Source organism: Schistocerca gregaria, chromosome 5, assembly GCF_023897955.1.
Source record: "Schistocerca gregaria isolate iqSchGreg1 chromosome 5, iqSchGreg1.2, whole genome shotgun sequence".
NCBI lineage: Eukaryota > Metazoa > Arthropoda > Insecta > Orthoptera > Acrididae > Schistocerca > Schistocerca gregaria.
This window is the reverse complement of record NC_064924.1, coordinates 564,315,050-564,603,407: the sequence shown is the minus strand read 5'-3', so window position 1 is coordinate 564,603,407 and position 288,358 is coordinate 564,315,050. Positions and strand designations below refer to the sequence as shown.

Here is a 288,358-nt window from a genome sequence, read left to right as displayed (position 1 = left end):
TGTGATACTATCACTGAAAAGTAAAAGATCGGCAGGATGGGATGGGATACCAACAAAAGTGTTAAAAACAGTCTCTAAAATAATTGTGCGGCCACTAGCTACAATAGTTAACCAGTCCCTTGAAGAAGGTTATTTCCCAGACAATCTGAAGTACACAATAGTTGAGCCACTATTCAAAAAGGCACACAAGAACATATGGGAAACTATCACCCAGTCTCTCTTCTTCCATCACTATCAAAAATGTTTGAAAAGGTGGTCGCCATACAAATTCAGAATTTCATAGAAAAATTTAAAATGATCTCAAAAAATCAGTATGGGTTTCTAAAAGGCAAAACCACAGTATCTGCTATAAATAATTTTGTTGATAAAATTATCTCACCTCTAGAAAACTCACTGCATGCCACAAAATTTTTTTGTGACATATCAAATGCCTTTGATAGTATGAATCGCTCCTTCCTACTCTGTAAACTGGCTAAGAATGGAATTAGGGGCACGATATTAGAATGGTTTAAGTCCTATCTAACCAACCAAAGACAAAGAGTGGTTACAACATCAGAGAGAGGAACTTATACTTGAAAATGGAAAACCATTTCACATGGAGTACCCCCCCCCCCCCCCCAAGGTTCTGTCTTAGGGTCCATTCTGTTTTTGTTTTACATAAATGATCTGCCACTTAATATGGAGTGTCACTCAGTTTTATTTGCAGATGACACATCTTTTATCATTGAAAGTAACAGTGGTGATCAAATTCCACAAACTGTATTAAATAATTTAGAAAAAATTAGATACTTGCTTTGATTTAAACGGGCTAAAATTAAACATGGAAAAGACTCAGTGCAGTATAAAATAAAACAAGCAAAATTAAATGATACTTAGGTCAGTCACAGAAACCAGGATTTTCAGGAAGCCAGCTGTGTGAAATTCCTAGGAATGATACTAGATAAAAATCTATCATGAAGATCACATATACAGTACTTTGCAAATAAATTAAATCACCTACCATTTGCAATGAGAATATTTTATGATGTTACCAGTATGGGCATAAAAAAGTAGTACATCACAGCTACTTTCAGTCAGTAATAAGGTATGGAATTGTATTTTGGGGTAACTCAAACCATATGTGTCAAATACTAAAATTTCAGAAAACCATCATTAGAAATATGCACAATGCAGGGCAAAGAAAATCTTGTCACCCACTCCTAAAAAAATCTAAGAATATCAAGTAATCCCTCACTATACATATAACAGCTGATAATCTTTGTACACAGTAGCCCTGATTTACTTGTAGCAAATCATTTTCAACATGATTACAACACCAAGAATTAAAATAATTTTATGCTGCCCTCTCACCATTTAAAAATTTATGCTCAAACTCTACATTATATGGGTATGAAAATTTATAACAAAATGAAAGGAAGAGAATTGCTCAGCATAAATTTAGAAACACTGAAAAAATCCTTATATGAGAAACCAGGGCAGAAATGTTACTATTCAGTAGAGGCATTCATAAATGACAACCTGAAAATTTGAGAAAGAAAGAGCAAGTACTTAGGGCTATTAATCATAAAAATTTGCTATGCTTGAAGAAAAATTATTAACTGCTTAATTAAGTAATTATTTACTACTATTTATTATATTACTGGTATACGAACCATGGACCTTGCCGTTGATGGGGAGGCTTGTGTGCCTCAGCGATACAGATGGATGTACCGTAGGTGCAACCACAACGGAGGGGTATCTGTTGAGAGGCCAGACAAACATGTGGTTACTGAACAGGGGCAGCAGCCTTTTCAGTAGTTGCAGGAGCAACAGTCTGGATGATTGACTGATCTGGCCTAAATGGCCTTGCTGAGCTGGTACTGCAAATGGCTGAAAGCAAGGGGAAACTACAGCTGTAATTTTTCCCGAGGGCATGCAGCTTTACTGTATGATTAAATGATGATGACGTCCTCTTGGGTAAAATATTATGGAGGTAAAATAGTCCCACATTCAGATCTCTGGGCGGGGACTACTCAGGAGAACGTCATTACCAGGAGAAAGAAAACCGTCGTTCTACAGATCGGAGCGTGGAATGTCAAATCCCTTAATCGGGCAGGTAGGTTAGAAAATTTAAAAAGGGAAATGGATAGGTTAAAGTTAGATATAGTGGGAATTAGTGAAGTTCAGTGGCAGAAGGAACAAGACCTTTGGTCAGGTGAATACAGGGTTATAAATACAAAATCAAATAGGCGTAATGCAGGAGTAGGTTTAATAATGAATAAAAAAAATAGGAGTGTGGGTAAGCTACTGCAAACAGCATAGTGAACGCATTATTGTGGCCAAGATAGATACGAAGCTGACGCCTACCACAGTAGTACAAGTTTATATGCCAACTAGCTCCGTAGATGACGAAGACATTGATAAAATGTGTGATGAGATAAAATAAATTATTCAGATAGTGAAGGGAGACAAAAATTTAATAGTCATGGGTGACTGGAATTCGATAGTAGGGAAAGGGAGAGAAGGTAACATAGTAGGTGAATATGGATTGGGGGAAGAAATGAAGGAGGAAGCTGCCTGGTAGAATTTTGCACAGAACGTAACTTAATAATAGCTAACACTTGCTTCAAGAATCATAAAAGAAGGTTGTATATATGGAAGAACCATGGAGATACTAGAAGGTATCAGATAGATTATATAATGGTAAGATAGAGGTTTAGGAACCAGGTTTTAAATTGTAAGACATTTCCAGGGGCAGAAGTGGAGTCTGACCACAATCTATTGGTTATGAACAGTAGATTAAAACTGAAGAAACTGCAAAAAGGTAGGAATTTAAGGAGATGGGACTGGATAAACTGAAGGAACCAGAAGTTGTACAGAGTTTCAGGGAGAGCATAAGGGAACACATGATAGGAATGGGGGAAATACAGTAGAAGAAGAATGGGTAGCTTTGAGGGATGAAATAGTGAAGTCAGCAGAGGTTGAAATAGGTCAAAAGACGAGGGCTAGTAGAAACCCTTGGGTAACAGAAGAAATATTGAATTTAAATGATGAAAGGAGAAAATATAAAAATGCAGTAAATGAAGCAGGCCAACCGAATACAAAGGTCTCAAAAATGATATTGACAGGAAGTGCAAAATGGTTAAGCAGGGATGGCTAGAGGACAAATGTAAGGATGCAGAGGCTTATCTCACTAGGGGTAAGAGAGATCTGCCTACAGGAAAATTAAAGAGACCTTTGGAGAAAAGAAAACCACTTGTATAAATATCAAGAGCTCAAATGGAAACCCAGTTCAAAGCAAAGAAGGTAAAGCAGAAAGGTGGAAGGAGTATATAGAGGGTCTATACAGGGGCAATGCACTTGAGGACAATATTATGGAAATGGAAGAGGATGTAGATGAAGATGAAATGGGAGCAATGATACTGCGTGAAGAGTTTGACAGAGCTCTGAAAGACCTGAATCGAAACAAGGTCCCGGGAGTAGACAACATTCCATTAGAACTACTGACAGCCTTGGGACAGCCAGTCCTGACAAAACTCTACCTTCTGGTGAGCAAGATATATGAGACAGGTGAAATACCCTCAGACTTTAAGAAGAATATAATAATTCCATTCCCAAAGAAAACAGGTGTTGGCAGATGTGAAAATTACAGAACTATCAATTTAATAAGTCACAGCTGCAAAATACTAACATGAATTCTTTATAGACGAATGGAAAAACTGGTAGAGGCGAACCTCGGGGAAGATCAGTTTGGATTCCTTAGAAATATTAGAACACATGAGGCAATACTGACCTTACGACTTATCTTAGAAGAAAGATTAAGGAAAGACAAACCTATGTTCCTACCATTTGAATACTTAGAGAAAGCTTTTGACAATGTTGACTGGAAGACTCTCTTTCAAATTCTGAAGGTGGCAGGGGTAAAATACAGAGAGCGAAAGGCTATTTACAATTTGTACAGAAAGCAGATGGTAGTTATAAGAGTTGAGGGGCACGAAAGGGAAGCAGTGGTTGGGAAAGGAGTGAGATAGGGTTGTAGCCTATCCCTGATGTTACTCAATCTGTTTATTGAACAAGCAATAAAGGAAACAAAAGAAAAGTTTGGAGTAGGTATTAAAATCCATGGAGAAGAAATAAAAACTTTGAGGTTCGCCGATGACATTGTAATTCTGTCAGAGACAGCAAAGGACTTGGAAGAGCAGTTGAATGGAATGGATAGCGTCTTGAAAGGAGGATATAAGATGAACACCAACAAAAGCAAAACAAGGATAATGGAATGTAGTCGAATTAAGTCGGGTGATGCTGAGGGAATTAGATTAGGAAATGAGACACTTAAAGTAGTAAAGGAGTTTTGCTATTTGGGGAGCAAAATAACTGATGATGGTCGAAGTAGAGAGGATATAAAATGTAGACTGTCAATGGCAAGGATAGCGTTTCTGAAGAAGAGAAATTTGTTAACATTGAGTATAGATTTAAGTGCCAGGAAGTCGTTTCTGAAAGTATTCGTGTGGAGTGTAGCCATGTATGGGAGTGAAATGTGGAAGATAAATAGTTTGGACAAGAAGAGGATAAAAGCTTTGAAAATGTGGTGCTATAGAAGAATGCTGAAGATTAAATTGGTAAATCACATAACTAATGAGTAGGTATTGAATAGAATTGGGGAAAAGAGGAATTTGTGGCACAACTTGACAAGAATAAGAGATTGGTTGGTAGGACATGTTCTGAGGCATCAAGGGACCACCAATTTAGTATTGGAGGGTAGCATGGAGGGTAAAAATCATAGAGGGAGACCAAGAGATGAATACACTAAGCAGATTCAGAAGGATGTAGATTGCAATAGGTACTGGGAGATGAAGAATCTTGCACAGGATAGAGTAGCATGGAGAGATGCATCAAACCAGGCTGAGGACTGAAGACCACAAGAGCAACACTGGTATTACAAGGAAAATTGTAAACCAGTATTTGTGTTTTTATGAGTCTCCTGTACTTTAAGTCAATGGCTTCAAATTGTATGTTATGAGACAATAAACTTCTACTGTGTCAGCTTCAAATAATTCATACTATATCATCATTTGTAGCTAATCTACATTTGTGCATTAAACAAATTTTAAACCAGTATCTTCATTTGGAAATTATTCCTTCTAATTTTTTTGTATATTTATGTAAATAAAATTATAGTTTTGTGAATTTTCGGAAGTGTTGTGCATATATACTGTAAAGTGGGGTGACTTTGAACATTTTAAATTCATTTTTGTAAATTAAACCAAAACTTCTGAAGATATTGACATGAAACTTTTTGGGAATTTTCAAGAGGTTTTGCTGAATACGATGAAGCAGATTATACATTTTTATCCCCCATGCCTAGTTTATTTTTTAAAAAATTTTCACTGTTCAATTTCACCCCCTGGGTTGGGGTCACTTTGAACATGGAAACATTTCCTATTCTGTGGGAGTCATGTCAGTTACTGTTAAATGACACCCCTATCATATGAAACAGCATGCTATTTTGTATAAAAATATAGTTTTGAAAGTCATTTATTTAGAAAAAATTGAGTATTTTTTATGAGTTTTCTTTAATCACCTGAAACTGTTTGTATGATTATGTATTAATTTTGCTAATATTGGAAATGGGTGCTGAACTAGTTATGAAATAACTTATTTAAAAACAGATCTTTTCAAAACAGTCTGTATGACTTTAATAAAAGAAATGAAAAAAAGTTATCACATTTTAAGGAACTACATCTGTAAACACTCTATAGGAACGGAAGTTGCCATGAGAGAGTGTCCCCTCTAGCAGATGTCATAGACATCAAATTTAAACTCAAAATGAAGACTCAGGTAGAATCCTACAAATGTCATCTTTCTCAAAATCTGACACACCGGGAACATTAGGCCACACAAAAAATTTCATCTGATTCCACCTTGGAATGTCATTTCCTCAGAAGTGTAATTTTATCATCAGTGATAACATGTCCAACACTATTTTACACTTTTCTTTGAAGGAAACTTCACTAAAACATGTTTTCCATGGGGCTGATGTGTCAAAGAGTAGGGAATGCACTGTTCAAAGTCACTCCTTGAAAGACAAGCCTTCATATTTTATTTTTTTTTATGTCACCAAAGAATAAATTTAACATTTTATGCTTTCTGTAAATGTTCATTGAAGTGTTAACCTTGCCCATAAAAACTCATTTCAAATTCTAAACTCAAAAATGCTTCTAATAATGGGCAAATGTTTTTGCGGTTTTGGAGGTACTTACATTTCCAGAAAATTATTTTATTTTCTGGCGTTGTTATACAATGTTATTTCATATCGACTGTCATGTCATCTGAATGTATCAATTATTGGCAATATCTAACGACTCTGGCCTTAGTGCCATATTTACACACTAGTGAGCAGCATTTATTTAAAAAAAAAAAAACACTACATTGCTGTTCAAAGTCGCCTCACCATTCAAAGTCGCCCCACTTTATGGTATATATATTGTAGTAAATTTATGGTTAGTCATTATTGTTTTGCATCCTACTAATTTCAGCAGCAATATCTCATTTGGAAAACATTGCTCATTAATTGCAATGTAGGTAATTATGTAATTAATGAAATATTTCCACTTTTTTAGCTGCGTCTTGACCAGTTTGTTCTTTGTCAGAGTTTGAAGTTCATAATCAAAACATAAACATAGCCCTAATGAAGCTGACTGCTTTGGTGTTATAGTGTGTTGTGCACACATTATGGCTGTGATGTTATGTTCCATTTAGTTTGTCAATATAATTTGTATGCATTTGTTGCAAATTTCTTCTATTTTCAAGTTTGTTAGAGACCATAACCTTGAATAAACAGAAGTTTTGTTCCAAAGTTGGCTTCAGAGAATCAGTAAAATTTATCCATGTATAGCAGATATGAAATGCATCTCAGGTACTCTCTTGTCCCGTATAATACTGTCTTGTCTCTTGGAAGTACAGGCCCAGTCACCACTTGCCAACTAGCTTGTGAATGACTTGTCTAGGAGCCCTGTACAGTGGAGGCAGGGAACTCAGGGTACTACATCCATCCACCTAATCAACAGGTCTGTGGCATGTCTTTCACTGAAATTGACAATCTACATCTACATCCATACTGCGCAAGCCACCTGACGGTGTGTGGCGGAGGGTACTTTGAGCACCTCTATCGATTCTCCCTTCTGTTCCAGTCTTGTATTGTTCATGGAAAGGAAGAATGTCGGTATGCCTCTGTGTGGGCTCTAATCTCTCTGATTTTATCCTCATGGGCTCTTTGCGAGACATACATAGGAGGGAGCAATATACTGCTTGACTCCTCGGTGAAGGTTTGCTCTCTAAACTTCCACAAAAGCCAGTTCCGAGCTAAAGAGCATCTCTCCTGTAGAGACTTTCGCTGGAGTTTATCTATCATCTCTGTAACGCTTTCGGGATTACTAAATGATCCTGTAATGAAGAACGCTGCTCTCCGCTGGATCTTCTCTATCTCTTCTATCAACCCTATCTGGTACGGATCCCACACTGGTGAACAGTATTCAAGCAGTAGGCTAACAAGTGTACTGTAACCTTCTTCCTTTGTTTTTGGATTGCATTTCCTTAGGATTCTTCCAATCAATCTCAGTCTGGCATCTGCTTTACTGACAATCAACTTTATATGATCATTCTATTTTAAATCACTCCTAATGCCTACTCCCAGATAATTTATGGAATTAACTGCTTCCAGTTGCTGACCTGCTATATTGTAGCTAAATGATAAAGGATCTTTATTTCTGTGCATTCGCAGCACATTACACTTGTGTACATTGAGATTCAATTGCCATTTCCTGCACCATGCTTCAATTCATTGTAGATCCTCCTGCATTTCAGTACAATTTTCCATTGTTACAACCTCTCAATATACTACAGCATCATCCGCAGAAAGCCTCAGTGAACTTCTGATGTTATCCACAAGGTCGTTTATGTATATTGTGAATAGCAACAGTCCTACGAAACTCCCGTGTGGCACACCCGAAATCACTCTTACTTCGGAAGACTTCTTTCCATTGCGAATGACATGCTATGTTCTGTTACCTACGAGCTCTTCAATCCAATCACACAATTGGTATGATAGTCCATATGCTCTTACTTTGTTCATTAAATGACTGTGGGGTTCTTCACAGCAAACATAAACATAAACTAGCCAAAGCCTTGCAGACAAACAAAAATTACACGAAGCAAAATGTAGTGTGAGGAGGGCTATGCGAGAGGCGTTCAATGAATTCGAAAGTAAAGTTCTATGTACTGACTTGACAGAAAATCTTAAGAAATTTTGGTCTTATGTCAAAGCGGTAGGCGGATCAAAACAAAATTTCCAGACACTCTTTGATGAGAATGGTACTGAAATAGAGGATGACAGACTAAAGGCCGAAATACTAAAAGTCATTTTCCAAAGCTGTTTCACAGAGGAAGACTGCACTGTAGTTCCTTCTCTAGATTGTCACACAGATGATAAAATGTTAGATATTGAAATAGATGACAGAGGGATAGAAAAACAATTAAAATCGCTTAAAAGAGGAAAGGCCGGTGGACCTGATGGGAAGGAACTTGCCCCCCTTCTTGCAGTGGTGTACCTTAGGTCTCTAGAAGATCGTAGCATTCCAAAGGATTGGAAAAGGTCACAGGTCATCCTCGTTTTCAAGAAGGGACGTTGAACAGATGTGCAGAACTATAGATCTATATCTCTAACATTTATCAGTTGTAGAATTTTGGAACATGTATTATGTTCGAGTATAATGGCTTTTCTGGAGACTAGATACATTTTGGCAGTGCAACACACTTCACCTATATGGAAGCCTGCTGCTTGCATTGTTGGAGGGAGGCAAACACAAAAGGGTAGGGTCGGTTGATTGTCAGCAGTTCAAACGTATGAAAAGTAATGGCAGGTTTTAAGAATGTGAGAGATCACTCATGAACTCTGTGGGTATGCCTGGAGGCCTCATTCAGCATGTTGAAGAGGGTATTCTAGCAGCTAATGATGGAAAGAGGTGCAACCAACTGCAGAGTGTCACATGGAATGAACAGTACCTGTCACCTGGGCTCCGAAGTCATACCTGTATCTTTCCAGTGAATGGCAAATAGGATTGAGAAGACCAACCTTGCTTGTGGAGTTTCAGCAAAGGTCACAATCTAGACCATTGTCTGCAGCATTGATCATCAGCACCTGATTCTGAGCTGATTGGAAGGGTTGAACCAGAGACTTTGAAGATTCTGTGACAACCTAGGCTGCGACTTCTTAGTCGTGTGCCATACGGATGATAACTAAAAGATCAGGGATGTACCACATGTAAGACATTAGCAGAAGCAGTGCACAAAACTACTATCAAATATCTCTGACATTCATACAGTGTAGAGTCTTAGAACATATTCTTGAGCTCAATTGTAATGAGCTGCTTCAAACAGAATAACCAACGTGGATTCCAAAAATGTGGGAAACCCAGCTTGTACTTTTCTCACATGACGTCCTGAAAGCCATGGAACAAGGTAGTCAGGGAGATACAGTATTCCTTGGCTTCCCAAAAGTGTTTGACTCAGAACCACACCTATGCTTATTATCAAAAGCATGATCATGTAGAACAGGGATGGCCAAGAATTCAGCTTGCATGCAGTTCTTGTGCATGCATGCCAATCTCTCTTGCCTGAGTGCACGCTTCCCCGTTTACCACATCATGTTGTCTGAGGGGAAAGGAGGGACTATAAAAGTGTTGAATGCAGCATTGAGTTTTGTTTCACATTTCTCAACAACATAGGTCACAAACAAAACAAACTTTCAGTATTTTTTTCTTTTTTAGGCACCCTTAAGTTATCATAAAATTTATATCTGGCTTATCCTGTCAGCATATGAACAGACACAGGCAGATCACAGATTTCTGTCACCCAGGTTGCCACATAATCATGACTTACTTTGAAGATTGAGGGAAAAAAAAATAGCCTTTCATACACATTTGTTGATCGAAACATTGATATCATGTTTGTGGCCTCATTAGGGAAATGTGAAAACTATTACCAAGAATAACAACATAGAACTCCCAGCCAGTTTTGTTGTAAAATAATTTCTGTCTTAAATGTACATTACTTTGCAGATTGACCATTTCCATCTGCAGATGCATAAAGGCACTTTCAACTGAAATGGAAAAAGTCTCGAAGACAAATGTAAGATCGGTAGTGTCCTCAGACTTTTTGAAAAGCTATTCCTGTAATTCTTTCAATACCACAATGGATTGTTCAAAATTCAAGTTTTCTTTAGTGTCAATGAGATCTGGGAAATGCCTGCATATTTAATACGAAGTGTTTCTTGATGTATGGAGCAATGAATCCCATACAGATCGTATGCTGACCATTATAATTTTTAGCTCTTTTGTCTCAACTAAATTTTTAAATTCTTTCTCTATTGGGTGGAAATGGCATTTCATAGCAAATTTGTAGTACCTGTCAAGTATGTGACTTCATAATAGATGTTGAGAGTTTCCATCCTTCTCCTCTGTGATTCTCATTCATTTTTAAAGGACAGTGATAATAGACTGCCAGACAGTCTCTTTTTGCACAAACAGGCATTGGACCTGTAAACTTCCTTTACCTCGAACAAATAGCAAAGAATGAACAATGCTTACATCACAATTCTGCTGAACTAAAATAAGCCACACCAAATGCTGGAAGAAAATGTCACACTGTATTGCTAAAAGAAATGTCACTTTATACCAAGGAGGGCCAAGCAAAGCCAAGACATACCAAATATGACTGAGATAGGCTGAGCCTTGGACCACATGTGAGCAGCACATTGTGCTTGTCATAGCTGACCCTGGTATAGGGTATCAAGTGAAATTTGTAACTGGTTTGCAGATTTCTTGCTAGGAAAGGTACAATATGTTATCTCGGTGGAGAATCATTGGCAAATGTAGAAGTAATTTCTGGTGTGCACCAAGAAAGTGTGTTGGGACTATTGCTGTTTGGGCCATATTAATGACCTAGCAGACACTATTAATAGAAACCTCAGACTTTTCACAGATGAAGCAGATGTCTGTAATGAAGTACTGTCTGAAAAAATCTGCACTATTACTCGTATTGTTGGATCTTGATAAAATTTCAAATTGGCACAAAGATTGACAACTCACTTAAAGGTGCAAAAATGTAGTATCCTGCAACTACAATATCAATGAGTCACAGGGATACTGAAAAAACTTAACTGGGTTATGTTTGAATATAGATAGAAACTATTCCAAGAAATTCTGCTTACAAAATTTCAAGAACCTGCTTTATGTGATGAATCTAGGAATTATACTACCTCCTGTTTAGGATTTACTAATAAACTGATAGAATAATTTTTATTCTGTGTGATAAACTGTAAGTAAATTCAGTTTATTCACAATTGACCACTTAGAGTGGAATAGGTCTGAACATTAAATATACAATTAACAATAGCTTTACAGTAATTTTTACTGTATAAAATGAAAGAAATCATGTGAAGTGAGTGATAGAAGGTGATCAGTGACACTGATGAACAATTACATATGACTGTGTGATCTCTGGTCCAGAGTACAAAAGACATTAATAATTACTATTCTTTTCTTCTTTTGTTTAGCAAACAAACTGACTCTAGCTCTCTTAAGGTTACCACCGGCTTAGACGGACATGATTGTAATAGCTCTTATTAAAATACAGGTTTGTTAACAATAATTGTGTGAATTATTTACTTAACTGTGTTCAGAATTCAGTAGAATATTTGTTAATTATAAAAAAACTACTTTTATTTGTAATATAGTGCCCTCATCTGAGATATTTAAGATAGTTTTATGTAGATTCAATCATCTGTTGTTTCGACCATTGCCATTGGCCTAACTTATTGTGTCAAGTATGGCTCTTCAAGCCTACTTACTATGAAAAAAATCATTCAGCCTTTATCCAAGGCTTAAAGTAAAGGTTTAATGACAAAATTTCTTTATCTGTTTGTAAAAACAATGGCCATACTGGACATATGAAGCTGAGTATGTTCAACTTAACGTATTCGCTACCACAGTGATCACGAAACATTAATTAAAAAAACAAGGTGTTTCCAAAATGAATGTTAACACCTTTACATACAAATGAATTTATTTCTGAGTGAAATCCTTGTGAACTTCATTGATTAATGCTCTACTGAAGTTTATTGCTCTGATACATTTAGAAGTAATTTCTGCAAATCTTTTGTGCTTTATCCCCACAAATACTTAAAAATATTGATATTGCTTCAGAATGTCATTGGTGTCATAATTGTGTTCGAGTATTAACGTGGTTTTCTGGAAATAATTTCAGTTTTTGATTAAATGATTAGTGACAGTAACTTTAACTTTCATTTACATTTGAAACATATTAAAAGATGATTGAAACTACTATGCAATACCCTATGTAAACGCAATATGACACGTCACAGAATATACTGTGACACCCCATATATTGCTTACATAGGGAACATGAAGTGGAGATTAGGCTAACTGGAGCATGCACAGAGATGTTTAAGCAGCCATTCTTTCCACACCCCATTTATGAATGGAATGGGGGGAACCCTTAATAACTAAGACAATGGAAGTACCTTCTACCATGTACTTCACCTGACCACTTTGAGGATGACCACATAAAAACTGGCATCAGTGACCATAACACAGATGTGGCAACAATGATTACCAAAGTACAAAAGACAACTAAACCAAGCAGAAAGATATGTATGTTCAGTAAACTAGATAAAAAAATCAGAAGTGTCATATCGCAGTGAGAACTTGAAACTTTCACCTGAGGGCAGAAGCATGTAGAGGAACTATAGCTCAATTAAAAGAATAGTTGACCATGCACTGGATAGATATGTACCCAGTAGAACAGTCCATAACGAGAGGGAACCTCATGGTATAGAGTCACTGTAAAGAAACAGAGATTACTGCATAATAGGTGTAAAACAAAGCATAGGGCTATAGACAGAGAGATGATGAATGGAATGTGTTTGGCTGTCAAGAAAGCAATGCGCGATTCCTTCAGTGACTACTGTAGCAGAATATTGTCAAATGATCTTCCACAGAACCCAAAGACATTCTGGTTATATGTAAAGGCTGTTAGTGGCACCAAACTTAGTGCGCAGTCCCTAGCGAATGAGATAGGAACTGAAATTGAGGGTAGCAAAGCAAAAGCTAGATTGCTCAACTCCACATCCTCGTACCAATGATAAATGAATGAAATAAATATTAGTGTCAGTGGTGTTGGGAAACAGCTGAAATCGTTAAACCGTACAAAGTTCCAGGGCCCGATGGATCCCCTGTCAGATATTATACTTAATCTGTGGCTGAGATAGCCCCTCTTCTAACTATAATGTATTGTAGACCACTTAAACAAAAAACCACACCCAGTTCTTGGAGAAGAGCACAGATCACACCTGTCTACAAGAGGCGTAGTAGAAATGATCCACAAAACTACTGTCCAATATCCTTGACATCAATTTGTTGTAGAATCTTAGAACATATTCTGAGCTCAAACATAATGAGGTATCTTTAACAGAATGACCTCAATGCCAACCAGCATGGCTTCTGAAAACATCAATCATGTGAAACCCAAAATGAACTTTTCTCACATGACATACTGAAAGTATTGGATCAAGGCAGACAGGTACATGAAGTATTTCCTGATTTCCGAAATGCATTTGACTCACTACCACATTTACACTTATTATGAAAAGTTCAATCATATGGGGTATCAAGTGAAATTTGTGACTGGATTGAGGACTTTTTGGTATGGAGGACATAGCATGTTATCTTGGATGGAGAGTCATTGTCAGATGCAGAAGTAACTTTGGGTGTGCCACAGGGCTGCATGTTGGGAACCTTGCTGTTCACATTGTATATTAACGATCTTGCAGACAATATGCAATATGCAGCACGAACAGCAAGGGTTCCTACCCCCTTCTACTTTTATCAGTGACTCTCCGTGCAAGATAATGTACTGCATATTCCCTACTATGAAATCTGCCACCTTAATCAAGTGAAAATTGCCATATCCCTTTTGTGCTTGATAATGAAACTTTGCTGAAATTCACTGCTCTTCTTTGGATCTTCTCTATTTCCTGTATCAATACTATGTGGTGTGAACCCCAAACTGTTGTGCAGTATTGAAGTATTGGTTGAATAAGGGTTTTTTAAATCACAGCCTGTGTGGGTGAAGTAAAGTTCATGAAGATTCCTCCAATGACTCTCAGTCTAGCATCAGCCTTACTTTTGATTAGTGTTATGTGGTCATTTCACTTTAAATCACTCTGTGTGCATCATGTACATAATTGACAATTCAAAATATGAACAATTGTCTCATCCTCAGTATTCAGTGCTACTTTAAATGCTCTTCTTTGTACAAGGTTTAAAACTGTAGCATTTATGTCACAGGTATTGAGGGAAATTAGAATACAAAATTATTTCCAATGATCATTTACATATTTATACAGTAATTGTGAAACAGATTTATTTCATGAAGTTTAATATAGCAAAACTTTTTAATTGACAAAACTGTTATTTGAAACACATGTGACACATGTAAAATTATTTGCATTAATCTTTTTTATTAAAATTTACACACCGTGTAAATTCTAATAATACCTAAGATTGTTTACATTGTCAAATGAGAGGTAGTCAAAACTCTGGCAGAGAATGTGAATTACATTATTCCCCGAAATGAGGAATGTCCTATCCACTATCCTCCCCTCCCCTCCCACTGTGATATTCTACAGCCCATCGAACCTAAACAATATCTTCTTCCATCCCCATACAACCCCTGCTCCAACCTCTTGTCTTGTGGCTCATATCCCTGTAATAGACCTAGATGCAAGATCTGTCCCATACATCCTCCTATCATCGTCTACTCCAGTCTGGCCACAAGTATCATCTATCTCAATGAAGACAGAGATTTCTTGTGGAACGAGTCAGGTGAGCTTCAGTCCCTGGCCAATTTATTAGACACACTGCAGTTTTTAAGCAAATTTTGATTTACATCTAACAATTTTTTTTAAATACATAAATTGTGATGAAATGATTATGTGTAGTCTACTTCATAACTAAGGTGATATAACAAATAAATAAAACATAGTATTTGTTGAAAATATTTTATTTCAACAATTAAAAGAAACATTAAAATATTATGAAAGTGAAAACATTAGTTTTAATATCTTGTTGAGCCACCTTTTGCAGCTATGAGAGCCTTAACACAATGTGGTATGCTGTCAGTGCAGACCTGTACTGTGTCCTGTGTTTGTGTATGATGATACCACACCTGGATGATCTTCTTTAAGAGCTGTGTTTTTGTTGTGATGATATATTTTGCCAACTCCCTCTTTATTAGATCCCATACATTTTCTATGGGGTTCATGTTGGGACTATTACCTGGCCAGTCTAACAGAGGAATAGTTTGTTCCTTCAGAAAGGATTTAACTGACCTGGCTGTGTGACAGGGAGCTCCATCCTGCATAAAAATAAATGGTTCCCCATTCGGGAACTATTCTCTGAGTTGTGGTATTAACCATTTTTGCAGGACTTCATTGTACTGGTCTGACCTCATTATAGCTTTAACCACGTAAAGACGTCCTGTGTCCTTGCCACAGATGACAGACCAAATCATCACCATAGTTGCATTTTTTACAATCTGAATAATGCATTTGGGATGAAATTTTTCCCCTGTTTGATGGTGCACATACTGAGATTTGTTAGTTAAAATTTAAAACGTCCTTTCATCACTGAAGCATACCTGTAAAAAATAAGAAACGTAATTAATATGCTATGAATAAATGTACATAGGTTATATCATATCATAAATAATAGTTTTAAAGTTAAATTACCGATTTCCAGAAGTCCACATTCCTATCACACCACTGTTTAGCCCACTTCAGACACTTTGCTTTCATTGTGGCTGTTAACTTTGATTTTATGCAGGTTGACAGGCCTTGAAATCAATATCCTTCAACTTTCTGTGAACAGTGCATTCAGATGCATTCACATTAGCCTCTTCCAGTTGAGATTTAATCTGTTTCATTGTTGCAAATCAGTTTTCTAGGCAAATTATTTTGAGAATTATTTTTGGCCTTGTAGTGAAAATTGGTTTTCTTCCAAATTTAGTCTTCCTTCTGGGGTTCAGTTCTTCACCTGAACCAGTTTTCTTCTTTATGCACCTTATGATAGCTTCTGACATTTCCAACCTTCGTGAAATTTCCCGATTGGAATACATTTTTATATTGACGAGGGCTTTGAGCTCAGCTTTTCTATGTGGTGAAATGTCCCCTCTTTTATCCATTTTTAAAGGTAACAATCAGTAATATCTGGCTGTTAAACAGTCAATTGTGATGTCAATATTACAAAATTGATAATCAAAGTATTACACCAGTTACTTGCAAGAATGCCTCTGAACAAGTCCTTTCCTGTACACTGTACTCTGCACATTGATACCTACAATAAGTCAACAACCCAATGTCACGTAGCAACAATAGATACAAAATTCAACTATGTAATAAGTGCCCTCAATAACTGTGATAAATTTTCTGATTTTCGCATTAAATATAGTACTCAACATGTAATTATTACAAATAACATTAAAAATGTGCAGTGCATCTAATAATTTGGCCAGGAACAGTACAAGGTAATCTCCAACCATTGGATTTTGTTCTATGTGGCATGATGACTAACAAGCTGTCTGTCTGCATGAATGTCCACCAACAAACTGTGGCCAAGAAACAGCTGGACCATCCAATTACTGAGCATGTTGCTCAACACAGTGTTCATTTTAATGACTGCTTCTTAGCCTGTACCATAGGGATCCTTCCTACCAACACTATGTTTTCTGAACTGTCCAAGTTGGAACTCTCTCTACAATATAGCCTATGTTCCCGTAACTCTCCTGGCCTCAACCTTTGTTAGTAAATGTCCTTCATCCACCTATCACCTTCCCTATTACCACTCCACGGTCCCAGCATTGTCTTATTACTTCTGTCCTTTTCCACTGCTGCCCCCGCCCCTGTCTAACCTCACAACTACATCTAGCTTTATTTAATTTTAACTTTCTCAATGCCATTCACATTCATTTTTCACATTCATGTATCATTCATATTTGCAGTGGTGCAAGAGTCTGTGGTGCCGATGACGTCGACACCAGCATCAATATACTTTTGTCTCTAGACTCCGAGCATTGTCTTTGGACGCTGAAAATTGTCTTTGGGCTATTCCGTCATGTGAGTTCTTAGTGAGCCTTTGATGTGTTTATGTGAATAAATGAACTACTGTAAAATTGGTGTTGTTTTTAGTGTGCGAAACTGATGAACCTATACTAGGCATTGACTTCCTGCGACACCACAAACTTTCACCAGACCTAGTGCAAAACACCGTGTTTCATCACCCATCCAAGACTCACTACCCCTGTGCTCCGTCGAGCAAACCCCACCCGTGACACATCGGTCCGGGCTTATCTCGTCCATACATGCTCGTCTCTGACGACGATGTTACAAGAAACAACACACAAGTGCCTTGTCGAGTGTGAAAACATTGCTCGCCTACGCAAGAAAAACTTCGAGCTTTCCCTCCGGCTCCACGGAACTCAGCTCCGGCTCTCCGATGCAGGAAAGGAATTACAGACACTACAGCAAGGACAAAACAAGGTCAGTTAGTGCGCGGAATCTTCTTGCAGTCCCAGCAATCGAGCCTCCATTTGCTTACCTTCCACTACCCCTCACAACAGTGCTATCAAGTCTGCTGTAATGTGTACTGACAGCTCCACAGGGCCACACCCTCCTAACATGGCAACGTTTGACACTCGACCGGACACAAATGCGCATGCGCAACAAGCGTCACGTGTTCCAAAACTGACGGCTCCTACCCCGCTGTCGCAGACAGCACCTCAAACAATGCAACTTCAGCTCCTGTGCGCCGCCGTGTGACCGCCACTGACAACACAAACAGTGCACTCGCAGCTGGCACTTCGCCCACGACCGTGCTACCACAGGCCGCGCCCTCGGACAATGGACTGACTAATGGCTCACGAGCTCTACTGTGCTCACCTGACCATGGTGTCTCTGCTTCAGGCCAGAGGCCATTTTGTCGCATTGATCCCTGGGACACTTTGCTGCCTTGGCTCCCGTCGGATCCGCCGAGTGGCTCTGAACACCATGACCACGCCTCACCTGCCCTGCCCGCCACACATTGTAAACAAACCACCGCCCGCACTGCCGGCAACATTTCTGTTGTCATCAACGGCACGGTTCACGAGCTTTGCCTCGCACCAGGTCCCCTGATCTCCAGTAAACCACGTTGACTTTGTCCCAAGTGCCTTTCCGGCCTTAAAAATCAGATTTCTGAACTACTATGGTCCGGTGTCATTGAACCCTCTGCCAGTAGCTGGTCTATGCCCATCCACATGAAACCCAAGAAAGACTGGTCTGGGCGCATGTGCAGAGACTACCGTTGACTAAACGCACGAACTATTATGGACACCTACCCCATACCCACGTTCTCTGTCATTGATTGCAAACCGGCCTACCACCAGATCCCCATGGCACCTGAAGACATCGAGAAGACAGCAATCACCACCCCGATCGGGTTGTTTTAGTTTCGATTCATGTCCTCTGGTCTGAAAAACACAACCCAGGCCTGGCAACACTTCATTAACGAAGTGCTATTCGACCTAAAATTCTGCTCTGCATATCTTGATGACATTCTTGTGTTCAGCTCCTCCATCAAGGACAACATTCGACATGTGCAAACTGTGATGAACACTCTTGCGGCAGCAGGCATTGAGACCAACCAGGACAAATTGCAGCTTCATCAACCCGCTGTCACTTTTCTGGGTTTTTGGGTCTCTGCCGACGGCATTTCGTCGCCCCCTGAGAAAGCACAAACAATACTAAACCTACCCAGTTCTTCATCATTCAATGAGCTCCAACACTTTCTGGGGTCGGTTAATTATTATCGTCGACATCTACCTTGGGCTGCGGAGATTCAGGCTCCACTGACGGATGCCTTGACAGGCACCAACACTTCTGGATCTCAGCCCATTCCATGGACCCCTGCTATGACTGACTCTTTCACTGCCCTCAAAAATCTTCTTGCCGAGGCATGCACCATCGTGCATCCTCATCCCAATGTGCAGCTTTTCATCACCACAGACACGAGTGATACTGCCATCGGCATGATCCTTAGCCGACTTCGCCTCTGCAGTTCTTCTCGTGCAAGCTCACCAACGCACAACGGAAATATTCCATGTTTAACAGGGAGTTGCTTGTGGTCTATGAAGCGATTAAGCATTTTAAGACAGAATTTGAGGGACGCCCTTTCTATGTTTTAACGGACCACAAACCCTTGGCTGCTGCCATTACAAACCCACCAGCTGACCCGCCTCCTTGCCACTTCAGATTCATGAACGTCATATTTCAGTTCACCACCGATGTCAGACACATAAAGGGTGCTGACAATATAGTTGCTGATTTCTTTCATGAGTCAATCCTGTCCATTCGCTGTTACACCTCTCTGAAGGTGTCGAGCGCTGGCACCGCACTTTCAAGGCGGTTCTTCGATGCCACGACTCTCTATGGATGGAGGCCCTTCCCCTTGTGCTACTCAGCATTTGTGTGATCTATAAGGAAGACCTCAAAGGCACAATAGCCAAGTTCGTATATGGCCGGAACATTGTTCTCCCTGGCGAACTCGTGAGCCCTTCTGCTTCTCTCCCTCAGTCTGACTTACCTTCCTTCGTGGACCACGTCAGACGCCACTTCATCAACCTCCACATCCCTCCGCCCACCAGCCATTCCCGCCCTAAGGTTCACATCCCAAAATCTCTGGACAATTGCGAGTACGTCATGCTCCGAGATGACACTGTCCCCTCCAACCTCCATATACTGGCCCATACTGAGTTCTCCGGCGCTCAGCTAACACCTATGACATCCAGATGAAAGATTCAACTGTCACAGTCTCTCTCAAAAGACTTAAGCCTGCTCATGCTGAGCCTTCTTCTACCCCCCTTCAGCCCACAACCACTCCACTCACTATCGTGGCTCACGACGCTCCGACCACTCCCTCTATTGTCAGAGTTACACACTTGTTCGAGTAACTTCCAGCTCCAATCGTCAAGCTCTCCTCCGACTTCACCCGCTGTGCCAGTCTCACACACTTCATCAAGTGACTTCCACTTCCAATCTTCCAATCGCTGAGCTCTCCTCCAAGCTCGCCCCCTCCTTTGGTCTCATGCACTCCGTTGAGTGACCACATGCTCCCCACATCGAGCTTACCTATGATCACACCCTCACCGCCAGGCCCTTCACCAGTCCCTTTGACCTCTTCAATGTCGCCTGCCTTGCCCTGTCGAGGTTTCTCATGCCCCTCCATCTTGAACGTGCCCTTGCTCTAGGTGTTTGTGCCTGTCCCCCCCAGACCCCCGGAAATAATCCACGACATATCAATAATACTACGCGATGATGCACTGTTCATCATGTGTTTCCCTTCATCCAGTGCTCATGACACAACCTTCGCCATTCCCTCTTTCATGACATCTGCCCACAGGGCTCCCCGACGACACTGTTGAGCTGACTGTGGTCCGGCTCCCGCGGACCACTCCTGCCGATGCCATAGCCAACCCCCCTCCCTTTGTCCTCTCAAGAGGCTCTGCACTGCAAGGGGGGGTGGGGGTATCTGCTATGTTTTGCCAATGAGGTCGACATCAGCATCGATCTGAGTGTCGTCTTTGAACTAAGCTAAGATTATCTTTGTGCAGTTCCACCATGTCAGTTCTTTGTAAGCCTTTGATGTGTTTAGGTGAATAAATGAACTACTGCAAAATGGGAGTTTGTTTGGTGTAACCGACCTGAACCTCCCCCTCAGGAGTATTAATAATGTCAGTTAGGTGAGTATCTATATTCATATTTGCAGTGGTGCAAGAGTTAAACTGGAACTGTACTCCTAGATTTTCTGATGTAAGGAGACATTTGAAAATAGAGATCAGCATTTATCTTTTACTTTGCTACAGTTTCTCTGTCTTACATGAGTGTCTGGACACTAACTTTGGTGACAGTGACAGCATTTACAAATGGCAGGATTTCTTTAGGTATCATGTAAGATCTGATAAGATTCTGGAACTGCAGTAACTGAAGGTTTCACACATTCCCTTGGCCTTTTGACAAATATGTTACCCTTAGTACCAGTCTGGGTACAGCCTCATGCTTTATTTTACACATATTGGGTAGCAGTCATTGTTTTTTTTTCAGTTGTTATTTTACAAATACTGTTGTAGTATGGACTGTTCCTCCCTTCACAAACTGTTTCTCTAGGTCCACATTTATCCAGTGATGGCTCAATTAGTATTCTAAATTTGAGCTTCTAATATGCTCCCCTTTCTACAGCGAAATATGCAGCTACAAGAGCTACTTTAAAACAATTACTTTCGCACATAATGTTGTGACAGGAGTAATAGACATATCCTTAATAAATACTTATCTGGTACGGTTGGCACATTGTTTTGAGTCATTAAGAGGTCCAGATTATAATTTAAAGTATAAAATAAAAAATCATCTTCCATGGTATGAAGACTTACACTGATCACCCAGGAACTAGTGCAAAGATGGCGGCGAGTGAGTGACGTGCGTTAGCTTGGCTCGCAAGTTTACGTGAAATCTGTAGGTGTTTTAAGCAGTTAGGCTAGTCTACATATACTAAAGCCATATATCTACTGCCGATTGTCGTATTTCACATCACATACTGAGCAACAATTACACAGAATCACACTTAAAATGGAAAATTGCCGAACAACGCACAGTGCAGCCAACGGCCAGGCCGGAGACAGCGCAGCCGTGGAGTCTACACCGGGAGTTGCGGCTGCTTCGCCCGGCATCGCTGACATCGCCGCACTCGTGAAGGCTGAGGTGAGTGCCACGCTGCAGGCTAAGGAGACGCTCGGGCTCATTGTTCAAACGATCACTGATGCTGTCACTGCAGCAGTGACGGACAAAATACAGAAAACTCTGGAGGCGAATGTGAGCGAGATCCGTGCACTGGACACATCGTTAAAAGCAAGTGAGGAAAAAGCACGACTGCTCGAGCAGAAGTTGATCGAGAAGACAGACGAGCTCGAACAATATCAGAGACGCAATAATCTCAGACTGTTCGGCATTCCAGAGAGCAGCAGAGAGAGCACAGATGAACTTGTGATAAACCTCGTCCAAGAAAATCTAGGCGTGCAGGTGACTCTGAGGGACATTGACAGAAGTCATAGAGTGGATCGTAAGTTGCCAGGATCTACAAAACCAAGACCTATAATAGTGAAGTTTATGTCGTATAGGAAAAGATCTGAAATCTTCAGAGCAAAGAAGAATCTCGCGAAGTCGGGTCTGACAGTACGCGAGGCTCTGACCTCTGAAGGACAAAAAATTTTGAAGAGCGCGATTTCGAAATTTGGGCTACAGAACGTATGGACAAATGACGGCAGGATAATGGTTAAGACCGAAAACGGATAGAAAACAATTTGCAGTGTTAATGAACTTGAACGCCTGTGCGTTAGAAGCTAAATCATGTCTAATCTTGCTGCCACTAACCTGTATGTTTATACTGTTTACACTGTCAACTATGTCTTAACTAATGTATTATCAAATTATTCATTTCTCTACATAACTATTTTTTTATCTCTAATTATTCTCATGTAATTTTTGTTATTATTTGTATTATCAACTTTTCGTTTCTCCACATAGCTATTTTCATCTTTAATTGCTTTTCTCATGTAATTTTGTTAATTATTACATAAGGTAGTCTCACTTCCATGCTTAATTAGCAACCCACCATTATACTTTAGTTGTAATCCTCATAAGTGAAATTAATATCACACTCTGTCGTAACGTGCAGATTACTCCCGTTGTGTTTAGCGAAATTCCTTCCCCTGCCAGCCCACGGCTGCTTCCAGAACCATTGCAGACCTTGCTGATCTTGGCCGCAGATCCCGTTGCCTCCCCGGGGACCTACCCCCTCCCCTTCCCGATCGCTTTCACTGCACAGAACTGGGAGGGCACTCCCTCACCCCCCTGCTTCACACTCCTTCCACATTCCTCATGCCAGACCCTCTAGTCACCGCCAACCACGACCCGCAAACATCGGTCGGCAGCCTCCTCGGGCAATCAACACCCGAACGCACCAAGTTGCATATTGCACATGCAAATGTCCAGTCTCTGCCAGCTCACTTCGACGAGTTCAAATATATATTTCAAACTGCTGATATACACGTAATACTTTTGTCAGAGACTTGGCTCAAACCAAGTATTCCTACAACTTCCGTAAACCTAGATGGCTATATCTTTCTCAGGCACGACAGATGCAACAGACGAGGGGGCGGAGTAGGGGCGTACATACGCTCTGATTTGTCACCTACAGTACTACACACATCCGACAACAATGTAGATAAACAAGTGGAGTACATGTTCATAGAGATGAAATCACTTAACAGAAAATGCTTAATGTGTGTGCTTTACAAACCTCCTAAAGTAGGTGGGTTCGCCTGCTTTGAAACTGCCCTCTCTAGTCTCGAATTGTCATATGAACATGTAATTATAGCAGGTGACACTAACATTAATTTTCTGTGCAATAGTCCTTCCACTGGGAAATTTAAGAGGATGCTTTCTTCCTCAAATATGACGCTACTTCAGCTGGCACCTACTCATCACGCGACTACCAGTCACACTTTCATTGATATATTTGCAACGAAATCTCCGAACAGAATAATCTGCACCTCTCAAATATCTGCGCCTGGCATGTCTGCCCATGACATCATTTCCATGACGTATTCACTAGAATGTCCTAGAAAGAAACAAAAACTGTCTACATACTGAGACCTCAAACGCATAAATTTGCCTGGACTCAAAACTGAGGCACAAGAAATAGTTTGGGGGATGACCTCTGCTCCCCTCATGGACATAAACGACAAACTCCAGGATTTCACTAACAAAATTACTCAACTGTATGACAAATATTCCCCAATAAAGACTAGAAAAGTAAAAAGGCAACCTGCACCCTGGCTGACTGATGAACTAAAACAGCTCATGAATCTCAGAGATGCTGCACATCGAGCATACAAGATACGCCCTACACCTGAAAATCATGCTGTATACAAGCAGAAATGAAACAAAGTCAGTCAAGCGGTGAGAAACACTAAGCTCAGACATGCCCGTACATTAGCTGACAATAGATGTAGACCAGCTATCCTCAACTACTGCCCTCTATAACAGACATTTTCAACGATTCATTAGTCACAAGTGTTTTCCCTGAGGCCTGGAAACTGGGACAAATTAAGCCACTGCCTAAAAAGGACACAGCCACAGCACCCTCTGACTATCACCCCATCTGCCTTCTTCCTGCACTATCAAAGGCCTTAGAATATATAGTTCATGACCAGCTCACCATTTACCTCACTACTAACAACCTACTAGACGAATACCAATCAGGTTTCCGTAAACATCGAAGCACAACATCTGCTCTGATAAAGGTGACAGATGACCTGAAACTTGCCATGGACAGACAAGAAGCAACTATCATTTGCTTCTTAGATTTCAGCAAAGCATTTGATACTGTTGACTTCGACATCTTACTGGCCAAACTTAGTGGTTTAAATTTCTAACCAAGTGCAGTGCAATGGTTTCGCTCATACATGACATCTCGTCAGCAACGCGTCCTATCTGGGAATATAAAATCACAATGGTGGCAGGTAGTGTCAGGCGTTCCCCAAGGCTCAGTATTAGGTCCTATACTCTTCTCTCTGTATGTCAACGATGCGTCATCGGTTGTGACCTATTGCAAATACCATATGTATGCTGATGACCTTCAGTTGTATCTAAGTGCAAAACCCAGCAATCTCAAGAAAGCTATTGAAAAATTCAATACTGACCTCAATGCACTGTCAAAATGGGCACAGGACATAGGTCTAAAACTAAACCCATCTAAAACCCAAGCGGTACTTGTTGGTCACTCTAAGTTCATTAGCCCAAAACATAGGGAATCCGTACCACCTCTTATCCTAAATGGAACAAATATTAACTTCTCTTCCGCAGCAAAGAGTTTGGGAGTAATAATAGATGAAAATCTAAATTGGACAGAGCACGTAACTGCAGTGTGCAAAAAAGCATCAGCATCCCTTCATGTCCTACAAAAATATAAAAAACTCTTCCCTTTCGATCTGAAAAAGAAATTAGTACAAACGCTTATACTCCCAATCATTGACTACAGCAATATTATCCTACAAGGCCTCTCTCAGGAAAATTCCCGACGTCTAGAACTGGTCATGAATGCCTGCGTCCGATATATCCATGACGTTCGACTTTTTGATCACATTTCACCAGCATATGCAAAATTGTCCTGGCTGCGTGCAGACAAACGCAGAGATTTCCATACACTCTGTCTCATCTACTGCCTTATAAATGTAAACTGTCCCTCATATCTCTCCTCATCCCTAATGCTCATGTCGGAACAACATGACAGAAACACACGTCCCCATTATAAAAAAATCCTCTCCGTTCCACTGCATCGCTCAGTCACCTTCTCCAAGTCCTTTACAGTAGCGGGAACCCGACTCTGGAATAACCTCCCTCATTATGTTATAGAAGTTAAAAACATGTCCAGCTTCAAAATACAGTTAATGACGTATCTACTTAAGCAACAGTAATGTCTTCCTCTGTACATGAATGCACTTCACCTCATTACTTCCCTCTTTCCCCCTCCTTAAATCTCCATTCCCCAAAACACGCTAAACTAGTAAAAATCTACTTTACATACCACTGTAATCCTCAAACTGCTCCATTACACTCCTGGCCTTATGACATGGCACATTATCTTGCTGGAAAATGCCACTGCCATTGGGAAACATGATTGTCATGAAGGGGTGTATGTCGTCTGCAACCAGTGTACGATACTCATTGGCCATTGTGGCGCTTGCACAAGCTCCACTGCACCCATGGATGCCCAAGTGAATGTTCACAAGATCATAATGCACCAACTTATCTCTGTTCTGCAGTACGGGTATCAAGGAGCTGCTCCCCTGGAGGACGATGGATTGCGCCCTCCCATTGGCATTATGAAAGAATCGAGATTCATCAGATCATGCAATGCTCTACCACTGGACCAACATCTAATGTCAATGGACACATGGTGATTTCAGTTGTAGTTGCCGAAGTCGTGGTGTTAACATTGGCACATACATGGTTCATCAGCTGCGGAGGCCCTCGTTTGGAGTGTTCAGTGCACTGTATGTTCAGACACACTTGTACTCTGTTCAGCATTAAAGTCTGATGTTAGTTTTGCCACAGTTTACTGCCTGTCCTGTTTTACCAGCCTTTCCAGCCTATTATGTATAACCTCTGTAATGAGGGATGGCTGCCCAACCCCACGACATCTGGACATGGATTCATGTTGGTTTCATTGCTTGTTGAAGACACTTACCACAGCACTATTCAAACACCCGACAAGTTGAGCAGTTTCCAAAATGCTCATGCCAAGCTGTCACCTGGATTGGTTTATATCGATAGTAGGTCGTGGTCATAATGTTCTGGCTGATCAGTGTATATTGCCTTATTACGAATTACATACAGAGTGAAGATTTTTTTTAAATAAATAAAACCTGGTTGCAAAATTGCATGTTTCAGCCTCAATATCAGCCACATGATGGACAAAAACTGACAGTTTCTCAGCTACTGATCAACAATCGAATCAACAATTAACTGACTTGGACTGTCATGAGGCCTTATTTAACCATGTAACAATTACAAATAAGTTTTTCATCATTATAATTTTAACTTGTCTTCATTTACAGTGAAGAATTAAAAATCCTTAAAGTTTTAAATATGACAACAGCCTCCATAAATGAACATGTTGGAAATAATCATTTCCGCCAAACAGAAAATTTTCTGTACAAAATTTTGTAAAATTTTATGTTTTAACCATAATCAATACATAAATTCCAGTTTTTATTACTTGTTGCAAAGAAATGTCTTTAGTGTTGTGTTAAACGTTGTTAATTTTTAAAGTGTTTACATCTTGACTGATTGACTACCACTTTGTACAATTTTTGCAGTTAATGTTGTTTGTAAAATCTGTGTATAGTATATAAGAATTTCTTTCTTCCTGGTTTTGAAACTATTGAAGTTGTGGGTACTTTATTACTTCCTAAATGGCATAATCTGTGTCACTTCAGGCTGAGGGATTACCTTCATAGTCTCGGATGTTATTGAATTTAGCATATGTTAAAATTTAGGCGCAAGTAAGAAACACATATTTTTTTGTGTCCTCCAAAAAATTCCTGCCCTCGGATACAGGCCTCCAAAGATGACACTGCAAACACCATTTTGAAGTTATGAATTTCAGAAAATGTTTCAAAATTCTCTATCTCTGTAACAGTTCTAGATATTTTGTTAGAGTTTTTTTTTACTTGAAAGATAATTGCTTTAGGATTGCAATGGTATCCTCCATTTGTACGTATCTATCAAAGTTATTTTACTTTTGCCTTTTGAATCTTTTTTATAAATTACAAAAAAAAAATTTTTTCAAAAATGCCAATCTGGAAAAGTTAGATCTTTTTCTGTTGGTTAGTACCATGTAGTACTATATTCTCTGTAAAGGAGAGCTTCCAGTTTTAAGTTGGAGAGGTTTTGTTTTAAAAAAATCATTTTTTTGAACTTTCAACAGCAATGTATGTCTTCACTGAGGTTATTACTTACTAATTTCTTTGTTACAATGTTTATTTCTATTGCCTTTGTTGCAGTTATTTCTTACCACTTTCTTTGTTTCAGTTATTTCTTTTCAGTTTCATTGCTGTAGATATTTCTTACACTGTTGTAGTTTCCTGTCAGTTTCTTTGTCATGGTTGTTCATTGCAGGTTTCTTTATTGTAGTTGTTCAGTGGTAATTTGCTTACTGAAGAGGCTTCTAAGAAATCTGAGATCATCCAGTGAGTTCTGGTTTCATGAGGAATTTGGCAGTTGACACAGTTGCAGTGTGTTTTGTGAAAAGGACTGTTAGAAATGTCTTCTGACTTGGGCCACAGGAGGGTGAAGTGTGCTGACTATTTGCACATCCATAAAAGAATAACAACAATGATAGTATCATAAAAAGGTGAAGCCTCCCATGGTGCAGATGATGCAGATTTTGCATCAATAGAGGAAGAATTAAATAGGCCTACCCTGAATCAGTCAGCTACAGAGGTGGGTGTTAGTCCTGTTAAGAAATCATGGTAATAATAATAATAATAATAATAATAATAATAATAGCTGTATTCAACATCGAATGGTACACTGCACATGTAAAAAGAAACAGTAATGATTACAGTTATTTGTACAATACACAAGACACATTATCCTGAATACATCATTAATTTACAACAAGATTACAATAAGATGTTTACTGATTTCTATTTACATAATTTCACAAAGCATTTGTTGTTCTTCATATAACTGTGGAACTCTTCTAATGTGTAGAAAGGGTGTTTCCTAAAAATTTCTTAAGCTGATGTTTCAGTTTAATTGTAGAAAGAGCCATGACTGCACTAGGCAGTGCATTTACTAATTTTATACCTGAGTACTGAGGCCCCTTTTCGCAAAGTGCTGTTCTGTGGCTGCCAATATAAAATCTTTCTATGTTTGTAGTATTGTATGGGTGGGAATCCAAATAAGTGTTTGGGTGCAGTCTTTTTACAAGCAATATGGCTTTTAGAATCTATGTGTTTATAACAGTTAACACCCCTCTTTTTGGAAATAAGTTGTGACAAGATTCCCTATATTTTGCTCCACAGATTATTATCACACACCTTTTACACCTTTTTTGAAGAATGAGTAGCTTATGTAGATTAGCTTTGGTTGTTGCCCCCCAAATTTCAATACTGTTGCTCAAGTGAGAGAAGAAAAGAGCATGGTATGCAGTCTTTAGGGCTATGGAGTCTTTACAGAACTGATAGCAAATATATTTTTTACAGCTTAGTTGCTAGGGAGTCAATATGTGTGTCCCATTTCAGGTTGCTTTGGATTGTTAGGTCAAGAAATTTTACACTAGACTCCTTCGTTACCAGTTCATTGCCAATGTATAATTTAATTTCATTACTCAAACTACTTTTGTTAAGCTCCATCAAACATGTTTTACAGGTGCTTAGATTTAAGTGGTGTTCATTAAAAAACTGTACAATTTCTTTTGTGACATCATACCACTAGGCTTCTAGTTCATTACATGATTCCTTTTTACAAACAATGGAATTGTCATTGGCATACAGAACAATCTTGGAATTTATAGCACAGTATTTAATATCATTTACCTAGATCAAGAACAGAAGGGGGCCCAACACCGAGCCTTGGGGCGCACACCATATTTTATGTAAGTGATCTCTGATTTGTAGACACCACTTTCCATTTTAAGCAGTACAAACTGTTTTCTATTGCTCATATAACACTTTATTAGGTCATAAGCAGCACCTCTAATGCCCATGTTCCATAGCTTGTTTAATAGGATGTCAACATTCACACAATCAAAGGCTTTTTCCGGGTCTAGGTAAACACCCGCCACATGTTCCTTGCTTTTGATACCCCTTAACACCTCTTCATTTAGTTGAGCAGCTGCAGTGCTAGTTGATTTACCTTTTAGGAATCAATTTTGATTTTCAAACATCAGGTTGTGTTTGTTAAGAAAGTTTATAAGTATGTAACTTTCTCAACTATTTTGGAAAAGACAGGAAGCATCAAGACTGGTCTTTAGTTTTCTGTTATGTTATTCTCACCTTTTCTAAAAAATGTGTGTTACCTGTGCTATTTTTCGTCTGTCTGGAAAGGTGTCTGATTCTATTATATTGTTGACTGCTACAGACAGAGGTACAAAGACATTTTGGCTACAGGCTTTTAAAACATTAATATTTAGGCCATCATGCCCAGCTGCGTTAGAAGGTTTTAGAGAGCTAATGATGTCCATTATTTCTGCACAGTTTGTGGGGGCTAGAAATATACAATGGTCACATGCATTACCTTTAAAACTGTAGAGCATGTTTTTATGTTTGTCATTTATGGCTTCCCCTATGGAAGACAAATATTCATTAAAAATATTTACAATTTCCAGTTGCTCTTTTATGAGCATGCCATTGTGGCCAATAGTAAAGTCCATACAGTATTTGTCATTGCAGGTTCTAAAACTGTTTATGGCTGCCCAGATGCCAGCAGCAACGTTGTGTGAGTTTTGAAGCTTATTTGCAACATAATTGCTCCTGGTCTGTGTGAGTAAGTCCTTATAGTGTGCTTGATATATTTTGACGGCTTCCTTTATCTCAGGAATCTCTCATTTATTCAGCATTGCGCTGTAGAGTAGTTTTAATTTTTCCCTAGCTTCAGTGACATTACTATTTACCCAAATATTTTTGTTTATATTATTTGTTTGTTTCATTTTTGTGATTACAACTGGACATGTGGTATCAGAGTAGTAATAGAAGTCAGCAGCAAAGCTATCATATGAAAAGCTATTATTTTCAAACCATTTTATATGTGCTAGCATGCAGTTTAGTCTATTTATGTTGTCATTATACATTATTCTTTTAGTTACAAACTGTTGCTTTGTGGTGACAGTGGGTGCCTCTTGGAGCTCCAATTTAAGCTGTACTGCATGGTAATCTGAGATTGCTAGTTTTAAAACAGATGTACTGTGGGATAGGTGGGTCATGTTTGTTATTATGTTGCCAAGACATGTTTTACTATTGCCAATTTCTCTAGTGGGTTCCCGAATGAGTGGGGTCAGGTTAAATTCATCACACAGGCAATGTAACTTTTTGGTGCTGACATCATTTGCAAATAAATCTATATTTATATCCCCTTTAACTATAATATTTACATGACCATTTGGCCCAGAAAATGTTGTTTCTATATATACAAGCAAGTCAGAAAGATTTACAAAAAAGATATCTGTATTTGCTGCAGGTGGCCTTTAAACACTGATAACTGTTACGTTATCTCTACCCCATTTTAGGATTGTTGCAGCAAATTCTGAAACTCCTTCCAGGCAGAAGGCATTCACATCAATATCATCAAAATTACTTTCATTTACAGTGAAAACTGCTACACATCCCCCAGTGTTGTCTTTTCTACTGAAGGGTGTGCAAAATTTCATATGCAGTGGTTGACTAATGCTAATCAGAGCTTCATTGTACCGACGTTCAGTTACAACTAATATATTGGGTTTGTCAGTCCGTGAAATTATATCTAGATCATTATGCTTATTTCTAAGACTAACAAGATTCTGGTGTGTGATTTTAAGGCTGAGTTTTACTTAATGGACCATAGAGGGTGATTTTGGACTATCAATGAGCCCAGCAGGCTTTATAAGTTTCCCTGGCTTGCCAGTGGTGACTGGTGTTGTGGCAGATTTTCTTGAGGTGGGTTGTACCACCCCATGCCAATGCACTTCTTTTCATCACTTTGTGGACAATGTCACCTGAATTCCTTGATAATTTTACTACTAACAATCTTTTTGCCTGTTTTGTAGATGTGCAGAACATGAGAGATGTGCAGACCCCTTTCTAGATTGCTGACATTAACTAGATACACATTCTGAAATTTACTACATAGAGCTTTAATCCTATCATTTGTTTTATGAACTTCCTGGTTCACAGTTCACATTAGACTGGTTCATAAGATCATGCCTCTGTGGAATGTAGACAACAATTGTTTTAGTGCCATTTAACTTACCCAGTACCATTTTCGTGTGTCTCATTGCATCATTTGCTTGACTTCTTGCTAAATCATTTGAACCTCCCGTAATAACTATACACAGTCATTGGATGAAAAGTAGTCACAAACCTACATGCACAGCTTCACCACAGCAGAAAGAGGGGCTCCAGGCTGGATGTGGCCTACAGCTGCAAAGTTGTCTTGCATATTTGTGATGTTTTGCACTATTTCATGTCCATGGCTGTCTCCATATAATAGAATCTGACCCTTCTTGTGTTTCTGATTCTTGTTGTTTCTTCTGTTTTTCTCTAGGGAAGATTTCTTGCATGTACTTTCACAGATTCCATTTCCTTGGACGGTTTGTTTATGTTCACTTTCACGATTTGCACACGAGTTTGGGACTTGGTGTTTTCTGAACTTATCATTGACAGTTTTTTTGCTGCTTGAAGGACTACTTCTAGTTTGCATGGACTGAACTTGTTCTTGTTCCAGTATTTTATTGAGAATTTGAAACCTGTTATGAGTAATGATGGCAGGAAAGCTTTCCTTGATTTTTAGTTTAGGCCTACAATCATTCATCAGGTGCTGTTGTTCAAATTCACACACCTTCTTATTTAAGAGAGTAACTTCAGCCTTTAGTCTCTGTATTTCACTTAACATATCATTGACTAGTCCAGATAATTCACACCTACAGTCATAAATTTTTGCTTTATGATAGTTATCTGAGTTCTTAACGCAGCACTGACTACAGTTCCAGCATTTTATAAATTTCTTTCACAGATGAATCCACTTTTGCACATCAAAAATGATATGAGTTATTACATTTCTTGCACATGATTCCGGTTTTCAGTACTTTTTCACATTTTTTATGCTTTTCCTCATCAAAACATGAGTTTTTACGTAAGATAAGAACTTTACCATTTCTATTTACCACCATCTTGCCAAGTGGTCAGTGAAGTTGATTCATAAGATCTGTGTATCAAGAGAGTGCAGAGAAACTATTAAAGCTGTGGATGAATACACTACAGCAAAACTGACCACACTCTTCAAAGTAGAAATTACATCTTCAGAAGAAAATGAACCAAAACACTCTTGCACTTCTTGCCAGGAATTTTCACAAATATCGGTTCAGCCGTTGAGTACTGTGCATCCTACAGTGAAAAGGTGCAAGTTTTAACTATTATTCCAGAGACATTTTCAAAGAAAAGAATTTTGAACCATGTTCCATCAGTATCAAAATACATGGTAGACAAATCAAGAAATGTGAGGTCTGTAAAAGGAGTCTTTGGAAGACCAGTTCCTTATTATTGTCATCCTGTAGAAGCAGCTCAAGTTCAAATAGTGCAGTCATTTTATCTGGAATATAAATGAGATGTTCTCACCAGAGTGTCAACTGAAAGGACACTATAACTGTAACAGTTAAAGGTCAAAAAATTGTGAAAGTGAAGAGGTACATGACTCGCAGTATTAAAGAAACTTCTGCAATTTATAAGAGCAACTATACAACTTCACATATTGGAAGATCAAAATTTTATGCACTATGACCTAAGTGGGTAGTTCCACACCCACCTAGAGATGTCTTTTTATTTCTGTATTGTGCGAATCTTGAACTGTGTGTGCTAACTTTGAAGAACTTACTGGAGCACATGACATATGACACCTTGGTTGGGTGTGTCGAGTCATTAGTAGTCTGTGACATAAAGCGAGAGGCTTGTTAGTTTCAAGAATGTGGTGGCTGCCCTGGAAAGGGAGGACTATTTTTACAGACACTTGGCCTGGAAGACATAACGGATAACTCTGCAGAAATTATGTATGCGACATGGAAGGAAAATAAAGTAATTAATAAAACTGTTGCCTTTGAAAGTTTCATTGATGAACTTGGTAAATGGTCAGTGAAAGCAGTAACACAGCAGCATCTGAAGAAATTGCAACAACACCACATTGCAGAAGTGAAAGGGTGTGTACAGGCTGAAGAACTATGTTTAATGCTTCACTGTGATTTTGCTGAGAACTAATCTGTAATTCTCCCACAAGAAGTACAAGGGTATTGTTGGAGTAATGACCAGGTTTCAATTTTTAGAGGAATTACTTGTTTTCAAAACAAGACCACAAGTGTTACAGTTATAAGTGATGAGACACGACATGACTCAGCACATGCTTTCCTAGCAATGCACAAAATTCTTCAACTGCAAACAGAGGCAGAGAGGTTCATCATTATTTCTGATGGTGCTCCCAGTCATTTTAAGAACCGTTACCAGCTGTTTGAATTGAGTGAGTTGCTTGTGTCAACTGACTGGGTATACAGTGCTACTGGTCACAGGAAGGGCCTTGTGATGGTCTAGGAGGCCTGCTGAAGCACCATGCTACAAAACATAACATTTCCAAACCAAATACAGCTGCAATTCAGAATGGTGAGGATTTTATGAGAGTCATGAAACCTTACACATCCACAGCCCTCATTCTTTTGTCCAATGAGGAAACTGTAGAATTCCATAACAGAAAAAAGAAGAATAGTCCAAACAAACTACTCCTATGAAAAGAATTCAGAAGACACATTTTTGGACTGAAAGTGATGGGCAGACTCATATTGCACACAGTTTAAAGAGCAAGAAAGAAGAAATTTTGTTCGTTCGGCCAACACCTCTGAAACAGCAGGATAATGTTCAGATTCACAACCTGAGAAGGGGGATGTTTGCGGCGTGTGTGTATGAGTGTGCCTGGTGGATTGTGCAGAGGTTATAGACACCAGTTATGAGTTAAACGAAATTGTAGTGAACTTTATGCTACCACATGGACCAGCTGCTGGGTATAGGTTTCCAGCTGAAGGGCAGAGGCACACCATCAGTGCTCACTTCCTGTTCACAATGTTTTGAAGATTGTAAGTGCTCCAGTTCCTATTGATTCAACAGGAAGGCATCACTCTATATTAAGAGAAGATACTGAAGCAGTGGAACACATTTTTAGTTCATTGACTGGCTAATTTCAGTACAAAACAGAGTGCACAGAAGTTGTATAAATTGAAACCTTTAAGTCTTTAGATCTATCACCTACATTTTGGAACCATTTAAAATGCTTGAAAAATGAGTCTCTTACTAATCTTTCAAAACTAAAATTATGTTAAATAAGGATAGATTTTGATTTTTATGAGCCTGTTATGTGATAATGTGGTAATAAAGCAGGTTTTATGTATGGCAAAAATTTCTGTTGTTTATAAAACCTGCTCAACCTAAAAGCAGAAGCTCTCATTTTCAGGGAATGTAGAACTATCTTTCAAATAAAAAAAACAACAAAATATCTAGAACTGTTCCAGAGATACAACATTTTAATTTTTTTTCAAAATTTGCATTCACAAAATGGTATGCACAGTGTCATCTTTGGAGGGTTGTATGTCTAGCAGAATTTTTTTTGGAGAAAACAAAAAAAAAGTGTTCCTTACTTAGTCCTTCATTTTAACATAAGCTAAATTCAATAACATCTGAGACTATGAAGGTAAGATTTTTTCTCAGCTTGCCTGAATTGATATGGACTATGCTAAATGCGCAAATAATCATACAAAATACAGAAGAGCATTCACACATTTGCACATCTATTTTCCAACCTGATCAAAGGAGATAATACTGAGTGTGGTTTCAGTTGCCTAAGACACTGCAGTCATGTGTGTGAGTTGCGTTTGCTTGAGTGTGTGTGTGCGCATATGTCTGTCTATTGTTGACAAAGGCCATTGGCTGAAAGCTTTAAGTGTAAAAATATTTTTGTTGTGCCTATGTGTGATTCAGCATCTCCACTATATGGAGAGCTGAAAACCTCCTTCTCATAATACTGTTACATTCCACCCTTGTTTTCCATTGATTGATACTAAGATAATTCACATTTATACATTATGACTGCTTTTGTGGTTAGCTGTACTGTTACTGTCACTACATTAGCCCCCCCCCAATACCTTGGTATTTAGGAACTGAAGGGAGTGGCACTGTAATTTCAACACAAATCACTATATTATATGCCACTGTAACCTGTAACGCCTTTGATATGGAAAGCAGCATTTAATCTGTCTGCCAGTTCATGAAAATGTGTGTGACCGGTTGGGGAGAGGAAGGTGCTGAAGAAGGTACTAAAACAGTCAGAGAAAAAGCAGGAATGAAAATCTTTGTGATTGCAGATGCACAAGTGTGTTCATATATAACTACAATTTATGCTAGAAGAATTCAAAATTGCCAAGTTGTGGGTCAGGGATGGGGGAAAAAGTAAAAAAGATCACCTGGAACCCTCAGAGATTCGCCATATGCTGGGCAGAGAAATGGCCAATATCTTCTTTTAGGGCTGTGTGCAGCCCAAGGAAAACCATGGGAAGAGCATATGACCATGAGACAGACTGACAAGTCTGGGCTGCTTTTAAGGTGTGGTGTAGGCATTCTACTGTACCGCTACTTGCAGGATGGTAAATGGTAGTGCGGATGTGATCACACCTACACAAATGCAATACCTTTGCAAATAATTAACTCTCAAACCTTTTTGCCTCCATCCATGACAGGGATAGCTTCTGGCCACCAAGTAAACCTGTGAACTACTGTTACAATGTAATGGAAACCTTGTGAAACAGCAAGAGGGCTGATGGTAGCCATGTAGATATGAGTGAAACATCCTGAATTAGCATGAAAGGAGGATACCAAGGCAGATATATGCCAGGAAATATTTGTAGACTGGCAGTATTGGCAACATCTCATCCATTGGTGACAATCATGCTGTAAACTAGGCCAGACCCCCTGATTCACAAGTGAGCTAGGTCATGGTGAATATTGAAAACAGTTTGGCACCATTGAACATGGATGAGGGGGTGTACCTTGTTGCACAGTGTATCACACCAAACTTTTTGTTGAGAACTGTGTATAGGGAGGAGTTTGAGATGTAATCCAATGGATTTCAGAGATCTGAAGACACTGCCAGAGGAAAAGGTCAGCTTCCTGATCAGTGACCACAGTAGCCCAATCAAAGATGGTGAGCAATACACAGTTCCGAGACAGGCAGCCGGCCACAACATTGACATGGCTGGCACTGAGCTGGACATCTTTGGTCAACTGTGCTATGAAATCTGGTTGACAGCATTGGCGTGGAGAATTGAGCTCAGTTACATGTTGTAACAGGGATGTTAGAGGTTCTTGGTCTGTAAATACTGTGAAAAGTGTCCTTCAAGTCATGGCCTGAAAAGCTTGATGGCCATAAAAATTGCAAACAGTTCTCAATCAAAGGCAATGTAGCACTGTTGTTGCTGTGAGATATTTTTAGGAAAAAATGCCAGAGGTTGCGAAGATGATGACACATGTTGTTGTAATACAGCTCCCACTGCAGACTAATTAGGATCAACCATCAGAACCAGCAAAGTCCCTTGGATAGGATGTACAGTGCCAACTTCATAGAATTAAAGGTAGGAGTTCCTTCAGATGTCCATACTACATGTTCGTTTCAGGAGGTGTGTTTGCCAGATAGCATAAGGTTGCATGGTGCCTGAAGTGATGCCAAATATAGAATATGATGTCTATAATAATTGAGCATTCCCATGAAATGCTGCAGGTGTTTAAATGTTGGAGGCAGAGGAAGTTGTTGGATGCTATATTCCCTATAGGGTAGAGGTATAAATCCACACTTTGAGACCTTGTAGCCCAGGAATTGTCCCTCTTGCTTGGCAAAACTGCATTTTTCTACATTTACTATGATGTGAAAACTTCACAGTCTGTTGAAAATTTGTTATAAATGGTAGTGAAGGTGTTCGAGACGTAAGAATATCATCCATGTAACAAAATGTGAATGGTAAATCTTGCAGGACTTCATGCACAAAATGCTTCCATGTTTATGCTGCATTGTGAAGGCTGAATGGCATCATGTTGTGTTTGATGAGTCCTAGTGGTGTGATTATGGCAGTTTTATGCTTATCTGTCTTTGCCATCGGTGTCTGCAAGAAAGCTTTGGCACAGTCTATAGCTCTAAAGTACAGGTACCCATTAATTAATGTTAACGTCCATGACATTCAGAACAGTGTACCTATCCAGTGTAGTACATGCACTGAGGACCTGACAGTCTGTGCAAAAACTTATGTGCCATTTTTCTTCTTGACCATTTGCAAAGCAGAAGCCCATGAGCTGTGGGATCTAATCACTGAGTCATCTGATAGCATTTTAACAAGCACAGAATTAGCTACTTGCAACTTATCCAGAAAGGGGGGGGGGGGGGGGCATTGTGGTTCCACAGCCACTGGATCACTGGATGCCAGGGAGCAGTGGGGACAGAATGATTTTTACAGTCCAGTGCAGGATCAGTAAGCACGGGATAGTCTTTTAGCAACTCTCTGCTAAGGTCACCTACCTCCAGTATGCAGGCAGGTGAAAGAGAAGGGGTAGCACAGCAAGCTTTTCCTGTACTGGTAATACACTAGCAGTCATGAAGAGCGGCACATATGGTTGATAATTCTGCAGAGTTAGTAGGAGAAAGTGCCACTTTGTGAATACATTGATGTACTAAATCCAGCATAACAACAAAATTACACCAAAATCATTGCTGATAATTGCACCTTTGACACCAGCAACCATTAAGGTCCAGATGGGCTGCAGGCCATCGCTGAAATCCAAAATCAACTGCACCATTCCAAACATTGCAAGGTGGGAGCCATTAGCTGCAGTTGTGTGACTTAGGGTAAACACTAATCTCAGGTCCTGAGTCCACTAAGAAATTGTCCTTACTATGTTTTTCCTTTACAAAAAGTCTTTGTGAACCTATCACTGTAGATATAAGTCTCTTGTGTATGACTTGTAGGTGCTTTAATCAGTCATGAAGAGTACACACACCTACTGGTATTCATCTGGAAAGTCTGGGTAAAAACATAGTTTCATAAAATATTGAGCACCTTTGCTGAAGTGTTTATGAAGCCAGCATCATCTGTATGTTCAGCTGTCAGTTGACGGCTAGCACGTGGCCAGTTCTTGTCACTGCAACCTGTCATTAACCCTTATGCCATCGCGTGGCTTTTCGTAACATTAATAGTCATGTGGGGTGTTGCTAACACCCCAAATAAAGGTGGCTATAATGACATTGTTGTGCAGCACATCACTGACATGAGTGTGTTTACTTCACAAATGGATATTTAGAATGTTACCTCCCAGTACATTATCATTTTATTTAATATTACTTTAGTATTAAAATAGGTTATTTGAAACATCTGCAATAATTCCCATTTTCTCACAATATTTTGTTTAATTATTTATTTCTGTTATTCTTCATACTGTATTGCAGGAATAAGACATTATACATATAAATAAACATTTGTTCAGTCAACTCATAAAACATTTTATGAAATCAGTCACTATCACTGGCTGCAAGGGGGTGCGTTATCGTAACACTTTTTACACACATTTCTCATGTGGCTTGACACACATAACTTTCAAACATCAAGCACAGTGTGATTTAACTTTCATATCTTTACTCTGAGGACAAACTGTGCAGCACGTGGGCTTAAGTATTCTTTGTCGAGAAAGTGGTGTATTGTTGCTATCTTCAATTCCCGCCATTTTACTGGCTTTCGGTCTAACTTGTTTAGGCAGCTAGTGAGTGGCGGCTCTCTTGCTGCACACTATGGGATTTGCTAATGACCTTCCGATACCACGTAAAAACATTGTTTGGAAATCCTCTCATTGTTATTATCTGTGTATATTATGAAAGCATTAATATAAGCAATGTCAATCATTTGGACAAATAGGGCAAGTTGCCAGTGTCTAGTTTTCCTTGAGGTTGAATAAGTAATGCACATTTCATCTATTGTGTCCACACCTGTTTTGGTCTTGTTGTACATTGTTATGATTTCTAGTTTTCTTGTCCTCTGCAGTATTAGTGTCAATGGCACCATCATGATGCAAAATATGAAAGGAGAATACCGTTTCTGCCCTTCTTTGGCACATATGAAACTATGGTGATATCCTTTCTGAATACAAAAAGCCTCCTTCTAAGTTCACGACCTATCGTGCAAACGAAGTCTGGAGGGAGCTCCCTCTTATTCTTTATAAGAGTTCCTACTATTGTAAGTTTCTCTTTCAGGAGTTCTTCAGCCAGTGGTATGGAACAAAACCAGTTGTCTAGTGTCACATTGTGTCCTATACCTGTGATAGGCCATACAAGTCTATTTACTATCTCCTTAGGTGGGTTTGACAGAGTTGATCCCAAAAGTATTCTTGCATCACATAAGGTGAAAATTTTCAAACCATATTTTGCAGGCTTGCTTGGTATATACTGTCGGAAGCTGCATTTGCCTCTAAATGCAACCAGTTGTTCATCCACTGTCGTATATTCAGACACAGTATAATTACTGACACAGTTTGACATGAATAATTCAAACACTTCTCTGAACGCAACTAGGTGATCAAATTCTCTATGCTGTGGTCTGTCTAGAAGATCATCTAATCTCAAACAACACAACAAGAAATGAAAGTGCTGTAAACTCATTGTTGCCTGAAATATTGCAATTCCAAAACCATTTGTGTCCCATAAGTCTGCCAGATTTTGGTGTCTGCCCTGAAAATCCCAGCCAATATCAACAGACCCAAGAGAGATTTTATTTCTTCCTCACTTGGTTTGGCATCACGGTCTCTTGTGAAATTTGATGCAATGTGTTGTATGTAAATATTTGGGCATGATGTAATCATTCTAATTATTGTCATTTATATATATCGAAAAACAAACCACAGCAGTTTTTGCGATAGCTTCCGCACCACGGAGATAAATAATGAGGTCTACTCTTCTAGTTCTTACATTGTGACTAGAACAACTTTTCATCCATTTTGTAACCTTATCCTTTCCAATAAAAAAATCATACTTGCTTTCATTATCTGGTGCACTTACTTGCGGTTTCACTTCCACGTTGTCTTCATCCTCCGTTTCCGTGTCACTGTGCTGACAGAAATTTCACAACTGTCTGTTTCCTCCTCTTCCTCTTCTCCTCCTTCGAAAGTTTCATCTAAGACCTCTTCCAAAAGCTTCCGCACTCTTTCTTGTTCTATTTTGTAATGATCCATAGCTGTTTTAACTGTACAGAGTGACAAGATACAAGCAGCTACTACGGAACACACCTGTGCACTTTCTCGCAGCACTGCAACATAAAGAGTCTTGCAGGGTGCCGACAACACCCCAAGGCACATTGTTGCGTGTTTTCTTGGAACTTGCGCTTCCATTGTAGATTTTATTGTTACCTAAAGCTTTCATATTACATCTTAGAAAGGTACCAAAGAACATGACATTATACTCCTATCCATTGTGTAATAATCCATTGATACGGATGATGGGTGTTCTGAACACCCCATGTGACCACTTAAGGGTTAATGTGCACCAGATTATTGATGTGATGGCTCATAGATATCTCAAGTGCAGGAGGGGAAATAATGAATGGCACAGGGCCCCCAGAATCCACTGAGGCTGAAATGCTTGGCTTGGGGCCATCTGCCATAACCCCAGATTTCACTTCACACAAATTGGAATCAGCATAAGAAATAGGCACTGAGTCTGATTTTTGTGCCAGTTCATCAATGGGAAGGTAAAAAAGCTTATAACATTACCTGAACATGTGGGGGCAAATATCTGAACCAAGAAAAACTTTACTTATTGTTCCGATCGGAGAATTTGTGCCATCAGGGTGCATAAGGTGTGGAGCACTTGGGAAGGGTAACTACTGATCACTGCCTCATTTTCCATGATTTTCTGTAGGTGTGATTTTGGAGACAGCACAGAATGTTCCTAGATAACATCTTGAAGAACAGAAAAAGACTGTTTCTCCAACAAATCTGCCAATTGTTCACTGACTGTAAGATCCAGTTGCGAAATGGCAGTTGTAAATTTCTCCATGTCAACATTGACAGGATGGAAATAAAAAATTGTGTTGACTTGTGTTAACCACAGCTGTACCTTGATTGGCCAGAAAGGTGGAATTTTTATGTTCTTGTTTTCCTTGCAATGACTGTAGTTGATGGGAGGGGTAGACACCAGATGTGAATTCTGTTATGAGATCTGAGGTTAATCCTTAACTGCTCTGGTGAAATCTATAGTAGTATGTATCAGAATGTATGTAATAGATAAACTGTTCAGCTCGTGGTCACCACTTGTGAGTACTTGAGGTACACTATTTTTATCTAGCACACACGTAAAAATATAATTACTGAAACACTTTACTACTTTCTAAATGCACAGATAATGAAACACAATACATGAGAGGGTATACACAGTTGAGCATCCATTTTCCTCCCTGATCAAAGAAGATAATACTACAATAATACATCTTTATACAAGAGGTCTGGTTTAGGTGGTCAATTGTATCACTATTGTCACCACAAATTAACTGAACAGAAATGTGTATGCATGAAGTTTCAGTTTGTAAAAATTGTAATTTTGCATAAGAAAAGAGATGAAGCACTTAGTCTTCTGCAGGTTATTAAATTACTTCAAATGATGTTAAATAGTAAATACTAGGTGTGACAGAAATAAACATAATAATAAATATTTATCAACATAATAAAAGTTACAGTGTATTACATATTTCTCTAGAAGTGTGTATCATCTACTCCTGTATCAGTTATTTCATTAACCAGTTGCTCCAAAAGATCAATTACGGCTCAAGCTACATTTCTTCTACATGCTGCTGCACAGATTTAAATGTTTCAACTTCCTCTTTGGCAAATGATTTAATAGTCAGGGAAATTTTTCTAGTGGTTTTAGTTGGTCTTTGTATAATTGATTCTACAACCACTTTATGGTCACTGACTCCTGCTGCAATATGGACTCCTCAAAGAGATCAGATGTATTTGGTGCTGTTAGATCAAATATATTATCATCTTAAGTGGGCTTCCAATCTATCTGTTCTAGTTGGTTATCAGAGAAGACATTTAGTATTGTTTTGCAAGATGTCTTATCATGTCCACCACTTATAAAATTGTAATTATCACAATCAATAGTTGGGTGAGTGAAGTCTTTTCCTTTCATGTCAGTATGATTGGGGAACATATGTACTAGCAAACTAAATTTTCTTGGATGTGTTTTGTTACAAGTGAGGGTGAGTCTTGTGGGTGTACACTCATGAAATTGAGCCTTGTACAAACAGTCATACATGCTACTTTATATCTCATTGTTTTTAGTTTCTTGTCTTCTGCTAAAAAACCTCTACCTGCTTTTCACATGAGCTTGTCCTTTCAATATACATTTAGATTTACCCCAAAAATCTCACTGCTCCTAATTTCAGGCTTTAGCCAGATTTCTGTAATTAGTATAGGAGTGCTTGCAATGCTGGAATTTTCTTTCACAGCAGATGACTAGGATTTTACTGTCTCATCAGTGGGAGATATTTTTTTGGGTGTCAATACTTTGGGGTCTCCCATATAATGATAACTATAGGAGACTCCAAAGTATTGATTCTCAGAGAAGGGTCTCCCACTGATAAGACTGTAAAAACCTAGTGATCAGCTGCAGAAGAAAATGCCAGCATTGGAAGCACTCCTATACTAAGTACTTGTACTAATCAACTCCTATACTAAGTACTTGTACTAATCGCTCCTATACTAAGTACTTGTACTAAGTATGAAGTACTTGTTGTAACATTTGTTGGTGTTTTAGTGGCTATTATTCATTCTTCTGGTCTAATTTTAGCTGCAAGTTGTTCCTGCTGTATTTTAAAAAATTCTGTATTCATAGATGTCATTTTATTTTTCACTGATGAGATCCTAATATTCTTATCACCATTTTGTTATCTGTGCAAACAGAAATTTATTAATATTGTACAGTTACTGATACAAGATACAAATAGTGGTTATTCTGATAGTTTGATGCGCTGATAGAAAAATACACTAATGCAAAGTCACCATATGCAGCATAGCCAAAACATAGTCCAGTGGTAAGCAGGTGCTATTCATCAGCATTGATCGATTTTACTCTATAGAATGTTTGAATAACCTTAACATGATGCATCAGATTGTTATAGTAATTAAACATAAAGTTGGTGAATTTCTTTTGTTATCACAATCTATAAAATCAAAATCAAACTGATGTACTAGATCAGTAAAGACTGTAAAGTAGCAGCTTATTAATGTACTGAAATTGGAAAGTAGGGAGGAGTTGTCACATATGTTACAAAAAGTTTAAAACCATTGAAACCAGTAGTTTCTGATTAGATCAACTTGAAGAAATTGTTTGCTGCTAAGAGAAAACTCATTTCTGATTATTATACAATATAGTTCTCCACTGGTAAATTTTGGAATATCCCACAATCAGAAAGAATTGGGTTATTATTATGCCAGGTAACAGAAAACTATCTGCATGAACCAGTTGTAAAGGAGCACCTGCCTCATTACCCATTATTATCTCTTTTCTATATATTGTGATAGATACTCTTGCATAAGGTGACTTGTGTAGACTAGTGAAATTGTGTAAGACACAAACTGAAGTGGTGAATTCTTACAGCATGAGAAGCTGGAACTGGAGGCAGTCTAGCCAGCAAGAAGAGTGCCAAAAATAGTTCAGTAGAACAACTGAAAAGCAGAAGCAAGTCAAACTTATTGTGAGCCAAGTAATAATGGAACTAGTCAGTGGTCCATTCTTGCTATATATTGTACTTCTCAATACATTCAAATAGCTGGATTACTTGATTACACAAAGTTAATCAGAAATCATAAAAAAAATTATTTTTCAGTTATAATTAAATAATATGTAGAGTATTATTTTACTTACTTACAAATATAAAAAAAATATATGCACTGACAAATCACTTCAAAAAATTTATGCTAAAGATATTTGCTCTATTTTTGAAGAGATATTTGAATTATTTATATTGATATTTTTATAATTTTTCACAATGAATAGAAAACATCTGTAAAGTAAATTATTAATCACACATGACTTTGTCTGAATATATAAACTGAAATCTTGTAATATCTTTGTATGTGAGATTTGCTTCTTTGGTCATCTTATTCTAACTTTTGGCATCTGTTGATGGTGGTGTGTTGGAAAAGTGATGTACTATATTCCCAGTGCTGTATTTTAGTACATTTTGAGTTTGATGTGCTGAAATTTTGTGGCTGAAGCAATAAATAATGAACATAAAAAAGTTTCACAATGTTTTATTGTACAACTTACACATAAAATGGAAAAAATGGGTCTCTCCATCTAAAGTAGGAATTAATCCAAATGGACACTAAGCAGCCAAATGAAAGAAACTTTGAGAAAACTGCATAGGAGAGACAAGCGTGGTATCATTACTTTTCATTTGATATAAAGTTCTTAAAATTGAGAAAACATAAGCCTGAATTATAGCTATTACTGATTCTAGAATTAGTAGATTATGTTTGCAACTTTACGATCATTCACCTGTTCATTTGTGCTTCATCACATGCAATATACAGCAATGCATGTCACTGAATATTTGTTGATGAACTTCAGTCATTTTACTTTAATAATTAGCAAAACATATGGAGGAGGTCAGAATTTGTGGACATCAATCATGATGTTAATACTGTATGTATTAATATAATAAAGGCTTGCTGGGGCAAAATTTAAAAAAAAAAATGTAAATTGAAGGAGAAGGGAGGAAGAAAGGAAAGTAAAGGGATTACTGATGTCAGCTGCATTGGGACATTACATGGTGATGAGTGAAAATGAATTGAACTCAGGATCTCCTGCGTACTTGGCAGATGCGTTAATCACTATGCCGTCCAGAACACAGTGTTGTTGCAGCTGTGTGGACTATCTCAGCATGTCTACCAAGCACCACCTATTCACAGACCCTGTCCATCTCCTGCTTCCTCACTACTCTGAGATTCCCACAGGAGATTGGACACATTTGTGCATCTTCACTGAAGAAAATGGATCTGTCACCCATCTAGGTGAACCAGTTATCTGAATGCATGGTGTCTGTGGTGATAACACTGTGTCCTGGATGGCGCAGTGGTTACCCACCTGCCTAGTAAGCAAGAGATCCCAGATTCGAATCCCAGTCCAATACTCATTTGCAGTCATCAAAGCTGATTCTGCATAAATTTTTCGATGCACTTGATATCAGTAATCCCTTTCCTCCTTCAATTTACATGTCATGTATCACAGCTGCAGATTCCGCGTGGTGACTGTTCTTTTGGACATCTCTGAAAGAATAGACACCATCCATTTATATCAAAGAAAATAGTAATATTTTGGGTACTGGAAGTTGGACATGCACTTAAACAGAGGACTTTTAATCTTTGATGGAGTAAAGGATCTGTCATTGGCAACACCAGCATTATGGGTATGTTAAGATCAGTAAAATTATGATGAAAAACATTTAGCAGAAATGATGATTATAGAACCTAAATAGGAGTAGAAGTATATGAATGAAAATTTAGTAGACATGGGAGACTTAGATGAAATATTTAAGCAAGAGGAGGAAATGTTTGAATTAGTAGAACGGAGTAAATTAGATGTGAAATCATTGCCTTTTAAGACCAGAAATGAGTGTTGAAAATACTTCACAAAATTTTCAGACTGTTAATAACAATGTTGATGGAGAAAAAAAATGATTAAACTAATCATCAAATTTAAACAAGTTGTAGAAGAATTAAGAGTAGGTGGAAGTGATGACAAAATTAACACTGAGAGTGTTAATGTTGAAAGTAAAAATATGACTGAATCGGAACCTGCTTTGGTACAAGAAACTAACACTGAAGGTAGTGCCGAAGACTTAATTATGAAAAGGATAGTTGCTACTCACCATATAGCATAGGTGCTGAGTCTCAGCTAGTTGAAGACTTTGTTATATCTGATATAACTTTGCTGCATTCATCATAAGAATAAACACCTCGCATTCTTTCATGTGTGCTTGAATCTCATTGGATTTCGTTTAACTTGGAGCAGAAGCCAAGCTGTGTCCAGTACAGTCAAGTACAATCATAAGGATAGATTCTGTGCGGTGTTACATGCATATGGACTGAACAATAATATGGGGCAACTTTACCAGTGCATTTAACGTGTGCAGCACTGGCCAGCCAGCTGTTGCAGCTAACCAGCAATGATGTGAGCAGTTGCAGTTCAGGCATGAAAAGAGATTAGCAGAGAAACAATACAGCTTCAAATGTCATTTAATTTTTAGAGAGAATGAAATAATATTCAGCAAAACTCCGGCTCTGTCACACTCTCTGTAGGGGACCAGACAGAAAGCATAAAATGCTCTTGTTCTCACCTAAAATAGTATTCTAACTGCAAACAAGAGTGATGAAAATTCCTAACATAAACACAGGGTAATTTTTCTGAGCAACCTATCTGTGATGCAGAAGTGTTGTGTTGGTATTGCACCATATTCTTGAATAAAGATGCCACTGAAGGTATTAATAAATTACAGTCAGTCGTCTGGTAATCTCTTAGTTCCTTCCCTATCCAAATCCAAGAAATACATTTAACTTCTGGAACTGTCATCCGCTATGTAGATAAAGAGTTGATCAACAACAGAATCCATGAAGCCGCCTATAAGCTGCATTTTCTCCTCTTCTTTTATGATGTGTCATGCTCTATCCCACCAGCATTTGGCAGGGATATGTGGAAAAACTGTGTACATTAGTTCCAGTTTGTCTGGCAGCTTAACAGTCTTGTATGACAAATCACTTAACTTGGCTCTAGATCATTTCTGTTGGGTTCAGAATGTAATGGTACAATGGCAAGTATAAAAGTGCAGCATTTGTATGGTGTGCTTGATGCAGTGAAAACTATTGTTTTTCATGCTTCTATGATACTTATCACTCTGATTTGTGTGAGACTACATCTGTGGTATGAAACAATAGACATAGTACAAATAAAGAGTATCTTGTTTTATGTTTTTGTCCTAAAAATTGAAGTGTGATGTTTCCTTAATTTAAGGAACCTTTTTCAACAATATTTCATAAAATATCGGTAACTAAGAATTTATTTTTGAAAGGAAAACAGGGATTTTGCTTGCAATATGGAATTAGAAAAAAAGACCTAGAGGAGATTTAAACCAGTGGGCCATGAACTGCACCAGATTACCAACTACCAATTCCATTATATATGCAATATGAATTTATATCTCAATCGTATTAAATGCAGTCTCTCAGAAAACTTCAAAGCCAATTTTTTCCTGTTTATTTATGTAAAACATTATGGACAATCTATTTGTCTGCACTTTTCAATCATTTTCACACATGTGTTTCACTACAGAGCAGGAAGCAGCCTCATCCATTTTCATACTGCATATCACAGTAAGGCAATCAAAGCACAACAGTATGGAGAAAGATTCTGTACACGATTTTTGGAATAAAAACTACATAGTTAAAACATGATTAAGAAAAACATTGATGGCTGTTAATACATACCTTGAAGTTTCATGTATGTAACAGTAATAAGATACCTAACATAAGAAGGACCTACTTCCAAGAGCTTAACAACACCAGTGTGCCTGTGCTATGGCTTCGATCAATCATCGCATTTGTGCTTTTTTACAGCAGGTTTATTCTTATGATGAACAGAGTATAGTAGAGAGAATCTGTAATTAATTCATGTAGGAGAAGGTGTGCACAGTGTAATAGAAAAGTTATTTTCTTAAATTTTGATATATATGTTTGCAAAGACATAGTCCTTTTTTGTGATGATAATAATAGTGATTTATTAACATTGACTTTCAGCTATTTTCAAGAACAAGAGCTAAAGGTCAATGTTAATAAATCAAAATTATTATCATTCAAGACTGTTCACTCTCATCATCCCTCTATAAATAATATACATGGAATTGAGGCAGCAGACACTAATAGCTGGAGATTCTTGGGCCTATACTTAGACAAAAACTTGTGGTGGTCAAAGCATGTCAACTTTGTGTGTGGAAAGATTAGTAGTGGATTATATCTACTCAGTCATCATGTAAAAATAGTTACAAAAATTTGGGCGTCGGCGTCGGTACTAGTCATGCGAGTCGGCAGGAGCACGACCGGGATTTCCATCTCAGGCAAGGCAGAGTGCGGAGGCGGAGTGACTGGCGGCAAGTCCACCTCATAGTCGGTGGACTTGGATGTTGTGTCGACTGGCCCGAGAGCAGGCGTGTGGAATGGCCTGCGGTGTGGTGCAGGTGTGTCCGCCTCATATGCAGCTCGAGCAGTCCAACGAGATGAATGCGCAGATTTCTGACGAGTTGCACTCACAGGAGAGGGACAGGCTATGCATCACACTGACATTTAACTGTCCATTGGATGGCGAGGCCACGGTGTCTGTTAGGAGCACGAGCACATGGTCATCAAAGGTGACGATCGACACGTCATCCACACTGTGTGGTGGTACGTTGCAGCACAGGTTGGCTGTGGGAGAGTGGGTCCTCACAAATGGTGGAGTGGCTGCGAAACTTGCACATGGGGTGAATGACGACATGCCTGGAGAACTTTCAAATGGTGACGATGAATCATGGGTTGAAGAAAACAGCGCCGTGGGATGAGACAAAGCATTATCAGGCTCCATGGTGGAAAAGTCGTCACGAGGGTCCGACTGAGATGGCAGAGGGGCATCAGTTGGTTGGAGGGGTTATCTGTATGCAGCACAGTGTGGGTCAGGACATGCAGCGGCTGTCTGTTGTCAGCCTTGCCTTGGGTAACTGGTGCGGACGAGAGAGTCGTTGGCGTCGCTCGGGTAACAGCGATGGCTGCCAAGTCACATGGTTGGCGTGTGAGGGAGGGTGAATGTTTATCAACACGCAGGGCAGCTGCCTGCATGGTGGGCATGGTCGTATTGCGCACGTGTCTGTCATTAGAAGCACTGGAATGAGATTTTCACTCTGCAGTGGAGTGTGCACTGATATGAAACTTCCTGGCAGATTAAAACTGTGTGGCAGACCGAGACTCGAAGTCAGGACCTTTGCCTTTTGCAAGCAAGTGCTCTACCAACTGAGCTACCCCGTCCTCACTGGTTTAATTCTGCCAGTACCCCGTCTCCTACCTTCCAAACTACACAGAAGCTCTCCTGCATACCTTCCAGGAGTGCTGGTTCTGCTATGTATGCAGGAGAGCTTCTGCGAAGTTTGGAAGGTAGGAGATGGTGTACTGGCAGAATTAAAGCTGTGAGGATGGGGCGTGAGTCATGCTTGGATAGTTGGTAGAGCACTTGCCCGCGAAAGGCTAAGGTCCTGAGTTCGAGTCTTGGTCTGGCACACAGTTTTAATCTGCCAGGAAGTTTCATTAGAAGCACTGTTTAAAACACATGGCACTGAACGTGGCAAATGTGTCTGGGGTGCAGTGTCTACCGGACATGAATCCTCACATGCAATTAATGTTTTTGGACTACCCTGCTGAGTGTCCGAGCTGGTGTCTGCTGGAGAAACAAGGTTAGGTTGTGGCACTGTGGACTGAAGTACGAGCCACAACGAGCTCGTTGTAAGTGTGTGCTATTTGTTGTTTCAGCACGTCGTTTTCCCAGTGGAGTTGTGCCGCCGAGTTGTATTCTGACAGTAGGTTAGTCATGCAGGTCACAAAGTCACCCATGAAGGCAGAACACTCACGTACTAACTCACATGTTGCAAGAGAACATAAATGTGCGACCACAGTATCTGAGTGTTAGTGGGATGGTGTAGCACTGAGCCCTGAACCACGTTCGGAGAGAGTTTGTACTGGGACAAAAAATCCATACCGATAATTGGTTCATTGATGTCAGCAATGTAGAAAGTCCACGGAGAACACAGAGAAGGAGATAGGTGCACTGTAACTTTGACAGAGCCTGAGGTTTGTAATTTTGATGCGTTGACAGCTCACAGAAGTGATCTCGTCAGTGAAAAGATGGGGTAAGCCATAGATTTAGGTATGATAGGCACATCAGCACCAGTGTCGACTAGGAAAACGAGCCGTGATGAAATGTCAGTCACGTATAAACGACCACTCGGCCGGGTGGACGAGTGGATGGAGTGCAATGTATGAGGCTGCCTGTGAGGTTCCCTGCAGGACTTGGCATCTTTTAGGTCATGCGGTCAGCTTGGGTGCTGGCTAGGTAACAGGCACTTCTTACTAATATCACCGAAAACCTTGTGGTACCAGCAGTACGGATGAGCCGGGTATGGTGGTGGTGGTGTCTGTGGCAGTGGAGGAGGCTTGTCCTCATCAATTTGTTCTGGCATGTATACCATCACATATAGTGCATGGGCGATCCTGGAATGTTCGGACAGTGGAGAGAACAAGTGGATACTGCTAGGCAGTGTAGAAAGCGTGGATGTGGAGTGAGCTCTGCCTCTGCCAGCAGACGGCTGGTATACAGGTGCAGTTGTGCCGACCAGCAGTAAGTGGTGAGCTGGTTGGTGTTGTCGTAGCAATGCATACAGCTGGTCTGCAATGTGGAGACAAGAGCCAGTTGACTTGAAGGAGTGTGGTGGTGGGTGAATCTGTAGGTTGGTAGGCAATTTGGTGGACCATACCGCCTGCAGAGTGACGTCTGGCATTGTATGCTCACTTACTAGCAACTGAAGGTGGCGCCAGAGTTGCGATGGAGTACGCTCCTCCGTGTGTTCCCCATACAAGATCTTGATTCTTGTGGTGAGCGGGTGAGTCGGCCCATGATTGTTTTCTTCGCAAACTCGTACTTCAGTGGAGGCAGTGGCAAGAGGAGTAGATCACAAATTAAATCTGAGTGATCATGGAGGTACGTGATGAGACACAGGAATTTAGAGTTGTATTCGGACACATGATGCAACTCGAAAAGGTGCTCAACCAGCATAAACCATGATACAGGGTTGTCCTCATATAAAGGAGACAGATTCAGCAGATGACCAGGGGGAGGGGATTAAAGCAGCTTTGGTGTCCATTGGAAAACTGCTGGTCCATGGTAGGAGAGGCCATACAGCAGACCAGCTCAGTAGGAGTAGGTGTGTTACTGGCAAGCATGTCCGTAGCAACGGCAGGTTGCATTGTCCTTGACGTGTTGTGAAAACGCAATGCGGTTGGCACGGTCAGTACCATAGGAACGAACGGTTGCATAATATGTGTGGGGGTCCCATAAACTGGACCAGAAAACTCAGGTACTGAATTAAATTGACCCACCCTGGACATAACGCGGAAGGCCGGCGTGGCAGACACAGGCAGTGCTGTGGGAGAGGCGAGCAGCTGAGGGACTGAAACCAGGGACCAGCTGAGGGACTGAAACCAGGGACCCCTGCGAGTGCGAGGGAGGTGTGGGGGGGGGGGGGGGGGGGGTTGGTAAGTTGTATGACCAAAGTTTAAAACTGGAACAGGTCTTGGTTGATAGTAGCTGGGTGAATTTTGCAATAATGGTGGTGCTGCACATGGCACGACAGTAACTGTTGCAGTCCATTGAGAGTCAAAGTATGTGTGCGAATGTAGATTACTTTCAACATTACAAGATCGTTCAGCAGGTACACAGTTCTGAATATTATTCACTTCACACTTCACATGTTGGCGAGCACAGTCCGGCGACATGAAACCCGAGTCCATTGTTTGTGTTAGCGGTGTAGCACTCAACCATTGTAGAGCAACAAGATTTGAAGTTAACGTGGCTAGAGATCACAAACACTGTGAATTTAATGTAGAACTGGTCATTGGCAAAGGAATGAAGATGTCTGGCAATCGTTGTTGTGCTTCCAAATCTTCACACAAAGCGTTGGGTGAGGTAGCCATGGAATTGTGCACATAACCTGTTGATTTACAACACCTGGTGTGGAAGTCACGAAAGATGTAGAAACTTCAGGGTCACCTGTATGGGAACGGGATACAATATTGGTCAAATACAATAACTATCCCCATTAAATTCCGCACATAGATCTATATTTTGTAGTTAGTCATAAACGTGTACACAGCTTGAGATACAGAACAGAACTAAAAACTAAAATGGAGGCTCAGCAGAGCAATCAGAGTCCAAAGATGGTGTTAATCATGGTTGATATGACCTCTCGATGCCACAACATTTTATGACTTCCGTAACCACTACAAGTATTTTTCGTTTATCATCCATTTCAAACTCTTTAGCTAAAATGCAGAGGACCATGCAGCATAACAATTTAACAGTACATACACTTTGGCAGTCTGATATATATCCGAAGAAACAAAGAACACAGTATTGCCAAGAGAGCTGCTCTCTACGTGTGTTCATTGTTGCTTGTGAGCGCTTCTAAGTATCTCTTTTTGAAAAGTGTCTCCTGTAATTTGTTCACTATTGCAGCTGGGACTTCAGATGTGTCAGAAGCACAAAACTTGCATAGAACATTTTGGAATCTCACATGACATTGTAGCCAGTGTGTGCTAAAGCTTTGGAAAAGTACAGTACTGGTATGTCATTTTATGATGGAGAAGTAGTGTTGTACTGTTAATTAAATAGGTCAGGTAGTCCGGAGGCCAGATAGTCATGAGCCGCATAGTTGAGAGTCCACTGTACTTCAATTCTATCAAATACAACAGAACCAACTTCACTATGGCAAGTTAGTATTTGGAATTGTATACCTTAATTTTAAACTGAGAACCATATGAAATGTTGTGTTGTGCATGAGAGCAATGTAACTATGAATGGAAGAAGAACTGAACAACACACCACATGCAAGATCTCATAGACTACATGATTACATGGAGAGGAAGGCTGCAGTCACAGTGGCTCTGATATTGGTGGGTTCCACCGACAACCAACACTGGCCGGAGATGGCCGATCTTTTCAAATCAGTACGTCACTTTATGCTCAGTCACACTATAGCTGATCATATCTCCCAAACATACAGACTTTGGATGACAATCTGTGAAATTCAAATCAGTTTGTTTTCTTCAGTAAAAACGACTGATGTTCTTGCACATGAAACATGGAGCATGAGAAACTGATAAGTTTAGTCCAAAAAAGAGAGTTTGTGGCATCCTGAAGATGAAAATATCCAATTGGAATATAGTTCATAATCTACGGAGTGAAATCACAGGTTTATTCCCCAAAAAGGCAAAATATTTATTCGAAATTTTAGGCATAGATTATAACTTCAAAAGAATAATTTGTTCAAATGAAATAGGCATCATATCTTACATGCTTATAGCTACTGTACTGCATATTTTTGTGGTAGGTTGTCATTAGTTATCTACAAATAATTCTTACTGCTTACTGGCGTTTTGAGCTAGTTGGGTAGTGATTCTGCTAATTAGAAGTCGTTTGTAAATGTGGTGTATGTTATGTATTTCCACTTTTAAGTGCTCTAGGTTATCAGAGTACCTCATGCTACACTTTGTGCTTTCTTTCACTCATATGGAGGTTAACTGGCATACTTATGCACAAGTTTAAATAAATACAGTGAAACACAGTGTTTGTAATTTGTTTTTTGAGGTCACCACAAATTACCTCAAGTATCAAACAGAACATTTCTCCTGTCATCTCATGTATTTGTAAAACTTGTCTGGTAATTCTGATAACTGAGGACAGAGTATATAGTATTCACCACATTCTTTATGAGACAGGGAAGCTCATTCACATGCATTCAGCATCTGTTTAGTAGCAGAAGTCACTATAGGGCACTCTTATCTAAGCACAGATGCATTGTGGTATCCACCTCACCTTAAGAGGTTAAAATTTAACCTACTTCATACACAGAATATATTCTAATGTACTTCATACACAGAATAGATTCTAACCTAACCTAACCTCCTTGACCGTGCCAAAACTTACAGATGAGATTAGATTCCCTTTGACCACACTGTAAGCCAATGTTATAGGGCGACCTCTAATGACTGTTGTCAGTGCCACTGTGAATGCTGCCTAAGGCAGTGTAAGGCAAGAGAAGGCTGCCTGTGCACTCAGAATGCTCTGTTGCCCTCTGTGGTTAAACATCATGTGGGAAGCATGCAATGATCTAATTGTCGAATGGCACTCATTGTGAGTGATTCAGCTGCAGTCCAGTAAATATGAATAGCAGTTCTCAAGATGATCAACTGTTGCCTTTATTTGCACTCACTTTGAGGAAATGAAGAAAGTGGAAATATGAAATTAATGCTATGTGACAAGATGACGTGGAATTTCACTGTCTTTGCTAGGAACTATGGTCTTGTGAAGACTGTTTCTTCAGTTATAATGTTACATGAGCAGCTGAAAACGTTACACAAGCTCATTTAACCAAAAATCTAAAAACTGAAACAAACTAGAGAAAGCCCATAGGTTCAGAGGAAGGACTTGTCAATTTGTTTGAGGCAAGCACATTATTTATGATATTAATTGATTCTTCTGTTGCTGCTTGGTAGGACATTATTTACGACAGAACAATATTTACTGTATAAAACACTTTATTTTATTATTTGCTGTAGTTATACAAGGTGCGACAATAAAGTAATGAGACTGATGTGAAAAAAAATAGTTGCTTACTGTTTTAGTCAAGTTTAGTGTTGTCTCCTTTGAAGTAGTTTCCTTCTGATTGCCCACACTTTTTCCAACACTTCTGCCATTGATGGTAACATTTCTGGAACTCAACTTCTGTAATATCCTCGTAGACCCTCATCACAGCTTTTTGGACATCTTATGTTGTTTGAAAATGGTGTCCCTTGACCACCATCTTGACTCTTGGAAATAGAAAAATGTCACATGGAGCGATACCTGGTGAATAAGGTGGCTATGGTTGTACTGAAATTTGTTTTGAGGTTAAAAATTGCTGTACTGACAGAGCAGTATAGGATGGCACATTATCATGATGCAGAATCCAATCATCAGCAATGTTGGCACAGACACAAAGAACTCTTTTATGAAGTCTTTCTAAAATTTCTTTGTAGTAATATTGGTTAACTGTTTGTCCAGGAGGCACCCACTCTTTTTGAACACCCTGGCCAAGTTGACACCCGTCCGTGAGGTTGATGGTCATCCACTGTCTTCATCTTCAACATTCATTCTGCCTTCACTAAACGTTTTATGCCAACAAAAAACTTGAGCCCTTGACATACCCTCCTCTCCAAAAGCCTTCTGAAGCTTACCGTAAGTTGTTGTCGTGTTTTCATTCAGTTTAACGCAAAAAGAAATGGCATACCATTGCACAATATTATGCGGCTCCATTTCCATGACGAGAGACACAACCACTTGTTAACTTATTACAGCACAACTCAAGACTGAGCAGTTGCATTGATGTGCTGCTTGGACTAGAAGCAGCTTATAGACCAAGGTCAAATATATTGTGCCTATGCAAACCTGCAGGGTTGCCACATATTGCAAAGAAAATCAGTCTCATTACTTTATTGTCGCACCTCATATATTTTCAAAAACAGTAATACGCATAAAACATGGCATTATATGAATAAAATATAAATTAAAAAATATTGTCAGTACTGCATACAAACAAGTGTGAGCTACAGGTCTATTATCTACAGTGAAACAAACTTTCGCTTTCTTATACATTTCTTTGTTACTAGAAAAGGCATTGAAAGATTCCTCTGGTTCCAAAATTGTAATGTAACTTTATTTTATGATATAGTATCAGGACTACTTTGTGACAGCAATGAACTGGGTGATGCAAGGACTGCAGGGATAGATGTTGTGGTATTTCATCATTTAATATCACAAGTTCAATCCCTCCAAATATTGAGCCAGTGGCATTTCTAAATGAGTTTGTGTTTGAGTCAGGAATGTCTTTAGTGAGTGAGCATAACTCAAAAATTAGTTGGCATATGGTTGTGCTCACTTTTCTCTCCCCTATTACTGTCTCTGGTGTGTTGATGATTTGTGACTGCAGCTACATCTTTATTTATTTCTTTTCATTTTGGCTTTTTGCCAGATGAACTCACATTACACATTCAGTTATGCTTCTTCCTCTCAATCCCCATCATCAGGAAATGGTTCCTCTGACTCTAGAACATTTAATGATGTATGATGTGGTGACAGAGTGTCAGGAAGAAACTTTGGATGACCTTCCCGTGGCCAGTTTCGATATTTCTTGGCTAAGTTTGTGCCTCTCTTTATGAACTTTAGGTACTTACTGTGGAAGTCTTGTAGATTCTTCTATGTTGCTTGGACAGTCTCACCTTTAAGTCAAGCCATATGCAAAATATTTTATTTCATGTGATGCGGATATTTGGCCCCTAGTGATTCACACCACACCATCATTTTTTAATTCTGCATGGGAAAGACAATTATCTCCAGCTTAGTCAAATATGTGTGTCAAGAACTGTGCAATGTTTTACAACCTCTGCATTTACCATAACTAGCAGAGGAAATCTGGAAGAAAATTGAGATGGTGTTTGTAATGCTCTCCTCAGTTCGTTAACACTTAACTTAAATTTTGTTTAACCTGGATTCAGTGATGATTGAAAACAAAACTTTCAAGCTTAGAAATTTTTATTGACAATTGAACTACACACTCCGGACACAAACAAAACACTGACTGTCTGACTGACATTTTGCACCATTGTTGCGTCACTTTATATAGAATTTTAACAATAAATTTCAAAATAACACATTATTAATTTTTGTACAGTTTTGACGTTACAATTAAAATTTACAAAACGTAAAAAAACTGATGTTACAGCCAAATAAGGTATAAAATACAATATCAAATGACATAATTTTTTGTAGTAATATCTGTAGTTTCCCATAAGAAAATCAATCTAAACTTTAATTACAATAATGTCTCTTGTATTATTTTAGTTACATGATCAATTATGGTTTGGATTTGGTTACTAACAAGCAGTACAGAACTCATGCTTTATCCAGTTACAAATGTGGCGTCAATAGATTGACCACGTAAAGAATGATCTTTGAACCCTAGCTGCTCTGACGAGTCGCCATGTTAATGTTCCAGTCAGCCTTTGTACCTTGTACAGTGTACACATGTATCTTCCTTTGTGCTGAAATATATGTATGTATAGACATTTATGGGAACAGTTTGTTGCATATACAGTTATCCGTATTCCCATTTCCCATATTGGTGATCCCGACGTTTCTACGTCTTCCGCGCCGGCCGTGTGGAATCGACAGGTTTCATGTTCGACGTCACAGGTGCCCCACCCAACATTTTATACGAGGATTTGGAGGCTCAGCTACTACTACCAGGCCTCTCCAATAACCTGCCAATGGTTGTTTCACTGCTAACGGACAATGATTCGCGATCTCCAACGAAATTAACCTAAAACTTTGCAGCTCTACAATGGCCGAGTGTTATGCTGTTACCTCAAACAATGGACTCAGGTCTTGTGTTGCCGGACTGTGCATGCCAACATGTGAAAGGTGAAGTGAACTTTTTCCAGATTAGTGTAATGATCAGTCACTTGTGTAGTGTTCAAAGGGACCCAAATTCGAACTCGTGCTTTGATCCTCAACGTGCCGCAACATCAGTGACAGTAGTGTTGTGTGCAATGCCATCATTCGTGCAAAATGCACACGTGGTCAACTGCTATCAAGCTATGCCAGTTTTGTCTTCCTCACAATTTAATAACAGACATTTTTATACATCAAGTTCGCCAGGCTCAACCACCAGATCTGTTGCCCAGTTTCTCGACCATGTGGATTTGAGCACACCCGATGGCACCATCCAGGAATGTTGTACCATGACAATGTGACTGCCAGCAGGTTTCACCAGTGAGTTTTGATCCTACCACACGGGGTGCATTTCTGATGTGCACAGAAAACTCTCGCTGTTGACACACCAAGTGCCAAACCACCACTCCCCTAGCCCCCACTCACTCACGGGGGGCTCCAATTCTGACCATACAGCTGCTCGCTCCTTCCACAGTACCGTCTGTGCCTGCTGTGCTGGTCTTCTGTGTCATTTCCAAGGTGGACAATTTAAGTAATGTGCCTTTAACCATTAGTCCAGTTTACGGGCCTACCTCACGTGCTGCTCATCTGTTCGTTCCCATGGTACTGACCGTGACTGCCACCTCATGCTTCCGTGACTCATCAGAGACATTACAACCAGCCATTGTTCGGGACATGTTGGCTAGCAACACGCCCATACCAGTAGTGCCGGGTTACAGGACAGCCTGTTCTACCATGGGACAGCAGGCCTTCCAAGATATGCCAAAGCCACCCTCGTCATGAACAAATAAAGCGAGTTGGGTCTCACAGAAGTGCTGTTTCCAGAATCAGTATTGATTCCTACAGAGTAGATTCTGGGTTTCCAAAAATGACATGATACTCGAGCAAAAAACATGTTATAAAATTCTACAACAGATTGGCGTCAGAGATATAGGTCTATAGTTTTGCAAATCTGCTCGACGACCCTTCTTGAAGACTGGGACTACCTGTGCTCTTTTCCAATCATTTGGAACCTTCAGTTCCTCTAGAGACTTGCGGTACATGGCTGTTAGAAGGGGGGCAAGTTCTTTCGCGTACTCTGTGAAGAATTGAATTGGTATCCCATCAGGTCCAGTGGACTTTCCTCTGTTGAGTGATTCCTGTTGCTTTTCTATCCCTTGGACACTTATTTAGATGTCAGCCTTTTGTTTGTTTGTGCAAGGATTTAGAGAAGGAACTGCAGTGTGGTCTTCCTATGTGAAACAGCTTTGGAAAAAGGCGTTAAGTATTTCAACTTTACACGTGTCATCCTCTGTTTCAATGCCATCATCATTCCGGAGTGTCTGGATATACTGTTTCGAGCCACTTAGTGATTTTATGTAAGACCAGAACTTTCTAGGATTTTCTGTCTAGTCGGTACATAGAATTTTACTTTCGAAGTCACTGAATGCTTCATGCATAGCCCTCCTTACACTAACTTTGACATCGTTTAGCTTCTGTTTGTCTGAGAGGTTTTGGCTGCTTTTAAACTTTTGCTTTCGCAGTAGTTTCCTAACTTTGTTGTTGTACAACGGTGGATTTTTCCCGCCCCTCACAGTTTTACTCGGCACGTACCTGTCTAAAATGCATTTTACGATTGCCTTGAACTTTTTCCATAAACACTCAACATTGTCAGTGTCGGACCAGAAATTTTCATTTTGATCTGTTAGGTCGTCTGAAATCTGCCTTCTATTACTCTTGCTAAACAGATAAACCTTCCTCCCTTTTTTTATATTCCTATTAACTTCCATATTCAGGGATGCTGCAACGGCCTTATGATCACTGATTCCCTGTTCTGCACATACAGAGTCGAAAAGTTCGGATCTGTTTGTTATCAGTAGGTCCAAGATGTTATCTCCACAAGTCGATTCTCTGTTTAATTGCTCGAGGTAATTTTCGGATAGTGCACTCAATATAACGTCACCTGGTTCTACCTGGGGAACTTTTCCTGCCTCAAGCACCCAAGGATTTCCCCACCTCCCCAGACTTTATTACTAGAATGCGCACCCACTTTAGACACACACAGCTACACGTGCCTGTCAGTCATTCCCCACCAGACACTTACGTGCCAACCACACTCAACACATGCTCCCACATTATGCTCATGGATGATTCTGTTACACAACCCCTGCAACCCCCATACCTTGGCCCCTTTGAAGTAATCTAGAGGGGTGAGACGACGTTCAACATTATGGTTAAAGATCGCCTGCAGACTGTTTTGCTACACAGGCTCAAGCCTGCTTTCATGGACTCTTGACGCCCCTCTGCCGTCCCAGTCGGACCATCGTCACTGCATTTTGCATGTTTCCCAAGCATGCCGTGATCAAATCCATGCTCAGGTTTTGATGATGTTTCATGTACTGAAGAGACTTGCTCCCCAACTTTCAACTTGCACTGCAATGTACCACCTAACCGCGTCAACGACATGTCAATTAATCAAAATATCCATGGGTGTACTGCCGGTCTACATTGTCCAATGGGCACAATACAGTTCTCAGATGCTCCAATTCCTGGGGTAGACTCTCTGCATCAGAGATACTGCGCACCCTATGTACTAGAGTTTTAAGTACCCCATTACTCTGTGAAGGGTGGTGGCAGCTGTCTGCGTGCAAATACAGATCAGTGTGCGTTGTCTTCTGATACACCCCATGACCTAGGGCGTCATCAGCCCTTCTGTTGACCAAGACGTCAAGTATTTCGAAAAAATGGGTACTCAGAGTGGCAGTTTCAACGTGCTCTCCACCCAACCACTACAGCACAACCTGTGGAGATGGATGAAGTCACGTGGGAAGAGGTAGGCACTGTGTTTATTCCATATACAGGCACACTATCGGGGAAAATCGCACTCATTTTGAAGAAACACTGGATTGGAACTGTGTTTTGTCCTCCGAATAAAACTTGTGCACTGGTAGGGAGCGCCAAAGATGACCTCGGTTTGAGGAAGGCCGGCATGTACCAGATTCCGTGTCAATGTGGCAAGTCATATATTGATCAGACGATGCATACCGTCAAGGATCGATGCCTTGAACACCAGAGGCACACTTGACTGATGTATCAGAGCAAGTCGGCGGTCACTGAACATTGTTTGTCGGAAAATCACGCTATGGAGTATCAACGCACGAGGATTCCGGTACAGACGTCGAGATACTGGGACAGCATTGTTAGAGAGGCCATCGAAATTTGCACCAATGACAAACTCATAAACCGTGACTGTAGCTATAATCTTAGCAAGGCTTGGGAACCAGCGATTAAGTTAATCAAGAGTAAATCGAGCAAACGTATAGTTGTGACGACCACGGCAGACAGAGCCATCACACTGAGGTCATCTCAGATGCCGTCGCAATCTGTTCCACCGTGAGACCATGGCACTGGCCGCAGACTGCGGAGGGAGTACACCACAGAAGGAGGGTATTTAAATTGGCAGCTGCCGCGACCAAATCCAGTTCCCCCTGAGCAACCATAGCGCACGGATCTCAGTCCGTCAGTTCACCTGGTGATGACGACATGTATGATCGCCGAAATATTGTACCCGTTGGACACTGTAGACCGGCAGTACACCCGTGGATATTTTGATTATCAAATACGCTGGGTGAAACTCAAGAATCACGACATGTCAATTGTCGCTTTTGACAACTGTGTGCTCATGCTCCTTACAGACACTGCAGACTCGACACTCAATGACGAACTAGATGTCAAGATAGTGCATAGCCTGTCCCTCCCCTGAGAGTGCGATCCATCAAGAGTTTGTGCATTCATCGCCTTGGACAGCATTAGGAGCAAGAACGCTCGCATGCCATACCCTTCCCCAAACCTCTACTCCCGGGCTGGCCGATGCAGTGTCCGCCCCACCTGGCTGTCTGATTATGATGTGGACCTGTAGCTCATCACCGTGCCTTTGCATGCCACCCGGACTGAGATGAAGCTTCCAGTCATGCGCCTGCTGCCTTGCACTACTCAATTCGACATTGAGGCCCACACGACCTCCCTCCAGGCCTCACAGGCTGTACTCTGTACTGTGGAGGTGGGGGGGACTGTGTGGCGTCGATAGGTGACATCGACCATGTAAAGCGTAATGTTTGAACTGTAACTGCTCTGACCGGCCACCATGTTAATATTCCAGTCAGCCTTTGTACCTTGTACAGTGTACATGTGTACCTTTCTTTGTGCTGAAATATATGTATGTATAGACATTTATGGGAAGAGTTTGTTGCATATACAGTTATCCTTATTCCCATTTCCCATACATACATAAAATGCACAAATAAGACCTCAAATTCTGGAAATCAAAAAGTTGTGTGATGTAAACAATTGGAGGGTTAATTATAAATGTAATTACAAAGAATATTAACTACTGAGGAGGACATAAAAATAGATACTAAATGAAAATACATCACTTGGTAATATCTTTTAAGCTGTTTCTCAAGATAATGAGGTTTTTTGTATTTACACATTAATCAAGGGCAATTATGGTAATTAGAGGCATTAGTTATTTATGCCAACATTTACACAGCCTCTTAATATTTGTTGCTATATATTTATTACTTCAATTTCTTTATTAGATGTTTGTTTTAGCATTTGTACATAATTTTGTTAATGACAACACTCTATTGACAATTACGACAATATGTGTCCTTCCAGAATATTCTATATGTTTTCACAAAAACATTTGGTGTTTTAGCAAATTAGATAGGTCAATACCTATAAAGATACACATAAAAGGCCTTAGGAAGCACAGTATCGTGCGATAACTACCTGGATGCATATAAAAATGGTTGTATCAAGACAATTCATATTAATCTGTATCGTTATTTGTTGTATCGTTATACGTTGATGGAATGGTGGGAATTCCCGAACTGCATTGACAGCATAGATAGGAACCAGGTTAGAATGAAGTGTTCTAAAAACAGTGACTCAAATTAGTTTTGTCATGAAAACTTATTTTCAATTGTCCTGCTTGCAATAATTGATCACAACTTTGTGGTTATCGACGTGGGCCACAATGGCAGACATTGTGGCAGCCAAAGTTTTGAAAACTGCATTTTTTCTATGAATTTAGATGAGAAAAATGTATTTGGCCTCCAAAACCATTCCCGAGCTCAGATATGCCTGACCCTCATGTGTTGACAGGTGAACAAAGTTTTAAATTTCAAACCTATCTGATGACCCCTTTCCCCAAATCACCTTCCTTGGAAGATCATTCAATAGCAGTTTTCAATAAACAAATATGCAGTGTGTGGGGTGGCAGGTTGAATTATGTTTAAGTTAGTGGTTGTTACAGTTCACTGTTTTTTTCCTGCGAGCCTGGCATATAATTCTATGGTCAGCCAGAAAGTGAAGGGAAATATACTGACCTTAGTTTCCAGTCTCCATGGCCACATTCTGGTCCAGCCCACTGAAAGAAAAGTTTCTATTATCCTTCTGCTGAGCATGATCAGAACCATGATTTTTAAATTAAAGTTAAAGTTCTATTTAACATATGTATTGATAAAAGTTTCTCACTTACAGCACTTGGAAATTCACTAAGTTCAATTGAATGCTAATCTTTCTATGCTAACAGCGCACTTATGAGGTCAGAGGCGACCTCTGCGGCAGGTTCCTACCAGATTGACTTTCGCCTTGACTAATAACACTCAAATGAAAGTTTACAATAAGTGTTCAAAATTGATGCTCGCCATAGAAATGGAAGTAATAGTTGCCACTTGCCAAGCGGGTTTATGATTCTCACGGACAGCAAATTAGCAGTTACTTTGGCCAATTCTAAGCAATCCAGGATGGTGTACAGTCCTTGCGAGTTCACTCCATTTTTACTATCTGAGGCAGAGCACGATCTGACATTTAACAGATGTGGATCTTACAGCGGCCGAGTTCAAAGTGAACCTTTCAACTGACGCTGACACTGAAAATAAGGAGCCTGTCCATGGCTCAGGGTGGTACAGTTTAGACAGAAATTGTCATTCCTACGGCTCCCAAGGGGGAGAGAATTGATATTACATTTCTTCTTGATTCGTCCTCGCTGGTGGGTACCTGTAAAAAAGAAGTAAACACAGTCTGCTGGGGGATTAGTAAACTTAATCTCAACCTATAAGGGTGGTATTCGCTGCCACCGGCATAGGAAGGACTTTACCACCCTCCATGCACTACCATCCTCAGGATTGAGTGTAGACACAGGGTCTGCCCATTCCTGGTTCCAGTGTTGCTCAACTGCTGCCTTAATTTCCCATCTCATGCATTTTTAGTGGTCCTTTAAGTCTGGTTGGTGAGTGAGCTGCCATTCATGAAACAGTCGGTTCTTCTTGGTGATCGCGTCCTGAATAGGGTGAGGTGGCTGACGTGAGAAGTCTCGTGGCCCTTGGTAATGTCTCAGAATGGCTTCGTCTGCTGCTCGGAATATTCTTCGGGTGAAGAATGCTAGGGTGGCATCTGCCCCTACCTCTGTGGGGTTTGGTGTGTCCTCAAGGAGTTCGAGGGCTTTCATCCGAAAGCGCTTGGTGTACAGCCTGAGGTAGCTTGGACGGCTCTCTGGAAGAGAAGCTTCAACAATGTTAAGACCTCAGCTATTGGGTGGAGAAATTTAGGGTCCCCCTGAATAGGTCAGGCATGCACTACACGCCAGAAGTGGCTACATTGGTAGCGGAGTACGTGTGGAGCGCACATGTGGGTTTTTTAGGTTAGAGAATTCCCTCCCTAGGCCCAACAAGATGCCTCCTGAGACGCGGCAAGGTAGGAGTAGGCAAAATGCAACAGGAAATAACAATATTAATGTGCTAATAGTAAACTGCAGGAGTGACTATAGAAAGGTCCCAGAACTGCTCTCATTAATAAATGGTCACAATGCCCATATAGTACTAGGGACAGAAAGTTGGCTGAAACCAGACGTAAACAGTAATGAAATCGTAAACTCAGATTGGAATGTATACCGCAGTGACAGGCTGGACAGTGAAGGGGGAGGCGTGTTTATAGCGATAAGAAGTGCAATAGTATCGATGGAAATTGACAGAGATCCGAAATGTGAAATAATCTGGGTGAAGGTCACGGTTAAAGCAGGCTCAGACATGGTCATTGAACGTCTCTATAGGCCCCTTGGCTCAGCAACTGTTGTGGCTGAGCACTTGAAGGATAATTTGAAAAGTATTTCGAGTAGATTTCCCCACCATGTTATAGTTCTGGGTGGAGATTTTAATTTGCCAGATATAGACTGGGAGGTTCAAATGTTCATAATGGGTGGCAGGGACAAAGAATCCAGTGAAATTTTTTTAGAGTGCTTTATCTGCATACTACCTTGAGCAGTTAAACAGAGAACCAACTCTTGGTGATAACATATTAGACCTTCTGGTGACAAACAGACCCAAACTATTTAAAACAGTTAACGCAGAACAAGGAATCAGCGATCATAAAGTGGTTACTGCATCAATGATTTCAGCCATAAATAGAAGTATTAAAAAAGGTAGGAAGATTTTTCTGTTTAGCAAAAGTGACAAAAAGCAGATTACAGAGTACCTAACGGCTCAACACACAAGTTTTGTCTCAAGTACAGATAGTGTTGAGGATCAGTGGACTAACAATATTGTACAATATGTGTTAGATGAGTATGTGCCAAGCAAGATCGTAAGAGATGGAAAAGAGCCACTGTGGTACAACAACTGAGTTAGAAACCCGCTGTGGAAGCAAAGGGAACTTCACAGCAAACATAAACATAGCCAAAGCCTTGCAGACAAACAAAAATTACGCGAAGCGAAATGTAGTGTGAGGAGGGCTATGCGAGAGGCGTTCAATGAATTCGAAAGTAAAGTTCTACATACTGACTTGGCAGAAAATCCTAAGAAATTTTGGTCTTATGTCAAAGCAGTAGGTGGATCAAAACAAAATGTCCAGACACTCTGTGACCAAAATGGTACTGAAACTGAGTAAGACAGACTAAAGACCGAAATACTAAATGTCTTTTTCCAAAGCTGTTTTACAGAGGAAGACTGCACTGTAGTTCCTTCTCTAGATTGTCGCACAGATGACAAAATGGTAGATATCGAAATAGACGACAGAGGGATAGAGAAACAATTAAAATCGCTCAAAAGAGGAAAGGCTGCTGGACCTGATGGGATACCAGTTCTATTTTACACAGAGTACGCGAAGGAACTTGCCCCCCTTATTGCAGCGGTGTACCGTAGGTCTCTAGAAGAGCGTAGTGTTCCAAAGGATTGGAAAAGGGCACAGGTCATCCCCATTTTCAAGAAGGGACGTCGAACAGATGTGCAAAACTATAGACCTTTATCTCTAATGTCGATCGGTTGTAGAATTTTGGAACACGTATTATGTTCGAGTATAGTGACTTTTCTGGAGACTAGAAATCTACTCTGTAGGAATCAGCATGGGTTTTGAAAAAGACGGTCGTGTGAAACCCAGCTCCCGCTATTCGTCCACGAGACTCAGAGGGCCATAGACACGGGTTCACAGGTAGATGCCATGTTTCTTGACTTCGGCAAGGTGTTCGATACAGTTCCCCACAGTCGTTTAATGAACAAAGTAAGAGCATATGGACTATCAGACCAATTGTGTGATTGGATTGAAGAGTTCCTAGATAACAGATTGCAGCATGTCATTCTCAATGGAGAGAAGTCTTCCGAAGTAAGAGTGATTTCAGGTGTGCCACAGGGGAGTGTCTTAGGACTGTTGCTATTCACAATATACATAAACAACCTTGTGGATGACATCGTAAGTTCACTGAGGCTTTTTGCGGATGATGCTGTGGTGTATCGAGAGGTTGTAACAATGGAAAATTGTACTGAAATGCAGGAGGATCTGCAGTGAATTGGCGCTTGGTGCAGGGAATGGCAATTGAATCTCAATGTAGACAAGTGTAATGTGTTGCAAATACATAGAAAGATAGATCCCTTATCATTTAGCTACAAAATAGCAGGTCAGCAACTGGAAGCAGTTAATTCCATAAATTATCTGGGAGTAGGCATTAGGAGTGATTTAAAATGGAATGATCATATAAAATTGATCATTGGTAAAGCAGATGCCAGACTGAGATTCATTGGAAGAATCCTAAGGAAATGCAATCTGAAAACAAAGGAAGTAGGTTACAGTACGTTTGTTCGACCACTGCTTGAATACAGCTCAGCAGTGTGGGATCCATACCAGATAGGATTGATAGAAGAGAGAGAGAAGATCCAACGGAGAGCAGCCCACAACTCTAAAATTTGGCATAGCTCTAATATTTGGTATGTTTTATCATCTGTCATAACCAAAATTCTCTTCTTTTAAAATTACAGTTACTTAATCTACTACAACTGGGCATAGTTGAGTTAAAAAATTGGTTTTTACTTAATTACTCAAAAACTATAACGTTGTCTCTCAATTATGATTTTTAGGATGAACTGAAGCATAAACCAAATTTTTACTTTTCTCAGTCCAATATTTAGCGCTTTTGATTTTTCATAAAAATGCGGATACTGGTTGTAATTTTTGTTCTATAGTTTTGAAACTTGCACCACTTATTTATGAGATGTATAGGCACATTCTGACCAAATTCTGGCATTCTATCTTTATTATTTACCGCCACTTACTTTCCTCTTAAAATGGCATTTTTACTTAAACTATTAAGTCTATGTACATAAAACTTGATATTTGGAACTTTGTTATACTAAACTATATTTTAACAAAGTCTTAAACTTAAGTTTTGATTTTTAATTTCATACTTTGTGGTGCAATACTTGCATGCTATGTGCAGATGCGTTAAGGTGACGTGGCACTAGTAGCGGTAAATTGGGTTAAGTCCCAGCACACACGCTTGCCTCTGTATCTCACACATGATACAGCGCTTGCTTTGCTTCAAGTGCCAGTCATGTGTTGGAAAATGCCTTCAATATATTTGCTCAAGACTGATGACTCTTTTCAAGACCTATAAACATACAATTGATGCTGCAGAAACTGTAGCCAAAATGGCATATTTGTGGCTTAAATTATACGACAATGGCCCATTAGTTTGTGCAAACATATTATTATTTCAACTGAACTGTATTGTACAATGCAATGTTCATCTGCCACTGTGTCATGCAACTGCACATTTATTTATGAACAAAAACAACAGCTGTTTGTTTAATACTTGTTTCAATTTTTTTGTTGTTGCTGCCTTTTTCATTGCATTTTTATAATCACAGTGTCGTATATCATAACAAATACATTTGCACACACTGACGCAGTCAGAGCTTTCTATTTCTTCTGCCATCTTGCACACACTCACCTGCCACAGACTCTGTAGAAAATGACAACCTTCCAACTGCATACCACAGGCATGGGCAGACCAGGACAATGTTGTATTGTACATCTGTGCAGCACAGAGTCCAAGGTGGGTGTCCACACATATTGCGCACTTCCTTTTTGACAGAGCCTTAATGTGCTCAAACATGGAAGACATTATACAGGTAGACTAATAGTAAAATATGATTTTAATGACAGGTGTAAATATTTATCAACACTTCGCCAGTAAATTATTGAATGCCTGAATGCTGATGTAAAGAACATTCAAATTATACTTTAAAAAAATTCCGACGGCATCATTTTGTCGCCTCCAAAATTTTGGCACCCTAAGCAGTTGCATATTTTGCACCTGCTTAAATACGGCCCTGCCTGTACCAAATAGGACTAACAGGGGATATTTAAGGAATACAGAGATATAGAGAACGGCAGCACAAATGGTCATATATTCATTTGACCTGTGGGATGCTGAAGAAACTGATCTGGCAGACATATAAAGATAGAAGAAAACCCTGCTGAATCAGCTTTAAATAGTGAATGGAGGAATATACTATAAACCCCCCCCCCCCCCAATAGTGATTGTGAGAACAAGATTAGATTAATTACAGCATCCACAGAGGTGTTATAAATAGCCCTTCTTCTCACACTCCATATGTTAATAGTATGGGTAGATATTCTAATATTTATTTATTTCATATTCATTTACTTACATTTCCTGTGCATGGAGGCAGCCAAATGAGAATTTTGGAAATATCAGAGATAATAATATGACAATAATTACATTTACAAAATATGTTGCACACTATAATTGTTGCAGCTTATACCAGTGGGACAATGAGAAGTACCCTCTGCCATACATTTTACAATGGTTTACGGAGAGTAGATGTAGATGTAGCATTATCTTCTGGGGCAGTGCATCTAAACTAAATAAAGGGTTTGTTCAGCAGGAAAGAGTAGTAAGAATACTGTGTAAAGTAGATAACTGTACATTTCACAAAAGCCCTTTTAAGGGTCGTGGAATTCTTACTCTCACTTCCCAAAACATTTATTCCTAGTTTTTGTTGCTGATAATAAAAATCAGTTTTAGCTGAACTGTGATTTACAGAGACACAATACAAGACACAAAAATAACTTACATGTAGACTTTGCTTCTTTGGCCAGGGTTCAGAATTGAGTTAGGCCATTTTCTGGTAAGGCATTCATCAACCACAGATGGATCACATGACACATCAGTGAGCTGATCTGTTATCTGCCAGTGTTCGAAAGACACAAGAAAGAACAAATCCCATCGTAGTGTAAATGGAATTGTATCAGAACTTCTGAATGACATGTTGTTGATGGAGACAGAGTGTACAGACTCATGTTAGGGAATGTTTGTCCTGCAAACAGAAAGAGCGGACATTGGTGAAAGGAAAACCATGGCACATCTGACTTATTTACAACAGCACTGCACTGTTCATCCATGCTGGAACTTTCCTTGCCAACAGCTGTTAAGGGATGTGTTGCAATGTTACAACCATGGTGAGTTTCACAAACGATTAATACACCAATATCCACCTCACCTATGGGCTTGCCAGGGGAAGAACTGACATTTCAAGACTACTATATCATGAGAGGTTTCCTAATTGGTGCCTTCCATCCACAAAAACATCTTACTCTGTGGATAGGCACTTGAGGGAGTGTGGCGCATATGTAGCACCTCCAGGCTGACCATCGATGTACAGTGCTGATGATGAAGAGAATTTTTACAAACTGTTTTAGTGGGCCAAAGAATAAGCTGCAGGTCTCTTGCCACTGTGGTCAAAATGTCACATACTACTGTTCTGTAAGTACTGCACAGAAGCCATTACTACCCCTTTCACATGCAGAAGGTACAAGAATTATCCCCAGGAGACTACCGGCAGAGAATGAACTTCTGCATATTCATCATAAGCTGTCAGAGACATTGTTCACGAACAATGCTGTTCACATAAAAAGCCTACTTCACGAATGAGGGCATAGTGAATTTGTATTATTGGCACAAATGTGTAGAAGAAAAACCCCACAGCAGAGTGGTACAAGGGTACCGACAATGATGCAGTATCAGTATCTATCATGGAACCATTGATCATCATCTCATAGGGCCACATGTGTTACCATCAATGCTTACAGGAGAGCAACATCTGCAGTTGCTGGATACAACATCACCAGAATTGTTGGAAGACGTTAGTTTGGCCTCTCATATGAATCTGTGGTACTCACTTTAGTGGCACAGTGCAATGCCTCTTGACTCTTCTGGATGGATTGGTCGTGGAGGCCCTGAAGCATGGCCAGCTAGACTGACAGACCTTCACCTATGTTGGGGCACAGGAACACACAGAAACCTGCATAACATTTCTTGATCTTATAACCTTTCTTATTGTGTGGCCATCTGAAATCTGTGACTTATAGAGGAGGAATTGTTGATGTCAACAACCTCTGACACTGAATACAACATGCCTGTGATATTACGCAAAGAGGTACAGACATGATGGATCATGCTCAGCAATCCCTTCTGAGAAGAGTTGAACTTAAACACACACACTTGGCTGCCATTTTGAACTGTACTTATGAAACTCCACTGCAGCTTCTGGTCATATGTTTCTATGTTAGTTTAGATTAGTACAGTTGTACTGTTTTTGTTTGGATTAAGTAAGACATAACTGAGCAGTTGTATTTTGTATTCCGATTCTTTGTGTTCGTTCCTTAATATTAAATCCAAGACACGAAAACCAAATAATAAAACATGCAAATGCAGTAATACAGTTCATCCTCAGTTTCCTTCTCCCATGCTGACTAACCACAATACATAACACTGGCTCGCGAAAATGGAATGAGATAAATGTAGATACTGTCACTGCTCACATTGTCATGCAGACCGTCACTTGGTGCCACATGCCTCGTCTTCTAGTTGGCAGTATCGACTACCTACAATACTTGCACGTTGCATGGTGTTACTGATCTTCCCCTTGGCCTATACTGGTGCACAGGGACACACAAAAAGCCTGCATAACATTTCTTGACCTTACTGTATAACATTCAGTTGCTTTGCATTTAGTGACACACGAACAAGGGTAAAATGAATTTACGTTTGTAGCTCAATGTGTGATACTTTGTATGAAATATTTTTCTCATTTACGACTCACCCCTGTGTAAATAGGACCCAGTATTCATAGTTGTGAAAATATTCTCTTTGAAAAATGCTATCGTTATCAAGTAAATATTAAGCTACTAATAGGATATAAAAAGCAGTCGTACAATAAAACTAGAGAGGCAGCATATTTTTTCCCAGTAGTAGCTTTCTCACTAATTTACTTGATTAAATTAGATGGCATAAGGGTGAAAAGCATTAAATGATGTAGTGTGGCAGCTAATTGTTAATACAGTAAACAGATTAAGTTTCATTGATGTCTTTGTTACAAGTTAATGTATATCTAAACTCGTTTCACATCCCTGTAGGTTTTCTTTCTTGATGGGATCTGTAGGACACAATGAAAGAATGAATGAATAGAGACAAGGGTATCATCAGGAGAAATCCAGAAAACTGTGACAAGACTGTTCTTGACCTCTGTGTGCATAAACGATCTGACAGGTAGGGTAAGCAGCTATCTGTGATTGTTCGTTGATGATGCTGACAGTCTCATCTCTAAGAGACTGTAGGAGGATACAGCATGACTTGGACAGAATTTTTATTTGGTGCGGTGAATGATGAGTTGCTCTTAATGTAGAAAATGTAAAAAAAATGTAAATTAATGTAGATGAGTAGGGAAAACAATTATGTAATGTTTGAATACAGTATTAGTGGTGTGCTACTTGACACAGTCATGGTGATTAAATATCTGGGTTTACTGTTGCAAATTGACATGAAATGGAATGAGCATGTAAGGTCAGTTGTAGGGAAGCAAGTGGTCAACATTGGTTTATTGGGAGAATTCTAGGAAAGTGTACATCATCTCTCAGAATACTTGTGCAATCCATTTTTGAATACTGCTTGACTGTTTAGGATTACCACCAGGTCTGAATTAAAGGAAGGTACCAAAGCAATTCATAGGTGTGCTACTAGATTTATTACTAGTAGTTTTTATCAACAAACGAGTATTATGGAAATGCAGTGTCAATTTAAGTGGGAATCCCTGGAGGGAAGATGTTCTTTTTATGAATCACTATTGAGAAAGTTTAGAAAATGGGTATTTGTGTTAAACTGCAGAATGAGCCTACCACCACCAACATGCAACTCGTGTAAGAACCCTGAAGACAAGATAAGAGAACTCGGGGCTTGAAGAGAATCATACAGACCACTCCATTTGGGAGTGGAACAAGAAACCAAATGACTAGCAGTGTGACAAGGAACCTTCTACAATGCACTGTGTGGTGTATGTAGTTGCAGATGTAACCCATTTCAGTCGGTACATTATATACATGATTTGCATGCGAACAGATCTAGTAATCTGTTTGTGTCCCCAAAATATATTTTAGGCCATTAGATAAGGCTAACACTGGCCTTCAATATCATTTAAAATTGTACATGTGATTATTTGGTTCAAAAGGCATTTTGTAATTATAATTAGGGGTCCGTTAGTGACATAAGAATGATGTCATGAACTACATTATGTGATCAAAAGTATCCGGACACCCCCAGAAACATACAGTTTTCATATTAGGTGTATTGTGCTGCCACCTACTGCCAGGTACTCCATATAAGTGACCACAGTAATCATTAGACATTGTGACAGAGCAGAGTGGGGCACTCCGCAGAACTCATGGACTTTGAACGTGGTCAGGTGATTGAGTGTCACTTATGTCATATCTATGTACGCGAAATTTCCACACTCCTAAACACCCCTAGGTCTATTGTTGTCGATGTGATAGTGAAGTGTAAATGTGAAGGGACTTGGACAGCACAAAAGCGTACAGGCCGACCTTGTCTGTTGACTGACAGAGACTGCCGACAGTTGAAGAGGATCGTAATGAGTAATAGGCAGACGTCTATCCAGACCATCACAAAGGAATTCCAAATTGCATCAAGATCCGCTGCAAATACAATGACAGTCAGGCAGGAGGTGAGAAAACTTGGATTTCATGGTCAAGCGGCTAAACATAAGGCACACATCACGCTGGTAAATTCCAAATGGCGCTTTGCTTGGTGTAAGGAGCGTAAACATTGGATGATTGAACAGTGGAAAAACATTGTGTGGAGTGACAAATCATGGTACACAGTGTGGAAATCTGATAGTGTGGTGTGGGTATGGCGAATGCCCGCTGAACGTCATCTGCCAGCGAATGTAGTGCCAACAGTAAAATTTGGAGGCAGTGGTGTTATGGTGTGGTCATGCTTTTTTATGGAGGGGCTTGCACCCCTTGTTGTTTTTCATGGCACTATCACAGCACAGGCCTACATTGATTTTTTAAACACCTTCTTGCTTCCCTCTGTTGAAGAGCAATTTGGGAATGGTGATTGCATCTTTCAACAGGATCGAGCATCTGTTCATAAGGGACAGCCTGTGGTGGAGTGGTTACATGACAGTAACATTCCTGTAATGCAGTGGCCTGCGCAGAATCCTGACCCGAATCATTTAGAACACCTTTGGGATGTTTTGGAACCCGAATTTGTGACAGGCCTCACCGACCGACAATGATACCTCTTCTCAGAGCAGCACTCTGTGAAGAATGGGCTGCCATTCCCCAAGAAACTTTCGATCACATAGTGTATCATAATAGAAGAAGCTGTCTCATGTCAATGTGGGGTGTTTGTCTGAAAGTACCAGCAGCTAGCAGCAAAGTAGCAGGAGTATCAGCTTGTGAAATTTTTGAATAGCCTATCTGTATGCTGCTCTGTTTTGTCTTGTTATTCTACTGGAGCGCAAAAAATTTTATACACACTGTTTCAGTTAATGTATGACCATTAATTTCTACTTCTGCAGTTAGCAAGTAAATTATTGGCCATTTTATATTTTGTAATGTGAGTTTTTGTGAGATTAAGTCCTATAACTCTTTCACTGTCAATGAGAAGAGGACATAGAAGTTTGAGGGGAATCCAGAAACTTTCTGCTAAAAATCAGCTCTTCCATCATAACTACACAAGAGTCCAGAGCTTCTGTTATACATTCCAAAACAATACTACCATTGTAGGCTTTGCACAGACAGCGGTGATCTCCACATATGATTTATATATTTTTTGCACCAAAAATCCCTGTTTGTTTTTACTGTGAAACCAGTCAGTCTTATCAAAATGAGTTTTGAATAGTTTCTTTTCCTTACATGTGAGCAGTCCACAATGAAGCTCTGAATGTCACTTGAAAGATGTTATGAGGATGCTCTAGAAAGGTACACAAGTTATTGTTTCTAAACCAAAATTAGACCTTTTCTTTTTGCACAATTTTTTAGTAATTTCTCCTCATACAGTGAGACTGGCACTTGCTCTTAATGATCAGATTAAAATATTTTGCAGTCATGGATGCTTATCTATTGCGAAATGAACTTGCCCTTTTTTCAGTTTATAAAAAAAAGTGTAGTATGTGCAAGGAGAATTATTCTAGGAAACAGAACAAGAATACTGTTCTGGAGAAAAGTATCGAAGTTAGAGTAACATAACCATGGAATAAATAGTGTTTACATTGAAAGTTAAATGGGGTCTGTGATTATACTTAATAAAACAAAATATTTTTGTTGTTGTTGATTTTGTGATGATTTCATAACAGATTATGGCAGCAACATTAAAAGCCGAGTGGTGAAGAGCTGTCACAGCCATAAGATTCCTCTGGTTTGCACATCTTTTACTAGAATTGAATCAGACTACAGGCAATCATAGCTTTTGCATCATCTGTAGACAATGCACATGAAGCACCAGATAGTGCCTGCACTATCAGTAACAAGATGGTTGTGCTCATGTGAGCATGATGAAAGCTAAAGAAAATGTATGGTGTTTTTGTTATCCTCTAAAGGGCAGAAGTCCATATTCAACATCTTAAAATACACACACACAAAGAAAAAAGTTTTGTATCACCCCGGATCTCAGAACTCCTGAAGACAGATGGTGACTGTGGACATTGTATCACAGACACAGTCCCTTTGCCTGTTCAGAGATGTCACTAAACCCGACCAAAGATGTAAACAATCATGCGTGAGCACCGCCTATTAGATGGAGGGGGTCTGACAACCGATCAGTTCCAGTCATTTCACCAAGGAAGGAGGTACATGCAGCACCGTACACACGGGCCCAACAACATGCTGAATGGACAGCTCAGAATTGGCATCAAGTTGTCTTCACCGATGTTGCATATGCCTTCAACCAGACAATTGTCGGAGACATGTTTGGAGGCAACCTGGTCAGGCTGAATGTCATAAGACACACTGTCCAGTGAGTGCAGCAAGGTGGAGGTTTCCTTATGTTTTGGAGTGGTATTATGTGGGGCTGACATATGCCACTGATGGTCATTGAAGGTGCTGTAACAGCTGTACAATACGTGAATGCCATCCTCCGACCGATAGTACAACCATATCGGCAGCATATTGACGAGGCATTCATCTTCATGGATGACAATTCGCACTCCCATCATGCACATCTTGTGAATGACTTCGTTCGGGATAATGACATTGCTTGACTGAAGTGGCCAGCATGTTCCCCAGACATGAACCCTATCGAAAAAGCCTAGGATAGATTGAAAAGGGCTGTTTATGGACGACGTGATGCACCAACCATTCTGAGGGATCTATACCGAATCGCTGTTGAGGAGTGAAACAATCTGGGCCAACAGTGCCTTGATGAACTTGTGGATAGTATGCCACAATGAATACAGGCATGCATCAATGCTGGAGAATGTGCTACTGGGTATTAGAGGTACCAGTGTGTACAGCAATCTGGACCACCACCTCTGAAGGTCTTGCTGTATGGTGGTACAACATGCAATTTGTGGTTTTCATGAGCAATAAAAAGGGAAGGGCAGAAATGATGTTTATGTTGATTTTTATTCCAGTTTTCTGTGCAGTTTATGAAACTCTCAGAACCAACGTGATGCAAAACTTTTTTTGATGTGTGTACATTGTGTTAACATTATGAAAACAGGTGTCAGTTTAGTGTAGACAGTTAAATAGCAGCAGGATAAAAATAAATGATGAGCAGTGATGTTTGTTGGAGCAAATAACCTAGTTAACATGGACCAGAAAAGCTCAGATAGAGGGAAAAATTGTGTAGTCGCATATTTTTGTACAGTGGTAGAAAGGAGTGTCATGAACAACACACTAAAAATCCTCACTGGTGGGGAGTGAGCATGGAGGCTTTAGTGAAAATGTTACCCAGTGCAAATTTAAACTACATTCAATTTCCTACCAAAAACATTCTGTTCAGTTTTTCTCCAGGACTAGGAGACATTCCAGGTGAAGGGAAAATCACAACTATTATAAATAGTGTTTTAATGGTATAAAATTACTGTTAATCAAAGTGGATTAAGAACAAATACTAAATGTGTGTACCATGTCCAAGTGCAGCAGAAACAAAAATAACTCCACTATATAAACATGAGCTCAATAAGAGAGCTGGACAAGAAATATTGGGGAGGTATAGCCTGTCAGCAAATTGCAAACCAAGCAGTACTTGTTGGGAAGGGGAGGGGGGGGGGAGATAGCCTATCCCAGAAGAATGCTAAAGTTGCCATATGGGATGAGGAAGGATCAGTTTCCTCTTTTGCAGAGATTTACATAGATTCTATCCATATGAGTTACAATTATTAGTAACTTAAATCTGTATTCCTTATAGTGTTAATGGACTTTGCAGAAAACAAACATCCACTGGGCATATCTGTGCAAACATCACCAGTAACTCAGGAGACATACTGTGGACAGTTAGTATAGCTTTGTCAAACACATTGTAGGTTTCCCCTTGTGACACAGGGCAGATCAAGTGGGAAGCTACCAGCTCACTGTTCAGTTTGCAGACTAATGAAGGAGAGAAGTGCATGACCACAATTTGGTCACCTACCTTCCCTCATAGTTTAAGTCTCTGTCCCACCCCTAACATCCTGTTACAAACCCAGAATACAATCTATCCCTTAATAAAGATCTACTGCACTTAGATGTGGCACTCATATTTACTATTTATTCATCGCCACTTTATTTAACAGTAATTTTATACCATTAAACCACTATTTTAATAATTTACAGTTTTTCCAACCCTTGTCCTAGAGAAAAACTGAATATAACCTTTTTTGTATGACATTTAATAAAGTTTAAATTCACACTGGGAAATATTTTCACCAGGGGCCATAGTTTTCAAGATACTCAAGACAAACGAAAGTCACTTTTAAATGTCCCTCTCACCCATGTTCATGTCACACAGATGGTTATTTTTAGTGTGTTGTTCATGACACTCCCTCTTACTACTGTATACAAATTTGTGACTACATGGTTTTTTCCCTAGTTTTCCTTCTTTGACTGGGCTAAAATGTGCTGTATGTAAGTGTGAATTCCTTTTGGACATATCACTTGCCCTAAAAATATCTCTTTGGTACCCAGTTCGTCGGAGCAGATACCATCTTGGCAGCTGGAAGTCTTGTTCATGCTGCTCACAAAACATCAGAGGCTCAAGCTTTGATTAGATATCAAGCACTTGATGCAGTTTCATGAGAAATGTTACTGAAATGCATCATTACTTGCATTTAAATGTAGCTTGAACATGTATCACCACCGACAAATCCTAATAATCAGAGCTACCCATCCCCAAACCCTCCTCCTTTTTCCAGTCTCTGCCCACTCCACCTGACACAACCATCCCATTCCACCTACCAAACCTCAATTTCAGCATGAAGTGTCCAGCTGGCACAATGTAGGTTCACAGGTGTGTGTATATTTCTGCTGTTGTTCATGAAAGGGTTTCTTCCAAAAGCTCCCCCAGTCTTCATTGTTTTTTGTTTGCCTGTTTATGACATAACTCTTCTGCTATTCGGCTAATGGTCTGCTTTACTCGTAAATCATTACAAAGACAAATCTTATGTATGTGATTTGGAAACGAATTTTCTCCCCAAAGGAATATTCATCTGGACCTTTGAATGGGAGGTTCTAGACCATCCTATCTCTAACTCCAATGTGCCACACAATGAAACTTCCTGGTAGATTTAAACTTTGTACCAGAATGGGACTCAAACTGGAGGTCCTTCCTTCCAGGAGTGTTAGTCCTGCAAGTTATGCTGTAGAACTTCTGTGAAGTTCGCAAATTAGGAGATGAGGTACTGGCACAAGTCCAGCCATGAGAACAGTTCACGAGTTGTGCTTTACTAGCTCATTTGGTACAGCACTTGCCTGCACACAGTTTTAATCTTCCAAGAAGCTTCATAGCAGTGCACACTCCTCTGCAGAGTGAAAAATCAGTTTGGATGTTATTCAGTATTTAGTTATCTACACACCTGCAAAGTGTGGGATGGGAGGTAATTCACAACTTGAGTTTTTGTACTATGTGCATTTGGATAGCTATTTTTCTCTCATTACATTTATGTAGTTGACAGGCAACGGCAAAAAAATTGACAAGCCAAGCCATAACTGTGCTCAGACATTGTACTTTCATTGGAAAGTAGGGAGCCAGGTCTGAGGCTTGAAATGTCACTCAACTTTTAACTTGTTATGTATAAATAAATGATTACAACCTGAGCAGATATTCTGAATATTGTGGCTTAATGTTGATATCTTTTAAGTACATGTGGATACTTTGTAAACTGATGGTACAAATTTTATGAATATGTTGCAACTTCGTGATCACCAGAATTATACTACAATTCTTCAGTACAAGTGGCTTCCCCATGGAAGCTTATTTATCAAATAACCCTTCTACATATATTACCGAAAGTGCTGAACACAGCATTAATATGCAGAAACTTAAGTACACTTAATATTACCCACTCAAAGAGCTAATATAAGTTTTGTAGTGTGTTGAATAAAATGTTTCATTGTGTTGTACTAACTTCACAGTAACTGATAAAAAAAAAAAAAAATGGTTGTACATGTGAATTTTGTTCCAACATTACATGACTGCTTGTATGTACTAACTAGGGGGGCAGTCACTCTTCTTTGTAGTTCTCACACTGACGTTTCCTGTTCTGCTGTTCACTAAAATAGTTTTAAATGTTTCACCCACCATTTCAAAAAGTACTGTCAGAAATCGGTTACTCATTTAATTTTTGGGAAGGGTACTAAGTTAGTTCTGCTGGAGAATGGTTCCAGATTAACGTAGCATAAAGCTCTTTATTATTTTTAACAATAGTTAAAACATTCAAGGAGTAATCTGTGTCTGGAAGAACACTTTCCATTAATTAAAGTGTTGGCTCTCACATGTAATATCATATATTTTAACATTAAGTATTAGAATTAAAATTGTTTGATAAAAGAGATTTTCAAATCACGTCATTAACACATTGTTATGGCAAGTGGATGTCGGTGGATTCCTTTGGAGCAAATGGCATCACAGCACCCACAAATAAGACATATTTTAACTAAAAATACTTTTGCTTCAATGTTTAACTAAAAATAAACAGCGATAATCGCTGTTACATTGAATCAATAAAAATAATCTGTTACATATTCATATGTATATATCTTTGGTATCATATTCACTTGCATCAGACACACAATGCACTGTGTAGAGATATCACAAAAGCACACAGCTACCATTTAACTATGCAACAGGGACTAAGAGTAGTGTGTAGTTCCTTACTGCTGCTGATAAAGCTTGGGCTTCTCTCCAGATGTGTAGAAAATGCAAGATATAAAACAATTTGTTTAATGCAGTATGAAATTTCTGTAAACAAACATTATGACAATGTTTCTGTCTCATCAAGATTTATATATAAGGTTCAAGAAGTCACAAAAATATAATATTTACACATGCTTAAAGTGAATGATATGTGTCATATTTAGATCAGTAACACTCATTACACATCTGAAATGTATTGCTTTACGGAAGCTTTGTATACAATCAAATAACAGCAAAAATGTAATTGAAGTTTGTATAATAAAGTGCACTTGGAAAGAAAACATCCATTTCATTCAGAGATATATTTATAACATAACCACTGCAAATAATAATAATAATGATAATAATAATTACAATGTATTGCTGTTAATTTAAATTATGGTAACTTGTTTTACTGACTATCTCATTCGATGCAGCACTATGGAGAAAGACATCTTATCAAAACGTTTCTCTGCTTTTATGGATCATATTCTTTGACTAACAGCACATTCACATATACATTTATTACAGCTACTATAAATAATTGTATCAGCCCTTATAATTAAGGTTAGATCATACAGAAATGCAATGTGATTTAAATATTACAGGTCTGGGAAAATGCCTACTTTAAAATCAAGTACTTCATTGTTTTGGCAAGAACTATAACAGAAGAAAGGATCCTCTACAAAAGTGATAAAAAGAAAACAGCTTCAAAAGACATCAAATCTTCTGCAGAAGCATATAGTTACTGTACCATACACTACGTCTAGATATAACAGTGAACTCTTGAAAGGCAGTATTTCTCCAAGGCAGTACAAAAGATCCAATAACCTCTGAAGCTTCACTTTCATTTTAACAGTTTTCAGTATATATTATGTGATGAAAATATGGAAAATCTGTTAATAATTTGAAACTCTCACTCTCACGAGTGTAGCACTCAACAACACTACGGCACAGCATAATCACACTCGTTATAGTTCCACCTCAACTAGTCTGCAGTTTCATGACAAACTGAAATTCCAAAGAAAAAAATTAAATTTTGAAAAAAGTGCATTTCTTGAATTAAATTATATCAGTCACATGCCATATAATTGTTTCAGGCAACGAAAAAACAATGGATTTACTGAAACTTCCTTTCTTATGAATCCAACATGTAAACAATAATTCTGATACAATTGCACTAGGATTACAACAGGCAATTCTGATTACATATTGGTGCTGTCATGAAATAACAGACTGTCTGCTCTGATACCGTGATTTGTTTCTGAAAATACATTCATTTAATGCTTTGTACCTCAAAATATATCATATATGAGAATAGAGTGTGTATTTATCCTATATGGCCATGTAAAATAATTTAAGACATCTATTAGTAAGTCCACAGAATATACATGTTATTAAACATCTTGTTATGAATGACAGATAACAATTACAGTAATATGTCTTAAATACACTTATAGCATCCAGTGAATTTATGATAATGTGAAGTAATATTAATGATATGTAATATTCAAGAAACATCATAAAAAAAGTGTTTGAAAGAGATTAAACTTTATAATTGAAGGTAATTTGGATCATCTGGGATCAGTATTGTACACAAAAATATGAAAGTAAGACATTAACATTCATATTCAGTAATGCAATGCCATGAATGTTATTTTATGCCCCTCTTTCATGGGCTGTTTGATGAAAAAACGTGAAAATGAAACGCACTATTAATCTTAGTGTATGGTTGAAGATATTGTCTATTACACACTCACTGGACAGTTCATTAAACATTGAAAGAAAACATTATGTAGAAAATGATAATATTTTCTGTCCCTTTCGAGCATTTCTGAAATGTAATAGTCAATGTGAAACAACTCGTCGTGTGACTTCAGTCTGAGATGAGGATGATGATGACAATAATAATAATGATAATAACATTAATACAAAAATAATGGTGATACTAATAATAACAGTAATAATAATAATGGTAATAATAATAATGGTGGTAGTGGTAGTAATAGTAATTTCTGGCATAACTAGGTAACTTCCATTTTCAATAAATGTAAATTCAATCACAAACAAAAATATTGCATTTTCACAAAACATTTACATTGTGCGTGAAGTCCAACTCGTCGATAGTATGTGCACAAATATTATACACTTACTCGTTTAAATATATTTAGAATGTTAAAATTTGTGTTGTTGACATACTAAAAGGTTTAACATCATATCATTTCAGATCATATCACAATGCAGTACTGTCTCATCAAAGGTACTCAGGACGTCACATTCACAAGATGAATGAAACAGTTTTCATCACAGTCCACTAACAAAAGAGTTTTTTAATGTCCACAAAGTTAACACAGTAGCTGCACATGGCATCATGTATATGAGGCAAAACAATGTTCTCTTAATCACAATTCTTCAAACACTGTAAGAAAGATGCCCACATATCTTATGATGTGTGGCAGAAGGCATAAACATCTTCCATTACACAAAATGCTAAAAATCTGCACACATATATTTACAAACACATATACTTTGATTCTTCTGTCAGAACCAAAATTGTCATTTCATTTCCCTCTCATATCATATATCAGCTCCTCTTCATGCTAATCTACTCTTCTTTCAGTCTCATCAGCAGCATCTATTCATAATTTCCTGCACACTGATCACGTATGCACATGCGCGCGCGCACACCCACACACACCCACCCACCCACCCACACACACACACACACACACACACACACAGGTTACTCATACATGTGCACTTGCACACAGTCAACACAAATCGGCAAACAGGTTCTTGTATTAACACATGACCTAGGCATACATGATTATATCCTTTTATGTGTGAGTGCAAACACATGTACATGTGAATGCAATAACACACACACACACACACACACACACACACACACAAACACACGTGTGTTTGTGTGTGTGTATGTACAGATAATTGTTGCTGCAGATTGTTTCACTTTGTAAGAATCTTAGCTGGAGGCAAAAATGAAATCCATATGCACCAGACCAGCTGGGTTGCCACAGAATCTATAATGTAACTGGAGATTCCTTTGTTATCTATGTATCACACGAAATGTTCACATCCAGAACAAGAAAAGAACATGAATGTGCCACTCTGAACTCATGAGCAACATGAAGACAGGTGCTCAAATTGTACAGCATTTCTCTTGCATGGAATCTCCAAGCAAATTCTTTCACATAATACACTTGCTTTAGACAACACAATAGGTTTGTTGCTGGAAGCAGTGCTGAGTTCTGATAACATTTGAGATGCAGTAAAATGTCATTTTCAGTTCAAAATGGCAGGCTTGCCACAAACATATTCTCAATCAGTGGTGGAGCAGGAACAAGATCTTCCAGCTTCAGATAGAAAATCCTCTGGAGCCCCTGTACACTCAGTGATCGAAGTTCAGGAAGTTTCCCAAGCAAACGGGAGAAGTAATGCGGCTTGCGTTGAGCTTCAGCATTGTATGTGACATGGTCCCTGAGCGAGCTTATAATCTTCATTTGCAGTTGCTCTACTTTATGTGGTTCTTTCAGACCATGCCGTTCTGTAAACAAAAATAACAAAATGTTTACATTTCATCTTTTTTTACAAGAATATTAATACATATGGGAAAACAAACTAGAAAAAAGTTCTGCAGTTACAGTAGATGTGCTTCTTCCCACAGCTGTTTGTCCTACAGCAAAATAGAGCAATCAGTCCCACTAAAATACCTGTAGTTACATAAATTTTGCAGTGTATAAAGATTTTCAGCTTTCATTCACTTGCCTCAAATGATTTGGTAATTTAGATGAACTACTCTGCTGAAGTCCATGCACATATATAAATGAACAAACAGCCCTCACCAGTGCAATTTGACGTGGCATGCAATGTGTTTAATATCACGGCCTGTGGTGTCCCTTGTGCATGTATTCCAATGACTGAGTTTGGAGGTTAGGGACCGAGATGGGATTGGTAGCAGGACATTTCTCCTGTTCAGAGCACGAGAGCAATGTTCCACCTGATATCCAACAGAAGTCTCTACTCTTCCTCCTGCTGCTGAACTTTACCAATAAGGCAATTGTTTTTTGCTGACTTATCCCATACCTAATTGTACCTTTCACAAAAAATGTTCCGAAAGAACTCATAAAGTAATGTACAACATTTTTAAAAAATCATCTTCTATCAGTTATTGCTCCAATGTGACTCACAGATTTCTAAACAGATGTATACAAATACGATCATGTAACTATCTTCGTGAACCTAAAAGAACAACAAGAGGTAGGTAATCAGCAATGATAGACAAAAGTTCGTCATTTCATATTCATTGCAAATATTATATGAATACTTAGACAGGTTTCTTTTTTTATATGTGGATGCCACACCACAAGAGCTTCTTTAAATTACATGATATTCTTTATTACCTTGATTTGGTGCAGTAATTAGTTGTACAATTTTTCCTGTTAGTAATGGCATGATTGCCTGTTGTTGCTTGTGTATACTCACTATGCATCTCGGTGTTTTCCTCGTATTATATGTATATATGTAAACATTGGCTGGTTTTGCATATAAGTAAAATTCTTTGTGAAAGATGTAACCCTAAGTATACAAACACATGTTATCGAGAGAAAATGTCTTGTACACATTTAAATCATCCTTTAATTCATTTCTTGACTATTATACCCACCCGACAGGCTAGATTCCTCAATTAATAACATAACAACTTAACAGTGACTCTATTTGTGTATATCAGACCTGTGCTTCCACTTATGTAACTGCTGTGTTGCGGTCCTGGTAGGTATTTTGACACAAATTGATTGAGGAAGCTTGTAACTTATCCCATTTTACAGGTGATGTGAAATTTAGTGGTGTTGCAGCTTCGGATCTTTACCAGATAATGTTATGGCAGGACTTAAAGAATGTGTTCACTTCCAACATATTTAGATACACAGTGATTGTATTTTCTGTGTTTATGGCGAGACTGCTGGGGAACCTTTATGCAGTATATGATTCACATTCTCATTATCAAAGTCCCCAGCAATTTCTTCTAATCACTACGTTGGTGTCATCTGCAATTTGAAAGCATTTTTGGAATTATGTGGAGGATTCAGAGTCATTTGTAAAAAGTTGCAAGAAGAGATCATAAATTGAACCTTAGTGAGTACCACTTTGTTTAGTGGTACAGGTGTGCATTCCTTCCCTAAAAGTGACTTCTACTATTTGTTGTCTGACCTATAGATAACAATGTTCATTTTCATACTTGGAAATGGAATTAAGTCTCATGCTTCTTGACAAAGCGTAGGGGAACGATGCAGGAGATCCGCACTGCTGTACTAGGCAAGATCCTAGTAGAGGTGGTTTGCCGTTGCCTTCCTCCGACTGTAATGGGGATGAATGATGATGATGATCATGATGATGATGATGACACAACACCCAGTCATGTCTGGGCAGTCCGGCCCCGGTAGATGAGTGGTCAGCGTGACAGAATGTCAATCCTGAGGGCCAGGGTTTGATTCCCGGCTGGGACGGAGATTTTCTCTGCTTAGTGACTGGGTGCTGTGTTGTCATAATCATCATCATTTCATCCCCATCGACGCACAATCACAATACTGTGTACCACTCTTGTAGTCCAACAGAAAAACACTGGGCCACAACAAGTTTCCGTATCTCCATTGCACTGCGCCCATACAGATGACTTTTCAAGTCGCTGAAGTGGCGTCAAATTGAAAGACTTGCACCAGACGAACGGTCTACCCGACGGGAGGCCCTAGTCACATGACATTATTATTATGTCAGGGCAGGTGAAAATTCCTCACCCCGCTGGGAATCAAACCCGGGACCCCGTGCTTGGACTGCAAGAATGCTATGCAAGACCACGAGCTGTGGATATTTTCATACTTACTCATTCTTATTCTGAAAGTGACAGATTTTGGTTTATAGCATAAAAAAGCCTGTGTGACATCCAAAAATATAACACTAACTGCGATTTTCTGTCAAAATCCACTTTTTTGTGTCAGTTCAGTCATTTCTCTTCATAGACTTTTAGTATCCTTATTACTCAACACTTACATTTTAAATTGTTTTTGAAACATTATAGAATTCTTTCTTCTTTTATATTGTCATGAAAAGCAATGAACTTATGCAGCTCCACCAAACCAAATACAGATCATATTCTTCTGGTTGTTGATAATTTCCGTACAGTCCACGCATCTCCTAAGGATTCAAAATGGAGTTTTACATTCTGGGACAAAAGTCTAAAACAGATTAGCAGTGGACATCAGGCGGGAAACTGGAAACCAACATCTTCTTTCAAAGTAACTTGGAGTATGCGGCAAAAAATATATCTCCTTTTACCAGTTTTCCAGTTCCATTCACAAACAGAGTTTGGGAAGAAGAAGTGCTTAAACACCTCAGTGTGTGCTATAATTAGACTAATATTGTATTCACAATACCTATGGGAATGATACATAGGGGACTGTTGGATATTTCTAGATTCATGACTTGAAGTTTGTTTTAGAAACTTTCAAAATTGGTCTTCATGGGAGATTGTCTATCTTCATGTGTCTGCCTATTCAACTCTTTCAGCATTTTCGTGACACTCTCCCACAGATCAATCAATCCCGTGAACATTTTTGCTGCCTTTCTTTGCATCTGTTTGATATCCTCCATTAGTTCTATTTGATATGGGCCCCGTATCAATATTCTGGGATGGGTTGCATGAGTATTTTGTATGCAACCTCTCTGCAAACTACTCAATATTCTACCAATGAACTACAGCCTGCCACCTGGTTTATCTATGACTGAGAACGTTCCATTACATATCTCTATGAAACGTTATACCCATGTATTTCTATCTGAACCGTCAAAGCGAGTTGCTAGTCTTTGCATTGCTTTAAAATACATCTTATCAAAATATAACAATATTTGTGAAGTTTTTTTTTTAAGACAATACTTCACTATTGATAACTGCATCATCAGTGACTAGTCTGCCTACTCCTTCTGCAATACATCTCTGTACTTGGACTCCAGAATTACCTGTTTTTCTCTTAGCGAGCATATACAAAGTAATCTAGAAACACTTACCATAATTATCAGTTTCAGTAGATCAGCGAGTCATAATTTGTTGTTAGTAGTGTATATTTTGCAGCAGGGGCCAGTAGAGGTTGCTTAAAAGTATAATCACCACACTGCCACAGTTATTTTTAGGCAATATGAAATATCACAAATCTGTACATCAACAGTAACACTTTCAAGCCGGTAGATGTCATTGGCAAATAACGAAATATTCATTTGTCAGCATTATCACTGTACATGGAGTAGGATAGTCTTCTTCACTGACAGCCGGAGCAAGCCAGCACTGACACTAATTGATATATACTGATGCAGTAGGTACAACTATTTTGCTGATGAATTCTTCTCGGGTTATCAGCCGAGTGGTGGCGTTGTCTTGTTGCAATGTTTCAATGAGTTTCGTACCCATCATCTTCTGGCCAGAAGATGACGGGTACAAAACGCATTGAAACATTGCGACAAGATGACGCCACCTCTCTGCTGATAACCCGAGAAGAATTCACCAGTGGAATACGCCGAGAAAGGCAGAAATCGCATGTACAACTATTTAATCTAATAGTTTCTTTCATATTCCAGTAGTACACTATGACAGGTATCTGCAGTGTCGATAAAACAACTGAGTAAAACTTGACATATGCTCATAAGAGATGCAATGTGGGAAAGTGGCTCATCTACTTCAGATAGCCAATGAACTGAAAGGACTCTAGCTTGGTGTTTTTAGAGCTGTTTCTATCCTCTGGCATTGCGTATTCTTCATAACTTAAAAAAAAAATGATAATATGAGGAAACGCAGATACATGTGTATTATGATCTGCTGACAAAGACAATGGAAAGCTTTGGAATGAAAGCTCTCTATATACAGTGCAACCAATCCTTAGATTATTGTTATGCCATACGCCACACTTATTCCTTCTGAGCACCAGTCTTACAAGCTCGATGTTGTGTCTCTATTGTGTGTGGAAAGGACGAAAATGAACATACGTTTCTGGCTGAGACACGCTGCTTGTCAACCAGTGGCATGTTTCCAAATAAATCGGTTTTTACAGTACTACCCATGAGAGGTAAAACAAAATGATAAATGTGAAGCTTAGTCCTGTTAGTAGAAATGGAAGCCTGTGAATTTTACGATTGCAATCATGATGTTTTGAGAAGTGATAAATGAAAAAAAACTGTTAAGTCAGTTGTAATGATCGAGACGTGGTAAGTTTAAACAAAAAACAATCTACTATTTCGACCAGACTTGGTTGTTAAGTTTCAGAACGAGAATTCGAAAATACTAAATCCTTTTTCACTCAAAGTACAAATTTTTAAGGATAACTATGCTTATTTACCAGCACGAGCTCTGTGGAGTCGAATGACGTACGCGGTGATATTAATAGTAGTAGTAGTAATAGTAATAGTAATAGTAATAGTAATAATAATAATAATAATAATAATAATAATAATACGAACAAATAATGGTACATCAACTCACCTGTGACCAAAGTGAGTGCACAAAGGCAAGCAAAAGCAGAGATGTCAATATCCATAGCATGTAAGGACTGACAGAACTCCATAATTGCATGCAGCCAGTCTCCGAAACTTCGCTGGCATTGTTGCTTGTCAAGCACAACTCCATTGCAAAAAGTCAGCTTCGTGTCATCTGGCCGTGTTCTACAAAACATACGAATTAATTAGCGGCATTCGATAATTTCCACAGAACAGTCGCATTCAATAGTTTTAAGAGGCATCTCATCAATTCTGGTATCTTACAATACACGGCGGTGTTTAAAACATAGTCCAGAGAATATACAAGACTGCGAGAGGTATGTCAGTTTTTCCTGATATAAAAATCGATATAAGTGATACAAATTTATTATATTAAAACCATATTCGCAAAGCTTACTTCGGTGTAACTGCTTTGTGAACAGGCTTCATTGTGGAAACCGCAGAACTTTATGGTACAGATATGGTAAAATAAAATAAGTTTTTGATGCATCGAATGAACCGCACTCTCACTGTGTGTTCTTTTCTTCTGCCGTACAAATTGTTAGGATTGTCTTTTCGATTCTTACCAACTATTACGCAGTCTGATTGGCAAAGAAAGGAGTGAAGTGTCATGCAGCCCCAAAAATCTTTGACTGTTTCTCCAGTGAACGAAGGCTTTAATAATGGGTTAACAATACTTTAAGAAGCAAATTAAAACCACATTTACTTGGCAATTACTTCTACTGAACGGGTGAATTTCCTAAAAGTGACACTTTTTGTGTATGCGTGTGTGTTTTCTTGCACACGACGCATTCCACATCAAAGATTTTTGTGCCTATTGCCCAGGAAAAAAGTTGCAATTGAGCCTGTATAATTGATGTAGTTCCATCTTGGGTGAATGGAATAGGACTGCGGCTGGTCAAGGACTCGAAGAAAATAAATACCAACAGTCATAATTTCATTAATTATTTTACACACAATAAAATAATTGCCAAAATTACGGCTGTCGGTATTTATTTTCTTCAAGTCACGATATATTTTAGCGCTTGTTCAATTCAAGCACACTGTATAGCTATATTACCACAGGGACAAATAGAAACCATAGGAAAATTGAAACATGGTACATATATTTTAAGTAAATATTCACCGGAAAAAGTACAAATCACCTTAATTTTTCACACGCAATTGTTTATTTGGAAGCGATGGAAAAGGCTGGTCTCCAATGGCATAGTTCTACGAATGAACAATACGGGCAAAAGTAACTAATATTGGAATGTGTTGTCGACCAATATTTGCACAGATGATATGAGAAAATCCGATGCTTGTTAGACCGTAACACGGCTAGCGGCAGTTATGTCAAAACGCACTAAATTCAAATGGTTCAAATGGCTCTGAGCACTATGGGACTTAACATCAGAGTCATCAGACCCGTAGAACTACTTAAGCCTAACTAATCTAAGGACATCACACACATCCATGCCCGAGGCAGGATTCAAACCTGCGACCGTAGCAGTCGCGCGGTTCCGGACTGAAGCGCCTAGAACCGCTCGGCCACCAAGGCCGGCCGCGCCGAAATAAGTGATTTTGCTTTTACAGCGGGTTAGAAACGAAGGAATGCCACGAAGCGGTAGTCCCACAGAACATTTGCTAATATTTACCTGTGCGCTAGCCGCAGAACGAAGAGCTCTAAGGAAGCGGACTGGAAGAGCAGTTCCTGGTCTTCGCGGCACAGGTCCGTGAAGCCGGGGATTTTATCTGCAAAGGCGCGTATCACGTCGACGGACGTCGTCAATAGGTTGTAGAACTGCTGCACCTTCTCTGCCTCGCTGATCACTGGTTCCGTCGGCGACGGTTCGCGGTACTGTAAAACAAACAGCGGACGTTGTTACGGTACCCTTTGAGGAAAGCAGCGAGCATCTGAAAAATACTTAGGGCACTATTTTAATTCCGGAATCTTCCACAAGGATTGCCTCATAATTTTAGAAGGCATCAGTGTGTAATTAAAACACTAAGTTACTTGCAGAAGTGTTGTTACTATACTGGAGTCATGATCGCACGAGTGGGTTCAAATTTACGCCCACCATCCTGCTTTACACTTTCTGTGACTTCCTGGAGTCACGTCTTTTAATGTGGCCGCTAACTATTGGCTTTCCAATTTCGTTCTTAAGTCAGTAAATGTCTTGAAGAAGGTAAAAAATTAATTAGTTGCAATTATGTTCGTTAGTAAAAATGAAAGGATTGTCACTGGATGTCTGAGGCCTCCTTCGTGTACAAAGTTTACCCACTTGCGGCCATAACGCCACCGACAATCAGATGAAGCGTAGTCAGTGAAACAGATAGGAAAAAGAGCAGACTGATCCACGGCACTTAATATATAACAACAAACAGTTCCAACTCGTCTTAAGTCAAGGGAGAGAGTACAGTACCACTAGAAGGCCGGCCTGAGACCCATCGCGTATCTTCATGATTGAATTCTCTGCAAAATACGAATCTGCAACGCAAAGAGGAAATTGCACAAGGACAGCAACTACAATGTAGCACGTAGGGAGCAGTGAATAAATTAAGAACAGGAGTCATAAAATGCAAAGTAAACATGGTTAAGTGGGGCTACTCTGAAGATGACCACTGTGAACGCAGAGAACCACCGACGATCGGACATTTGCTCTTGTGCTCAAGGATGGAGTTTCTTTGCAAGGCGGAAGATCTTTTTTGTGCAACGAGAAGGCCGTTAAAGCTGTTGAGTATTGGATGAAGAACGTCGACCTGCATTTACCTGTGCCTTCAGTGTTGTTGACAAACCAACGGAAAACCGCTTGCAGCAATAGTTGATCATTTTCTAGTCGAAATTGGTGACGGCATTGAAAAACGCTCTTGTAAGTGTTTCGAAAAATATAAAAAGAAAAGAACGTAAGTCAATCACTTTATCTCCAAACATGTCCCTTTTTACAAACGTCGGTAATAAAACGATGGTAGCCTATTTCATAATGAAGACAGAGGCAACTCATAACCACTGATTCGCAGTTATCTCGCAAACGGCTCTTTTACGGACCTATGTTTACTGGAACGTTTTTCCTTTTGTTACCGTATATTTTCGCCCTCATTGATCAAGATAGATCCTATGCTGGGGAAAGGCAGTAGGTGGACCATAGAGTATATACAGAGCGAATCACCTAAAACTTGCACCATACATATTGCGGAAATGGAAAGTGCTATTGATGTGCGGTTTTCAAGGAACGAATTGGTAGTCAGGGACTCGTGTTGTTAGCCATTCAACAGATTCTAATAATACTTAGAAAGTGTATTTTGGTGCAAACATACACTTTTGAATGGTATAATACCTATTGACAATAACAAACTAAAAGTGGGGTAAATTTGGATGTCAGTGTTATTTGCTGCAGGATTGTAGTGGGAGTCCTTTGCAAGATATCGTATTTTGGAAAGTTCCCACACTGGCACATAATATCTGTGGTAGCACATACTAAAGAACAACACAGACTCATACACTAATTATGTGCCTTGACAAGTAGCGAGACAATTGACCATCAGAGGTTGTGTTCAAAATGACCAGCAGCTGCAGTACGCCCTTCCAGTCTGGCGCTGAACGACTGCAGTACAAGTGCTACCCGTTCAGTGGAGATCGCCGTGCAGGCTGCCGTAATACGTCGCTGTGTGTCATTGGGTGTTGTTGGTATGCCCTTCAAGGCAGCATCTTTCAGCTTTACCCACAGAGAAAAGTTTACAGGCGTCAAATCCGGGGAACGACCAGGCCACGGTACAGGTTCTCTGCGTCCAGTCCAACAATTTGGAAACAATTCGTGAAGACATGCTGTAGTACTTCGTGCTCCACGGGCTGCACAGCCGTCATGATACCACACGTCCCCCCTAGTCTGCAGAGTCTTTTAGCATCCGTGGAAGATGATCTCTTAGGAGGCAGCAATACTTGTGCACGTTCAGTGTTCGTCTACGAAATACGGGCCTATGAGCTGATGTTTCACTTTCCCACACCACACGTCTGCACACCCCACAAAGCCAACGGGGATTGTCAAGAGGCCAGTAGTGCATGTTTGGGCGGTTTACCTGGTCATGATTGGTAAATGTGGCTTCCCCACTAAACAAGATACATGATACATTTGGAGTATCCTGTCTTAATGACAATGTGGAGTTAACACGATTCTCATAATCGTTTCCGTGCAGCTCTCAATGAAGAGAGATGTGACACGAGTTACGTGAAAGTGGTAGTGGAAATTAATCTTCTTTCTGCTGTTACAGTTGATCCGCACGTTAGCACCCGCGCAATTGCACGAGGAAGTGGCACGAGACAGGCGAGTGTCCCACGCATACTCCAAAATCCGAGGAATGATCTTGTATTTTTTATTTATTTTGTATGCAGTGTAGGGTTATCCTTTTCTGATGAGATAGCCAAAATTCATAGATATTTTAATTGACCATAAAAAGACAGAGGTAAATAAATAATGGACAAGCAGGTGATGCAAATCGCTTACCGTATTTACTGTAACATTTTTACAGTACCAAGTGCGGTTTTTTTCATAATCAGTTAGAACAGGGATTCGACAATATGAATAAAATGGTTCAAATGACTGTGAGCACTATGGGACCAAACTTCTGAGGTCATCAGTCCCCTAGAACTTAGAACTACTTAAACCTAACTAACCTAAGGACAGCACACACATCCATGCCCGAGGCAGGATTCCAACCTGAGACCGTAGCGGTCTCGCGGTTGCAGACTGAAGCGCCTAGAACCGCCCGGCCACACCGGCCGGCGATATGAATAGGTGGAATAGAGAACATCGCCAAAAAAACGTAAATAACGTGGAATCTTATACCGTGACGAAAAAGCGCTATTCAGTTCCTGGTAGTAAATTATCAGGATGTCTGTAAAACGGTTATAGCAAGTTTCACTGCACTACTGAAGGTGATCTATCAGTAGCAGCAATGTAATAACACCAAAACTACACTAAGCGCTATACGGGTTACGATGCCGTCCCAAACCACGTGACAGGTGCAACAATTGCTACAGACAGAATTCTCGCGCCGTCATCCATCTACATCTACATCTACATCCATACTCCGCAAGCCACCTGACGGTGTGTGGCGGAGGGTACCTAGAGTACCTTTATCGGATCGCTCTTCTATTCCAGTCTCGTATTGTTCGTGGAAAGAAGGATTGTCGGTATGCCTCTATGTGGGCTCTAATCTCTCTGATTTTATCCTCATGGTCTCTTCGCGATATACAGGGTGAGTCACCTAACATTGCCGCTGGATATATTTCGTAAACGACATCAAATACTGACGAATCGATTCCACAGACCGAACGTGAGGAGAGGGGCTACTGTAATTGGGGGCTACTGTAATTGGTTACTACAAACCTTAAAAAAAATGCACGGAAGTATGTTTTTTCAACAAAAACCTACGTTTTTTTAAATCGAACCCTGTTAGTTTTGTTAGCACATCTGAACATATAAACTAATAAGTAATCAGTGCCGTTTGTTACATTGTAAATTGTTAATTACATCCGGAGATATTGTAACCTAAAGTTGACGCTTGAGTACCACTCCTCCGCTGTTAGATCGTGTGTATCGGAGAACACTGAATTACGCAGGGATCCAAAGGGAACGGTGATAGACCTTAGGTATAGAAGAGACTTGAACAGCACATTACGTCCACATGCTAACACCTTTTTATTGGTCTTTTTCACTGACGCACATGTTCATTACCATGAGGGGTGAGGTACACGTGCACACGTACACACGTGGCTTCCGTTTTCAATTACGGAGTGGAATAGGGTGTGTCCCGATATGTCAGGCCAGTAGGTGTTCAATGTGGTGGCCATCATTTGCTGCACACAATTGCAATCTCTGGCGTAATGAATGTCGTACACGCCGCAGTACATTTGGTGTAATGTCGCCGCAGGCTGCCACAATATGTTGTTTCATATCCTCTGGGGTTGTAAGCACATCACGGTACACATTCTCCTGTAACCGTACCCCACAGAAAGAAGTCCAGAGGTGTAAGATCAGGAGAACGGGCTGGCCAATTTATGCGTCCTCCACGTCCTATGAAACGCCCGTCGAACATCCTGTCAAGGGTCAGCCTAGTGTTAATTGCGGAATGTGCAGGTGCACCATCATTCTGATACCACATACGTCGACGCGTTTCCAGTGGGACATTTTCGAGCAACGTTGGCAGATCATTCTGTAGAAACGCGATGTATGTTGCTGCTGTTTGGGCCCCTGCAATGAAGTGAGGACAATGTTTCGAGCGTCAACTTTAGGTTATAATATCTCCGGATGTAATTAACATTTTACAATGCAACAAGCGGCACTGATTACGTATTTGTTTATATGTTCAGATGTGCTAACTATACTAACATGGTTCCATTAAAAAAACGTAGGTTTGTGTTAAAAAACATACTTCCGTGCATTTTTGTATGGTTTGTATTAAACAGTTACACTAGCTGCTCTCCTCACGTTCGGTCTGTGGAATCGGTTCGTCAGTATTTGATGTGGTTTACGAAATATATCGAGCGGTAACGTTAGGTGACTCACCCTGTATATGTAGGAGGGAGCAATATACTGCTTGACTCCTCGGTGAAGGTATGTTCTCGAAACTTCAACAAAAGCCCGTACCGAGTTACTGAGCGTCTCTCCTGCAGAGTCTTCCACTGGAGTTTATGTATCATCTCCGTAACGCTTTCGCGGTTACTAAATGATCCTGTAACGAAGCGCGCTGCTCACCGTTGGATCTACTCTGTGTCTTCTATCAATGCTCCCTCCGCAGCTAGTGATACGTTGCGAGACGAACCTGCGAGTAGTCGAGGCTGGCGAGGTCGGGCGACGTGTCGACGTGCGCGCGCACCAGCGCCGTGATGAGCGAGACGGGCGGCGACGGCGGCGACTCCTGCGGCGACTTGGGCTTGGACGGCAGGCGGCCGCGCCGGCCCTTGAGCGAGTCGGTGCGCACCACCTCCTTCACCATGCCGACGGCGAGGCACTTCTGGAAGCGGCAGAACTGGCAGCGGTTGCGCCGCCGCTTGTCCACGGGGCACGCCTTGTCGGCGAGGCAGACGTACTTGGAGCCCTTCTGCACGGTGCGCTTGAAGAAGCCCTTGCAACCCTCGCAGGTGCGCACGCCGTAATGCTGGCAGGCGGCCGTGTCGCCGCAGACGGCGCACAGCTGAGACGGGCTGGGCGGCGCGGCCGAGCCCGCGGGCCCCGCGCGGCTGCCGGACGGCCCGGGGGCGGCGGGCGGCGGCGGCGGCTGCGCGCTGGCGGCGGCGACGGCGGCGGCGGCCACGCTCGCCGGGGGCGCCACCAGCGCCTCCGGGCCCGGCCCGGCGCCCGGCGAGCTGGACGCGGACGACGACGCGGACGGCGGCGGGCCCGCGGCTGTCAGCACGCGCAGCTTGGGCGACTCGCTGCTGCTGCTGCGGGCAGTCCGTCACGAATGTCGCAATTAGCGTCGAAAACTCACACGCGTTACCGCTCTGAGGAGACTAAAGTCGTGGGGCAGCTATACGGGGTGAAAAGTATTTAAACCGACAAACTCTTGGGGGTTGTAGGGGACATCAAAACAAATATTTTCCCCTAATGTCATTTTTTCCTATGAGGAGTATTCAAACCGGTAGAGGATTTCTCTGGTGGCAGATTAATTAAACCAACAAACACATTAACAGAACCCAATTTCAATTACAGTAGATTTTCAAAAATGCCTCCATTGACACGTAAACAAAGGGCAAAAACCCCAGGAGTATCTTGAATTGCTCCTGCTGCTGCTAAAGTGCGCGTTTTTTATGACGGCGGCCGAGTTTAGGTTGGTTCTGCGCATCTGACGTCACAAAACACAGTCAGCCAATGAACAGAGAACGACGTTGCCAGAGCTCGACTGCAGTGCAGTTTTAGAAACGTTCAGTTATAAATAAAGTAATTGAACAATAGCAGTGTCTTAATAGCAGACTTACTTTAATACAAAGTTTGGAAAAATCATTCTTTATACCAACTGCTTCATATTCTATTAATTAATTAAACCAGACAAGCAATAAGCCTCCTAACTCAGGCGATAGCAAGGAAAGGTGTTTGTATCATTCTCACTAGCCTCTTTTTCGCAATAAAGAACAGCGGTAATTGTTTATTTCCTATTGTACTTTGACGAAACGTGGGTAATTCATAGTCATACCAACAGTGTTTGTCAGTATTTTGCGTGATATTTTAAAGTCCTCCGGGAGCTATATTGAACGACTTCTAAAATACCTCTCTCTCCAACGGAACTTTCCAAAACTCCATGTCGCACTACTTTTGCCATACATAAGGTCCGGAAAACGGCGTTTTTTCCCTCAAAATTTAACTCGCAACAAATACGATGTATTAAAGTGTCTATCTCCTAATCCTGAAATTCACCTATGGCAGATATCTCCACAGTGTCTATGAAGATGTCGAGTATCTGCTGTTAACATTAACTGGAGTAGAAGTTTCATTATTAAAAAAAAAAGAATACGCGATATTTACGCGTCCGGGATCGTTTTCACTTGAGAATCGTTTGTCTCGTTTCTGGGACAGGACCAACAAGGAGGCAATCGAGATAGGAGTGTCGACGAATCTTGTTAATCGAGATACGGGTTTTGTCCTCAGTGGAGCTCGGCGGCCAGCGTTTGGATCAGTAAGACGGGAGGAGGCAGCGGTGGACGACGGGCGAGCTGTGCGGGTTGCGGGCAGCGCAAACAAACAGTCGGGCCGCTGTTACACTGTTCTGGAGCCTTTATAAGGAGACGGTCTGTGATACCAAAAGATGGAAAGAGAGGGTAAGCTCTCTGAAACGGGTGGCTGGCACTGAGGCAAGAAACGCGTGAAGTTTTTATTGCGGTGAGACGCCGCAAAAACGCTCGTAGACGGAAAAATCAAACTAACAAGGGAACCTCCCCATAGCACTCCCCTCAGATTTAGTTATAAGTTGGCACAGTGGATAGGCCTTGAAAAACTGAACACAGACCAATCGAGAGAACAGGAAGAAGTTGTGTGGAACTGTGAAAAAAATAAGCAAAATATACAAACTTAGTAGTCCATCCGCAAGGTAAGCAACATGTAGGATGGTGTGAGCTCAGGAGCGCCATGGTCCCGTGGTTAGCGTGAGCAGCTGCGGAATGAGAGGTCCTTGGTTCAAGTCTTCCTTCGACTGAAAAGTTTAATTTTTTATTTTCGGACAATTATTATCTGTCCATCCGTCCGTCCGATGTGAGGTAACTGCGCAGTAGTATGGGGACGCTACACCTAAACAAACATCAAAACACATGACGTCAGTCGACTACAGCGCACGGAAGAGAGAGTATTTCTGCTAACGAGGCTCCCTGGCTGGCAGTTGACTGTTCGCTACTTTGTACGAGAGTGCATTAAATACGTGAGATGTATTCCGTGGGCAATACGAATCCAGCAAATATAGCTCGCGGTCGCAAAACACAGACACTAAACTTATTACAGTGAACAGAGACGTCAATGAACGAACGGACAGATCATAACTTTGCGAAAATAAAGAAAGTAAACTTTTCACTCGAGGGAAAACTTGAACCGAGGACCTCTCGTTCCGCAGGTGCTCACGCTAACCACGAAACCACGGCGCTCCTGAGCTCAAATGATCCTTGATGTTGCTTATCTTGCGCATGGGCTACTCAGATTGTATACTTTGCTTATTTTTTTCATAGTTCCATACAACGTCTTCCTGTTTTCTCGATTGATCTGTGTTCAGTTTTTCAAGGCCTATCCACTGTGCCAACTTATAACTAAATATGAGGGGGGTGCGATGGGGAGGTTCCCTTGTAAGTAAGCGTAACAGATGCAGAGAAGTCGGAGGCTGGCTCACCTGGTGGTGGACTCCGAGCGCTGCAGGGGCAGCGAGGCCCTCCGCTGGCGCGGGCTGAGCGCGGTGGCGGCGACGTGCAGCTCGCTGGGGAAGTGCGGCAGGGAGTAGGACTCGTGGCAGACGAGGGGGTCGAAGCCGGCGGCGGCGGCGGCGCCCGGGCTGGGCTGCGGCGGCTGCTGCGGCGGCGGCGGCGCGCCCGCCGGAGGGAAGTACGGCGCGAAGGGCGCGTGCTGCGGGTGTGGCGACGGCGCGAACTCGTACGGCGACGCGCCCGCCACCTGCCGCAACATGGCCGTCACCAGCGGCTGCCGGCAGACCAGACACTCCGCTCCCAGCACGTTCTCTTTTGCATTCGGTACTTTGTCCGTACCACCAATAACTCTACCCCACCTATCCCACTCCACATCAGGGCTCCCCTTTCCCTCTTCCTTTTCCATCTTTCCCCATCCCTCCAACTCTTGAAACTACGGCCGTGCCCACATTCCTCACTCTCTGTCTTCCCACAGTGTTCATCACCATATTCACACATACTACCAAACGGGCCCCCCTACATTGACGACTCTCAATCCTTCGGGACATTTTCCTCTTCCCGTTTCCCTTTTTCCCTACTGTAGGTCCCAACGCCTTTTAAGTAGTGTTTTGCAATTCTACTTCATTGTTTATGATCGTGTTCCAAATATATATTTTTCCTTTATCTTCACCCGTTAATCCTTATTTTTCCTTTATCTTCATCTTTTAATCCTTCAAAAAAAGGTTCAAATGGCTCTGAGCACTATAGGACTTAACTGCTGTGATCATTAGCCCCTAGAATATGGAAATACTTAAACCTAACTAACCTAAGGACATCACACACATTCATGCCCGAAGCAGAACTCGAACCTGCGACCGTAGCGGTCGCGCGGGTCCAGACTGAAGAGCCTAGAACCGCTCGGCCACCCCGGCCGGCCCGACAGAGCAGATACCATCTTAGTATACAGGGTATTACAAAAAGGTACGGCCAAACTTTCAGGAAACATTCCTCACACACAAAGAAAGAAAATATGTTATGTGGACATGTGTCCGGAAACGCTTACTTTCCATGTTAGAGCTCACTTTATTACTTGTCTTCAAATCACATTAATCATGGGAGCGTGACTTCAAACACTTTGTTACAGGAAATGTTCAAAATGTCCTCCGTTAGCGAGGATACATGCATCCACCCTCCGTCGCATGGAATCCCGGATGCGCTGATGCAGCCCTGGAGAATGACGTATTGTATCACAGCCATAATTGTGTCACGAGCACGAATAGTCTCTACATTTGATACCGGGGTTGCGTAGACAAGAGCTTTCAAATGCCCCCATAAATGAAAGTCAAGAGGGTTGAGGTCAGGAGAGCGTGGAGGCCATGGAATTGGTCCGCCTCTACCAATCCGTCGGTCACCGAATCTGTTGTTGAGAAGCGTACGAACACTTCGACTGAAATGTGCAGGAGCTCCATCGTGCATGAACCACATGTTGTGTCGTACTTGTAAAGGCACATGTTCTAGCAATACAGGTAGAGTATCCCGTATGAAATCATGATAACGTGCTCCATTGAGCGTAGGTGGAAGAACGATACTAAAATGAACTCTAACATGGAAATTAAGCGTTTCCGGACGCATGACCACATAACATCTTTTCTTTATTTGTGTGTCCTGAAAGTTTGGCCGTACCTTTTTGTAACACCCTGTATACAGGGTGGTCAGAAAATGTGTGATATGCTTGTAGGGATGTTACAGGGCAGGTTGTACTAAGACATAACTGTTAAGAAAGAAATTTGATACGTTGCTCCGTTTCCGAGTTATTTAGCATAGAATTTAGCCAATCAGGGCGTCGCGCGCTCGCATTCAAGCGGCCTGCCCGGGGCGGTGTTGCCCAACGCGTGCCGTCTCGTTAGCTGAAACTTGAATTTACGCGCGCGACGATCTGATTGGCTAACTTCAATGCTCAATTACTCGCAAACGGCTCAACGTATCGAATTTTTTTTTAACATTCATATCTCAGTACAACCTGCCCTGCAACATCCCTACAAGCGTTTCAGACATTTTCTGACTACCCTGTATATAGTTAAGGCTCACCGGCCACTTGACCATCTTCTTCTTCTGTGCGAATGCACAAACAGTGCCCGAACTCTTACGGGAGTAATGAGTATAATGGGCGGGGGCACTACGTATGTAGTGCGGGACAATACGTTGAGAATGTGGGTTTCGCGGGAGGCGTGCCAGAGATAAATCCCTGCAGTCGCGCTCTCCTCTGTGTCCTCGGAGATCTCGGGTTCGAGTCCCGGTCGGGGCACACATTTCCATCTGTCCCCGTTGACGTATGTCAACGCCTGTAAGCAGCTAAGGGTGTTAGTTTCTTTGAAATTCCAACAAAATTCATCATTTAGTAGATTTTAAAAACATCTGTATAATTTTTAACCCTTTAATCATATTCGTTTCCTCTCTATGCGCATTTTAATTTTTTTTTTTTTTTTGGCTGAAGAAAAGAATGTTTTATCGCTGGCAACCTATCCTCTGCCCATATGAGCAGAGAGGGTGAAATAAAAACAAAGGAAAAAAAACCAGTGCATTCATCTTGCGACGGTATACTCCGATTTAAATTACTTGGCATCTGACATTGAATGTGTGAACATGTGAGGCGCGTGGCGATGCGTAGGCAGCCGACACAGAGCTCCGCTATCCGCGACGAAAGAAATTCGCTTTAAATGCTATAATTCCTACAAAAATCTCGTAAGAAACTTCAGGTTCAAGTACGGCGTAGCTCTCTACATGTCTCTACGAATGTTAAAAGTCTGTTTTTAATTTTAATGGTACGCGGAATTACATTTTTTTCTTGAAATAGGCGAAATTTTCTGTGCTTTCAAACTTATCAAGCCCTATCTTCAAAACTATTGAACTCACCGGATTAGGGCGCTATTTTTCCCTTGATTGCCAAAATACTTTACTCGTGAACGTATCTTTCCAAAGTTGCACATCACGACGCTTTTGCTTTGTATAAGGTTCGGAATTTTCTTTTTCTATTTTTTTTAACATTGCCCATATTCAACTCGTAACAAGTATGACTTTTTTAATAAAAGTCTTTATCTACTACAAAAATAAGGTAGAAATTCTGAAATTCACTTATGGTATTAATTTTTAAGCACGTCAAAAATACGTTCTTATTTCTTTTAGGGCCGGAGATATGTTTTTTATTGAAAAAGGCGATATTTTCTCGTTTGAAAAAAATTTCTATTTGAGAACTAGAAGGTTTAGTACTTTGCAAAATGAAAGTAGCAACGCAGCAGGATACGACAGTGCCGGCTAGGGAGCAATACAACCCGCTATCTGTCGACTGCCAACTACAGTAATTTAACTGGTACCATAGACACAGTCAGTTTCTTCTATGTATTGCTGGTAACTTCTTTCGTTATTTTTTTCCTATGTAACATATTCCTAATAGTCAAAAAGATATGTTTTCAGTATAACGCGGACTTAATGTTCTCATCGTTAGCATACAAAAGCAAAGTCTTTGAGCCAACCTTATATGTTAAATAAGTATGACGCGGTGTATCACAATTCCAGTCTTAAGTGCGCTGTGTACACCACTGCCCCATACGCACCTAGCAGAGTCACGGCCATGTATAAGTGGAAGGCTTTTTTTTAATACCTTGACATGTTAATTAATTATCATCCTCCCTGCTGGATAGTACTTGGATATATATTGTGTGTGTGTTTCATCTTACTACATTGGATTGCGGGTACAGTTATGCTAAGGAAGACGACGATCGCGTGTGTCCTTTGTCTGTGTTAGTTTTTTTAAAATAGAGGTGAAGTGGATCCATATCAAGTGTACCAATCAAAAAGTACAGAATAGTGGCACGGCATCTGACATCTACAATCACATAAATACTCTGCGCACTGCTGAGCAGTGAGTGACACGGAGAGCAAAGGAAACACTTGCAATCTGCTCCTTTCCTTTTTTTTGCTGTGCATTGTGCATTGGATTTCTTTTTGTTGGTGTTGTCGACTTGTAGGCGGGGTTGAAATATGCAACGCACCACCCATACGTGAGTATTGCTCTTCATTCTTGGACAGTTATCAGTTGGGCCTGACATATGATATCAAAAAAAGATCAGCGCATTTCGCCACAGGTTCGGTTACTAAGTGCGAAAGAGTCATGTGGATGCTCATCTGAGTCCACTGGCAGACGGTACAATAGAGACAACTTGCATCACGGCGTAGTTTATTGTTAAAATTTCGAGAGCGTACATGCTTAGGAAACTTGCCCAATATGTTGCTTCCTCCTACGTACGTCTCGGAAAAAGACAACGGAGGCAAGATTAGAAGGACTCGGGCTCACCAGCAATCGTCCTTCTCGCAGAGTATCGATGCAGACGTATAGCTGCAGATGCGGAAGACTTGAAGGGAGGGAGCTGGTGTTGAAAGGGTACTGACCTGGTGGTGGTGGTGGTGCGGCTGGTGCTGCTGGTGGTGGTTGTAGGGGGGCGCCACGTTGTAGCAGTCGTCGTCCATCTTGTAGGGCCCGGCGGCGGCGGCGGCCTGGTGCGGGTAGCGCGGGGAGTACGTCTCCTGGAAGCTGGGCAGCGGCGCCGGCGCGGGGGCGGGCGCGGGCGCGGGTGCTGGCGGCTCGGGGGCGGTCTGGAAGACCACGTCCGGGAACGGGTCGATGTCCTCGGAAAGCGCGCCGGTCTCCTCCGAGTAGGGCGCGGACAGCAGGTCCGCGAAGCTGCTCGATCCGAACGGGGCCTGTGGGCAGCGTGGACGCCGTCCCGCATGGCATCGCTCTCTGGCGTCGCGGCGCGGCGCGGCGCGGCGCGGCGCGGTGCGCATGCCTGCCGGCAGCCAATCGGCGCTCCCCTCACCCGCCGCTGGCCAATGGCACGCTGCCCCCTGCGCAACCAGCGACCCGCGTCCTCCCTCACGTGGACATCCTACTCCCGCTGGCCCCATCTCTTCGGCGGCGGACTGCTTGCACCGCGAGGGGATTACCGTGTCCGAATAGCCAATAGTCGTCTTTACTCACGTGTTTTAATAACGACAGACGCGTCACCGTTGAAGCGGGGTTGCTTCTTTTTGGACACGGCTGTACCTGAAGGACTTTGATTTGCGTTGGCCTTGCCATACAATGTGTCCCATTTGTCTTACCATCCCAGATAACTTCTTTTTCAGAAGTAAAATAAAAAGGTACCGAACGGTGTTGTTTTACTACCAGGAGTACATTAAACAGCACTACATTGCGAGGATATGGCCGGCCTGGGTGACCGAGCGGTTCTAGGCGCTACAGTCTGGAACCGCGCGACCGCTACGGTCGCAGGTTCGAATTCTGCCTCGGGCATGGCTCTATGTGATGTCCTTAGGTTAGTTAGGTTTCAGTAGTTCTAAGTTCTAGGGGACTGATGACCTCAGAAGTTAAGGCCCATGGTGGTCAGAGCCATTTGAACCATTTTTTGTGAGGATATGGACCACAGTACGTCTTTTTTTTCTATTAATAACAACCTACAATTTTTAATTCGGTAATCTACCTCCTCTCCTCGATACCTGTTCATATCAACATGACGCTATTAAAACGTACCACGAAACTGTCTTCGACTCTCCTGTACTAGTACACTTGTTGGGCATGACAGTAAACAAATCGAAACACAAGGAAAATTGACACTGATGATTCAGCCAACTTTGTTCAGGTGAAGATTTCTGGGAGAACAATAACAATAACGAAAAGAATCTGGAATGCTATTCATCTGTGAAGAACGTAAGCTAATAGAACAGTAACTGCAAATATGTTTCCTTATTTACTATACGTGTACAAGTAGTGTAGTATTAGTCGACCGCCGGCCGGGGTGGCCGAACGGTTCTAGGCGCTACAGCCTGGAACCGCTACGGTCGCAGGTTCGAATCCTGCCTCGGGCATGGATGTGTGTGATGTCCTTAGGTTAGTTAGGTTTAAGTAGTTCTACGTCTAGGTGACTGACGACCTCAGATGGTAAGTCCCATAGTGCTCAGAGCCATTTGAAACATTTTTGAACTAGTCGACCATAATAGTATTCCGCCGGGAAGTAAGGCCACTTATGTCAGCTTATCGTCAGGTTCTTTTTTGTGATACTTCACGGGGACACTCTGAACCACTTGATAGTATATGCACAACTGGCTTGAAATCATTCACAGTGCAAGGCGCTTTCCTTAGTCACCACTGTATTTGTTTGCTGTAACGTCACTGCTTATGTCTGACAACGGCCACTGGAGGCCAGGTGTAGTAATATCCTGATCGGATAGTACTGTAGTACTTTTAAATGATGTGTTGTGTACAGTAAACTGAAAGACCGCAGTGCATTTTCCTTGCATTTCCCTTTGCTTACTGTCAGTGCCAGCAAGTGAACTAGCTACGTTGTGCCGTGTCCTGCACTAGGCACTGAGGGTCAAAGTCAGTTTTGTGTTACGTTTCTAATAACGTTATGCTTGCCTAAATGATACACTGCGATTTATTCTTGAACAGGAAGTGGGTTACAAAAGGCAATAATTCTGGTTGATGTCCTCCTGTTAGTTAAACATGTACTTGAAACTTCCTTTTTGGAATTTTGCTTCGGACAAAAAGTTACTTTGGGTGGCCAAAACAAATGGGACACCACACATGTGGCATGTATGCCCGCAGTAGATCGTAAAATGCCTAAGCTGTTGAAACAAGAAATGATAATGCGCAAATAGGAAAGTATTTTAATACCCCTTCTCGTCTGCCCAGATACTGAAGTGTATGGAGTGGGTCGATATATTTTTCCTTAACACCATTCGAGAGACCCTAAGAAGAGAAAGAAAGTAATGAAACGCCTGTTACGTGACGACAAAAGAAAATGTGAGCTGCAGGAGCGGCGCAGTTTCCGCCCTATTGTCCCGACGTCTCTATGGCTATGGCAGTGAAACTGTGCTATGATCACTTCCTTGCTCTGCATATTTATCATATTTTCCGCTATTTTTTCTGAATACTTTCACTCTAAACATTAAAAAGCAATATACTTTTCAGGGACTTTCGAATGTCGTTGTAATAGTCCCAATAAAGTAAGTTTATAATTGCTTCACTCTGTTGGCGGATAAAACAAATCGATTATTAAATACAGAGAAAAGTGATCCCTCCGTCGAATACTATCACTTGTTTCGATGCCTTCATCCGTTTCCCAGATATCACGGGTGCTCACTTCACCCGACCCTTCTTGTAAAACAATGAGGAGTGCCAACTCTGCACAACTTTGGTAGGCCTTTCAGCACGCTACTACATATTAATATTGCCCACCTTCGGTTTAATGAAAATGTTTGTGTATGTGAGTGACTTTTTAAAATAACCTTACACATATTAATCTGACAATACAACAATGGCGTGTAATGTATTGGGTGACAGGAGAAGTAGGCGAGTGTTTGCTTAAGGTAAAGCATCAGAACAGTTTGTGGAAGGGAGACATAGAAATGTCCCAAGAGCTCATCGCCATTTGACAGTGTATATTTCTCGTCTGAACATCTCATATAGGAAATAACCGGCAACCCTTACTGGTTTATTAATTCAGGGAAACAATTAAGATAGGATGACAGGAGCAATGAAACTGAGCCCTGCCCATCTGGAACTAAAAACAAAAAAGCAGTCTTTATTGGCAGGCTGATTACCTTTTATCCAGGGAAGAAGAACATTACTTAATGGCTGAGTTTTCGAAATAGCATTAAATTTTAAGCTAACATTGACTTTCTGCAGAGTAAAGAATCACGGCAAAAAAATGCCAGGCGTGTGGGTTTCAAGTATGAAACTTTATAAAATATGTTTCAGCAACAGTAAGATGTATACAAGGTTTGTATTCATTTGTCACTGAGTGTATTCCATGAAATTATCTTGCGTCGACATGAGAGGGCGTGCGTGTACTCTTGATATGACTGTAGCCAAACCATAAGCTGATGCAAAAATATAAGGGTACGAACACAGTTTTTCTATTATAAAAATTTGAGGCCAAGTACAGAACTCTGAAGGAGATGATGATGATGATGATTGGGATTGTAGGGCGCTCAAATGCGCGGTCATCAGCGCCCGTACAAAGTCCCAAGTTTTACACAGTCCAATTGAGTCACTGTCACGAATGATGGTGATGATGATGATGAAATGATGAAGACAACACAAACACCCAGTCCCCGGGCAGATTCTGAAGGAGAGGAGCGAGTTGCTGGCACACAATAATATGTCGTAAAAATGATATGAAAACTACATATCATAATTTATATGGATAATTTAATGTTATTACCTTATGAAATAAATGAATGCCTGAGTGCCATGCATTTTAGGAACCGTTTAACAGTTGTGAGGGCAGCGCAGGCTGCTACAACAGTTACGAATAACAAAATAAAACTGCTATACACATGCCATGCCATGCATAAAAGAAAACTATTTCGAAAGTCAGGAGGCAGCGCAGAAGTTTGATTGGTTGAAGCTGTGCTTGCTTAGTGCTGTAACATCGCAGCTACTACATTTAACTGGATCCATACAGGCTCAACTTTTACCATGTCTTAACATGCATTTAACATTTCAATTCGCCATGCATCAGCGTGACCACATGCAGATGATAGCCAGGAAACTGCCATATAGAAAGTTGCTATCCATGCGAGTCATGATTTCATAACAGTTACGCAATGTGCAGCCCAAATAAGAGAGAGAGGAAAAAAAAGAAAACTAGGAACATAGCAACGGGGATCTGCCTCGCAGAACATGCGAAAAACATCAGCTACATTAAGTTTATTACTTGCCACTTACTAAAAGGCTAGCTAACTAGTTCTTTCTTCAAAATATTCATTAATTGATAAGATAACATAAATCGCTCTAATTGTTCCAACACGTTTTTCTAAGATCAGCATTTGCCGATTTTCATTGTTGTGATAAATACGGCGTATTGTAACTAATATGGTTTTGTAGTTGCGATAACTTTAGATGTCCGATTCCGTCAGAAGCATTCCGTCTGATGCAGAGCGTAGGCTTGCTGCAGCATAGACATATATAAAAATACACAGAGGTAATGTCTACAAATTGGCTGGCTTGTTTTATGGGGTTCGACGTTTGGAAGCGGGTATGCGCACATCGAAGAAAGTGGCACATAAGATGGTCGACAGCGATTGTAGACCAGACTTCAAAACATGCTAATCGTATATGGCATGCTTCAGAAAAATAATTGGAAAAATCTGACAAGGAATAATTGTCTCATGGGTGTGCGAGCATCGGTAACTCGTAGGCTTCAGTAAAAATGTCGTTAATAGATTGCATAGCTGTTGCCCTTGATTTGACCGTACGAAACGTAGAATTGTTGTTCGCTGCAGATTTAGAGAGGTGTTTCTTCTCGTTCTGTTGGAAGACGAAACGGAGTAAATCGATATTTTCCTGATTTATATTTTCTGCATTAAGAAATAGTCTTCTGTCCGGCGTAAGGCTAAATCGTTGTCGGGGTGAGTGGTTTCTCGCATGGTACGATCGCTTCATGTTTCCTTTGCACAGGTACAGAAACGTTATTTCCACAACTACCAGAGGCTTTGAAAAGATAAGATGACACGCATTTGCACCAAATGCCGAAAACAGTGTTCGAACAATAGAGCCTCGGATGGCCGCTGAGGTGAAGCGACACATTGTGTGCAGTGAACAGTACCGGTTCTGTAACAGTTCTTGCAGTTATGCCCTATTCGGCTCTCTCCCCCTCACTACCGTCATATGTCTGTTGTGGCATTCCATAAGAAAGTATTTTATTTATAGGGCGTCAATGCGAATGATGCCTACAGTTTTCCGGAAGTCGTGGAACTCGGTCCCACAAAGTACAGCCATCTGGGTCTCGTGGTCAAACAGATCGAGCTGGTTTTCACAACGAATCATTCAGCGGAATTGTTTGATTTAAGGGTGAAAAAGCTTTGTCCCATTTTTGTTACCCAAAACTGACGTTAGTCGTGAAGCAACACACCCTGATGGTTATAGAAGTTTCTTATGAGATCTGTTGGGGGTCTTGTTTGTGATGTTGTTGTTGTTGTGGTCTTCAGTCCTGAGACTGGTTTGATGCAGCTCTCCATGCTACTCTATCCTGTGCGAGCTTCTTCATCTTCCAGTACCTACAGCAGCCTACATCCTTTTGAATCTGCTTAGTGTATTCATCTCTTGGTCTCCCTCTACGATTTTTACCCTCCACGCTGCCCTCCAATACTAAATTGGTGATCCCTCGATATCTCAGAACATTTCCTACCAACCAGTCCCTTCTTCTCGTCAAGTTGTGCCACAAGCTCCTCTTCTCCCCAATTCTATTCAATACCTCCACATTAGTTATGTGATCTACCCATCTTTATCTTCAGCATTCTTCTGAAGCACCACATTTCGAAACCTTCTATTCTCTTCTTGTCCAAACTATTTATCGTCCACGTTTCACTTCCATACATGGTTACACTCTATACAAATACTTTCGGGAAACGACTTCCTGACATTTAAATCTATACTCGATGTTAACAAATTTTTCTTCTTCAGAAACGGTTTCCTTGCCATTGCCAGTCTACATTTTATATCCTCTCTACTTCGACCGTCATCAGTTATTTTGCTTCCCAAATAGCAAAACTCCTTTACTACTTTAAGTGTCTCATTTCCTAATCTAATTCCGTCAGCATCACCCGACTTAATTCGACTACATTCCATTATCCTAGTTTTGCTTTTGTTGATGTTCATCTTGTACTCTCCTTTCAAGACACTATCCATTCCGTTCAACTGCTCTACCAGGTCCTTTGCTGTCTCTGACAGAATTACAATGTCCTCGGCGAACCTCAAAGTTTTTATTTCTTCTCCATGTATTTTAATTCAGACCCCAAATTTTTCTTTTGTTTGTCTGTGATAGTGCCCCCAATTTGAGTCCATTCTCGCTCGTTGTCCGTGGGGGACATTGGCGTACAACGTGCAATTCGGTACGACTTCTTCGAGAACAATATTTATTTATTTTTGCGATGCTCGCACACCTTGACGGATGCAGGGCTAGGGGTGCGGGTGCGAATACCGGCGGGGGCGAGCCGGCGACGGCCTGCGGCGAGGGCGGGGTGGGTCCCGGCGGACTCTGCGAGGCGGAGGCGGAGGCGGAGGCGGAGGCGGCAGGCTCCAGCTCCGGCCGGCCCATGGCTGCTGGCGGCGGAGACGGGGCCGGTGGCGGCGCGCTCGCCTCGCTATCCGAGCCGCTGTGTGCACTCAGGGTGGCCGCACCTGCGCATGCGCAGCGCGCGCCTCTACTCTACCCTGCCTTCCTCTTGCTGCGCAGCTCGCATGTCTACCACATCGGGCAGTCACCAAGTCTTAATTACAGCCTCGAAAAAATAATGTTACGTAATTAATGTTTCTTTGTTTGCAGTAACACGTTTGCAGTCCTGGTACGCTTTGAAATCCAGGCGCCAAAGTACCGCAGCACGCCACTGGAGGAGCCAAAGGAAGATGTCTCAGCCGATTATTAAAGTGGAGTGTTGTGTGGTAATTCATTTTCGGCAACAGCAGAAATGTGGCAGCTGGTCAGACACAGTTGCCACATTTTTGCTGCTGCCAAAAACGAATTATCGCACGATACTTTACTTTAACGGCGGACAGCGCCATCTCCATTTCGCTCCTGCCGTGAGACGGTGATTTCGTCGTCTACCGGTATAACACACGTGTACTGCTGACAAACAAAAAATTAATGATGTAACTGTATGACTACCTATCGTACTGGAGGACACACTTGTAGAGACATAATATTCCGAAACTGAAGCCTATTTTGCCCCATCAGTGGCATCTCAAAACAGCTAAAGCACAGGGCGATCACAGATTATTGGACGATTCCATAAGGCTAGATTTTTCTCTACACATGTTACGTGACCTTGCCATCGTCTCATACAGACATTTGCCTGCGCATTGCCTTCACACTGACGCAGTGAGGCTGCAGTAGCGTATCATTGCGCCACCGTTTCCCGATCTCGAGCTGTCGTCGTTACCCGGTGACATGATGTTATTGCTTTCCACTGTCAAACGTCGTGTTCCAGGTCGGTCACAATGGAACCGAGAACGATGTTGCAAATACGTGTACATTCCAAATACGTGGAATTGGTGGGCTGTCTTCCAAAGGAGGATCTATACAAGTACACACAAATCTGCAGTCGTTTCTTACACCGCGCAAAACATTTTCGCGAGGCTTCGCAAGATCTCCGTTGTTTTGACACGATGCGGAACATTGTAAGACGTCTGTAGTGAACGGCTCGATCACTGCCACTGAGTCGTTCGACTTTGGCAACTGCCACAGCGTAGGTGTTCAGCCCGAGGCCGGGAAAGAGCCTCGCACTGATAGTCCTCAAAAAACTGTTCCTTGCTACTGCGAGCACTTTCTGGGCGCGGCAGTACTCACACAATAGAAGACGTGCATTTTTTATTGTTACTGTTGGAAAACGTATCTGCGTTTGCGACTGAAAGTAGTTGTGGAGGCCCTAAGATCACGAGAAGACACAGACAGTCTCGTTGCTGTTCGACCTCCATACCTGACCCGTTTTGGAACGTGTGTTCTAGGAATTTTAATTGTAAGCCTCTACGCGTTGCACAACGCTTCTCTTGTAAAATATGTTATGTAGGTCGGATGAGCATCGCTATGACACTGGCTGAACGAACGTGTGGCGAAACGCACAGCTGCGCTTTGACCTCCCTTTATTAATCCGACTTGAACAGTGACGGCATAGAGTAGAATGAATTTCGTGTGAATCTGTGACACGTGTACCATTCAAAACAGCATGCAGTACAAAGCTTTATCGGAACGAATTCTCAAGGGTAATGGAATAACGTTTTTTTTATGTGGAAAAATCAGTACTCACAATTTTACAGCTATGAGTATGGGAGATATGAGTATGGTGACAGAGCAAAAGCAAAAGTGAGACGTGATTTGTAGTGTTTCTAAGCCAAGCCCGCTGTGCATTTGAACGTTTTTGAACAATGGATAATGTCACAATTGGAAGCCGGATAGGACGGAGAAGAAGGCTTCATTTTTGTCAGATACGAACTTCCAGTAGTAACGAAATCAATTGCTAAGAAGATCGAGCGGTCGCAGGCAACAGTTTCATCCCATGGGAATCACACCCAATGGTTCTACGGCTGTATAACTACCGAGCAAGTGGCACAGTGGTAAGAACGGGGAGCGCATCAGGGAGGATGGCGGTTCAAATCCGAATCCGGCAGCCAGATTTACGTTTTTCATTGTTTCTCAAAATTGCTAAAAGGAAATGCCGGGATGTTTCCACCGAGAAGGATACGGTCAGTTCCTCCCCCCCCCCCCCCCTCCCCTACACGCTTCCTCAGGCTGATTCTGTGCAATTTCTTCCTCTAAGGTTTCGACTTGGACGTTATCAGAATCGAGATGTGCCATTGCTTGAAGGATTTGACGCTATTCGAACTATGAACTGTGATGTTACTGGGGAAACCCACATCGACAGCGTCTAATGTCAGCATAAAAGCTCCAAATTGGTGACAATGCCTGTTATTTACTTTCGATGTTGGAGAGATATAGCCTTATAACATTGTCCATTAATTTGCAATCACCTTGAACAATAATTAGTCATTATAAGATAATGAAATCATTGTTATTACCATCTTATTTTGAGTTGTTGGTGTTTCGGTTGCACCAACATAAGCTAATTTATTCTTGATGGACGGAAGGCGTGTTTATTAAAATGTTATCTCATGTACCATTTCCGTACTGCGCAGAATTCTAGCCCCATTGCAATCTAATTTAGAGTGAATACGGCACTTGTAATAGCCAACACTCTAGCGGAGCCGGCGGTGAAATTAATATCCGTTAATGCTACATAATTATCAGGCGCTAGACCAAAACTGCTTTGATGCCAAACGTTCAGGTAATAGCGATAGAACGGCGAGTTAATAATATTGTGGCGGCAGACTAAGCAATTCATTGTAGTAGAGTAAGGTTTATTTCTAGGCTATTAATGAACGAAATTCAAGAAATAATAATGAATGTGCAAAGCATATTATTTATATGTGCTTGTATCTGTGTATCATTGTCGCTGTTGGATCCTTGTATTTGGCTTAGTGCTTTACAAAATGCTTCCTTGGAGTTACTTCTGAAATAACTTTCATGTACGTTTGTACCGGAGAGAAAAAGTTGTTCGCGTGTTGTTATGAATAACGCCATCAAGAAGCTGACCCTTTTGCCCGTCTCTTTACCTTTACGGTGTGGCAGTCTGTGAAATGAATCAATGAAGATAACTAATACTGAGCACTGGACGTGTTCAAAAAAGAGCCTCTGCCCAATTTATAACGCATTTGTCTACAATCACTGAACTGCTTTCTTGTAGCTTCTGTGCTTTTTTTCTCTTATGCACATATTTCAGTATGCTGCAGCTGTAGATACTTGTGAATTGATTGAGAGCAGTCGCACTCGTTTGAAACGATACCGATCAAAACGGTTTCGTTGTAACACAAGATTTACGTTACTATCGTGATTGTCCATCGCGGGGATCTGATAAAAGTGCTCATTTATATCTAAAGGAGCTGGTCCGCAAAATGCACTCAAAACCACGGTGCGTCTTATCTGCAGTATGTTAAGTGTTTTCATCCGGTGGTCACGGCTGGACAGCGCCTCGTAACTTGCTACTCACGTGGCAAAGAAGAGCCCGCCATTGACCACGGCCAAAACGATATCAGTGTAGAAGATGCTAGACATTATTACGAAACGACAAATAGCGTGGTGGAGGCGGATCTCTACTCGTAGAGTGCCTTTGTCATCACTGGCGAGTATCCTCCTCCAGCTGAATGGAGGGCTTGAAGAATAGTGGCCAGTCCACAAGGGTGGAGCTGAGAGGGTACCACGTCGTTTCGGCCTCATGCGTCCGCACACCGCAACCTTTATCTGTTGCAGACGACTGATGGCGTCAGCAAACGCGCAGATAGGCGAAATTATTCGTAAACCAGGATCGTGGAGAATCACTGTTTGTGGTTTATTTTTAATAGTCTTAAATTTTCAATATTGTCCATGTGATGATCTACGGTAGACTCTGAAGTATCGTGTTCGACGACAGAAGGGTTGGATCTTCAGAGTTTAGGATAATTTTCCAAACTGTAGAATTATGGAAGAAAGTTGGGACGAAACTTAAGCTTCGATATCTCGAGTGACTATAGTAATAATGACAGTTTTCACCAGTCATTCGGATTCATAATATTGAGTTACCGATAAATACTATGTACAGCTTTAAAGAATTTGTTTCGAATGTACAAATTCTTCAGACGCCGATTGAATCGATATTAAATAACATTTTGGCAAGTTAATACCCCTTGTAAACGGAATTTATAATGTTTTACGAGTTTGACATATATTGATGAGAAATACGTATCGCTATTCTGAATACATCACGATTGTAACTTCCGAAGTTTTGAGTTCTGAATCAGGAGTAATGTAAGATCATCGCTGTAGGCTGTGATCCTGTACCAAGAGATATTGCTGTTTCATTACTCAATACACCACGTCACTAAGAGACAGAAGTGCCCTTTGTTTCAAATATTTCCAAATTCTCAATTTTCTTTTCATGTGTCCATAGCGTCGGTAGAATTATTAATCTAGAGTGGTGACAAAAAAAAAAAAAAATGTTCGTTTTGTAAGGGGTGGAACAGTTTGAGCAGAGGTAAATAAGTAAATTGTAACTGGATAAGTTGTAATCTACGATATTTATTGCTCGTTGTTGTTGTTGACTATGGTAAGGGCGAACGCTAGCGCTCCGTGTTTGTAATATATCCAATTTAGCGACAAAAGCTGCCCCGTTCCCAGCATCCAGTGATCACAGCAGCGTCGCGTGGCTATGACGCTGACAGATGTGTCCACCTCTTACGAGCTCCACTGAGAACTGGGCGTCACCTTGGGAGAAGTATCTGAATAGTAATGAACCACTATTAACGATCAAAATTTGGCGTGTGAGTGACCTGGTTTGTTGCAAGCGACACGAGTTAATATCGAATTACGCGGGGGACTTATTGAAGAACCTCTTACTTAATCAGAGGCAAGCCTGCTCTGCGTAGCACTTCCATTGGTAGGGCCCTCGCATTAATCGGACACGATCGAGGGGGTGAAACCGAGGGTGTGAAACGCCTTCCGAGCTCGTGTTACTTGTTTTTGATTTGGTAGAGAACAAAAGCGCGTCACGCCGCGCTAAATCACGGCATACCGGCCGTCGCTCCAGGAGCGTGCGAAATTAATAATAGAGGCTGTGGGGAGGGGGCGATGAGTGTGGGCGGGTGGTAGGAGCGGGGGCTGGAGCAGGGGGAGGTAGGGGGAGGGGAGTGGTCGCGCTCCAGGGCTCGCAGCAATCCCGCCGCCACTGGGGACACATTCCGCCAAATGTCAGCCCGCCCTGTCGCGTCCCGTGCTGCAGGCAGCGCCGCGGCATTCTTCTGTCGGCGCATCTTCCAGGAAATTTGTAAAAAGAAAGGGGTGCAGAAGTGCTTCCTAAACTACACGTGCGCCCCTTTGGTAGGCAGTTTCGGCCCCTGATTACTTATTTGCAAGGTCTAAGATCTCGGTCCGGCACACGTATAGAGTTGATATCAACCTTTTTTTTATGTTCGTACAGCAACGTGCGTCAAGTGTTAACTTTTTCTGAGGGATATGAACACTTTTATGTATGAGATCCGTGAAAACAGCGATATCGCGTGTGTTTCGTTTAAATTGATAAACTGAGGAACCGTGCTATCATGTAATGTTTGATTTGGGCTGATTTATTGCTTAGGGAAGTTCATCAAAAGGTGCTGAATTTTTGTGAGTGGGCTGTTCGTTCAATTTCAACAGTTAGCAGATGGTCGACCATACTTCTCTTGATGATAACACACGAGAAAGACATCCTAAACCTACAAATACAGATAAAAATATCCAGAAAGTGTACGAAAAGTTGTTGGACTATCGGTGCAGAAAGGTAAATGAAATAGCTATAGGCGTATTAAAATATTCAGTTCTCATTTTTCAGTATGTCCAGGTTCTTTTTTGGTTTAAGTTTCATGCTTGCATTCTCTGTTGTCAGCAGAGAGAGTGATTATTTTATGTACACCAGATAGTGCAGTCTAAAATATGGCACATACTGTGAAAAGGGGCAGTCTAGATATCTCGCGCTTCTAAGATAATATTTAAGCTCTAAAGATGTGCAATGTTTAATACCTTGCACTCTTATTATCAAGTAACTTATGAAAAAAACAATTTAATTTGTTAAGGTGGTCGATATGAGCATAAATTTAATTCAGGGCACACATTCAATCGATATATTTCGTGTTTGGAAGCAAACTCTCCGCGAGTATGGAAAAGAAGCGTATAGTGACAGAAATTGAAAGTTTATCAGACAGTCTTCACTATCGTTGTCGTCATAATCTTAGTAGCATCATTATACACAGTAAGCAACACTTCGAGGAAAAATCTTAACAGACACTGTTAAAATAGAAAGACAGATTAATCTATGCAGTTATGGTATTGTTGTGCATTGCCCTTGGAGGATGCATCTGTATGCATTACCCTTGAAGGATGCAGAACAGTATTCTCAATCGAGATTTGAATCCACGCGAATCAGAGTCGTAAAGCATAGCGTGAACTCCTTGAGATAAAACTGCAACATCTCTTGACGTCATCTACCAAGTCAGATGACATTTTATAGATTTATTTTGTTCACTGAATGATACATTAATCTGTGGCCCGTCTCCTATCTGAATCGGCCGTTCCCAGAAATTTCCTAATCCACACGTATTATAAAAATGGACGTACGTACACAGGATGGCCAAAACAGTCTGAAAAGCTTCTAAGGGTGTTCCGGTGTAGGTTGCGCTGAGAACTAATTATTAACAAAAATTCGATACATGCGCTGTTTCCGAGTTAATTAGCCAGGCCGTGGTGCACGCAAATTGAAGTGGGTAGCCGGAGACAGTGTCATCAAACGTGTCCTTCGTTTGGTTTCCTGAAATCGAACAATAGAGCGATACAAAAATTGAACGTGGGACTGTAGTAAGGATTGATTGGCTAACTTCAATGTTAATTAACTCGGAAACGGCTCAACGTATCGATTTTTTCCCCTTAACAGAGATTTCTCAGCATAACCTGTCCTGCAACGGCCTTACGAATTTTTTAAACTGTTTCTGACCACCCTGTATATGTTCGTATGTATGTTTGTACGTATGTATGTATGTATGTCCCTCATTTCTTCCTGAACTATTGGACAGAAAAATATATCGTTGTACGACACAGTTCAGGAGACATGTTGCGTGAAAAACTGTCTCATCGTGCATGACGTTTTAATTTATGACTTCTTCACTACTAACTCTATTCACTCGTAAACGGTAGCCACATATAACATTGGATGTAGCTGCAAAATTATATCTTTGTACAGCACATAGTTGAGGAGATACGACGTCATTAACATTGAGCTTCGTTGAAATGAAACTGCAGAGCTAAATTAGCTCGAGATGTAGCTGAAATGTGTGTGCTGATACGTGTGAGTTATGTTAAATGTGTGTCAAATATACTTGACATACGCGAAGATGGGCAAAGGCACGGATAAAAAGCTCTTCCTAACCTCCTGGAAAGATTTCAACCAAATTTGGTACACACATTAGTTACAATCTGGAAAGAAGTATAGGGGGGGGGGGGGGGGTAAGAACCACCAGCCTCCTGTTGGGGTGAGCGTGATAACGTGGAGAGAGAAGGGAAAAGAAGAGAAGGCGGATAGAGAGAGGGCAGGAAGAGAGGGAACGAGGGACTGGTGGAGGAGATGGACAGAGAGGGGGTGAAGGAAGGGATGGGCCGAGAGAGGGGGAAGGAGGAGAAGATTGGTATAAATACATACCCGGGTAACGCCAGGTGCTCAGCTCGTTACTTATCTAAATGAGCCATTCGCAGAAATCGAAAGTTCCTTATCTTAAAGTCGTAAAAATGGGTTGCGTAACACTTCCTGTTGTTGAGAAGTCTCAATGAAATAGTGACATTTCGAAATAACAGCGTTTTATGAATGGGACACATATCAGTTTTCAATGGACTCAAGGGCTTTGGTTCACTAATCTTTAAGCATTATCTCAAGAGCACGAACGCTTGGAACTACGGCCTTTCGGTCAGATTACACAGGTCGAGCAGCACTTTTGAGTTCACTTTATCATTGTAAATATGAGTTCCACGAAATATACGTCAATAAGATAGCATTTGGAAAGGTGTTATTTTTCGCTAATAATAAAACGCTGTGACAGTCTGAACTGAAAATGCGGAGATAGTTTCAAAAAGAAATAGTAGCAAAGCAACAACTGAAACACATTGTTGAACTAGAAATATTTCAAGTGTCTTATATACAGTAAGTTAATTACAGACGGAATGCTGTTATTAGCAGACACTGGGCGAAGGAGACTTCCGTGACCTCCACCACATGATTCAGATTCTCTAAGGGTACATAAAGTTTAACAGCACTGGAACTCCAGCAGGTAATAACAAACAGGGAAACATTGCGTGACACTGTCTAATAGAAATACTTTGGTTCAAGGTATTTTATGACAGTAAACTGAGAAGGCAAACATATTAATATGTAACAGAACAACAAGAGATTTTAGTTCCCACCAATACTTACATAAAACCCTCGCAAAATTGTACCAGTAAGAGTTTACTTAACTGTAAAACGAGTTACTAAGGCCTGTCTCTATGAGAGACTTGTCCACTTTTCGACGGTCTGCGTCGCCAATCCTTTCCCAATTCTGCTGCAATCAACCTTGCAGGCAGTAATTAGCAATATTTTGCAGATGGCTGAAAGAGAGGGAGACACGGTGATGGAGATTATCGAAACCTGATCATGGCAAAAAATACACCACACACCAAAACAATATAATTTCCAGGTCAATCGGACATCTCTAAAGGTTGGCAAAGAATTTGACCCAACAGTTTCTGCTTGGTGCACATTGTTCTGTTACGTTGTTCCATTACTATCCTAGACAAATTTATTGCTTAATTTGCCCTCTAGTAATAACAGAAGCGCTTTTCTCCATTTTGTCACACAGAAGTTAGAACATTAACAGTTAAAATACTGCACAATGAAACAAGTGTCGTATTCCTTCTAACTTGTCATCAACGAAAAATAAAATTTGCACACTGAGAACTATCAATAAGTTTTACAAGAAGCGAGTCATCCACGTGGATTTGGTGGTCTCCGCCCCAACGCCACTTTCACCGACAGCCATCCCGAAAATTTACAACCGGTAGTCTTTCTCTCTTGGGGCCGTCAACTCACAGTCTGAGTCGGGAATATCTACGGCGAACGGTGCAGACTCTGCCTCGACTAGGGGCTGTCTCCGTGGCGTGGGACCGGACCATCTGTACAGCAGAAAGGCTAACGCATGCAGCAGTTGCAGGGGAAGTGCACGCGCCATGCAAAGCCGTGCCATTCTGTGCTTCCTGATGATAGGTGCCAACCGGAACTTGAACGGAAACGCAGGGCTTCATCAAGCCAGTCGCCAGTTCTATTTTGCGTTAATCGCCCAGTTTCCCATTTATATCGAAATATGTAGAGCTGGAGCATCTGAAAAAAAAAAGGCAGTGGCACTGCGTGATGTTTCAGTCGTATGTTGTATTAAGTGAGCACTGAGCAGAGCGTCGCGTACCAATTTTTAGCGCTGATTGAACCTTTCGGAAGCCGTGAAACACATGTAACGCCGAAGAATAGTAGGGCAGAGGTATTCGAGAGCCACTGAAATATTCGGGGAAAATTCTGAAAGGCAGAAAAGAGGACTGACAAACTGAGGTTTTGAATCTTCATCAAGTGTCCACTCTCTTGCTTTGTGTAACATTTGAAGTTGCAGTTAGTACACTTTCACAGGCAGAGTACCTCTTACTTTAGGCAGGTCGCCAGCGAGTGCGCAGAGCTAGCGAATATCTTTGTGGATACGAAAGACGCAGAGATTTTGAGGCCTGATTCCCGAAAATCGAGCGGTGGGAAGTTCTGAGTTGCGTGACACATGACCGAAAGGAGTTACTTTCCATCACAGAAACTATGATGGTCTCCTTGGTGTGCAGTACGATTTGTTTTAAATGCTTGCCCTGTCCAGAATTTGTTTTAAGACTTTCGTCATACTCGATATTTTATGAAATTTTTAACAAATAGCTTTCTTCGTCCGCAGTAAGTTGTTAAAAGAAAAGATCCTGCATCAAGTAATGAACGTCTAAGATATGTTTAACATATTCATTTATTTGTGGCATTTTTTTAAAACTTGAATCGAGTTTCGTACTGTTACCGCAAATGTCACTCGAAGACAGGTGTTCTTTGTAGCGCTATCGTCTGATATTCAGTGAGAGTTCTCGGATGCTTATTGAACGAGTTATCATGAGCCGCGTCTCAGACAAAACTGAAGCGGTTCTAAGAGAGCACAGGGCGGCGTGTGAAGTGTCTAGGGGGAAGCTTTAAACAAATACGACCTGCCTAATTCTGTTGCGCCTCCTATTATTGAAATAACAGTCTCGGCCCTATCTGATTTTAACTCTTAGCGATCGGCGTCGAAAGATTTGCTCTACGCAGTGCAGAAATACTGCTCTCTCTGTATTAGTTTTCAACAGATAGGGAGCTCAGTCAATGGGAATGGACCACTTCGGTCGTAAGAGAAGAATGCCGCTGAGAAGATAGGCCCTAGATCTAAGAAGGGTTCGTCGTGACTCCGTTGCAATATGGCGTCAGGAAGATCGCATGGCATTCCAGTGAAGCTGTTCCAGCCATCCTATCATTTATTAGATTGGTAGTGACGAATCGAAACCGAGGGTCGTGTCTGGCATTGTAGTGTATGGCTTGTAAATAGTGATGTTGCAACGTTAGTTGTGTAGCGAAATCACCGTCTGTTACCAAATGTTCGACCGTTCTGGCGTGTTGTCGGTCGGAGTGTCACACACTTGTAAACTGCCCATACGAGGGCTTCAGAACAACCGCGACAATAGCGACGTGGCGAGCAAAAGCTGTGCTTCCGTGTCGTGGGGACTGTCAGGGGGTGGAGGGTTGGGGGCGCCCCGGGTCCAGCTGGGGGGACAGATCTGTGCGCTACTGCATGCTGCGTGAAGCGGGCGGCATGCCGAGGGCGGCGGCGCGCGGACTCACCTGCGTCTGCAGAAGCAGCATACTTGAGGCGACGGAGAGAGGCGTGGAGCCCAGCGGCACGCGACTCAGAGCGAGGTCCGCGGAGGCGGCGGCGGCGGCGGCGGCGGCGGCGGCGGCGGCGCTCGGCTCCTTGCTGCTGCCGAGCTCGGGACCTGCGCAAGCACGCGGCTCTCTCACTGCGCTGCCGCACACTGTTCCTTTATTATCGCTATGGCGACCATAAGCACACCGGACAAAAGTCATACGAGGCCTTAACACCGCCTCTAGCTCGGCGAACAGAGTGCACGACTTTCTTCAGATATGCCACATCTAGCTGAAGTAAATCGTCATTGATTAGATGCTGTTGAGCTACCTACATGTTGACTGTTCCAAATAGTCCTAGACATACCTAGAATGAAAATCTTCACTCTACAGCGGAGTGTGCGCTGGTATGAAACTTTGTGGCACATTAAAACTGTGTGCCGGACCGAGACTCGAACTCGGGACTTTTGCCTTTCGCGAGCGAGTGCTCTACCAACTGAGCTACCCAAGCACGACTCACGCCCCGTTCTCGCAGCTTTACTTCTGCCAGTACCTCGTCTCCTACCATCCAAACTTTACAGAAGCTCTCCTGCGAACCTTGCAGAACTAGCACTTCTGAAAGGAAGGATATTGCTGAGACGTGGTTCTAGAAACATCCCCCAGGCTGTGGCTAAGCTGGGGCGTGAGTCGTGCTTGGGTAGCTCAGTTAGTAGAGCACACTCCCGCGAAAGGCAAAGGTCCCGAGTTCGAGTCTCGGTCCGGCACACTGTTTTACTCTGCCAGGAAGATTAAGTCCTAGACATTTTCTATGCGATTACGGTCGGCTGATGTTGCGAATCAGTTAGACCAGGAACGTAAGTGTGCAGCCTTATCACTCGGTTGCTATCTTGGGAGACGGGAGTCTCCACTGCGTACCCATCGTGAAGATGTAGAAAGACAGAGCAACAACTGGACAGCGTCAATACTGAAATAGGCGCCATGGTCCATTTTCGTGCTAACCTGGATGAATGGGCGAAAAAGACCACAGAATCATCGTCCCTAACTATAGCCTCCACACGCGCTGAGCTAAAGGGATGATTGGGTCGTCGGTGCAGCCGACACATCGCATCACTTGAAAAGAGGTGAAATAGCAGTAGTGGGATTCCCGTACACGCCTGCAGTAAACTACTGTCCGGTTTCTGTGTTGTTCGGCCCACTGAAGACGTCCAGCTTTGTGCGCAGCAGTGAGCAACGGGCTTCTGAGATGTACACAACTTCGGGACATGGTCGAGATGGAACTGTATTCGCTCACAGTAACAATTCTTGTCGGGTTGGAAACCGACTGCCGTGACAGCCGTCTCGGGACGCTGCTACTGATGGTATCCTTACGTCATGTTACATGCCTACTAGCGTACACATTTTAGTATGTATGTTGGACTGGCTGCATTGGTACATGAGCAAATCCAGCAATTTCATTCACGGTGTCGCCATGGGCAAGTCCATACGCGACAGCTTCTTTCTAGCACTCTCATTGCCGTGACTTACGTCGGCTGTGCGCGGTCATATGACGGCGTTGTTCTGCACCAAGTACAGCGCTCGAGAGCGACCAGGGAGTGCTCTTTAAAGGAGGTAACCAATATTTTGTTCGGCGGGAGGGGCCGCGCTATTCGTGACATGGCACCCTAAACCGCGCGACCGAGATCCGAAATCTCTCTTTCAGAACACAAAGTATCGGATGATATTAAACGCTTGAAACTCCTACGTCGTTCCTTGACAAAGCGGTGTGGATGGGGCTTCAAAGCAGCTACAGAAAGTTGACCGCTCTATTCAGAGGTCACATAATGTATCGCAACCTGAGGTGTTTCGTCGGCGTCTTACACATGAACACAATGATACAACTTTCAAAACCTTTGTGTGTTGTGTATATGTATAACAGTTTACAGAGGAGTCTTGTGGCTCGCTTCGAACAGGATAGTTTAGACGGAGGTGTATTATTTGGCCAGGTAGTGCATTTAGACGCCTCTGTATCCTTTGAAGCTATGTTTGCTACACGAATTTTGCCCCCACGAATTTTTACTGCACTTGACATCTGGTATATCACGTGGCACAGTAAAAGAACGATCGCGGTTTGCTTTGACGTCTGGCACTGCGTAGCCAAGAGTGGATTTTGCTTGTAACGACCAATAATTCCGCGTTGTGTTTTTTGTTACCAAGCAACACAAGAACAAAGAGACAGAGACAGAGAGAGAGAGAGAGAGAGAGAGAGAGAGAGAGAGAAGAAATGAAAGGAAAATATTTTGTTCGATTCAGAGACGGCGGAGATTGCTTCGTCAGTTACCTGTAAATTGATTTCCGCAGCTTCTCCTTTTTAATCTTTTTTTCCGGAAGAAGAACAAACAGTGAGATGTTTCTTACTCTGTGCTAATAGCTGTCATGTCAGGAGACAGTAGCCTGTTATGGAGGGGAACGAGCTGCATGCTGCAGCGTCAGGTGTAGAGCCTGCGCCTCTCTTCCACTATACTGCGCACCGTGTAGCGGTGCTAAATGCCTAGCTGCACTAGTGTGCCAGTGATGCGTGTGCGCCAGTTGGCTTCTGCTATTCGGTCTGCTCCCCAAGAAAGTTGCACCAGCGGCATGGCATCTCGGATGCACGATACGTTCGTCACTGAGTGCCATTAGGATACTGAACTTGTGTAAGATATTGGAGAACATTGTTTTTCCGAATAGCTATTTGGACGTCAGAACTCTTCCTCTTCTCTCTTTAAATGGAAAGAAGGGGAATGTGTGAGTTGCGTTCTGTGGGCGTAGAGATCTCGATAGACAGTAAGCTATCTCAGCTGCACAACAATGAGGTAGAAACTGCTCGTGGATCTGTTGAAGAGACTATCGTGGCACTAACCCCAACTTCTGCAGGGCAGCCATGGAAAATCATAACAATCGCAGCTGGTCGGAATTTTCAGCAACAATCTTCCGACTACCGTTTTGGCAAAGTAGCGCCGAAGTGACAAGAAATCGACAGCGCTCTAAGAAATTATTCTCGCCTCCTTACTTCTTGAGATCAACAAAGCGTTAGTTGTAGATACGAAACAGGGGTAAAGCCGATAACGCCTAGCGACTTAGTCTTTCAAAGCAAGGTTGTTGTATCATTGTAATGACTTTACTAATAGTTGAAAAGGGAACTACAGGAGAGGAAGCGATGCACATTTATACAAATTGTGATTCATTATTCATGACATATGACGTAGTTTTAAAGGTGAACAGCAAAGTACTTGCAAAGCGACGCAGTCTGGATAGTTGCAAAGTCATATACAACCAAAGAAATACTCGATTTCTATTAATGTTACAACTAGGCTGATTCTACGTAACTTGACAGAAATTAATCAGTCAAAGTTCGAGTCATAAGTAAGTCGAGATGGACATACCTGCCTGTATCTGAATAAGAAAGTGCTAAACATTAGTTTCTCCAGTGTTGCAAAAAATACAAATATTCACATATACGTATTTGAAATACAAGATACTTGTATAAAAATACAAAAGCATTTGGCAAAAGGTGACAGCATATGTAAAATAATCCATTTGGTTCGCTAAGCAGCTTTACAGAAGGCATAGCGGTTTATATTAAACCGGATTTATTTAAAGAAATTTAATTGTTGTACTAAGGCTATGAAAAGGGGACAGATATTTACATATTAACTGTGTTAGCTGATTAAATCTTTTCGGACGTTTACCCGGTGAAGCACTATTGGTCGCATGTAACGTTTACGATGTAACTTCCATGTCTGACACTGAAGGAACTGCGGTTGATTGCAATGTGTTGTTAAACCCGCAGATGAATTACAACTATGTGCAGAAACGCGGTTATCGCATTCGTCGACAGACTTCAATACATGCTGCGCAAGTCTTCAAATTTTATTCCTTTTACACACAAGCACAGATATTATACACAATGCACTCACATATTTTGACTTCCCAGTTGTTTCCAGTCAGAGTGATCGGCTGGTTGCCTTTGTCCTGGAGTTTGTGACGATGCATTAATTTTTGTTTTTGCGATGTACAGGGCGTTCGGAAATTCCCGTTACAAACTTCTAGGGCTTGTAGAGGGGAGCGAGTACATAATATTTTGAATAGGAACCTACGTCCTGCAGCGTCATACAGCGACGCTACGAAGCGTCAGGGTTGCAGGCGCCGGCGGCTGTAAATATGTATACAGGGTGATTCCCTGATGATGTTACAAACTTTCAAGGATGATGGAGAAGGATAAATGTATCAATTTGAGGTAAGGGTCCCTATACTGGAAACGAACAAATCGAAAGTTATAAGCGAAAATCATTGTGGTACTTGTGACGGTGGAATACACGTACCGAAACGGTTGTTGCTAAGATTGGTGGGTAGACAACTTTCAGAGATGGTAATATGGGCCAAAATAAGAAAAGAAGTCCAGTAAACGTGGGCCCTGAAAGGCATGCCTTAAGAGCTATTACCATTTCTTCAATAGCGAAGATGGAAACTACTCATAGATCCTCAGATATACATTTTAGAGCCCATGTTCAATAGACATTTTTTCTTGTTTTGGTCCATATTACCACCTCTGAAAGTTTCTTGCCCTACATTCTTAGCAACAACGGTACCGCTTCATGTTTTCCACGGTCGGGGGCATGAGAATGATTTTCGCTTATAACTTTGAACTTGTTAGTTTCTAAACCGGGGACCCTTACCTCAAATTGACGCATGTATCCGTCTGCATCATCCTTGAAAGTATGCAACAATATAACGAAATCAACCTGTATTACATACATTTATAGGCGCCGACGCCTATTACTTTGTCGTCTGCAGCGTCGCTGAATGATTATCCGGACATGGGTTCCTATTCAAAATCGTATGTACTTAGCCCCCTCTGTAAGTCTTAGATGTTTGTAACGGGAATTTCCGAACAATCTGTATATGTGGTGAGATTTCGCACTGTTTTGAACGAAGTCGAGTGTCAAAGATAAACAATGTTTAGGTTTCCGGGAAAATCCGCCTACACATGACATAAACCCAAATAGAATATATCTTCATTAATTTCAGAAAAACGCTTTACCAGCGACAATCTTGTATACGTAATCAGGTTTGGAAAAAAACGTTTGATATGTCTTAACTTTGATTTCAATGCTACTGTTCAGGCTACATGGACGAAGCTGCAATTAAGAATATAATTTACTAAAGAGGAAGCGTCGATTTTTAAAATTAAAATTTTTAACTGTTTTTGCACGAGCAGCTGTATTCAATGTCGGCATGTAGGTCTTCAGTCATGTTAAAAAAATATGGCGATGCATTCGGCTTCTGGAATCGGAAACTGCATTAGCTGTCACGACAGGCCTCATACGGTACATTACATTCGCGGGAAGCGCTAAATTTATTTTGACACGCTTGTGCTATAAATTACGTATACCGTTTCTGATTCGTGCTGGGTGGAACTCGAGCGTAGCCAGATAGGCTAAGATGACTAGAAACAGTTAGAAAACGCGCCGGCAATGGGGTTACGCAGATGAATCGCGTGCGTAGAGCGAAGCGGGACCCGGGCAGCGGTAGAGCGAGTGGTCGCCCAGCAGCGGTAGGCGCCAGCTCGCTGGCGGCGGCCTCGTGGGCGCTGCGCTGCGCTGCGCGGCCAAACCTGAAGGAGGCGCGAGCATGCTCTCGTCCGCGGCGGGCAGGCGGGCGTCTGGGGCGTCGCGGCGCCGCCGCCGGCGCTTATAAGCCGCCCCGGGGCCCCCGGGCCCCCGGGGACCGCGCTGGCATTTCGGCCGCACCGGCCGCCGATGCGATGACGATGATTATGATGATGAAAACTCGGTCGCGCTCCGCCCGTCGCTTTATTACTACTTTTTTGTGCCGCCTATTGTCGGAGCGCGGGGGGCGGGTTATGGGGCGTGACGGGCCCCACCCCCACCCCCACCCCCTACCCCAGGACTCGCCCTCCTCCGCGTCACCTTCCGCTCGCCTGCCGGAGGATCGGGTTGCCGCTGGGGAATGGGGCCGGTCTCCAGCTTTTGGTCTGTGCGTAGTCGAGCTAGGGATGTGGCGCATCGGCTGCCGCAGTCCATATTTAGCAGTCGTATACAACCGATCGCTCGTTGAAAGATCCCTACCTGTTGTTGTTGTTGTGGTCTTCAGTCCTGAGACTAGTTTGATGCAGCTCTCCATGCTACTCTATACTGCGCAAGCTTCTTCAGCTCCCAGTACCTACTGCAGCTTACATCCTACTGAATCTGCTTAGCGTATTCATCTCTTGGTCTTACTCTACGATTTTTACCCTCCACGGTGCCCTCCAGTACCAAATTGGTGGTCCCTTGATGCCTCAGAACATGTCCTACCAACCGATCCCTTCTTCTAATCAAGTTGTGCCACAAACTCCTCCCCAATTCTATTCCATACCTCCTCATTAGTTATGTGACCTACCCATCTAATCTGCAGCATTCTTCTGTAGCACCACATTTCGAAAGCTTCTATTCTCTTCTTGTCTAAACTATTTATCGTCCATGTTTCACTTCCATACATGGCTACACTCCATACAAATACTTTCAGAAACGACTTCCTGACACTTAAATCAATACTCGATGTTAGCAAATTTTTCTTCTTCAGAAACGCTTTCCTTGCCCTTGCCAGTCTACATTTTATATCATCTCTACTTCGACGTCTGGAACCGCGTGACCGCTACGGTCGCAGGTTCCAATCCTGCCTCGGGCATGTATGTGTGTGATGTCCTTGCGTTAGTTAGGTTTACGTAGTTCTAAGTTATAGGGGACTGATGACCTCAGAAGTTAAGTCCCATAGTGCTCAGAGCCATTTTTTTTTAGATTGGAGATGGCGCATCGAAGGTCTGACATGGTATTAATTTTATTTCTTTATCTGGAAAAGAAAGTGATACAACACTGAACGAGGAGATACATTGGTCAAGACAAAGGAGTCCTATTCGGGGGGAAGCTGCGTTCAGAATCGGGCCCGCCTTCCTGGCTGGAGGTTTTCCATGGGTTGCCTACAATCACTTCCTTTGACAAGGCTACGGCTAGTTTCCTCTGCTGTCCTTATCCAGCCGACCTAACACCGGTGCTGCGGCATCACGCCGTTGCACTCTGATGTTGAATCTGTCCGCCTCCTTGTCTTGAGTGGTCAGCGCATCTCACTGCCACGCAGCGGGCCCGGGTTCGATTACAGGGAGGGTCCGCTCCGATACCGGCTGTTGCGTTCGTCCTCAGCGTCATTTCATTATCAATGATACGCATATCGCCCATCTGAAAAGACTTGCAACTTGGAGGCATAAGGTTTCACTTTTGTCTCTTGTAGTAGCGACGCAATCACCAGTTATGGCTGTTTAAGTTTTCTGTTCGCAGTCTTTAATATCTCACCGCACATAACGTTAATGGTACTGATGTGTTGTCGCTGGGATTCATATTTTGATGTTACTAATAAAAATCGTGTCTGTGCGCAAAGCGTCTGCAATGTAGCTTCTGATCTAGAAAAGCATATATTACGAGCGTCACGAATGTCAGATATAGGATTTTCCATTTATTTGCTCCCTGTTCGTGAGTATTCATGTTTTATACGCCAATTATTTCAGGATCTCCCGTATGCAACAAGTCTGGAACCAATACTTGGGCAGGACTTAACAAAACTTTTGGTCTCTTTGACGCAACATATTTAGATTCAAGCCATCATTCCACCCGATGCGTGCTCAATAAATACAATAATCATTTACAATGCGCCAATTACATTTAGTTCTAGCCGTAATTTGCACTTCTGTTTCTTTCTCATGTTGTCGCCTCCGTTCCACACCTTTCTAGACATCACTAACTTAATGCTTTGTTGCGACAATAGTCGCTCTGATTATCTCTAAAGGGTCTTCTTCTCGGGACCTAGATTCTGTACATATATTAACCTTCTTTACTGGTCACATTTTCTCTGGCATAACCCTTTTTTCACACTTTTTTCGCGACTGGTCGTTTTTCTTTCCTTCAGACTGTAGCACTATATTTGTGTGTGCAAAAGAATGTTCGATTCATGCTTGATATCGTAGCCGTAAGCAGCAAAATGTGATCAACTGCTTCTAAAAAGAGAGTTCGGTATTACAGATTATTTATTATGGGAATGATAATATACATTAGAGTCGTTGAACCGACTGAAAGAGTTTAAACGCACACTCCACACTCTCTTACATCACGTGAACTGAGCAACCAACGACCCGATACGACAAATTGCCCTTCGCGATTATCAGTGTCACCTGTGTTAAACTGAATTTATTATTAAGTCTCAGAAAAAGGTGTTGCCTTTTGTAAGGTCTTAATTATAGTAGAAAGACAAAGGGAGGTGGAAGATTCAAAAATATTTTCGTACAGATTAGTGGAACATGTTAGTTAATTATTGATAAACGCGACTTCATTTTTATTTTATTGCAGGAAATGTGTAGAGTTATTCGAGGTAAGTTGCGCTGCAGGTCTACGGTTTTTGTAGAATATTCTTTTATTCGTGAATTTTGGTGATGTTTTTAACAATCACGGATGATGTTCCCGTGCATTACAATTTTCACATCCACATAATTGCGACTGCACGGCTTAGCGGTGTCCGCTGTCAGAAGAAGCTACAGGGTAGCTGCTTTGAAAAACAGCTACCGAGTAGAAACGAAATGACGGTTGTTAAGTGCGCCTGCCGGTTAGGCAGCCAACTGACGGCTGTCCGGCGCTGCGAATCCGGTTCAACGTGTGGCGGTCCCTGGCGGAGGAAAGACTAACTCCGTGCTACTCCAAGTTAATGACAACTGCAGGGGGGGGGGGGGGAGCAGCTACTCGTAAGCCTTTATCAATCGGCCCCCATTTTATGAAGGGACTTAAATTATCAAGAAATAGCAGGAGAAAAGATAACAGTCAGGGAGAACGTACACGGGGCCTCAAGAAAACTCTGGGTGTCGCGCTGAGGCGACGGGAAAGCTGTTCCGTCGCCCAATTCATTACAAGCAATTCTTCTGGCGGTGGCTTTACGCTGCAGGAAGCCACAGGGGGAGGACCAAATAAACGAGTGTAATGTGATAAAGTTTCCGGCATCGTGCTGGGGAGGGGGTGGGGGGGTGGGACTGACTCTTTTCATATGTTCCCTCTGAGGCGCGGCTGCTGCAGCGATCGGGGTCAGGCGGGCACACTTTCACTGGTAGCGCCGCTTACATAAATCCCGTGCCGCGCCGGTCTTCCGGGTGGCACATCACACACCCGCCGCGAGATCGCCGGCTGATGACAGCGACACAGACTTGCTGCCACATCCACCGGGCTACTTGGGACAGCTTCGTGGCAATGTTTGAGTGATAGTAAACTCAGTCAAAACAACGCACGTCGCAACTTACAAGCTATTTAAGGAGTGCGCTAGTCACAACACCCGCTCTAAAGGACCATTGGTAGCACGAAAGAAAAAAATTATGTCGAAAATGTTGTGGGGGTAGAAGAGTACTGGCAGTGCCGCTTAGCGTCTGGGAAGGCAAAGGAAGGAGACAGGGTTTTACGTCCCGAGAACAGCTGTGTGATAGAGACGTCACATTGGTTTGTCACGAATACGTGTCACGTTTGTCGCGGAATTTTTAATGTCTTTTAATGTCCCGCAGATAAAATATTTGGAACATAAAAAAATTATCGCCAAATCGTTTCCTGGAGTAATGAAGTTGTAAAATTTGTATCTTGTAGTCATTCCATGATAAAAGAAATGTTTGTATAAACTTCGTGTATTTGTTTTCTTTTTTCACATGTAGTGTTGTTGCGAAAGTTTGAAACGTACTGTCTAGTGATCTAAATGAAGGAATGTTGAAAACGGGGGTTTGGCTCTTGAAATAGTCAACATACCCACCATAAGAAAGATTGTTCTTAACACTACGGAAGCTCATCCTCTTGTAGGTCACTTCTGTTACCAATTTTGGTGTAGAATATTGATATCCTGGGACGGAAGAGAAGCTACATTGCGACTGATTTGTGGGTGTGTTTCCAGCAGCATTGAGTCCTGTTTGTGCCAGAAACGCACGGACTTTAGCTGATAATTATACACTGTGTCCTAAAATGCTGGTGTGAAAATAGTAGGGTAGGAGATCGCAAAGTGAATTTTTTGAGAGAAGGAAGGCAGTCGTCGTAAATGAGTATTGTTTTTGTTGACATAAAAATAGACCGTACAAGAACTGTAACTAATATGAACTGTTCGTAAGAGTGACCGCCAGTATAAATGCATGCGTTAGTATTTTCGTCACTCCCTCGCAAATCCCAGGTGTCTGTAATACGATGAAGCAGACGATTAGGACCTATCGTCCAATTCTGTTTCAGTTTCTACTGTAGTTTTACATAGATGACTTCACGCAGCCCCATAAGAAAAAAAAAAGACTTATCACAGGCGATTAGGTATAGTCTTTCAAAGCAGAGCCACGAAGGTCAATGCCGAGATGTAAACCATTTAGAAGTATGTGCCCTAGGCGCACTGGTCATTCGAGATTAGCAGCGCCTGAAATACTGATATGCGGCCTGTTCTTACCTCCAAATCCTCGGTTTAGAACTTCCCTTACTGTATTTTTCAAAATCGGCTCACACAAATAATATTGTTACCGGCTTCGACTTCTTAGTAAGTCACGATCAGTTTGGAGCACGCTACATAGTAGCTTCGTCACGTGAAGGGGCAGGAGGATGTATAATCGGTAATTATACCATTTTTGATACCCGAGGTCGAAAAATACTGTTAAACAATTCTGTAACGAGACAGTCGTTGCCTTCCCCGCCTGGCTGCATAAATCAGTTCCGAGTCAGAATAATTTCGACCTGAAAGCTCTGAGGCAAGCCGACTCTTCCAATTACTCCTCCTCCTCCGTGAGGCTACAGCACCGACTAATCTTCTACCAGCATAGCGCTAAAGTGACGCCATCACAAGTATGGCAACGCGAGATTACGTCGGACGAGCATCTCGAGATTTCTCAGCGACTGCAGTCGCTTCTCCGACGCGCTCGACCCCTAGTCGGCCATCAATCTCGAAAGAAAGTGACATTTAGACCGTACTCATACGGCTACCGACAGCAGAGCGAAGCAGCCATCAAGTGCCTCAACTGCAGTTTCTCGAGCCGCGATCGCCGTCAGTCAGCCTGAAGGCGGACGAAGTGCTAACGGCGCGCCTCCAGGACCGCCTCGCTGACCCCGCGGCCGTCTAATACGAACGTCACATTAGGCGCGCCGGGGCCGGAGCGCTCGCTATCTGATGACGGCTCGGCTCCGATCTCTTGTCTCTCTCTTTCTGTGCGTCTCTTTCGCTCGCTCTCTCTATCTCTCTCCCTCTCTCTCTTTCTCTGTTTCTGTCACTTCTGTCTCTCTCCCACCCTCTCCCTCCCTTCCTTCCCAACTCCCTCTCTCTCTCTCTCTCTCTCTCTCCTTGCGGGTGTATCAGTGTGAAAGTCCGTGTTTACCTGCAGCATCATGCTCGGCGACCAGTCGGCTTAACTTTCGCTTCACGTCACGTATCGGTAGAAGGAATTTTAAAGTGGAGGAGAACAGATGTAATGTTTTGATACTGTCTTGATCCTGCTTTGCTGCTGCGACGGGTCAAAAGTATGGAACATAGCTTACACTATTCGTACACGACTCTTTACAAACAGTAGATTCCATTGAACAGGTACATTTCGACTTTCTAGATTTCCGATAGCCGTAGGACACTAACACTACGTCCACTGCCAACCTAGGTACTATTGTATAGAGTATCTTCGCGTATGTGCGATTGGCTAGCTGAATTTTTGAGTAATAGACCCCGCACGTTAAACTGGACGGTGAGCGTTCAACAGAAGCGAAAGTATCATCGGGTTTGCGCCAAGGAAGCGTAAAAGGTCTAAAAATATTGTCAACAAACATAAAAAGTTTTGTCAAATAGGGTAGTCAGCTCTAATTGATTGTTCGTTGACGATGATGTATACAGGAAAGTATCATCGTTGGACGATCTCAAGGACTTCCATAAAGACTTATACAAACGTTCCACATGTACATCAGCATCACACTCCGGAAGCCAGCTAACGGAGGGTGGGGTTATAAATGGTAGGTCTCTTTAAGTACGTAGAAATGCATGACAACGCCCGTAGACAACAGAAAGAAGGCCGTAGTAAGTCGTTACAAGATCAGAGATGAACATGTGGACGCGAATAGGCGAAAATACTTCTCTGTTCGTCGATCGGATCATCGATGTTCAGACACTGGAAATAGCCGCAATAGTTAAATATACGGGGATGTCCGCCCGGAGCGATTTAAAGTACAACAGTCGCTTACATATAATTGTGCAGAAGGCAGGTAGCAGGCTTAGACTAATGGAAGACTTAAAGGCATTTGTAACTGAACCGCGGAAGCCTCGATGTACGAATACCCTCGTCCGGAATCTTTATCATGGTGTATTAATCAAGTAAATAGGGAAGATTCAAAGAAAAAAATTAAGGTTCGTCAATGGCTCGTTTAATCAGGTTGTCTTGCGAGACAGTGAGGTTAGCTAGATCCAGATCGAATCCGCGCAGAGCATTAACAAGCGCTGGTGTGATACACTAGGCAGCCTCTGCCGCTCGTTGAGGCAAATGCTGGGTTGGTTCCCAACCTCATCCTCAGAAATACAGCAGTACACAAATAGGTACGCAAGGCGAAACAGACAGTTCCGCACAACAGGCTGTCTCTTAAGTGAAAGCAAAAAAAATTACCAGTTTATGAAAATGTGGGATCTGGTAGGACGGCATAGACACTATGTAAGGGAGAGTGAGTGTCGTACCTATAAAACTCTAGTAAGAATTATTTTTCACAAGAAACACGCATCCTTGCACGGCCCACCACAATATTTACCTGATTATTGTAGACCCATCTCATTGGAAATGGCTTACAATTTAAAACCTGGTTCCTAAATCTCTGTCTTGCCGTTATATAATCTATCTGAAACCTGTCAGTATCTCCAGGCTTTTTCCATGTATACAACCTTCTTTTATGATTCTTGAACCAAGTGTTAGCTATGATTTAGTTGTGCTCTGTGCAAAATTCTATCAGGCGGCTTCCTCTTTCATTTCTTAGCCCCAATCCATATTCACCAACTACGTTTCCTTCTCTCCCTTTTCCTACTACCGAATTCCAGTCACCCATGACTATTAAATTTTCGTCTCCCTTCACTGTCTGAATAATTTCTTTTATTTCATCATACATTTCTTCAATTTCTTTAAGTGTCAGGAAGTCGTTTCTAAAAGTATTTGTATGGAGTGCAGCCATGCATGGAAGTGAAACATGGACGATAACTAGTTTCGACAAGAAGAGAATAGAAGCTTTCGAAATGTGGTGCTACAGAAGAATGCTGAAGATAATATGGGTAGATCATATAACTAATGAGGAGGTACTGAAGAGGATTGGGTAGAAGAGAAGTTTGTGGCACAACTTGACCAGAAGAAGGGATCGGTTGGTAGGACATGTTCTGAGGCATCAAGGGATCACCAATTTAGTATTGGAGGACAGCGTGGAGGGTAAAAATCGTAGAGGGAGACCAAGAGGTGAATACACTAAACAGATTCAGAGGCATATAGGTTGCAGTAGGTACTGGGAGATGAAGAAGCTTGCACAGGATAGAGTAGCATGGAGAGCTGCATCAAACCAGTCTCAGGACTGAAGACCACCACCACCACCACAACAACAACAACAACATATTGTAGACTACAACAGTCTGTTTCAAAGGGCGGAGAAAGAGAGGGAAGCAGGGTTCACCCTCAGGAAGCCGGCTAAAGGCGCTCCTAGTGCCCATTTAGCGACGGCGCTGGATGCAGTAGAGATCCCAAACTGGAAAACGTGCGTCGAGTGGCGGTGGACAAGGCGTCTCCAGCGGCCAGGTTACGCGGGCTGCCTCTGCCTTACGGTATCGCCAGCCAGTCACCGCCGGCAGTGTTTCGCAAGCTGACACGCAACTGCGCCGAGTGCAGAGCGGCGGGTGGGCGTGGCCACTGCACTTGGAGCAGCGCTCTGCCACGTCTCGCCTTCCCCCGTGCTGCACTCGGCGACCTGCCTCGTTGCGGACACCACAAAGCAGAGGGGTCCCTGCGTGTCGGGCCTGTCGCGGAATGTGTTGTGTGACTAACGGTGCGTACGACTCTGATTGTGTCGTTCTCTTGCGGGCGTCCTTTGAATAGAGGTCGGTCTTCAGCAGCGTACCCACGTTCCTTATGAGAAGGGATGTTTCCTCACTGTGCTTATTCCGCAAAGAAGGATTCGAGATTACGGTTCCACATCGAGTCGACGAGGAGCAGACGCTCGGATTTTGGAAGGAGAGGAAGTAAATCGGCCGGACAATCCCCGCATTTACTTTGGTCGTTTCAGGAAGACCGCAGAAAATCGAAATATAGGTAGCCGGACGCTGCTCGAACCTATGCATTCCGAAATGCGAGTCCAGTATCATATCACTGCACTACTTTGCTCGGTTCTTATTCCGGGTGATTCCTTTATTGTCTTAGGTTTGGGGCGCTAATCCGACTTCGTGATCTACTGGGGTTTGGAGACAAGCTCAGTGTCCCACAGTTGGCGAGGTTATTTCCTAGTAGTTAACGTCACTGGAAGTATGAGTGATTTTACCTTTGGAGTTCAAGATATCACTCCCTTAAGTTAGCAAGGGACTCCCCAGATATCTCCCTTTACGTCAGCCATCACTTGGTTCGGAGTGTTCGACATAGTAATGGAAAACTGCGCAACGCAGCGCAGAGTTTAGGAGCGAGCATTTTGCACACGTTTCACGGTTGTAATTTTTGTGTCGGCCGAGATAGGTATAAGAGGTATAAGCTGTGTTTGTCTAGTTGTTTGATGTACTTTTGTAAAGACATTCGGTAGCTCATAAAAAGGAGAATACCTTAATAACAAAGCATTTCATTCTTCGCAGTGGATATTCTAAGCACGGCGTCTATGTCTGCAGGCATACTGCTGCTTCAGTTCTATTAAGCAACTCTTACGTGAGGGTGAACGTAAAGGATACACTGTTTGGTCTATCTTCGCCCATTCACCGACTCCTTTTGCGAAAAATTTTACTGGAGCGTTGGCGTATCTTACTCTCTGTTACTACTTATTTTCGCGAATTTTTATTAAATATCGCTGAGACGTGAATACTGGTGCATTAAAAAAAAGAAAGAAATATGTTGCTTGAAAATCATGTAGTAAAAAAATTACAGGCATTAAACCTGCAAAGTAATCGCTCCTTTGCATACTATGATTTGTTCGAATCCTTTTTTCGCTATATTGGGAGTTTGTACATATTGTGAGTGTGTACTTTACGAGGTCGCATTCAAAGATGATCCATATTTTTTCAAAAAAATCATTACAGGTGATGAGTCATGGTGCTATGGGTACGAGCCAGAAAGTAAACAACAGTCATCACAATGGAAGTCACCTCGACTATAAAAAGCGCGACAAGTGAAATCGAATGTGAAAATGATGTTGATCTGTTTTTTTGACATGAAAGGTACCATACACTCTGAATTTGTCCCTGAACACCAGACAGTAAACCAACAATTCTATTTGGAGGTTCTGAAACGGCTTCGCAGAAGTTTGTTGCGAAAACGTCCGGCTTTGTGGGAGACTGGCGTGTGGTTCCTGCATCACGACAACGCTCCCGCCCACACGGCTCTCGGCGATCGCCAGTTTTTGGCCTCAACGAAGACGGCTACCTCGACCCACGCGCCCGATTCGCCGGATTTAGCACCCTAGGACTTATTCCTATTGCCGAGGATGAAAAGAGACTTGAGAGGGAAGCGTTTTGCGGATGTGGAAGACGTAAAGCGCAATGTCATGGAAGTGCTAGCAGATATCAAAGAGGACGAATTTAAAAGGTACTTCGAACACTGGTATGAACTTTTGGACAAGTGTGTTATGCTAATGGAGAGTACTTAGAATGAGATTAAGGTTGTATATGCTTTCTAGAAAGAAATTCCGGTTATTTTTGCCCCCCCCCCTCCACTCTTACATGAGAGGCTCTTCGTATTAGCGGCCAGAAACCGCATGTTGGTTTACACGGGATTGAAATTTTCAGTTCCTTCGGATGACTTATTTTTCCAAAAGTAGGTAGTAGTGGTAAAGTGGGTAGAAATGTCAATGTTCAAGACTGCATCCCAAAGTAGGTTCTGCAGTATTTTTCTAGTGAGCAGTGTTATTTCGTGTCTATAAGGTGCACTGTCTGAAATCTTTGGTGAAGCAGGGTGGGGTGGTTTACAAGGCAAAGGAACTGGCGTACCACTGGGTTGCGGTGGTGATCAAAAAACACTCCTTTTTACTACATTCGAGAGAGAAAAAGAAAATTCCTGTCCGGTGGAAGAAGTACTCCCAGAGTGTCCACAGTTGGACGGCCGGGGAAACGACTTCGGCTGCGCAATAGACGTACTGAGACGTGAGTCGCGCCTGTAACTGCAGATTGCACCCTGTCCCCGCACCGCACTGCAGTTCGCCTTCAGTCGACGTCTTATAAGCTGCGGCTGTAGCGGCGAGATTCCAGCCGCCGTATGAATATTCAGCGGCACCGGCGTGTCCTCTGCGTGCAGTGGACACCTGTGCCCGCGGAGAGTAATCCCGTACCTGAGAGTCTACACTGCACGCGTGCGTGCGCGCCGGAGAGAGGAGAGGCTGTGCGTCACGAGTCCTTCGCGCTGGCTGGCGCAAGCCCGCAGCACCAGGCGCTCGCCGGCCGCTCTGTCCGTTTCTCAACGCTAGCGGAACACGATAAATACCCTCGGCCAGGTGCCGTTGCGCAACCTCTGTCCAGGCGCGACTCTTCTCCCAGCAGCTTCTCCCGTAGCTCGCGGCTTCCAGACTCGTGGTTTAGCGAATTACGCCGTCCGCATTCGTCCCGCTGCCTCGGTTACCGCCGGGCTGTCACTCAGGTCGAGAGCGGGTGAGCGGTCGACCGGCGCGTCATATCTTTAGCCGAGAGGGCTGTGCCTTATCCCTTGATTCGCACTCTGTTTCGAGGATCTTTTCAGATTTTTCTTCATTACTTTATCTTCGGCAAGAGATGTAAAAGTAGCTAATATCCCGTCGATATCGGCATCGTTAGAGACGGCGACCTACCTCCCTTTGTCAGACATTATGGAGAAAATCAATCGAGGCCTAGTTTAAAGAAGTATCGCGAGTCTTTAACCCCGTTCTTCCTGGCTTCCTTCTTTCAGAAACGGTTTGCTTCCACATTTGGTGGTGTCAGGCTCTTGCTCCGTCCAAATATGCTACACTTCGTATTGCCCTCTTTCGTACGGATTTAAAGAACAATGTCTTTATTTACACTTTATTTTTTATCTGTATATTATCGGCTCCATGTAGCTGAGCTTCCTCTTACCTCTGACGAACTATAAGGAAGAAAAGAAAAGTACCGATAACGCTTCGTAGTTTGTAGGTAGTCCTCAGATACTTCCTTTCCAGAGCCGGATCTAACGACATCGATCTGATGAGACATTCAGCCTGTCAGCTGCCAGAGGACCATTGAGATGGAGTAAAATTAAACGACCTTTCCCTCCCCTTTCGGTAACTCAGCTCTCAGTGTTCCGTTTTCCGTGCAGAGTTGTCGCATTGCACTCCCAGTAGAGAAGCAAAATTGTGTATTTCGTCTGTGACATTTTAGTATGAAAAACCTGAAACTGAAAAAGTCGGCTCAGCTAACTGATCCCTTCGTGCTGACGGGTTCCACACAATTTTGCTAGAGCAGCAAAGCTACCCCGTACTGCACTCATATTATCTCCATCTGCGCCGCGAGGGAAGGTTAGAGATGACTTGATGAGTTATGTATAGCCGGTTGGTTTACATTAATGCAAAAAAAGGCTGTTATGCTGAATTGTGCGTAGTGTACAACAGACGGTACACTGTAATTATTCATAATTTTATGCAGTAACTTCCTACAGCTCGTTTAGTATGGATCAAATGGCTCTGAGCACTATGGTACTTAACATCTGAGGTCATCAGTCCCCTAGAACTTAGAACTATTTAAACCTAACTAACCTAAGGACATCACACACATCCATGCCCGAGGCAGCATTCGAACCTGCGACCGTAGCGGTCGCGCGGTTCCAGACTGTAGCACTCAGAACTGCTCGGCCACCCCGGCCGGCTCTCGTTTAGTAGGTTAATAGCTGAACGTCAACTTTCTGGACGAGTGTTAGTGTGAAAGATGGTTCTGAGACGTATTCGTGGTATGTACTGTTTTTCAGGTCTTTTTATCTTCGTATTTTAACTTCTCTACGGAAGATACTATGGATTTCCGAAAAAAGACAACAAAATCGCTCAGGAAAACTCCAAAAGAGAAGACGTGGCAAACATGTATAGGATGAAATGATGGTTATAGTTACCTCTCTTTACATCTACCGTCTGTCTGTTGACTTTCGTCTCGTATAGTGACATTCGATCTAATCTCACAATGTCTGCTCTCAAATGACTTGTTCCTTGTGTAATTAGACTGTGTCTCCAGTGCAGAACCAAAGGCAATCAGGCATAGCTACGGATTATGCAACATTACCAAGCAGCGGGCCCCACCGGCTACAGTAGTAGTGTTTCTCAGAAAGTATTTGTGCTGTTTGCGGGAGACATAGGCGAGATGGAACTAGCTGAATAAATTTCGCGATTTGTACAATTACAGCGGCAGTCGTGTGGCTTGTTCGCAGTTACTGAGTCCCTCGTTATGACACACTGCACATTACGCTGGAAGGGAATACATTATAACGATCACCTTGTCCGTTGGCATTAGCTCTGTAAACAAGTCGGCTCGAAGTTAGCCAGGCAGGCAGCCGTTAATGCTCCTATTAAGTACACTGTCCCGCTTCCTTTCCACTTATTTTCCATTCAGTGGGAGGCGATAACGTCCCGAGTTTATTTTCAATTAGAAGGTCACACGGGGTGCATCCGCACAAGTTTACTGCCGGAGGTGGGAGAGGCGGTTGCGAGGGTCCGCGGCAGCGCTCGGGCCGCCTAGGCGAGCGCTCCCCGCGCCGTGTTTTCCTCTTAAAATCGCCGTTACCGGTTCCAGCGGCGCGCTCCAAGGCGAGCGAGGCCGCTCCGCGCGCAGCTGAAGCCTCCGCGACTGTCCTCTTCGGGGGAAAAAAAAAGAGCGGCGGAAAGATTCAGCCGCAGCTGTTGGCGTCGAGCGGCGGTAAGTGAACTGCCGGGCGGGTGTCGCACCCCGTGGCAGGCAGCCGCGTAAGCACAGGGTGGACCTCCAAACAGCCACTCTCTCGTAGCGTATTTTCTTCTTTTTTTCTGTCGCGGCCAACTTTGAGAAAGAGAGCGAGGGCCACAGATGCGATTCTCCGCAGGCTTCTGCACGGGACTGTCACTTCATTATTTGGAGAGTTGTGGAGTATCAGGCAAAAGGTACTCTGGTGAGACATAGCTTCTGAGGAGGCGTAACATTGTCGTCAACGGCATGTGGTCGAAAGAAAGAGGATTGCTTTTCGATAAACCGTGTTTTCAAGGTCCTCAATTACATAGCAGTCCCGTCAGCAGTGTCTTTTCGAGAGAAGTCCGCTACGTCCTATTACTCGCACACCTGGCTCCATATCGGTCCGTACTCACCATCATTCGATATTTGCAGTCGTCGGAAACATGGAAAGAAACAGGTCGGGAATACGCGAGAGCAGGACGGCTCCACTGGGAGAGGCGTATCTCTGTAAGAGTCGGAATGTCGCCGAGGCGTACAGACGGTCACCGATTAACGAAGTCATATTAGTACGAACTGCACATGCACTGGGCGTTTGTCACAGCAGATCTGGACATAAGAACAAAGTGCGTCTCTGAAATTCCATTCTCTTTCAATTTCACGTTCCCGAAGCTTTGACCCACGAAGAAGAGGACACGTGCGAACAGAGCATAGTAAAACATTAAACATTGTCTGGCTGCCCACTGCTAGCGACATCTGCTCTTTCGTTGTTGCGTGACTGACGTCTGAGTGGCCGGCCGGTGTGGCCGAGCGGTTCTAGGCGCTTCAGTCTGCTACGGTCGCAGGTTCGAACCCTGCCTCCGACATGGATGCGTGTGATGTCCTTAGGTTAGTTAGGTTTAAGTAGTTCTACGTTCTAGGGGACTGATGACCTCAGATGTTAAGTCCCATAGTGCTCAGAACCATTTTAGGCACGTCTGAGTGGAACAGAAGAGTTAGTTGGCGGATACGCGGGAAACTCTGTCAAGAGCCGGATTTTCATCAAAACTGTGATTCAGACTTGTCTCATTTGTCAAATTTTTGTACGATGTTCTCTCGCTCTCCGTCTCTATAACAAACTCTCTCCCCACCCCATCCCTGACCCCCCAATTCTCTCTCTACCACACAAACACACACACACAAACACACACGCACACACACACACACACACACACACGCACGCACGCACACATGCACACACACACAAGTGTGCATTCGATAAGAAATAACAGAAATAATTGCCTCTGTTAGACCAGTTAGAAAAATCATGTTTGGTTTTTATATGTCGATGTGGTGATTACATACGTGAACGGTCAACGTATAGGGCGAGGACTTACATTTAATCATCGATATCGCCAATGAGTTTCCCTGGGTGGAAGGACTGTAACAGGATCCACGCAGTCCCGCGAAGGCATATGATGAGCTATTTGAAGCGGGAATAATGGCTCAGGTTCGGGAATCCGTCATGAATGGCTGGAAAAAATGTATCCCGGCCGCGTGATCTTCTAATACTGTCGATCGACGGCGTTCCAGGGGACAATGAAGCATTGATCATTTGACGCCCGCGGATCTAATTGGCTCAAAAATGGTTCAAATGGCTCTGAGCATTATGCGACTTAACTTCTGAGGTCATCAGTCACCTAGAACTTAGAACTAATTAAACCTAACTAACCTAAGGACATCACACACATCCATGCCCGAGGCAGGATTCGAACCTGCGACCGTAGCGGTCGCTCGGCTCCAGACTGTAGCGCCTAGAACCGCACGGCCACTCCGGCCGGCGCAGATCTAATTGCGGACCGTTAATTACTCTGCCTGAAACTACTACTTCAAATAAAAGGAAGGAGCTAATGTGTCAATAGGCTTGTGGAAAGCCTTTTTCTTGACAAGTAGGTCATTTTATCAGCTTTGAATAGAATCTATGAGTTACCCGCTTTGATAAGTGTGACGAATAGGTTAAATAGACCTTCATCGAGGCGCGAGTTCGAAACGGATAGAAGACTCTCCGCCCAAAGGGAAGTCTCGAGTTGACGTCAGCGGGCCAGTTTGCCGGTATCGGGCAGAAGGCATCGTGACACAAAGAGTGTGTGGAGCGCGACGCTTTGATCAGGCCTGGACAGCGGGACTGGAGCGGCTGGAGACGGCGTCGCGTCGCGTCGCCTGAATCACACGGCCGCCGCATTAGCATGCCTCCAAGGCCGCCGGCCGCCGGCCTCTCCCCGCAGCTGCACACGGCCACGCACGCGCACACAGCCACGCTCTGGCGCCTCCCGCCGTCTTCTGCTGCAGGTCTGCTCTCGCTCGCTCCTGCCTGCTGCTTCCTGCAGGTACGGCCCCACCCCCACTCTGCATCAACTCATCGACACCGACCACTGACGAGCGTGGAAGTCAGAGCCAATCGCCAAGTCGATGGACTTCTTCCGGCATTCATTTGGACTTACTCCTGAACAGACCTGAAAACCTAACTGGATATCAGGAAATTCCGTGTGAGTACGACGGCTTAAAGCTATACCAGCTAGTCAGTACTCTGGAACTGACCCACGAACGTTTAGCGTGACATTAGGATCACACGATCTGTTACTTTCTCGGCTGATTGACTGAGCTTCTCTTGTAGTGTTGAATAGCCACTTTGTAAGTCAGCTGTGTGTAGAAAAGCCAGTGGAAGGCGGTGTTTGTGACGCAGGAGAGGCGAGCGCGCTTCCTTCAAATGAACGACAGGCCCGAACCGCATCCGCCTTTGCAGAATGTTAGAACCTACGAGGCGCAGTGTGCAGAAACAGGAAAACAACAGATAAATCTGCAAAACTTCCTGACAACTCGCCTGTGTGCAGAATCACCGCAGTTACTTTACACGGAGAGAGAGAAGAGACGCATGTACCTGCAAAGAGAAGCCGCTCATGGAAATGTTCGCGAACTAACAAAAGTACTCTGAGTAACGGTAGTGGCACTAACACACAGTCAAAACCAGACACCGTGCAATAGTTTAAAACAGGAGCAAGGTAAATGGACACTGAAGATGTATTTCCAACTGCGTGCGACATGCTTGTCGCTATTTCATCTACATTTATTGACAGTAGAGCGCCACTGTCTGGCCTGGAGAAAACAGACGTCTTGTTTTATAAGTTCCAAAAGAAATCACAGTTTAAATCCCGTATTTTTGCTGTTATGAACGGTTTCGGTCCAATTAAGCCATGTTCTGGCGGGAGTGATTAGATACACCGCCCGACTCAACACACACCAGCTGTTTTGACGTAGCTATCACTCTGTCTGTATTTTACGCCAGCAGTTGTCTCAGTCCGGCCGAAAACAGTCCTGGCAATAAAAAGACGTGATCTAGACTGTGTTTCCTTCTCAAAATCTCTACTTATGTGTCGCACGAAAGAAAGGTACTGTACAGCTAATACTATGGTGTTACCAGCACCGAACAAACTGACAGGGCAAATGTAGCAGAAAAACTGCTGGCAAATTAAATTCTAAGGCGAGTTTTCGGCGTGTTGGTTCTGTTGATGAGTAACAATTTCGTGAGTCACCACTTAGCCACAAGGACCAAGCCGACGTCGGGTTTTTGCGGGTTGACGAATGTCTTGTTGCGTTCAGACTACAGCAGCAAATCTGGACAAAAGTACTCCCTCGTACGTATTTGCAGTCTCAAACACGGAATCATCAAATACGAAAAGTAACCGAAAGGACGATCATCGTCGCCGTAGAATGTCGACGCTTAAATATTATTTCGACAATATTGTAGATTTTTTCAAATGTCTTAACGGAACATACCAATATGAGACAGTGAGTAACGTGTGTATCTCCTGGTGTGAGAAATTGACGAGAAAGGGAATGAAGATTGCAGTATTAATGGAGACTAGGTCGGTAACCAAAGCCGCACTGGTCGACGATTTCAGACTAGAATAACTCAGTGTTGTGTCGCTTCGTCTGAAGAGGGCTGGGTTCGTAAATTTCGGGTAACGGTGCTCGCTGACTGAACACCGCGGCGGGTTTACTATCCGTTCGTACACGACGAACGAACACCCAAACGATCGATTACTATGCTGCAGGACATTGCGAAGACAAGGAAAGAGTTACCAGCGTTGTATAGATACAACTGATGCCAATAAAAATTTGTTTGTGTTTTGTCCGTAAGAAATGCACAGTAACGTAAATCAAGTAAGGACCTTACTTGCAGAACAGTTTTGTTCATACGACTGGCTGAAACAGTAGTGTTGAGTGTGTTTCGTTCCAATGCATAAACTGGAATACCGTGTCTTAATTAGAATACTGTTTTGAACGGTTTATCGCCAACACAAATTCGTATAAAGTTGGTGAAGATGTATCCGAGGACTGCTCCTTCCTTTCCAACAGTAAAGGTGATTCGTGCGAACGGAGTACAAATACTGGAATATACTCTCTTAGATGCTCGGTGATAGAAGAACGAATGAATTATCTGAAGCAATGCTCATACTAGAAAGAAAAGTTATGGTGTTTCCGATTTGAAGGATGAATTGTAAGAAACTTTATGGTGTAAAATGCGTGATATATGGAAGTGAAACATGGACAATAAACAGTTTAGACAGGAAGAGAATAGAAGATTTTGAAATGTGGTGCTACAGACGAATTCTGAGGACTAAATGGGTCGATCACGTAACAAATGAGGAAGGTCTGAATAACATTGAGGAGAAAGACTTTGTGGCATAAATTGACCAGAAGACGAGATCGGTTGAAAGGACATATTCTGAGATATCAAGGCATCGCCAAATTAGTGTTGGAGGGATGTGTGGGGGATGAAATTCGCAGAGGAAGAGCAAGAATGAATGAATACAATAAGCAGTTTCAGAAGGATGTAGGTTGCAGTTGTTAATGGGAGATGAAGAGAACCTGTATCAAACCAGTCTTTGGATTGGAGCATACAACAACAACATTTGTTGAATGTTGACAAAAAGCAAATATGAAAACGGTGGTTTTTTTTAGCAATGTGTAGACCCTTTTCAAGAGATTCCATCCGATTTTGTGCGCTGTTTTCTTGGTTTTTATGAGACATAAGTCCTGCATCTGGTGCTGTTAACGCAACAGCAATCAAAGCTCTCTGTGGGAAGAGGTACTCCTAAAGCAAAAAAAGGAAAGCTAATTGTCTGGAACGCAATATGGCTTCTTCCGCTAGATTACTTTGTAAAGTGAGTAGTACGTAAAAATTACTAGACCGGCCAAATGAAAGAATACGCGACCAAAGGAAGTCGCAGGTAAGTCTTCCGAAGGCGTTACAGAATCGCACTTCGATGATGGAAATTGCGCCCTGAGAAATGTTGGACACAGTGATCCACAAGAGGATCACGTGGAAAATTAAGTGTATTTTTTACCTGAACAACACAATATTTCACTAGCATGCCCAGAAATTTTCACCTTGCCGTCTTAAAATTCTTAATAATGTGAGGGGCGGCCGAGCGAACGCTTTAATAGCCCACACTCGGAGTGTGCAACCAGGATGCAAAGTGCGAATGTTTCCTCTGTTTTGCTTTATGGCGCAAAACAGCTGAGGTTATAAGCGCCCTTGCCTTAAAATGGTCAATTACCGAATGAATTTGAAGTCGATAATACTCAGAGAATACACTAAGCCGATTCAGAAGGATGTAGGATGCAGTAGGTACGGGGAGCTTGCACAGGATAGAGGAGCATGGAGAGCTGCATCAAACCAGTCTCAGGACTGAAGACCACCACCACAACAACAACAACAATACTCAGAGCATAATGGACTGGAGTAAAGGGTTAGCTAAAAATGATAGCTTCTCCTGTGAGGAGGTTTCTCAAACGACTGAAAAGTAAATTTCTGTCGTCATGTTACTGCGACGAATAAAAAGTAAAACACGACCTACAGCTCGTACTGTGTCTGCTAAAATATCTGATTACGCGCATGGTAAACATACATTAAAACACAAACGGTTATACAGTCGGCATTGGGTCAGAAAATGGCGCACTGCCAGTGGTTGGTTGCATTGGGTACAGAGTGTTGTGGGATCTCCACTTAACAAACGACGGTGACTGAAATGACAGTGCTCAATAAGCTAAAAGTATCTCCACGCGACGAGAAGTGCGAGAGGACGTGGTCCAAGCCTTTGGAGGGTGTTTAATTTCGCAGAAGTTGTTCGCATGTAGAGAAGAACAATGTTCATGCCATAATGACACGATGTTCCTACGTGCGGCAGCGCAGAAAGGGCAGAGTAGCTAAAAGGCCTATATAGTCGGACTGCAGCCTTAGCAGCAGCATCGGTAGTGTGTCATTCCCCGCCAACATTCCGACGTGACTAGGTTCCTTCGTGAACATCCATCATCAGCGGGCGAGTGGAAGCATTCTCGTACTCGTTGTACTAAGGGGTACAGCGCACAGAAGCTCTGGAGGGCACTAAATGAATCGGAACATAATACATGATTGAGAACCCTATGTCGTTGTACTTACTTGGATGGCTAATAGAGGCGGAAAGGTCTGCTGTAAAAATTGAGCCGGTATCTAAAGTGCGAATGTGTTGGGCAACTCTGCGTGCTCCGTAGATTCGGCACTCCGTTACTGACCCGGGGCTTTCGGGGGCGCCGCATTCTTGCAGCACGTCGATATGTGTCGGCGCCTTGTGAAGAGGCAGGCGCCCCGCGAAGAAACAGCGCAATAGCGGAGGAGGCGACGTCGGCTGCTGCGGTGCCCAAGGTGATCGGGGTTGACGCTCGCCAGCCCCGCCATGAATAATGGACCGCCCCGTGCCGTGGCTCATCTGCATATTCATTCAGCCCGGCCCAGCCGCGGACACGCCGTCTGCCACTTTCGGGGACGCCGGCGCCGCACGAAAAGAGAGGGGGAGGGGGGGGGGGGAAGAAAGTGATACAGTGGTGAGACTCTGGGGTCCAGTGCCCTAGCCGGACGGCAGTTTCTTTTGCTTTTCACAGTGCTCTTCATTTTTGATTCTACCGTCATAATGATAGCTGATCACTGGAGTTACAACTGAAAAAAAAAGCGTAGCCACCCATCATGTTTTTTTTTACTTCATTTCATCGAACAGTGTTTCGAGCTTTCGCCCAACTTCTTAATGAAGTTCCACAGAGTCTGTTCTTTTTTTACTTGCTGTTTTTTTTTAAAAACTGTAGCGTTTCATTCGTGAAATAAAACACACGGCGAATGCTGCTGCGCAACTCAAATGACTTTATTTTAACTATCTGCAGGATTATTTTTTTATTTTTTATTTTTTTATTTTGAATATCAGTCCTCTGCTGGTTTGATGCTACCCGCCACGAATTCCTCTCCTGTGTCAACCTTTTCAGCTCATAGTAACACTTGCAACCTGCGTCCTCAATTATTTGCTGAATGTATTCCAAACTCTATCTTCCTCTCGTTTCTACCCTCCACAGCTCCCTCTAGTATCATGGAAGTTATGGTAAGGTGAGGTAATTTCGCACTATAGGTAATTTTGTAGTATTTTGATATAGCTGCGATGATCCCATTCAATGTAGTGTTTCGTGGTTTTGCCAACAGATGGCATGACAATGTCTTCTCGAGTAGTACTACAGCTTTGATCTCCCGCATGCGCTGATTAAACAAGTTACTGTCGTGTTTTTCTACGAGCAAGAAATGTTTCTTTAAATTATATACGGTAGGTCACTATGAGACTTATAGTGAAACGTAATTTGATTTATTTATTTTGTGAAATATGTGACGACAGAGACCTTACGAATTCAACAGTTAGCTTTATGACAATCGGATTCCATTTCGGGTTACTCACTTGGTTGACTATCAACGTTGCTCCCATATCAGTTCTACACTTTTCTGCAAGACGTTTATAGCAAATATGATTGGAGACAAGTATTTCACACATAACTAATGTGAAGATAGAAATACGTGCATCATGGACACAATGCTCTTTTTGCTTCATACCCTGCCACGAAAGCTGCCAAAAACAACCGACTAAGGAAGCTGTCTAGTTCTGTACAACTGTTGTGAACATTCAAGTTCTGAAAATGAGGATTGATGCAGTAGGATGAGTGAAACTTTGTGCTGCGAAGTTACCTTACCGCTACTACAGAATAACTTTACCTATTGCAAAATTACCTGTTGGGGTATGCTTCAAGGTTATGTACAGTTACCAACAGTGCCAATAATAACAGTACATTAATATGTTTATAAAATGTGGCTCACATACGTAACAACGTAATAAAATTAATTGCTGCATTTTTCGTTATTTTGCTCTAATAAAACAGTACATTTCTTTGAAAATACTACCAAATTACCCTCCTTACCTTACCCTATTTCCCTGATGTCTTAACACACATCCTATCATCCTGTCTCTTCTTCTTGTCAGGGTTTTCCGTGTATTCCTTTCCTCCTCATTCCTTACCTTACCAGTCCACCTAGTTTTCAACATTCTTGTGTATCAAATAGCTGGTATCATGGGAAATACCTGTGCCACGCGCACAGTATGGATGTGGATGTAGAACTACGTATTATATACTTCAGTGTGGAAGTTGGCATTACGTGCAAATACTACCACGAAGGCTTTCACGGATGGCGTTAACTTCAGTCTGACCTTGCGGACTGAGAATCCGTGGTCGATGTATAAAACTATTTGCTACAGTGTAGTCTCAGTTGTGGATGTAGAATTACGTATTATATACTTCAGTGTGGAAGTTGGCATTATGTGCAAATACTACCACGAAGGCTTTCACGGATGGCGTTAACTTCAGTCTGACCTTGCGGACTGAGAACCCGTGGTCGATGTATATAACTATTTGCTACAGTGTAGTCTCAGTTGCCTGTCCTTTCTCTGAAGACGTCTGCCGCAGACGGGGACGAAACTTTAGTAAATAGTTTTATACATAGATCGTGACCTGTCTACCCACAATTTTTAACTGCACCATTATACTAATTGCAGCTTACATGTAACATCGAGTTAGACGTGAATGAAGTGACAAGAGTAATGAAAGGCTGGAGTGGTAAAAGAACAGTTACAGTGGACGTGCCTTGTGCCGTCTAAAGTGCGAGGGACCGTAGCACTTCATGGCCGGTGAATTTACTTCTTCAAATTTTGCTTTCATTTTCTTTTTAGAGTGCTGTCACTCGTCATTACTCCATTGACAGAATTAGTCGAATCCCGTTATTCGCACCGCAGTCATAAAATTTCTTCTGGATTTCAATCATATTTCTTCATTTCACTGAATACAGTTAAATATCATAGCGGCACTAGACGCTTTAGCTACTGGTCTAATACAAAATACACCAAAGAAGTACATTTTCAGGTTTTCATTTATTTATTTATTTATTCCTTTTTCGAATTCCGTACTTACGACAGCAAGGGAGCCTTTTCTCGGCCAAATAGCCTAGCAATCTGGGAGTGAGGCAAATTAATTCACAGCTGGAAATATTTTGGAAGAAGGTGATGCGATTACTAATCATACGCATTTGAAAAATTAAGTGTGAGAGATTTCTAAGAAAAAAAGTGCTGTAAGCAAAGTCACCTATTCAGCTATGGATGAAACTCTTTGTAAATACGGTGTTACACGTGTTGTCTTCTGTTATTCTGTTGTGAGCATAGGGATATAAAATTTATAGGCCCTACTCAAAATCACACATAAAGTTTTCTCGTCATTAGCACTGTAGTGCTCTGACCAGCACAGCTTAGTAACTGCTTACAATGCTATTCTTTGCTTTATCCCCCCACTTTCATTAAAACGTATCAGTTGATATACCTGTTATCTAAAACTACTGTCACCATTTTAATGGTTTTTAAATTTTTTTAAATACTTCCGGTCATTTCTTTGAGATTTGTGTCCTTTTTCAGCAGATCGGCGTACATTAGAAGACAAAAGCAGTCGTTCGGATCGAACGATGGGATGAAAATTCATCTGACCATTTATATTGGTGTACAGGTGCCGTGTGGGGGTCGGTTCTGTTCTCAGGGCAGCCCACAGGCAGGTGAAGAGTTCCGGCACAGCGCGGGTCTCCTTCGCAACAGTTAACCGCGCCGCGGCCCGGAGTCTGAGGTTTGAGGCCACAAGCCTGTGGTAGTTCGCTTTCGGCGCCGTAAACGCAACGCTAGTTACGAAACTCTGTACGCGCGCGAGCGAAAGAAATCAGCTTTCGCGAAACAGGTGTTCCAGAATATTACTTAGTGGCGGCAGCCGGTCGATAAATATCGATACCCCAGGAGAAGCGAGTTTCTCTTCCGTGACGTTGTTTCTCCCGAAGACAAGTAACCACACAACCGGAGAGATGTTGCGTTAATTCGTCACGCTCAGCTGGTGACCGAAGCAGTAACATATAGAACGATTGTGTACCAGAATGGTGTGTATCTAAGTTAGCCCGCATACATAATTTCTTACTGGTTATTGCGTTGCTCGTACCTTAGAATCCTCTCATTGATACTGCCGCTGTTCCTTTGCCGAGATTTCAGTTACAGTTACTTCAATCAATTAACGCGTTTGCTAATCCGAAAGTCGAGCTAATTCCCCGTAACTACACGGCAATCTGAACTGAGTTTCTTCAACGATCGCCATATTCCTTGGCAATATCAAGGAATAATCGCACCTTTCCTGTTCTCCACTCCAGCAAACTTGACAAGTAGATTTACGAAGAAGATCTGGCTTTTTCGTATTTCGCAAAAATTATGAGCCGAAATGTGTTGATCTTTCTGTACTTTTGCGCCTAGTGAGTACACTGGTCGAACGATTTTAATTTTTTTGGATGTAATACTGATATCAGTTTAATTCAGATAATTCTGCGTAGCTGGCGAGGGTCGGTATAGAGTACACGGTAATCAGAAAATGGAGAAATACGCACAACACAGGTTACACGAGAAGTTGGCACTTAAGTAGGCTAAACCATGGTGTTAGTTTTATCAAGAGGGAACTACGACAAATTTTGAAAGCCGGGAGGGAACCAACCAACTCATACAACTTCCAAGATCGAGTAAGCCTAATGAAAAATAGTCTAGAAAGATGTGAAACATGCGAGTGCGGCACGTTTGATTTCTGTTCCAGTGTTTGTTCACCGAGCTTGTATTTATTTCGACGGAACTTATATTCAACAATTTTATTTTACGAATAAAAATAACGAGTCATCAGCAGCACAAATTTTGTTATTAAACTGTTGCAGCTGACGAATGATTATTTCTGTTCTTTAAACGAGCTTCACAGTTGCTGACCGACAGCCATGAAAAAATTTTAACCGTTTTATTCTGAAGTACCGAAAAATTTTTATTTACTGGCTGTTGCGGAGAATTCTTGTGATGCAGCCAGCCGAGTGATACACTGAGTATGACGTGTTTCCAAGTGAGAGGCGCGCTACCGAAACATGAGCCCTGGCTAAATTCTAGCAACGATCTGTGTAATCTTTAAGCGATCGCGGGCAAACTGTCATACATTTCCGCTGATGAGGCGAGTCAGGAAGGGACCGCTATTCAGACCATGTGTATACCACCCTGAAGACTGCAGAAGTGAGGACCCCGTTAGTACAGAGGCAGCCAGAATTTCCGTTCTGCTTACTGCCGAATTTATAGCCTTTGCGTGTCGGATATTGCTTTCCGAGACTCACGAGATTCTAGATCCACATCTGCAATGTCGAGACCAGAGTAAAGTTCATCTCAGAGTGCACTTCCCACTGTAGCAGTTTTTACGGCTTCTTTCCGTCCAATTCACGTATGGAGCGTGGTAAAAGATAACTGCTTAAACGCCTTTGTGCGCGCTGTTATTAATTGAAACTTTTTAAGTTTCCTCGGGATAGTTTCCGTGTTCTTCAACCGTTTGCCAAGTCAGATTCTTCAATACATCCGTGACACTCTTTCATGCATGAAACCAGCTTGATTCCATCCGTGCTACCCACCTCTCCTTCATATAATTTCGTTACCCCACGTTAGTCGTATTTGGTACGCGTTCACTACAGTACAACAGTATTATGTGACTGTTCACTTAATATCGCTACACATGTTATAACCAGGTATTTGTATGAGATGACCGACTCCAGACTTGTGATTCAGTGACTTCGTAGTCAAAGTACACGATGTGTTTTCGTTTGGAGAGCTACACGATTTCACGTTGCTGAGCATTTAATGGGTATTGTCAAATCTCTGATTTGAGAAAAAATGAGCATTGAGGTTTCCCGACATTTGTGGCTGGACTGTAGGAAATCCAGAGAAAAGCGAAAGCTGCTTTCAGCGACTCTGGTGTGTGTCCGTAGAGCCGTGGTACGGACCCACTTGTGCAGGCGCACTTTACGGGCCTCGAAATAAGCACGCGCCTTTTATTCGCAGCGCGGAACAGTGGCTGCGCCTCGCGTAAAAGCGGAGTAATGTCCGCACGTGGCTTTTTAATGTGTGTCGCCACGCGGCCGCCGTCGTATCGGAGCCTCAGTAAAAACGCTGTGCCCGCCTGCCTCCGTGCTGCGGCAGCGGGGCGTCTCACACTGCAGCGCGCGGCGTAATTAATGCGCAGAAAGAGTACGGGAAAACGAGTCGCCAGAAAGCTATTCCACGGTGATTAATGTCGGAGGGGGACGCAAGAACAGGACCTGCCGTCTCCAAGCGTATCTGCAGCGGTGTCTGGACACCCGTCAGCCGAGCCCAATTAATTTCCACGTCGGAAATCTGCCCGTTGCCTCCCTGTCACAGCCGTGTACGTCGTTTCCGTGCGACAAACGCTACTGTCTCACAGTCACGTTCCATTTTTGAGCACCATTCTATCAGACTTGTTGGCAACACACTAGTTCAGAAGAAAGGAAGATTAGGTCAGTACAGAGGGAGTACATGAGCGTGTCGGAGAGGAGTCGGTGCGAAAAGCGGCCGCCTACTTTTCGAGGGGTCATTCCGACATCTACCTTATGCGTACACAAACTGGAAAAAAAACTGCTAACAGTCATTCAGTAAACTGACACAACGTAAGTGAAATAGTATGCGACGCACTGAGCTGCGAGGTACGACCCGCAGACGTCGCGCAGCACTGGAAGTTATCCCTGAACGTAAATAAATATAACGTACTGTGCGTCAACAGGCGCAGTTATACGTTACTGTTCCACTGGAAACAGTGAAGGCAGTAAAACTGTTGCCGGCGGGAGTGGCAGTGCGGTTCTAGGCGCTACAGTCTGGAACCGAGCGACCGCTCCGGTCGCGGGTTCGAATCCTGCCTCGGGCATGGATGTGTGTGCTGTCCTTAGGTTAGTTAGGTTTAAGTAGTCCTAAGTTCTAGGCGACTGATGACCTCAGATATAAAGTCCCATAGTGCTCAGAGCCATTTGAACCAAGCAAAACTCTTAGGAGCAACCGCTCAGGGTGACCTAAAGTGGAATGATCACATGCCAGTTGTCGGAAAAGCAGATGCCAAGCTGAGTATCATGAGAAGAATCTCAAGGAAATGAAATTCGTCCGCGAAAGAAGTGGCGTACAAGAATCTTGTTCGACCGGTTCTTGTGTATTTTTCATTGGTCTGAGCCCTTGCCAAATAGGTTTAACAGAAAAGTAGAGAAGATCCTAAGAGGAGCGTTACGTACGTTCCGTCGTGGGATCATTTAAAAGCGCAAGACCGTTGCGGAGATGCACAACAGACTCCAGTGTGAGTCACTGCAAGAGAAGCTTTATGTATAACGGATAAAGTTACGCCGAAGTTTCGAGAGCGTACGTTCGAAAAAGAGTCGACAATGTTGCTTCCTCCCACACATGTCTGGCTAAAACGTAGGATAAATTAGAACTCATACGGAAGTGTATCGACAGTTCTTATTTCCACGCTCCATTCGTGAGTGGGACGGGAATGCGGGCAGTGATGGTATCAGAGTTATCTTCCGCCACACACCGTAAAATGGTTTGCGAAGTAGAGACGTAGCTATGTTGATACCAACTGTGCAGACGTTGGGTCTACAAGGGCGCAACGCAGCAGCGAAACACAGGCAAGCAGCGAACACCTATCCACTGGCATTTGACGGTGGATTAGACGAGACGCTAAATACAAACGTCTCTCTCAACTGAAAATGGAACTGAGGGCCAAATCATGGCTACGTCAATAGACAGGACTGAGACATAGTAGCTATAGCGAATGGAAATGGGCGGATTGTGCCAAACAAGATGATGATTCTGCCTCGAGGGCAAACATGACTATATGCAGAACACGCAGGAGGTGAAATCGCTGGTAGAAATGCGACGAACCCGAAGTCTCGTCATGTACGACAAAATTACGCGAACTAAACAGAGGCTGCAATAAAGACTAATTTTTTCTGCTTCCACTTTCAGAAGTTCGCACCAGATGTACGCTTTCCGTCATACGTAAAAGAACGTTCAACTCGACAAGTTGCAGAGATTACATCAACCCAGAGAGGTAAATGTAAATGCCGTCAAAGCGGAACATAAAAAATTCGCAAAGATGTCTGGAATTAAAAGTCACAGTTAAACGGAAGACCTATAAAACGATATTTTTGTATCGTTCAGTGTCATTCATTTCGTACACAGAATAATAAAAAAAGCCTGATCTATTCAACGCTCGCGTATTACCGCAAATATTTGTGATTTATTCAGTTCTTCAGTTCTGAGTGGCTTGAGTAATATAACGAAGACAAGAAGCAACATGTTCGTTCAAACAGAAGGAGCCGTACACACGACAACTTCCTAAAAGCCAAAGTTTTCTTAAGTACTGTGTTGAAATATAAATGCATTTTAGAAATCGTAATGCTAACACAACAGGAGCTAGAATGTTAACTTTCTGCATGTTGCATTAGTTGCCATCCGATGTCGCTTTACTCAAATGATTTCTGAATCATTAAATAACAATTAACTGACATGACTTGCACTCTCTTTCGGCGTGACGAACTATCCGACAGAATGAAATCGAATGGTCTTTCCATAACAGCATACATAACTGTTGTTAGCGGTGTTGTTTACCCCAAAGGATTCACCTCCAGCATAAGAGAGCTGAGGCCACAAGAGTCAGTTTGCAGTCAGTTTTTTGCTCTTGCGAATCTCTTCGGGGTGACCATAATCCCGAAGTGAGGTTTCTTGATCCAATAACGGGGTGTTATCTACGCGGCGTCCGCTGCTGCCACCTAGCGGGACCGACTGCAACCGGGTGGTGACGTCACTCGATTTGAGCGTCACTGAACTCGCATCGAAGGTGGGGGGGCAGGGGGCGTTGCCTGAGTTTCACTGGGAGGCATCAAGCCATGGGAGAAAAACTTATTCTCCTGACAGCACCTGCCGTTCAGATTGATTTTCTTCGCTACCAAGTGCAAGGGATTTTTGTGCTGGTGCTTTCTACAGACATCCATTTTACCGTTTCTTCACTTAACTTTTTCCCTCGGTCGCGACTCTCTGTGTACAGACAACTGGCCCAAGTAAGCCGGTTATACGTCTCTTGCTGACAATACTAGCACAGATAGACGGGAAGCATTGTTAGCGGTTACTTTTGACGTATTTGTTAAAATTATGATGTATTACGGAACAAACATGGATTAGATTGATGCGATCGCTGATTGTCTGCCTGAAAGAAACACGGATTAGTTTACATGGAAGGATGCTCACAGGTTAGCGTGTATCGGCAGTGGCGAAGGCTGAGCTTTCGAGAGCTGCCGCTGGGAAGCGCTGCGGTCGCGTTACCGAGCGAGATAAAGACAGAACGCGGTTGTGCGAGAGAGACGCGCACGGGAAGACTGAGATAGCCCGCAATGACGTCACCCCGCCGGATCAATTCCCTGATGCGCCCGCATGACGTCACGTGGCGCATGGGCGTGGATTGACGTCACGAGTGACGCAAGCAATTACGGGATCTCCCGTAAAGTGTTCGCGGCGCCTGCGGCGAAAAAAAAGAGGAGGAGGCAGGGGAAGATGGAGCGTCGGGGTTACGTCAGCGGCAGCGCGTCACAGCCGGGCCACGTGAGGACACGCTGCGTTCGGCCAGCGTCGCGCGGAAAATAACGCACGGGAAACGAAAATGCGCCGGCGTATTTATAAACACGAGGCGGCCGTCGGCGTGCCGGAGCGAGCGGACAGGAAGCCCACGGGTCGAAAAAAAGTTTCGGTAACACCGGCAGCGGACGATTGAGATCGCCAAGCGGTTTTTGTTGGCCGGCGAAACAATTCGTTTGGTGGGTCCCCTTCAGTCAAGACGGTCGTCAGTCATCCGGAGGGCGGGCGGCGCGACAGCTTTTCTTGGCGCCGGCCGGGCGTGTGGTACCGGTTCTGTCGCTCCTCCTCCACCATCACCAGACCGGCACTGCCACCACCACCACCGACACCAGCACGGTCCACTACACTTTCTCTCCGCGCGGCGTCGCCACTGTACCGTTAAGGCTGGCGGCGGGCGGCGTCTGCCCAGCTGCAGTACACTTCTGGCCTCCGAGCCGAGAACAGGCACTTTCTAATCGCTCAAAAAACAGCTCCGAACGAATCCACTCGATGACAGTGTCGGCACACTCGACGAATGATCAATAAACGGTAGTCCAAAAAAAAAAAAAAAAAAAAAAAAATACCTCCCGTTTCCTCTACACCTCTTAATAAAGTAATATTTACAGCCCAATCTGAGAGGCATACGTGCGGTTAAAGCGGATTTACTGACATTTTAGCAGCAGTGAGTTCGTGTTGTGATACACCGGATTCTCGGCCCTGTTCATGCTGGGTGTATTTGTTAGTTAGCACAAGGTGCTCTGGACGTGAAACGGGAGTGGTCAGTGCACAGGTGTATGTTAGTGTTTCCTTTTCTCACTCAGCAAGCAAAGACAGAGAGAGAGACAGAGAGAGAGAGAGAGCAAAACAAAAACCATTTCTGTACATGGGCCAGACTTACTAAAGAACGCTGCAGCGTTGATGTCGTGGACACCTTGCTGACTGTTGTTGTTGCTGTCGTAGCATTTGCTGTGGTGGGAGCACGTTGTCGTTCGCATGTCTTCCGAGCATCATCCTGACCGAGATATCCCCCCACACCCCGGGCACTGTCGCACGGAACAGTACGTGGTAGCGTTATCCGACATAGGACAGAACCGGCTTAGGCCGCAACGGCTACGTTTGTGTGTTTCTGGCTGGGCTGGGAGGTCTGAGGGGTGGTGTTTCTGTCACAGCACTTTCACTGTCGGGGCAGGTCGCGCCGCCGCGAACCGGCGGCAAGGCGGCTCACCACCCACCTGGCGGCGACGGCGAAGTCGGCTCCGGGGGCGGCGGCGGCGGCGTAGGCGCCGGGGGCGGAGACGCTCGTGGGGGCGGAGACGGCGGCTGTGGAGGCTGCTGCTGTTCCGACTGCTCCAGCACGCTGCACTCTGCCTGTCGCGTCGCGTTCGCTTCTCACTCACTGCCGGTGCGATCCGCCGTGGCTGACTGTCCAGTTGCGGCGCGGCTGGCTAGTAACTGTGTCCCTCTGTGGGTGCACCGCTGTACGGCAGCGCGCGTCCGCACCGTGACAAGTATCGCACGAGACTGGCTCTCGCACCGGCCCTCTAACCCTATTATAAAACACCGCCTTCAGAGACCGGCCCGTGACGTCAGACGCTGTGTGACGTAACGGCCGGCGGGGAAGTGAGCCGTAGCAGCTGAGGGATCGAAGCGGCGCCGCTATTGGCCGGCCGCGCCGTCATCACGGCAGCGTCACTGCAGTGACGTCAGACCAGACAGAGAGCGCGCGCTCGGTGGAGGGGCGGTCCCCACCCCGGGAGCCCGCGCCGCCCACCTACCCCCTCCACCGGCCGGCCCCCACCATCTGACCGGCCGGAGGACAGACGGATGCGGTCGATAGCGGGAGCTGGCCGCGGCTTGCGTTAGCGCGCGGGAAAAGGGGCACTCCCTGCCGTACTATCCCAATGGGTGCTAAACGACGCTCAAATTGCTTAGTAGCGGCTGTGATTTTTCTCAATTTATGCCTCGCCGTGCCGCCGTCATTTCCGTCCGGGAACGAGAGGCGCCAAGTCAGCGTCGTGACGCTGTCCTACGCTGCGGATTAGAAACGAGAGAGTGCACGGCGGATATTGCCGTGAAAATGTAAAAAAAAAAAAAAAAAAAACAGTTGTCAGTCGTGTGGTTCCTCAAGTGTTGTCTTGTGCATTTGCTTAGGCAAACAGTGTGATTGTGACATTTGTCCGCGTATGGATGTTTGCATGCTTGTCAGTGTGTCTGTTTGTTCGCAAAAAATGTGTGCGAAAACTGCATTCCTGGATGTATGGATGTAACTGTATCGTTGTGTAAGTGTTGCTGTATGCGACTGGAGTGCCTGCGGAATGTCTGCTGAGAGTTGCATAGTTTGGTCTTAAGGAGACAGTAAATAGACAGATTAAACTGCCACATCTCCACTACGCAGTTATTTCCGCTTATTTTTTTCTTTTTTTTTTTCACTTATAGATATTCTTAGCGTATGAAAGTGAGATATAGTCTGAGGCAGCGATCTACTATTTTGGTGCAGGTTGCTGTTCAAGCTTCTAGATACACATAACCTGTCACCTTTGCACGTATACGACGTCACGGAATTTTAGGGCAATGCCGCTGGCCAATTTAAAAGCGACTACATCATATACTAGCTCAAAGGTGCGCACTCTTCTATAGGTTCAAATTTTGATAAGCCTCGCACACAAGAGAATAAAATTGGAGAGACGATGCGCTATATTTATAGATTTTCAAATCAAACTAATTGATCTTTGCCGTACACTTCTGTTATTCATAACATAAGAATAGCGTTGCCCTTTCCGTTAGAATATTGCGTACAATCGCCCTTACCGCTATTACAGCAAACTTCTCGATCCCTATGTTAGTTAAAAAAAATTGTACCGATATCTGCGAACTGTATGTGCAGTGAGTCATCAGTAACCACTTGGTTTTTTGCTGGTGGTCCCTGGCCGAGAGAAAAGATAAATAAATAATTGTATTTCGTATTCCAGGAGACCACAAGTCGGAATCCGAACTTTTTCTCAGAGACTGTGTCCCATCGATATATGAAAATATACATTGCATAACTACTATAAAGGAAAAACAATTCCTGTCTTGTAACAATCCTAGGAAAATACCTTGACACAGTAGTTACCGATACCTGATGAGAGGCAGCTTCATAGCGCATGGAGTCTGCTTTCATCCGTTACATTTCGTACGAACACTACACCTAAAACATTTAGAACAATGTCATATGTATTCTGTACTAGTTGCCATGATTTTTTGTTATGTGTGCATGAGATACGTCACTGCAGGATATTCCTGACTTTGGGTTCCGTTTACAGTCCCAACACAGTATCTGTGCGGTATGTCGCAATTGGACAGTGAGCACCTCGCAGAGACGAGCAGTTGAAGGGTACTTTCTGAGGGGACTGCGAACGTCCACAGGAAGTCAGAATAAAAGTTTGGCAACTCATCAGCGTACATTCGAAATGTAGTACAGGCGTAGCAGTTAACAATTTACGGACATTGCTTTTATGTTTCGCCACCTGTCGCTCACTTGGTGAAAGGCCAAGTTTGCCCATCGCGGCACTTGTGAGTGGAACATTTTGCTGTGTAGATGTTAAGCTGTGTAAATTTGGCGGAGGTATCTGTCAGCATCGTTAGTATGGCAAAACATGTCGGATGTAGTGATGCGATACGTGCGCTAATAGTTTAAAAAAGTCCTACTGGTTTTAATTGAACGCCCCGGCTCTTATTAAATTAAATTTGATCAGCAAGAAATCCTAAAGAAGAGGGTCTTTTTTCTCGCGTACCCAACTTTCCAGACTGCTGCAGTGACTTTGAACAGTGGATGTTTCACGCGGAAGTTTAGTATTTTGGGTGTTCTGTACATCACACCACGACAACTCGCTATGTTTTGGAGCATCTTAGTAGGTTTATCAATGACGTACATTTTCTTTGTGAAAACATCGCTACATGCAGGCCATTCGTGTAACTGTTTTTTTTTTTAATCTGCAATAAAACTAGATGAATGAAACCCAACCGCCTACAAATACAAGTTTTGAACAGTCTGTTCAAAAATTCATCTATGTCGTGTTGTGCCGCTGTGAGACTCAATACTTGTAACGTTGTGAACTTCAGATCTAAATCAGTTAAAAGACTGATGCATATTCTATAAATTTAAAATGATTGTTTTGGAACACGGTAAGTGAATAGATTATGCAGACTTACATCAATTACAGTGTCACTGAAGACATTCACAAGGTCTGTGCCACAAAAGTAAATGCAGCCGTCGGGAGATGGGCATAGCTGTTCGAAACTATAGGGCAATAAAATAAAATCTTATCAAAAGTATTTGTGGCTTATTGTTGTGGTCTCCTTCAACACTCTTCACTTACTGATATTCCTGATGAATCTATGTGTGCGGATGTGTGTGTATGTGTGTGTGTGTGTGTGTGTGTGTGTGTGTGTGTGTGTGTGTGGGCACAAACGTCTAAAATGACGTAATCTGGTTAACAAGCAGCACCTTACAGCCATCACTTTCCATCTGTTCGCTTGAGTAGTAGTGGCCTGGTGGTACACACACAGGAGAAAATTTAGAGGAAGCTTCCCCATACAGCTGCATTCTAGCCGCGCAGCTGGAAGGGATCAATACCGAAGCAGGTCTGTGCATATGCCGGGGCTCCGTCACAGTAACAGCTGCAATATCAGCTGACCACGGTCCAGTATAATAATCGAACAACGTATTGAAACCATATACTTCCAAAGATATGAATTTTTTAATGTCGAAATATAAATGTGTCACTGTTCAGCGTATATTGAAAGAGCGTGATTTTAGTTTTGCTTTGCAAAGTGTCTCGTCATTTAGATCATTTAGTTTGACTGAAAAGTGCGTAGTAGTGCTTAGGTAAGATCACATATGTTACAATACTCACACTTCCCATTTCACCTTCTCTACGTAGAAACATATATGAAGTAATAGAATTAATATCTCTATCAGGAAAAACGGTAACAGTTTGTTTTGCTAATATGCTGTCGCTGTCTTCACAGTTGACGCTGTAATTTATGTGCGTTAACAACGCATCGTCGTAATTGTGCTGGGTCGGGAATCCGTACTGGGGATTGTAAAGAAACACTAAGAGGCGTTAGAATAAAAGCCTTCATTTGACAGATTTTAAAATTGCAGTTTCAAATTTTTTTAATGTAAAGGTTTCGTTTGTTGTTCAGCATATATTACAGTGGTGTGTTCTGATGATGTGGCACATGTCAGATTTAGAAAATCTTCTAATACATGGCTGGAATAGTAGCTTGTCTGCAAGTTGGCATTTTACTCAGAATGCAAAATGATACAAAAGTGGCCTAGAGTTCGGTGGTAGGTATAAGTAAATCTCTGCCTTTACTGATTGCTTATATTTAGTCGAAAATTGATGTTTGGAGCTGTAGAAATTGTCTCTAGGTACTGGTCGCTTCGGTTACTTAATAGCTATTTTGTTGTTCTGGCTAGCAGATGAAATCACTTTTTTATCGGCGTAATAAATTTCTTTCAGAGAAAAAGACAGAGTGAAGGAAAAGTAGTGTAAGTTCCTGTGAGACCCTTAGCCCCCCTCACGACCTCCTTCTCCCCTCCCCCCCTTTTAACGTGGCGTTGAAGAACGTTGTGAAACTTTAAAAGTTGTCACGTTAGTAACTTTTTTTTAGGGATTCTGGTTTGCTGTTGTGTCATTACTATTTACTGGTGTTTAAACCATTGCCTGTGGAAAGACTTTCCTTGGAGACGACACATTTTCTTTAGCGTGGCCAGCCGATAATCTCGTACAGGGCGTGAATTTTTATGGAGCACATTGGGGACGCACGTCCTCAAATCATTGGAAAGTCGTGTAAAGTGCAGTGTGTCTCGCGTACGGCGGGGTAACTAGTACCGTGGCGGGGTCTCATCGTTGCACACGGCCTGGCCCGTTACACGGACACGGGCGGCATATTAGAACGAGACGACTGAGGACCGGCGTCGGAAAGAAGTCAGGGCTAATGCTTGCACCGTTGAGCACTCCACACTGGTTGTGTCAGCAGTGTCTGCTCATGGGGCTGTGCACACGCTCAAAATGAAACCACACAACATAACGGTAATTCGGGGACTGACCAACTCAGAAATCGCTCGACAGCAGCACTGCAACTAGCTATTTCAGTCTGTGCACGATAGAGAGGTTGATCCTGAAATACTGCCTTTTCTGATAAAGTATGGTTGCGTTTACTAGGGTAAATGAAGTCGCTGGACAATGGAGGTTATGAAAACACTCATGTATTACACCAGGAGCGTGTGCATTATGTGAAAACGTGGATGTGGTTTGCGAAAACGAATCATTGGACTGATTTGCTTCACCTAACCCAAACTTCTGATAGGTACATACGAGGTGCGTCAGAGAAGTAATGAGACTGTTTTTTGTCTAACAAAGTTTTACCTTTTTCAAACTACAATATTGTCCCCTTCAAAGTAGATCTCTTCGGGAGCAACACAGAGGCAGAGCCGTTGTTCTCAGTCTTGGTAGCAGTGCTGAAAAGTGTCAACTGGTAGCGCCTTTTACATGTCGGTAACATTCTTCTGAATGTTTTCCAGAGTCCCATTGGAAGAGATTTTTCAATTCCGGGAGAAGAAAAATGTCACAACAAGTCAATAAGAAAGCCTTTTGAGATCAAAAATTCCATGATGGAAGAGGCAGTGCGTCATGAGCCGTTGTGGTGATGCGACATCCTTTTTGTCTGCAGTGTTCGGCCTCACTCGATTACCTTTCTCCTGAGCCTTTCAAGAACATCCTTGTAAAACGCTTGGTCTGATCTCACAAGAGCACGCACACGTTCGACGTTTTCGTCGGTTTTTGAAGTTGAATGTCTCGCTGAGTGACGTTCATCTTCAACGTGTTCTCAGCCGTCCAAAAATGATTCGTGCCAGCGAAAAACTTGTACTCTCCACAAGGAATTTTCCCCATGGGACTGTTTCTACTCTTCGGAGGTCACACTCGTTTAACACAAAACTTGATAGCATAACGTTGCACTATATTCCACTGCTACCAAAAACACAACATCACTGACTGCGCTCTCAGAAACCACGTGACGGGTGTACGGAGCTGAAACTCGGACTGAGTATCAGAAAGGGACGAACACGTCGGTCTACAACAGTACTCCCACTGCTCCCCCACATTATCACCAACTTCAGCACCTAACTATAAGTGTGTACGGCGAGGGAATTCATGGTGCATTCCAAGTGCTACCAACAACTCCTTCTGAGATAAGAAAGTGAGGGTAGACACTTGTCACAAAACATACTTCCCTTGCATTACTCCTCTCCATTGCAACACTTGCTTGACCTGCACAAGCAGCCACATTTAAAATGTGTGTCCCCCCCAGATTATCACCAACTTCAGCACCTAACTATAAGTGTGTACGGCGAGGGAATTCATGGTGCATTTCAAGTGCTACCAACAACTCCTTCTGAGATAAGAAAGTGAGGGTAGACACTTGTCACAAAACATACTTCCCTTGCATTACTCCTCTCCATTGCAACACTTGCTTGACCTGCACAAGCAGCCACATTTAAAATGTGTCCCCCCCCCCTCCAGATTATCACCAACTTCAGCACCTAACTATAAGTGTGTATGACGAGGGAATTCATGGTGCATTCCAAGTGCTACCAACAACTCCTTCTGAGATAAGAAAGTGAGGGTAGACACTTGTCACAAAACATACTTCCCTTGCATTACTCCTCTCCATTGCAACACTTGCTTGACCTGCACAAGCAGCCACATTTAAAATGTGTCCCCCCCCCCCCCCAGATTATCACCAACTTCAGCACCTAACTATAAGTGTGTATGACGAGGGAATTCATGGTGCATTCCAAGTGCTACCAACAACTCCTTCTGAGATAAGAAAGTGAGGGTAGACACTTGTCACAAAACATACTTCCCTTGCATTACTCCTCTCCATTGCAACACTTGCTTGACCTGCACAAGCAGCCACATTTAAAATGTGTCCCCCCCCCCCCCCCCCCCCCAGATTATCACCAACTTCAGCACCTAACTATAAGTGTGTATGACGAGGGAATTCATGGTGCATTTCAAGTGCTACCAACAACTCCTTCTGAGATAAGAAAGTGAGGGTAGACACTTGTCACAAAACATACTTCCCTTGCATTACTCCTCTCCATTGCAACACTTGCTTGACCTGCACAAGCAGCCACATTTAAAATGTGTGTCCCCCCCCCCCCCCCCCAGATTATCACCAACTTTAGCACCTAACTAAACTCTAGAATGAAAACTTTTCTTGGAGCACTGGTGGTGGAAGTTACGAGTTCCTCACATAGTCACCCACTACACACACAAGTTGTGCTTTGTCCGTACATCGCTGATGATAAAAGTGCGACAGATACGCAACAAACGCTAAATATCTCAAGAAAATGTCTTCTCCAAGTCGTAGGTAGCACCTGCAGTAGTCCAGATATTGCTTCGTTACTCGTTTCGAAACAGATAAATGAATTACTTAACAGCGCGACACAGCAGTAGCTACACAAGGGCTACTATAGTGTTGTACACAGTATTATTATTATTGGTGTGGTCAGACACACAGTATTAACAGCCCGAAGTCTTCCAATTTCCGCCAGTTCAGAAGAAAGGAGTGCAGCGATGAAGTGACTTACTTACTGTAGGTGCTTACTGTACGTAAATCACTTCATCGTTGCACTCCTTTCTTGGGAACTGGCAGAAATTGGAAGACTTCGGGCTGTTAATACTGTGTGTCTGACCACACCCATAATAATAATACTGTGTACAACACTATAGTAGCCCTTACGTAGCTACTGCTGTGTCACGCTGTTAAGTAATTCATGTATCTGTTTCGAAACGAGTAACGAAGCAATTTCTGGACTACTGCAGGTGCTACCTACAACTTGGAGAAGACATTTTCTTGAGATATTTAGCGTTTGTTACGTATCTGTCGCACTTTTATCATCAGCGATGTACGGACAGAGCACAGCAAATGTCTCTAGTACTTGGACTATGTGAGGAACTCGTAACCTCCACCGCATTAATGCCACTAATTGAGAAAACGTAATTATTGATAACTTATATAATCAATATTAGGGTCTTGCAAAATTGTGATGATAGTAATGATCATTAGAAAATAATTTACTTCCGTGACTGAAACAGAATCGAATCGTTTAGTATGTATCCATCAGAAGATTTCATTTGACCCCTCAGGAGGTAACTATCCCGAGGTTTGGAGCCAATAGTCTACAATATAGATTTGCCAGGTCGCGCTCGCAGTGTTGTCGGTCTCACAGCTTTTCTCGCCCACCTTTGTTCTGAGAACTAACAACTAACGAAAAGACTTAGGGTTATTTCAAGTCGGATAATCCAAGAGCACAGCCTCGGGGTTAGTTACTATCAACAAAGACGGCTCGTAACACTGTCTGTGGTGTGTGTACTGTAAGACCTTCGGTACACACACCATCAGATTATTTGACTTGTCGCTCTAAGGAAGAAGGCGAATGTCAGCAATAAGTCTCGTGGTCTTATCGTGGCGTGTTTATCTTCTGCCGTTAGGTCAGACGATAGAAATGCCACTTGCACGCTTAGAGTAGCAGGTTGACTGTGACCAACTTTAAACAAAACTTGATTAATTTTCACACACATGTATTAAAATAGTAACAAGCATAAACCTTACGGAACTTGATTCTGGATGCTATTTACAATTGACAATCTGAAGTTCCTTCGGTCTTGGTATGTTAATCTTATTCTCACATATCTCTGATACTTGATAAAGTGTCTATACATTTCTTTTCATGGCTATGTACAGGAATATGATAATCTTATTAGGCGCAAACTGAAACTTGACTATAGTCTGGTACAGACAAATGCACACTGGTACAGACTGGTGCAGACAAATGCAGACTGACTAATCGGAGGTCTGTACACTCGTTATAATACCTCGCGCGTTCAGGTATCACTGCCCGAGTGTGATCCGCGAGGAGAAAAGGTTCTACGTTAGCAACAATCTCATTGGCTGCGTTACATATTAATACGCGGATCGGCGGAAGCAGAATTTGGTCCGTCTCTAAGACAGCGCCATCTCGTAGTGCGGAGACGGACGAGCGCTGCGCCTGCGCTGTTGTGCTTAGCGGGGCGCGCTCTAGTGGGAAAGTCGTGTACGCGCTGACTACGCGGAACTATGTACACAACACTGTCATAGACACATTTTCGGAGGGTGAACATAGGAACACGACGTGAATGGATGGCATCCGAAACAGTACGGTATAGTGTATGCAGCACAGCGATGGGATATCACGCGGCGATCGGCGAACCTGTCGCAGGCGGCGGCAGAAAACATGCTAGTCCGTGTGTGTTAGCAGCCCGTACTCGCTAAGCCGTGGAAACAAGATGTAACCAGAGTCGAAGCGTCGTAAGACCGTTGCAACTAATTTTGAGATCTAACACGTTGGTTGATGCTGGGCGGTTATCTGTCGCTCTGCTGAGTACGTACATGTTTGCTGGTACGCCGAGAGGGACGCAGCGTGTGGAGAATTATCGGGGAGTCTCGAAATTTATCGTTCCCTTACGCAAGTCCCTAACACTTCTCTGAAGCGTTCTCAGAATCACATAGGTAGCGTGCGCAGCGGCTGATAAGCGTGCTGTCGTTCATTCATCTCCTCGCAGCCGGCCGTGGGCGGCTGATACCTAATCAAGTGCGTTAACGGGCTCTTGCGAAAGTTAAACAACACTTGTCTTGTTACCAGGTCGAGCAGAGGTATTTGATTGATATCGACCGACACTGGCCTTCGCGAGCGCTCACACGGGTAGTGCATGTCGGCAAGTTCCACGCCAGAGCTCGTTAATGCTACTACGATCGTACGAAGTACTAAAAGAAATTTGTGACTGATTGAGAATGTTCTTGTAGGGGCGGTATAGCTCTTTATCTCGGATGGAGAGTCAACGACAGATGTGGAATTAACTTTAGGAGTTCCTGGACGAAGTGCACTTGTGTGGGCTTTTTTATTGGTAACGCCACGTAGCGCTCTGTATGAAGATCACTGGCTGTGCTATGTGCAGTGTGTGGCTGGTTTGCATTGTTGTCTGCCATTGTAGTGTTGGGCAACTGGATGTTAACAGCGCGTAACGTTGCGCAGTTGGAGGTGAGCCGCCAGCAGTCGTGGATGTGGGGAGAGAAATGGCGGAGTTTTGAAATTTGTAAGACTGGATGTCATGAAATGCTATATATATATATAATGACTTTTGATTACTGTTAAGGTAAATACATTGTTTGTTCTCTATTAAAATCTTTCATTTGCTAACTATGCTTATCAGTAGTAAGTGCCTTCCGTAGTTTGAATCTTTTATTTAGCTGGCAGTAATGGCGCTCGCTGTATTGCAGTAGTTCGAGTAACGAAGATTTTTGTAAGGTAAGTGATTTGTGAAAGGTATAGGTTAATGTTAGTCAGGGCCATTCTTTTGTAGGGATTATTGAAAGTCAGATTGCGTTGCGCTAAAAAAAAAATATTGTGTGTCAGTTTAAGCACAGTCATGTATAATTTTTCTAAGGGGACGTTTCACACTGGAACCTTTGCTGACCATGTTGCATATTACTGACGTGGCAGACAATATTAATAGTAACGTTTTGCAGTTATCTGTAATGAAGTACTATCTGAAAAAAGTTGCACAAATATTCAGTCAGATCTTGACAGGATTTCAAAGTAGAGCAAGGCTTGAAAAATGGCATTTTGCGTTCAGAAATGCAAAATCATGCACTTCACAAAACACAATATCAGTTAAGCACAACTGAATCAGTCTACTCGTACTAATACGTGGGCGAAACTATTTCTTTGGATATGAAGTAGAATGATCATATCAATTCGATCGTAGTTAAAGCAGCCCGCAAAGTTCGATAATTTGTAGCATACTGGGGAAATGCAGTACCTCTACAAAGGAGATTGTTTACGAAACACCCATGCGACCCATCGTAGAATGCTGCTCAAGTATGTTGGACCCACACCATACTGGACGAACAGGTTTGTTTTAGTCGAGCGAGAGAAATGCCGAAAACCTGAATTGGATGGAACTTGATGATAGACACCAGGTATCCGGCCAAAGACTACTTACGAATTCTCTAAACAATCAACATTTATTGAGCTATCTAGGAAAATACTATAACCGCCTACGTAACGCAAAGGCAAGATTCGACTAAACACAGCGTGTGCAGATTCATTTAGACATTCGTTCTGCTGACCAAACGCGAACAGAACGGGAAGGAAACTTAATATATGGTAAAAGTCCTAGGCACCCTCTGCCTTGCAGTCGACAACGGTTTTCAGGATGTGGATGCAGTCACAAGTCTTACAAGGGTGTGGTTGCAGGTGTACTTCGAGAGTCACAATCTTCGCTTCTCACATTCGGATAGACCAGTGGTTGTCAAAATGTTTTGCGTAAGAGCCGCCTAGGGAATGGGAGGAGGGGGGGGGGGGGGGGGGGGGTTGTAAACTGACCACTCAAAGAGAAATTCGATTTTCACCAAACCATGGTTATTGATAGACGCTTATTACTTACATATTTTGAATGTGAGAAAGAAAAATAATATATTGGAAGTACATGCATTTTTCTGAAGTCTTACGTACTCATCAACTTTCGCTACCTAACGGGAATTGTGGCCAGTGGCATCACGACGGGATCCCATGTTTTGTTTTTTTGATCTCTGGGCACATTTTCTAGGCCTCTTCAGCTCTAGTTTTTGAAAGAATACCAAACGGTCACTACAGCAGACCGCTTACGATCAAAAATATAACAGAACAAAGACGGTTTTAAGAAATATAACTTAATTAATTCAAAATTGTCACAAAGGAATAGAAAGACGAATGATTCCTTTGTGTATGAGAGGGTTTAGAAGTCAGTTATAGCTGTTGTATTATGCGTGTTTTATTTTAGAAGTATCGAGTAGTGCGGATGCTTCTCCCGACCATGTTGGAATTCGTGATCCACAGAAGAAACTATCAAACTAAAGTAAATAACGAAGAAGATATTACTCAGACTTTGATATGGTGAAAAAATTTATCCTAAGTATTATTGCTCTCCGTACAAGTGAGATAACAAGAATATAAATAAACGACTCAAAAACAAAAACGCATTTACTAAAAACAGGACAGGACAAGCTTCCTTCGCCATTCTCACTGACAACAATGCCGATGTAAGTTAGAATTAAACCGACCACTTCTCGGCAGGTAGCAGCGCTGTTCAGGGCAAAAAATATGTAACGGCCACTTTTACCCCAATGTGAGACACGATCACTAATGTTTACTAAATGTTTTGAATGGCATTTTCTTTCGCTGGTTGCATGTGGTACAACAGCCTTAATTTGATTCCGTTTTAATTGTTACAAACATATACTACATTTTAAGATGACCGTCTTTACAATTCTCATTCACGAATTCGATTATTTTGGTTTGACGTTTGCTCCGCAGCAGCTGAGCGGCGCTAGTTGCGCGCGCTCGTCAGCTGTCAGCATTCGAAGACAGACAATGAAATGCTCCGCCTCTCACTTCTATTAACCCTCCAGTCGCCGCGCTACATACCACTCTGTCCCTGACGGAAGCAGCAAATTTTAATTAGCTCAGGGCCGAATTCACCGACGTCAACGAAAATTAAGCAGATCTTAAAATATTGCTGTGTGTAACTATTTTTATTTGTTACTGAGCAAGAAAAATGCGCTCTTAAGAAGCTCTTAACCTTAGTTGACTTTTCCGGATCTGGCTGTTAATTGCTTGATGCATATTATTATAAAATACGGCTGAGAGCGCGAGCTCCGGGAAAACTTGATTCGGGCCACATAGGCCCGCGGGCCGCTTTCTGGCGACCACTGGGGTAGACATTAGCAACGGAGATAAATTGCTTGTCAGATACACATACTTGTATTATGGTGGAGAAAAGGGAACTATTATTTCTTCCATACTGTGATTATTTGAGACTAAACAGTATCTCATTTGAACAGGAATGGGCAAGGAACGATGCCGACGTATGTGTGGTGAGATTTAGATGTTTTATACTTGTATTGAAGGAACTATAGTGCAACAAATGGTGGGTCAAAAGTGTTGATAAACATTGTCTTTAATAGATGCCAATTTAATTCTTCGGGAAGTATGCTTTCACAAGTGGATCTCGTTCAGCATGTGACTGATACCACTGGGCGTCACCTCGAAACCCTGATCATCTCTGCCTGAAATGTTGTCTGATGATGGTTTGCTGACCGAAATCATGAACATCATTAACCTATACTAATATATAAAGCCGAAAGGTCGTTTACAAAAATATCGAAAAGTTCTGGACTGATTTTCTTCAAATTTTAACAGAATACTCAAACGTTCTGACAGATACTGGGTAAAGCTGTTAGCAAAAGTCTCGAAAATTTCTTGACTCATTTACTTATACTGTATTTTTACTCGGAACTCTAATGAACAACAATGTACTGCTTTTCTGTTAAAACCGACTTCGAGAAAGAAAACGCTATCGTTTTGTTCCTCGCAGTCGGTTTTAACTGTGACAGCAACGAATTTAAACCATTAGTCATATTGTTTCTCTAATGTATATTGTTTCTCTGTATGTATAATTTACACATAAATTGTATTCACAACAATGTGATGGTTTGTTTTCTTTCTCGCAGTCGGTCTTAACAGAAACCTGCATGTTAGGAAACTTCTATCTAAGCAGGCTAGCGAAACAATCCAATTGAACCTATTATCCTCACGGATGCAGCAGCTAGACAGGCCTCCCTCATATCAAGTATGCCGAAGACCCCATTCGAGCTACCCACTCACTTTAAGCGACTTAAGTTCCCAATGAAGGTTTTCTTTGCAATAACAATAAACGGACTTAAGGTCAGACAATCAGATATGTTGGAATTGGTTTAAAATTAGACTGTTTCTCGCATAGTCAGTTGTATGTTGCATGGTCAGTTGTATTTTGCCTCTCTAGTTGCTGGACCCGTTCAGAAAATCAGTTCATACTCTTACAACACAGTACCGGAAAAACGGAAACAGTTGTCTATTCTGAAATTTTGTAATTGTGTTGTATACAAAAGCGTAAAATTCTTAACAAGCATAAAAACCAAACACGAAAACAAAGGAGTCTTTTTCATTCATATTCTACATGAATTATTGCATTTCAAGTTCAATTCCGTCGAAGTCGGAGAACTCGCAACGGCGCGCTGAAGTATTGCGTCCTGACACAAATCCCATGTTGATCCTTCCACTTAGTTTTTTTAAAAATTTTCTTTATTACAGAGGCCAACCAGGTCTCTGACCGAACACGCTGAGCTGCCGTGCCGGCAACCACTCAGCTACGGGGGTGGACTGGTCTCTAGTGATTGCCCACTGCTTATCAAGGATGAAACTGCTTCGTGAGTGCATATATGATGCACGTTCACTTTCCGGCGGAATACGGAAGAATAGCTTACTTTTCACAGGATTTGTTACAAATGAATGGCGCGGTGTGCTATATGGTGGGGCATAGGAAATGTTTCGCCGTGCATCCGCCTTCGCTGGGACCACGTGCGCGTACACCCACAGCAGAATGGGGGACCACTGTTATCAAGTGGTGTCGCTTTCGGTGCGAGAAAGCTCGTGCTCTTTTAGCGTCACAGAGGGCGTTGACTGACCGGGTACGCTGCTACGTGCTACCGTATCAGTTCTTTCCGTTTGAGTGTGTGCGAAAAGAGAAGTCTGTAGAGGTAAGATGAACACAATGAAAGAAATTATTAAATGAATGCCGACCGGAGTAGCCGAGCGGTTCTAGGCGCTTCAGTCTGCAACCGCGCGACCGCTACGGTCGTAGGTTCGAATCCTGCCTAGGGCATGGATGTGTGCGATGTCCTTAGGTTAGTTAGGTTTAAGTAGTTCTCGTAGAAATGTTGGAACACGTGAGGCAATGCTGACCTTACGACTTATCTTAGAAGAAAGATTAAGAAAAGGCAAACATACGTTTCTAGCATTTGTAGACTTAGATAAAGCTTTTGACAATGTTGACTGGAATGCTCTCTTTCAAATTCTGAAGATGGCAGGGGTAAAATATAGAGAGCGAAAGGCTATTTACAATTTGTACAGAAAACAGATTGCAGTCACAAGAGTCGAGGGGCATGAAAGGGAAGCAGTGGTTGGGAAAGGAGTGAGACAGGGTTGTAGCCTCTCCCCGATGTTATTCAATCTGTATATTGAGCAAACAGTAAAGGAAACAAAAGAAAAATTCGGAGTAGGTATTAAAATTCATGGAGAAGAAATAAAAACTTTGAGGTTCGCCGATGACATTGTAATTCTGTCAGAGACGGCAAAGGACTTGGAAGAGCAGTTGAACGGAATGGACAGTGTCTTGAAAGGAGGATATAAGATGATCATCAATAAAAGCAAAACGAGGATAATGGAATGTAGTCGAATTAAGTCGGTTGATGCTGAGGGAATTAGATTAGGAAATGAGACACTTAAAGTAGTAAAGGAGTTTTGCTATTTAGGAAATAAAATAACTGATGATGGTCCAAGTAGAGAGGATATAAAATGTAGACTGCCAATGGCAAGGAAAGCGTTTCTGAAGAAGAGAAATTTGTCAACATCGAATATAGATTTATGTATCAGGAAGTCGTTTCTGAAAGTATTTGTTTGGAGTGTAGCCATGTATGGAAGTGAAACATGGACAATAACTAGTTTGGACAAGAAGAGAATAGAAGCTTTCGAAATGTGGTGCTACAGAAGAATGCTGAAGATAAGGTGGATAGATCACGTAACTAATGAGGAGGTATTGAATAGGATTGGGGAGAAGAGAAGTTTGTGGCACAACTTGACTAGAAGAAGGGATCGGTTGGTAGGACATGTTTTGAGGCATCAAGGGATCACAAATTTAGCATTAGAGGGTAGCGTGGAGGGTAAAAATCGTAGAGGGAGACCAAGAGATGAATACACTAAGCAGATTCAGAAGGATGTAGGTTGCAGTATGTTCTGGGAGATGAAGCAGCTTGCACAGGATAGAGTAGCATCAAACCAGTCTCAGGACTGAAGACAACAACAACAACAACAACAACAAGTTCTAGGGGACTGATGACCTCAAATGTTAGGTCCCATAGTGCTCAGAGCCATTTGAACCATTAAATGAATGGATTAACACTATGGGAAAGTTGTCGTTGGCGCAACAGGTGCGTAGTTAAGATATTCAAAAAGGTAGCCAAAGTTACTCGAGATACTACGCAGCCGTTATTACAGTTGCCAATAAAGTGCAGCCCGGGGCATCGATGCTACTCGGAGGTGAGGCTAGCCAGGACAGCTTCTATGTTCTTCGTTGAAATTAGAGTACATTTCAAGACATAGATAGCTGTCTCCACAGCAGTAAATGGTTAGACATGTTCATGTTTTAGGTAAATCTTCAAGAACACCACATCTGCTTTTTTCTTTATTAACGGCTTCATTCAGTCAGCCTTAGAATAACTTAACATTTAAGTGGGTAACCACCAAAACCGGTGAAGGGAAGCATATGATACAGCTACCATTAAAACAACAATTACAAATTACATTAATTTTCCTGAAATTGGATCCATTCTCTAAGAAGATTAAAAAATTCGTTAATATACAAGGAGTGTTGTTAACAGAAAGCGTACTGCATTTTTAGTTCTTCTGTCTCTAAAAGAGTTTGACTGTTCGTTGGTAATGCATTGCCGCAGGACATTACACTCTGCACTAGTACCATAGATTCTTCATTTCCTCTGTCGCGGCCGAAACAATTGTGGTTAAAATTTTTCTCATTGTCCAATTCACATGAGAAAGATGGGATCATGTTGAGCGGTATAGATGTTGATACATTCTTCCCTGATTAAATCGAGGGCACGCCTACGTCGGTGTGAAGTGTCACTATAAAGCAATTTTGGTGCCAAGGAAGAGATGGGAGATTAAATACCACTGCCGAATAGTCACAAAAATGGCTCTGAGCACTATGGGACTTAACATCTGAGGTCATCAGTCCCCTAGAACTTAGAACTTCTTAAACCTACTAACCTAAGGACATCACGCACATCCATGCCCGAGGCAGGATTCGAACCTGCGACCGTAGTGGTCGCGCGGTTCCAGACGGCAGCGCCTAATTTCGTAAGACAGATTCAGGTTTCCGTTCCACTGAGTCTCGATTCTAGTCCTTTATAGTATGGTGTTGTTGACGCCGTAATATTTTAACAGCATCAGTGATGAACGTGAATCTGATAAAATGATTATTGTTTTTCCTTGAACTGCTTTTGCGATTGAAGCCTCTCTAGAATCGTTGGAATTTCTGCAGTTACGATGGACGCTACTTTGGGAAGCCTGAATTGTAACATCATGTTCTCTGACCTGGATGCCGGTATGAAGAGTAAGGTGGAGTCTGTCTGCCCTCTCCGAATGCTCGTGACTGCCTTTTTAAAAAATAAAAAATTAAAAAAGAAAGAAATCAGTCGATTGCGCCAGCGATTGCGGCGCTTCGCACTGCGGCCGGCCGTCGCTCACGTGTAGACACTTCTGGACACTTCTACGGATGGCACGGTCCTTCTTCTAACGTGATCATACAGTATCGGGAAGCACTCGCAAATACGTTATACTGTCTATAGATTGTTATTACTGCACTTGTTGTTTATAAAAATAAATAAAAAAATGAGTTCACTGTGGTCATTTAGTACGTTATCACTAGTCCGATACTTCCCGAGCGTCTAGGACTGCGTGATACAGCATCTCGGCAGATCCTAGTAACGTGGCATTTTGCATTTGGCACCTGAGCCGAGCGGACTGCCCTGGTGGTTTGAGGTGCCGTGTCACGGATTGCACTGCTCCTCCCACCGGAGGTTCGAGTCATCCCTCGGGCATGGGTGTGTGTGTGTGTTATTCTTAACATAAGTTAGTTTAAGTAGTGTATAAGTTTAGAGACCGATGACCTCAGCAGTTTGGTCCGTCAGGGATTCACACACATGTGAACCGCCGGGACAACTTTGGTATACGCCAAAGTTGCTGCAGTTCGATTTTCAAGAGACGTATCTGGCATGCAAATTAAGTTGTTTCTAGTCAATTCTGTTATCACCTGAAATTGCACTGTCAATGATCCACACTCTTTTTCTTCACAATTGTGATTTCTCGTGTGTTGTGTTCTAGCATCCGATACGTCTGAAGTTGGAAGTCCCACAGTAATTTGGCTGGTCGTTTTCGACAGATTACTTTTGGCCCTACCAATCCCTTGCCACTGGCAGATGGTATTTTTGGATTGAGTTCAAAATGGTTCAAATGGCTCTGAGCACTATGCAACTTAACTTCTGAGGTCATCAGTCGCCTAGAACTTAGAACTAATTAAACCTAACTAACATAAGGACATCACACACATCCATGCCCGAGATAGGATTCGAACCTGCGACCGTAGCGGTCGCTCAGCTCCAGACTGTAGCGCCTAGAACCGCACGGCCACTCCGGCCGGCGGATTGAGTTCCAGTTAAATCATTGTAGCTCTGCTTGTGATCAGTCTGAGCAATCTTTTTACAACAGCTCAATGTGTGGCTAGTTGTTCCGTCAGTTTTTTTTTTTTTTTTTTTTTTTTGGAGAGTTTGCACCGCGGGTCTTTTGCTAATTTCTCGATTCTGGCTTTAGTGGCGTTAGTTCCGATGACTTGTTCCTGTCCAGCGAAAATCAATTTTTCGTTTCCTTCTTAAGAGTTCCGTTCGTCAGTGAAGACCGGGTGTCTTCTTTATCTATTTTGCGCTCAAGGGTGCAAATTATAGTACTTGTAAAAGCTGATCACTGCTTGTTATTAAATAACTGGAGAATCATTCGCTAAGAAACGTTACAGGTAATGTGTCAGACATTTCAGTTGAAATGTTAGTTCGCGCTTATTGGTAAACTGTGGCAGCAGAGTTTGTGTGCACGGTATTACCGTAATACATCCATTTAGCTTCCGTAAACGTAGGTGTTGCTTCAATTCTATAATCATTTTCCTTGCATTGATTTTCACAATCGCTAGCAATCTTTGGAAGTTTATTACCGAAAATCATAATTCCATTGGCGCTCTGTTTTTTTAAAAACTTGACGAGTTAAAAGCCAAAACAGGCCTGCAGTAAATTTCGGTAAAATTTTAAGTTTGACAAAAGATTTATAGACGTGAATGGAATCATAGTTTCAGGCTTCAACAGATCATTTCTGGTACGTTCATTAGACGGTTGTTGATGCTTCGATCACAGATACATTTGATTATTGCGATGCTTAACAATAAAGATCTTGGTGGATGGAATCCAGTAGATTATCCAGCACTCTGAGCAAACGTAAGAAACAGATGTTATGTCACAGGTGCTCCAGTAAGCGTTATGGAATCAAATACGTAAAGGCTGTTCCACTCAACAAGAAAACCGCTAGTATTTCGTAAACGCTTCAAACCACGGAAAACAAAGATTTCAGGAAGAGAAAGTACGCCAAGGCTGTTTCTTTCCCGTGTCTAACGATTTCGTCGTCGACGGGACGTTAAAATCTGTCCCTTTTGTGTTGGTAATGTGCTGTGTAATTAATATCGACATATATGTTTTATTTACCTGGATATTCAAAAACTATTTTCCTTTTTAAAAGCAGAAACTTGTGCTGTTTTTAATTGAATTGAACAACTTATAACGTGATTTCAATGGTGCATCTTTGTCAATGCCTACATTTAGACTTTTCACTGAAAGATGTGGACGAGGTGGTAAAAGTGAAAGCCAAATTCAGCCGGCAGAGGGCAGCTTCACCTCCATTGCCGTGTATACGTATCATGGCGGGAGTGATATGGGTGCTGCCAGCGACATCGGAGTCACGCGGAACACGTTTCTTGGCGGTTATTGAGAAGCAATTAATTGAAAACAAGAACAAGAAGTATATGTCTTTACTCTTATCTTCAAAAGGTATCGAGTATGTAAAGAAAGAACAACTTTGCATTTGTAAAATAAGAAATGGGGCACGACAGTTGGCCTAATATCCCGGCAAATAACAAGTGTCGCATACTGACTGGACAGCTTCCTTTGGAAACTTTATTTTGAGATATTCCTACCTGTGGAACTACGTGTAATACGATCAGATTGTTCGCTGAAGTTGCGGTTCTCTGGAGGTTAGCGTCAGCCACAGAGTTACTGCCAAGGAAACTGACTCCGTTGTCCGAGTCAAAACTTCCGCCGTGTATCGTAGGAAGCACGTGACTTAAGCTGCGCAGAACAGTAAAAGTGATGTAAGCAGACAGGGTAAGTAGTGAATAGTCATTGATTATGACGTAAATGAAGTGTCGCTGAAGTGAACGCACAGATGTGTTGTCAAGGGGCAATGTTCAAAGCACGGTGAAGCGGAATGCTGAAAATCTGTTATGGGCAGTGTGATTGGAGACATGTTATCTACTCGCGGATCGTTTTTTTCTTTGAGGTCTCATGACAGATGCGCATAATTGTAGGTTTATTTCACTGATGTAGAATTGTTACAAGATCACGGAACACATTTGGTGTCTTTGTAAATGACTGTTTTGGGCACCGAAAGCCTCTACTGTAAGAGTCAACATGGATCCCTCGAGCACCGATAGGTATTAAGCAATTTTCTCATTGTGTTATTTTCGAGTGTGAGTAATGACATCTAACAGAGATGTATGACAGCAGTAGAGAAAGAATTAAATTGAGAAACTTTGAAAGGTCAAAGGCGAGCTAGAAACAGTAAGGCAAGGCTAGTAGATAAGATGGAAAGAAGAAAATGGAAATATATTGGGAAGAGAAAAGCGTGGATAGTGCTGACAGAGTGACAGAGATACCGGTCCACTACTGCGGGGAAGGAAAACTGCTGGGATATGCCATAGGGAGACCACGCCGACGATAACGGACAAAGCTTTAGTCTTCTCTTCAATGCAGAGTGGTTTTGGATAAGACACAGGTTGCTGGATACTTTGTTCCAGTGTCATGTGGCTAAGTGGAAAAGGAGGTACAGAAAATTTAGTGTCATGCATAGGAACACTAAAGATGCTGAACTATCAGGTGTTGTGTTACAGTTATTGAATAGTGGTAGGTATTTGATATGTGAAGAGGGGGGCTGAGAACACCAGTGTAAGAAACTTGAAAGGTTTGTTTCGTCCGTCGTCGAAGCCGTCATGTAGTAGCGCAAAATCACGCTCGCTGCGGTGGCGGCCGATACCCACGCACTCTTGGCGACGAGCGGCAGGCGAGACAAATTACGCCACATACCGCTCCACAGATTTTATCGGAAACCTTTATTGGCGGACCAAGAATAATTCTCTGCACTGCTACGCACGTAAAATCAGTCTAAATAATCGTCGCAATCTGCGAGGCAGCGTCAAACTTCTCACTAATCCGCCGCGCGGGATTAGCCGAGCGGTCTTAGACGCTGCAGTCGTGGACTGTGCGGCTGGTCCCGGCGGAGGTTCGAGTCCTCCCTCGGGCATGGGTGTGTGTGTTTGTCCTTAGGATAATTTAGGCTAAGTAGTGTGTAAGCTTAGGGACTGATGACCTTAGCAGTTAAGTCCCATAAGATGTAACACACATTTTAACATTTTTTTTTTTTTTTTTTTTTGCCACTCCTCCGAAGTTAACACTATCAACGATTTATAGCCGAAGTTGCTAAGGCAACCGCTCGAGTAAAGCGATAAATCCGTGTTCGATTCCGGGTTCGCCACAAATTTTCATTTGTTTCCAGTACATTGTATAGCTGTGGTGGTACTGTATTCGCACTTTGCGAATACGTTTCATGACTCAACTGCTATTAGAAAAATTCACAGATCCAGCCATTGGACTGGAACAGAGCATGTATATTCTGACCATTGGAACACCGGCTCCAATTGGGTGTTAGCACCTCCGGCGATAATATGCACGACGAAATAAATAGAAACACAGTTTAAAGTCGAAAGAAAAAAAGGCACACGAAGATGTCACACTCAGATTCCATGGAACCATATATAATTTACTGGCTTCGCTGAAAACGTCGCCAAGTACGCGTCGGCCACGAATACCCCATCGTCGAGGTAGCTGCTTTGCTCCACAGCCCTTGTTCAGGTCTCTGCCTGCTGAACGTCTGCACGCTCACTAAACGGCAGTATTCGCCTAGAATATCTCTTATGAAGCCATCGTACAACTGTCTCATGAATTGGTTGGGTTGGGTTGTCTGCGGGAAGAGACCAAACTGCTAGGCCATCGGTCTCGTCGGATCAGGGACGGACGGGGAAGGAAGTCGGCCGTGCCCCTTCAGAGAAACCATCCCGGCATTTGCCCGGAGCGATTTAGAGAAATCACGGAAAACCTAAATCAGGATGGCCGGACACGGGATTGAACCGTCGTCCTCCCGAATGCGAGTCCAGTGTGCTAACCACTGCGCCACCTCGCTTGGTCATGAATTGGTACTGAGAATGTTTCGCAATAGTTGTCAAACGTGTGACATTTTTATCACAACGTAATTCGGGACTACGTTGTCCCCCTGATGGCACAGAATCTTTGAGCACTTGATAATGGGAGGTGCTTATCATTCTTACTAGAAATTCGCCCGGAATACCGGAATAACTCAACCCGAAGCCTATGCTCCCTTACGGGAGGGCTTCTTCGGATTCTCACTATATTCCGTTCTGCAGTTGATCCCGAAAGGATGACCTGCTATCGACTTCTGAATAATACTACGAAAACACCACCTCCGCCCCAAAGGGCGTACAATTTCTAAATCCCACGAGGGCTGTCGTCCGGCTACTGGAATTCATGAGTTCCAAACTATTACACAAAGTTGTTTATCATATGGGCCTTCGAGCCAATCAGAATCAGAAGCAGAATGTAGGCATCATCATTGCCCATTTGAAGCTCACATTTATAGCACTTCGGTAAGGTGGTGATTCCTGATACGACTTTCAGTTCTCTGCCACGGATGTTGGTAAACACCAGTCGTCATGGGAAATTTACTCACCCTTAAAATCAGCCTAGTCGGCTCACACATTTAGGAGGACTAGCGGGAAACCAGTCCACCATCTCATAGAGGAAAAAAAAGCTGACTTCCCTCTGTAACCGGAAAATTGCCGAGACGACCACGACAGCAGACAGGAGTAGCGCACGCTGACAGCCTGGAAATGATAAATTACCAAAATCGATGAAGTAAACAGAGCGTGTGAAAATCAGCGTGTGCATAGCCGTGGAAATTTGACGACACTCCGGCTGTTGGCTGGTTCTTTACGCGTTAGCTGACCTCTCCTTGGTGCGGCGCGAAATGTCCTTCACCGTGAACTGCACGAATGGGCGGCATGAATGAACGAGGTGACGCTCCACGACAGGAGTTCCCGTAACGATATTCGCGGTTGCCTTCGCACGGAGGGAGCTGATTGACGTACTTCCCCAAGGTCGGCGGTGTTCCTGCATCCGGACGAACAATCAGCACCGTATCCCTCAGACTAAGAATAGCTGCGGATGTCATAACTCGTGTTTATACAGCTGGAAGTTTCAACAACGTAAAAGTCGGAGAAATGTTTCCTTTTTTCTCTGCGGCTCTCTGCGGTAATCGCACGCTCTAAGCAGAAGCGGTAATCAGTACTGAGAATCGGATGTAGAGGTGGAGGGGAGAGCTTGGGAGCTCAGAGAGGCACGACAGCCTCGGAGAGGGGATGGGGAGGGAGGGACCGCGAAAGATTTGGGCTGCCGTGAGGGGGGGGGGGGGGGGGGGGGGCGCTGAGGTTAGCATCCTGGAGCGGCCGTCTCAGTCATCCTGCAGTCTTAAGCGGACGATCCCTCAGCGCATCTACAATCTAGACGCGTCCAAGCCGACTCGCAAACATTGTTCCCGTTGCGAGCGTGCTTTCCGACGTTGTTCGCAACAAGCTAGCGACTGTGTTTGTTGTTCGCGTCTCTGTCCACAGTGGCGGCAGACGTCTGTCACAGCGTGTTCGCATCACCTGCGACACATTGCCCACAGAAGAGGTTGATTTGGTGAAGTGAGTTGCTGATGAAATGATTGTCGACATTGTAAAAAGACAAACAGAAAAGTGTACTCATCGTTATTCAACGAAAACATGTTATAGAATACGTGGCGCCAATGACTTGCCGAGTGAACTGAATATGGAATCGCAATTCTTTGAATTTTGAAAACAGATGTTTTATTTCGTTTCTTTTGCTTATTTATTCAACCTTTCAACCATGCTATCTCTCGATAAGCAATGAATGGAATACTGGTAGGTGTCAAAGTGATACACTTACTTGTCAAAGTTTTGCACTTACGTCAATTATATCGATCTATATACTTTATTGTAATTTTATCTTATGGCAAGCAACCTTCCTCACTCTAGAAAACTGCCATCCTGATGTATCTGCAACTTCTTTGTGAAGCCCACAAGTAACTGCACTGTTGTAAATAAAAAAAAATAAAAAAAAAACTAGAGCTGAATTTATTGTACAATACAAGAATACAAATAAAGACGAATTAACATAAGCATGTTTGTCATTTTATCCATGGCCCATGTAACTCCTCGAAAGCTTGAAACAACAACTGCTTCAGCTTGCGACTGATTCTGCGCGATTGCGTAACCTCTTGCTGTCTCCTTTTTCTAGCCAGCATTGTGGCAGCAGTAATGTAACCTTCCTTTCAGTGTTGCGGTTGCTTATATTTTGCGGAGAACAGCAGCAATTTTCCGGATGAAAACCTGTTTGACTTTGAGATTTTTATAGAGGCGAGAAAACGAACGGTGTTATCTTGATAGTCCCTGGCGTGTAAATTGGCCAACAATCACGATTATGCACAAAATTGTAATTGCTTATTGTCCATTTTACACATCGGGTTCACTATGCAGTAAAGAGGTTGCCTTGCGCGTTTACTCGAGTGCGTCCCCACTAAGATAATTTTTACACATCTACTTCATTCGTAGAGTGTCGTATCATGTAATAAATTCGTATCCACTTTTCACCGTGGTGGCCACTTCTCACTTGTTCGGCAACATGAAAAGCTCACACGAAAGTCCTCTCTTAAGAAAGTCCTTGTTCTTAGCTCCCATTTCCTTCACTGATTGGGCTTAATGAGTAGTCGTTGCACCCTAAAACAAAACACGAAATTTCCCTCTCCGAGAAGAATAAAAACAAGTGGCATACAGCCTCGATGTGAATCAGTTCGCCGTTCACACTGTTTCCTCTTACCTGTACCGATGCAGCTACCGATAGCATTTTCCTTATCTGCAACGTTCCAGTCCGGCAGTAGCTGCAAACAGTGCTTAGTGTTTGAGAATGCGAGGGAATGCGGTTTAATGCAAATCATGAATGAGTGCAACATCTTGTACACAGGGTCAAGCATCAGTCTTTTCGATCCACGGAATGCGTAAATCGAGAAGAAGCGCCTGAGCTCGAAAACCACGACGAACGTATGAGTAACCACGTTACTGCGTTCCGGGATTGGCATACACACAGAATCGTGTGCGGCTGCGAGCTAATTAGCCTCGTTACAAGCCAGATACAGTACGTTCTTCATGGTTTTCGGTGTTTATACGCCTGCTTGTATCCTGTAAATAATTTAGATAAACATACGCAATTTCATCATTTCCAGGCCAGTAGGAATCCCTCATCGCGTGACACGTGTGTTAATAATTCAGCAAGGGACTGGATAACAGCATTGCTGGTTCTAAGGACATTTCAAACAAATTCTTGGTGAGTGGACAAGTGGTGGTTTATGGACTTGCTATATTGTCCACAAGACTCTTCGATGGTGATTGAGCACCTGCACAGTCACAACAGATGGCTGCTGGCCGTCTCTACAAGGACTACAGTGGGTCTACACCTTTGATGGCCCACCAATACCATTATTTCTACAAGGACTACAGTGGGTCAGCACCTTTGCTGACTCACCAGTACTATTATTTCTACAAGGACTGCAGTGGGCTGCACCTCTGGTGGCCCACCAATACCATAATCTCTACCAGGACTACAGTGGGTCTACTCTGTGACGACCTGCCTACCAATATTCTTCAAAACTTCGAATGACTGTGCTGTGGGTTTGCTCTGTCTGCATGTCAAGAGTCAGCACTGTCTTTCCGCTGGAAGGACAACATTACTTCAAGACTGCGTGGAAATCCACCACTTCTGTGTGCATTTTCTTTTACTGCTCAGACTTTTTTTTGAAAATTTTAGCTTTTGACCAACTTTGTATCAATAAGCGTGTGCATTTGATTTCTTTGTTATTGTAATTATGAAAAATTTCATCAAATCATTATTGGTCATTGCCCAAAACAATTTGTAAATTTTTTTGTGGGGAGCATGGGGGCTATGTAAGTAGGCTGTTTAGGTTTTTATATTGGTAACGCCACGTAGCGCTCTGAATCAAAATCACTGGCTGTGCTGTGTGCAGTCTGTGGCTGGTTGGCATTGCTGTAATACTCGCCATTGTAGTGTTGGGCTGTTGGCTGTTAGCGGCGCGTAGCGTTGCGCAGTTTGAGGTGAGCCGCCAGCAGTGGTGGATGTGGGGAGAGAGATGGCGGAGTTTTGAAATTTGTAAGACTGGATGTCATGAACTGCTATATATATTATGACTTTTGATGATATTAAGGTAAATACATTGTTTGTTCTCTATTAAAATCTTTCATTTGCTAACTCTCCCTATCAGTAGTAAGTGCCTTTCGTAGTTTGAATCTTTTATTTAGTTGGCAGTAGTGGCGCTCGCTGTATTGCAGTAGTTCGAATAACCAAGATTTTTGTGAGGTAAGTGATTTGTGAAATGTTTAGGTTAATGTTAGTCAGGGCCATTCTTTTTAGCGATTACTGAAAGTCAGATGCGTTGCGCTAAAATTTTTGTGTGTCAGTTTAAGCCCAGTCTTGTATAATTTTTCAAAGGGGACGTTTCAGGCGACTAACACAAAAAATAAGTAGCTACACGTTTCTGTACGTAATCTAATCACTTCCGTCCTTGGGGGTAATATGCATTTGTGTTAATAAAATTTTTTACCAGATGATACGTAATTCTGGTCCTTTAAATTTAATCAGTCCATCTCCATAGCTGAGCGGTTAGCAAGTCTTACTGCCATACGGAGTGCTCAGGATCAATTCCAGGTTCAGCCAGACATTTTTCCTTGCTGGGAGGAGTGGAACAGGAGGCACGTAGCCACATGAAATCGTTTGAGGAACTACGTGCGCATGCTCAAGAAGACTGAATGATCGTAAATAATAAATTACAAACGGCAGTTATATCCACGAGCTGGCGCCTTCTTCTGCTGCACCCACATCCACCTCCGGCAGACAGGCTAATCACTCACCCACCCAGCCATCCCTAGACTCATATGTTAATTCGTCGACCACGAATAGTACTGTCTTCTCTAGCACAGTATTCACAAACATAGGCAGGTAAACCACACGATAATATCTTTGTCAGTCGATCTCATCTGATTGCGAAGTTTGCCGTTTCAGAGAACCTCGGCACAGAACCTTCAACTGGACCACGGGCCAATTACCTTGACCCTCCCGCCCTCTGCATTTCTTGTGCAACTAATCTGATGATCTGGACGTCGATAGGACGTTGTATTCCCTTTCTTATTTCTCGACACCGAAACATGCCAGTTCACACAACAGGCGTCTTACGGCCTTACTCTTTCATATCGTTATGAAGAGATTTTTGATTTAAACAATTTAACATCCACCTGTACTAAATCTTGGCAATGCTTATGCTTCGTAACGAGTATCAAACATGAACAGGAACAGAAAACAGAAACGACGAGAGCCTACGTGAACTTCGACTGCGACCTAAATTGGAGTACATTCAGCAGTACCGAAAACCGCTTTATGGAAGCCGATGCCTCACAGAAGAATTTGAAAAGCAGTCCTAAAGTACAAACACCAAAAGAGCTATGGGACCTACAAGAAGAGAATTTTAGACCACGACAGTTCTCCTAGGATTAAGACATGCCTGGGTGATGATTATTATTGTATATCTCGACTTTGGTGGCTGATCAGGAGTTAAGCTTGCATGTTTCTAACCTATTTCATCTAAATTTGTACCTCGAATATTTCTTCAGATACTAGGATTACGATGTTACTCAACAAGCCACGATACGATGTGTGTCAGGAGGTACTTTTTGTGCCGGAACCGTCCTTCTCTCCTCGGCCTGTCTTCGATTCGCGATGGTACGCGACAAGCAAGGTTGTCGGCAGCCCTCGCCATTTTTTATCTAATTTTGCCCTCATTCTCATTGCACGATATAATCTGAAAGAAATGTGTGTTTCTCGACTCGTACCAGAACATGTGATCTCATTTTTAGAGTGGCATCTCCAGTATTCACAACACCCACGCTGTAGGGTCTTCCACTGGAGCCAGTTGAATATTTTTAGAGCTCTCTGGATGTTGTTAAACAAATCCGTAACGAATCTCGCAGGTCTGCTCTCAGTATTCGGTTTATGCAATCCAACTGGGTAATTATCCAGTGCTGAGGAAAAGTATCTACTTAATGGTAGGAATAACTTAGCAATATCGTCTGCCGAGATAAGTCTCCGTAGAATTTTGTTTCTTTTTTTCTTTATTGTTACTTCATGCCCCACCCCCAAATGGGCGTGGGGTGTCTGTTAGCGATACTATACTACACTATTCAGCCATGAGTATTCGTGAAAAGACAACAAAGATTACAAAAAAATAAAAAAAATGAAGACTGTTTACGTTTTAAGTTACAAGTTTAATGACGGGCAGATAAGAGGACGAAAAAATATATACAGTTAAAAAAAACAGTTGCCGAGAGGTGATGATCATTTCTCCCTATGTAGGTGGGTGCCAACAGAATGTTTTCGCAACCGGAGGAGAAAACTGGGGATTGAAATATAATGAGAAGATCCCGTAGCAACGGAAAACACCTTTTTCCACTACAATTCACGTGTCATGTCTGTGACACTATCTCCCCCATTTCGCGATAATACAAAACAAGCCACCCTTCTTTGTACTTTTTCGATGTCATCCGTCAGTCGCACCTGATGCGGATCCCACACCGCACAGCAATACTCCAGAATAGGGCAGACAAGCGTGGTGTAAGCAGCCTCTTTAGTAGACCTGTTGCACCTTTTAAGTGGTCTGTCAGTGAATCGCCGTCTTTGCTTGGCTTAATCCACGACATTATTTTATGTGATCGTTCCAATTTAGGATATTTGTAATTGTAATCCCTTATTATTTAGTTGAATTTACAGCCTTCAGATTTGTGTGACTTATAGCATAATCGAAATTTAGCGGATTTCTTTTAGTACTCATGTGAATAATTTCAGAATTTTCTTTATTCAGGGTCAGTTGCCACTTTTCGCACCATACTGATATCTTATCTAAATAATTTCGCAATTCGTTTTGGTCATCTGATGACTTTGCAAGACGGTAAATGACAGCATCACCTGCAATGTAAGAGGGTTACTCAGATTGTATCCTACGTCGTTAATATAGATCAGGAAGAATGGAGGGTCTATAACACTTCCTTGGAGAACGCCGGACATTACTTCTGTTTTACTCGACGACTTTCCGTGAATTACTACGAACTGTAGTCTTTCAGACAGGAAATCACGAATCCAGTCGCACAACTGAGGCGATATTCCATAGGCACGCAGTTTGGTTAGAAGACGCTTGTGAGGAACGGTGTCGAAAGTCTTCTGGAAATCTAAAAATATGGAACCAATTTGATATCCCCTGCCAGCTGTACTCATTACTTAATGATTACAAAGATCTAGTTGTGTTTCACAAGAACGATGTTTTCTGAATCCGTGCTATTGTTGTGGTGGTCTTCAGTCCAAGGACTGGTTTGATGCAGCTCTCCATGCTACTCTATCCTGTGCAAGGTTCTTCATCTCCCAGTACCTACTGCAACCTACATCCTTCTGAATCTGCTTAGTGTATTCATCTCTTGGTCTCCTTCTATGATTTTTACCCTCCACGCTTCCCTCCAATACTAAATTGGTGATCCCTTGATGCCTCAGAATATGTCCTACCAAGCGATCCGTTCTTCTAGTCAAGTTGTGCCACAAATTTCTCTTCTCCCAATTCTGTTCAATACTTCCTCATTAGTTATATGATCTACCCATATTATCTTCAGCATTCTTCTGTAGCACCACATTTCGAAAGCTTGTACTCTCTTCTTGTCTAAACTATTTATCGTCCACGTTTCACTTCCATACATGGCTACATTCCATACAAATACTTTCAGAAACGACTTCCTGACACTTAAATCTATACTCGATGTTAACAAATTTCTCTTCTTCAGAAACGCTTTTCTGCCACTGCCAGTCTACAATTTATATCGTCTCTACCTCGACCATCATCAGTTATTCTGCCCGCATCTCGTGGTCGTGCGGTAGCGTTCTCGCTTCCCACGTCCGGGTTCCCGGGTTCGATTCCCGGCGGGGTGAGGGATTTGCTCTGCCTCGTGATGGCTGGGTGTTCTGTGATGTCCTTACGTTAGTTAGGTTTAAGTAGTTCTAAGCTCAAGGGGACTGATGACCATAGATGTTAAGTCCCATAGTGCTCAGAGCCATTTGAACCATTTCAGTTATTTTGCTCCCCAAATATCAAAACTCATTTACTACTTTAAGCTTCTCATTTCCTAATCCAATTCCCTCAGCATCACCCGATGTAATTCGACTACATTCCATTATCCTCGTTTTGCTTTTGTTGGCGTTCATCTTATATCCTCCTTTCAAGACACTGTCCATTCCGTTCAGCTGCTCTTCCATGTCCTTTGCTGTCTCTGACAGTATTACAATGCCATCGGCGAACGAATCCGTGCTATGTGCCAATAAATCGTTTTCTTCGAGGTACTTCATAATGTTCGAACACAGTATATGTTCCAAAATCCTACCACAAATCGACGTCAGTGATATGGGCCTTTAATTCAGCGGATTACTCCTACTTCCCTTTTTGGGTATTGGTGTGACATCTCATTTTGTACAGGGTTTGGACAAAAATATGGAAACACCGCGAACACTGCATACTTGAACATAAACTGAGGTGCTAGCCGAGTCTGCTGGCAGTGCTGTTGCATTTGGCCACGAACGGCGCCTTTGCAGCATGCTGCAAGTGTCAGTCCTGGTGAGAACAGAGTTTGCGCAGTTGTGGATGTCGGAGCTGTGTGATTTCTGATGTGGGCCCATTGTTCCTGCTTGTATTCTGGGTGCTTCCGTAATCGACGGAGCAAATGGCTCTGAGCATTACGGGACTTAACTTCTGAGGTCATCAGTCCCCTAGAACTTAGAACTACTTAAACATAACTAACCTAAGGACATCACACACATACATGCCCGAGGCGGGATTCGAAACTACGGCCGTAGCGGTCGCGCGGTTCCAGACCGTAGCGCCTAGAACCGCTCGGCCACCCCGGCCGGCAATTGAGGGAGCAGAAGTGTTTGATGTTTCAAGAGGAATCATATAGAAGATTCGTACCAAATAGGGGAAAGCGGAAAAACATTCTCCGCTAAGTCACAATGCGGACGCTATTGTGTGCTGAGTGATTGTGACAGAGTATTGCTATGAAAAATAAGAGGACGGCAGCTGCAAAAGTCACTGCAGAACTGAATGTTGCACTCGGGAACCCTGTCAGCGCCAAAACAATACGACCGCAGCCCCATTAGTAGGGAAGTGCAGAGCGACCTGGAAATCCAAAAGCTCTCAACATTGATTCAAGTACCCACAACACGAGAATGTGGCGCCGAAGCCATGAAACCTGGACTATGGTGCAATGGAAATACGTCTTCTGGTTGGATGGGTCTTGTTGCACACTGTTTACAATTTCTGGCCGAGTTTAAGTTTGAAGAGGGAAACAAGGCGGTGGTCCGGTGATCTGGGCAGCCATATCGTGGTATTTAATGGGCCATATAGGTACTCTGCAAGTTCAGATTATTTCCAAGAATTATGTGACCATTTTGGCTGATCAGGTTCATCCCATGGTACAATGCTTGTTCCCCAATGATGATTCCGTGGGTCCTTGTTCAAACAGCTCGCATCGTCCAGGACTGGTTTTGTGATCGTGATGATGAATTGTCGCGTCTACCTTGCCCACCACAGCCATCAGATATCAACATTACTGAGCCTTTGTTGTCTGCTTTGGAGAGAAGTGTGCGTGATCGCCGTCCACCTCCAACATCGTTACCGGAACGTGCCACTATTTTGCAGAAAGAATGGTATAAGATTCCAGTGAAAACTATTCCACAATTCGAATCGAGAACAGCTGCCATCATAAGTAACGTAGAACTAAATATCCTCGGAGTAGTGAAGCAACTTAAATCACTTAATAAAAGCAAGTCTTCTGGTACAGACTGTATACCAGTTAGTTTCCTTTCGGAGTATGCTGATGCATTAGCTGCATACTTAACAATCATATACAACCGTTCGCTCGACGAAAGACCCGTACCCAAAGACTGGAACGTAGCACAGGTCACACCAATATTCAAGACAGGTAGTAGCAGTACTCCACTAAATTACAGGCCCATATCGTTAGCGACGTAATGCAGCAGGATTTTAGAACATATATTGTGTTCGAACATTATGAATTACCTCGAAGAAAACGGTCAATTGACACACAGTCAACATGGGTCTAGAAAACACCGTTCCTGTGAAACAAAACTGGCTCTTTATTCACATGAAGTGTTGAGTGCTATTGACGAGGGATTTCAGATCGATTCCGTATTTCTGGATTTCCGGAAGGCTTTTGACACTGTACCACACAAGTGGCTCGTAGTGAAATTTCGTGCTTATGGAATATCGTCTCAGTTATGCGACTGGATTTGTGCCTTCCTGTCGGAGAGGTCACAGTTCGTAGTAATTGATGGAAACTCATCGAGTAAAACACAGTTGATTTCAGGCGTTCCACAAGGTAGTGTTATAGGCCCTTTGCTGTTCTTTATCTATATAAACGATATAAGAGACAATCTGAGCAGCCGTCTTAGGTTGTTTGCAGATGACGCTGTCGTTTATCGACTCACAAAGTCATCAGAAGATCAAAACAAACTGCAAAACGATTTAGAAAAGATATCTGAATGGTGCGAAAAGTGGCAGTTCACCCTAAATAACTAAAAGTGTGAGGTCATCCACATGAGTGCTAAAAGGAAGTCGTTAAACTTCGCTTACTAAATACCTAGGTATTACAATTACGAACAACTTAAATTGAAAGGAACACATAGAAAATGTTGTGGGGAAATGTAACCAAAGATTGCGTTTTATTGGCAGGACACTTAGAAAATGTAACAGACCTACTAAGGAGACTGCCTACACTAGGCTTGTCCGTCCTCTTTTAGAATACTGCTGCGCGGTGTGGGATCCTTACCAGATAGGACTGACGGAGTACATCGAAAAGGTTCAAAGAAAGGCAGCACGTTTTGTATTATCGCAAAATATGGGAGAGAGTCACACAGAAATGATACAGGATTCGGGATGGAAATCATTAAAAGAAATGCGTTTTTTGTTGCGACGGAATCTTCTGACGAAATTCCAATCATCAGCCTTCCCCTCCGAATGCGAAAATATTTTGTTGACACCGACCGACATACGGAGAAACGATCACCACGATAAAATTGGGGAAATCATACAGAAAGATACAGGTGTTCATTCTTTCCGCGCGCTATACGTCCAGGCACTTGAATGTGATTTACGCAGTATCCATGTAGATGTAGATGTATACCTGTATTTATCATTGCGAGATGACTGGAAATGGTTTTGAATGCCACCGGTTTTCTTTCACCGTATTAGTCATGGTAACGTGTTGTGTCTTTGGTGTTCCAGCTTTTTGTCCACTCCCTGTGTACGCCGAATACAATTTATTGTATTTTACAAATACAAGACCGTACAGAGCAGCCAGACAGGCAATTATTCGAGATGAACCTGACTCATGGGAAGTATCCGACATAGAACGGAGCGAAAGTAGAGACTCTAACAGTAGGAATTAATAATTAACGACCTTTGCAGTCGAACAAACACGAGACACGACACTGATAGATTGACGGCTAACAGCTCGCAAATTGGGAGACATAAGAAATAACATCTGTAGATTATGACCAAGTATGACCGTGACACGGAATGCCCTAAATAGGCACCATAAACGTGTAACACAGGTTGTGGACAAAAATATGGAAACACTAAAAACACAACACATTATCGTTCTTCTAATCTGTCAGTCTCATAATTTTTTCAAAGTGTTTGCTTAATTGCAAATCATAAATGTATACAACGACATAAAAAATGTCTTTTGTACAACTTGTGAGAAATGTAATGCAAAAACAATGCATATAGTTAGCTAGATGATGGAAGATCAATAAAGATAAATATAAATGTAAACTTCGCGTTTGTCACAACTAACAGGCGGGAAAGGATAGCTTCTACAACGAAAACAAGTGACCTTTGATAAACTTTTATTCGGGCACCAGGCTTCTTTTTATGAGACGTCTTCGGCGAAAGCTGCGTGTCGTATGATGGCGATCTTTTCTGGAGGATGCTATGAAGTTCGAGCTGATGGATCATAAAAATGAAGCTTAAAGAGCTGTGAAATTCCCGAACATCAGAAGCAAGGAACGACTGCATTAAGCTTCCACTTTTTTTTAGCGGCCTGCCTGTGTAAATAATGGCTCATCCAGATGATCAAAAACGGCCACGAGAGTTCAACACCTGTGCTTTACACCTGTTAGGGAACGTGGCGCTCGCCGAACCTGTCTAAAGGAGGCTGTTTGCTTCGCAGTTGAGCAATAACTCACCGGCCATGTTGCGGGAGTGCTACACGATGTAAACAACGGCAGCTGTCATGAAGTACGCGCTCGTCTCGCGAAGCGCCTTTTGTGCGCGGTGAATATGTGACAGGACCGAAGTGCCACTGAAACGCACTCGTGGACTTAGAGGGATTAGATTAGATTAGATTAAAACTTGTTCCATAGATCATGAATACGACACTTCGTAATGAAGTGGAATGTGTCAGGTTAATAAAAGACGTCTGTACAAGATATTACATTACACAAAATATTGCATGACACTAATGTTTAAGCTAGTTTTTTTTCCCTTCCCCTCCCTTAATTTATATCTAAAAATTCAGCCAATGAGTAGAAGGAGTTGTCATCTAGAAATTCTTTTAATTTATTTGTAAATGATTTTTATGGTCAAAATCTGGACGATCGCTGAGTTCATATCATCGTCACCGTCTGGGATTAGGCAACTGCAAGGTCCGTCTCCGCAAAGTTTATGTCCATCGTTTCCTAGGTCGGCCTATGTCTCTCCATCCTTTCGGGTTGTAGTTCAGGATTTTCTGGGGTAGTTTTCATCTCTAATTCTGTTGACAGGAGCCGACCCTTGTCGCCGAACGGTTCTTGGCGCCTAAGTCCGGAACCGCGCTGCTGCTACGGACGCAGGTTTGAATCCTGCCTCAGGCATGGATGTGTGTGATGTCCTTAGGTTAGTTAGGTTTAAGTATTTCTAAGTCTAGGGGAGTGATAATCTCAGATGTTAAGTCCCATAGTGCTTAGAGCCATTTGAACCGTTTTTTCTGTTGAGAAGTTGTTTCCACCTATCTCTGTATTCAGTTATTTTCACATTCGTAGTGTGTACATCCAACTCATTTCGAACGTTTTAGTTTTGTTAATTGAATCCATTCTTTTGCAGAATTTCAGTCTCCTCAACAATTTCATCACCGCTGCTGGTATTTTACTGCGATTTCTCATATGTCTTCAAATTTGATCTGCGACTCAGCATCAGGAGACAGCCGAGCATAGCTTTGATGCTTAATATGTCGTTGGTATTGGGACGTTTAGGTACGGTACAACCTTGGTCGTACTTGAATATGTCGTTGATGTTGAGACATTTAAGTACAATAGAAAACCCAAAGGAGAATGACAGTGGACCTGAGTCATGGCTACCATAACATATAGTAAATTTTATTTCTTTTAGTAAATTTCGACAACAGTAAAACTCAGTTATTCATCTCAAGGTGTGCTGCAAAAAACAGCTAGAGTCTTCCAAGTCCTCAATTCAGACTTGAATGTGTTGCGCGTTCTTCTTGAGGATGGTCGGATTTTCAGAATTGAAACAGGTGCCAAAACTTTTCTCAGCAGTGCTAGAGGAATTTATCAGATTCCTAAACTGGGAAAACGAACAAAAAAATATGCGTTTTAATGGTATTATCTAAAATATCGTCGCTGAATTTTCAGAACTAAGCTCCTGACGTTCCTGGAAAGCGAAGTTGGTTCAAATGGCTCTGAGCACTATGGGACTTAACATCGCGAAGTTTATAATCAAAGTTTATTAGAAGTTCTGACTTACGGCAATGATATAAGAACCTTTAATGAGAAAACTAATAAAAAGGAGAGTGTTGCTCGGCTGGAAATGGATTCATCTTGAGAATTACGTGTAGGGGAGAAAGGGAACCCCGTAAGTAATCTGGGAAACTGGCTGGAATGGAAGATGTAATTATGACTGTAATGAAAATGAACAGAGATGGGATGAACCAATTTTTCTGTAGTCGTCTACCTTCTGACTGGTTTGATGCGGCTCATCACGTGTTCCTCTCTTCGTTTCAATTAGCACTTACACCAAACATCCTAAAAAAAATGGTTCAAATGGCTCTGAGCACTATGGGACTTAACTTCTGAGGTCATCAGTCCCCTAGAACTTAGAACTACTTAAACCTAACTAACCTAAGGACATCACACACATGCATGCCCGAGGCAGGATTCGAACCTGCGACCGTAGTGGATGCGCGGCTCCAGACTGTTGCGCCTAGAACCGCTCGGCCACTCCGGCCGGCATACATCCGCAACTGTTTGTTGAATGTATTCCAACAGTTTTAACCCTGTGAAGCCCCCTTTAGTTCCATGGAAGAGACTCCGTGATGTCTCAACAGATTTCATATTACTCTGTTCCTTCTTCTTCGCAGTGTTTTCCGTATGTTACTTTCGCTTCCAATTCTGCGGAAAACCATATCATTCCTTATCTTATCACTCTACCATATCACCACATCTCTTACGCTTCGATTCTCTTCTTTTCCGGTTTTCCCACGGTCCCTGAATGACATCATGTAATGGCCTGTTCCAAACGTACATTCTCAGAAATTTCTTCCTCAAATCAAGGTTGATATTTGATACTAGTAGACACTTTTTTTGCCAGGAATTCCCTCGTCGCCTGCGCTAGTCTGCTTTTTATGTCCACCTTGCTTCGTCCGTCCTGATGCACTTTTCTTCCGAAGTAGCGGAATTCCTCCACTTCGTTTACTTCTTTGTCGCCAATTCTGATGTTAAGTGTTTCGCTGATCACATTTCTGGTGCTTCTCGGTACTGTCGTCTTTCTTCGGTTTACTCCCAAACAATATTCTATACCCATTAATCAGTTCATTCTACTCGACGGGTCCCGCAAAACTTCTTCACTTCCATTGAGGTTAACGATGCCATCAGCAAATTTTATCATTGTTAATCTTTCAACCTGAATTTTAATTCCAGTCCCACAACTCTCTCTTATTTACGCTATTCCTTCTTCGATGCATAGCTTAAACAGTTGTGGCGAAAGATTGCAGCCAGTCTAAATAAGAATATATTTCTGTCTGTCGATCGGTGTTTTTGTTTTTTTCAGTATCAAAATTACCGGTTTAAGGGAATGTTGCCCATCTTCAGATCTGTTAAACAACAGAACACATTAAAATTGGATTCTAAACTCTTGTATACATTTAAAATTTCTTATAATCTAATTACAATACGAAACTTGTATAGCACACCATATGCCGTAGTTACCGAGTAACTTGTAGTGGGATTATCAATTCGCTGTCATACACTAAAACCACACTCGCACTCTGTCTGTTTGTATAAAAGTTTAAAAGAAATATGACTGCTGCAGACGCCTACAGCGTTCAAAGTTACTCGCAATCCATACTAACGGATTTAAAATACAGTGTTATTGTTGTTGTTGTTGTTGTTGTGGTCTTCAGTCATGAGACTGGTTTGATGCAGCTCTCCATGCTACTCTATCCTGTGCAAGCTTCTTCATCTCCCAGTAACTACTGCAGCCTACACCCTTCTGAATCTGCTTAGTGTATTCATCTCTTGGTCTCCCTCTGTGGTTTTTGCCCTCTACGCTGCCCTCCAGTACTAAATTGGTGATCCCTTGATGCCTCAGAACATGTCCTACCAACCGATCCCTTCTTCTAGTCAACTTGTGCCACAAATTCCTCTTCTCCCCAGTTCTGTTCAATGCCTCCTGATTAGTTATGTGATCTACCCATCTAATCTTCAGCATTTTTCTGTAGCACCACATTTCGAAAGCTTGTACTCTCTTCTTGTCTAAACTATTTATCGTCCATGTTTCACTTCCACACATGGCTACACTCCATACAAATACTTTCAGAAACGACTTCCTGACACTTAAATCAATATTCGATGTTAACAAATTTTTCTTCTTCAGAAACGCTTTCCTTGCCATTGCCAGTCTACATTTTATATCCTCTGTACTTCGACCATTATCAGTTATTTTTCTCCCCAAATAGCAAAACTTATTTACTGCTTTAACCGTCTCATTTCCTAATCTAATTCCCTCAGCATCACCCGGCTTAATTCAACTACATTCCATTATTATCTTTTTGCTTTTGTTGATGTTCATCTTATATGCTCATTTCCAGACACCCTCTATTCCGTTCAATTGCTCTTCCAGGTCCTTCGCTGTCTCTGACAGAGTTACACGGTCATCGGCGAACATCAAAGTTTTTATTTCTTCTCCATGGATTTTAATGGCTACTCCAAACTTTTGTTTTGTTTCCTTTACTGCTGCTCAATATACAGATTGAATAGCATCTGGGAGAGGTTACAACTCTGTCTCACTCCCTTCCCAACCACTTCTTCCCTTTCATACCCCTCGACTCTTAGAAGTGCCATCTGGTTTCTGTACAAATTGTAAATAGCCTTTCGCTCCATGTATTTTACCCCTGTCACCTTCAGAATTTTGGAAGACAGTATTCCAGTCAACATTGTCAAAAGCTTTCTCTAAGCCTACAAATGCTAGAAACGTAGGTTTGCCTTCTGAGATAAGTCGCAGGGTCAGTATTGCCTCACGCGTCCTAACATTTCTACGGAATCCGAACTGATCTTCCTCGATGTCGGCTTCTACCAGTTTTTCAAAAAATGGTTCAAATGGCTCTGAGCACTATGGCACTTAACATCTCAGGTCATCAGTCCCCTAGAACGTAGAACTACTTAAACCTAACTAACCTAAGGACATCACACACATCCATGCCCGAGACAGGATTCGAACCTGCGACCGTAGCAGTCTCGCGGTTCCGGACTGAAGCGCCTAGAACCGCACTACCAGTTTTTCCATTCGTCTGTAAAGAATTCGCGTTAGTATTTTGCAGCTGTGACTTATTAAACTGATAGTTTGGTACTTTTCACATCTGTCAACACCTGCTTTCTTTGGGAATGGAATTATATTCTTCTTGAAGTATGATGGTATTTCGCCTGCCTCATACATCTTGCTCACCAGATGGTAGAGTTTTGTCAGGACTGGCTCTCCCAAGGCTGTCAGTAGTTCTAATGGAATGTTGTCTAGTCCCGGGGCCTTGTTTCGACTCAGGTCTTTCAGTGCTCTGTCAAACTCTTCACGCAGTATCAAGTCTCCCATTTCATCTCCATCTACATCCTCTTCCATTTCCATAATATCGTCCTCAAGTACATCGCCCTTGTGTAGGCCCTCTATATGCTGCTTCCACGTTTCTGCTTTCCCTTCTTTGCTTAGAAGCGGGTTTCCATCTGAGCTTTCGATATTTTTGCAAGTGGTGTTGTTTTTCATCCAAAGGTCTCTTTAGTTTTCCTGTAGGTAGTATCTATCTTACCCCTCGTGAGATAAGCCTCTACATCTTTACATTTGTCCTCTAGCCATCCCTGCTTAGCTATCAAAGGATTGTACACAAAACACTGTAGCTTTAAAAATATATTTAAATTTAAAAGAAAATTATACACTCCTGGAAATGGAAAAAAGAACACATTGACACCGGTGTGTCAGACCCACCATACTTGCTCCGGACACTGCGAGAGGGCTGTACAAGCAATGATCACACGCACGGCACAGCGGACACACCAGGAATCGCGGTGTTGGCCGTCGAATGGCGCTAGCTGCGCAGCATTTGTTCACCGCCGCCGTCAGTGTCAGCCAGTTTGCCGTGGCATACGGAGCTCCATCGCAGTGTTTAACACTGGTAGCATGCCGCGACAGCGTGGACGTGAACCGTATGTGCAGTTGACGGACTTTGAGCGAGGGCGTATAGTGGGCATGCGGGAGGCCGGGTGGACGTACCGCCGAATTGCTCAACACGTGGGGCGTGAGGTCTCCACAGTACATCGATGTTGTCGCCAGTGGTCGGCGGAAGGTGCACGTGCCCGTCGACCTGGGACCGTACCGCAGCGACGCACGGATGCACGCCAAGACCGTAGGATCCTACGCAGTGCCGTAGGGGACCGCACCGCTACTTCCCAGCAAATTAGGGACACTGTTGCTCCTGGGGTATCGGCGAGGACCATTCGCAAGCGTCTCCATGAAGCTGGGCTACGGTCCCGCACACCGTTAGGCCGTCTTCCGCTCACGTCCCAACATCGTGCAGCCCGCCTCCAGTGGTGTCGCGACAGGCGTGAATGGAGGGACGAATAGAGACGTGTCGTCTTCAGCGATGAGAGTCGCTTCTGCCTTGGTGCCAATGATGGTCGTATGCGTGTTTGGCGCCGTGCAGGCGAGCGGCACAATCAGGACTGCATACGACCGAGGCACACAGGACCAACACCCGGCATCATGGTGTGGGGAGCGATCTCCTACACTGGCCGTACACTTCTGGTGATCGTCGAGGGGACACTGAATAGTGCACGGTACATCCAAACCGTCATCGAACCCATCGTTCTACCATTCCTAGACCGGCAAGGGAACTTGCTGTTCCAACAGGACAATGCACGTCCGCATGTATCCCGTGCCACCCAACGTGCTCTAGAAGGTGTAAGTCAACTACCCTGGCCAGCAAGATCTCCGGATCTGTCCCCCATTGAGCATGTTTGGGACTGGATGAAGCGTCGTCTCACGCGATCTGCACGTCCAGCACGAACGCTGGTCCAGCTGAGGCGCCAGGTGGAAATGGCATGGCAAGCCGTTCCACAGGACTACATCCAGCATCTCTACGATCGTCTCCATGGGAGAATAGCAGCCTGCGTTGCTTCGAAAGGTGGATATACACTGCACTAGTGCCGACACTGTTCATGCTCTGTTGCCTGTGTCTATGTGCCTGTGGTTCTGTCAGTGTTATCATGTGATGTATCTGACCCGAGGAATGTGTCAATAAAGTTTCCCCTTCCTGGGACAATGAATTCACGGTGTTCTTATTTCAATTTCCAGGAGTGTATATAAATGACCTAGTAGATAGTGTCGGAAGTTCCATGCGGCTTCTCGTGGATGATGCTGTAGTACACAGAGAAGTTGCAGCATAAGAAAATTGCAACGAAATGCAGGGAGATCTGCAGCGGATAGGCACTTGGCGCTGTGAATGGCAACTGACCCTTAACATAGACAAATGTAATGTATTGCGAATACACAGAAAGAAGGATCCCTTATTGTATGATTATATGAGAGCGGAACAAACACTGGTAGCAGTTACTTTTGTAAAATATCTGGGAGTATGCGTACTGAACGATTTGAAGTGGAATGATCATATAAAATTAATTTTTGGTAAGGAGGGTGCCAGGTTGAGATTCATTGGGAGAGTCCTTAGAAAATGTAGTCCATCAACAAAGGAGGTGGCTTACAAAATACTCGTTCCACCTATAGTTGAGAATTGCTCATCAGTGTGGGATCTGTACCAGGTCGGATTGACAGAGGAGATAGAGAAGATCCAAAGACGAGCGGCGCGTTTCGTCACAGGGTTAATTGGTAAGCGTGATAGCGTTACGGAGATGTTTAGCAAACTCAAGTGGCAGACTCTGCAAGAGAGGCGCTCTGCATCGCGGTGAAGCTTGCTGTCCAGGTTTGGAGAGGGTGCGTTTCTGGATGAAGTATCGAATATATTGCATTCCCCGACTTATACCTCCCGAGGAGATCACGAATGTAAAATTAGAGAGTTTCGAGCGCGCACGGAGGCTTTCCGGCAGTCGTTCTTCCCGCGAACCATACGCGAGTGGAACAAGAGAGGGAGGTAATGACAGTGGCACGTTAAGTGCCCTCCGCCACACACCGTTGGGTGGCTTGCGGAGTATAAATGTAGAAGTAGATGTTCAGCGAACGTTGCTGCGTATGGGTATCCACAGTAGGCGCCTGGTTCCTGCGCCGAAGCTGACTGTTGTTCACTGCCAACGAAGGCTGGAATTTGCACGTCAGTAGCGCAACTGGACTTCCACTGTGTGGCGAAGGGTGACCTTTTCAGATGTATCACATTTTATGCTCCGTCGGACATATGGTCGTTGGTGCGACGGCGTGAAAGGAAAGAGCCCAGGCCGGAGGAAAAAGCGTTATGTTCCGGGGAATGTTTCCGTCACATTCTCTGTGCGATCCCGTCATTCAGGAAGGCACAATGGATCAACACACGTGTGCATCTATCCTTGGGGTGTATGTCCATCCCGTACGTGCAGTTTGTTTTTCCTCAGCACGATGACATCTACCGGCAGGACAATGCAACGTATCACACAGCTCGCAGTGCAAGTGTGCGATCTGCAGAGCAACAGGACGAGTTTACCATACTCCTCTGGCCACCAAACTGCCTGGGTTTGAACCCAGTCGAGAATCTGTGGGACCACCTCGATCGTGCTGTTCGCGCCGTGGAGCATCAGTGGACAATCCTATGGCAGCTGGATACGGTACTGGAGTCGGCGTGGCGCCACATCATGGTCGGTGTCTTTCGCAACCTCGCTGTCCCTTTTCCTGCACGCCTCGCAGCGATCCACGCTGCGTAAGGTGGTTATGGAGGCTTTTGACAGGTGGTCACGTTAACGTCACTCGACAATATACGTGTTGCCTCTGCCCTTCGAACGACCACATCTTTTTCGGTTTCTTCAAAGTACTCCTGCAAACATTTTTCTGTAGCTTCCCTGTTAGTTTCCTTCCTAAACGACTCATACTGCTGTATTCCTGTCTTATTCTAAGCCGGCCGTTGTGGCCGAGTGGTTCTAGGCGCTTCAGTCTGGAACCGCGCGACCGCTCCGGTCGCAGGTTCGAATCCTGCCTCGGGCATGGATGTGTGTGATGTCCCTAGGTTAGTTAGGTTTAAGTAGTTCTAAGTTCTAGGGGACTGAAGACCTCAGGTGTTAAGTCCCATGGTGCTCAGAGCCATTTGTCTTATTCTAAACATTCTTGTACTCCCTTCTTTCGTCAATCAACTGAACTATTTCTACTGTTGTACACGGTTTCTTACCAGTTATCTTCTTTATGCATACAGGGTGGTCCCAAATCCAATTTTTGTATCGCTCCCTGCTCGGTTTTAGGAAATCAAACGAAGAACACGTTTGGTGACATCGTATCCGCCGGACCTCTTGAATTTACGCGTGCAATAGCCTGTTTGACTAACTCCGATGCTAAATAACTCGGAAACGGTACAACGTATCGACTATTTTTAATTATTTCTCAGCACAACCTCCCTTGCAACACCCTTACAAGCTTCTCAAACTGTTTCTGACCATGCTGTGTATTTGTCTGTCCAACCTCTGTGATTGTCCTTTTTAGAGATGTCTATCTCTCTTCAACTGAACAGCCTGCTGTAGTATTTGCTATCGCAGTATCAACAGCCGTAGACAATTTTAAAACCACATATCGTTCTTCACTACTACATCATCCCACTTCTTTCCGTCAGCCTACTGTTCATCATTACCTAATTGTGATCTGAATCTGTGTCTGCCTCCTGTGTACGTCTTACAATCGACTATCTTATTTCAGAGTGTCTCTCTCCCCATGATTTAATCCATCTGTTTCCTTTGTCTCCAGTCCTTTCGAAGTATACCTCCTCCTCTTGTGCAACACATAGTCTAGTGGAAGGTGGGCGGATGACGTAAGAAAAATATTCCGTACCTCTAGACGATACCGGGCGGGTCATTATCCTATTGCAGTAGGATGTAAACAACGGTAAAAATTTTTAATGACTGTTTAGCCTCAGTAAGCTTCACGGCAACCCACCTGTCCGTGCAGTGTAACCAGGCCGAATTTGCACAAATGTAAACCAAGCAGAAAAGTCGGAGTCTTCTCCGAATGAAGCGTGGGACGACGAACACTTCCATATGTTAGACGGAGTCCGGAAAAGTGGTTTGATTAGTGGGTTCGAATGGGGAAGAGATAGCTTTGAATATAGTGGAAATTATCCTTAAAAAAGGTAATAATAATAGATCGCGAAATGTAAATTTATCATGAGCCCCTTCGTGAGGGAGACAAACTGCAAGTACTGTATTTCCAAACAATGCGTCACACATGTCTACCTCGATAATTATACACTCACTGTTTTTTTTTTTTTTTTGTTAGCAGTATGGAATTACGATCTCGAGTTGCACGAACGCCAAACCGTACCCATTTTTTTGTGTTGTGTTTTTGTCTGTTTTGTTCGGATTCGGGGGCAAGCCGTGAGGTGCGACCGCGGGCGCCGCGGGTGTCGCGTGACAGGGTTATTGTTTTCCGGCCGATGTGCAGATTGTCGACCCCGGCTCGCAGTTTCGCAACTGGGGCGGTGCGCCGAGTAAATTTTCCGCCGCGCCCGGAGAAAGGTTGGGCCTTGCATTGTTCCCCGTGGCGCGGTACGGTCTCGCCGCTCGCTGATCCTTCTCTCTCTCCTGTCGAGGCAAGTGTTGGCATAAGTCAGAGATAACCGCACGCGGCCATACGTGTAAAGACAATCATTTCACCACTTGCGCGAAATTAACAACTGTGAGATCAAACGAATACTGAGCTGCGGCATCAAGAAATGTTAAATTTTGAACCTTGGAGTACATGGAGGCCCGACACATTTCTGACGTAGACACCACAGAGTTTTCCATTTTCTCAAGCTTCTACATGTTGTGCAATTACGCGAGTCAACTTGATCTGCGGAATAGTTTTGTTTGGCTTTTTATAAAAGGCACGCTGGGTATGTTTAACTCTGTTGCATAAACGAGAATTCCATGTCGTTGTAAAATTCTTATTTTTTTTGTAATTTAACACCTGGATAGCTCAGTCGGTAAGATCAATGCCTACGAAAACAAAGAGCTTGGATCGCACCTGTGTCTAGCACACACTACTAATCTGCCAGGTAGTTTCAAAAGAGCAAACATTCAATTGTAGAGCGAAATACCGTTTTTTAAGGACTATACGACGCACTTTCTTCTTTGAAATATCGCCTCCAAAATTCCACGTGTGTCTTATAAGCGAATTTAGTATAAAAATGTACAGTGTATGATTTAAAATTCCCGCCAGTCTTAAAAATGGCCATGTGTTCGATGCCGCGGGAAACGTATCTGTATCTGGCAACATTGGATTCAACTGGCAGCAGCAGTGCACTGATGCGACGAACTTGAGTTGCGGGAATTTGCAAGTTTGCTAGCACTGTCTCTCTCCCGTCCCGCCATCACAAACCCAGAACACTGTCTAGCCTAAGATGTGTCACAGGAAGCAAACTGTCAACGATAGTTAACGCTGCAAGAGTCTCTCACCTTGATCGCACAAAATATATGGTACAGACGTTACAGAGTTATAGGTGACGGTATATTTGTAGAAAGAGGGCACAAAACACTCGAGCATATTCATGTAACGGCACTAAGATCCCAATAATTTTCCTGTTGTCCCTGATCATCAAACGTTTAACTAAAACTAAAGCTGCTAATCAGCCCAAAGTTGGTCTGGACGACGTTGAGGACACGTTTAAAATCCACACTCTGGCTGGCATCATCGAATCGAATGATCTGGGTTCTATCCGAGACGGCTATCACCTATCCAGTCTGACGAACGGCCGCGTCACACCACGCCCCCACCTCAACGCGAGTCCGTGGGCACGGTTCTCGATTTTCAAAGTATCGCAACACATGCTATGCTCTGGAGAAAATTTAAATATCGATTTTACTTCTCGCAAAAGAAGCAAGTAACTAATGAGAGCTCCACCAATACGCTTGCTTGACTCGTATTAGCAGCACCTGTTCGTTAGCATTAACAGACAAAAGAAATCTACTTTACACTCTACATCTACATCTACATTTATACTCCGCAAGCCACCCAACGGTGAGTGGCGGAGGGCACTTTACGTGCCCCTGTCACTACCCCCCTTTCCTGTTCGCCGGCTGCGGTGACCGAGCGGTTCTAGGCGTCACAGTCCAGAGCCGCGCGACTGCTACGATCGCAGGTTCAAATCCTGCCTCGGGCATGGATCTGTGTGATGTTCTTAGGCTAGTTAGGTTTAAGTAATTCTATGTTCTAGGGCACTGATGACCTCAGATGTTAAGTCCCATAGTGCTCAGAGCCATTTGAACCATATGAGCTGTCAGTAGTTCTAATGGAATGTTGTCTACTCCCGGGGCCTTGTTTCGACTTAGGTCTTTCAGTGCCAAGGTATACCAGGAAAACATTCCCCACACCATAATGCTAGCTCCTCTGGCCTGGACCCCGTTTATTTCATACTTTTCACGCCTTACAGGCCAACAGCCGTCTGTCTGATGGGGCATAAAACGTGTTTCACCTGAAAAGGGTACTTGTCGCCAGTCAGTCGACATCCAGCTGCGGTCCTGGCGTGCAGATTCCAGTCTTCGTCGCCGGTGAACTGCAGTCAGCATCGTTGCGTGGACCAGGTGTCCGCTGCGGTCGTTGAGGAGACAACGTTGATAGCCCATTGGTCCATCTGGGCGGTCAGTCGCTCAACAGTAGCACGTCTGTTCGCCCGAACAGATCTTCACAGCCGTCATTCAGCACTGTCATCTATGGCCCGTGGTGGATCACAGTTGCCTCGGCGCCGGTTTTGTATGGCGTCATTTTGCCATGCACGGTACACTTCAATCACGGCGACACGCGAACAGTTTAAAACTTACCGTTTCAAAGATGCTTCTACCCTGGGTCCCAAAGACAATGATCATGCCGTTTAAGACGTCAGAAAATAGCTCCGTTTCCGCCTTACGACAATGACAGCACTGTTCGAACCCTTTCCTGTTCCAGTCGCGTATGGTTCGCGGGAAGAACGACTGCCGGAAAGCCTCCGTGCGTGCTCGAATCTCTCTAATTTTACATTCGTGATCTCCTCGGGAGGTATAAGTAGGGGGAAGCAATATATTCGATACCTCATCCAGAAACGCACCCTCTCTAAACCTGGACAGCAAGCTACACCTCGATGCAGAGCTCCTCTCTTGCAGAGTCTGCCACTTGAGTTTGCTAAACATCTCCGTAACGCTATCACGCTTACCAAATAACCCTGCGACGAAACGTGCCGCTCTTATTCGGGTCTTCTCTATCTCCTCCATCAACCCGATCTGGTACGGATCCCACACTGATGAGCAATACTCAATTATAGGTCGAACGAGTGTTTTGTAAGCCACCTCCTTTGTTGATGGACTACATTTTCTAAGGACTATGCCAATGATCTCATCCTGGCACCCTCCTTACCAACAATTCATTTTATATAATCATTCCACTTCAAATCGTCCCGTACTCATACTCTCAGATATTTTACGGAAGTAACTGCTACCAGTGTTTGTTTCGCTATCATATAATCATACACTCTCTGTTACGAATCACTAGAGGGCACAGAGACATATAATATTCGGACCTGGCGTGTGAAAGTTTTCGTCCACTAGCGCTGCCAGACGCTGGGATGGCGACAACTGTTTTTCGTGGCGGGTTGTTACTCGAGCATGTTTCATGGGATTCATCACTGGAAGTAAATAAGTAATCGGGTCAATAACTCAAAACTGTACACAAATAACCAATTATAAAATGGCTTCTTCTGGTATCAGTTGCTGAAGTGTGCCGAACGGAGACTGGAACTCGGGACCTTTGCCTTTCGCGGGAAGTGCTCTACCATCGGAGCTACCCAAGCGCGACTCACGCCCCGTCCCCATAGCTTTACTTCTGCCAGTATCTCGTCTCCTACCTTCCAAACTTTACAGAAGCTCTCCTGCGAACCTTGCAGAACTAGCACTCCTGAAAGAAAGGATACTGCTCAGACATGGCTTAGCCACAGCCAGGGGGATGTCTCCAGAATGAGATTTTCACTCTGCAGCGGAGTGCGCACTGATATGAAACTTCCTGGCAGATTAAAACTGTGTGACTGACCGAGACTTGAACTCGGGAGAGCACTTGCTCCGAAAGGTAAAGGTCCTGAGTTGGAGTCTCGATCCGGCACACAGTTTTAATCTGCCAGGAAGTTTAATATCAGCGCATACTCTGCAGAGTTAAAATCTCATTCTACATGACACTTGTAGTAGCGGTGCTCCTAGTCTGACGATTTCGTAGTAGAGTTTGGCCTGATGAACGGCTAAAAGAGAACCGCCGATCAGTAGACGGTTTACACCTGGTGTCCTATGGGGAATCTTCGAAGTGTCGAGAGGTTCAAACTTTGATTATGTAGAGAAGCGCAGGCTAACACCCGTTTTCATTTTATTTTACGCCGTGTTACCTGAGAGTTCCTAGAATCTCTACCATCTTCAAATGCCGCTTTCGTTACAGTGATTAGGAAGTCTGTATGAAGTACACATGCAAAGAGAAGTCTTCCTTCAGTGGTACTACCCTTTGATAATTGGTGCACTATTTAGTTCTCTGTAATTTAGGATTTCCTTTTGAACCAGAAATTTTGCACTCTTTTGTATTGCTCGATGCAGTGATAGATTGGTTCGTGTGCATCGAAGAGCTGACAGTTTTCAAGTTCCAGGATCAAATGGCTCTCAGCACTATGTGACTTAACATCTGAGGTCATCAGTCCCCTAGAACTTAGAACTACTTAAACCTAACTAACCTAAGTACATCACACACATCCATGCCCGAGGCAGGATTCGAACCTGCGACCGTAGCGGTCGCGCGGTTCAGACTGAAGCGCCTAGAACCGCTCGGTCACTGCGGCCGGCGCACGTTCCAGGATCGAAAGTGAATAGTTAACTAAGCAGTTTTCACTGACACAAGTCGCATAAAAATACTGGATAATTGCAGTCCATCTGTTGTACTGATTTAACAGTTGTATGGAAGTCGCAGAAATTCGAATCACAGAAAGCGTTGGAAAAATAGCGAACGTTTTCAAATGGTTCGAATGGCTCAGAGCACTATGGGACTTAACATCTGAAGTCATCAGTCCCCTAGAATTTGAATTTAAATTCATTTGTCCACTTGACAACAGTTGAAAAATGGTTCAAATGACTCTGAGCACTATGGGACATAACATCTGAGGTCATCAGTCCCCTAGAACTTAGAACTACTTATACCTAACTAACCTAAGGACGTCACAGACATCCATGCCCGAGGCAGGATTCGAACCTGCGGACGTAGCGGTCGCGCGGCTCCAGACTGTAGCGCCTAGAACCGCTCGGCCACTCTGGCCGGCAGCGAACGTTTTATTTTGAGAGAACACTAATAGAGCGTTTGATTTTTGCTGTTAGCCCACAGTATGTAGGAGATGGAGGCTCTGAGTAGAAGCACAATGTAAAAATCTTGTGAGTGAAAATATTCGTCTTCACGGCACCATAGGAAGTGTTGCAGTCTTACATGACATGAGCTGTAGTGGTGTAAACAGAAGATTAGAGCTGCATACCTGTATAACTTTATGAACAAAAGCTCAATTTGTCGTTGGGCTACAAGAGGTTGCAGTACGACATACTGAAGAACAACTATATGGAATAGGTTCTGTATGAGTGTCAGGAAAAAGTGTCAAAATTTATGGCCACAGTACTACAAAAAATAAAGATACTGAGAAACATTTTTTAGAGCTACAGCTTTTCGAGTAACACTGATAGGATTCCTGTTAGCAGTACTTACACGGGGAAAAAGTAACAGGCAGTAACAGGAGGCAATGAGTAATGCCATCCTGTTGTCGAAATAAGCCGTGCTGAATTGTCTACCAGCAGAAAAAGTGAGAGGGAGGGGCTACTCTGATTTAGCGGCCAGTTTTTTTGGCGCGAGCGGCAGAGTGTGTGTGGGGGGGGGGGGGGGCGTCGCGTGGCATCGAACCCGGGCGCGCCGTGTTCCCAGCGCGGGCCGTGAGAGCTGCGCCCGCACTGTGTCAAGGCGGCGGCGGCGGGGGCGGCGGGGGCGGCGGGGGCGGCGGGGGCGGCGGGGGCGCAAAAAGCCGCGGCGGATGCCCCGCTGATGTCAACCCGCGGCGCGCGCAAAAACGGCCCGCAGCTCGGCGGTGCGCGGCCGGCCTTGGAATACTTGCAGCCGGCGGGAGGCGCGGCGCACGGCTTCGGCTAAACTTGGGAGGCAGTCGGGGGCAGAGAAGGGACGGGCCCAACTTTCATCCTGAGTCAGAATAAGGGCAGCGCCGGAATGTTCGGACCACGTTTGGTGCCGCGCAGTCAGAGCAACACTGATAGAGTCTGCGCAGGAGACGATGGCCTATGGGCAGTGGCCAGTTTTCGTCCCAAGTGCTGGGCTACTTCATTCGTTTGTTCAGAAGGAGAGGCCGACGTGTTTACCACCTTTCGGCCCATCAGCGATGACAGAATAGAGGCGAGGCGCACGGCCTGCAATCTTTCTCAAACTGCACACATCAAAAAAAGGTTTTGTGTCACCTCCGTTCCGAGAGTTCCAGAACCTTTACAGAAAATTGGAATAGAGATCAACATAAACATCATTTCCGCCCTTTTTATTGCTCATGAAAACCACACGTTACATGTGGTGCCACCATACAGCCAGACCTTCAGAGGTGGTGGTCCAGACTGCTGTACAAATGGTTCAAATGGCTCCGAACACTATGGGACTTAACATCTATGGTCATCACCCCCCTAGAACTTAGAACTACTTAAACCTAACTAACCTAAGGACAACACACGACACCCAGCCATCACGAGGCAGAGAAAATCCCTGACCCCGCCGGGAATCGAACCCGGGAACCCGGGCGCGGGAAGCGAGAACGCTACCGCACGACCACGAGGTGGGGGCAGACTGCCGTACACACCGGTACCTCAAATACTCAGCAGCACGTCCTCTTGCACTGATGCGTGCCTGTATTCGTCGTGGTATACTATCCACAAGTTCATCAAGGCACTGTTGGTCCACTCCTCAACGCCGATACGACGTAGATCACTCAGAGAGGCTGATGGGTCACGTTCTCCATAAACAGCCCTTTTCAATCTATCCCAGGCATGTTCAACAGGGTTCATGTCTGGAGAACATGCTGGCCATTCTACTCGAGCGATGTCGTTATCCTGTAGGAAATCATTCACATGATGTTCACAATGGGGGCGCGAATTGTCGTCCATGAAGACGAATGCCTCACCAATATGCTGCCGATATGGTTGCACCATCGGTCGGAGGATGGCATTCACGTATCGTACAGCAGTTACGGCGCCTTCCATGACCACCAGCGGCGTACGTCAGCCCCACATAATGCCACACCAAAACAGCAGGGAACCTCCACCTTGCTGTATTCGATGGACAGTGCGTCTAAGGCGTTCAGCCTGACCAGGTTGCCTCCAAACACGTCTCAGACGATTGTCTGCTTGAAGGCATATGCGACACTCATCGGTGAAGAAACGTGATGCCAGTGCATTCGGCATGTTATTGGACTCATCTGTAACGAGCTGCATGATGTCGTCGCTGCAAAGATGGACCTCGCCATGGACGTCGGGTGAAGTGGCGCATCTTGCAGCCTATTGCGCACAGTTTGAGTCGTAACACGGCGTCCTGTGACTGCACGAAAACTATTATTCAACATGGTGGCGTTGGTGTCAGGGTCCCTCCGAAACATAATCCGTAGGTAGCGGTCGTCAACTGCAGTGGTAGCCCTTGGGCGGCCTGAGCGAGGCATGTCATCGACAGTTCCTGTCTCTCTGCATCTCCTCCACGTCCGAAAAACATCGCTTTGGGTCACTCCGAGGCGCCTGGACACTTCCCTTTCTGGCACAAAGTAACAATGCCGACGTGATCGAACTGCGAACTAGGCATAGTTGAACTACAGACAACACGAGGCGTGCTGCCTTAGTGGCCGACCGGTACTAGGCGCTACAGTCTGGAACCGCGCGACCGCTACGGTCGCAGGTTCGAGTCCTCCCTCGGGCATGGATGTGTGTGATTTCCTTAGGTTAGTTAGCTTTAAGTAGTTCTAAGTTCTAGGGGACTGATGACCACAGCAGTTAAGTCCCACAGTGCTCAGAGCCATTTTTGAACGAGCCGTGTACCTCCTTCCTGGATCCTGCCTCGGGCATGGATGTGTGTGATGTCCTTAGGTTAGTTACGTTTAATTAGTTCTAAGTTCTAGGCGACTGATGACCACAGATGTTAAGTCGCATAGTGCTCAGAGCAATTTGAACCATTTTGAACCTCCTTCCTGGTGGAATGAATGGAACTCATCGGCTGTCGAACTACCTCCGTCTAATTGGCGATGTTAATGCATGGTTGTTTACAGCTCTGGGAGGGTTTAGTGACATATCTGAACAGTGAAATGGACTGTGTCTGTGATACAATATCCACAGTCAACGTCTATCTTCAGGAGTTATGGGGACCGGAGCGATGTAAAAACTTTTTTGATGTGTGTATTATTCATCATTTCGACGATTTCTGATCTTCCACATTTTCTATCTGATTCATCAATGTGGTTCACTTCGTCTGCTCGCAGAAACCTGATAACTACATCCGTTCGTTTCCCATTTACACAATCGTGCTTTTCTGTGACCGACCTGTGATCTTTTTTGAGAAAGCTCGACATGGTTTGTACGTTAATTACTTTATTCATAGGGATTTGAGGTTCCGAAGGGGCTGGCTTAGTTCGGTGCATTGCGTGTGTCTGTGTCTTCAATACCAGACCAGCTTCGACTGCCGTATTTCTAAAAGAAAAGAATGAACAATAGATTACAACCCCGAAACCATTCGAGGTGAGCGGTATCTCGTCTGAGCTGTCCGCTGAACGAAACGGTAGTGGCATGTTTGATGAACAATTCCAGTATTCTGAAAGTGGTTTAGAAAAATCTTGGATAACCTGAATCAGGATACGTGCACTCAGATTAACATGTGCCCCAGTTGCATCCCTCTGGGAGACAGATAAAATAGTACTGTAGACGGATATGTGCAGGTGATGAACAAAAACATGGCACTGCCACAAACACAGCGCATTACCGTGCCTAATACGGCGTAGGAAAACTGTTGGCATTAAAAACTGCCGGGGTGATGCAAAACTTGTTTTGATGCGCGTGTTTTACAGAAACTGTTCGGTAAAATAAATCATTTTTGTATTGCTTATAGCTTTATATGTGTGTGAGTTTCATGATGACGTGCTCATCATTTCGTTAATCGTCATAGTTACTGTGATATTTGCATGTAAGTGAGACAATGTGCGAAATTCGAGAAAAAAATTACAACGAAAAATAGAGCTAACTATTATTTTGCATTTGGTGCGCATTAATAAATGTTCTTGTGTATGAAATGTAGCTAATACATTGAATTTTTCTTTAGACTTGAGTGGAGGTCTCTGTCTGTCACCGGTATCAAGAAAACTGATATGATGCAGCACACTTATCTGCGAAAGCGCGAGACAGCGATAAAGCCAGACTGAAATATCCACAACAGTCTTCATATTTCAAATGAATGATTTGACAGACCGAAATGATATTTATGAAACTGATAGCACAGAGAGAGGAAAGTATTTTGCCATATGGTTATGATGCAAAACCCTGTGACCCTAGTTTTCCTCAATTCGTCGCTTAATAAACTTAATAAATCTCTGTTTAAGCATTCTCTTGCAACTGCATCTGAAAACATGTTAGTGATGTCACACTGTGTAAACTCCACTGAATTTTGTCACAAGAAGCAAATTTTAGCACGGTAGCAAGAGAAACTTGCAGGTTCTACTCAAAATTCGCGGTTCATGATCGGTCTCCGAAAGCTACAAATGTGAAACGAGCCAAGCGAAAACATACCGCTTCTTTTGTTGCGTTTTTAGCGGAATTTATTTTAGGTACTAACCTAAGCAGAGATGACAGATCTTTTTGGATTGTCACCATGCAATTGTGAGCCGCGGCGGGCTTCACTTAATGTTTATAAAATGTGTGAGTGCTGGCCTCAGTTTAGGACGGCACATCCCCTCCGGCGCTCGGCATTTCTCCTGCGGCACCTGCCTGCAACCCTCAGCACTATCACTCTACCCACTCGTGCCCCACCAACTGCGCACCTACTGGCCACATTATTCTCTGCGCACTTCGGTACATTACTGTACTGCCTACAGACAAATGACATGCTCATTCACGCTATAAAATCACGAATATTTAATCTATTTTCATTTTCTATTTTTTACCACCGTTTTATTTTGGACTTCCATCTTGTGCTATGCTGAAGTGTGATATATTATTATTTACACAAAGGATGTTTTGTCTGGAGTTAACCTTGTACAGAAGTGAACGGTAGACGACCAACAGTTCAGACAAGAAGAGAATATAAGCTTTTGCAAAGTGGTGTTACAGAAGACTACCGAAGATTAGGTGGATGCATCTGATAGCTAATGAAGAGCTACTTAGTCGGAGTGGGGAGAAAATAAATTGACTAAAAGAAGGGGCAGTTGTCAGTTGTAGCAGAAATAAAAGGGTCTTGTGCCAGCTAGAACAGCGCAGAGACTTGCATCAAACCAGTCTTCAGACTGAAAACCACCACAACAACTGAGGATATAACGTGCAGTGAATTTTTTAAATTTTATTGTGTGCGACTGTTTTGCCAAATGAAGTTCATGGATTTTCACCTGTATTTATTGATAATATAGTAGGACATCTTACAATCGCCAGTCTTTATTTTTGCTGTCTGTACAGCGTGCATCGAAAAGATCATGTACAATCCTCACACCTAGAGGAAGAAAATATGTTGTATGGACATGGGTCCGCAAATGCTTTATTTCCATGTTACAGCCCATTTCCTACTTATATTCTTAATGACATTAATCATGAGAAACACACAGAAACAGGTCTTACAAGCATTACATGAACGTTTTCTTACATGGAACGTTCAACATACGCTTTTGGTTACTTTCTTAAATGAAACGTTCAAAATGGCTTCCAGTAGCAAGGATACGTGCATCGACCCGCCGTCGCAATGAATCCCTGATTCGCTGCTGTATTCCTGGAGTGCTGCCTATTGTTTCACAGCAGTGCACGGTACGTCCACGAAGATCTGCACATCTTGTACCCGAGTTCCGTGCAGAGGGGCTACTTTCAAGCCCCCCCCCCCCCAAAGAAAAGTCTAGTGGATACCCATCCATCTGTCACGTAATCTGTTATTTACAAGGCTAGGAATATTAACACTAACAATGAAATGAGGTGTTGTCCCATTACGTTTGAAGTACATGTTTTGTCGCACTTGTAAGAGCACATGTTCTGATAGAGTATTCTCTAAGAAAATATGGTAAGTTTCGCCTCAACAAAGAGCCACAACGAACGCCGTCCCAGACGTTGACTGAAAATCTTTCTTTGTTGATGACGTGATTCTCCAGGGATACATTAGGCCATCAAAGATTCACTGCAACGGCGGGTTGATGCTTGTAACCTTGTTAACGGGGGCATTTTGAACGTTTCATTTAAGAAGGTGTTTGGTATTGCGACCAAGAATGTAAGAAAAAGTTTCGTGTAATGATGGTTCGTCCTGTTTCTTTGTGTTTCCTATTATTAATGTGATATTGAAGAGAAGCAGAATATGAGCTGTAACATTAAAACAACGCTTTAGCGGTCCCATGTCCATATGACATATTTTCTTTCTCTTCATATGAAGAATATTTCGTGAAAGTCTGGCCACACCTTTTTGTTACATGATTCATATGCAGATTGTGCCGTTTATCATGACCACCCCAAATAACTTTTTTCCCGAGCGGGAAGGTGTGCCGGTCCCTGGCACGAATCCGCCCGGCGGATTAGTGTCGAGGTTAGGTGTGCCTGCCAGCCTCTGGATGGTTTTTAAGCCGGTTTTCGGTCTGCCACGGCGAATGCGTGCTGGTTCCCCTTATTCCGTCTTAGTTACTTTATGTCGGCGATTGCTGCGCAAACACTGTCTTCACGTTCGCATACGCCACACAAACATTGGGATTACACTCACCTGGAATGAGACGTTCCCTGGGGGAGAGGGGAGGGGGTTATCCACTGGGGGCCGAACCGCACAGTAACACTGGGTTGCGTGTGGGGCGGCGGTGGGATGAATGGACTGCTGTAGCCTCTCCGTCGTTTCTAGGTTCCCAGTTCAATACATACATACATACAAATCTTGTTTAGCGACGGGGGGGACATTAAGAGCATGACTTGTAACTGTGTTCGTTTTGAAGATACGGACAGCAGAACGTCTTTTTTAATAGCACTCTGCATTCTGTTATTCGGTAATCAACTTCCTCTTCACAAGACTTGCACAAAAACATATAACAGCACACCATTCGTGTAAACATGACGGTGTTAAAAAGGTAACACAAAACTGGCTAGCTCTACTGTAATAGTACACAGTGCAGGTCCCTGGATAACGCTGGACAACGTAACTCGATCGGTTGCTGGAGTTGATATTAAACAAGTGGAAACAACAAGAAAAATGCACGCCTGTCATTAGCACAACTGTCTCCAGTTGAAGGTTTGTGTGTGTACAGTCAAGTAGTGTCTTAACTGTACGCAACGTCGTTTAAAATTAGTAATGTACTCCATATGTCCGTATTGTACATAAGGAAACGTTATTGCAACTACTGTTATGCTAACTTACTTCCTCCGTAGATGAGTAGTTCTGCCACCTTTCGTTGGTGTACATTGCACTCACACAAGTCAATGGAATTTCTCTTTCTGGTAATGACAAATGTTGAATGAATTATGGAACTGCTCATGTTGGGAAATTAAGTTGGCTTCACTTGTTTTTGTGTGGGCAGTCATTGTAAATTACACTGCTGCCCATTAAAATTGTAACATTAAGAAGGACTGCATGACAATAAACAGTGACCAGATGTTTCCAGTGGGTGAGAGATCTGGGGAACGTGCTGGCCGGGGCGGCATGCCTTGCCTTCTCTTATTGGAAGACTGTAGATCGCTTGAGCAACGAAGGGTACCTATCGACTGGAAGGAAGCTCAGGTCATTCCTGCTTTTAAGAAGGGCCGTAGGGCAGATGCACACAGTTATAGACCTATATCATTGAGGTCAATCTGTTGTAGACAGAACATGTTTTATGCTCAAGAATTGTAATTTTCTTGGTGAAGGAAAATCTCCTCCACAAAAATTAACATGCATTGGGCAAACAAAGATCCTGCGAAACTTAACTCTCTCTCTTGCTTCATGAGAATCACAGCGCAGTAGACAATAGCGCTCAGGTTGATGCCGTGTTCACTTGACTTCAAGAACGTATCTGACACCGTCCCGCACTGCCGTTGGGCGAAGATAAAACGAGCTTATCGAGCATCGGAGCAGGTTGGCGACTGGATTCAAGACGTCCTTGCAGACAGAAATCAACACGTCGATCTTAACGGAACTAAATCGACGATGTACAGGTAATTTCCGGAGTACCCCAAGGAAGTGTGATAGGAGTGTTACTGTTTACATTATACATAAATGATCTGGTAGAAAGCAGCGGATGCTCTCTAAGGCTGTTTGCATATGACGCGGTAGTCTATAACAAAGTAACAGCGCCACAAGATAGTAACGATTTGCAGAATGACCTCTAGACAACTGATGGGTGCTGCAGGATCTGGCAGTTGACCCTGAATGTAAATAAACTTAACATATTGCGCAGACATAGGAAAAGAAATCCACATTTGTACAGCTACATTATTAATGACAAACCACTGGAAGCAGTATCAATCGCAAAATGTCTAGGAGTAACTATCCAGAGCGACCTTAAGTGGAATTACCATAAAACAAATAGCGGGAAAAGCAGATGCTAGATTCAGATTCATAGGAAAAATCCACGAGGGAAGTGGCCTACAAGGCACTTGTTCGACCTATTCTTCTGGGATCCCTACCGGATAGGAGATCAAACGAAGAGCGACACGTTTCGTCACGGGACCATTTAGTCGACACGAGAGCGTTGCGGAGATGCTTAACAATGTCCATTGGCAGACGTTACAAGAGAGGCGTTGTGGAAAACGTAGAGATTTATTATTGAAATTTCGAGAGAGCACTTTGCGGGAGGAGTCGGTCAACATATTACTTCCCCCAAACATACAAGGCATGTTTTTTAAAGTAAGTATCGTTTTGAAACTTAAAAAGGACGTGCTAAGATATCTCAATAATTTTATTTTTACATGAAAGCCTGTACCTTAATCTACGCACTGACGCCATTACAGTCTGATTCTTCCTTGTTTGCGTTGTGTACTGAATGTTTAAGGAGCCTCCGATAATTGTGAGTCCTGCCGACTGTGAAGTACGGGCTGTTATAAGATTTCTTAGTACTAAAGGTCTAAAAGCAATCGATATTCATCGTGAGATCTGTGCAGTTTACGGAGAAAACATTATGAGTGATGGAATGATAAGAAAGTGGGTGAGAGCATTTAAAGATGGCCGCACAAATGTGCATGATGAACAACGGAGTGGGCGTCCTTCGGTCGTTAATGAATGTTTGGCGCAGGAAGTGGACAATAAGGTGAGAGAAAACAGACGCTTTAAGATTTCCTCCTTGCGGGATGGCTTTCCTAATATTTCTCGTAGTGTTTTATATGGCATTGTGACCGATCACTTGAATCACCGAAAATTGTGCGCACGTTGGATAAAGAAAATGTTGACGGATGTGCACAAAAGCGAACGTTTAGACAGTGCATTGACTTACCTTGAGCGGTACCACAACGACGTTGATGATTTCTTAAGCCAAACTGTTACGGGCGATGAAACACGAGTGGCCTACGTCACACCAGAATCATAGCAACAGTCCATGGAAGTTGAGCAAGGGCATTGTTTTGCTGCAAGACAATGCCCGTCCGCATGTGGCGAATCAGACCAAAGATCTCATCACTTCTTTTCGATGGGAAACTATAGATCATCCTCCGTACAGCCCCGAGCTTATGCCCAGTAACTACCATCTGTTCCTCCACTTGAAGAAACACCTGGGCGGTCAGCGTCTTCAAGACGATGACGAAGTCAAAACAGTGGTGATACAGTGGTTAACGAGGCAGGCGGCAGACGTCTATGAGGAGGGTGTTCAAAAACTGGTACAACGTTATGACAAGTGCCTCAATATTGACGGAAATTATGTAGACAAGTAGATTAAGGTGCAGGCTTTCAGGTAAAAGTAAAATTATTGACATATCTTAGCACGTCTTTTTTTAATTTTAAAACGGTACTTACTTAAAAAACACGTCTCGTACGTCTCGCGTAATGAACATAAGAAGAAAATTCGAGAAATTAGAGCCAAAAAAGAGGCTTAATGTCAACCATTCTTGTCACGTGCTATTCGCGAGAGGAACTGGGTTGGACGGCTCAGTTAGTGGTACAAAAATTACCCTCCGCCACACACCATTAGGTGGCTCGCGGAGTATGATTTAGATGCAGATAACTCCACAGGGACCTCAGAACGCGGCCACTAGCCTTAACACTTCACAAATGCAACGGCTGCTGTCCAAATTAACAGTCATGCGAAACTGAGGTAATGATTTTGAGTGCCTAATGACAGTCCGTACCATAAAGTCGGGTGCTCGGTTATGAGAGAATTCAACCTGCAACGTTCGTTCTTCCCGGAGCCTGCTGTATGCATATTCAGGACTCGTATGAAAGGACGGTGTCTTGCGACTCCTTCGTCTAGTGCCGTATTGTTGGGCGCACCATCGCCGGCGCGCCTCGCTGTGCTGCCACGTCCAGGGTAACCGCAACAAAGGCCGCCGTGCCGACAGTCCGTGGCACTCCAGGCATAGTTACACTGTTCGCGTTCAATCTACGTAAAAAGTGCAGAGCACTGTACAGAGGATAAGGTCGTGCCTGTACGGCGAACTGGAAACTTCCCCTGCGTACCGTGAGACTCTGCCACAGCGTGCTCCTGCAGCAGACCGAGCCTCTCGGCACCATTCCCATCGTGGCACGTATTAGGGATCTTTCCTTTAAATATCACGGTTAGACATAGGACAGAATGCTATTGGCCACCGACTGGAAACCAAGCTAAGGTGCAGCAAATAATAGCGTGTTATGTTTACACTAAGATACAAATGAATCAGAGGAGATTAGACGAATAGCAGCGTGACTGGGATGCATCAGATAAGGATCACAGAGTGTGTGAAATTTTCCCGATCGTCAGGGAAATCCTCGCAGATTAAAACCGTGTTTCATATCAGCGCTCAATCCGCTGCAGAATGAAAATTTTATTCTGGTTAGAATGAGATTGATTATGTTAACCTCAGTCGGGGAATGATTCATTTTCTTACGGGACATTGCCCATACCAAGCATATCTACATAAGATTAAGATTTCCGAACAAACGTATGTGACTGTTGTGCACAGGGCACTCTTGCACAGGGCAGTCTTGCAATGCCCCACTTGTGATGTCAACAGCACAAGGATCAATAACGATGTAAACTATATAGTCTCTGCTGAAGAAATGTGACATAGCGGTGATAGGTTAGCAAACCAAATTTCAACAGTAGCGTTGAGAAAATACCACAAAAATCTCGTGTGCGACACGAGGCAGGACATTTTCAAGTACGAGATGATGTTTTTAGTGTATCACCAAACGGGTAGGGCAGTGTGGAACGCGTGGGAGACTTGCCGGGTAATTCCAGTCATCGCCTTATCACTACAAAAAGCACTCACTGTCGACTGCCGGCCGCTGTGGCCGAGCGGTTCTAGGCACTTCAGTCCGGAACCTCGTGCTCCTACGGTCGCAGGTCCAAATCCTGCCTCGGGCATGGATGTGTGTGATGTCCTTAGGTTAGTTAGGTTTTATTAGTTCTTAGTCTAGGGGACTGATGACCTCACATGTTAAGACCCATAGTGCTTAGAGTCATTTGAACCTTTTTTTACTGTGGACTCTGTAATCAATATAAATGCATTCTATCAACGCAAAAATCTGAAAGTATCAGGCTTAATTACATTTTTTGTGTACAGTTACACTACTGGCCATTAAAATTGCTACACCAAGAAGAAATGCAGATGATAAACGGGTATTTATTGGACAAATATATTATACCAGAACTGACATGTGATTACATTTTCATGCAATTTAGGTGCATAAATCCTGAGAAATCAGCACACAGAACAACCACCTCTGGCCGTAATAACGGCCTTGATACGCCTGAGCATTGAGTCAGAGCTTGGATGGTGTGTACAGGTACAGCTGCCCATGCAGCTTCAACACGATACCGCAGTTCATCAAGAGTAGTGACGGGCGTATTGTGACGAGCCAGTTGCTCCGCCTCATTGACCAGACGTTTTCAATTGGTGAGAGATATGGAGAATGTGCTGGCCAGGGCAGCAGTCGAACATTTTCTGTATCCAGAAAGGCCCGTACAGGACCTACAACATGCGGTCGTGCAATATCCTGCTGAAATGTAGGGTTTCGCAGGGATCGAATGAAGGGTAGAGCCAAGGGCCGTAACACATCTGAAATGTAACGTCCACTGTTCAAAGTGCCGTCAATGCAAACAAGAGGTGACCAAGATGTGTAACCAGTGGCACCCCATGCCATCACGCCGCGTGATACGCTAGTATGGCGATGACGAACACAGGCTTCCAATATGCGTTCATCGCGATGTCGCCAAACACGGATGCGACCACAATGATGCTGTAAACAGAACCTGGATTCATCCGAAAAACTGACGTTTTGCCATTCGCGCACCCAGGTTTGTCGTTGAGTGCACCATCGCAGGCGCTCCTGCCTGTGATGCAGCGTCAAGGGTAACCGAAGCCATGGTCTCCGAGCTGATAGTCCATGCTGCTACAAACGCCGTCGAACTGTTCGTGCAGATGATTGTTGTCTTGCAAACGTCCCCATCTGTTGACTCATGGATCGAGACGTGGCTGCACAATCCGTTACAACCATGCGGATAAGATGCCTGTCATCTCGTCTGCTAGTGATACGAGGCCGTTGGGATCCAGCATGGCGTTCCGTATTACCCTCCTGAACCGACCGATTCCATAGTCTGCTAACAGTCATTGTATCTCGACCAACGCGAGCAGCAATGTCGCGATACGATAAACCGCAATCGCGATAGGCTACAATCCGACTTTTATCAAAGTCGGAAACGTGATGGTATGCATTTGTCCTTCTTACATGAGGCATCACAACAACGTTTCACCAGGCAACGCCGGTAAACTGCCGTTTGTGTATGAGAAATCGGTTGGAAACTTTCCTCAGGTCAGCACGTTGTAGGTGTCGCCACCGGCGCCAACCTTGTATGAATGCTCTGAAAAGCTAATTATTTGCATATCACAACATCTTCTTCCTGTCGGTCAAATTTCGCGTCTGCAGCACGTCATCTTCGTGGTGTAGCAATTTTAATGGCCAGTAGTGTAGTAAATGAAATTTCAATAGAAATATATTGGTTGTAGTGTAGTATCTGATACAACGGAGTCTACTAGACCTAAGTATTACGAAGTTGCATTTCATAATGTGAGTCTGAGGCAGTAGTTTAGGAATAGTTTGCAGTTTAGCTTTAGAAGTGGTGAGACTCGAGTCATTCCGAGACCTTCGACGGTTTGTTGTAGGAATATGTTAGTAGTAGATGAAAATTAAATTTTATTGTTTTTCGTTAAATCTTATTTCGAAATTTTTGATGTAATTTAAGTGCTAGTTAATTTGTTTTGTATTTGGTGGTGGACAACATTTCAAATTTGTATAGTCATCTCTACGGCCTGTTATTGTACGCTAGTCAGCAAGTCATTGTAATAAAGAAAATAAATAAATAAAAGAGTCTTCAAATATTCACGTGGATAGTTGTCTTGTAACAGATAAGCCCATTTCCTGACTCAGTACGTGTGACGCGGCTGCACGGTCCTACGCGGCCGAGCGAATTTTATGTATGTCCTCTCGGGCGTTAGTCGTTTGGGATCACTCAGATCCTCCGTACCCTCGAGTATGACCATCCCGAATTCGGCGGTTTCATATTCGCATGACGGGCGTGGGATCTCCACAGTGCGACACGATCCACTGCAGTCTCAACGGTAGATTTAGAGACGTATTGGTAGGCGTTTCTCCAAAACACGGACTCCTCACAAACAAACAACGTTCAAATGCGATTTCTGAATGAGAAACCCACTGTGTGGTCTTTTTTTAATACAGGGTGGTCACTGACAGTCTGCAAAGCGTGTAAGAGTGTTACAGGGTAGGTTATGCTCAGAAACACCTTTTAAGAAAAAAAATCGATACGTTGTGCCGTTTTCGAGTTAATTAGAACTGAATTTATCCTATCAAGCCGTTGCGCGCGCTGATTCGAGCGGCACGCCAGAGACGGTGTCACCAAACGAGTCCTAAAACTGAACAAGAGAACAAATACAAAAATTGAACATGAGACGGTAGTGAGTATCGAACCCGAGACAAAGGCTGATCAGTCTCTTACGCTATCATCTGCGTTATGCGAACAACTGACACTAATTGTGTTTGATGGACCGCTTGAATCTACTTGCGCAACAGCCTGACTAGCTAATTTGAGTGCTAATTAACTCGGAAACCGTGCAACGTGTCTTATTTTTTCCTTAACAATTATTTCTCATCACAACCCAACAACTCCGGTACAAGCTTTTCAGCGTGTTTCTGACTACCCTGCATACCGAATGTAGTCGCCGTCAGTGCTATCGAATTCATGTGGTTACGCTGAAATGCTGATCATTTTCATATTAAGCGTATGGTACACTTCATGCCAGTTAGTGACGTTTGTTGCATCCCGACTTCACGGTATTGCAATTTTAATCCCCAGCAGGGTAGTATAGCTACAGTCAGTTTACACAATGCTGTGTCATATTATGCATGGAAGAGAAGTGGCAAAAATATGATAAATCCACTACACCGGAGGCAGGACTACGATTTTTCAAATTCTTCTGTCGAACAACAGGTAGTAGGAGAACAATGTGAAAGAATCTAAACTGTAAGGAGTGAGAAATATGTCTCTACTTGAATGTTTAGCGGATGTTTGAAAGAGTGTTTCTCCGATACGGTGCTGTATTGTTGTTGTTGTGATCTTCAGTCCAGCGGCTGGTTTGATGCAGCTCTCCATGTTACTCTATCCTGTGCAAGCTTCTTCATCTCCCAGTACCTACAGCAACCTACATCCTTCTGACTCTGTTTAGTGTATTCATCTCTTGGTCTGCCTCTACGATTTTTACCCTCCACACTGCCCTCCAGTACTAAATTGATGATCCCTCGATGTCTCAGAACATGTCCTACCAACCGATCCCTTCTTCTAGCCAAGTTGTGCCACAAATTTTTCTTCTCCCCGATTCTATTCAATACCTCCTCATCAGTTATGTGATCTACCCATCTAATCTTCAGCATTCTTCTGTAGCATCAATTTCGAAAGCTTCTATCCCCTTCTTGTCTAAACTACTTATCGTCCACGTTTCACTTCCATAAATAGCTACGCTCCATACAAATACTTTCAGAAAAGACTTCCTGACACTTAAATGTATACTCGATCTTATATTTCTCTTCTTCAGAAACACTTTCCTTTCCATTGCCAGTCTACATTTTACATCCTCTCTACTTCGACCACCATCAGTTATTTTGTATGCTGTATTATAGTATAGGTATTATCAAGTGTTCGTTGAGGTATGTGTGACCTCTACATGTCATACTCTTCGATGGCCTTCAGCTGGTCAACGATGAAATCTAATCTCATCTGCAGCTCAAGTGTCAATAACTTTCCGTTGAGACAAAGAAGAGATAAAAGAAGCTGGTAGGATTCGGTTCAAACCACATCTGTCTCTTCTGAGAATTTGTTAAATATTATTCGCCATTTCCGGTCGCTTTTACAGAGCCGAGATTTTCTGATATGCATCTGGGTTTTTACTGCAGGTGGACTTTGCTTATAAGTGGGTTATTACGTATAAAAATTTACGAATAGAGATCAGAGGCACGGTCTCTTAGCTCTGTGAAGCCCGTGCGTCTGTACCCTCGACATCAGACCAACTTATTACTTCTGTATTGCGCTCTATGAAATCTTCTACAGCATACCTTGGAACAGCCTCCCAAGAAAGTTCGCGAACTGTTCTTCAACGCCCTAAGACCGTTTATAAAAGTAAGTGAGAAGGAGTCTTCGTCGTAAAGAGCGGTTTTAATACTACCGTCTCTTACCGCTTAAGACCAAATTGGGCCGTTGAAGACCAAATTGGGCCGTTGCTTTCATTCGCCCCCGTGAACCAGCCCGTACAGTTGAATTTAGAAGAAGTCAGAGGACCTACAGTTTGGGCAGTCGAAACGGCAGCCAAATTGACGTTTGCTTCATACATGAAATTATTGCCATGCTTGGCAGTCAAACAAGAGATTAAAAATGTTTTTGGGTCAGCAGAGGAATGATGTCCAACCACTTTGCTTTTAACCCGACATTTAAAGGCTGACTGCTGACGAGAGAACGTCCCTTCTACTCGTGCTCCAAGATGCCGTGGAGGCACGCGAAGTCCCGTTGGGAGACGCCTGTCGACGAATCCCGGATCAGTTATCGACGCTGGTATAGTTTTAAAGCGGCTTTCAAGAAGGTTGCCGGCCTTGATTGAGTCGCGAGACACGTTTAAAGATGCCCTGTGTCACTCCATCGCTTTCACAAAGATACAGAGATACGACCACTGGACTGGACAACGATCACATCGGTCAGTGAACAGAATGCCCCCAAACTTGTTTCTTGCGACTTCTGCAGAAACCATTAAAAAAGAGAGAATAGAGTACTGTCCAAAGCTATATGGCTTAAAATTCGTCCAAACTCATCAGCACTTCTAGTTTCCAAAGAAGCAGATGCAGTTTATTAGCTTCAATTATGCCTCGTTAAGTCTGTCTCTTCCAGTAAGTAATAGTACAACTAGCCAAAGAGTCCACTATTTGATGTGAAACGTGTTCCGGAAAGTTACGTGTGGACGCCGCAACACCCTCCTTTTAAATCGGAGATGACTGATCAAAATTCGGCGCTTCACTTCGGCACACTCTCAGATTCTACGAAGCTTTCTAGGCTGCAATAATAAGACTGCTGATGACTATTAATCACTAAGTTACGACATTAGATAAAAGTTACAAATACACTCCGGAGGACTCACGTTTCTCCTCCACTATGTAAGAGGACTAACAGCCGACTCTCCGGCCCTTAGAGCTCCCAGTAACACCCGAAACGGTTCAAACACTCAAACTTTACAGTCAGGAGCTGAATGTAGGCATTGTCGTTTGCCGTGCATCTCCTTCCACTGACAGCACTCCTCTGGAACGTGCTTTCCTGCCAGGACCCCTCCAGCGTAAGACATGCTGGAAACAAACCTGAAGTCATGAGAGAATCTCTAAGCCATCTGAGTAGGTACGACCACAGTGGTTAGCCTGCGTTGTACAGCTCGCCTACAGCGCATTCTGTGCGGATTAGGGAAAAACCATCGCATCCACTCTCGACTGGACACAGTCATCAAGTCCCGCAGGCTCTCGTGCTGCTAGTGGCCAACAGGATGCCTCCACGGAACGGCCACCTGTCGGGTCAGACTCAGGAGTAGTTAAATGATTCCCCTGAACCCTCGTGCCAACAGACTCGAGAATGACACGTTACAGCCTACGCGAACCTTGGGAAACAGAAGAGGGGTATTGCTAAACGAAAGATTTGATACATACAGTGAACAGCGCACAGGTTTCTCCAGTTGTCAGAACGCTGCCCATTGAAGAGAAGAGAGCAGGTTCCAGCCATACTGTTTCATTCCTGTACTGCAGCTTTTCACCATCAACAGTGAAAGATTCGTTCTCAAAAGAAATACCGATCAAGATAAAGGAGCCGCGCGGGAGTAGCCTAGCGGTCTTAGGCGCTGCAGTCATGGACTGTGCGGCTGATCCCGGCGGAGGTTCGAGTCCTCCCTCGGCCATGGGTGTGTGTGTTTGTCCTTAGGATAATTTAGGTTCAGTAGTGTGTAAGCTTACGGACTGATGATCTTAGCAGTTAAGTCCCATAAGAATTCACACACATACACACACACACACACAAGATAAAGGAGGGTGTAGATGCAAATCCACGTATCACTATGGTCTTTCTACGTTGTAGTGGCAGCAGTTATACAGAGTGTATCACAGGTTTATAGGGGTTGTAACGGGGACTTTGTTGATGAAGTTTTGATGAGGAACCCATATCCGGAAAGGTACCGTTTGGATGTAAAATGTCGGTAAGTCTAAAGACCAGATCACTTTCAGACGAGCTCTGACCCGTGTGCTCTGCAGGAGCTCTAAGCATCGGCAGTGTTTCGAGTACTCTACTGTGACCAAGGCCATCGTCTCCAGAGTCAGCAGTGCTGCGCGTCCGTGGAGCACCACAGCCAACCCTCCTGGTAGCGAACTTAGCAGTTTCAAATGGTTCAAATGACTCTGAGCACTATGGGACTTAACATCTATGGTCATCAGTCCCCCAGAACTTAGAAGTACTTAAACCGAACCAATCTAAGGACATCACACAACATCCAGTCATCACGCTTAGCAGTTACCCTGAGCCTTTGTTCTTGTCGAACGAAAACGGCATGCGTGGTAATCACAAGACGATGGCGCAGTCTTCTCAATTTGTGTAAGTACCGTGAAGCGAGAGATCTGAACGTGATCTGGACATTTCCGGACATGGGCTCTTTATCAAACCTTCATCTACAAAGTCCCCTCTACGACCCTTAGAAACCTGTAATATGAATTGTGAAACACCCCGTATACCTTTATAACGTTCTATTCTTTATTTACCCCACACAGTGACCGCGAACATACAAGCACTACGCGGACTTCTCCAGCTTCAGTATTTCTCCTTAATGGTGCATGGTGAGATGGTGCTTCACCCATTCGTAGTCAGTTTAGTTTTATTTCAGGATAATGATGAAAATGTGCTTGGATGGTTGTGACACGGTTCTCCAACTCTTGCCAATCAATCGTTTGTTTCTTTTTATGTTTGAAATTATACACGTTAATGCAGAAATCTCCCGCTTCCACTCAACTGTGTGTACCTTTCGGTACGGTCTTTGCACATCGCGTCATTGTCAAACGATGTCTTTTGAAGAATAAATTCGTTAAGCTTTTCGTCTTTGGCAGTGTAACAACTTAGACCCTGTGCTTTTCGTGACAGAGAAATGGAACCCAAAGTTACTGGATGATTATGAATCAGTATATTCCAATTTATACAGTTTTTCGTGGGCTCCCGAATAACGCACAGTTAAGTGTTTTATCACGGGTAATGAATGACGGATGCTTCCTTTTCTCACTCTGCTAACGACAGAGAACTTGGGGCAGTCACTTCTTTGTTTTAGGCTATTCTGACAGTGAACTCAAGCTCCACACAAACCTAGAGCTGATAGATGTCATGACCGGTGTTTTGTGGAATACACATTGTTATAGCGATTTCACATTTCATTCTGCGAATTTTCACAGCCAATTTACTGTCGACAACAACACACTAACATCAGAATATTACGGACGTCGCCTGCCTCTGGCACTCTTAAGCGCAGAGAAGTTCCTTTTGGCGATATGAAAGTTGCTACCTCTTTCTCTCCGCAAACATACACACAACAATAAAAGTTTTGCATCACATCGTTTCCTAGACGTCCGGAACCAGTACAGAATATTGGAATGCAGATCAACATAAACATCATTTACACTCTTTTTATTGCTCATGAAAACTACACATTGCATGTTGTACCACCCTATAGCGAGACCTTCAGAGGTGGTGGCCCAGATTGCACTACGCAGCGGTACCTCTAATACCCAGTAGCACGTCCTCTTTCATTGATGCCTGCCGTTATTCGTCGTGGAATACTATCCACAAGTTCATCAATGCACTATTGATTCAGATTGTCCCACCCCTCAACGGCGATTCGGCGTAGATCCCTCAGAGTGATTGGTAGGTCACGTCGACAATAAACAGCCCTTTTGTATCTACCCCAGGCATATTCGATAGGGTTCATGTCTGGATAACATGCTGGTCACTCCAGTCGAGCGATGTCGTTATCGTGAAGGAAGTCATTCACAAGATGTGCACAATGGGGGCTCGAATTGTCGTCCATGAAGACGAATGCCCCACATATGCCACCCCAAAACAGCAGGGAAACTCCACATTGTTGCACTCGCTGGACACTGCGTCTAAGGCGTTCAGCCTGACTGGGTTGCCTCCAAACACGTTTCCGACGATTGTCTGGTTGAAGACATATGACACCAATCAGAGAAGAGAACGTGATGCCAATCCTGAGCGGTCCATTCGGCACGTTGTTGGGCCCATCTGTACCGTGCTGCATGGTATCGTGGTTGCAAAGATGGACTTTGCCATGGACGTCGGGAGTGAAGCTGCGCATCATGCAGCCTATTGCACACTGTTTGAGGCGTAACACGACGTCCTGTGGCTGCACGAAAAGCGTTATTCAACATGGTGGCTTTGTGTCAGGATTCCTCCGAGCCATAATCCGTAGACAGCGGTCATCCACTCCAGCAGTAGCCCATGGGCGGCCTGAGCGAGGCATGTCATCAACAGTTCCTGTCTCTCTGTATCTCCTCCATGTCCGAACAACATCGCTTTGGTTCACTCCGAGACGCCTGGACACTTCCCTTGTTGAGAGCCCTTTCTGGCACAAAGTAACAATGCGGACGCTATCGAACCGCGGTATTGACCGTATATGCATGATTGAACTACAGACAACACGAGCTGTGAATCTGGTGGAATGGCTGGAACTGATCGGCTGTCGTACCCCTTCTGTCTAATAGGCGCTGCTCATACCTGGTTGTTTACACCTTGAGCGGGTTTAGTGACATATCTGAACAGTCAAAGAGACTGTCTCTGTGATACAATATCCACAGTCAACGTCTATCTCGAGGAGTTCTGGGAATTGGGGTGATGCAAAACTTTTTTTTGATGTGTGTATTATTCATCATTTCAACGATTTCTGAGAGTTTTCACATTTTCTGTCTGATTCATCACTGTGGTTCACTTCGTCTGCTCGCAGGAATCTGATAACTACATGCGTTCGTTTCCCATTTCCCAGCCGGCCTGTGTGGCCGTGCGGTTCTAGGCACTTCAGTCGGGAACCGCGTGACTTCTACGGTCGCAGGTTCGAATCCTGCCTCGGGCATGGATGTGTGTGATGTCATTAGGTTAGTTAGGTTTAAGTAGTTCTAAGTTCTAGGGGACTGATGACCTCAGAAGTTAAGTCCCATAGCGCTCAGAGCCATTTGAACCATTTTGTTCCCATTTACACAACCGTTCTTTTGTATGATCCAAAACTCATTGTTTTGATAAAACTCGACATAGCTTGTACGTCAATTACTGCACGGTTCACTTTACTCATAGAGATATGAGGTTCCGAAGGGGCTGGCTTAGTTCGGTGCATTGCGTATGTCTGCATCTGCCGTATTTCTAAAAGTAAGGAATGAAAAGTAGATTATATCCTCGAAACAATTCGAGGTGAGCAGTATCTCATCTGAGCAGTCCGCTGAACGAAACGGTAGTGGCATATTTTATGAACAATTCCAGTATCCTAAAAATGGTTTAGAGAAATCTTGGATAACCTAAATCAGGATAGGTGCACGCAGATTAACATGTGGCCGGGTTGCATCCCTCTGGGACACGGATAAGATGGTATTGTAGACGTATGTGTACAGGAGATGAACAAAAACATGGGAGTGCCAAAATCACAGCACATTACCACGCCTAATGCGGCGTAGAAAAACTGTTGGCATTAAAAATTGCCTCCAGTCGCATCGGAATGGATAAATACAGGATCTAAATGGTTTTCAAGGAAATGTTGCATCATTCTTCCTGCAAAATAGTGAAAAGTTCAGGTGACGATGACAGGTGAATAGCGATCACCGCAAAGGCTGAATAATATTGGGATCTGGTGACTATGGAGAAGAGAGGAGATGAGATAATCCGTTCTAGTGCTCACAGGACCAGTTCCGGACGACCCGAGCTGTGCGAACAGCGGGCGTTTCGTCCCACCATTGGGGAACAGACACTGTACCACGGAATGGACCTGAGCAGCCGAAATGGTCACAGTAATGTGATCTTGTAGAGTAACCATGGAGCCCAAATGATCATGGAAACCCAGCCACGTTTCTCTCTTGGGACCTAAACTGGGACAGAATTTGGAAACAGTTTGAAACAAGTCTCCCCTGACCAAACGACTTTCTTTCATTGATCCATTGACCAGGTTTTGCGGCTTCCGCACCAGGTTTTCCTGTTACGGACATTTGCATAATTGATGAGTGGTTTTGGAATTCCACCTCGCTCTGTAATTCCCTGCTTATGAGACTCCCTTCTTGTTTTTTTGCTGCTGACAGGGTCCGCGAGTGCGACATTCACTTCTGCAGTGACATCTTCATCTGTCGTTCTCTTATTTTTAGGCGCAATCCTCTTCAATGACTGTTCGTCACAATCACTCAACACACACTTTCGTGCGCGTTGTGACTCAGCGGATGCTGTTGAGACCAAGAACGAGGATCGGGGTTAATTTAATGAAAACACGAAAACACGTGGAAGGGTAGCCCAACTTGATGCGTCTTGTACACGGCGACAACTATTGAAATATATGAAAAAAACGTAAATTAGTTACAGACTATGGCGTGCTTACTCTTTATTCAACGTGTAAACGTCACTACAGATATTCGGATTTAGGCTACGACATGTTCGATATGCCTACCATGATTGGCGATGATGTGGAGCAGACGAATAGCGAAATTCTGCATGACCCGCTGAAGTGTCGGAACTTCGATGCTGTCGATGACATACTGAATGGCTGATTTCAGCGCACAAATGGTTTTGGGATTACCTTGTCTTTAATATACTCCCACAACAAGGAGTCACATGTGTTCGGATCCGGAGAATATGGCGGCCAATCGAGGCTCATGCCGGTGACCCTTGGGTACCCCAGAACCAGAATGCGGTCCCCAGAGGGCTCATCCTCCTGCTTCCATAGAGTCGAGTTCCGTCTTCCATGAACCACATGTTGTCGAAATCAGGGTCACTTTGGATACTGTGTATGAAATCATCTTCCAAAACCTTCACGTACCGTTCGGTAGTCACCGTGCCATCAAGGAATATCGCACCGGTTATTCAGTGACTGGACACTCTACACCATACAGTCACCCGTTGAGGGTGAAGAGACTTCTCGATCGCGAAATGCGTATTCTCGGTCTTCCAAATACGCCAATTTTGCTTCCTGACGAATACATCCAAATGAAAGTGGGGTCCATCGCTAAACCAAATCATACTCACATCAAACTAATTCCCATCAATCCCCGCGGCCAGTCTTCAGTTTGAACGTGCTGATGCAAACCGTTCAGGAGCTATGACGATTTTATTTCATATAGTTCAATAATTGTCATCCTGTATGATTCCCAAACAAATATTTTTATTTAGTAACAGTTCTGTCTCGAGCCAACTGACAGTTATGAAGATTCTTGCAAAATACATAGAAATAGTTAAGATTTTTTGAATTAAATTCACAATGTATAAGGACTTTTGCATTATACATAAAATTACAAAAATTAGTCAAATTGTCAACTGTGCAACACAATGGTGGCCAGACTACAAACAGTTAATTAACTAAATAAACGCCCGGCGGCACTCGTGTCCTCGCAACTAGTTTGAAAGTAGGCTGTTTAGGTTTTCTTATTGGTAACGCCGCTTAGCGCTCGGTATGAAAAATCACTGGCTGTGCTGTGCGCAGTCTGTGTTTAGTTTGCATTGTTGTCTGCCATTGTAGTGTTGAGCAGCGGCAGCTGGATGCTAACAGCGCGTAGCGTTGCGCAGTTGGAGGTGAGCCGCCAGCAGTGGTGGACGTGGGGAGAGAGATGGCGGAGTTTTGAAATTTGTAAGAGTTGGTGTCATGAACTGATATATATATATATATTATGACTATAAAGGTAAATACATTTTTTGTTCCCTATTAAAATCTTTCATTTGCTAACTATGCCTATCAGTAGTTAGTGCCTTCAGTAGTTTGAATCTTTTATTTAGCTGGCAGTAGTGGCGCTCGCTGTATTGCAGTAGCTTGAGTATCGAAGATTTTTGTGAGGTAAGTGATTTGTGAAACGTATAGGTTATTGTTAGTCAGGGCCATTCTTTCGTAGGAATTTTTGAAAGTCAGATTGCGTTGCGCCAAAAATATTTGTGTCAGTTTAAGCACATTCGTGTATAATTGTTCAAAGAGGACGTTTCACATAGACCAGTCGTGTAAAATTTTTCTAAGGGGACGTTTCAAGTTTACAAGTGTGCGCGATCCTACAATAGGACTTGAATGTAAGTTCGACAGACATTACATAAAAGACGTTAAAATGGATACATCTCCACGTTATTGTGCTCATATAGACAAGATGCGGCCAAGCTGCCCAAAGGCTACCCACATGTAAACCCGAGGCAACAGTGATTTTTCAGTGATTGGCCGCAACTTTGTTCCACATAAATCACACTAAGTAGTTAAATAAACTACCGGCCTCCTGAAACACAATTCAAATGATGTTGTTGTTGTGGTCTTCAGTCCTGAGACTGGTTCGATGCAGCTCTCCATGCTACTCTACCCTGTGCAAGCCTCTTTATCTCCCAGTACCCACTGCAACCTACATCCTTCTGAATCTGCGTAGTGTAGTCATCTCTTGGTCTCCCTCTTCGATTTTTACCCTCCACGCTGCCCTCCAATACTAAATTGGTGATACCTTGATGCCTCAGAACATGTCCTACCAACCGATCCCTTCTTCTGGTCAAGATGTGCCACAAACTTCTCTTCTCCCCAATCCTATTCAATACTTCCTCATTAGTTATGTGATCTACCCATCTAATCTTCAGCATTCTTCTGTAGCACCACATTTCGAAAGCTTCTATTCTCTTCTTGTCCAAACTCTTTATCGTCCATGTTTCACTTCCATACATGGCTACATTCCATACAAATACTTTCAGAAACGACTTCTTGATACATAAATCTATATTCGATGTTAACAAATTTCTCTTCTTCAGAAACGCTTTCCTTGCCATTGCCACTCTACATTTTATATCCTCTCTACTTCGACCATCATCAGTTATTTTGCTCCACAAATAGCAAAACTCCTTTACTACTTTAAGTGTCTCATTTCCTAATCTAATTCCCTTAGCATCACCCGACTTAATTCGACTACATTCCATTATCCTCGTTTTGCTTTTGTTGATGTTCATCTTATACCCTCCTTTAAGACACTATCCATTCCGTTCAACTGCTCTTCCAAGTTCTTTGCTGTCTCTGACAGATTTACAATGTCATCGGCGAACCTCAAAGTTTTTATTTCTTCTCCGTGGATTTTAATACCTTCTCCGAACTTTTCTTTTGTTTCCTTTACTGCTTGCTCAATATACAGATTGAATAACATCGGGAAGAGGCTACAACCCTGCCTCACTCCTTTCCCAACCACTGCTTCCCTTTCATGTCCATCGACTCTTATAACTGCCATCTGGTTTCTGTACAAATTGTAAATAGCCTTTCGCTCCCTGTATTTTACCCCTGCCACCTTCAGAATTTGAAAGAGAGTATTCCAGTCAACATTGTCAAAAGCTTTCTCTAAGTCTACAAATGCTAGAAACGTAGGTTTGCCCTTCCTTAATCTAGCTTCTAAGATAAGTCGTAAGGTCAGTATTGCCTCATGTGTTCCAGTATTTCTACGGAATCCAAACTGATCTTCCCCGAGGTCGGATACTACTAGTTTTTACATTCGTCTGTAAAGAATTCGCGTTAGTATTTTGCAGCTGTGACTTATTAAGCTGACAGTTCGGTAATTTTCACATCTGTCAACACCTGCTTTCTTTGGGATTCGAATTATTATATTCTTCTTGAAGTCTGAGGGTATTTCACCTGTCTCATACATCTTGCTCACCAGATGGTAGAGTTTTGTCAGGACTGGCTCTCCCTAGGCCGTCAGTAGTTCGAATGGAATGTTGTCTACTCCCGGGGCCTTGTTTCGACTCAGGTCTTTCAGTGCTCTGTCAAACTCAGTATCGTATCTCCCATTTCATCTTCATGTACATCCTCTTCCATTTCCATAATATTGTCCTCAAGTACATCGCCCTTGTATAGACCCTCTATATACTCCATCCACCTTTCTGCTTTCTCTTCTTTGCTTAGAACTGGGTTTCCATCTGAGCTCTTGATGTTCGTACAAGTGGTTCTCTTATCTCCAAAGGTCTCTCTAATTTTCCTGTAGCCAGTATCTATCTTACCCCTAGTGAGATAAGCCTCTACATCCTTACATTTGTCCTCTTGGCATCCCTGTTTAGCCATTTTGCCCTTCCTGTCGATCTCATTTTTGAGACGTCTGTATTCCTTTTTGCCTGCTTCATTTACTGCATTTTTATATTTTCTCCTTTCATCAATTAAATTCAATATTTCTTCTGTTACCCAAGGATTTCTACTAGCCCTCGTCTTTTTACCTACTTGATCCTCTGCTGCCTTCACTACTTCATCCCTCAAAGCTACCCATTCTTTTTCTACTGTATTTCTTTCCCCAATTCCTGTCAATTGCTCCCTTATGCTCTCCCTGAAACTCTGTACAACCTCTGGTTCTTTCAGTTTATCCAGGTCCCATCTCCTTAAATTTCCACCTTTTTGCAATTTCTTCACTTTTAATCTACAAGTCATATCCAATAGATTGTGGTCAGAGTCCATATCTGCCCCTGGAAATGTCTTACAATTTAAAACCTGGTTCCTAAATCTCTGTCTTACCATTATATAATCTATCTGAAACCTGTCAGTATCTCCAGGCTTCTTCCATGTATACGGCCTTCTTTTATGATTCTTTAACCAAGTGTTACCTATGATTAAGTTGTGCTCTGTGCAAAATTCTACCAGGCGGCTTCCTCTTTCATTTCTTTGCCCCAGTCTATATTCACCTACTACGTTTCCTTCTCTCCCTTTTCCTACTACCGAATTCCAGTCACCCATGACTATTAAATTTGCATCTCCCTTCACTATCTGAATAATTTCTTTTATTTGATCATACATTTCTTCAATTTCTTCGTCATCTGCAGAGCTAGTTGGCATATAAACTTGTACTACTGTAGTAGGTGTGGGCTTCGTATCTATCTTGGCCACAATAATGCGTTCACTATGCTGTTTGTAGTAGCTTACCCGCATTCCTATTTTCCTATTCATCATTAAACCTACTCCTGCATTACCCCTATTTGATTTTGCGTTTATAACCCTGTAGTCACCTGACCAAAAGTCTTGTTCCTCCTGCCACCGAACTTCACTAATTCCCACTATATCTAACTTTAACTTATCCATTTCCCTTTTTAAATTTTCTAACCTACATGCCCGATTAAGGGATCTGACATTACAAGCTCCGATCCGTAGAATGCCAGTTTTCTTTCTCCTGATTACGACATCCTCTTGAATAGTCCCCGCCCGGAGATCCGAATGGGGGACTATTTTACCTCCGGAATATTTTACCCAAGAGGACGCCATCATCATTTAATCATACAGTAAAGCTGCATGCCCTCGGGAAAAATTACGGCCGTAGTTTCCCCTTGCTTTCAGCCGTTCGCAGTACCATCACAGCAAGGCCGTTTCGTTTATTGTCACAAGGCCAGATCAGACAATCATCCAGACTGTTGCCCCTGCAACTACTGAAAAGGCTGCTGCCCCTCTTCAGGAACCACACGTTTGTCTGGCCTCTCAACAGATACCCCTCCGTTGTGTTGAACCTACGGTACGGCTATCTGTATCGCTGAGGCACGCAAGCCTAAAATGATAATGATAGTTAAATTCTTTATTTTTTTAAGAAAACAAGAAACTTAGTGCTCTGTTTGCATATAGGCTTTCATCACACGCTCACAAGGGCATTACAATAACAGAAATACTGAGTCATTTACGTCCTAATCCGGCAACACCTCCGCCGTGGCACGGTATCAAAAGAATAGCAACTAACAACAAACTACTCAACTTGAGGCTGGAACGGGAGATCCACAGCTCTACGTGTGACCTGCCAACATCTAGGCCTCGTGCGATGACGGGAAAACCGCCCCGGAACAGCAGAACAGCAACGCGTCAACGTGACCGATACAAGGTTGTCAACAGATACCAAACAACAAAAAGCCAAAACAAGTGTGATAAAAATTAACTTACACAGTAATACTTAAACTTCAGTATGGGAGCAGCCGCTCGTAACCTTGCAAGTTAACCTTCCCAGCAATAACAAGAAGCCATCTGCAAAAGTCATTTAAAAGAACAATTACACAATAATTCAAAAAAGATTTTTAAAAATAGATCAAGGTATAGTTTTACTGGGGTCTCTTAGGGCCTATCAGACCCTGTAATTGGGATACGCACCAAGTGGCATATGTCCGGTTAAACTCTGGCCTATAGCCCGAAGGGCTCCTCAACAGGGAGTTAGAGAGTGTGTGAACACAAGGACGCATGTACACATGAGCCGTACGTGCTTACCTTTACAATGAGTGCACAAAACTTTAGTTACAGGTAAGACCCAATAACTCCCCCAAGGAAGTGGCACGAGGTCTACAACAAACAGAACAAATGGTTCATATGGCTTTGAGCACTATGGGACTTAACTTCTGAGGTCGTCAGTCCCCTAGAACTTAGAAATACTCAAACCTAACTAACCTAAGGACATCACACACATCCATGCCCGAGGCAGGAATAGAACCTGCGACCGTAGCGGTCGCGCGGTTCCAGACTGTAGCGCCTAGAACCGCTCGGCCACTGTGGCCGGCCAACAAACAGTAGTTACAATCAGTAGTATCAAATACTCAATAATAACAAACTCTGATTTCAAGTACAATGTTAACAGTCAAGCCGGCTGGTGTGGCCGAGAGGTTCTAGGCGCTGCAGTCTGGAACGGCGCGACTGCTACGGTCGCAGGTTCTATTCCTGCTTCGGCATGGATGTGTGTGACGCCCTTAAGCTAGTTAGGTTTAAGTAGTTCTAAGTCTAGGGGACTGATGACCTCAGCAGTTAAGTCCCATAGAGCTCAGAGCCATTTTTTTAACATTCAAAATACTGGCTTGGCGCGTACAGGATCTTCCAGATTGAGACACTCAGCCTCAAAGGTGTCACCGAAAATCGTAAAGAAACTGGATTTCTGGTCAGTTCGCACCGGGAAGAGCTCACAGTCTTTAAGAAGAGTACTTGCTAAACAGTCTTCACAGATAATTTCAAACAAATTCCAAGGAGGCCAATAGCTTCAGGACTCCAGGTAGTCACCGGATAATACGGCCCTGCTGCTCGTGGCTGCTATCAAGTTGTTCAATGCAGCTCGGCGTATTTAGCACACCACTGTTGACTGATGCACGCCATAACCAGGTTGCACGCGACGACAGCCGCTCCTTGCCCACTAAACTCGCCGATAGCGACCGTCAACGCCGCAGGAAAACGCGAGCCCCCATAGCACAACGGTCAACGATTTTAGCTCACTGCTGCCGCCAGGAGTACTCAGGCACACCCGTCTAGCTCTGTGTCCGACACACCACTACACCACACAGCCCCAGAGAAAACACGTAACCCAGCAACGATGATACGACGAGGGCTACAGTTAAAATAGAACGCGCGCGAGTTACGCCAATAGGATCTCGCGCGCGCTCTCAGGGAAGCCACCATGGCTCAAATGTTTCTTTCAAATGGTTCAAATGGCTCTGAGCGTTATGGGACTTAACTTCTGAGGTCTTCAGTCTCCTAGACTTAGAACTACTTGAAACTAACTAACCTAAGGAGATTACACACACTACGGTCGCAGGTTCGAATCCTGCCTCGGGCGTGGATGTGTGTGATGTCCTTAGGTTAGTTAGGTTTGAGTAGTTCTAAGTTCTAGGGGACTGATGACCTCAGATGTTAAGTCCGATAGTGCTCAGAGCCATTTGAACCATTTTTGACACCACACACATCCATGCCCGAGGCAGGATTCGAACCTGCGACCGTAGCGGTCGCGCGGTTCCAGACTGAAGCGCCTAGAACAGCTCGGCCACTCCGGCCGGCACATGTTTCTTTCGCTTCCCCTGTATGCGGTATAAGTCTGCTATCCGGTGTCTCTTTAAACACCCAACAACCCCTTGTTACTGAAGCACCACCATACGAACACCAACAATCCCCTCTGCCCCCCCCCCCTTTCGAATTCACTTAGCTAAAAGATAAGGCAATAATATTTTCTTGGATCTCTTCCATTTAGTACGTGTTTGTATAGAAAAACAGTAATATCAGAAATTGAGTCCCCCTTGATGCAAAACACCTTGTTATTCGTTTATTTCTTTACTATTCCAAACTATTTTCGGCGACAAATATCACCATCATCAGTGGTTTTTTTAAAATCTAAAACGTGCAGAAAATGGCATCGTGGTACAAAGACAGTAAAAAATTATTACATTTATACAAATCGTCTTTTGAAATATAGTTTTATATTGATACTTTCATACTACCTTATGTATTGTATGTTACAGCTTGTTGTAAGCAATTATTGGCACTGTTTGTGACATATTTTCTGTGCTCTTTTTTCTGTTGCCGTCTTTTTACTTAGCGAACATCATGTCATCTGCAACCATGTGAGCAGCTGTTAGCTCAGAACGGTTCAAATGGCTCTAAGTACTATGGGACTTAACATCTGAGGTCATCAGTTCCCTAGACTTAGAACTACTTGATCCTAACTAACCTAAGGTGTGGTGTCACCGCCAGACACCACACTTGCTAGGTGGTAGCCTTTAAATCGGCCGCGGTCCGGTAGTATACGTAGGACCCGCGTGTCGCCACTATCAGTGATTGCAGACCGAGCGCCGCCACACGGCAGGTCTAGAGAGACTTCCTAGCACTCGCCCCAGTTGTACAGCCGATTTTGCTAGCGATGGTTCACTGACTTCTACGCTCACATTTGCCGAGACGATAGTTAGCATAGCCTTCAGCTACGTTATTTGCTACGACCTAGCAAGGCGCCATTATCAGTTTCTATTTATATTGTAAATCATGTAATGTCAAGAGCGACGTTCGTCATTAATGGATTAAAGTTAAGTATTCCACCAGCTACGCCCGTGTTTCTAAATTCTAATTCCCTTGTCATGTTCCAGACCTCACGCCAGCCTGCGTATGCTAAAACGCGTGCATTTCGGCCTCCTTTAATTATACGGGTTCGCTCTCCTGCCAACCACAACATAAGGACATCACACACATCCATGCCCATGGCAGGATTCGAATCTGCGACCTTAGCAGCAGCGTGGTTCTGGACCGAAGCGCCCAGAACCGCTTTGTCACAGCGGCCGGCAGCGGCTGTTAGTAAACAAATACTAAAAGGTGAACTTCGTATGTCAGGAGTATATACTTGGGGCTGTGGTAGTGTTGTGCAAACCAGTTATTTGTTGTGTACTGAGCTGTTGCTTAGCTATTCGTGTACTCACGTTCGTTGGATAGTATGTGGCTGCTTTTACACACAGAAAAACAAAACTTTTGCACTTAGTTTCTGATCCAGAATATTACGCCATCTTGCTGTTCGCGTGTGTTGCGAGAGGCGTGTCGCATGTGGCGAGAAAGGGTATGAAAAAGTGAAGCCCGAATTACGACGACTTCTGTTCATTATTTATGTCTCTGCGTGTGATGAGGAAGTAGTTCTTTTGCGTGTGTGTGCTTTCAATTCTGTGTCCTTGGTCAGTTCTCTCAGAGCGGTAAAGAGTGTGTTGTTGCATGTTTTAGATTAAAAAACCCGACTGATGATGCTGATATTTGTCGCCGAAACTAGTTTGGGAAAATAAAGAAATAAACAAATAACAAAGTGTTTTGCATCAAGGCGGACTCAATTTCTGATATTACTATTTTTAAAAGATAAGGCACTCACAACTACACAGAAAACTGTTCTGACCACGACAGACTCTTGCAGCGTATTGATAACGTTGTACAGGTGCATAACCAGCAAGCTTGGCTAGCAGCTGTAATTGTATTGGAGCATGCACTTCTCGCGCTGTTTCCATATTTTTATCCAATTGTAAAAGTGACTTTGTTAATAAATAGTAGTAATGGAAAAGTGAGTTTTATACATTTAATCTTTACTCCATACATGTGCAGAATGATAATTGCCTATATGTGCTTGAGCAATATTTAAATCACATGAGTTTTGTTTGTTGACCACTTTTATTACGGCCGGTCGATGTGGCCGAGCGGTTCTAGGCACCTCAGTCTGGAAGTTAAAAAAGTATCCGTCAATGACATACGTGTATATCAAAATGGGACACGAGTGTCACTCTGTTCCAAACATGTCTGTCGGGAATTGTGGACATTTAGTTCGGCTCCGCACACCGTTACAACGAGTTGGTTCAAATGGCTCTGAACACTATGCGACTTACCTAGCGAGGTGGCGCAGTGGTTAAACACTGGACTCGCATTCGGGAGGACGACGGTTCACTCCCGCGTCCGGCCATCCTGGTTTACGTTTTCCGTGATTTCCTTAAATCGCTCCAGGCAAATGCCGGGATGGTTCCTTTCAAAGGGCACGGCCGACTTGCTTCCCCGTCCTTCCCTAATCCGATGAGACCGATGACCTCGCTGTCTGGTCTCCTTCCCCAAAACAACTCAACTCAACCGCACTATGGGACTTAACATCCAACGTCATTGGTCCCCTAGAACTTAGAACTACTTAAAGGTAACTAACCTAAGGACATCACACATATCCATGCCCGAGGCGGGAAAGGAACCCTGCGACCGTAGCGGTCGCGCGGTTCCAGACTGAATCGCCTAGAACCGCTCTGCCACACCGGCCGGCGTTCCAACGGGAAGGGGAAAGTTTGGAAATTTGTAGAGACACGAGTGGCTACATGTCTTGCTCGAGGAAACGTGTCTGGAGACCACACATGGCAGCATAATGGGAAGTGGGCAGCTGAGTCTGAGGACGCCACTTGAGGTTACTAACAAAGCAGACTACTCACCCCTACCACCACTGGCTTCCTGTTCTGCTGTTGAGGACAGCAGTCTATCGTTCCGACGCTCGTGTAGTCAGAGCACAGTACGGGAGGAAAGTCGACAGTTAAAAACTACATCGGAAAGTAAAAGAAAAAAAAAGAGTCTCGTATGCACATTAAGTGTTCAAATAGGATAAAATGTGACGAGAAAGGCTGCCTCCTGACAAGCTTCGTGGACGGCGTCCAGCAAGGGATATACAGTCTGTGATCCGCGAGTCCGTTTGCTCGCTGGCGGCAGATACAGAGAGCAGAAATAGAAAAACTCGCCTTCGGCTCATTATCTAGTATTGTCTGTGCGCGTGCGTGTGCTAATGTTTCGAAACGACTTCGCAACAGGCCGAGCAGAAAACTGCGGCAGAATCGTGACAGTACTTAGCACTTAGCCCCCACTTGTGGCGGCAGGCGCACGTTTCGCGTTACCGAAGCGGAACTAATGGCCTGCGGCGATAAATCATAGCAGAGCGCTTTGTGCGTAGGGGCGGCGGGCGGCCGCGTGCAGACACGCCAGCCGCCGCCCTGCCCGGCTTCCTGTTGAGGCAGCCCGGCCCGGAATGCGGCGTGGGAAGATGCGGCCCAATCCGCGGCCATTGTGGCGCCGCGCCGTAAATCAGCGGTAACGAGCGGCGCCCTCTCCAGCTAGGTGCACGCCACCTGGCCCTCGGCTGTTCCGACGCTCCGCTCCGTCCGAGGCTCCGAACGCGGTGGCGCAACGCTAGTCAACTGGACGCGCTATTCGGGGGCACCGGGTTTCGAACCTACCTCCTGCCCGCCAGCGGAATAGGTCGGCAAGGGTATGGCCTATTTCCGCAGCAATTCTTCTGAAGTGCGAGCGTGACTCCGTCTCTAACTACCTCACTTGCATTTACACTGGTCGTTAAATTTTAATTATCGGCTAGAGAAAACCAATCTGCGACCATGAAACTCGTTGGTGCTGTTAGTTCTCCTCTACAGGGTGTTTCACAATGTATGTTACACATATCTAGAGGTTGTGGAGGTGACATAGTAGACCAAGTTCTACATAGGAACCCGTGTCCGCAAACGTCATCCAACGACGCTGCAGAGCGTCATTGGTGCCTGCAAATGTGTATATACAGGGTGTTACAAAAAGGTACGACCAAAGTTTCAGGAAACATTCCTCACACACAAAGAAAGAAAATATGTTATGTGGACATGTGTCCGGAAACGCTTACTTTCCATGTTAGAGCTCATTTTATTACTTCTCTTCATATCACATTAATCATGAAATGGAAACACACAGCAACAGAACGTAACAGCGTGACTTCAAACACTTTGTTACAGGAAATGTTCAAAATGTCCTCCGTTAGCGAAGATACATGCATCCACCCTCCGTCGCATGGAATCCCTGATGCGCTGATGCAGCCCTGGAGAATGGCGTATTGTATCACAGCCGTCCACAATACGAGCACGAAGAGTCTCTACATTTGGTACCGGGGTTGCGTAGACAAGAGCTTTCAAATGCCCCCATAAATGAAAGTCAGGAGAGCGTGGAGGCCATGGAATTGGTCCTCCTCTACCAATCGGTTGAGAATCGTACGAACACTTCTACTGAAATGTGCAGGAACTCCATCGTGCTTGAACCACATGTTGTGTCGTACTTGTAAAGGCACATGTTTAGCAGCACAGGTAGAGTATCCCGTATGAAATCATGATAACGTCCTCCACTGAGCGTAGGTGGAAGAACATGAGGCCCAATCAAGACATCACCAACAATGCCTACCCAAACGTTAACAGAAAATCTGTGCTGATGACGTGATTGCACAATTGCGTGCGGATTCTCGTCAGCCCACACATGTGGCGGTGAATCGAGGAAGTACAGTACATACTGACGAAATTAAAATGAGCTCTAACATGGAAGTTAAGCGTTTCCGGACACATGTCCACATAACATCTTTCCTTTATTTGTGTGTGAGGAATGTTTCCTGAAAGTTTGGCCGTACCTTTTTGTAACACCCTGTATACAGGGTGGTCCATTGATAGTGACCGGGCCAAATATCTAACGAAATATGCATCAAACGAAAAAACTACAAAGAACGAAACTCGTCTAACTTGAAGGGGGAAACCAGATGGCGCTATGGTTGGCCCGCTAGATGGCGCTGCCATAGGCCAAACGGATATCAACTGCGTTTTTTAAAATAGTAACCCCCATTTTTATTACATATTCGTGTAGTACGTAAAGAAATATGTGCGTTTTAGTTGGACCACTTTTTTCACCTTGCGATAGATGGCGCTGTAATAGTCACAGACGTTTAAGTACGTGGTATCACGTATTTGCTTCGTGATACATTACCCGTGTTAAAATGGAATCGATATCGTGTTGATGTATGGCTATTTCGATCAAAATGCCCGAAGGGTGTGTGCTATGTATGCTGCTCGGTATCCTGGGGGGCATCATGCAAGTGTCAGGAGCGTTCGCCGGATAGTTACGTTATTTAAGGAAACAGGGAGCGTTCAGCCACATGTGAAACGTCAACCATGACCTGCAACAAATGATGATGCTCAAGAAGGTGTTTTAGCTACTGTCGCGGCTAATCCGCACCTCAGTAGCAGACAAATTGCCCGAGAATAGGGGATCTTAAAAACGTTGTTGTTGAGAATGCTACATCAGCATCGATTGCACCCGTACCACATTTCTATGCAACAGGAATTGCATGGTGACGACTTTGAACGTCGTGTACAGTTCTGTCACTGGGCACAAGAGAAATTACGGGACGATGACAGATTTTTTTGCGCGCGTCCTATTTAGCGACGAAGCGTCATTCACCAACAGCGGCAACGTAAGCCGGCATAATATGCACTATTGGGCAAAGGAAAATCCACGATGGCTGCGACAAGTGGAACATCAGCGACCTTGGCGGGTTAGCGAATAGTGTGGCATTATGGGAGGAAGGATAATTGGCCCCCATTTTATCGATGGCAATCTAAATGGTGCAGTGTATGCTGATATTCTACGTAATGTTCTACCGATTTTACTACAAGATGTTTCACTGCATGACAGGATGGCGATGTCCTTCCAACATGATGGATGTCCGGCACATAGCTCGCGTGCGGTTGAAGCGGCATTGAATAGCATGTTTCATGACAGGTGGATTGGTCGTCGAAGCACCATACCATGGCCCGCACGTTCACCGGATCTGACGTCCCCGGATTTCTTTCTGTGGGGAAAATTGAAGGGTATTTGGTATCGTAAACCACCGACAACGCCTGACAACATGCGTCAGCGCATTGTCAATGCATGTGCGAACGTTACGGAATGCGAACTACTCGCTGTTGAGAGGAATGTCGTTACACGTATTGCCAAACGCATTGAGGTTGACGGACATCCTTTTGAGCATTTATTGCATTAATGTGGTATTTACAGGTAATCACGCTGTAACAGAAGTGGTAAGTTCACAAAGGTACATGTATCAAATTGGAACAACCGAAACAAAAAGTTCAAACGTACCTACGTTTTGTATTTTAATTTAAATAAACCTACCTGTTACCAACGGCTCGTCTAAAAATGTGAGCCATATATTTGTGACTATTACAGCGCCATCTATCACAAAGCGAAAAAGTGGTCCAACTAAAACATTCTTTACGTACAACACGTATTTTACGTACTACACGAATATGGAATAAAAAATGGGGGTTCCTGTTTAAAAAAATTCAGTTGATATCCGTTTGACCTATGGCAGCGCCATCTAGCGGGCCAACCGTAGCGCCATCTGGTTTCCCTCTTCAAGCTAGACAAGTTTCGTTCTTTGTAGTTTTTTCGATTGACGCTTATTTCGTGAGGTATTTGGCCCGGTCACGATCAATGGAACGCCCTATATATCAATTTCAGTCAGGGGTCGCTGTACCGGAAACGAACGAGTAGAAAGTTATAACCGAAAACCGTTCTGATGTATCTGACGGTGGAATACACGTAATGGTACCGTTGTAGCGAAAACTGTATCGTAGGCACCTTCCAGAGGTGGTAGTATGAACCAACTCAAGGAAAAGAGTCCAGTAAACCTGGGCTCTAATGTGCACTCCTTAAGAGCCAGGAGCACTTGTTAACCTTCACTACTGTGGAACTCATGACCCTCTACTGAATAAGTCATCATAGCTCTTACGGTATCCATTTTTGAGCCCACTGAGCTGTGCATGGCTCATGTTCCCGCCGTCATGTATTTTACACCCTGTTTTTAACGTGCTTCCTCCTCACTACGTTAATTTAAATTACTACCGCCACTGAGTTGCTGCTTTGCCTGACCATGAGCGGCGTTAGCAGCGCATATCGATATATCCCCTCTCGTAATATCTTTGCTCGACTGCTATGAGTTCCCGGTCGTTGTCTGTCGTTGGCGAGTTCGGGCGGCCTGTCAGTTGGAACGTGTCTCGAGCGCAGTCCGGACATGCCAGTCGGGGAGTTGCAATGTGGCACTAGTGCAGTAGGGTTGGAGCAGCAGGGAGGTCTGCGTCGACATGGCTCGCCCGACCATTGCCCCCATGCTTCACTTGAGCTGGGCCACGGTCTTTGTGGATCGTCGGTCGGTCGTCCTGCCGGACGACGCGTTTAGGTTCGTCGATCGTTCATGAATCGGCTGTGTGTGTGTGTGTGTGTGTGTGTGTGTGTGTGTGTGTGTGCGCATCGACTCCCGATATGTGTTTGTGCGTGCTTAGTTACTGTTGGGTATCGTTCAGGTCTTCGTGCAAGTGTTTGTGAGCTTGTGTGTGTAGTTGGCGTTATTTCCACTGACGACTATTTTAGATGTTGTCAGCATTCTGAGAGTCGGTCGGTTGTTGCGGTGCAGTCGGCTGGGTCCGCTGGCGGTCCCTGCGCAGTGTCGAAGCGTGTGTGTGGAGCTGTCCGATCGCTACGAGCTTCGTGCTTCACTAACCCAGGACGTCCAAGTTGAGTAGTGGTTTCAGCTACCCAACCCACGTCTATTCATGTTGTGTGGTTCAATTCGGTGGTTCATTGTTGGGGAGGTTTTCCTGTGAGCAACACTGTTTCTATTGCTGAAATTTAGCCTCCATGCAGTGAAAATTAACTATACTAGTTGAGAACAATTCAGGTGCACCAGCAGAATTTTCTGCCTTATAGCCGTTAGTGTTTTGGTCACCTGTCCTGGCCACTTTTCCTTTGGGCGAACCTCACTATATTACCGTATTTCAAATTCAAGTGTACCAGCGGAATTTTCTGCCTTGTGGCCGTTAGTGTTCCGGTTAACTGCCCATGCCACTAATGTGATTTCAGGTAGCGTTCTTTCCTCATCTGTTGTCGCTGTCCAACATGGTGTGTAGTTTTGCCAGCTTAATACATATTTCGCCGGCTGGGGTGGACGAGCTGCTCTAGGCGCTACTGTCTGGAACCTCACGACCGCTACGGTCGCAGGTTCGAATTCTGCCTCGGGCATGGATGTAAGTAGTTCTAAGTTCTAGGGGACTGATGATCTTATAAGTTAAGTCCCATAGTGCTTAGAGCCATTTGAACCATTTAATACATATTTCATTGTGGACAATCACGTTCGTTACATTTTGTGTTCGAGTTCTCATGTACCGATTGGTGGCAAGCAAGTCGTTTTGTCGGCCGGTCCGTGGCTGTCCCCTGGTTGGACCCGACGGGTCGAGTGTAGCTGGGCTCACCACGTGTCTCACTTAAGTGAAAGAGGGCAGACCGACCTCCCTGGAGGCTTCTGAATGCCGTTTTATTTATTCTCCTGCTCGTTGATTGTCTGTTTATAATCTATCATAGCCAATGACTTAACAAATTCTTGCTTTCACTGGATTTTATGTATTTTTGAATTTTGGAACATCGATCGTGGGCCTTCAGCCACTTAAATCCTTATTGAAAAAAAAAAAGAAAAAAGACATTGCGGCCTTCTGCGTTTGAAAGATTATGGTAATTCATTTTGAAATCTTCAAAATTTTCTTGTGAGCCTTCAGCCATTTGTATTGCATCTTGTTTATGTTTGTCTATTCACTTTTGCCTTGAGGCTCTCACCTGTGTATATATGTATGTTAATTATTTTATTTTCAATTTTAACTGCATGTTTTTACCACTTTAGATATATATTGTTGCTTTAAGATTTCTTGTTTGGAGGCCTTCATCCTTGAAATAATTGCCTTTTTGAAACTCGTAGTTCTAAAGCTTCGGCTATGTGCCGATTTGGTTTAAAGGTGTTATTAAATTACAATAAGTTACAATTTTGAGTGAACCTGATCGGCACCTTATTTGGTCCTTTCCTCAATCCTAATCACCTGTTCTGTCCAGCGGGTTTAGCGGGCGCCTCACCCATCATTACTGCGCATTTTTTCCTGTTTTGATCCACACTGCCATCTCTGAAAGTTCTCTACCAATACAATCTTACCAACAACAGTATCAGTATACACAATCCACTGTCGGAGGTATTAGAACTGTGGGGTCCTGCCCACTCGTGTCTTACAGCGTGCCTAAAGGATACTGCCTTCTCGGATAGCTATAAAACAATTCTATCAAATCGCATTAATAGTTTTTATTACAATAAAGAATATTGACAGTACTTAACTTTGTATTTACAACGAGTTGTCGCAAGCGATGCAAACAATCACTGTCCTTCTCTGTATGTAATGTCCATGTGGACAATGGATATGGATCACTAACAACTCTTTTACTCTTCCCGAGGCTGGCAGGAGCGGCGCTTGTATTCTCTTCTTGTAGAGCCCGTTTCTGTCGTGGGCGGTCCTAGTCAGCGGGCTGTTGGCTGACGTCGTCTCACAGCCTTCTCTGACCACGCTTTCTTCATCTTTGTGCCGGTGCTTGTCGATACGCCGGAACATGAATGGTTTTTACTTATAATTTTCGACTCGCACGTTTCCGACACAGGGACCTTTACGTCAAATTCTCACATTTATCCTTCTCCATCATCCTGGAAAGTTTGTAACATCATCGTGGGATCATCCTGTCTTCATACATTTACAAGCGCCGTCGCCTAAAATTTTGACGCTCTGTAGCGTCGTTGGATGACGTCTCCTGTCATGGGTCCCATGTAAAACTTAGTCTATTAAGTCACCTCTACAATCTCTAGAAATGAGTAACATGAACCGTGAACACCCTGTATATGTTCCACTTTCTGTATGACAGATTTTTCCGACAGTGATCGACTTGAAGAAGGTGTTGGTTGTTGACATCTGCATTTTGGCTGATAAGGAATCGTTCTACCTTGAAAATCACCTCGTGCTCATTTTGCAAATGACTGCTACGCAATGGTTTCTCCACTCGAGGAAAGAGGAAGAAAACACTATGAACAATATCAGGACAATACGGGTAGAGAGACAAAAATCCATATCCCCAAGAAGCAGGATGCAAGGCTGTCCCCTCAACAGAATGAGATGGGTATTGTCTTGCACCATAAACACCCCCTTGGACAGCTTACAGCGTCACTTCGTGTGACAGCCTTCCTTAGACTCAGCAGTATATTTTGGTAGTATACTACTGTGATGATTTGCGCCTTACTGGCTTAATCTGTCAGCGCCACACCAATGCAGTCCTGCAAACACTCAGCATCATCTTCGCAGAAAAATGTCTTGTAAGATGTTGCAACCTTATTCGTTATTCATTTTCACTTTTTCCGCTTTCACTTCGATTATGTCACGCCGATCTTCGAGCACCGGGCCCTTTACCTCTCTCGCGATTTTCGTTTATCTTCAGAGAGATGGTCTGCCACTTCGTAATTAGTTGTCAGACCTCACTGGAAGCGTCTGAGCCACCTAACCACCACGTCATATGATGGTGCGTTGTTACCGTACATTTCCGTTAACTCAGCATGACCTGATGCAGCATTGTGTCCTCTTTCAATGTTGTAAACATACTGCAAAATACTTCACTGTATTAGTGGAATGTTCCATTTTGTATTGACCCTGCTAGTGGTGTGCTACGACAGTGTAGCCTCACAATATATATATATATATATATATATATATATATATATTCACTTATGACATTCGTTATTAACAATCCGAACGAATTCAAAAATAATAGCAGTGTACATGGCTATAACACTAGGAGAAAGGATGGTCTTCACTACTCAAGGTGAAATCTAACTTTAGCTCAGAAGGGGGTAAATTATGCTTAATGAAAGTCTTTGGTCACGTACCTAATAGCATAAAAAGTCTGACAGCTAGTCATATAGCATTTAAAAGGAAATTAAAAGAATTTCTGAATGGCAACTCGTTCTGTGGAGTGGAGCGCCGCATTTTTCGCACTGAGAAGATGCTCTCCCAGTGTGGTTTCAGAGTCCAGTTATTGGCACAAGGCAGTCAACGGATCTCATTAGGGAGACAGGTGTTCGCGAAAGCCTGCTCTGGACTTTTGTGAGTAGAGCCATCGCCTGACTTAGCAAAGGACAGGGCCACCACGCTGCCACTGCTGTTCCCACAGAATAATTTACTCTGAAAATGTTGCATTTACTGCACGAACATCAAACAACGCGGCGCTGTCCAGCCTGTGTGAGAAAAACGATTATGTTCGATCCAGAATTTGGGTCACCGAATCGAACTGAGTCACCCTGCCACCGTGCTTGGGGCAAAGAAGTTATCAGTCGAGGAGACTCTGCTATTGCCTGGTAGCAACCTCGTGTTTGTTAATATGCGTTGTATATGCCAAGTTTCTGTTGCGCCGTTTTTTTTTTTTTTCAGGGAATGAGCGATATTTTGTCGGCCCATTGACAACAGCAGTGGGTCTTTCCCATCCATATGGCATTTTCGAAAGCTAGGCAGTTGGGATCCGTGGAATGGGGTTCTGGGATGTTCTGTGCTGGGTGTTTCCTCCTCTTATTGGCGCACGCCAACTGTTGTTGGTGAAATGGAAGTTTCGCAATTGCGTAGCGCAACCCACTTTCTGAGCAGCTCGTTACTTGGTTACTTTGCAATGCAACTTATGTTGCTTGATTTGATTATAATTTGTGGCCTCTTGTTGGATCGTTAACTCTGATTTAGTGAGCGGCTCAGATGAGCACACCTTGTTGTGCTTTCTCCATACAGTCTTCCACACTTCAGATTTCAAGGTCGTTTAAATTGACCTACAAATTTTCCATGTTTAGGCAACCTGATGCACACATAAGCTTGCCGTTCAAACAGTGATGGCTTTACCTTTGCGCGAAGTGGCCAAACTCCACGATCATTCTCTTATTATTCAGTGAAGGTAACGTGCATTGCTCTCCCTTGTCCTCTTCCCTCATAAATCTGTTTATTGACTGAGGAGAGCCGTATCGTTTTCCCCTAGAATTATAAGATTGGTGTCTCTTGTTTGTTGTCTATTTGGCGAACAACCACATGTAAAAGCAGCAACACTCCACGGTTCATCTTCAAAAACTTTCAAACTTTTCGATTTCTGTCATTGTTACCTATATTTCGTTTGATTTTTCCATACACATAAAAAAATCGCTTCCGTAAGGCACTGTACAGTGCATGCTGGAGAGTACTTCGTACCTATATTATCCATTTTCTGTCTTATTCCATTCGCCTATTGAGCGTGGGAAAAGTCATTGTCTTTACGCCTCTGTGCGTATCCTAATCTATCTCATTTTGTTCTCGTGATCACTGCGCAACATATATGATGGTGATGCTTGAAGTGTCACATAACCTTCCTCGATTACGGTAGTCTGACTATACCCAACAACATTTTGTGAGAACAAAGTCGTCTTTCTTCCAAAGATTCCAATTTAAGTTAACCGAGCATCTCTGTTACACATTGTCGTATAGACTATGCCGATCTATTGCTATCGGTCGATATCTGTTGCTACACACGCATGGCAAGGACTTCAAATACTGGAGCAGTACTCTAGAACTGGCCGCTGTGGCGTCTTGTTTGCTGTTTCCTTTGCAGATGTACCGCATTTTTCCAAGATCTTTTCAGCAAATCTAAGTTATCCATTCGTCTTTGTTGATATTTAATACACCTGTTCGTCACCGTTAATAACACTTCATACTATTAGCCTGAACACTTAAACAATGTGACTTGCTCCACATGTTCGCCGTTAGTCTTCTAATCAGAAACTGTCACGTTCTCTTATTTGTTATCGTCGTCGATATGACGGTAAATTCTCGTATTTTTTCATGGTTCTCTTCAAGTCTCAGATCGCACTGCCTAAAGCCACTACGCAGGGGAGCTCTCGAACACTAGTATGATAGCCGATGTGGAAGCTCGGAATATCGCCAAAATAGCTTCAGAGGTCGTCATCAGAAAAAGCAGCTTCCCTAAAGTTGTGATGCATCCTAGAGAAATACGTGCTTGTGTTTTTTCTTCTTTTTTTCAGGTGACAAGAGCGAGTAATGGTTGTGTGGAAGTTAAGCGTGGCGCGGCAGCATATGTGACGTCATCCAATGCTGTCACTTGTTGGAACGGGCGCAGATACGAATCATATATGCTAAAACACGATATTTTCGTTATGTTACCCAACACTAAGGCAGCAACCACTCGCTCGGGTGCAGAGAGGATATTGGTACAGATGTCATTTAGTCTTTGTTATCTTACTACATTTAGACAAAGTCATACTGCAAGAAGCATCCGAACTGGGGAACAACGTACCTCCCATCTGTTAAATCTGGCACAACACATCCAGAACGGACATGAGCGAAAGAAGGTTGCTGAAGTCGCTTTCATCATTCTGATATCGCATATGACACACACAACTGGGCGTAATGTCAGTAATGAGTAATTCGTAACCTTTATTCCTAGAAGACACACTTATTTTCAGTCTTTGAATCGCTGTTTTATTACAGAAACAGTATGAGTTGTGTTTCTATTTGACGGCGTTCTATGAAATTACGAATAAGATCTGAAGATAGGCGACGGTCTCCGAAACTGGTCACAAGGAGATAATAAAACAGCGATCAATAGACTGAAAATAAGTCCCACCCCAAGAACCATGGACCTTGCCGCTGGTGGGAGGCTTGCGTGTCTCAACGATACAGATAGCCGTACCGTAGGCACAACCACGACGGAGGGGTATCTGTTGAGAGGCCAGACGAACGTGTGGTTCCTGAATAGGGGCAGCAGCCTTTTCAGTAGTTGCAGGGGAGCAGTCTGGATGATTGACTGATCTGGCCTTGTAACACTAACCAAAACGGCCTTGCTGTGCTGGTACTGCAAACGGCTGAAAGCAAGGAGAAACTACAGCTGTAATTTTTCCCGAGGGCATGCAGCTTTATTGTATGGATTTAACTGTCAGGAAGTCGCTCCTGAAAGTATTTGTTTGGAGTGTAGCCATGTATGGAAGTAAAACATGGACGATAAATAGTTTGGACAAGAAGAGAATAGAAGCTTTTGAAATGTGGTGCTACAGAAGGATGCTGAAGATTAGATGGGTAGATCACATAACTAATGAGGAGGTATTTTATAGGAATGGGGAGAAGAGAAGTTTGTGGCACAACTTGACTAAAAGAAGGGATCAGTTGGTAGGGCATGTTCTGAGGCATTAAGGGATCACCAATTTGGTTTTGGAGGGCAGTGTGGAGGGTAAAAATCGTAGAGGGAGACCAAGAGATGAATACACTAAGCAGATTCAGAAAGATGTAGGTTGCAGTAGTTACTGGGAGATGAAGAAGCTTGCACAGGATAGAGTAGCATGGAGAGCAGCATCAAACCAGTCTCAGGACTGAAGACCACAACAACCACAACAACAACAACAACATACTTTGTCGATCAGTGAGAGCTTCTGGTAACACCGCCTGACATACTTAGATGAGGATAATGACGATTTTAGGTGAGGTATGCTCAACATCATGATCATCGGCGCCCTGACGAAAAGTCAGCATGCCAATCTCATGGGTGGGGACGAAGGCTGTCCGCACATGCGGATCAGTTTATAATACACTTAATTCTGCCTCCCTTCGCCACCGATTTATGGATGAGGCCTGACAGCTTACAAAATGTCACCAATCTTGTGACATTGGAATGAGAATCGGTGACGATGGTGGACATATCTCCATCGAGATTGAGGGCCGCCTTGATAACAGTATATGATGTGGAATCCAAAATTTTCGGGACTGGTGCTGCCATCTGGAAAGTAGGAGTAGTAGTAGATCTTTGCACCGCTAGGTGGCGAGAGCTGCATATGTGATGAGTCAGTGTGCGGAGTGGCGTTCAGCTGGGAGGACGTGTTGCGTGTCCACAGTGATTACCGTGATACTCTGGTTTTGGTGTGTGGGGATTTTACGATGGAGCCGCGAACAGAACAGCGCGTGTGTATCAAATTCTGTGCGAATCTCGGGAAAGGTGCTACGGAGACCCTTGCAGTGATTCAACAAGTGTCTGGGGGACAGATCATGAGAAATACGCATGTGTTTGAGTGGCATGCTCGGTTCAGGGCCTGCCGTACAGACGTGGAAGGTGATGCTCACATTGGAAGGCCCATTAGCCGCACAACGCCAGACACTGTTGTCAAACTTCAGGCTCTCCAAGACCCAAAAAAGCGAGGGAGGTGAAGAGCAAAGTGAAGAACATGATCATCGCTTTCTTTGATACCAAGGGAATTGTGCACAAAGAATTCGTCCCATCCAACCAAACAGTGAATTCCACGTACTACTGTGACGTTTTGTGATGGCTCCGTGAAAACGTGCAGCGACGACAGCCCGAACTTTGGCGTCAAGGGAACTGGCTCCTGCATCGTGACAACGCGCGCTGTCATACATCCTTGCTCACCAGGATCTTTTTGGCAAAAAAACAACATGGCGGTTGTACCCCACCCACCGTGCTCGCCAGATTTGGCACCTTCCGACTTAGGGCTAGTCCCAAAACTGAAATTCAGTTTTAAAGGCCGTCGTTTCGACACTCTAGAGAGGGTTCAAGAAGCATCGCTGGCGGTGATAAACACCCTTAAAGAACAGGACTTCCAGAAAACGTTTGACCAGTGGGAGAAGCACTGGGACCGGTGTGTACATACGGATGGGAACTACTTCAAGGGTGATGGTGACCATTAGTCCAAACGTAGGGTTTTCAACAGATGGCAGCACCAGTCCTGAAAATTTTGGATAGCACCTCGTATAAGGCACATGTTGTCAAGAGACTGAAAATAAGTGCACATTACTTTGTCGATCAGTGAGAGCTTCTGGTAACACCACGAACTGAGAATGGCACACCACAAACCTCACAGAGTGGTGGAGGAGAAAGCCATGTTTTAAAGGACTGTGTCCGATGTGCAGCCCAATAAGCAGAACCTCCTTCCAGTGGTAAGGCTGACATGTGAAGTCCGCCATTCCTGTGTGGTCGATTTGAGCGACTGCAGTTTGTTCTCTGTCATCTTGAGAGTTGGCAGTACTCTCTTAGGATTTAAAGGTTGGCTACAGCGCGCATGCACAAACTCTGGAATCTAAGATGTTGTTGTCGCGCTTCGTGGCGCACGGATTAACTAGTGGCAGTTTGGAAGCCAGTGTAGGAGCCCGCCTGCTGTTGTGCGCACGTGTGTTGGGCGAGGGGTCGTCGCCGAGCTGCCGTACTGCCGTGTCCGCCAACAGCGGCACAGGATTTGGTATTTAGTTGATATTTTTTATAATTTGCAGCCCGCTTATTAATTTAAAGAAAAGGGTTTGTGTATGTGCCTAGCAGCAGACGGTAATTTTGATAAGAGTTGATTTCTTAAGGAGAAACCATTGTTAGATTAAGTATTGATTTTTTTCATTGATTTATTTTGTAATTGTCAGGGAATTGTTTCACTATGTATTCAGTTGAGAAGTATTTCAGTCTGTCTCAAGAGTTTGATTAATTTTCTAATATTGCTTTTATGCTACTGGAGGCAGATTTACAAACGAAGTGATTGTTCAAAGAGCTTCTAGCGTTTTGTTAATTGAATGAGAAAGAATCGCTTTCAGAATATAGTTTTTTGTTTGGGTTATCATTTATCGTGTCTAGATTTGACCAAACCCTTTCTCTTGAATTATATGTAGTTGTAGTAAGCAGCAGCAGCCGCAGCAACAGCAGGAGCCGCCATGCAGAACATACATTGCACTCAGCATGAATAATAGGTTTTTTATGTTCTTGTTAAATAATGGAATGCAGCAGATCAAGCAGTGGCAGCAGAAAGACCAAATAAGTTACTAGTTGCGCACAGGACCAATAAAAAAGGTTTTGGCGATCTCTGTAATAGTAAAGGCAACAAGAGCAGAAGCACGAGATTTTCAGTAGAAAACACGAGATAAGAACATATAGAGCTCGCGACTTTTAGTCTTCAACCATTCAGTCTGCAACTGATGAATGATGCAGCTGTCAGAAAATGAAGTGGGCGTGCAATGGGATGGGACGGTGACGGACAACACCATCCGGACATACTGCCTTGGCTGCTTTGTCGGCCGTTTCGTTTCCCTGTATCCCGATGTAGCCAGGCATGCAACAGACATACTTGGATGGCACAGTTATCCAGAGCAGATGATTCTGTGGCAGCCTCTGAGGCAGTTGTTCCCAAATTTTTCCTCTGACACAGCGCTTTGAGAATCCTGATAATTTGATGCATCACCTCATTTATTCTGAAGGTTGGTAAAATTTTAAAAGATATGAGAAAAACTTGTTTTGTTCAGTAATTACTTCAATTTTTCATCATAACCATTAACACAGAAATCATAATAAAAATAAAAAATAAAAAAGTCGGGCAGTGTTAGTAATAGTTTTTCGCGGAGCACTTATTCTCTTACACGTAACACCAGTGCTCTGCGGAACACAGTTTGGGTAAATCCTGATCTACGGGAGAACAGCAGGGGAGAAACCAGAAGAATTGCTACCACAAGTAAGTGCCCAACAACCAGTGCTGTCCAACGTGCACACACATGACAGCCAGTATCAAGTGTCGCGTACCAAAATCAAAGTCGTACACACTGACGATATCACAGTACTAGCTCAGGTTCGAATTCTCAGAGGTTGGAGAGAAACTGACACAACCATTCAAATACACTCTATCTCTATTACGATGCTAAAAACTTGAAATCACACCCCACCAAGGCGCATATCCGCACTTTTCAGCTGAATAACAGAGAATCATGTCGAGAACTTAACGTGGTATGGCGAGGTTAACGATTCCAGCAGTGGTTGTAGCGGAAATATCTAGACGTGAAACTGGATCGTACCTTGACGTATAAACAGCATTTCATCAACACCGAAGCCGAGGTCTGTGTCAGAAACAACATTATCAGGTCCCTGACAAGGGCGCTGCCATCCCACGATGTTGCAGATGTCAGTTACGGAGCTGTGTGTGTCTGTTGCCGAGTACGCTGTTCCTGGCTGGAGTTCATCTGCACACACAAGTGAACGATCAGTGCGGGTTAGAAGGGGGTATCCGAAGCCACCACCACTGCAAAAACCCTGCCCGTTCATGGGCATTGCACCCACACTGCACCACACCTGGGAAGGATGAAAGTGGAAATCGACTACCATCACCCGATGCACGGATTGCAGCCCGTTGGGAGGTGCCTGCGCTACAGGCAAAGTTCCACTCTTAGGACACAGTACTCATCAGACATAACTGACCATCAGAAGCACCTGTCGGAAAGATGTAGGACGAACTGGAGAATCCGGATATAATCTCTAATGACGGCCTATCTCTCACGCACTAGGTGAGCCGAACTTTGGTCAGGGGTCAGGTTGAAGGTGGGAGAACCACGCTGCAAGACCAAAATATGGAAGTCGATCTTCCTCTTCTACCGGATGGAGCAGACATTCTGAGTAAACGTGGCGCTGTGCAAGATCTGGGCCACCCGCTGCAGTGCCGCCTCCTGGACCACAGTTTTATGGAAACAACTTGCTCAACAGTCACGAAACAGAAAGAAAACTTTCCGTCCGAACAGGCCTCATAAGGCTCAACTGTACCGACCGTCGTGTCATCCTCAGCCGATAGGTGTCACTGGAGGCGTATAGGAAGGGCATGTGGTCAGCACACTGCTCTCCCGGCCGTTATCAGTCTTCGTGACCAGAGCCACTAATTCTCAAACAAGTAACTCCTTCGTTGGCTTAACAAGGGTCGAATGCACTCTACTTTCCAACAGCGCTCAGCAGACCCAGATGGTCACCCACCAAAGTATTAGCCAAGCCCGACAGCGCTTAACTTCGGTGATTAGACCGGAACTGGTGTTACTACAGCGACAAAGCCGTTACAACAGACAAAAAGATATTATATAATTACTCAAGTCAAAGGGCTATATGCGAAATAACTCTGCCTATAAGATTTTTTAAAGTATCTGTGTAGTTAGTGTTCCGTTGAAGTGTGTAAACTGAAGTACTGTACTTTCATGAAATATTTGTTTGAACGATATTGATATGCCCGCTAACCCGGTAGGCAGAACAGGTGATTAGGATTGTGGAAAGGGCCAAATAAGGTTGGAGCCAGCTTCACCTTAACATTGGAATTTCTTGTAGTTTAATAACACATCAAACTCCAAATCTTCCACGACTGAAGGCTTCCAAACAAGAAATCTTAAAAAAGCAACAAGGTAATTTCAAGTGACTAAAGACATACAGTTACGATTACAAATAAAATAATTAAAACAAGATCCAATACAAATGGCTGATGGACCACAATAAAATTTTCAAGATTTCAAAATAGATTACCATAACCTTTCATAGGCAGAAGGCTGCAATGCTTTGCTTAAAGGGTAACCTTAAGAATAAGGCTTTAAGTGGCTTAAGGCCAACAATTGATTTTCCAAAATTCAAAAGTACCATAAACCTTTAAGGGCAGAAGGACGGAATATTTAAGATTGAAAGGTAATTTTAAGAATAAGGTTCCAAGTTGCTGAAAGCCCACAATTAATTTTTCAAAATTAAAAAAACTGGAACCGTAAGTCTTAAATTTTAGGTGGCTGAAACACTCGAAAAGAAGACAACACAACGACAATAACCTTTCAGCAAATATCCACTTGCCAGTATTCAAACTTACTTATACGCGGCTGAAGGCTTTTAATTTACATAAAATACAGTGAAACCAAGAATTTTTTAAATCACTTCACCGGGAATAAACCGATGCTTTCTCTTGAAGCTTCTCATTGGAAGCGTGTATTCGTCGTCGCCATACTGGCTTATCACCTGGCATGATGGTAAGGAGTGCCATTGGTTACACGCCTCGGTCACCTCTTGTTCGCATTGACGGCACTTTGAAGAGTGGACGCTACATTTCAGATGTGTTACGACCCGTGGCTCCACCCTTTATTCGATCCTTGCGAAACCCTACATTTTAGCAGGATAATGCACGACCGCTTTTTGCACGTCCTGTACGGGCCTTTCTGGATACAGAAAATGTTCGACTGCTGCCCTGGCCAGCACGTTCTCCTCTCACCAATTGAAAACGTCTGGTCAATGGTGGCCGAGCAACTGGCTCGTCACAATAGGCTAGTCACTACTCTTGATGAACTGTGGTATCGTGTTGAAGCTGCATGGGCAGCTGTACCTGTACACGCCAACCAAGCTCTGTTCGACTCAATGCCCAGGGATATCAAGGCCGTTATTACGGCCAGAGGTGGTTGTTCTGGGTACTGAGTTCTCAGGATCAATGCACCCAAATTGCGCGAAAATTTAATCGCATTTCTCCTTGGTATAGCAATTTTAATGGCCAGTAGTGTAAGTTCCATAGTTCTACAGTACGAGAGGACTGACAAGAGTTAGTGGAAAAGACCTCTATGAACTTGCAAGTTACTGTCAATTTCTCATATTGTCTTGTTATCTTACTTCCTCTGTTTTCCTACAGTCCACGTGTGATGCATGTCATAATAATCGACCCTGAAATTGACAACGATGCCTCCACCCGTTGTTCCTGTGACGTCACAGAGGAATGCTCCAGATGGCATCGTTAAATATGTACCGCTAATGCGTTCTAAGCTAAAGAATAAAGTGAAAAACACTTCACATTGATGAAAATATTGTGCAATGAAAAGAATTTTACGCCATTAGCGGCAACATTTTATCGACTGACTGCAACTGCACAAAAGTAAATGGTGGAACAAGGGAACAGGTAGTTTACTTGTTGTTTGCTAGTCTGTAGCCGGTGATGGAAGCCACATATAAACCAACAACACTGACACGTTACTGCAGACACCAGAGAGCCGGAAAGAACAGGCGCATCACGCCAAACGAGATGTGGGCGGTCGCCGCAGCCGCAGCCGCACTCGCCACTACGGTTCACCGGCGGCCTCGCGTGGGTGGACTCTGCTGCGGGAGCCGGGCTGTGTTCAATAGAGCAGTGGCAGTAACGTCGCTCCGGGAGCCTCTTTCCTGAGCGGTCTGGAACGCCCTGACAGACTACAGGCTGCCTTTCCTTGCATTATAACATCTCCACAAATGCTCTGAGTAGTTAGATCGTTTGTACTTCATTTTTTCTTAATTTCTAACCATAGACGTTACCAGCATAATTGTCGACGATTTTACCGTAGCCTGCTTAGTTGATGTATTTGTACCAAAAGTGTCATATCAACGAATGGCATCTAATGCCACTGTATTAATGCCGTAAGAGCAGAGGTAGTTCGTCGGAAAGCTTCGTTCTCTATACACAGTAGTGCTAGAAAAGCTTGAACTTGATGACAGGGACAGAATGGCATTAAAGAAAATTGTTACCTTTCCTAACGGGGATTAACGTCCAGAACCTAATGAAAATCATTATAAAATACGGATATGTGTATGTTAAACCAAGATGATTTTTCTGGAGAGCTTTTGATTTGCACACGATCGGTTTTTCAAAGTTAAATTCTGCAGAAACAGTTTCGTGTAAAAGACAGTTATGGCCAGCCGATTCACATGAGTCATAGATTTGGATAAAATCTAAACATTTGATCGAATGAATCTATGTTAACATGTGCAGTAGTTACTGAATCATATTTCCAAAACAGAAATTGCTGTAAACTCATGTTTTGTTCAAAAGTGCTCAAATGTGTGTGAAATCTTATGGGACTTAACTGCTAAGGTCATCAGTCCGTAAGCTTACACACTACTTAACCTTAAGTGTCCTAAGGACAAGCACACACACCCATGCCCGAGGGAGGACTCGAACCTCCTCCGGGACCAGCCGCACAGTCCATGACTGCAGCGTCTTAGACGGCTCTGCTAATTCCGCGCGGCTTAACTAGTAAGTTGTTCCTTTATTTGTCTTCGATGTGCAATGTGATTTCTGAATGAACTGATGAAACAGAGTGGAATGGAACACACTTGTTCCTCTATTTGTTATCGATGTGCAAATGTGATTTCTGAATGAAGTGATAAAGCAGAGTGGAATGGAACAGCGAGTAAAGTTTACAGAACAACACGCGGACAACACGCCACTTCATTTTTGGTGTTTACACACCGCAGCAGTACCGTATCAAGAGCGATGGAGATCACAGTATCTCGGCTCGTGCACACTTCGATGTCGATACGGCAGTACTGACGCCTCTATTCTGGAAAACGTGACGTTCGGAATAGCACAGGCGTTGACATACATTTATTCAAACAAATTTTTAGCCTTTTGCCAAGTAATGCTTCATTTACAACTCTGATGAACCTGCTGGCCATAATTATACGTTTCACGACGTTATTTATTCCGTACGCTGCCATCACACAAAGGCCTTAATTTGACGAAGAAATTACTCAGAATGTACGTTTTGAGCACAGCGTTGTACTATAGAGAATCATGGACAGCGGGAAACAGAAAAGAATCGAAGCATTTGATATGTTGTGCTACAGAAGAATGTTGAAAATAAGGTGGACTGATAAATAAGGAATGAGATTCTCCGCACAAACGGCGAAGAAAGGAACACATGGAAACACTTGACAAGAAGAAGGAACAGCATGATAGCGCATATCTTAAGACAGCGGTGAATGACTTTCGTGGTGCTAGAGGGTGCTATAGAGAGTAAGAACTGTAGGGAACACAGAGATTACAGTATATCCAACAAATAATTGAGGAAGTTGGGTACAACTGATAGGCTGATGCGAAGAGGTTGGAACAGGAGAGGAATTCGTGGCAAGCTGCAACAAACTAGTCAGACGCAAATATAGTATTTAACAGATAGGTGACCTTGATTGGCGGCAGAACAGATATACCTCCGTATTTTAAGTAACTGTTATTCGAGTTTAGTCCTTCCAGAGGGGGTATTTCGCTTGTAAGAACGTCGTTACGAGAAACTTTTGCGCTCAATAAGCGACTAGAGAACTCGGCGACAATTTAACAGCTCGGTGGATATCGTGTAAACAAAACAGTTATGTGGGAGAAGCCAGGCGAAGGCAAGGGAGAGGCTGCATAGTGCAAGTAACATAAAACGAGTTTACCAGTAGAAACTGGCCCTCACTTGCGTGATACGTTCAGATATGGAGATCACCAGGCGAAGGGTATGCAATATAGCTACTGTTGTACAAATTATTTTGTGGCAGCTGCGGCGGCCGGAAGCTGCTGGTGTCAGTAAACAATTATGCTAATATGGAGGAGCGTCACTGAGGCTACCACAACCGTAAAATCTGAGGTAGAAGAAACCATTACACATCAAAAACTTCAAAATGTGCTTAAGATACTGATCTGTCTAAACAAATGGAGAAACAAACTACAGAGATATACAAATGCATAACAACGCTTATAATGGGTTTAGTAAAGACACTAGTAACCGACTATAAGCATGTGGGGCTCATACATGGAGAATGCATTTACCATTAAAATGATCAGTGAGAAAGTAAGAGAATGCATTACTGAAACGCACGTAACGTGTATATGTATTACAAAAGCGTTCGACAACGTAGGTAGGAAAAATTTTGGAGTCAGAGGGATTGCATTAAGATAACATTTGCGAAACGAGGACGTACGGAGGGTCTGAAAAGAAATGGCTGTAAATTACGTAATCAAAGAAAAGAGGAGGAAAATAAAAACACGTAAAAATGAATTGATAATCAAAGATACCTGTAACCAATACAGTCACGCCGACTAATACCCGGAAAGAGCCGTAGAAGAGCATTGAAAATACGCTGAGATATGGATGTATGGATGTGGATCAATTTCTGCCTACACTTTGAAAGCAGACAAGAATGGCACAAGTGTGATGCAAAATAAAATTTCTGTAATGGTTTTGGCACTTACATTATGTTTCTAAGAAACTTTTGTGGCCACATTGAGATGAGTGGCAACTGGTCTAACCAATAATTCAACTTAGGCGTTCATGTTTATTTCATGATTTGAATGTAGTTCTCGAAGAGGTGTTGCATATTTCAGGATGATAATATGTTACTCACACAACGGGAAATTTTCCAAGCTTAGTTTGATGAGATGGAGGATGAAATAACACGGTTTCCTGCCTCTCCAATAACAGAATCAGTGTTATTATGCAACTGTTGTGGTCGTGATTGGAAACATTTAAGAGTTACAAGCCTGAACCATGTATCAAAGGAGTGGGCCTGTTTCTCCGCAGGGACTGAAATCCTTTGACCAACTGTCAGAGTTTATATGCACTGACGCCCAGGAGGATTCATTCTGTTTTGGATGCCAAACATGTAAGAACTCCGTATCATACGGGTCTTCATGATATTCTGCCCTTGTAGATAACATCTCCTAAAAAAGTACTCATAGCGGGGTAAGAGAGTACATTGTATCCGAGACCTGTGGAAATTGGCCGGTGAGGTGTCCTGTCAGCTGTGAAAGTTTGCAGAAAGAATTGGTTGTTTCGCGTTGGTAACGTGGCGTGGAGATAATAATAATTTCGTATGGGTCAGTGGTCAGGTGCAAGCTTACGATCCGAAATGTATTCGCAGTTAAGAATATGGACAACTATCAGCTGTGTAATGGAATTACGACAGTGAAAATTTGTGCCAGACTGGGACTCCAACTCGGGTTTTCCGTTTATCGCGAGCGGCCTCCTTTCCGTTGGGCTATCCGAGCAAGACTCACGGCCAGACCCAGACGTTCATATGTCGTCAACCATGTACCAACAACCTGCGCTCGTATGTCCATTATGTATATTCTCGCACAGTGTCTTGGTCGTCGGGGTATGCAAGAGGTCAACCATTCAATCGATTCGTTAAAAAGTGTTAACGCCAATTGCTCCAAATCCGGAAAATTGCCAATTTCAATTTGCAAAACAGATGTTGAGAAAATTTTAAAATCACACGTTTCTGATAACTAGTTTTGTCTGACATTGAATTGCTGGTGTGGAAAAACTGATATCGCCAAGTATAATTGTAGATGTGTGGTGTCACTGCCAGACACCACACTTGCTAGGTGGTAGCCTTTAAATCGGCCGCGGTCCTGTAGTATACATCGGACCCGCGTGTCGCCACTATCAATGATTGCACACCGAGCGCCGCCACACGGCAGGTCTAGAGAGACTTCCTAGCACTCGTCCCAGTTGTACAGCCGACTTTGCTAGCGATGGTTCACTGACTTCTACGCTCTCATTTGCCGAGACGATAGTTAGCATAGCCTTCAGCTAAGTTATTTGCTATGACCTAACAAGGCGCCATTATCAGTACTATTGATATTGTGAAATATGTAACGTCAAGAGCGACGTTCATCATTAATGGATTAAAGTTAAGTATTCCACCAACTACGTCCGTTTTTCTCAATTCTAATTCCCTTGTCATGTTCCAGACCTCACGCCAGCCTGCGTGAACTAAAACGCGTGCATTTCGGCCTCCTTTAGTAACACGGTGTTGGCTCTCCTGCCAACCACAACAAGATGAAGATGATGTAATTCCTACTGTGTTTCCAGAAGCCCATGGGACGCTCCATTTCGGAAATCGTTAGGGAATTCGATATTCCGAGATCCATAGTATCAAGAGTGCGCCGAGAATACCAAATTTCAAGCATTGCCACTAACACAACGGTGACAGACGGCCTTCGAAAACGACCGAGAGCGCGGGCGTTTGCGTAGAGTTTTCAGTGCTAACACATAAGCAACACTAAGTGACATAACCCTTAGAAATAAATACGGCGCGTACGACGATCGTATCCATTAGGAGAGTGCAGCGAAATTTGGCGTTAATTGGCTATGGCAGTAGAGCACTGATGCGAGTGTCTTTGCTAACAGCATGACATCGCCTGCAGCGCCTCTCGTGGGCTCGTGACCGTGTGGTTTGGAACCTAGACGAATGGTCAGATGAGTCTCGATTGCAGTTGGTAAGAGATGATAGTAGGGTCAGTTCGTGCACAGTATAGTGTACCTGCAAGTATTTGGACGGCTGTGAAGGGAGCGTGGCTCAGTATTTCTGCAGGGGCCTTCCAATAACCTGAGCCCGTGCCACGTCGAGCGGCTGCAATCCGCCGTGCAGAAGGAGGTCCGACGACAAATTAGGGGGAATCCCCTGACACCTTGACTTTTGCAACCTCACTATTGGTGCCTGGAGACTGCATTCATTGGAAGTTCTTGGTACCGCGAGTATATTTGTTTTGAATGTTTGTATGACAAGTACCATTCATACAGTTCTTCAGAGGAAACTGACATTTGAGAGACTGAGTGAAAGAGCCATTGTAAAGTGACCAGGATTAAATTTTTAATTCTTTTCTAATCCAAGTCGTTCGAGAAATATTTGCGTACTTTGCAATTATTCCTTGTTGATTTACCGGAGTGGCCAAGCGGTTCTAGGCACTGCAGTCTGGAACCGCGCGACCGCTACGGTCGCAGGTTCGAATCCTGCCTCGGGCATGGATGTGTGTGTTGTCCTTAGGTTAGTTAGCTTTAACTAGTTCTAAGTTCTAGGGGACTGATGACCTTAGAAGTTAAGTCCCATAGTGCTCAGAGACATTTTTAAAATCTTATTAACCCTCTATTCCTACCAATTTCGAAACGTGAAAAATACAAATAAAAACCCTGCAGAATTATTTTGATGTGAATCGAACATAGTTTCCTTACAACACAGTAGGATGCCTTGATCGCGACGCCACCGGCACATTCGTCGAATAGCGTTTGCCTTGTTCATACATAAGTGCCAGTCGAAAAAGTTTTGTTCTTCGATTTCTAGTATGATATGCGTTTGCAGACATTACATATAATCATGGAAAAAGCTCAGTTTTCAAATTTTTGTCGATCCCGTCAATCTTGGGTCGATTGTACTCCGTGAACTTTAGGGGTGGCTTTCTAAAAAACGAGGATGGGATGGGAGTGTTGAGCCAAAGTATCTTAGAATCGTTCATTTTTGGTTGTACGCAAGCAACCTGCCAAATATGAGCTGAATCGGTTCGCCGTGTGTGAACATCTGCCTTGTCAGTAACGTAAAACGGTAAACGAATCAAGCTTCCAGAAAGAATCTTTATCACAGCGTTGACAGTCTATGCTGTTAGGAAACTCCATGACATATAAAATCGAGCGGCACTCGAGTACAGACCCTTGCTTTATGCAACTGGTCATCTTGTTCGGTGAAGTATTCAAACGTGCTTTAGAGCCCGACTCAAAGCTTCGTTCTGCAAGTAAGAGAGAGGTGAAGCCAGACTGAGGCTTTCAGGTGCACTCTTCAGTACCAATTTTGCTTGAATAGCTCAGTAGGCGAGAGTGCCATCTGCGAACGCAAAGGGTGCGATCCGAGTTAATTTCAGCATAGATATTTAATCTCTGAGGACGTTTTGGTGAGTGAGGAGTAGACAGCAGCCCTGACGGCTTTAAGTGCTGGTATAGCCTAGTACTACTCTACCAGCCTCTCAGAGTACGTGGAAGAAAGAAGTAAGAGCATTGTGAAATTCAGAAATGACGAAGAACCTATTTCCATGTGCGTCAGAGACTGAGCTGTTATCGAATCCACCGCTTTGATGATTATGTCATCACCTCAAAACTAAGGAATACTCGTTGTCACCTGTCGCTTCTCCTCCCACGTTCATTGCTCACTAATCCAGCATTGAAACTTCCAGCTAGATTAAAACTGTGTGACGGACCGAGACTCGGACTCGAGACATTTGCCTTTCGCGGGCAAGTGGTCTATCGACTGAGTTACCCAAGCACGACTCACGACCCTTACTCACAGCTTCAGTTCTGCCAGTACATCGTTTCCCACCTTCCAAACTTCACAGAAGCTCTTCTGCGAACCTTGCAGAAATATCACTCCTTGAAGAAAGGATATTGCGGAGACGTGGCTTAGATATAGCCTAGGGGATGTTTCCAGAATGAGATTTTCGCTCTTCACTGAGATGAAACTTGCTGCCAGATTAAAACTGTGTGCCGGACCGAGACTCCAACACGGGACATTTGCCTTTCGCAGAAGAGCTTCTGTGAAGTTTTGAAGGTAGGAGACGAGGTACTGGCAGAACTGAAGCTGTGAGGACGGGTCGTGAGTCGTGCTTGGGTAGCTCACCAATCACAAATCGTGTCCAAGTCATCTTGTATCCTCCTACAGTCACTTAACGACGACACCTTCCCGTACACCACAGCATCATCAGCAAACAGCCGCACATTGCTATCCACCCTATCCAAAAGATCATTTATGTAGATAGAAAACAACAGCGGACCTACCACACTTCCCTGGGGCACTCCAGATGATACCCTCGCCTACTTGGGAACCGATCCCATATGCTCGTACCTTAGTTAGGAGTCTGCAGTGGGGCACCGAGTCAAACGCTTTCCGGAAGTCAAGGAATATGGCATCCGTCTGATACCCTTCATCCATGGTTCGAAAGATATCATGAGAAAAAAGGGCGAGTTGCGTTTCGCAGGAGCGATGCTTTCTAAAGCCGTGCTGATGCATGGACAGCAACTTCTCTGCCTCAAGGAAATTCATTATATTCGAACTCAGAATATGTTCGAGAATCCTGCAACAAACCGATGTTAAGGATATTGGTTTGTAATTTTGAGGATCCGTCCTTCTACCCTTCTTATATACAGGCGTCACCTGCGCTTTTGTCCAGTCGCTCAGGACTTTACGTGTTGGGCAAGAGATTCGCGATAAATGCAAGCTAAGTACGGAGCCAATGCAGTAGAGTACTCTATGTAAAACCGAATTGGAATCCCATCAGGACCTGGTGATTTATTTATTTTCAACCCATTCAGCTGCTTCATAACCCCAGGGATGTCTATCACTATGTCCTCCATACGGGAATCTGTACGAGACTCAAACGGCGGTATGTTTGTACGATTCTCCTGCGTGAAAGATTTCTCAAATGCTAAATTTAAAATTTCAGCTTTCGTTTTGCTGTGTTCCGTTGCCAGGCCAGACTGATCAGTGAGTGACTGGATGGAAGCCTTCGACCCGCTTACCGATTTTACGTACGACCAGAATTTTCTTGGGTTTTCAGCAAGATCTGCGAAAGGCAAATATCCCGAGTTCGAGTCTCTGTCCGGCACACAGTTTTAATCTGCTAGGAAGTTTCATATCAGCGCACACTCCGCTGCAGAGTGAAAATCTCATTCTGGAAATCCAACGTTCTTAATCGGGACTTCACTGCAGTGTTTCACGCACTCCCCTGCACGCACTGCGAAGCCATTGCGACTGCAGAGGACGGTTTCGCAATTTCAGCAGTGACGCAAACACAGTTGTCTAGCCGCCGTATTTTTACCCTGCAATATGCTGCCCGCACGACGTCGAGCAGTTGCGAGGTACTGCTGCACACAGTCTAGACTTTCCCATGCGAAGCATAGATTAGACTGCCCCTGTCAGCGTGTCATAAACTGATCCCACTTTATTGGCATGCAACGGGACTGCTGCTCCCAGATCACGCTTACACGGCCGAGGTCGTATGGCGCTTGGCCGCTTCACATCCCGGTACTAGGGACAGCATGTTTAAACCCCGCTGTTTGGCCGGTAAGGGGAGTGGAGGCGGCAGCATCAACTTTATGAACACTAGAAAGCACAGCAATGATCGATCTTTAGCTGCAAACACTCCCCTTACCGCCTTTGGAGGCGGACCTTAGACACTGGTCGTGCTCAATGTCATTGTCTGTTTCTCGCTCTTATGCCTGGCGAGAACGTTTTGACCATCAGCGAGCTTCCGGTCCCCTCTATCACCAATGTGGTAATAGGAAAACTGCTCTCACTGTAAATTTCTCTGGCCATCTACACGTGGAAATCACACCCTGTTGTGAAGAGACACACTTCGTTGGCTGGGCTATCCACACGGAAGACAAGCTATTGTTGACATGGGCGCCATAGCTTTTGATTGGCACTTCATTCTACACAGACTGACGCGTCTTTCAAAGTATTTGATAACAGTGTAGCTCGTTATGCTCTGCACCGTTTCTGGATTTTATGAGCAACTGAAGACTCATCGGATTCACGTAGTCCTGTGCTGTGCGTGTCTGGTGTAAGTAGGCTGTTTAGGTTTTTTTATTGGTAACGCCACATAGCACTCTGTATGAAAAATCACTGGCTGTGCTGTGTGCTGTCAGTGGCTGGTTGGCATTGTTGTAATACTCGCCATTGTAGTGTTGGGCAGCTGGATGTTAACAGCGCGTAGCGTTGCGCAGTTGGAGGTGAGTCGCCAGCAGTGCTGGACGTGGGGAGAAAGATGGCGGAGTTTTGAAATTTGTAAGACTGGATGTCATGAACTGCTATATATATTATGACTATTAAGGTAAATACATTGTTTGTTCTCCATCAAAATCTTTCATTTGCTAACTATGCCTATCAGTAGTTAGTGCCTTCAGTAGTTTGAATCTTTTATTTAGCTGGCAGTAGTGGTGCTCGCTGTATTGCAGTAGTTCGAGTAACGAAGATTTTTTGTGAGGTAAGTGATTTGTGAAAGGTATAGGTTAATGTTAGTCAGGGCCATTCTTTTGTAGGGATTATTGAAAGTCAGATTGCGTTGCGCTAAAAAATATTGTGTGTCAGTTTAATTAAGCACAGTTATGTATAATTTTTCTAAGGGGACGTTTCATATGTCGACCCTTAGCCGAGGATACCTCACTGTAATCTTCTGATTTTTTCTTGTAGTTTGTGTAATTAGTGTAGATTTTGTTTATTGCTAGCGCGTAATTGTAGAGAGAATCTCCTTTGTAGTTGTAGTCTTTCATTGTTGTACAGTAAAACAGTTGTGGCATGCATGTAGATTTGCAGCAAGTATTTCGCAGCTGCGCTTGCAATTAACTAGATATTATTTTCAGTGCTATGTTAATGTGTTCTCTTATTTTTGCTCTTCAAATTGTGCCTTTCTGTGTTGTCGTGTGAAATATTGTGACAATAATGGCGTGTGAAAAACTTAATACTAGGCTCCAAAGTAAACTGAGAAATGACAGTGAAGAGGAAAGCAGTGTGTTAGCGCCACCATGTAATGAATTAACTAATGTTCAAAGTAGTAATTTGGTAATAGTGCATAGGGAAATGGAGCGGGCTGCAAATAATGGTGTAGGCAGTGAAACAATTAGTGAACAGGGAAGCATTATCGATCGATCGGTCGGCAACAGCTCGCCTCAGGATTCCGAAATGACAGGACACAATCTTGCAAATACTGTAGATTCAGATTTTGCGTCCTCACCGTTTTCTCAAATAAATCAAGACACATTTTCTGCTTTTCAAAATGCGAATATTGCCGGTTCAAATGCACTGCCGAATAGCACTGAGGAACATGTTTCAGACACCAGTGCACTGTTATTACAGTTAATGCAACAAATGGGACAAAGGCTACAAAAGTTAGACACAACGCTTGAACAAAATCAGAAACAAATGGGACAAAATCTTCTAAAGTTAGAGTCAATGGAACAAAATTAGAGACAAACACAGCAAAAGCTTCAAAAGTTAGACACAATGGAACAAAATCTTCAAAGGTTAGACACAATGGAACAAAAGCTTCAAAAGTTAGACTCAGTGGAACATACGCTTGAACAAACACCTGAAGATTTAACTACTGAGTTGCATAAAATCGAATCGGAATCTCAGAAAGTCTGTAATGACGTAAAAACACAAATTTGTGATCATTTTCAATCTGTTTTTTCGCTTCATGAAAATGCATTACAGAATCACGAATCAGCCATAAAAGAACTGCAAACTATTGTTCATGAAAATCTTGAGACCTTGCAAGCCAAAATTGACTCAGTTGCATCTACCGATTCGGTTACGCAACTTGCAAAAACTCAGCAAAACTTAAAGGACACAGTAGATACGATTTCAACACAAATGGACACTCTGAAATTTGGTTCAGAAAAAAACACTGAGGAAATAAGTACACTATCGGAGAAAGTAGCCGAACTTTCGGATCAGTTCTGAATGACACAGAAGAGTGCGAACAAATTAGTAAATTCAAACAAAATCAGAATCAGATTAATACGCCAGACGTTTCACTAGGTCCGACTTGTGTCACGTCCATCCGCCAAAGAACGTTACCCGGAGACAGGACGCATATTTCCTTCAAAACTCTTACTTTAGGAAACTGCAAGTCAATTAGCTTTTCTACGTATAAATAAATGGACATTACCGAACATTCCAATAAAATTTTCTCGAGCCACCAAATGCGTCACAGCGTAGGCTTTTGCGAGGTTACACAAGCAATTTGACCTACTTTATGATGAAGACACATTGTGCCCTAATGTGTGTTCCTGCTCAGGCATCGGCGACGAGCACATTCAAATCCTCTCCCTTTCGTGTTGATGATGGTGACAAGCGAGATTGTGTCACCTGTCACCTTCGTCTTACTCCTCCCGACAAGGTCTGCGTCACTGAACATTGTTACCGCAGTGAGATCTGCTTTATCCGTCGTGAAATCTCCGGTGACCTGGGCTGAACCACAGTTCGCTCGCGAAGCTGCATCAGATATAATGTATTCAATGAAAAGGAGTAAATACAGAAGATACTAGTACGCACTGGGTGACAGGCAATGTCTTTGGAAGCTTGACCGAAACAGAATAGCGGAAAACTTTTAGTATGATATTCTCTCTCTGTCTCTTCTCTAAAGAAGAAACTGCATGGTGCATGGTGAGGATTAGAGAAAGAAGTGCTGTTACCTCTGCGAAAGAGTTTGGTGTTGTCAAAGAGCCACAAGATGCGAGTATACAGTGTTGTCCTCATTAGTATGTTCCCGTCTGAGGGGCTGTAGAAAAGAAAGCTTTTGAAGGGTATCAGGTTAAGACAGAGGACAAGAAAGCACCCCTGCAATCCGTGGGAAGAAAACCTCTGCGAGCCTTTGTGCTAATCGTAGTACCTGATGGACTATGTTCGCCACATGTCACAGTTCATGTATGGAATTAGGAATTTGTTAGTGTGTGTGGGTAGTTATCGTAGTTGCCGAGAACCAGCGGTGTCTCTTAGGCCAAATGCTGCGGTTCTCGTTGTTACAACGTGCCAATGTCGTCATCAGTTAATGTGAAAGGCGTTCTTATCACAGCTGTCACATTAACCCTGCGCGATACCGTTAGGTTGCGACTGGAGAGCTAGTAGACAAAACGGAGACTTAGTTCTGTCAACGAATCTGAATTCCAAATGTGTTGCTGAAAATTTGAAAATGTTGTCGAAGTTCAACGACAGTTTACGACGTGAATATGGAGCAGGGGCACCAACGAGATAGGTGATAAGTTTGAAACTCTGCTACCATGTACGAAGTGCTGTACTATGTTGGGTAGTGTCTAAGAGACTTCCGCAAGTCCTGTTTCTTCGATTTCTTCGACTGTGGTGTTAGAGCATTTTTCACACTAACTGCAGAAGTCTACAGTAAAATGTGTAAATAAAACTGAGGTAAAAGAATCTCTGTACGGTGAATTCAAGATTCAAAGTACAAAATTTTTACATGTGCTAAATTAAGGCCATCTTATTGCAGATTGCGGTTCTGTGATTAGTTTAGAAATATTCTACGTCTAGATCTACAGCAGTGCCTTGCAAATCACTGTGAAGCGTGTGGTAGACAAGCGTGTGCCAGTTCAGATTTTTCAGTTTCTCTCTGACGCTCTCTTCTGGATCATACGACCTTGTGACTATTCGTGCTGCTCTTCTTTGTATTAGTTCATATATTCCCTGTTTTATATAGAGAAACACCCTAAAATGAGTCACACAAATGTTTTGTAAACAGTCTTCATTCAATAAAGATTATACTTTTCTTAATATGCTACCAATGAGCTGACGTCTGTCACCTGCTTTGCCTGCAACAGAGGGTGTGAGATAGTTACATTTCATATCTTCACAAATCGTTAGACCAGTATATTTGTGAAAGACTACTGATTTCACTCGTGACTCATTGATATTGTAGTGATAGGATACTACAGTTTTTCGTTTTATAAAGTTCATAATTTTACATTTCTTAATATTTAAAACCAATTATCAGTTTTCGCTCCACTTTGAAATCTTATCGACATCTGAGTGAACATTTGTGGCTTTTATTCAACTTTTATTTGTCCATTATAGATAACTACATTATCTCAAAAAAAATGTATGAAGTTGCTATTAATATTGTGAGGTTACTTAACACACACAACGTGAACAGTAGGGTCCCAGCACATTTCCTTAATGAGCATCTATCGATTACCCTCCATCCGAGATAATGCTACTTCCTTCGTACCAAAAAATCGTCAGTGCAGTCACAGATTTGATCTTCTACCTGAAATGGTCGTACTTTAGTTAAAAGACGTTGAAGTGGTACTGATTCAATTGCTTTTTGGAATGAGCAAGAACGAACTGGATGGTTTGGCATGCCAGTTGACAGGGATGCCATGTGTCCTACTTACTGTCACCGTACCAGTCGAGTGCGGTAAGACTAGCGGCACCTGCTCATTTGATCGCAGCAAGATCGTGGATGCACGACCCTCGACCTTCTAAGGGGTGCTGGGGTTTTCCAGTGCCTCTCTGTCGAGAGTGTACCATGAGTGTCTTAATACAAGGAAAAAACCACCGCCGCCAAAGTAATTTGTCGTGGCAGATGTCGCTGTAAACGGTCGCGGATTGTAGCATCGGACTGACGGATTACAGGTCTGAGAATCGGTCGCCAATTCGCTGATGGAAAAAAAGCAGCCAGTGAGTGAACATCCTTCCAATCCAGAACCATCTCCTCCATGTGGAGTTGGAAGGCACCACCCCAAACGGGTACCCCTGCTCGCCACATGTCGCGTGACTCAAGGATTAGCACTGGAGGCTCGAGGTATGGAGGATGGATAACATCGGCTGGACCAGCGAGTCGCAGCACACGCCGATGGCAAGGTTCGAGTTCGAGGATGTCCACACACGAAGCGGGGTCAAATGGGGCGCTGTTCAGGCGCTGTCCTATTGGGTTGGGGGGGGGGGGGGGGGAGGTAACATGTACGTAAGGTGGAACTGACTGACACGTCTGCCTTCGTACCTTAGGAACATAAAATTCTGGAACCTATTGTCCAACAATCTACATCCGATTATCTACGGTACCAGATGAACATGCAAAATCTGTTCTTGGTCTGCCTCTACTATTTTTTTATCATCTATTGTTTTTACCAAGTTAAATATTTCGGGATGCGGTAGCAGACGTGCCATTAATCCTTTTGAAGGCTATAGGGTCTTCTTTTTGTTCGAATTGCTGATGGTCCAAGTTTCTCTTCCCCACAAAGTTGCGCCCCAGACGTACACTTCCAGTTCCGCATCAAGATCTGGCATCAGTAGGACCGCCTTGTTGAAGATACCTTTCGTCGCCCTTGCCAGTTTCCTTCTGATATTTCTCTTGCTTCGCCCACCCTCTGTAATCTTGCTTCCTACTGAGAAGAATTCATTTTCACTTCTTCCGCTGATACGTCGTTCCAGTTTTCATCTGAAAGCAAATCGATTTTCGCTTTTCTACCAGTATTATCTTGCCGTTTAACCTTAAGTTGTGTTTCGCGCTTTATATCTGGCCTATTCTTTTCTGTAGGTCTTCTGAGTGTTCCTCACATCCGGCCGTAAGTGCGAACCTTATCACTGATATTGGGTTCCTTTGCGCCTGTATTCCCGTTACGAAGTCTTCTTCCGATTCCATCACAGCTTCTTCAACGTGCAAGTGAACAGCAATGGTGATAAGATGCAAGTTACGAGTAACATGTCTTTGCCTTCCACTTTCACTATTCTCACTTAGATTTGTAGTAGCCATAGACTATTCGTCTTTCTCTGTACTTTAACTTCAATGATTCCGAACAAATTCGATTATTGTGAATATATTGTTCCACTTTGAAGTACCGAAGGATTTCTCTAGGCCCGCTGTATATGATTACACATCCGCAAATACTAAAAGAGGTATCTTGATTTATCTTCACTCCGCCTTCCATTACTAAGCGCATTGTCAGGACTGCTTCTTTGACATCTTTTTCCTTTCAGAAACCAAACTGATCTTCTTACAGTATATCTTCACTCATTGTGTCCTTCTGTATGTTGTACCGTACAGCAATATACAAACGTGACCTGTCAGACTAATCGTCCTATAATTTCACATTTAACTTCACGTGCCTTCTTTGGTGGTTTTATGATAATGCTTATCTGCAGATCTGATGTGAAGTTATCTGTTTCACAGATTATTGACACTAATAATAATCTAGTTCCTATTTCACCTGCAGATTTCAGTAACTTCGAAGATACGTCATCGACTCCAGCTGACGTGTTTAAGCTCATATCTTCAGTTCTTGGTCAACCTCCGACCGCTGCACTGGATCTCCTATTTCTACCGTGTCTACTTCCTCCTCCAATTCTATCACACTTTGGGACAGTTCTGCACCATTATCGGGTCTTGACGTAGTTTTGCCATTTGTCTGTCCTTTCTTTACATTTAATACAGATTTTCCATCTCCCACTCGCAGGTTAATATCTTCCAATTCCATGTTTATGTACGCTGTGTCATTTTTCCTAGAGTCCTGTCTTTTTCTACATTTTTATAAATTTCTCCATGTGTTCTCATTTAGCTTCTATGCATTTCGTGTTAATTTTATTCCTTACACATACGCGAGGTGAATTATTCATCCGTGGAGTGATCCGAAAGCACTTCTAACACAATTCAGAAGCTATGGAGCGATTTATTGTGAGCCGTTGGTCTAGGGAAAGCATTCATAAGATATCCGTGAGCCGTTGGTCTAGGGAAAGCATTCATAAGATATCCATTATTCTTCTTTCATTCATATACTCGAGTTGCTGAGTCGTCCATAATTTCGTACCCTCTACTTTCTCCATGCATACGGTGTCCACACCTGACTTAAATATTACCTTTTTAGATTCCACTCCTCTTCTACGGAACTGCTCTCGACTATTTTATCTAAACCATTTGTCAGTGCCTCAGAGAATTTCCATTTCATCTCGTTCTGTCTTAAATTTTTAGTATTTCATTTTATCATATGATCGTGTTTATTTTTCTTGGATTTCAGCCTGCTGTTCACAGTGGTACGAGTCTGTACCGCACCTGGGTATGCTTTGCAGTCCAAGATTTTAATTCTACATCTTGGCATTACCATCTCCCTCTGTCTCCTGGTCCTTTCTGAGCATACTTCCTTCTCTTTTGATTTAGGAAGAGGATGTTCGCTAAACCACTTCAAATCTATTGCAAAACTCTAGAAAGCTCACTCCCCTATAATTCCTTTCCCTCATTCCATATTCTCCAGAAATCCTGCATTCCACACTCTTCCCCGTAATAACGTTCCCGTCTTAAATGACTATCAAATTTTTACCTCACATGCTGTGTCAATACGTTTCCTCGTGTACTCGTTTGTGATGTGAGCATGTAAACTGGTACAATGGTGTTTGGTGTTGGCTAACTTTCAATTCGTGGAAGAAATTATTCGATCACTTCGTTGCATAGCGCACTGGACTCGCATTCGGGAGGACGACAGTTCAATCCCGCATCCGGCCATCCAGAGTTAGGTTTTCCGTGCTTTTCCTAAATCGCTCCAGGCAAATGCCGGGATGGTTTCTTTGAAAGAACACGGCCGACTTCCTCCCCCGCCCTTCCCTAATCCGATGAGACCGATGACCTCGGAGTTTGGTCTCTTCCCCCAAACAACCCAATCAACTTCGTTGCTCACAGCAGCTATCCCTGTCATCTGCGTGTTTGTTCATAACAATGTTAGCCTGTTACGTCATTCACTGGTGCTGTCTTTGTTACGCGATAATCTCGTGTCTATGTAATCACTGTCATGTTTTCATATCACTTCACTAATTCTTACCAAGTTGAACTTCACCCTCTTCATTTCTCTTTCTCAGATTTTTCAGTTCCCCTACAACAGTCAAGCTCCCAACATTCCATGCTCAGATACGTACAACATTTATTCTTCGTCTTCTTGATGAGCCCTTCCTGGACAGTTTTCACCCGGAGAAAGGGGTGCTAGTTTATCTCCGGAATTCCTTATGAAGCAGGCAGTTGTCAAGAGATTATTTTCAGAATACTGAATATCCTATGCATAACGTTTTGTGTCCACAGAGCAGTGGTTTCCATTGTTCCACAGCCTTCTGCATCCTCCTGCTGTTGATCGCTGCTGATTCTTCCACCTCTATTGGCAGTTTCGCACCACAAGGTAAAGCGGGTGCTCTGAATCTCTGTCCGCTTCTCCGATGTCTTTTGGGAAGAACGAGTGTGACTCGTTGTATCGAAAGTCTTCGGGCGGCATAACTGATGATTTTTGCTTAAAATGTAAGCAATAGTTGAGACTGAAACAGCCACACAGGACCTATGGATTTGCGATCAGAGACGCTTTCCCTAGACCAACGGCTCACACTAAATCGCTCCATAGCTTCTGAATTGTGTTAGAAGTGCTTTCGGATCACTCCACGGATGAATAATTCACCTCGTTACTATTACACTACTTACTTATTGATGCATGAATAGTTTACCTCCTTACTATTATTCTATTATTAATTGTGTATACCCCACGTATTGCGTTTTAGGCCTTACGAGTGTTTTCATAGCTTTTAAAAATTCACACTTCTTTGGGTCTGTGTATGAAGTTAGGAATCTGCATGAGGCTAGGAAAAAATATTTGTACTTTTAGTCTGATTTATAAACGTGCTATATAAAAAATCAATTTCTTTTTAAATAATTACGTTTGTATTTTGATGTAGGCCTGCACATTTTTCCATCTTCTGCAATATTTACATGTGTATGTATCTGTTTCACTCAACAGCTCTAATAACGTGTTTCGAACATTCTAGTTTTGCTTTGCTTCTGGTAGTTCCCCCTCTGTAGCTCATTTTTGCATCTGGATATAGCCCTATATTCTTGAGTACCGTAGCAGATACGTCAGCCGTGTCCCTTTGTCGTGTTAGTTCAGACAACAGACGTGTATCCTCATGTTCGGTAACTGTTTCGCTTATGATGTGAGAAGTACCCATGCCAAATTTAATTTTTCGGCACAAGAAATCACCTGAATTCTCTTGAAAATGTTCTAAACTTGCGGAGAAGCTGACTGTAGAACTTGTGCGATGATTGTCTAGAGGTGAGCATGACCAGCATCATCTGATATTGTATTGTAACTAGGCGTCATAGGTTTTGTGAACTTCACACTGGTGACAACAGTTGAAGTCACGTGTTTCAATTACTAACGGACGCATTTGCGTCCGTAGTATGTCGTTCTTAGGACCGATGCCCGAGTTGCTGTTGCGCTGTGTGCCCCACACTATTTTCATTAACTCTAAGTCTGGTATTGCCTATGGCACATACAAAACTTATTTCTAACGCATTGTTAGACATGTCTATTTATTGTTTGTAAGTGTACTGTCGTGTAGATTCAATTTTCAATCCTCTGTCCTAAACTGATAACACGACGTGAAGAAAATACGTATTTGGTAAAGAGCAGTTGTAACGAAGAGGAGAGAGAAGCGTTGTGACTATTCACTCGTAAAGATTTCCTTTTGTCTCAAACGAAACGAAAACCTAATACTGGCTATAGCAAAAAGAGCGACACAATTAGTAAAACGGTCCAGAAGTGCGGTAGGAAACTATCTTCCCAACCTTACAGCTAGTTGTAAGTAGTGGTGCTGAACCCACATCCAGAAGGCAAGGTGTCCAAACCCACTTCTGACCATCTGAGGTTTCCTGTATAGTGTGGCAAATACGAATGACCAGAAGCTTGTACTCTGGTTCTAGTGAGCTCGCAGTCGACGGAACGTTAATCCTTTGAGTCCCAACAATATGAAAAAAATACAATTTTGAAATTTTTCATGTAATTAACCATTATTATCATAATAAGCAACGAATATAAGATGAAATTGGCAAAAATTAAACAATCCATTGTTTTAAGAAGGAGCTTTAGGTTTTGAGCCTCTGGGACATACAGTTTTCAGCCACCCATCATTTCATGAGATGTATTTAGAAAAAAATTCGCATTTTTCGTAGATGTAATCCCACAACACGAAACGTTCATGAACACTTAGCGCCTAAAACAAATTATGGTACAAAATAATAAGCAAAAAGGGTCCTAAAATTTAATAAATCATGTATCACAACTACAGTACGTATTGACATAGTGGTTTCATTTCGATACTACACATAAAAGCAGTAGTACAAACTCAGATTTACGTTGTAAGAACTTACATATACTTTTTTTCACCGTCACGATTTCATCAATATGGACACTATACATCCAGCAGCATGTCAGAAGCTACTACGAGTGCGTAGCACAATCTCCGCGCCGACACTTGTTTTGAATGCTGCAAGTGACTGCAACAATGTACTACATTCGTAGAAATACCTCACTGTACTGTCAGAAGTCTCTGTGGTTTTATGCGAAAACTAGTGGCAAAAAAAAAAAAAAGAGAGAGAGACCGCGGTTTCTGGCATAAACCCCTGGGGCTCGTGGGATTAAGCCCTGCCTAGCCTCCCCTCTATCAGTGTTTGCTACCATTGGCCAGCGGGTCGCGTGCTGCCGTTATAAACTCAGCGCCCATTGTCCTAGCGCGGTGGCTGCAAACACGCTTCAAGGTCGGCGGCGCTATTTGTCGGCGCGGTGTCGGCGTTATGACGGAAGGCAGAGCAGAACGGACTGCGGGCAGTAATTGCTCCGCACCGTCTCCCGAGAAAACGCCTTGTGCAAGTCTTCTTTTTAGTGGCCGCTCCCGTACACTTATTTTTACCTCCGATCCAACGCTGCGGCACATGACGCTTCAAACCGCTGCACACGGATTTCATACACGTTCGTCCTCCGGCTATACCACATTTGTTCACGTACTTCGCAAGCCACTTTGTGGTTTGTTGCGGAGGGTACCGGATACCAGTGTCTTCTAGCCCTTTTACTCCCCTTCCCCCTGTTTCTTATACCCCTCGCGATTGGCACGCAGGAAGACCTACTAACAGGACTCTCTGTCGTCTGTTTCAAAACATGTTCAAATGTGTGTGAAATCTTATGGGACTTAACTGCTAACGTCATCAGTCTCTAAGCTTCCACACTACTTAACATAAATTACCCTAAGGACAAACACAAACACCCATGCCCAAGGGAGGACTCGAACCTCCTCCGGGACCAGCCGTACAGTCCATGACTGCAGCGCCATAGACCGCTCGGCTAATCCCGCGCGGCCTCGTCTGAGCTCTAAATAATGCTGTAATGATAAGTGCGCGATACGGAACAAAGTTGTCACTGGGCTATTGGCAAAAGTTAAACTTTGCGGCCATTTACATGTCAGTTCTACCTAAGTTTATTTTCTGGCATTAATCGACTTCCTCCGCCCCCCCCCCCCCCCCCCTTTCAGCCCCGTAGAGTACAGACTACCCCGGAACCCAATCCCAGTTGCAGATTGCCTATCTAAGAGCTTCCAGGGCCAAAAAAAATTGATTTTCAATATTTCGCGTAACTATCGACAAAATTTAAAAATTTTAAATGCTGCCATAATCTCCTCATTTGCAAGTATAATCTTACGTTAAAAGTTTTAACTCAACGAGACGAATAGTACAGGTAGAAACTGTTTGAACTGAGGCAACGTAACCGTCAGCTCGCAAGCACCCTGACTCAGTCCATCCAGTATTTGAGGATGAGAACAACTAGCGACTTTCAACAAACTTTACACAGAATTTTAATCCCTTACAAAACATTCTCGCTTACTTGCTTAGCGTCATATATTTAACACATTGTCCGCAGCTCGTGGTCGTGCGGTAGCGGTCTCGCTTCCCACGCCCGGGTTCGATTCCCGGCGGGGTCAGGGATTTTCTCTGCCTCGTGATGACTGGGTGTTGTGTGATGTCCTTACGTTAGTTAGGTTTAAGTAGTTCTAAGTTCTAGGGGACTGATGACCATATGTGTTAAGTCCCATAGTGCTCAGAGCCATTTGAACCATTTAACACATTAACACATTCGGAAAATAAGTAGATGTTTGAATTTATGTTACACATGGGACTCCAATCCTTTAAAGAATTGGAATTTAGTTCCGACCGAGGTTGCAGCTTCACGGTTTCATTTGATTTTTGAGGTGATATTGAGGTTTTAATAACAAACAAATACTAAATATCTCACATTTAGGTGCAGTGGGGCACTGAGCGAACTCATCGGCGACAGGTGAAAATTCGTTCCGTACCGGGAATCGAGCCCTGTTTTCCCGCGTAGCGCGAGAGGTCGCCTATAGCTCCTCGGGTATCCGGGCACGTCCACCCATGCGACACAAATCTCTGTATGCCGGACGCTGCAGAGCAGCGTCTACTGCTATTCATTGTCGCAGCCTAACTGCATTCGCGGAAGGATTCGGATACTGTTGCGAAAGGAAGTCCAGTAAACGTCAGCTCTAAAATGCATTCCTTAAGGTCTATGGGTTGTTGTTGTTGTTATTGTTGTCTTCAGTCCTGAGACTGGTTTGATGCAGCTCTCCATGATACTCTATCCTGTGCAGGCTTCTTCATCTCCCAGTACTTACTGCTACCTATATCCTTCTGAATCTGCTTAGTGTACTCATCTCTTGGTCTCCCTCTACGATTTTTACCCTCCACGCTGCACTCCAATGCTAAATTTGTGATCCCTTGATGCCTCAGAACATGTCCTACCAACCGGTACCTACTTCTTGTCAAGTTGTGCCACAAACTCCTCTTCTCCCCAATTCTATTCAATACCTCCTCATTAATTATGTGTTTTATCCATCTAATCTTCAGCATTCTTCTGTAGCACCACATTTCGAAAGCTTCTATTCTCTTCTTGTATAAACTATTTATCGTCCATGTTTCACTTCCATACATGGCTACACTCCATATAAATACTATCAGAAACGTCTTCCTGACACTTAAATCTATACTCCATGTTAACAAGTTTCTCTTCTTCATAAACGCTTTTCTTGCCATTGCCAGTCTACATTTTATATCCTCTCTACTTCGACCATCATCAGTTATTTTGCTCTCCAAATAGCAAAATTTGTTTTCTACTTTAAGCGTCTCGTTTCCTAATCTAATTCCCTCAGCATCACCCGACGTAATTCGACTACATTCCATTATCCTCGTTTTGCTTTTGTTGATGTTCATCTTATATCCTCCTTTCAAGACACTGTACAGTCCGTTCAACTGCTCTTCCAAGTCCTTTGCTGTCTCTGACAGAATTACAATGTCATCGGCGAACCTCAGAGTTTTTACTTCTTCTCCATGGACTTTAATACCTACTCCGAATTTTTGTTTTGTTTCCTTTACTGCTTGCTCAATATACAGATTGAATAACATCGGGGCCAGACTACAACCCTGTCTCACTCCCTTCCCAAACACTGCTTTCCTTTCATGCCCCTCGACTCTTATAACTACCATCTGGTTTCTGTACAAATTGTAAATAGCCTTTCGCTCCCTGTATTTTACCCCTGCCACATTTGAAAGAGAGTATTCCAGTCAACATTGTCAAAATCTTTCTCTAAGTCTAGAAATGTAGATTTGCCTTTCCTTAATCTATTTTCTAAGATAAGTTGTAGGGTCAGTATTTCCTCACGTGTTCCAACATTTCTGCAGAATCCAAACTAATCTTCGCCGAGGTCGACTTCTACCAGTTTTTCTAGTTTTTCCATGGGTACTTGCTCATATTCGATACTATGAAAGAGATCTCTTCTACTGCAAGCTCTTTGCTTCCATATTTTGAGAGGAGGTTCTTCTGACCAAAACATGTAACAAAATGTCCGTAAACATGGGCTCTAAAATGCACACGTCAAGAGGTATGAGCACTAATTCTTCTTCGATACTGTGAAACACATCTATTCCATTGAACAACTGTTTATAGCTCTTAAAAATTTGTAAATTTATGGTAAGATCTTATCGGACCAAACTTCTTAGGCCATCGGTCCCTAAGCTTACACACTACTTAATCTAACTTAGGCTAACTTACGCTATGGACAACACATACACCCATGCCCAAGAAAGCACTCGAACCTCCGACGGGAAGGAGCCTCGAGGACGGTGACGAGACACCTCAAAGTACCCTCCTACCCAGCGCGGCTATAGCTCTTAAGGTATGTGTTTTAGATCCCATGTTTGCTGACCTTTTTTAGATGTTTGGTCCACACTATCTCCTCTCAAAATATTGAATGCAAGGGCTTGCAGTAGAAGAGATCTCTTTCATAGTATTGAAGATGAACAAGTACCCATAAATCTTAAGGTATGCATTTTAGAGCGCATGTTTCCTTTCTTCTTTTCGTGTGTACTAGCACCTCTTAAAATACTGGACACTCTTTTAACACCCTGTATATAAAAAGCTATTTACAAAATGACTGCTTGTTATCAGCATCCAGCACCAACAAAACGTGTATCTCATAGACTTCAGTATGGGCGCCATCAATGTTGCCATCATACCGTTGCTCAAAATCGAAAATATAGTGGTGTCTGAAGTGACACAGCCGCAGCTGCCAAGCCAACCACAACTTGTCGTTCCCATCGCAATGCCTCACCCAACTAAGGGCAGCTTGTTTTGTTAGGGAGGCTTGTGACATCATTGTACGGCGTTACCAGATGAGCTCGTCTACATTTTTCTTTTATGCTGGATGCCTAGTTTTTGGAAGATACAGTGTATTAAAATAAAAACTGGTGTCCTACACAAATTGCCGGTTCTGTTCCCATAGAAATCATGTTTATAGCATGTAGACTGAAACGAGATGACAAAGTACAAAAGGGCTGAAAGTATACAAATAAATATCAGTACGAAATCGTCAAAGTAAAAAGTGGCACAGTTTTATAGTAATTTTGATTGATTGGGAGCGTACAAATGACCTGGCTTGTTTCAAATTTCTTCTTGAAGAAAGTGTGAAAAAACAATTTGAGCAGAGCTCTCGTATAGTGCTTGTTGGAAGCTATCTGCCACGGCACCGAATATTTCTGCGCGAATAAGACGTAGTTCTGACATACAGTAAACGTATGTAATGTTGGGCATCAGTTGTAAAAAGCTCGAAAAGCAGACACTTGAATCATATGATGAGCCCTGATAGAGTAAGTTTGAGTAAAATGACTGGTTTCAACAAATGGATAATTTCAGACAATTGTTTGCTGAAGCCAGTAGTGCCTTCTTTTCTTCATTTGTGTGACCATATTGTCCGTAGCTGCTTTACAATGCCTGACGATATTTTCTTTTCGTCCTTGCAACTACAAGAAAATTCATGTTTTTTTTTCACCAGACGCTTTTCGCTTTATTGAGGTAAAGCATCACCAGTGGTCTATAATTAAAGGTATTTGTAATTTGATTTGTTTCAGAGATCTAAAAACAGTTCGTTAACAAGTAAAAAACAACATATTGTTAACGAACTGGTTTTCGATCTCAAAAACAAATCAAATTATAAATATCTTTAATTACAAACCTCTGATAATACTCTCCGTCAATAAAGCGAAACGCGTCTGGTGAAAAATACAGGTATTTTCTTGTAGTTTCAACGACCGAACGAAAATACCGACAACAAGTGTCTTATATGTTTCACCGTAATCAACGTTTATTGCTTGAAAATTTAGATAATGATGAACGAAAACTACCGCGTGGCTTCAGTCGGCTTTAGACGGACAAAAGGATCGGAGAAATCAACAGAATTATTCAGGGAGATAGAGTATGCATAGAGCGGCTGTTGTTATGTTATTTAGCGTTTCCTACGATGCCACGCTATACTGCTAGCCCCCATGTTTTCTGAAGCCATTACGAACGAGTGACTAACCTTAAAAGGCACGGCGAGGAACTAGGGCTCGGCTGAAATCGGAAATTGGTCACCTGACGTCCGTCAGTCGCTGTACGGTGTGATCTTAATGTTTACCGCCACATTTACGAAAGCGTTGTTAAGGTTTGCATCGGAGCTAAATATTCGTGACAAGCAAGACTATAAATATGGTTGCTCCTCCTTTCATTCGCGGCAGTTTAAGCAGAGCTTTAGGTTCCTGCCTAACCACACCAATGGAAATCGCAACGCATTCGGAAAATTAGTAGCGAAATGTTTGTGACAGGCAAGAACAAAATGTCATTGCTGCTCATCTGACTCACACCTCTTGCATTTCTGTCTAACCACACTCTCGGAAGTAGCGACATATTCGGAAAAAGAAACGGTCAAATATTTGCGACAACAAAAATAATATAAATGTCATTGCTGTCTGTTTCTCTCGCAACAATTGCAACTTTCGTTTTTTTAATCAGACTGAGGTCACGAAATCTAAGTAACTCATTTATGATAGGAAACAGTTTTATATGTAAATAACAGTACACAGTTAAATGTAAATATTTTCGCATATTGCAGAATGTACTGCTAAATGCATAAAAAAGTTCCAGAATGTGTTACAGTCGATATGAAAAAAAAAGAAAATTAGCATGTACCAGGACGTAAACCTACTTCCTGCGATTCCGTAACTGCATGTTTCTCATCAGGTGACCACAACGATCGCTTAGAATTTCGAACATTATTATTGTTCATCTTAGATCCTCCTAAGGAATTTTACAGCTGATGCATCTTTAACTGACATTTAATTACAAGTGATATCTACAGCGACGTGTTTCTGACAAATCTTCAGATGGTTCAAATGGCTGTGAGCACTATGGGACTTTATATCTGAGGTCATCAGTCCCCTGGAACTTAGAACTACTTAAACCTAACTAACCTAAGGACATCACACACATCCATACCCGAGGCAGGTTTCGAACCTGCCACCGTAGTAGTCGCGCGGTTCCGGACTGCAGCGCCTAGAACCGCTCGATCACCGCGGTCGGTGATAAATCTTCAATGCACCTTTGCCCCGAAACAGCAAGGTGTCATAAAACACAAGATACAAAAGGGAAACAACTAAATACGATGAATCCTCTTTGAAAACAGTAACTGGCGACGGATGTTACATAACCGATTTCTAGTTTCAGCCGAACGCCAGCCGAAAGTGGCTGTGGCTTCCTCATTTTAGTCACTCGTCTTTCTGTGGTTCATTTGAAACCGAGGAAGTACGTGTGCGAACTTGTAAGATAAGCATTTACCTAATATCTCTTCGAAGTCATGCATAACGTTTCCGCAATATATAAGTGCTCGAACAAAAGCAGTAAAATTATGAGTATATCCTATTTCAAGTGCCTAGTGTTTAAAAATATTATCTGTTAGTGGTTTTGTACATCTGTGATACACACCAGCACAGAGAGTGCTCTCTCATTTAACTTTAGGTGAATGTGTTTGTAATTTCCTTGCGGACTATTATATACAATGCCACTCAGGTTTGACTTCCAAAAACAAGGCGGAGGGTTGTTCAGTTTGCTTCACTTTGGACGAGGTGTTGCGTCTCTGTTGTATTCCATCGCTTTCGAATTATTCTACGCGACCGTTACCTGGAATCGAAACGGTCAGTTACGACAGTAAGCGCACCGCCGTCGCCTTGTCACTTAGATGCAGCGAATGTCGTGAGAAACGAGTTGTTTTCCTCTCATTGGAGATAGTCCTTCCGGTGCTCCAGCGACGTCATTGCTGCGCTAAATGACAGACGATGATGAGTTCCACAAGGACGTCTCGGGGGAAGAACCGGTTTACTGGAGCTCCTGAAGAAGACTGGATTTTCCAGACGACCAGCGTTCCATCATAATGCCAAATGTTTGCTACGTTAGTCTTGGTATGGAATTAATCATTGACGGAATTGCTACACATTCTTTCATTTGTAGCAACAGACCAGGTACATAAAACATGCTTTCACCTGTGGATGCACTCGAAGCATAGCACAAGATTAAGTGCTTAGCAGCCAACAAAATCATCATCATCCATTTAGCACCCAAAACTGGATAAATACATGTATCGTATGGAGAAAAGCAGCAATGATAACCTCACCACTGGGTTTTGCTAAAATTTCGTATTTTTTAGTCAGACTGAGTTTGGCCGAGGTTTATTGACTGATTTTTTACGAGAACTTCTTGAATTACTGGCGCCCAGGATGATGTAATGTTCGCCGACTTCCTGATGGCGGTCGATGCAGTTCTGCACCGTCGCCTAATGAACAAAATACATGCATACGGAACATCAGACCAGCTTTGTCGTTCCTGCAAATAGGACCATACCATTCTTAACGAAAGAAAAGTCTTCAGATGGCACTTTGGTCATACCCCAAGGACGTTTTATAGGATGATACTGTCCGTAATAGTGGATGATGTCGAAAGTTTGATGAGGCTTTTCGCCCATGAGACTGTATTATATAAAGAAGCCACAACGCTAGAGAATAGTAGCAAAATTCACTTAAATCTGGAAATAATCGACACCTGCTGCATGGATTTGCAATTAATCTCAGCTTAAAGAAATTTATCGCGTTCGCATAAATAAGCGGAAACACCCGTTATTGTTTGATTTCACAGTTGTAATTGTGTTGCTATATTTTGTACGTCGCAGATATTTGTAATGCAGCTGAATTTGTCATGAGAAACCAGTAATTGACAACGAAAAACCTTCATACATTACATACAAATATCAGCATTCTTCATGTACGACATTCACACACATACATAATCTTATTTAATAGGATGAAAATGACTTAATTTCTTCCACAATACTGCAGTTAGTCATCTAAGAAGAGAAATGTAATTCAATCTAGTTGCTCCAGTACCACCCAAGTGGTCCATCTTAACTGCATGTATTTTATATGTATTTGTAAGAAGTTCGCCAAAGCTGCAGTAGGAAACGTTCTCTTGGTAGATCGCTGTTGTATTACAAGCTCAATGCTGCCTGTGAAGTCCTACTTGGCGACTTTTGCATCTTTTATTGTATTCGCTTAGGGGTGACAAAAGTTTCAGTGAACAGTAAAGGCCGGCCGCGGTGGTCTCTCGGTTCTAGGCGCGCAGTCCGGAACCGTGCGACTGCTACGGTCGCAGGTTCGAATCCTGCCTCGGGCATGGATGTGTGTGATGTCCTTAGGTCAGTTAGGTTTACGGAGTTCTAAGTTCTAGTGGACTGATGACCACAGCAGTTGAGTCCCATAGTGCTCAGAGCCATTTGAACCATTTTTTTAACAGTAAAGTGGTTAATAAATTGCGGATTCCAGCAGGAAAGCATGAAATACTGACTCTGGGGAAAGTCGATGTTTTCAGCGTATGCTAAAAATGAAGTCGGCGAGTTTCGTTTAAAACCATGCTAACAAAATATTTAAATATCTCCAAACCTCTGAAAAAGAAGCGAGGAGCATTGTCTTTACTTTCGATTCAATAGCTGCTATGAACTAAGAGAATGGTAAAACCAAACTTTCCCGACCTTGTGATATTTAGTCAAAAATTAAAATTTATTTTTATATACGGTACGGTACTTGAAAACAGGACCCCAATTACAGTAGAGCTAAACACGAGCTATGAAGCAGCATCATGCGAAGTCAAAAAAGTCGTTGTACACAATGTGCATACGATGGGCGGCTATAAGCCTGACTAACAGCAGGACAACCTGGTCTACGGAAATGCTTTAGTAGTACTATGAAATCTGGCGGAGTAGGTGTCTAGTATGGATACATTTCTTTCTTTACTTGTGTTTTAAATTGTGGATTTACTGCAACATATTAACGAAGCTGTACCGATAGTTGTCACTATAGTTAAAAGATATCAGACATTCCGAATTCACCTCAACTTTGAAGCAGCGCATACGTTGGAGGGTAGCTTTCTTGCATAGAGTGTGCCAGTCAGGAATTAGGGCTCATAAACACGTGCCGGAGAGACTGAGGAGCGTGGAATGTAGGAGAGTGGCGGAGTGGGGCTTTTAGTCAGGCGGTCAGGTGAGTCTTGATAGTTCACTTCGTCACGCGGAAGAGAAAGGTCCGATTTTAGAACCCCGGTCCAATGCGAATGTTTTATCTGTCGATAAATTTCATTGTCTAGAGCCTCTTTTTAATGATGTAGCCACTGTATAAAATTTCTTTATATTTGATTTGAATTCACGTTAGTGGGATTTTAGCAGTCGCATCTTTCCTTTTTAAATTATTACCATGTTAGCTAATATAAAGAAAGTGAGTATAAAAATACTTCAGCAACGGAGTCACTAAGACTAGGGGCAAATTATGTGAAGACCTCTCCGCGAGAGATATCGAGACTCTAGCATTTCAGTATTTCAGAGACTTGGCCGGAATTGTGGCCGATATTTATGATAGACCACTGCTTCCTCTTCATTCCCCTATCTACACTACTGTCCATTAAAATTGTTACACCAAGAAGAAATGCAGATGATAGACGGGTATTCATTGGATAAATATATTAAACTAGAAGTGACATGTGATTACATTTACACGCAATTTGCGTGGATAGATCCTGAGAAATAAGTATCCACCTCTGACCAAAATAACGACCTTGATACGCAAACAGAGCTTGGATGGCGTGTACAGGTACAGCTGCCCATGCAGCTTCAACACGATACCACAGTTCATCAAGAGTAGTGACTGGCCAATTGTGACGAGCCAGTTGCTTGGTCACCATTGACCAGACGTTTTCAATTGGTGAGAGATCTGGAGAATGTGCTGGCCAGGCAGCAGTCGAACATTTTCTGTATCCAGAAAGGCCCGTACAAGGACCTGCAACATGTGCTAGTGCATTATCCTGCTCAAATGTAGGGTTTCGCAGGGATCGAATGAAGGGTAGAGCCACGGGTCGTAATACATCTGAAATGTAACGTCCACTGTTGAAAGTGCCGTCAATGTGAACAAGAGGTGACGGAGACGTGTAACCAATGGCACCCCATACCATAACCCCGGGTGATACGCCAATATGGTGATGACGAATACACGCTTCCAATGTGCGTTCACCGCGATGTCGCCAAACATGGATGCGACCAGCAAGATGCTGTAAACAGAACCTGGATTCATCCGAAAAAATGACGTTTTGCCATTCGTGCACCCAGGTTCGTCTTTGAGTACACCATCGCAGGCGCTCCTGTCTGTGATGCAGCATCAAGAGTAATGGGAGCCATGGTCTCCGGGCTGATAGTACATGCTGCTGCAAACGTCGTCGAACTGTTCGTGCAGATGGTTGTTGTCTTGCAAACGTCCCCATCTGTTGACTCAGGGATCGAGACGTGGCTGCACGATCCGTTACAGCCATGCGTATAAGATGACTGTCATCTCGACTGCTAGTGATACGAGGCCTTTGGGATCCAGCACGGCGTTCCGTATTACCCTCCTAAATCCACCGATTCCATATTCTGCCAACAGTCATTGTATCTCGAACAACGCGAACAGCAATGTCGCGATACGATAAACCGCAACCGCGATAGCCTACAATCCGACCTATATCAAAGTCGGAAACGTGATGGTGCGCATTTCTCCTCCTTACACGAGACATCACAACGACGTTTCAGCAGACAACGCCGGTCAACTGCTGTTTGTTTATGAAAAATCGGTTGCAAACTTTCCTCATGTCAGCGCGTTGGAGGTGTCGCCACCGGCGCCAACCTTGTGTGAATGCTGTGGAAAGCTAATCATTTTCATATCACAGCGTCTTCTTCCTTTCGCGTCTGTAGCACATCTTCGCGGTGTAGAAATTTTAATGGCCAGTAGTGTAATATTATGTATCCCATTAACTGCCTTTTTTAGTTTGTGTCCTGGTTAAAAGAGAAACATGGGAAACCTATTTTATTTTATTATATTTATTTATTTTTTGAGTCTTCGTGGTTCTGACTGTTTTGATGCGACGCGCCACGAATTCCTCTCCTGCACGAACCTCTTTACTTCAGAGTCACTTGCACCCTACGTCCTCAATTGATTATTTGCGGGTCGCATTCCAATTTCTGTCTTTTACGATAGTTTTTACGTTGTTCATTTCCCTCAATTACCATGGAGGTCATTCCCTAGTTCCTTAACAAGTGTCCTATCATTAGTTTTCCAAATGTTCCCTTCCTCACCGATTCTGCGGAGAGCCTCCGCATTCGTTATTTCATTACTCCACTTGATTTTCGACATTCTTCTATAGCATAACGTCTCAAGCGCTTCTGTTCTCTTGCGCTCCGGTTTACCCACATACCCTGATTCACTACCATACAGTGCTGTGCTACAAACGTACATTCTGAGAAATGTCTTCCCCAGTTAAGGTCTGTGTTGTACACAAGTAGACTTCTCTTTCCCAGAAATTGCCTCTTTTCCGGTGCTGTCCAATTTTTATGTTCTCCTTGCTTCGTCTGTCATGCATTATTTTGCTCCCAAAGTAACAGAATTCCTTAACTTCGTGACCTTCAGTTTTGATGATAAATTTTAAACTATTCTCATTTCTGCTACTTCTCATTACTTTGTCTTTTTCCGATTTACTCTCAGTACGTACTCTTAGTCGGCCGAGGTGGCCGAGCGGTTCTAGGCGTTACAGTGTGGAACCGCGCGACCGCTACGGTCACAGGTTCGAATCCTGCCTCGGGCATGGATGTGTGTGATGTCCTGAGGTTAGTTAGGTTTAAGTGAAGTTCTAGGGGACTGATGACCTTAGAAGTAAAGTCCCATAGTGCTCAGAGCCATTTGAACCATTTTTGAACCATACTCTGTACTTGTTAGATTGTACATTCCATTAAACAGATCCTGTGAGACTTCTCCACTTACACGGAGAGTAGAAATCTCATGTGCGAATCTTATCATTAATATCCTTTCATCTTAAATTTTAATCACACTATGGAATCTTTCTTTTATTTTCATCAGTGTTTCTTCGATGTATGCAGGGTGTTTCAAAATTACGCCGACAAACTTC

The 288,358-nt window shown here is 43.0% G+C and overlaps 1 protein-coding gene across 1 annotated transcript; it reads right to left on the bottom strand.

Moving 5' to 3' along the window:
- Window positions 1–79,700: 79,700 nt before the first annotated feature.
- Window positions 79,701–191,199, bottom strand: LOC126273410 (probable nuclear hormone receptor HR38). Its single transcript, XM_049976960.1, has 9 exons — window positions 191,193–191,199; window positions 156,761–156,916; window positions 120,463–120,614; window positions 102,775–103,086; window positions 98,319–98,623; window positions 95,274–95,895; window positions 90,110–90,312; window positions 88,459–88,637; window positions 79,701–83,481 (listed from the first exon to the last, which is right to left on the bottom strand). Exons 1-9 carry the CDS (start codon window positions 191,197–191,199, stop codon window positions 83,225–83,227), a joined length of 2,193 nt encoding a protein of 730 aa, XP_049832917.1. The 3' UTR covers window positions 79,701–83,224.
- Between the last annotated feature and the right edge of the window lie 97,159 nt (window positions 191,200–288,358).

Coding starts and splice junctions, on each gene's coding strand:
- LOC126273410 (XM_049976960.1), bottom strand. Junction 88,638..90,109: donor GTTCTGCGGCTAGCGCACAG/GTAAATATTAGC, acceptor TATGTTTTGTAG/AACACGGCCAGATGACACGA. Junction 83,482..88,458: donor TGCACTCACTTTGGTCACAG/GTGAGTTGATGT, acceptor TTTTGTTTACAG/AACGGCATGGTCTGAAAGAA.